We start from the raw sequence: 243,793 nt of genomic DNA on the forward strand, positions 1-243,793 counted from the left end.
CTTCTTTCCTCAGTTCTTTATTAGAGTAACTTTGGCAGGGTACTTTCTGTGAAGCTGCCTAAGGTCACTGGGCAGATGTATGGCCAGGCTGCCCAGGGCCATCTCACAGGACTCTGCTCGTTATGCACAGTGGTTCTGGGGCTGCCCTACTGGTACAGTCAGAATCCACTGTTCCAGGAGGAATAACTGGAGTGTCTGTGACCATGACAGGCATATCCAGGAAGCCCTGCTTTTGTGTCCCATTCACTTGAATCCCAACTGCCACTTAAGTTGTGCTTTCAGGCTCACCATCTGAAATAGTACAGAAGTTACGGGTATAAACTTCATGGTTATCTCTTCACTAGTTATTTTCATATCTATTAACTTGATTTAATTTACTTTGCAAATTATATTTTCATTTGCACAAAAGCTAGTCTATGCAAAACCCAATCTTGCTTAAAAACTTCAAATGTATCAACTTGAATGCAACATCTTTATGGCAATTTTTAAATATATGTCTTAACTTGTAAGCAAACCCTGGTATTAAATATAAAATGCAATAGTAAGTACATCGGCAAAACATTGCCAGGTAAATGTTGTAAGAAGCTGACAATGAAAACTGACATGTCTATTTCCCTTGCCACATTAGCAAGAGCATGACACTGGCTCACATGATTTGAGGAAAATGGCAAGTTCCCAGCAGCAGTAAGTCTACTCTCTGGCCCTCCACAGCCCTTTTGACTGAAAAAGGACACACTGTCATTACACCGCAGACAAAGCCCTCGTCCCAGTCCTGTGGCTTCATCTGAAGGTAGGCCAAGGAGGAAAGAGCCTGTCTCCTGACAAATTCTGAAGTCTCCAAAGATCATCTCCAAGAACCTAATTTGTTTTCCAACAATCTCTCATGAACCCGAGGGCTATGTGCATCATCCTGAAAATAGGTAGTTATAGCACAAGCCAAAGCACTGGAATAAAAAGGGTATAGAAACATTTAGTCATTAAAAAACACAGAGTTAGTACCTTACAGATGTATAAATATCTTACATGAAATCATTTTGGTTATTGGAAAGGAAAGAGGTGCCAAACTTGAGAAATGGCAGCTTCTCCCAAATGCACGAACAGGGAGAAAAGCTGGGTGTTTCTGTCTCTGTGGATCCTGTTTTCACTGGGGAAAGGCTGTCCTGTTTCTCTTTACACTAGACACTTAGCAGTTCTACAGCCAGATTTCTTTCAGAGGAATGAAGATAAGGGGTGAAAAGCAAAGTATGAGTTTTCCAGCCATTTGCTTGGCACTATGCTTTTTAAAATGGGTTATATTACTTCATATTTCCCCAAAACCTGAAATCATCTACTCAAGAAGGAAGATAAACACAGAATTGAGAGGGTTTTTTCCCTAAAGGATAACAAGTAGTTGTTCTACACTTTAACTTGATCTTTGATAGCTGAACTTTGATCTCACTCAGCTGTCCATTTAAAAAATTTTAAAAACATTTGACATAAGCTAGAAGTCATGTTTTCACCTCGTTTCTTTCCTGTTTCCTTTCAGCCTGGATCTCTTTAGCAAGCATTTTTCTATTTTCCCTGCCTGGGTGACAACATAGGCCCTCTATGGTACTGCTCCCATATTTCCCTGTCGTCAAAAGTGATGTTGGGAGACTGCATCTTCGAGCATTAGTGCTGTGTTAAGGGAAAGGGTTGTTGACAGCAAAAAGGAAGCTCCCTCTGCTGGTGGTGGGCTCCCCTGCAGAAATAAATGTCTGAATAGCCATTTAGAGGCTGGATTTTTCATCCTCCTGCGCAGCCATGAAAGCCTTTCTCACAATGAAAGTAAAGAGGGTCAGTGAATCTGAGATCTCCGAGAGCCCAGCAACAAGCATGTGCTGGAGGAGATCCTTCTGAGGAAGCTCTCTGGGGTTTTACAGGCAAAACCTGGGATTCTGGACAGAGCTAAATTATAAGGTTTATAACTCCGAAAGGGACAGATGGCAGACCTACTCTGAAATAGCTTTTCTGGGAGAGTAACACATGGTAAATTGCATTAATTGCATTAATTGTAATAACTGATTTTTATGCCTTGATAAAAACTGGCAAAGACTTTCAAAGATCTCCTAATCATGGCAAATTAGTACATCTCCCCTTTGCAGGGACAGAGCCGCCATACTGTGGCTTTGGCTTCTGCATGGATGCAGCAGGATTAAAGAGTGCATAGGAGCTACTGGCTTCAGACAGGGATGGGCCGTTGAGCCCTTGGATATACACAAACTAGGGAAATATCCAGTCCCTTTTGGGGCCAGGTGACAGGTAGCTCTTGTAAGTTCTTATTTTTTCCTCTTTGTTCTATTAAGGCTTTTGTGTCTTTGCTTTCTTGCCACTCCCTTAAGTATGTTGAGTCAAACTTTGGCTTTGTGCATGGAATCTGCCTACAACTTTAGTTATTTCCTATTATTTTAATCTTTCAGGAATACTTATGTCTTTTTCATTACTCCTTCAACAAACTCAAGAAATCTTTATGAAGAATGCACTAGATTTTAAATACTCTAACAGCAGAAGATGGGGCACGTTAATGGCATGTGGGATACAAAGGTTATTCATAGCTACAGTTGTTCCAGACACAATTTGAAGCATTTCTGCAGTACCTCATTTAATCCCCAAAGCAACCCTGTGTGGTTATTATTATCACCCCTGCTTTGCCAATGAGAAACATGAGGCTCAGACAGATGAAGTAAGTTTCTCAAGGTCACATAGCTTATAAGTGACACAGCTAAAACTGGAAACCAGTCTGTCCACCTCGAGTGCCCCTGTTCTTTATGGTCTATATCTTGAAGGACTAAGCCTATGACAATGTGGAGAGGCAAACTGTTAAATGAACAATTTCAATCCAAGATGTCAAAAGCCCAAGATGTGCTAATACCTGTCGAGGGTCAGGGAATGAATATTTGCAGGGCTTATGGGCCCTGTTATACTTACTAATTCTACCACACTAGCAAGAAGACACAGATAACAGCCACAGACAATACTTAAACACAGCAAGTGGCTGCGTTTCAATAAAACTTTATGAAAACAGGTGACTGGCTGGATTTGACCCACAGGACCATAGTTTGCCAACGCCTGTGCTCTGTGTTAGGGGATTACAAGGAACTGAGCACTGGCTCTGCCTATAGGTAAGAGCTGGACATTTGAATTAAGCCTTGGCTATCAGGCAACAAAAAAGGAGAAAGGCATTCTAAGCAGACAGAACCATGTTTGAAAATTGGAGACATCAGAAAGAAAATGAATATTTGGGACAGATGTGAACTTGTGAGTGACAAAAGACATATAAGACAATGGCAGAAAACAAATTTGGAAAGGAGGATGTGAGCCTATGTTAACAAACAGTTTACTGTGAAGTAACTGCTAAGTGCAGTTTATTTTATTTTATTTTTTGTGGGATTTTTGTTTTCCTGTGTGGTCCTGATACAACTTTAATATTTTCCTCTTAATTTGTAGCATGGAAAAGGTCTTCAGATGCCATTTTATCAGCAAAACAGACAGTGTCACTCTACCATCTACACTTAGATAAACAAGGTCGAAGAAACATGGTATTCCAGAGTGTTGGACTGAAACATTCTAGGAGATACCTAGATAGAGGATGAGGACAAATCTTTGCCTTCTGTAAAAACCCCTTGGGTGTAATTTTGCCATTAGTCAAGATGGATGTTTCAATGAGGAGACATGAGAAATCTTTGAAACACCAACGGCGTAACAAGAATGCTGCAGGGAAACGAAGTTTATTCCATCCTTTTTCTTGGGCTCTAGGTCAACTAGAGTTGCTTCTGACAGCTTGGTAATGAAACATGATTTATAATGTTCACAGTCACTTGTCCAAATTATTAAGTTTATTAGAATTACTGCATAGGTCTGAAAGCTGTTGGGACTGGTGTTGGATTCTAGTCTCTAAAATCAAATGATCTTTCCAGGAGTATATGTGTGAAAACTTCTCACAACAGTTGAGTCTCTTTGTGGAAGAAAAAATAGGGGATGGAAGGCAGATCTATTTCCCCAGAAACATGGGCATGCCCTTTTCTATGCAGTCAGGGGGTTCCTTTGATTTTAAGATTCCCCATCTGGGAAAAAAAGTTTCAAGTGAAGCAGTGAGTTAGATGATATCCCTAAGTCAGGTGCCAGACCAAAATGCAAGTTTTCTCAAAAGAGAAAACCAGCAAATATTATCTTCTTAAGCCATTCCCACACCTAAGGAATAGAGGGTTTATGAGGGAGCTCCTATGGTGCTTTGAGCCCCACATCACTCCACCCACCCAAGGGAGCCGGGTGGAGAGGCTGCCCTGCATGTCAGCCCTGGGCTGGAATGAGGGTGGGGCTCAGTGGGCCAGGGTCAGACTTCTAAAGAGGACCTGGCTGGCTGAGTCAGGCATCACCCTGCCGGTGAGTTTGTCAGAGCAAAGGATTTGCCAGCACCTCCGGCAGACTGGAAGTGGGTCCTGAGGGAGGGAGTTGGTCAGTAATCATCTTAATCCTTCTAAGACAGGCACACAGCAGGAGAAGGGAATTGAGTAGGAAGAGGCTGGGGTTGAATCCAGATTGACTGGAGTGAGGAAGGAGCCACTGGTGCCCAGTGGGAATGGATGTCCTCTCCCTCACCAAGGAACTGTAGGTGGGACAGCCCCGACGAGGCCTCCACAGGACACACAGAAGCATCCACAGGATCAGAGGGAGCGCTCACCACCCACCAGGCCCTGAAAGCATGAAGCCCACCTTGATAGCCCTGGTCACATAAGAACTTTCCGGCCCACTTGCCAACCTCATGTTGGGGTCCCCCTCCCCTCTCTTCAGTGGGTGATGGGCTGCATTCAGAGCCTGCACTTAGTAACACAGGGGGGAAAAGGACAAGGGCAAAATAAGGAACCGTGAAAATGCAGCTCACCTTCCCATCTTCCCAGACAGCAGCTCTCGGGCTAGGACAAGTTGGGAGAAGGAGGAGGAGCATCCAGTTCCATCAGTTTTGATGCGCTGACTTACCTGCAAACAGACATTGTCATCATTAAATTGACTTGGTATCAGGAATCCGAGGAGTCACCAGGTCTGCTAACATTTTCATCTAAGGTAAGCAATTAAGGAGGTTCGCTAAGGAAATTTGAGCAAGTGGGAAAGACAGTTGCTTTGATTTCACATTTGTTCCAGGACTGGGCCTGGTTGCCCCCAGATCCAATTTTTTGTTCAGTATCTCTCATTGGTAGCGGAATTCTAAGGTGGCCCCAAAATGTCCAACTGCCGGTATATGTACTCTGCACAATACCTGCTCCGTGAATGAAGGCAGGATTTATGAAAATAGTGGGACAGTCACCCCCTTGACTAGGCCATGAAGTATAAGACTGACATACAGACAGAGAGGAATCATCTCCTGCTGGCTTGGACACGGAAGCTGCTGTGTTGTGACAGGGCCAGGTGGCTAGGACCTAAGTGTGTTGTCTAGGGTCTTCTCTAGACTCCTCAGCCAGCAAAAAACAGTCCCACAAGCACAAGGAGATCGATTCTGTCAATAATCTGCATGCACCTGGAAGAGGACACACCCTGACATAAGACTCTGGCCAACACTTTGATTTCAACATGTGAGACCCTAGTCACCCATGCCTGGACTCCTACTCACGGAAAGTATGAATCATAAACTTGTGTTACTTTATACCTCTTAAATTTGTGGTAACCTGTTACACAAGTATAGACAATTAATACAAGAGAGTTGATTCTGGGAGGCTGCTTTCACAGGCTCATGGCAGCTGCACTCTAGCTGCAGGCAGTCAGTGGGAGGAGTGGCAGAGACACAGGGGTGTAGGGGGAAGAGCCTGGGGCCTGCTCCCTGTTCCCTGCCGCGGACAGCCTTTGGGGAAGTCACTGTGTTTCCTTGGTGGTCCCAGCTGCCATCAGGTGCCCAGTCAGGTAAGAACTGTCTTTCCCCATCCATCTCACCCCCTTCTTTCTTTTGCCTTTTAATGGTTGGAAACTACTACTGGCAAGAGGAGAAGAGGAGCAGAAAACAGAGGAGGGCTAGAGAAAGAGCTCATCACGCATCCCCTGACTGCGGCTCCAGAAGTCCACCTTTCCACAGTCTCTCCTGCTCCTTGATGTTGGCCCATTTCTGACTCACCTTGCTGCACTTTGCACAGCCTCTCGGCCACTTCACACTTGAGTAAACTACGCCTTGCATTAAAGCTCTCTTTTTAAAACTCAAATGATTTCTGATTCTTGGTTAGACCCTGACTGATAGAGGCATCTGTGACTCATGCATGTCTGTGTAGCATCTGCCCACCTACCTACTCATGTATGTATGTATATAGGCATGTATATGTATATATGTGTGGGTACATACATATGAATAATTTATATATGTACACGAGTATATGTGTGTGTATATACATATATGTGTGTGTATATACATATATGTGTGTGTGCATTTTTTTAATAAAAGATTAAGCCAAAGCAGATTCACTGGGCTACCACCACTTCCAGAATGCTTTCAGGTTGGCAATAAACTTCTAAGGAAATACATTTGCTTACATATAGTACAATAACATGTTGAAGGTGTTTTAATAGATCTTTAATCTAACTGGGAGTCCTGAGTCTAGCCTGGCCATCTAATCTACAACACAACAAATCTTTGGTTTCCTTAGTCTTCTGTACTAGGAGCTCAGCCAGTTCCAGGGACTCTGAAGAACATTTCTGCCTCCTCCTCTTCCCCCTTTCATGCCTTCAGTGTGAACTTGCACCACTGGCCTGAATGCACAAAGCCCAGAATTAGCAAGCACCAGAAGCAAGGATACCCAGGATACCCTGGTCATTCGACAACAAATTGCATCCACAATAAAACAAGATATTTCAGAAACCTACTCTTTTGGTCACACTGGAAGATTCTCTGTGAAATCAAGACACTTCCCCAGAGGGGTAAATTCCTAAAGTGTTAAAAAATTTCAACTTGCTTACCCCCTCGTGGCATGCCATCTATGGTTTAAATTTACCACAACCACAACAAAGATGTCAAGAGGAGGGGACCCCCAAACACAGAGACTTGATGCCCCAGTGAAGCTGCTGCACCAGCCCTTATGTCCCACTGGTAGCCAGTCAGTGGCCTGGACTTGGGCTTAGTGCTCGCATGGGCCCTCAGCTTCTCAGAGGTAAGCCTGGCTTATGAATGCCGACTCAGTCACCAGACCTAGCTTGATGCCTCAGCCATCAGGAGCCCAGTGGTAGCACGAGGCAGACAGGAGAGAACAATTCAGCACGATCTAACTCTTCCTGGGGGATCAGTATAGCCACCTCCCAAGATGCAAGTTTTCTTTCATACTGGCTGGCCGACCCAGTGTTGCTGGGGAGAACCACTAACACTGCCATGTAAATCAATTTGGCTACTGGGCCATGTAGAGATGCCCATGTGAGAAGGTGTGTGGTTACAAATCAACAGAAAGTACAGAACATTTGCCTTTTCTGACCTTTGATTTTGAACTCATAATGATGCTGTGGATGGGAAAAACAATGCATTTCAAACAGGAGCCGATTGTTTCTGTAGAATGCTTTTGTTGCCTTGTGACAAATGCTTGTATCTGTAGCCACGCCATGGCTGTAAATGATAAATGAACATGGTTCTGACATGAATATTGGTTGATATTTTTGTTTATGTTAATGAGTAAGAGGAAAGTGAAACAACGAAGAAGACATATCCTGGAATTTCACTCATTTATGAATGACAGGCATGACTTCTTTGCTGAATTGGGTAGTAACGTTTGAATACTAGAACACTGCCTTGATTTTTTATGCCATTCACGATGTAGTAGCTACAAATACAGCAGACTTCTAAGATTAATCTGCATGATTAATTAACATTTTCTCCATCACTTATTTTTAAGTTTAGAAAAATCACCAAAGCAATAAATCAAGCTCAGATTTGTAGTGCTTGCCAATTTCTGTGGTGTAAACCTTAGTGTGTAACCTTCAAGTGTTAATCACTAAGCTGGAGGCTTGATGAGGGCAAGACAGAGCCGTATCTGCTCTGCTTGGTGTTGCACCCCTAGCTCATGGTGCATAATAGATGCTCAAAAGATGCTTATTGGAGGAATAAATAAGTCCTCTCTATTTTTCCTATTCTAAAATAAGAGAAAACAGAAGCTCCTTGCCTTTGGAGAGGTGTTTTATTAAGCTTTCTTATTTTAGAGAGTTTCTTGTTGTTCTTTGTTCCAAGTTTGTGACTGAGACCTGAAAATATCAACTGAGTCCCAACGGAGCCTTTCAACACCTTCCCATCCTTAGTCAAGAACAGGGATGATGGAAAGAAGGATGTGAATCAGAAAATCCAAATACATTTCTGGTCCTTAGTTCAGTGCACGTTCCTGGTTGAACGTGGCTGTGTGTAATGAGGCAGAGGTCAGTGACCCATTCCAGACTTGCTTTCCCCGTCCACATATTTGTACCAGTTCTCCTTCCTTCTTACAATTCTCATTCCAGTGCCAAGTGAAAACTGCCTGCTCAGGTCTTTTCTTAAAAATCTTATCTTGAATACCAGGTCTTTGCAGGTAAGGCCTAAGAATTTTACAGACAAACCATGTCCCTGAACCTTGGTGCTGTTAACAGCCCATCCTTGTGGATGTTGCAGCGGTCTAGGAACTGCCCCTTCTAAGTCTGAAAGAGAATCAGATGTGAGCATATCATCAATGGAGTAATACAGCTGCACCATTTGTGGTTTCTTCCATGTGGCCAAGTCCTGGGCTACAAGTCTGGGACAAATGGTGGAACTGTGCAAGTATCCCTGTGGAAGGACAGTGAATGCCCATTGCCGGCCTTCCCACGTGAAGGCAAACTGTTTCTGACTTTCCTGTGCTATGTCAACAGAGAAGAAAGCATTAGCAAGGTCTACAATATAATGATACGTCCCTAGTTCATGACTGAGGGTGTCCGTAAGGGCTGCCATAGAGGGGACAGCAGCATGCAAAGGGGGGGTGACTTTATTAAATTCCCTACAATCCATGGTCAAACACCAAGAGCCATCCAGCTTTTTCACTGGCCACATTGGGGAATTAAAAGGCCACACTGCCTCATGAGTGGGCTTTATGATGCCCACCTTCTCCAACTCCTGTAGAGTTTCTCCGATTTCCTTGTGCCCCCCAGGCAATTTATACTGCTTAGTATTTGTCACCTGCTGGGGTACAGGCAGAGCTACAGGTGGGTACTTAGCATGTCCCCTCAGAACTGCCTTTACCACACATACCCTCAGTCTGAACTCACCTGCAGTGGTCTGTAACCACAGGCCTTGCAGGGTATCTACCCCCAAATATATTCAGGGATGGGAGAAATGTACACAGTGTACTCCTTTGGGGGTAAACACCCTATCCCCAGTGGGATTTGGGCTTTCTTCACTCTAATTGCCTTACCCCCATAGCCATCTATCACAGTAGGGGTCCCAGGAAAACTCTTAGGGTTGCCAAAATTCAGAGAACACTCAGCTCCTGTGTCCACCAGTGCCGGGACACGTTGTACGTGTGTCCTGTGTATGGGCACTTGGCAACCGTTGCTAGAGGAAAGGGTAAGTCATCAGGGAAGCCATTCTACTCATCTCAGGACCAATGAATTGCTAATTCTACATGTGGCCTCCAGTCCCCACCATGTTCCCCAACATGGGGGACTTAACATCCCCCTCAGTCGAACCGTGACACCCAATCATCCTCCTGTGGGGGTGAGGGCCTAGGTGGAGCCTGAGTACTGTCCCCCAGGAAGTCTTACAGGGACAGGCTGGACATGGGGCTTTGCCTTCGACTTCTGTGCCCTGGACCTCAGCAGCTGGAACTGCTGCTCTGGCTTAAATTGGTGCCACAGTTCTAACAAGATCCTATTGGACTTGCCATCGAGTTTTTCTTTCACTACCCCGGCCTTTACCAAATCAACCCACATCTGGGTCCTTGAGACCCTTCACAGGGCCTTTTACTCTTCTCTCAGTCATGGCCCGTACTTCCTTCTAGGCCCTTATTGTTTCGACATTCCCCAGATCTACTAAAGTATGAGTAGCCTCACTTATGGGTTGCCCTTTGTGGGGGGCAGGATTAGTCACTAGGGACCCAAAGAGAGATGTGGGAGCTGTATGCAGCACAGATTTCTCATTCCTATAGTGAACACCTCTTCATCAGGGCCCTGGGGGTCCATATTATAGATGATATTTTTCATACCCAGTTCCTGCAATACCTGTTGGAGCTCTACATACATTTTCCAGCTAGTGGGTAAATATGGTAAATCACCCTGATTAGGCCAAACTACCCTGATGGCAGCTGTCAGCCATTCCAGGAGTGTCTGATTCCCTGAGGCCTGAAGGGCATTTTGCAACCACTGCCGGAGTGGAGGGTGAGTTGTCAGGGAAGCCATTCTACTCATCTCAGTACCCCACACATCAATGTTTTCCACCCCCATATCCCAGTGACGTAAAAGCCATGTAGGCAGAGATTCTGATGACCTCTGCCTATACTGGACGCTCATGTCCACCAGCTCATCCTGGGTATAGGGGCAGAGCATGGAGTGCTCCACAACCTGGGGAGGGGGCTGCCCCTCCCTCTAATGAGACTGTGGTTGTTATATTTTTATTTTCTTAATTACAACTGGCAGGCCTTTAATGCAGGAGAGCCTGGTGTCTCGGGCAGTGGCCTTGGCAATAGTTTGGCCCTCGGCCCCACCCCCTCATCCTCTCCTGACATCTCCTCTACCATTTCTAGGGCTGAAGGCACCACTCTTTCCTCCCCTCCCCCATGGCCTCCTACAACGTGGCTTCTCCCGCTGCTTCCTCCCTCACTGGTAAGGTGTCTTCCAGGAGTGCAACCTGTTTTCTCAAGAACTGTCTCTCTTAAGGGCATTCCATAGGTCATTGCTCAGCTCCTCCAAGCAACTCTGAAGTGTGTCTCTCTCTTCAGTAACCCTTTCCACTATCGTGAGAAACAGACATCCCACAATCCCGGCTGCTACATGGCCACTCGGGCCTCTAAGCAGTCTTCTATTTCATGGAGGACTAACTTCACGGTTTCCAGTGTCTCCACCCTTCCCCAGTTCTGGGGAAAGCCCCACCCCTCTAGGAAATGCTTTACCCTGGACCAGCTTCCCACTAGTGACTCCCCAAGTGGAAGCCCCACAAATAGGGGGCTCCCAGGTAAAGCTGCACCCTCCACTGCTGCCAGAGGGAAGGGTGAGTCCTCACCCCCCACTGGCAGCAGCCACTGGGAACTCCCCACCACCCACAGGTGCAGCCCACCCAAGCGTCATACCCATGAAGACAGATTTTAGGTTCAGAGGTCCTGCTGACTATCCCCAGGTGTAACTCCTGTGAGGATGGTGGGGGGCAAATTACCTTTGAAACCGAAATCAGTCAGCAGGTGAAATGAAATGGGAGAAACTCATTTATTGCATATAAGCAGTCATCCACTTCTGCTCACCCATGTGTCTCATAACCTGGCTGCCAAAGGGGTCCTACCCAACCTCTGGGGTCCCTTGTTCCCCCTGGTAATCACCTATTGATATGGAGATGAACTACTTCTCTCCACCCCTTGGAAACACCTATTGATATGGAGATGAATTAAGGCCAAGTTAGAGATTCTGGAAATACCACAATTTTACCAACACTTTAGAATTTATATTGTCTAGGAAAGGCCATTAAACAAAAATCATGCAACTAATTAATTCATGATAATTTTATATAATTTCTGTGTGTATAATTAGGGTTTTAACCTGACCTTAGAGTCATGGAAAGCCTCACTTAAAACTTAAAAGACACTGATTTTCAGGCTGAGACCTAAGGGAATGTAAGCAGACACAAGCCATGATCAAGAACAGCAACAGAAAGCAATTATCACGCCTGTAAGGGATCAGAGAGCAATGGGCCATGCACCCTTTTTGAATAAAGTTGCTTGCTGACAAGATCTGGTCAGTTGTGAATTAATAAAAATTAAACCTTCAGGAGTAAAGAAGATACTGTTGAAGAAATATCTGTGAGTATTAAATCTAAGAATAAATTCAGTAGGAATTACAATTACAGACCACACTGAAAATGTTATAACCCTTGACAATATAAAAATAGTAATATAACCACAAAATTAGGAAGAGGGGAGACATTCTAGGGGGAAGGTGTTAATTTCCTCTTCTTTTGTAGCAAGGAGTTATAAGAATCTGTTAAAGTCAAAATATATAAAGGGGTTGTGTAAACTTTTCTTGAGGTTTGAGTTTTGAGAGGTCTTTCTGTATCTTGGACACAGGTCCTTTATCAGAGATAAGCTTTGCAAATATCTTGTCTAAGTCTGTGGCTTGTCTTTTCATTATCTTAACAATGTCTTCGGAGGAGCACATGTTTTACATTTTGAGGAAATTCCATTTATTGTGAGAATAGCCCCAGGTTGGAAATAACCTGAATGCCCATCAATAGGTAGTGATTGATCAACAGGTGGTAGGATATATACCCAATGGAAGTCTATGGAGCAGTAAAAAGGGATTAACTGCTCATGTGCAGCAACATGGATGAATCTGGAAATAATTATGCTGAGAGAACCAGACAAGAAAAAGTACAGACTGAATGACTGCATTTATGTAAAACTAGAAAATGATAGAAACCACATCCCACTGCCTGAGGAAATGAAGAGGGAGGGGGAATGGAAGGATTTGCAAAGGGACCTAAAGGTGTATGTTCAATATCCTGAGTGTATTCAGTTTCCTGGTCATGGTCACATGCGTGCACATATGTAGAACTGACCAAATTGTATGTTTTAGATATGTGCAGTTTATTGTCTGTGAATTATGCCTGAATAATGCTATTATAAAACAGAACGACTCTATTAATAGAGTTCTCCACCCAACTCTGAAGAAGTATTTGTGTTTTTATAACTTTAGAGGGATTTCCTAGGAAATATTACTTATGGTAAAGGAATTTTTATCTAAAGTTTAGCTAACTCTTCTTTCAGTTTCTTTTTTTTTATAAACTCAAATAAATGTAAAACTTTTAACTTAAAATACTATGTATAATATAATCCTATTTTAATAAAGTGTTAAGAATGTATCCTGTCATTCATGGAAAAGTATACATGAAGTACCTTTTATTCATATGTATGTGTTGTGTTCATATATGTATTATATCATATATAATGTATATATGTATATATGAATACACATACACATATATGCACATAAAATATGCATATACATTTATATATATGTTTGTATATATATATAAACTAAGTTTGAAACAATGTTAAATATAAATGATAGTTATTGCTTAGTGGTGGGTTAAATTTTTTTCAATTACACTTTGAAATTCTCTTTATTGTTAGAGTTTACTTCCAGCATGTATACTTTTCATAAACAGACATAGGTATTACATTATTATGAAAAAGAAGGGGGGTGAAGAGAGGGATGGGAGGAGGGTCAGTGGGACAGGAGGCAGACTGTCTGATGCAATGGGAGGACTTGGAATAGCCTGGGTGGGAGGGGGCTCGGTGTGAAAACGAATGAGCCAACCAACCAGTGGAATGTAAGAGTGTGCGCAGAGGCAAGGTGAAGGCAGGGATCCTACTTACTCAGGACTCTGCAGGCTGCCTTAAGGAGTGAGGACTTTATCCAAGTTTAAAGCAAGGAAATACCAGATCTGTATAATAAATGAACACTCCTTTTAAAATCTACCCACGTAGCTGCTATTTTACAGAGGCTTGGTAATAGGAATATAATCATTACTAATAAACTTAATTTAAAATAAAAACAAAACAGAACATATCAGGTTTTGCCCTGAAACAAGGTAAATTTTTTCAGGCTTGCATGGCTCATCCATGCAGTCGGCGTTTCTGTCCCAGCCAGATCAGGGCCACTGAAGTGGATTCTGGTTTTTGCCTTTGGCTCTGCCACCATCAGCAGATTATACAGACACGTTCAAGGGCATGTTTCTTGGCACAACCCCCAAATCGGGTTGTGATAAGTTATAAAAGATGAGTTCCTCATTTAAGACTGGCAGAGAGAGAGAGAAGGGAGGATAGAGAAAGGAAGAAAAAGGGGAGATCGAAACACCAGCAAAACCAAGCACAGTTGAATGAAGCACATAATGCAGCTGAAGGCAGAAAAAAAGAGAGAAAGGGAAAAAGAAAAGAAAAGAAGGGAGGGAGGGTGGAGAAAGGAAAAAACAGAAACTAAATAAAATGAAAGACTCAGTACCAGAGGTGCGGGCTGACCCCTTCAGGCCCAGGCCTTGCTGGAATCATTCAGCCCAGTGCGGTCGGGCACCAGGCGATGGACCACACAGGGCTTGGCCCAGACCCAGCGCTGTCGCCAGTTGGTCTCCCCGCATTTCCCTGCCCCACCTCAGCCACTTTTCTTCACTTCAGGTCATGTACTTCAGTTTGTCACACCTCAGATTGTTTTTCTATAAAATGGGAGCAGCAGTATTTTTTTCTACCTCATGGAACTGCTTTTTAGAATTTGCATAGCCTACTTGGAGGAAACCAGAATGTCAATATTTAAAATTAAATTCTCAATTCAGAGCTAATGTTCTTGCTTTTTCCAGTTTGTCAATAAACAAAGATTTACCCAGGGTCTACAAAAAGCTCTATTCAAAGTTCAAAGCTCTAGAGGAGACAGGAGTAGGAATTAAAAAGAGTCCCTTTCAGTAAAATCTACAACTTCTGGTTTTCAAGTGACAGTATTAAGATACTGAAAAGACAAGCCACAAACTGGAGAAAGCATTATATATGTAAAGTAATATTTGCTATATGTATTTATCCAACAAAAGAATATACTTAAAAAAATATCAAGAACTTTTACAAGAGGAATAACCCCATTTTAAAAAATGAGTTAAAGATATGAACACTTAACAACGGATGATGTATGATACATGGCCAATAAGCACAAAATGATGCTCAACATCATTAATCACCACCCACAATTAGATATCACTACATACCCATTAGAATGAACAAATTAAAAAGACTTGGTGGAGGCTCTATTGTCCCATCCTGGTGTCAGCCAGAGGCTCTGTCCTCTCACTTTATCTCTAAATAAATGCCTCTGCCTTGCTCTCCTAAAAAAAGGTAAAAAAAAAAGACTTCGCAATACCAAGTGTTGGCAAATACACAGAATTGGTTGTAAAGATGTAAAACTGTTCAACCCTTTTGAAAACAGTGTGACAGTTTTTTTATAAAGTTAACTACACCCTTACTATGCATCCTACCATACTACTACTGTATATGTACAAGAGAGAAATAAAAACATATGTTCACACAAAGACTTACTCATGAATATATAAAGCAGCTTCATTTATGATGTCCAAACAGTAGAAACAAGCTAAATGTCCACCACCAAGGGAATGGAGACTGGATACACACATATGTTACATGTTATCTTCATATAATGGAACACTAACAAGACAAAAAAAAAAAAAAAGAGGAATGAACTACTGACACATGCAACAATGTAGAAGAATTTTGCCCTGAAATGAGATAAACTTTTTCCGGCTTACATGGCTCATCTAAGCAGTCAGCATTTCTGCCCCAGCTGGCTCAGGGCCACTGAAGTGGATTTCACTCAAGCATTTCTGCTGAGTGAAAGAAGTCAGACAGGAAACCACACTCAGTAAGATTCAATTGATATAAAGCTCTAGAAAAGACAAATCCAATCTGTAGGGAGAGAAAATAGTTGAGCAGTTGCCCTGGGCTGAGGAGCATGGGATTGACTAAGAAAAGACAGAATTTGTGGGGTGATGAAAATGTCCTCTACCTTGATTGTGCTAGTGGTGGTTGCACAGGTGTATACATAAATTTGTCAAAACTTACTGAAATGTATTCCTAAAATGGATGCATTTTATTGTATATAAAGTATTCCTCAAAAAAATTTTTGATTAAAGAAAGAATCCTTACATAAAAGTGCTTGCAGTCTAAGAAGCATTGAATCCTTAGGGCACTTTATTCCAAATTTTATCAATTTGAGGAGGGGGAGAATTTCCTGGTGGGGGATCTTAAAGCCTGTTCTAATATTAACATACTTTCTATATTAATGTTACCATCAATCACATCTCAATCTATATAGTGACAAAGATGCTAAGTAAATCAAGTAGCGTGCCAACTCCCACTACTGACATCTTGGACTATTATCCTTTATAATGTCATCTGCCTTCAAACAAATCAAATTTTGTTCTAAGAGGTACTATTCATAATATTTGTGCCATTGGTTTTGCATTTACTGCACGTACTGGTTAATAGCAAGGTTTTTTAAGCTTAAGAGACTTCAGTGACATTTGAAAAATATCTGAGCTGAAAAATCTAGTAGATGAATAATTTCCTTAATCAATATAATCTCCAAGAAATTGGTTATCACAGTTTATAACTGGTTCATGGGAATATTTTTAAAGTCTTGGACTACTGTCAAAATAAATGTGTTACAAATGATCATTTATATTATCAGAAGAGAATAATAAAAAAGCTACTTTTTCATATGCTTTCTTCTCAAGCTATTTCCAATTACTATCACTCACTCTGTTGTGGAATTTCTTGTCATTATCTTCTCCTGACAAGTCTGAGCTCTGTATCCACAGGGCGCACGCAGTTTTGCACCACTGTAGAGTGTGCTGGTTCCAGCAAAATGACTGACTCAAGTTACCCAAGAATGGCAACATTTCCTTGCTGCCTTAATCCTTGCAGAATGTTCCTTGCCTGGTTCATCCTAAAGGTGCTGATTATAACCCTGTCAACTAACGAGTGGTGAAAAGGTCCCCTTTGGTCCCATAACACAGAGGCTGCTGTGCTGGGGGACGCAGGCATTGTATTCTCCCCTCGGGTTTTCTCTGCAGCTAGTAGGGAAAGCGAGTGACAAGGATGAACTGAGTATCTTCCAGAGTTAACATGACCCTGCCTGAGAGGAAAAAAGAATTCTGATCTGACATCTACCTCTGGCATCTCTTTTGGATCATACTCAGTAACAGGTTTCATTCCTGCCTGAGCCACAGCTATCATTCCCTTAAAATGAACCAAATATTTGCTAGGCATTATAGGAAGAGTTTTAATTGCATCTGTTGATCCTCTCCATAAAGTAGTCTTTACTGTTACTTTTTCCATTTTGTGTAGAAGAAAACTGAGACTTAGGGAGGTTGTATAATTTCCCCAAGGACACACAGCTCGTAATTAGAAGAGGTAGGGTCAAATGTAATCTGTGTGACTCCAGAGTCACCAAGGTACGCTACTTTTCTTATTGGGAAACTTTGTGGCTACTTATTCAGACATCAAGGACAGGCCAGCCATGTTCAGCGGGAGAGAGGTTTTACACAAAAGATATATGACACACTCAGACTAAATCTGAAAGTCATTTTTGACTTTGCAGTATACCTCAAAGATATTAAAATAAGAATAGTAGTTATGTATTCATCCTCTACTAAAACTCTACTAATTTCAACAAGGTTGATCCAAATAAATTCATTTTTTAAGATCTAATTAGCAAATATTTTGGGGGGTACACTGGCAGCAACTAACAAAGTTTAGATTGTATATTTTTTTGACTTATCATTTCTATTTCCAGGATCTTAGAGGAAAACTTGCACAAGTATCAAAAGACATATGCACAAAAACATTATTTGCAAAGGCGTTTATAGGAGCAAAAATTGAAACAATTCCCCAATAGTGACTGGAGATTTGTTAAAAAAGTTCTGCTACAATTTATTCAATGGCACAACTATGCAGGTTTAAAAGAAAGAGGTAGATTTACATGATGTAGGGAGTTATTGAAAACATAAAAGGTGGAAACATATGTTACATAACAATATGTATACTATTTCTGTAAAAGTGAAAAGATACATGTTCCTATATGAATAGAAAAGTCTGGAGGAATATAGGCTAATTGTTAATAGTGGTTATCTCCATGGAAAATATTGATGAGACAAGGAGGGAGAGAAATCTTTTGTTATTTTAGATACTCCTAGCTTTTTGCAATGAGAATGTGTGTGTGTGTATTTTTAAATAAGCAAAGGTTTGAATTTACATTACTCTTTACTATTCACATTCATTTAAAAAAGCTGAATGAATAGATCAAAATGTTAACAATGGTTATATGTGGGAGGTGAGGTTAAGATTTATTTTTAATTTTATGCTAATCATATTTTTATACCATAACAATTTCCTCAATGAATATGCATTAACTTTATAATCCTAACAAATTATGAGTCCCTAGAACTCTCTGGAATGTGGCTCTATCAGCCATTCCAAATGGGTTAGCCTAAAGGAGTAGGATGTCCTTTACTTCTTTAGGCAAGACAACACATTCTCAACATTTAGCCTGAACAAAAAAAACTGTGTCTTAGTTTTCTGAGCATATATAGGCACACTGGTATGTCTCAGGTGGCTTGAGAATATTTGTTTGGGAATATGATCATCCAATCAGTCAACACAGATTTCTTCGGCATTTGTTGTGCTCAGTAGACAAGATGCTACTTGAAACCTTGGGGAGAACATAGGAATGAGACATGGTGCTCATGGTCAGGGTGAAGGCCAGGCTCTAACTGAGCAGAGAGATACCCATACAAGGAACAGTAGGCAATATCCAGCACACCATCTTAAATGTGTATACAGTGCACAGACTGACAGGCAGTGTAAGCATTAAGGAGAGCCAGATAAGGGTGGGAGAGGGGTTGTGGCAATATAACCCACCATCCTTATTTAAAACTGGAGATGTAGCAGCCTTAGGATTGCTAACTGAAGTGGCTCAGCTTGGACTGACTCCTGTTTCTGGTACTTATTCTACTTGGCTAGGTTTTCTTAATCTTGAAACTATTGCCATTTGGTGCCAGGCAGTTCTTTGTCATGAGGGGCTATCCTTTGCATTGTAGGGTGTTTACAGTAACCCAGGCCCCTACCCCCTACATGCCAGTAACACTTCCTTGCCATTTGTGACAATCAAAAGTGTCATTGTCCAAATTCACCCCCAAGTGAGAACACTGCACTAGACCAGGCTGGTTATCAAGAGATTATAAGGAAAGGTAGCAATAAAGGCAGGGGATGAGAAAGTAAAACACAATATCCATTTTAGGGGATGGGCAGGAAACCAGCCAGTCTGAGGGAACCAATGTATATTAGTGAATAACTGAACATATAATTAAATAGGCAAAGTGGGATAAGACTCTGGAAAAACAGATGCACTCAGACATAAAAGGAACAATGAAGTCACTGTCAAGTTTGGGTAGGGAAATGGCATGATGACACAACCTTCAAAGGAGATAGGCTTGTGGACAATATAAGGGTAGATTTTATGCAGGACATACTAGATTCAGAGAAATGAGTTGCAAAGAACTAACAGTACCCTTCATAGCTAAGGGAGGGGAATGGGATGGTGGCCATAGTGACAGAAAAGAATGGGAATAGATTAAATATATTTAAGGAACATGGACAGGACTTGTTTTGATATGGAAGGTGAAGGAGAAGAATGAATAAAAATTGACCGAGTTTGGGACCCTGCATGACCACTAGAATGGGGTTACAAGTAACAGGAGTGGGAAAGTCAAGAAAGGAAGTCAGGTTTCATTCATCAGCAATCATGAGAGTCTTCCTAAAAATATTGGATTTGATGTCACGATGAGACATCCAAATAGAAATGAGCATTAGACAAACAGAGAGGAAGACCAGGGTGTTAAGATAATCATTCCACATTTATGAATCCCAAATGTGGAGCTATAATGTCAAAATGGTGACGTCAATTTTGTGGATGGCCTGTGGGTTTGATAATCTCTTATTTGTAAATACCACTTATACCAAGTGTAAAGAACCTTGACTCCCAAATTAAAACAAAAAACAAAACACCTACATGGCCACAGTTTTTTTCCAATCCTATTAATTTCTCAGTTAGGCATTCTCTCCTGAACAGCATATAGGATACAGGCTGAGAAAAGAAGATTGTTTCTCTGAGGATTTTATGTTTTCAGATACCATCTTCATCCAGAGGGATTTATTTACTGCCAAATTAAACTCAACCTATGGCCAGTACTGCACAAAGATAACAGCACAGATGTGGTCCCTGGCTTCTAGGCCCTTCCTTACATAAATCAGTAAAGTATTTACAGAAAGAATAAAAAATTGTAAACAATGCCAGAATAGGAACTATGTACCTCATGTTCAAACTGAAAGCACTGGGGACAGAGTAGTGTGGAGGAGAGAATTCCATAATCATACAAAATGGCACCAAATGCAATGCAGTGCCTCCCCACTAATTTTAATTTCTCTTCTCCTTTGTCTCTCACATTGTCTCTTCTCACTTTGTGTGTCCTCCCCCTCAGTCGCAGTCCTTCACAAGCACACCAGTCACATGAGATCAGAGGCTCGTCCTATCCCACTATGATGGCATCTTCACTTATTACATCTTCACTGACACTGTTGCCAAGCAAGTTTTCATTCAGAGGTTCTGGAGGGTAGGACTTCAACATACATATTTGGGGGGGACACAATTCAACCCCTAATACTGCTCATCAATATGCTTCAGTTCGGGTGTCTTCAGGTGTCTTTATTTACTAGTGCTTTTGAAAGGACCTTGCCTTTGAGAGAGAGGAAATAACTAGGGAAATAAGAACTTGGCTGAGTGTTTAGTGCACCAGATCTTCCTTCTTGGGGGCAAACTCCCTTTCTCTGACTGTGGGTGGATTTAGGATTCCCTTGGAGGTGAAAGCCACTGCAGGAAATTCTGCATATACTCAGCTCTTTCCATAAAGAATTACATTGCCTTCCCTGTTTTATTTTCTTTACTCTTCCCCTCCAACTTCATCTCAGTTCCTTGTTCTTTTTAAAAAAAAGAAAAAAAAATACTATTGTTTTCATTGGCATTTCTTCCCAACATGGGGGAGAAAACCAACGGCCAAGAGGCTTAGCACACTTTTCTTTGTCGCCCACCTTTTCTTCTGTTAGAGGCACCTGGAGGCAGGCCAATGTTTACGTTGACCACAGAGTAAAACAAAGCATAATACCAATGCACACATTCTCCTACTTCACGCATACCAACGCATGCATCCCCCTGGGTGCAGGAAGAATGTGTAAGCCATCAGAACTTGAGTGAGTGCTCTGCTGCTTGAGAGAAACACCAAGACCATCTGCCTTCTTTCTCCTCTGGCCACAGGCAGTCACCTGGGCCTGGAGGGAATCTGGATGGGAGAGAGCTTTGGGTTTCATTTCTGGGAAAAGATGGAAGCTGAGAGGGGACCAAATAGGTAGGACTCTCCCTCCTGCTCCTCCACAGGACTGCAGGCTTCCTCATTACGCCAAACTGAGAAGCAGTCTGGTCTCAGCAGCCTCACTTACCCCAGCCCTTGTCTACCTTCCTTCTCCTTATCTTTCTTTTCCAGCAGACCTACTAGTGTTTGGGAACCAGAGCGTTTTAATTTTGGAAAGCCGAACCACCCCACCAGGAGCTGTTGCCGCCAGCGCGGCGGGCGTCCCACGCGCCGCTTGGGGGGTGGGGACTCGGCACCGGCCCTGCCAGTCGGTTGAAACGATCAGCTTTATGGGTTGTGATTACTCACAGATGCTTTATTCTCAGCTATATGTACAATTTTTAATTTCAAACAAAGCTTTCTGAAAACCAAATTAAACACTTTCCCTGTCTTTTTTAATGCTTACCATTAATATTTTTTAAGGAGCAAATGAAAAAAGTTTCAGCATCTCCAACAGTGTGTTCCATGAGTTTCCTGGTGGGAGGTGATAAAGGCATTTTTTTAAACTAACTAAAAATGGTTAGCCACAACACCATGAAAATATCTCAGAATGTTTTAAAATGAAAAAAACTCTGTGACATGGAAATAGCAATTTAGAAGGAAGGGGTCCAGGGTTTGCTGGCAGCTTTGAATGGCTGATTTTAGCTTTTCCTGGACCTCCCTCGTGATTTCCACACCAATTTCCATCTACATCAAAAAAGCAAGCCTCCTGAGGCACAGAGGGGAAAATGTATGGAACCATTTGTTATTTTGGACACAGATGATTCCAACTGAGGGAGGACATTAAAATGTTTCAAGAAACACCGCCTTTGAAATACAGTAATAGATTCACATCTGTACCACTCTTCCATAACATAAACCCCCTCAATAGAGGGTAAACCCTTTGGTGACTCTGTGTGCTTCAGATCCCACCCCCCACGCACCTTTTTAAGTAACAGACTTTAGCCTTTACTGATGCTGAACAGCCACTCGTGCCACCCACAGACCTAAGCATAAAATTATGGTAGACCACATCATTCTAAAAACTTCTACCATTTCAAACTTTTCTGGTGGAAGTACACTGCTGTGCTACATATCCCCAGAGGAGGATTAACACTGCACTTCTAACCTGCTTTGCGGCCCTCGAAAGAAGGATTTCAGAGGAAACTAAAAATAATGTCACCTGATTTGCATGTCCAAAATAGAGGTGTGACCAAGGAGACTTAATTATTATTTCATGCTTCTGCAAATAATAGGGAATGAAAATGTGAGTCCCATCATTCCAGCTGGTAATGACCTGAACTATTTTATTGATGTGCTGATTTTCCATGACCATCTTTCTGCCTCCCTTCTCCTCAGTGGTTTGCTTTGCTGCCCACAAACCAGCGTACTCAAGGGTTCCCACCTGAACATCTTGCTACGTGCTTATATATTCTGGTCACTCTTTAATTTTTGTTTGTTCAAGCTCCCTCTTACTGAGGGGGAGCTGCTTAGGGCTTGTAACCTTCTCCTGGAAGAGACGGAGGATGCCAAGGGCTGGGAGAGAGCAGAGGAAGGCAGAGTAAGATGCTGCTGTGCATTTCAACTAGTTTACACAAGCCACCCCAGAATAACAGAAAAGAGCAATGAGCTGAGATATGCAACCTGTAGTTCAGCCCTACCATATTCTGCTGGGATTATTCAAATTTAAGTGAAACAACTTAGAAAGATTCAGGTACATTCTTAGGCGCCAGGCCAAAGGAGAGCTAACCCCTTTCTCTACTTTCTACCTCTTTGTTACTTTGGGAGGAAAATCTAGTCCTGATATGAAGAGATTGGCCTAGAGAGGTCTGCCGACAGTGAACGTCTCTGTAAAGTTGAGAGAGATGGATTTTTACTCAAATATAGTTCTCTGCTTCAGACGGTCTTCAAAATGTGGATGAAACCACCAGTTCTATTTCACTGGTCCTTAATGGTACTTGATCATTCTCTAGGTTTTTCCAACAGATGATGCTCATCTTTGGAAGAGTTTCTGCTGTTTCTCTCAGGTAACAAATGAAATGGGTTTGTTGTTGCTTTGGGAAGGGGGGCTATGTTTCCTCCTGCCTCAAACAAACTCTCTGGGACTATCCAAATACATACCCTGTGTATCCCATTCCAGATATGGGGGCTCCTGCCATGTGGCCTTTGAGGCAGCTGTGAATTGATCCAGGTGGGCTGACTCCCCATGGGGTGGTGATGCTGTATTTTTGCACTCCTGCAAAATAGCTTTCGGTGGCCCTTAGGCTACTGGCGGTTTGCCTTTGGTAACCCCAAGCACTCCCCAAACCTCAGATCAAAATCACTCAACTACTCTGAAAAGAAACAGGTAAGATACAGGTGCTGCCGTTCTTGTGTTTTAGATAAGGGAAGTGAGAAGCACTTAAGTGTGTGGTGATTAGAATGACTTTCATGGACAGACCACGTTCACATACATTTTGCTGGTTTGTTTTTCCTCTTCCTCTTTAGCATTTCATTACATGCTCCCTGAATTATGTCAGAACTTCCAGACTCATTCTGATTGGGCCATTAATCTACTGTGACTTCAACTCCTGGGATCACTTGACTTCTCTGGGCTTCAGTTTTCTCATCTGCCTGGTGCAGGGGTTGGATGAGATGGTTTCCAAAAAGCTTGCCTGAGTGAGCGAATACTCCATGATTCTCTGACATCCTGTTTTCATACCATCATCTATTTTTAAGAGGAGGGGAATATGGATAAAGTGGCAGTATTTTATTTCCCAAAGCTCTGATTAAACTAAATTGGCAAAGTAGGGAAATTCTCTCTACTCTTGTCTCCATATATAACAGCATAAGTTGTTAACTATATGCAAGGAGACATTTCTTGGGAAAATGTGAAAAACATAAATGTGGCTGGAACCCTTTTATAATGCATACATATGATCTCTATAAAGTGGGTGATCTCTGTTCTCTTGCAGTCAGAAATCATAAAGAAAAAAATCAATGAGCTGCTAGAAGGGTTGTGTTAGTGCCCTTAATGAGTAAAACGGCAGAGTAAAAGTCATAACAGAAATATCATGAATTGACTCAGGAATACTATTTGGTGCCTGGTCTTATTCTGGTGGTATAGTGCTCCAAGTTTATGACAGTGCAGTGGGGGACTTAATTTGGGCTAATTACTCTTCATGGTGAATTGAGGGTTTATTGCCTTTTTAAAAAGTGGGTGGTGAAAAACCAGTTCACATACAACATCCTTAGTTTTGGGTGTCCTACAAAGATGCCTTTCAGAATGGACGCAGCAACACTCTGGAATAGAATGGCTGCTATTTTGTGAGGCCAACAAACATCTGTATTAACCTTGATGCTCACACACAGTCAGCAAAGTGGCCTGACAAAGCTTATCAGCCAGGGCCACCATGCCAGGGCAGCTGGGACGCCCGCGCTCCAGGGTGTGTGTCTACTGCTGTCTCCAGTGCTGAGACAGTGCACGAAGCATGTACTCCATCAGCGTTTGCTGAATGAATGAGAAGCCTGTGTAATCTGCTCCCTGCTCCCCTCTCCTTGTCACTCTCCTCCAGCCACTCTGGCCTTCTTCTATTTCAAGAAATGTACCAAGTTCCCGCCCTGCTCAAGGCTTCAGTTTGAAATCCCTGTCCCTTTATGTCTGGCTAACTTCCACCTTCCTCCAGACCAAGCCTCATTCTCTCAGGTTTTCCATAGTGCTTTTATTTGGTCCCTTGTAATATTTTTTTTTACAGCACCAAATTCTTCTCTTTCAGAGGATTCCTGTATTTATAACTGTTTGTGTGAATATTACTTTAGCGTTGGTTTCTCCCATTAGACTACTAAGGTCCATGGGGGGAGAGGGTGCCTTTGTTTAAAACTGTGTGCTCCATAACCACTTCAGTGTCTATATGTAAGGCATTCTCAAAACCTATTTATCTTAAAAATTATTTCAGAGAAATCATTGGCATGCTAAAATTAAACTTATTTATTCTAATTATTGAATACACGTGGACACTTTTTAAAAAAGGGTAGACAGTGAAAAGGAGGTCCCCAGTTTCTATTCCCACAGGCAACTTCTGCTGCATTATCTATATATCCTTCCAGAGTCTGTGAGAACGAGAACATATTCCATCGTATGTCCAATGAATGTTCTTTGCTGAATTAATGGATCACTCCTATTATCACAAACCCATTGTGAACATTTTTCAGGGGGCAACTGGATGAGAGCTTTCATTCTGTGTGTAAAACTACAAAGTAAGTCTTACCGAGGCAACAAAGAAAAAGATAATTTAGCTAGCTCAGAAAAAAACCTTTTCATATTGATTCTTTTTGTCTTTGTTTATGCTCTGGATCAGAAAATAAACGTGAATACATGTCACCCAACACCTATAAAGAAATGAGATTTCTTTAATGAAGTAACCAGAAAGTTTCTTTCCTCAAGAGGTAATTCCATTTTTAGCCTCTTCTGCGGCAACAGAAGTCTAATGAAAGAGGAATCCTCCGGGTTCTTAATTGGGATGCATAGCCAGGAGCGGGGTAAGGCTGTCCTATAGGTCTCCTGGGGACTCCCAGCCCAAGCTGCTCTGCTGGATCCAAGGATATGGTCACACAGGGTTCTAGGTCAGCCAACCATGGAATGAAAACCACAGACAGCTTGCTTTGCTCTGGCTTCTGTGCTCTGATGAGAGGAGTGTAATGTCTGCTGGCTGTGCACTCTTCCACGGACCTCATTGGCCTCTCCCAGGGAAGCCACCCAGGCCTGCTCTGAGTGGGGCCCCAATGCCTATACTCATTCTGAGGGCTGCTGCAAGAGTACCACCACCAGGTGGTTTAAACCAAGAGAAAATCTTCCCTCACACTTCTGGATGCGAGAAGTCCAAGGACCCTGCTGACACACGATCCCTCTGAGGCTCTAGGGAAGAGTCTTTCCTTATCTTTTCCAGCTTTTGCTGTTTCCAGCCAGCCTTAGCATTGCTGGCCTTTTCCTGCATGTACATCCCCCGTGTGTCATCCATGGCTTTCCTTTAAGGACACCAGTCACTGGATTTAGGGTACACCTAACCCAGTATGACTTCATCTTGACTTAGCTAGTAGTAACTGCAAAGGGTGTATTTCCAAGGAAAGCCCTGCCCTGAAGCTCCCTGTGGATTGACTCTTTGGGGGAACACCATGCAACCAGTCCAGCACCCGAGGCAGATGACTCGTGACCAAGAAAAGCCACAACCAGCACCCATCTGGTGTCTCCATTAATTTGGATGCTCCCTCTGAGTGTTGCTGCCGCCCAGACCATGGAATGGGCATCTTGGTGTGCCTCCTCCGGGAACTTGCAGTTTAACCCAGCACTCCCTCAAACTCTTAGTTTTTAGATAAAGTGTGGTTTTTATTGCCTTTCACCCAAATCTACTGATCCTAACAAAACAGGGACAACAGAGCTCCACCCCACACTGGAGTCTTACACGGTTAGACAATCTCTGAGCTGAGGCCCACCTGCAGCAGGGCCTTCCCTAATGGAACCATTGGTCTCGGCTGCATTGCGCTATTCACAGAAAAGTGGCTCTCTGTTAAAACCCTGATAGCACAGTGACACACACAGCAGCCCACAGGAGCAGTGAGACTGTCCTCCCTGAGAGGCAGGGGCACCCTGGGTGGCACTCTGTGGGAGCTATGAATGGAGCAGGTGGCTTTCCCTCCTTGAGTGGTCAGCCGGTGGAAGCTGCTGTGCTCCCGGGATGGAAACAAGCTGGTTTTGCTGACAGCACCTGTACACAGAAGATGCCAACTTCAGAGTGCACTGTACCTCCAGAGACAGATCAAGTGGGTCCTGTGAATGTGGAAATCAGAATGCTGTGGGGGAGCATCGCGCGCACACACACACACACACACACACACACACACACACAGCTATCCTGTCACCTGCATAGCCAGTGGCTTGTTCTGTTCTTACAAAAGGAGCTGACATTTCATAAGTGGTAGGTAATAAGCAATCTTCCTAAGTAGAGGCCTTTTCTGAAAACACTACACTCTTATCCAAGCCTGTGTACTTAGTTCACTCCCAAATCCTGGGCCTGCAACTTATTAGTGGTATTGCCCGATTCTTCAGAAAATATCTAAATACCTCATTATGAGACATGGCCTCTCCATTTATGAGCATAAATTCTTAGGTAAAATAGCAACGAGATGTTAGTAGAAACAGCTTAATTCATCCAACGGTGTTTGATTATCCAATATGCTCACTTACTCTGCTCACTATGTGGTTACCTGCCAGACTGAATAAGTTGGGGCTCTTCTCGGCCCTTAAACTACAAAAACAAAGCCACAGATGCTCGATCATGCCAAGCCAAAACCGCTTGACAATGAACCCCAAAGAAGCCTGCCAACTATTTTAGGGTCTGCTCTTTGGGCAGGTCATGTGAGAGAATCCCCTCTGGAGTAAAACATTTCCTTGACGGGAGACAATGTGAAATGCTCCATTTCTGAACAACACAAGGAGAAGGGCAGAGCTTCTCTTGGGAGTGAGGCTCATCTACTTTGGTCAATGTATCACTTGGCTGTCAGAGAGATGCTGTCACCTTAACAAGCATGGGAAACAGAGACAGTAGAAATCAATGGTCCAGCAGTTACAGAAATGGGATAATGCTTCATTAGCCTGGATGGCATCATGCATTGACTCAAATGTGTTAATAAAATGAACATTTCAAGAGATGAAAGCAGAAGCCCCCAATGTAAGAGATGATGGGGAGAGAAAGTGTTGGATTTTGGAGAGACTAGGGAGTCCTGCTGGACAGCAGGATGACAATGCGGGATGGAGAAAAGGACTTTTGCTTGAGAATTGAGAATCAAAAGAAACTTCTTTTACATCCTTGCTCTGCCACTCGCTAGCTTTGGGCCCTTACGAAAGCTCTTTCATTTCTGAGGTCAAATTTTCTATAAAATGAGGAAGAACACTGAGTGAGAATTGAAGAAAATATATAGTGCTATTAGTAATATAAAGTAAGTTAAGGAGAAAATTATGCAATGGTCAATTGTCAAATTCTACCATGTATGAAATAAGCATGAGGTAAAAGGTACTGCCACAAAATACTTATATGCAGTCATAATAGAAACCTGACATTTCTAAAGACCACAAAGGCCTCCCATTTGATGGAAAGATAAATGACACACACACATAAATACACTATATACATATACAAACACACAGTACATATAGTATGATATTATGAGCACATACATATAAATGAGTAATACCTAATTTGAAGTCAGAATGTGTCCAGGGTAGAACAGAGAACTTTGGATGCTGGTCCTGCCATCTGTAAACTTTACTTCCCAGAAAAAATGTATTTTGGTGAAGATTCACAGGTTCTTTTGAAATTGATTCACATTGACCAGTGCACTTTGGAATCTGCTTTTGGGACCTTCCTATGAACTTCTAGCAGGTAAATTAGAGCATAGGGCTCTTCTAGTTCAAGCTGCTACAGAAGAAATCAATGTTTTTTTGATGAAGATTTTATATAATAAAGTATGCAAGATTCGGGTCACGATATGAGAAAGAAAGAATTCAGGTAAAGGTTTGTTTGGACATTTACACAGTTGAATAAAGTCTCACCTATAGTATTCAGAGATTATTTTTCCCTTACACAAATTTGGCCTTCATGAAGTGGACTCAAATTATTAAGTAGAAAATTCTACAGGAATGTCTGAGTTTTTCACCTTCCTTCTTCCTTCAGGTTAGCTTTATTATTCAAATGACAACAGTGTTGAATTCAATTAAACATTTATGCAGCTCTTACTGTATACCAGGCATCATTTTGATGCCGGGGATATAACAGTTAATGGAACAATCAGCTGACTTTTTTTGTGAAGGGCCAGATAAATATTTTAGCCTTTTGGACCTTATAGTCTCTGACGCAGCTAGCTAGCTCGGCTGTGGTAACACAAAGCAGCCAGAGACAATATGTAAATGAATGCAAATAGCTGTGTTTCAGTAAGACCATTTACAAAATCTGGCAAGAGGATTTGTCCTACGAGTCATTTTGCTGATTCTTTTCCTCATGAGCCTACATTCTAGGGACAATGGAACCTACATTCTGGGGATGGAAGACAGGTAGTAACAAAATAAACTGCAATTTAAAACAGGGTGGTCAGTGTAGGCCTTATTGAGAAAGCTACTTTTTAACAAAGATTTGAAGTTAGTAAGAGTTGCATGTGAGAGAACATTCTAGGAAAAGGACTGAAGGCACAAAAGCCCTGAAGAGTAAAGAAGTTGAAGCCAGCGTGACTGAAATAAAGCAAGTGAGAAAAGTAGGAGAGGAAAGGCAGATCATACATAGACCGTCGTAACTGGGAGGCTCCAATGGAAGATACTGAGCAGAGGTGTGGTCTGGTATCTGTGTCAAAAGGGTCACTGCTGAAGATACACTGTAAGGCAGAAAAGCAGGGAGGCCAACTAGAGGATGTTGCAATACTCCAGGTGAGAAGCAAGTGGCCTGAACCAGGATAGAAGATGGTGTAAAGCCTGCACTTCTGGTTTTATTTTTTTATTTTTTTTTAGGAGAGCAAGGTACTGGCTTTTATTTAGAAATAAAGTGAAAGGACAGAACTCCCTGCTCACACCAGAAGGGGATAAGAGAGTCCGACTTCTGGTTTTATTTTGAAAGTAGAGCCCATAGGACTTTTCTAAAGGGTATATGTGGCTCATGATTTTGAAGCTTTGTTAAGACACTTAACTGCTAGAAACTTAATTTTGCAAGTCAATGCAACAAACAAATATTTAGTATACTGTATATGTTTATAAGTAAAACAAAAGCAGAGAAAGTGAGTCAAGTTTTCTATATTTCCAGCAATTAATATTGACACAATGATTAAGATAACCCATTTTCTTCTGAATTCATGATTTTCATTCTAAAGCAATTCCAATTTATCATGGTGAGGATTCACCTATGCTGAGTGGTTTCCACAAAGTAAATCTGATATGGCTCTAGGCCAGTTATTTGCTCCTATAGAGAATGTATCCCAATGTGGTTTCCACAGATTACCAGTGTGGTATGATGCTTAGGGAAAAGTGTTTCTGTGGTCAGATGGCCTTGTATAACATACCGTCTTCTCAGAGATCCAAAATACACACTAATAAGGTAGTCTCTGCAATCCCACAGGAAGGAAAATCTCTTCAATTATGAACCTCTCTCCCCAGCTGCAACCTTTTCCACTTGCTTCTACCTTTTCTACTAGCTCCTATCTTAACTGAAAAAAAAGTCAATAGAATAAGGATGCACAGAATGTTTAACTTATAGGAAACAAATCTAGATTTCTAGATCTAAGATCATTATACAATTTATTCTGAAATAATCCTGCCTTATCTCACAATGTAGGTGCAAGAACTAAATGCAATTATATGCACAAAAGCACTTTACACACCATCTTTAAAAATATCTGGCAAATGGACAAGACTAAAGTTTCACATAGAGGAGAAGTCTAAGGAGAGACATTTCAAACAAGGAATAAAAAAGCCATCCAACCTCACAGGCTCACAGCACTGGAGCAGAAGCTACCCTGAGAAGCTGTAAAGCATCCCCAGTGACAACCAACCTCATCACTGTGCTAAAAAGGTCAGGTTATCTTCGTTAAAAAGCCACCTTTTGAAGAGAGTGACAGCACCAACATGGCGACACAGGTTCCTCTCGACTTTGCTCCTCCTCACAAGAACAACTAACAATTACTCATGGGCAAAACACCCTGAGAAGATCCTAGAACAGAAAAAATAGACTTTAAAGATGGTAAAAAGCGAAAAAGAAGGTCATTATATAATGATGAATCAATCCATCAAGATAATACAACAAATGTAAATACTTATACATACAAGAATGGATCAACTAAATATATAAAGCAAAAACTAACAGTGCTAAAGGAAAAATAAATGGCAATACAATAATAGTTGGGGGCTTTAATATTCCACTCTCAACAATGGATAAATTCTCCAGATGGAGATGGAATAAGGAAACAGTGGATTTGAACAACACTATAGACCAAATGGGCCTAACATATATATACAGGAATCTACCTGATGATAGGAGAGTATACATTTTCCTGAAGTGCACAAGGAACGTTTTCTACAAAGGACCACATATTAGGCAAAAAAGTCTTAGCAAATTCAAGAAGACTGAAATCATACCAAGTATCTTCTCTGACCAAAATGGTATGCAACTAAATCAATTAACATAAGGAAAACTGCAAAACTCATAAATAAATGGAAATTAAACAACTGTCTTTAACAATCAATGAGTCAAAGAAGAAATCAAAAGGGAAATAAAAAATATGTTGAGACAAAAGCTGAGAGAATTTACCTCCCATAAACCATCTCTACAGTCTATTTTGGAGGGACTGCTATAGATGGAAGTGTTTCTAAGGTTTAATAGCTGTCATCAGAGGTAATAAAATCACAGTAAAGAAAGTAGAACAGCTAATTACTAAGCAAATGCAAAATTAAATGAACTATCCCCAAAGTCAATCAAGGAATAGACAAAGAGTACAGAATATGAAACCTAACACATAAAGAATGGAGGGGAAAGAAAAAGGAGCAGAAAAAGAAAAGAACCTTTAGATTGTGTCTGTAATAGCATACTAAGTGGGTTAAGTTAGACTCTTAGATAGTAAGGAAGTTAACCTTGAACCTTTGGTAACCACGAATCTAAAGTCTGCAATGGCAATAAGTACATACCTATCGATAATCACCCTAAATGTAAATGGTCTGAATGTACCAATCAAAAGACATAGAGTCATTGAATGGATAAAAAAACAAGACCCATCTATATGCTGCCTACAAGAGACTCACTTTAAACTCAAAGACATACACAGACTAAAACTGAAGGGATGGAAAAAGATATTTCATGCAACTAATAGAAAAAAACAGGAGTTGCAGTACTTGTATCAGACAAAATAGACTTCAAAACAAGGTCACAAGAGACAAAGAAGGACATTACATAATGATAAAGAGGTCAATCCAACAAGAAGATATAACCATTATAAATATCTGTGCTCCCAACATAGGAGCACCTATGTATGTGAAACAAATACTAACTTAATTAAAAGGGAAAATAGAATGCAATGCATTCATTCTAGGAGACTTCAACACTCCACACACTCTGAAGGACAGATCAACCAGACAGAAAATAAGTAAGGACACAGAGGCACTGAACAACACATTAGAACAGATGGACCTAACAGACATCTACAGACAACCTACATAACTCTATATCCCAAAGCAGGAGAATACACATTTTTCTCAAATGCATATGGAACATTTTCAAGAATAGATCATATACTAGGCCACAAAAAGAGCCTCTGTAAATTCAGAAAGATTGAAATTGTACCAACAAGTTTCTCAGACCACAAAGGTATGAAACTAGAAATAAATTATGCAAAGAAAATGAAGAATCCCACAAATACTTGGATTGGCTTCACAACATGCTCCTAAATAATCAATGGATCAATGACCAAATAAAAACAGAGATCAAGCAATATATGGAGACAAATGACAACAATAATTCAACACTGAAAAATCTGTGGGACACAGCCAAGGCTGTGCTAAGAGAAAAGAATATTGCAATACAGGCCTACCTCAGGAAAGAAGAACAATCCCATAAAAACAGTCTAAACTCACAATTAATGAAACTAGAAAAAGAAGAATAAATGAGGCCCAAAGTCAGTAGAAGGAGGGACATAATAAAGATTAGAGCAGAAATAAATAAAATTGAGAAGAATAAAACAATAGAAAGAATCAATGAAAGCAAGAGCCAGTTCGTCAAGAAAATAAACAAAATAGATAAACCCCTACCCAAACTTACCAAGAAAAAAACAGAGTCTACACACATAAACAGAATCAGAAATGAGAAAGGAAAAATCACTATGGACACCACAGAAATACAAAGAATTATTAGAGAATACTATGAAAAATTATATGCTAACAAACTGGATAACCTAGAAGAAATGGACAACTTTCTAGAAAAATACAACCTTCCAAGGCTAACCAAGGATGAAACAGAAAATCTGAACAGACCAATTGCCAGCAATGAAATTGAACTGATAATCAAAAAACTACCTAAGAACAAAACTCCTGGACCAGATGGCTTCACCGCTGAACTTTACCAAACATTTAGTAAAGATCTAATACCCATTCTCCTTAAAGTTTTCCAAAAAATAGAAGAGGAGGGAATACTTCCAAACTCATTCTATGAGGCCAGCATCACTCCAATAGCAAAACCAGGCAAAGACACCACAAAAAAAGAAAATCCCTGATGAACACAGATGCAAAAATACTCCACAAAATATTAGCAAACTGAATTCAAACATACATTTAAAAAATTGTCTATCATGATCAAGTAGGATTTATTCCAGGGATGCAAGGATGGTACAACATTTGAAAATCCATCAACATCATCCACCACATCAACTAAAAGAAGGACAAAAACCACATGATCATCTCCATAGATGGTGAAAAAGCATTTGACAAAATTCAATATCCATCATGATAAAAACTCTCAACAAAATGGGTATAGAGGGCAAGTACCTCAACATCATAAAGGCCATATATGACAAAACCACAGCCAACATTACACTTAACAGCGAGAAGCTAAAAGCTTTTCCTTCAAGATCGGGAACAAGACAAGGATGCCCACTCTCCCCACTTCTATTCACCATAGTTCTGGAGACCCAGCCCATGGCAATCAGACAACAAAAAGAAAAAAAAGGCATCCAGACTGGCAAAGAAGAAGTTAAACTGTCCCTGTTTGTAGATGACATGATATTGTACATACAAAACCCTAAAGAATCCACTCCAAAACTACTAGATCTAATATCTGAATTCAGTAAAGTTGCAGGATACAAAATTGATATGCAGAAATCTGTGGCATTCTTATACACTAACAATGAACTAGCAGAGAGAGAAATCAGGAAAACAATTCCATTCACAGTTGCATCAAAAAGGATAAAATACCTAGGAATAAATGTAACCAAGGAAGCGAAAGACCTATAATCTGAAAACTAAGACACTCATGAGAGAAATTAAAGAAGATACCAACAAATGGAAACACATCCTGTGCTCATGGACAGGAAGAATTAAAATTGTCAAAATGGCCATCCTGCCTAAAGCAATCTACAGATTCAATGCAATCCCTATCAATACACCAACAGCATTCTTCACCAAACTAGAGAAAATCGTTCTAAAATTTATATGGAACCACAAAAGACCCTGAATAGCCAAAGCAATCCTGATAAGGAAGAATAAAGCAGGGAGGATCTTACTTCCCAACTTCAAGCTCTACTACGAAGTCACAGTAATCAAGACAATTTGGTCCTGGCACAAGAACAGACCCACAGACCAATGGAACAGACTAGAGAGCCCTGATAGAAACCCAACCATATATGGTCAATTAATATATGATAAAGAAGCCATGGACGTACAGTGGGGAAATGACAGCCTCTTCAATAGCTGGTGTTGGAAAACTGGACAGCTACATGCAAGAGAATGAAACTGGATTATTGTTTAACCCCATACACAAAAGTAAACTCAAAATGGATCAAAGATCTGAATGTAAGTCATGAAACCATAAAACTCTTAGAAGACAACGTACACAAAAATCTCCTGAATATAAGCATGAGCAACATCTTCCTGAATGTATCTCCTAGAGCAAGGGAAACAAAACCAAAAAACTCATGGGACTACATCAAACTGAAAAGTTTCTGAATGGCAAAAGACACCATCAACAGAACAAAAAGGCATCCTACAGTATGGGAGAATAATTTGTAAATGACATATCTGACAAGGGGTTAACACCCAAAATATATAAAGAACTTACATGCCTCAACACCCAAAAAGCAAACAACCCGATTAAAAAATGGGCAGAGGATATGAAGAGACAGTTCTCCAAAGAAGAAATTCAGATGGCCAACAGACACATGAAAAGATGCACAACATCACTAATCATCAGGGAAATACAAATTAAAACCACAATGAGATATCACCTCACACCAGTAAAGATGGTCAGCATTGAAAAGACTAAGAACAACAAATGCTGGCGGGGATGCGGAGAAAGGGGAACTCTCTTACACTGCTGGTGGGAATGTAAGCTAGTTCAGCCATTGTGGAAAGCAATATGGAGGTTCCTCAAAAAACTAAAAATAGAAATACTATTTGACCCGAGAATCCCACTCCTTGGAATTTACCCAAAGAATACAACTTCTGACATTCAAAAAGACATATGCACCCCTATGTTAAGTGCAGCACTTTTAACAATAGTCAAGACATGGAAGCAACCTAAGTGTCTATCAGTAAATGAATGGATAAAGAAGATGTGGTACATATACACAATAGAATACTATTCAGCCATAAGAAAGAAACAAATCCTACCATTTGCTACAACATAGATGGAGCTGGAGAATATTATGCTCAGTGAAATAAGCCAGGTGGAGAAATACAAGTACCAAATGATTTCCCTCATTTGTAGAGTATAGCAATGAAGCAAAACTGAAATAACAAAATAGCAGCACACTCACAGACTCCAAGAAGAAACTAGTGGTTACCAAAGGGGAGGGGTGTGGGAGGGTGGGTGGGGAGAGAGGGAGAAGGGGATTGAGGGGGATTATGTTTAGTACACAGGGATTTGGTGGATCATGGGGAAAACAGTGCAGCACAGAGAAGGCACATAGTGAATCTGTGGCATCTTATTACACTGATGGACAGTGACTACATAGGGGTATGGGTGGGGATTTGATAATGTGGGTAAATATAGTAACCACATTGTTTTTTCATGTGAAACCTTCATAAGAGTGTATATCAATAATACCTTAATTTAAAAAAGTATGTTGAGACAAATGAAAATGGAACACAATATACCTAAATTTATGTCATGTAACATAAGCACTTCTAAGAGGGAAGTTCATAGCAACAAAGAAGAAATATCTCAAATAAGCCACCTAACTTACGCCTCAAGGAAAGCTAGAAAAAGAACAAAGTGAGCCAAAGTTAGCAAAAGAAGGAAGTAATAAAGATTAGAGCATAAAGAAATGAAATGCAGGACAGATAAACAGGGAAGATTAACAACACTGAGGATTGGTTCTTTGAAAAGATAAAACAATCTTGACAATCATTTAGCTGGACTAACCAAGGAAAAAAACACAGAAGCTAAATAAACGGAACTGTAAATGAAAGAGGAGACATTACAACTGACACCACTGCATTGCAAAGGATCCTAAGAAGCTACTATGAGCAACTATATGCCAACAAACTGGACAACCTAGAAAAAAATGGAAAAATTCTTTGGAAAAAAACAATCTGCCAAGACTGAATCAGGAAGAAATAGAAAATCTGAACAGACCAATTACTAGTAAGGAGATTGAATTAGTGATCAAAAATTGCCCAATGAAGAAAAAATCCAGGAGCAGATGGCTTCACTGGTGAATTTTACCAAACATTTAAAGAAGAATTAACACTTTTGCTTCTCAAATTCTTCCAAAAAATCAAAAAGAAGGAAACACTCCCCAATTCATTTTATGAGGCCAACATTATTACCTTGATACCAAAACCAGAAAAGGAGATTACAAGAATACTACAGGTCATATTTCTGATAAATCTGATTGCAAAAGTTCTCAATAAAATACTAACAAACTAGATTCAGCATCATCTTAAAAGGATAATTCACCATGATCAAGTGGGTTTTATCCTAGAGATAAAAGGGTGGTTCAACATGCACAAATCAATGAATGTGATACATTACATTAATATAATGAAAGAAAAAAATCATACAATCATCTCATCAGATACCAAAAAAGTATTAAAAAAATTCAACATCCATTCATGATAAAAACTCTTAACAAATTAGGTATAAAAGTAACATGCTTCAATATAATAAACATGACAAGCCCACAGCTAACATCCTACTCAATGATGAAAGCTTGAAAGCTTTTTTACTAAGATCAGGAACAAGACATGGATGCCCACTCTTACCAGCCCTACTTAACACAGTACTGGAAATCCTAGCCCAAGCATTCAGGCACAAGAAATAAAAAGCATCATTACTGGAAAGGAAGTAAAATTGGCTATATTTGCAGATGACATGCTTTTATACAGACAGAGTCCTAAAGACTTCACCAAAATACTATTCGGTCTAATCAGTGAATTCAGCAAAGTTGTAAGATACAAATGAACATGCAAAGACATACAGAGACAACCTATAGAATAGGAAAAAATATTTGCAAATCATGTATGAAGTTAAGAGTCAAAACATGTAAAGAACTCATACAACTCGATAGCAAAAAAAAAAAGAAGGAAAGGGTATCTAATTTAAAAAATGGATAAAGAACTTTAGTAGACCTTTTTGCAAAGAAGATATATGCATAGCCAACAGGTACATAAAAACGTGCTCAATATCACTAACCATTAGATGAATGAAAATCAAAGTCACAATGAGTTATCACCTCATACCTGTTAGAGTGGCTACTATCAAAAAGATAAGAGATAATAAATGCTGGCAAGGCTGTGGAATATTTGAAAGTTGTTAGGAAGTTCTAAGAGCTCTCACCACACAGAAAAACTCATTTAAAAATCATTATGAGATGATGGATGTTAGCTTATTGTGGTAATCATTTCAAAATGTATGTAAAGCAAGTCATTATGCCATATACCTTAACCTTACACAATCCTGTATGTCAACTATATCTCAATTAAACTGGAACAGAAAGCTACCTTCTGAACTGTAGATATTTTGTTAATCCAGATACCAAGTAAACAAAAGAGTCCATGAAAAGATGAAAAAAACCACATTAGCGACAAAGGAAAAAAGAAGAGCCACCTTGAGATTTTGTATGAAATGTATTATTCAAGGATATTATTCAATTTGCCTTAAAAAAACACATTTAGTATTTTCTGATCAAAAAGTATATATGATCATTACAGAAAATTTAAAGTACAGAATAAGTATAAAGATACTTTTTTAAAACTAACCCACCATTCACAGATAATTTATCAGCCATAAAATCCTGGCTCACTTCCATTTAATTTTCCTATGTATGCATATTAAAAACACAATTTCCTTTTTACACAACTGGGACCATCCTTATATAGTTATTTGATCTTGCTTCTTTACTCAACTGGATGATATGATTATCTGCCTTTGCCCTTAGATATTGGTCAACAATTTTTAATGTCTTCCATAAAGATGCATCACCATTAACCCTTCTTCCATTGGGAGCATTTGCTTTTCCCGTGTTTCCATTGTGTATGCAATGCTATAAGCAAGTTTCAAACATAGCTCTTTGTGTGTACCCCTGATAACTTCCTGAGGATCAATTCCTAGAAATAAAAATTCTGGGTGAGAGAACACAATTTTAAGGTTTCATTACATATTTTCAAATGGCTATCACCTTTCTCAAGAGAAATTTATATTCCCAAAAGAACTGTGTAAGAATGTTTATCTAATGTTACTCCTGTACCACTTAATACTTGCCTTAAAAAAATAATTGCACATTTCTCACTGTTACATTTATTTTTTTGTTTGATTTGTATTTTTTGATTACTAGTGAGTCTAGATGTTTTTTTTTTTTTCATGTTTCTTGGAGATATTTCTTCTCTGTGAATTTGTGTTGTGTATTGCCCACATTTCTGTCCAGAATGCCCACCTTTTACAGAAATTATTCATAAGAGTTTATTGTGGTAATTTTGCAAATGCTTTGCCAGTTTAATTTTAGATGACTTCTTTCCAATTAACAACAGTAGAGATGTTGCTCTTCCCGAAATTTCATGAGTTAAAAAATCAATTTGAAAAATTCAGGCTGAAGAGATGATTGCACCAAGTCAAAGTATGTCAGCCCTACCCAAAAACAAGTGATGGCAACTGGCACCTGGGGATTCCTGTTCCCTCAGCGAATGTTCTCTATCCGGAAGTTACCCCAAAGTAAGATGGGTAGACTGGTGGCTTCTCTGATTCTGGGAAATGATTCTGTTTTCTTTTTTCTCTTTCTTTCTTTCATTTTTTTTTTTTTTTTTTGTGCTGTAATTCTGGCTTTTTACATATCCTAGTGGTTCTGGTCAGGAGGGCTTAGCTGTAAAACTTTGAACAGATAGTAATCCGTCTGAGTATGTTTCATGTGCATGCACCTTTCATTTCAAGGCATTTTGTGTTGGCTGCGCTCTTGGTTAGCACAAAGATTCTGCTTGGATTTCCACTTATATCCATATTACTGGTGGTACGAACCAAGCTGCCTATCACAGATGCTAAACAATTGGTTGTTTAATGACTCTGCAGCTGCAGTTTCTATACTGGGTATGGGGGAGGCTGTGCACATTTACTCAGCTTCCTTGGCATCTCCAGAGTCACTGAGAAGAATGCTCTGAGCTGAGATTTTTTGCAGTGACAAGAAACATACTTGAGTTTTTCTCTCCCCATTTCACAACTCTTTTCTACCAGCCACTGGCAGAAGTCACCATTTCTTCAGCTAACACATGCTCCTTTCCAAAATTTTTTGGCAGTCTCCTAGAAATTTGTTTTTCTGCTCCTTCCTAATTTAGAAACAGTCTTCAAAAGGAAAATATATATATACTGACAAATCAATGAGAGAAGAAAACTAACCATAATTTAATTTTGCTTTTCTTTCATGGAAAGTTTCAGTTTATCATCTACAACCAATGAAAATGGGCAATTTAGGCAAACAAGTAAAAAACCAAAATGTGTATGATCCAAGATCTAATTGTTCTTTATTCTGCTCAAGAAGGAACATGTAATACAAATTCAAGATATCATTAAAATCATTCGTAAGTTAACATAGTATCTCGGTGGTGAAGGAAAATTTTTAATAAAGCAAAATAATGAGTTCTGCGACTAAACAGAAGAGACAAGTGTGTTAACTGTGACATTATATATATATATATATATGATTATATGATTTAATTACTCTTTTGATAATAAGCAGCTTGGTGAACACCTATTCAAGGACTGAAACTTGCGACTATATGGAATTTGCAGTGGAATTAGAGTCTTGTTTCCTGCATTTTGCAATTTTAAGGAAACAAATGGAAATGGTTTTAAGAATTATAAAAATCTAACATCTACCAAAAGAATTTAAAAGCAAAGGCGGTCAACACTAGAAAGAGAAAGTGAAAAGGAAACCCCCCCCCCACAAAACACACACTGTATTTACTTGTGAGATTGTGCAAGAGAAGCGAATAAAGGGGGAAGTGACCAGCAGTCCAGCCCATGCCAACCCCTTATTTGTTCTTGGCTGTCAGAGGTTTCCGGCTGATCTTTTTTGACTTGTCATTATTTTTCTTCGGCGGTTCTGGGTTTGCCTGCATGTGTCTGCCGTAGAGGCTGCGAAGAAAAACGAAGGAAACTGTGAGATCTACTTTACTTAACACAAGATAAGCTTCTACTGATAAGGCTTCAAACAACAGCTTAATCTCTAGGAATATTCAATAAGCCAAAGATATGGAAAGATCACTTCTCTTTCCTCTGGGTCATGCACTTCATTTGAGAATTTTAAATTCTTTTGCACACACACACAAACACATGGCATACCATAAGGTCCAATTCCGGGCAAGTCTCTCACAAGTTCACATTCACTGGGCAGAGTGTGAAAACACCAAAGGAAGAAAAATCAAGGACTCTGAGAACCTGTGTTGCTTAGCTCAGCCATTTCAGATAGAGGTTCAAAAGGCCAGGAGTGTTTAAGTCGATAGTGACAAAAATTGGGGTAGAACTGAAGAGACAGAGTGTCCATTTACTGAAAAGGGAGCATCATGTCTGGCCAGAAAGCCCGGGGGCTGCACAGTGAGACAGAGCAACGGTGCCCGGCCTGCTCTGGCTGCTCACACATGACTGATGGTCCTAGGTGCGACCACACATCAATGCCACATCAATAAGCCCTGCTGATTAAATGTTGACAAAGTACCTTACAATTATAGTGGATGGCATTCATCGCAGAGCAGAGCTAGCCCTGTGGCTGAGAGGATTGAACTCAAAAGCAGATAGTAATTAATAGATAATTTACGAGTTAAGTCTGATTAAACTAAATTAAAAGCCACCCTAAAATAAAATGCAGCTCAAACTTACTCCCCTCATTGATAGAACTGTGCCCCCAAGGGAGCACAGTGGGTATCTCAGTTCCTCCAGAGGAGAGGCAATGTCTGACTCTGCTTGTTCCAACTGCCTTGTGCCAACTGACAGAGGGTAGACAGACTGACTTCCTTTCAGAGTGTGTCCCTTGTTCTGAGGTCCACTCAAGAAATCGGCACCCCCTCCTGATGCTTACATTTTGTCAAGCACATTGGTGGCCATGCACAGTGTGGCACTAGCCGGCACAGACCGATGCTGTTGACGACGCTGGCATTGAGTGGCAGCTGAAGGATGGCCCAGGCACAGAGAGCGGGTCAGCTGACTGAGGAGGTAGCCAAAGTTGGACGCCAGCGTTCTATAGGTCATAGTGCATTCTATCTTCTCCAGAGCATCTCCTTAAAAGTGGCATGAGCAGGGTCTTCCGAAAGTGGTCATGAAGACAGGTCCTTCTTCCAAAGAAAGCAGAGTGTGGAGGTGACAACAGATGGATTTACATGCCAGAGAATGAAGTCCAGCCAGGTGCTGGGAATGTTCTCCAGGAAAGGGAGGTTATCTCTTGGGTCAAGGAGGTACCACATTGTCTTAGGTAATATTAGAGCCTGCAAGTTACCCTTCAACTTTTGCAGGAGTTGGCTTAGGGACTTTTTGCTACTCTAATGGAAAAAGAGGCCCAGGCCTGCATCCCCAGAGGAGAAACATTCTCACCAAGGGAAACTGCTACCCAGGAAAATGGATCTATAAACTTAATTAAGTCCCTGCCTCACCTTTTACAAAGGCCACCAATTCCCCTGATGTCTCTTATGGACACCCTGGGGTCCTGGATCCCATGAAAAGAATCACTGGTTTAGGCAAAGTTCAGCCAGTCCAGTGTTACTGCAGTGGCTGCCCCATTCCTGGTGATGTCCCTGTCCCATTCCCTGGGACCTGTGACTGTCACCTTACATGGCAAAAGGGTTTCTGCAGAAGTAATGAAGGATCTTGAGATGGGAAGCTTGCTCTTCATTATCTGGGGGTCCAACCTGTGCACCCCCTTCCCTCACCCCTCCAGCCTCTTTCCCAGATGCAACCAACAGGAGGAAGTGGCAGCCGCAGTACTCATCCTTTATATGCCTCACCTTTGTCAACACACACTCTGTAACATGCTTCCTCCTCCAACAGCCCTGACCTTCCCCTCCTCCCAGGGGGTGTCAGGGGGCTCCGCACCGCCGGGTGACACACCCAAGACCTTGTTTCCAAGCTTCTCTCACCTGGCACAAAGCAAAGGCTCTGGGCTGTGCGATCACATGGTCTCAGTATCCTCCAGTTTACAGCTTTCTTACAGCCTCGTGTATTCTCTTCTGTATTTTCCAAACCCTTACCCCCATATGCGAAAAATATACATATTCTCACAGGCAACATCAAACTTTAAGGGTTACAAAAATCTACAGAAATAGACTCCACAGTTCACACACTTGGAAACCTGGCAATATTTAGGTGTTAGGAAAGTGGTATCAACAAAAATAAGAGGTCAGAGGCATGCAAAGAGATTTGGTAAGGGTTGCTATGCGCTCCATCCTGAACGAGTAAGAGCCGGTAGGCATGTTTTCCTCACAGGGTGGTGCTGGTGGTTAAACAGACCCAGCACCATGGCAAGCTCGCTGGAAGTGGTCAACAAACGCTTGTTGAAAAATGGACGGAGGTGGGGGGATAGTCCAAGTGGCTAAATGAAGGTAATTATATGCTTACTTCTGCAGGGCCTTTTCCTCTAAAAAAAGAGCATGGTATCTTCCACCAAGGCCAAATTCCCAAGCATCTCTGGAAGAAAGGTTTTAATCCTCTTTGAAGAAAGCAACTTAAGGCAGAGCTGAATGTAGCGCCCCACTTCCTTGGTAAGTCGACAGCAGGGCCGGGCTGACGCTGCTGTCCTCTGCATGGCCCTTCCCTCCTCCAGCTGTGTGGGCAGATGGGAGGGGGTGCTTCCCTAAGCAGCTGCTCCCACATGGAGACATCCCTGTAGTAGAGCAGTAACGACAAGCATCGTTGGGTCCACAAGTCTTGGGTTCTACTCCTGGCCCTACCATTGATTAGCCATGGGGCTTCCACTTGGTAAATAAGTGTGGCAGGCAGGATAGTGGCTCCCTAAAATGCCCGCATCCTAATCCTTGAAACCTGCGAACCTGTTTTATCACAAAAGGGACTTTACAGAGGTGATCAAATTAAGGATTATGAGCTGGGAAGACTATCCTGGATTATCTGGTGGGTCCAATGTATTCACAAGGGTGCCTATAAGGAGGCAGGAGGGTCAGAGTCAGAAGGAGATTTGAATGTGTGATGTTGCTGACTTCGAAGATCTCGGAGAAAGAAGCTTCCAGCTGAAAAATGCAGACAAACCTCTAGAAGCTAGAAAAGCAAGGAATGCATTCCCACGAGCACCTCCAGGAGGACATGACCCTGCAGATGCCTTGATTTCAGACTTCTGACCTTCAATACTGAAGAAAATACATTTGTTTTTAGCCACCAAGTTCATAGTAGGTTGTTGAAGCAACAATAGGAATTGATATAGTTAGCGAGCCTCTTTGGGCCTGACCAAGCAGCCTATAAAGAAGTCTGCTTAATTTCAGCAGGAAAAAATGGAAAATTTCTGGGATTGCAGCTCACAGCCAAGAATTGAGTTTTTAGCTTACTAAATGAAGAATTTTAGCTTACTAAAAACTAAGTTCCAGAAAGGACAACATGTACCCCAAGGAAAAGTGGGTGTTGTTTCTACAAGAAGAAGAGGCAATAGGCAGGCAAACTGTCCCCTTCTATCTACTCTGATTGACTGGACAGTCCCTGAACCTCCATCCTTTGTGCTAATGTGGTCCACGTTCTGAATGTACCCAGGATTTAACTTGCAGAGCTGACTGAGTGACAATGCGGAGAGGTCACTACCACTGAAAGTTTTATGGCTTGTGGCTCCTGAGAGGAGGGGGCACACAGCGCCACACAGGGCCACAAGGGGAAGCACCAGGAGACAGGAGGGGTGAAGAAGAGAGCCTCTCCCAGAGCCTTTACAGTGGTTGATGGGAAGGAATAGCTTGGAAAGGGTAGGCAAGTCAGTGAGCTCAGGGTTGGAGAGTTTGGATCATTTCCATGAGCTCTGGGGGTGGCCACCTGTTGGCATGGCCCTGGGTGATTTAGGGAATGGAAATACTGGCTGGGGGTGTGCAGACTACATAAAGGATGTGGCTGGAGACCCCTCCATGGACTCTGGATTGGTCGGTGTGCAAAGGCATGCTGGCAGGTAAGCTGTTTGGTGGCTCTGGGAATTAAGCTAGCCCTGGGAAGGGCAGCCTCTCCCCAGGATGTGAGATGTCAAAGCATTGCAAAATGCAGAAAATAGAAAAGCACAATTAATTAATGCAGCCTGCAGCCTTCAGGATGGGTTTTTGCCCTCCTGACCACTCCATCACCTCCTCTCCTGTACTCTTTGGCTTAGGGCCTTGGTGCATACAGCTTCTCTTGGCCATATGCTCCTTCCACTTCCTCCACCTGGGAAAACCCCAGCCAGCCCTCAGACCCTGGCTCAAGGCATTTCCCAAACTGGCATGTCCCCTCAGCATTCTGCTCAGGTGGCAACCATCCTGCCTACAGGGACCCACGGTACAGCCCCAGGGCACCCCTCACCTCTGCACTCCTGTGCCTGGCTGCCCCTGGAGGATGTGTGCTTTGGGAAAGTTGCCACAGTCTGATGTCCTCATCTGCAAAGTGAGGATGAAAATGCCCATGTCCCTCGCAGGGATTGAGGGAGATCAAAGCAGACACGGAAGAGGTTCTTGGCTGCGTAGGCACACAACAGGTGCTCACGGTCAGCTGCTGCTGCCTTTAACGTCTCACGAAGGTCCAAGACTCAGGCTAAGCTGGTCAGTTCCTTCCACTCCTCAGACACTGCCTCCACACAGAGCCTGGAACTCTGCTTTGCCACCACATGCCTCTGGAGCAGTCCCTCCTCAGGCAGGTTCCCTGTGAGCACTGAATCTGGTTATGGCAGCTTCAGAGTGCTAACAAAGGAAGCTGGGCTCAGTGTCACCAACGGGGCAGCAGCCACTGATGGGCAAAAGGCTCCACCCAGCAGATGGCGGGATCCTGTGGCATGGAGTCTTAGAAAACATTCTTTTCCCTGAAATCTGAGGTTCATTGGAGAATAACTGGGAGATGATTAAGGAAGAGAAAAAACAAAGCACAGTCTAAAGTGAGAGGAAGGATCGATTACACTCAGGCGTCTGATGAGCAGGCTTTGTCAGAAGCAAATCTAGAAGGTGAGATGCCTGCAGATGCTCAATGTGCTGTGGGCGATAAGCAAGCCCACACTACACAGCTCACCAGGGCTCCCCACCCTCATCCCTATGGGAGTGGGCCCTGCCCTGAGCAGACACCTCAAAAATCCCTGTTGAAGACCAGCTCTGCAGGAATCATGAAATGTTCTGTGGATTACTGGGGCCACAGACCAATCACTTCAGATACATCCTGTTAAAGCAGCCTGTACACTGGCCACTTTAGCTCCAGGCAACTGAGCACTACTGCCTGCTGACATCTAAGACTGCAGAGCAAAAAATTCTAACCCACCAGAATCAGAAAAAACTGCAACAAACATTAAGTAGTGTGATATGCATGTCTGGCTGTTACTGATATGTACATTTTATTTCATATGGGCATCTTCATTTTGGGGAAAAAATTCACCTAAGTCAAATGGTTTCTGTTCCATACAAGGATCTCTTGCAGACCCTCAACCCCTTCACAACTGTAGCTCTGAAGACCACTATGGACACCCCATTCCTTCTTGAAAATTTCCTCCCTTGGCTACAGTGCACTATCTGGGTCCTCATTCTCTCTCCAGATACCTCTGGGAAGTACCTCTTTCCAGATACTTCCTTCTGCTTCCGCTTTCTCTCTCTGTATTCTCAGTGATTATCTATCTCCAAACAGCAGCCCTCCAAGCCACCACCTCCTCTATTCCCTGCTGTGCCTTACTCCCACATGGACCCTTGCTATTAAATCCAATAAAAGTGCACTATTGTTGCCTGCCCCTACTGCCACAGGTCTGTCCCTCTACTTCTCCAGACCCTCAGGATTGAAATGATTAAGTCATTTTGATATCTGCCTCTTTTTGGCCACCCCACGAATCCAGTCTGACTATCTCTCTCTCTACAACAGAAATTCTTAACCTAACACCAGGGAAGTATCTGACACTCCAAGCAAAGCTGTATGTGCTTTTTTTTCAGCAGAAGGGGAACAGTTTTCATCAGCTTCTTCAAAGGTTCATAACTCAATGGATTAATCAGTTACTTTGTGGTGCTTATTTTTATTTTCATCACCCCATGATTTTATCCATTCTCTTCTACCATAATACAGACTCCATTGCATGGCCATTTGGTTATTATAATGGGTCTTCTTGGTCTCCCTTGCCTCCTCTAATGTGTCCTACACATGGTTGGCAGAATAACATCTTTGGTTTCCACATGGAAAGAGCATCCACTGTCCACTGGGCCAAGTACCCAGCCTGGAACATGGCAGAGAGCAGCCACAGAACATGCCACATACTACTTAATGCCAACGTCATCTTCCTGTTCACTAATGGGCCTAATTAAAGTAAGACTGGTCTGGAGGAAGGCAGTGTGCAGTACAGAAAAGACAGAGCACATATGAGTTCTACCACTTTCTGCTGAGTAACCTTGGAGGCCTCTCTCTCTCCAGAATATCTGTTATCTTAGCAAGATGGGAGCATCTGCACAGGTGCATGGCAATCCAACTGGCTTGGGCTCATTAAAGTGCTTTGAAGAAAAAAAAACTACATCAATCCGTGGCATGAAATGAGCCTTCCTGCCAGCCGGCACTCCTTTCTCTGTTTCTTACTGATCTTTGTTACTATTGCCTGGAATGCCTGCCTGGATCTCTTCTGCAATTCAGATCTCACCCATATTTTTAGGCTTTCTCAGCCTCCTCCCCCTCCCTAGCAATTTCTGCTTTCACAAAATCCTATGGGATTTATCAGGATTTCACCTATAGGTACTTGATCATACAGAGATTACTGCTTTTGGCTCCTTATTTCACAGAACCAGCAGAGTGCTTTGATAATGCCATGGGACCATTATGGCTTCCATTCATCCAGTGCTCACTTTCCTGCAATACAGTGATATAGGTGCTTTTATTATCTGCATTTTTCAAATGAGGACACTGATGCTTAGCAAGTAAGCCCAGGTCAAACCTCGGCAATTACTCCAAAGTTCAAACCCTGAAGGCACTAAGTTGTCTTGTCCACCACCTTTTTGGATTTCTCAGTTTCACCTCCTTAATAAGCCTAGCAATTTCTTGAGGGTGCGGACTATAGACATCCCTTCTTTTGTATTCTATACACTCAAGGCACTGCTAGAAGCACGTTGTGTGCTATGTAAATATTGTATTTCAGAATGCCAGGTATATGAGAAGTGCAATATGCTGTTCTTAAGTCATTTGCTGAAGTCATATGCCTCCCTCCTGTTGTTTTGGGTGTTTCCATGGAAAATCCTTATAAAGACCAAGAAAAGAACCAATTTTAAAATCTAAGTAGATGGCCAGTGACAATAATGGAGAGAAATAATTGTGTTTATAATCTGTAATCTATGGTAGGATGTTAAATTTAAAATCTCTGCAAATAAATCTGTGGACAAAGTGTGAAGCCCAGATTATTAATAAGCATTTGCAATATCTTTATTTATCCTATCTAGCAACTATGAGAGGCTGGTGACAGAACCTTAGCACATGAACTGCTGAGTCTTAAAGAAAAAAAAATAACAGTTACCATATTCCCACGAGAAGTCTGATTAATTCAAAAGGCAATGACTCTCTGAGATCAAACCTCCAAGAGATGGTTCCATGTAATTCACTAGTGGCATTGTGCATCTTTCACGTTCTTTTCTTTACAGCCTCACAACTCTCTGTCCCCAGCACAGTGTAAAAAACAAGTATAAACACACATGTGCAAGAAGCATCCATATAAATAGCCAAAGGAATTCGTAGCTGACTTAAAACAGATATTCAGCTACACAGAAATAAAAAATATAAGGCACATTTAAAAATATTCCATGCATTCTAGACTTGCTATCTGCCGCACTGGAGGAGACCCTGGCAGAGCAAAGCTAACAATCTCATGCACAAAAGATGCTCATTAAACTTCATCATCCTGTCTACTCTAATGATGCTTTTACTTAATAAAAATTCCCTGAGCAGTTGCAAGGATATTAGGCAAAGTCTTTGGTTATGTATCAGAGGGCCAAGCTGTCACCAGCAAGCATGCAGTTCAGGGAGTATGTTCCCTGGGGAAGGAGCAAATACAGCTTTCACCCAATACATGCAGAGAAAAATCAATAACTGTAACTTGCTTCCCTGCTTAAGCATTTAAGAAAATAGGTGATCCTTTTAAATTAAACTGCAAAGTGCTAAATGTTGCGATTTCTAGAATAAACTTAAAAGCAAGGAGAAACAAGTCTAAGGGCATTTATAAGTTTCCCAAACAAACTACTTCCTTAATAGACTTCATTCCTGAGGTGAATACTTTTAATGAAAAGAAGTATTTTATGATCTAGTACTTGGCATATCTGTAGAGATTAAAAAAGAGACATACAAACGTATGTGCTTGTGACACACGCAGATATATAAACTGAATCATAAAGACAAGGAAGTGAGGAATTAAAATACACTACTACTAAAATCTACTAACTTGAATCTAGTTCTCAAAAACTAATAGTAATTATCTAACAGATTCCTTAACATGGAAGCAGAGAAAACAAACATGGTGCCAGGCATGCACCAGCTGGATATTAATACTATATGATCACAAATTATTTGCTGATATTACATAACCCATTTTAAATTTCACATCCTATTAAAAAGACTTTGCTGGAGAGATAACCACATTTGAAGCAAGAGTGAGGAACCCTCAAAAAGTTGAACTGAAAGCAGTAAGACTGTCCTGTAGGTATTCACTGATCACAATAAAACAAAAGAGATCAAAGCAGACAGGTGAAAAGTCACACCGAATAACGCTAACACAACACCCAGGCCAGCGAGTCTTGACTGTAGCCAATCAAGCTTATAAACAAGCTGTCCATCAGGAGTGTTGGTCCTGGTGAGCAACACTAACAGCAGGGTAAATACTGACAGTGGGCATCTAAGCATGTCCAGAGACAGCAGTGAGGACCCAGGCTGGGAGCTCTGTGCGTGCCCTGACAGTCCTGTGCATGCCCTTCAAGAGGAAGCAGAGAAAACAAACATGGTGCCAGGCATGCACAGTCCATCTCCTGGTCCACTCTCCCCCCTTTTCTGCCACTACCCTCCACATTCCCACCTCCCAGCACGTGGGAACACAAGTCAGACCCCCTGCCCACTTCTGAGGTTTGTACTTGCTATTCTCCAGGCAGATCTAAGTCCTCCAGGTCTTCCTGCGATGGCAGTACTTCCATCCCCTTCACAGGTGAGGCTCCAGATGCAGAGGGCTTTAATAGCTTTGATGTAAATGGCTATGCTTTCCTAGCTTTCATGTCAAACACGATTCAGTCTCAAACTTCGCCCTTTACGTGGGGCATACTCACTGTTCATACACAAACCTGCGGTCAATTTGAACCAACCAGAGAAAGACTTAGGACCTTAGCTCCAACTGGCTGGAAGAAGAGTCCCTTCTTTTCACCTTTACATCAACGAGGAGCCCAGATCTGCTGCCAGCCATGCTGACATCCTGGGAAGAGAGGCTCCTGGGAGAGAAACCAGCCCAAGCAGAACAAAAGGATGAAGCAAGATGGGGGCAATGACATGGAGCACTTTTACACCACACCATGCCTGTGGTCTACTCTATTGCTGGATTATTTTTAGAATAAAATAACCTAATAATCCCCACTCCTAATAGGCTTTGTGTTTCCTGTGATCAAAGGAAGGCTGAGTCCTAAATGACACATCACTCTGGTCTAAGTGCAATGTGAATTCCTAAGAGAGGACTGTTTTTGCCCACATTAACCATCCACAACTGCATTCATTTCCTTCACACCAACAGTCACAATATAATTGTTTTGCTTATTTGATTACTTGTTGTTTCCTGCCTCTCTCTCTTTTTTTTATTAACATATTATTGATTTACACTCTTATGAAAGTTTCACATGAAAAAACAATGTGGTAACTACATTCACCCATGTTATCGTGTCCCCCCCATACCCCACTGCAGTCACTGCCCATCAGTATACTAAGATGCCACAGAGTCACTATTTGCCTTCTCTGTGCTACACTGTTTTACCCATGATCCCCCCCAACACCATGTGTGCCAATCATAATACCCCTCAATCCCCTTCTCCTACCCTCCCCTACCCCTCCTCTTTGGTAACTGCTAGTCCCTTCCTGGAGTCTGTGAGTATGTTGCTATTTTGTTCCTTCAGTTTCACTTCGTTGTTATACACCAAAAATGAGGAAAATCATTTGGTACTTGTCTTTCTCCACTTGGCTTATTTCACTGAGCATGATATCCTTCAGGTCCATCCATGTTGTTTCAAATGATAGGATTTCGTTCTTTCTTATGGCTGAATAGTATTCCATTGCATATATGTACCACTTCTTTATCCATTCATCTATTGATGGACACAAGTTGCTTCCATATCTTGGCTATTGTAAATAGTGCTGCAATAAACACAGGGGTGCATGTCTTTTTGAATCTGAGAAATTACATTCTTTGGGAAAATTCCTAGGAGTGGAATTCCCGGGTCAAATGGTATTTCTATTTTTAGCTTTTTGAGGAACCTCCATATTGCTTTCCACAATGGTTGAACTAGCTTACATTCTCACCAGTGTAGGAGGGTTCCCCTTTCTCCACATCCTCACCAGCATTTGTTGTTCTTAGTCTTTTCAATACTGGCCATCCTAACTGGTTTGAGGTGATATCTCATTGTGGTTTTTATTTGCATTTCCCTGATAATTAGTGACATGGAGAATCTTTTCATGTGCCTGTTGGCCACCTGAATTTCTTCTTTGGACAAATTTCTTCTTTGGACAACTGTCTGTCCATAGCCCATTTTTTAATTGGGTTATTTGCTTTTTGGGTGTTGAGATGTGTGAGTTCTTCATACATTTTGGATATTAACCCCTTGTTGGATATGTCGTTTACAAATATATTCTCCCATACTGTAGGATGCCTTTTTGTCCTGTTCATGGTGTCCTTTGCTGTACAGAAGCTTTTTAGTTTGATGTAGTCCATGTGTTCATTTTTGCTTTTGTTTCCCTTGCTTGAGGAGATTGTTCAGAAAAAAGTTGCTCATGTTTATATTCAGGAGATTTTTGCCTATGTTGTCTTCTAAGAGTTTTATGGTTTCATAACTTACATTCAGGTCTTTGATCCATTTTGAGTTTACTTTTGTGTATGGGGATAGACAATAATCCAGTTTCATTCTCTTACATGTAGCTGTCTGGTTTTGCCAACAACAGCTGTTGAAGAGGCTGTCATTTCCCAACTGTATGTCCATGGCTCCTTTATTGTATATTAACTGACCATATATGCCTGGGTTTATATCTGGGCTCTCTAGTCTGTTCCATTGGTCTATGGGTTGGTTCTTGTGCCAGTACCAAATTGTCTTGATTACTGTAACTTTGTAGTTGAGCTTGAAGTTGGGAAGGGTAATTCCCTCAGATTTATTCTTCCTTCTCAGGATGGCTTTGGCTATTTGGGGTCTTTTGTGGTTCCATATGAATTTTACAACTATTTGCTCTAGTTCGTTGAGAGAGAATGCTGTTGGTATTTTGACTGGGATTGCATTGAGTCTGTAGATTGCTTTAGGCAGGATGGTCATTTTGACAATAATACTTCTTCCTATCCATGAGCATGGGATGTGTTTCCATTTATTGGTATCTTCTTTAATTTCTCTCATGAGTGTCTTGTAGTTTTCAGAGTATAGGTCTTTCACTTCCTTGGTTAAGTTTATTCCTAGGTATTTTATTCTTTTTGATGCAATTGTGAGTGGAATTGTTTTCCTGATTTCTCTTTCTGCTAGTTCATCATTAGTGTATAGGAATGCAACAGATTTCTGTGTATTAATTTTGTATCCTTTCACATATGTAGGTCCTCCTGTATTGGGTGCATAGATATTTACAATGGTTATATCCTCTTGTTGGATTGACCCCTTTATCATTATGAAATGTCCTTCTTTGTCTCTTGTGACTTTCTTTGTTTTAAAGTCTATTTTGTCTGATACAAGCACTGCAACTTCTACTTTTTTCTCCCTATTAGTTGCATGAAATATCTTTTTCCATCCCTTCACTTTTAGTCTGTGTATGTCTTTGGGTTTGAAGTGAGTCTCTTGTAGGCAGCATATAGTTGGGTCTTGTTTTTTTAATTCATTCAGTTACTCTATGTCTTTTGATTGGTGCATTCAGACCATTTACATTTAGGGTGATTATCGATAGGTATGTACTTATTGCCATTGCAGGCTTTAGATTCATGGTTACCAAAAGGTTCAAGGGTAACTTTCTTACTATCTAAAAGTCTAACTTAACTCACTTAATATGCTATTACAAACACAGTCTAAAGGTTCTTTTTTTTCTCCTCCTTTTCTTCCTCTTCCATTCTTTATATATTAGATATCATATTCTGTACTCTGTCTACTCCTTTTTATTAACTCTGGTGACAGCTATTTAACCTTAGAAACACTTCCATCTATAGCAGTCCCTTCAAAGTACACTGTAGAGATGGTCTGTGGGAGGTAAATTCTCTCAGCTTTTGCTTATCTGGAAATCGTTTAATCCCTCCTTAAAATTTAAATCATAACCTTGCTGGAAAAAGTATTCTTGGTTCAAGACCCTTCTGCTTCATTGCATTAAATATATCATGTCACTCCCTTCTGGTCTCTAAGTTTTCTGCTGAGAGGTCTGGTGATAGCCTGATGGGCTTTCCTTTGTGATCTTTTTTCTCTCTCTGGCTGCTTTTAATAGCCTGTCCTTGTCCTTGATCTTTGCCATTTTAATTATTATATGTCTTGGTGTTTTCCTCCTTGGGTCCCTTGTGTTGGGATATCTGTGCACCTCCATGGTCTAAGAGACTATTTCCTTCCCCAAACTGGTGAAGTTCTCAGCAATTACCTCCTCAAAGACACTTTCTATTCCTTTCTCTCTCTCTTATCCTTCTGGAACCTCTATAGTTCCAATATTGTTCCATTTGGATTGGTCACACAGTTCTCTCAGTATTCTTTCATTCTTAGAGATCCTTTTTTCTCTCTTTGCCTCAGCTTCTTTGTATTCCTCTTCTCTAATTTCTACTTCATTTATCGTCTCCTCCACTGTCTCTAATCTGCTTTTAAGAACCTCCATTGTGTTCCTCAATGACTGGATCTCCATCCTAAATTCATTCCTGAGTTCTTGAATATTTTTCTGTACCTCCAGGAGCATGTTTATGATTTTTATTTGAAATCTCTTTCAGGAAGATTAATTAGTTCAGTCTCACTTTTCTGGGGTTGTTGAGATTTTGCTTTGAACCAGGTTCCTTTGACATTTCATATTTGTATGTGGCACCCTCTAGTGCCCAGAAGCTCTACTCTCTGGAGCTGCTCAGCCCCTGGAGTGATGTCAGGGGTCGCAGGGGAGTGGTGCTGTTGCGTGGAGGGAGGAAAGTGCTGTTTCCTGCTTCCCAGCTGCTATGCCTATCTCCACTGCCAGAATCCATGGGCGAACACACAGTTGTAAGACTCTATGCTTTGCATTTGTAGCTACTGTAGGCGGGGCTTCCCTCTGGCTGGCCTGATGCCAGGGCAGGGTTTGCCAGTTTGCAAGCCAGGTGCTGGCTGGCCAGGAGGAAGGAACAGCAGGCTGTGTATCATGGTGTGGGGCCTTGTAGCTGCGGAGCCAGCCAGGGGGCTGGAGCACCTGAAGATTGTGAAAGTTCCCAACCTGCAGGGAAGAGTGTATCCAGACAATTTGTCTACCTGTCCTTTCTCCTGAGCAGTAAGCTCTCTGCAATCCTTGCCCCTTTAGCAGCCCTCTCGCTTTTAGTAAGTCTCTCAGACTGCCCACCTTTTTTTGTCCCAGAGCAGCCGGATGTGGATCCCTATTTTCCACAAGCAGTGGAATCTTAGTCTCTCCAGGAATTCTGCCTGTCTTAGCTTTCCAAACCCCTAATCATAGAGTACCATGCAAGCAGCATGAAATGCAGGTTTATGCTCCCAGAGCAGATCTCCTGGACTGGATGTTCAGCAGTCTCAGGCCTCCACTCCCTCCCTGCTCCATTTCTCTTCCTTCCACTGGTGAGCTGGGGTGGGGGAAGGGCTTGGGTCCCACCGGGTCATGGCTTTGGTATATTACCCTGTTCCCTGAGGTCTGTTCTTTTCTCCAGGTATATGCAGCCTGGCACAGCCTTCTTTCCTGTTGCTTTTTCAGGATTAGTTGTATTAATTATATTTTCATATTATATGTGGTTTTAGGAGGAGGTCTCTGTCTCACCTCTCATGCCGCCACCTTCAATCCCATCTCTGAGATGTGTTGTTTCCTGCCTCTCTTAATAGAAGGTTAACTCCAACAGGAATTTTTCTGTTTTGTTTAGTATCTGCTGTGGCTGGTATGCAACGGGCATGCAATGAATGTTTGTTGAATGACTGAATGAAAGTGTGTATCGCTGTGCTTCCTATGATGCATTCAAAGCACCCAGCTACATGAACTTCATTCCCACTGGACCATCAGTGTCTCTGAAACAGGGACTGCTCTATTTTGTTTCCCCAGTGCCTATGCACACTTGTCACCCAATAAATATTTAATGGTGGATTGAAGAATATCTTAGTCAAGGAGCAGTGCCTGATATCCTCAGGTCCCATGCTCTTCAAGTGATTACACTTTGGCTTTCCATTTAGAGCTATCTCTAGAAGGCAAAGGTGGAGAGCAGACCTAGGACAGTGCTCTAATCTCTGGGGGCTGGTATCATGCTGTGGAATGACAGTTCTGATGTCAGTTTCTTATGCAGTTTCCTCAGTTTCTACAGGACTTCTGGGGCTGGAAGGCTGAGGGTGAGGTTGGGAGCATAGTAAATGTACCCTGGTACCCTCTGTGAGGACTGGTCCCAGAATCCATGTAGGTCGAGCACTGCAGGCAATGACTTCAACGTGGCCAGAGTTGGGCACTGAAATGGAATTTGCACAAAAAAGAAAAAGCCTCTGCCTTTTGTTTTTTCAGCTTTTCAGTCCAGCATCTTCTCATGCAGATTCTCTTTCATAGCACCACGATCAGGGCTTTTTCATTACATCCCCTTAAGGCACAATGGATGGATTTTTATTCAATCTTGATCCTACTTAATATTAGCAAGAACTAGTTGAAGGTAGTAATTTTTTTGAAAGAGAATTAAGTTAAAATGAACGTTATAAAACCGGTGTTTTTTTTTCCTTTCCCTTTGAATAAATAAAAGTCAGAATGCATTTTTATCATCACTTTAAGGTTAAGAGTCTTTCTGGTCCCATGTGATTCCTTCATGACCAGTTCAAGATTGTTCACGACCTCCTTAAAGTGAAGCTAGTGATTATAGCAGCAAAGCTTAGGCAACTCTTAGTGTACATTAGCACTTCCTCATGAAGCTGCTGGGCCACAGTCCACATATGAACTCACTTAAGCCTTAGGCAATAACACAGGAATGAAGAAGTTATGTAGGGTATATGCTTGTCTTGTGGCTCTAAATAATAATGATACTACAGTTAAAGAGCCAGTGTCACAGAACTAGGAATGCCTATGTTTATTTAAACACAGAAGCCTCTGCCTTTTCTTTTTTCAGTTTTTCAGGTAACAGCAATGGTGAAAGCATACATATAGGTATTCCTCCTCCCCATTTTCCTCCTCCTTCTCTTTCTCCCTCTCCTCTTTGTGGCTAACAATTTGGACTCTGTTCCTGGGACTGTTCCTTTCTTTCAGTTTTTCTCAGCCCAGGTGACAACGACGTGACCACAGCAGGGGACTCATGGCCAGGTCAATGGAAAAGTAAACATCTCTTAATTAAAGTCCAAGCCTATAGGTCCCAGACTACGGGCAAATAACATTGAACTGGGACTCAGCAGGTTTTGGAATTAATCCATGATCTGGGTAATCTGTGTTTCCCTAGACAGAAAACAGGACATTTGGACATAAATAGAGGTGGTAACTATCTAGGAGCCTGCTGCCACATCCTCCCACATCGATGGGTGCTGTGTCAGACTGGACCCAGAACCCACGTAGGTAAAGCCCTGCAGGCAATGACTTAAATGGCCAGAGTTGGGCACTGAAATGGAATTTGTACATTTTACATATGAAACTTTGCTTTTACAGCAACACTGTACAGCACTTGATTTTATTAACTTGCTTAACCCTTAACCAAAATCATGTTTAAAGCAAGTCTTATGAGGCGCATATCTCTAAAGTTCATTCTATGTTCTTGTCATATTAAGGTATAATACCTAAGATTTTAGAGAGCATTGTATTATTTGTGCCTCCTTCCTGTCCATGGACTTTCTGTGAGGGGAGTCATGTTCCCCTTCAGATGGAGAAACAAAAAGCAACCTTAACCAAAGAAACAAAAAAGGACCCTCAATCAAAACCAGAAAGTATCCATTAACCTATAGGTGGACTTATCCACACAGTTCTTCGTCCATGAGGATCTCCCAGGTGGACTTCAAGAAGAAAGAGTTAAATAGAGGTGGTAACTATCTAGTAGCCTGCTGCCACATCCTCCCACATCGATGGGCACTGTGTCAGACTGGACCCAGAACCCACATAGGTCGAGCACTGCAGGCAGTGACTTCAACGTGGTCAGAGTTGGGCACTGAAATGGAATTTGCACACTTTACATATGAAACTTTGCTTTTACAACCAGGCAAACTCTATTTATTACCTTAGGCTACATGCCTGTCAAAGCTGAACTCCCTCACGTAAATGGCCCTTTCTGCAGTGGCAGACCCATGCCTGGAATGTGGCCTATCAAGTTAATTTGTGCTCTTCCTCCATTCCTAATGCCAATTTTAGAACCACTGATCAATGGTAAGGAGAGGCTGGCAGCAGAGAAGGGGAGGAGACCAGCTTTTGGAGGGCAAAGAAACAAAGTGGCACTTGGGAACAAGCCAACCATGGTGAGAATAGTAACGGAGAAGCGATCTATGGGAGCACAAAACCACATGAGTCTCTGGATACTACTTATGCTTCAGCTTAACTTTCATATTTCTGACTTTGTGGAAAAAAAATACTTCAAAAAGGTATGGAGGATTTAAAAAATACCTTTAGCTTGGATATATTCAGCAGATTTAATATATGTCATCCATTTCCTCCTAGATTTTTTTATGAGATTTTTAAGAGTCACAGAGAAATTTATGGTCTTCAAGTGCAAAATGTTTAAAAAACTGAGATGTTGGTGGTTTATGTTTGATGTTAAAAATGATCTATTGGAAGACTCCATGTATCAGCACAAATCTGGTTGAGGACGCTGAATGCACTAAGAGGAGGATGGGACTCTTTCTCTTGGGACTCATGCTTTAGATGTTTGATGCCCCCAACAGGCCTTGTTGACTCAGAGCAAAACTGTGGTCGTGGGTGGAGAGAGAAGAGCTAACACTTGTCACAACAGACCTTTTCATCCAAGAATCTCAAGTGTTTCGTCTAGGAATCTCACCCACAAAACACTCCTGGAAGGTGTTAGAGCATTCCAACTATAGATGGTGACAGGAAAAGCAGGAGGTGGGGAGTGGGAGGCCCAGGGTATGTGCTTATCACCCAGGGCTGCCCTTGTTAGGTGTCCAGTGCATCCAGCGGTTGTGGTAGTCATGTGGCTGACATGGTAACACCTGGGTAAAGCCACAAAGTGGATGCGTATACAAGAGTTACTTCAAATATTAACAAAGTGTGTTCTGTAACAACTGACTCAGAATGACCTGTGTTCTTGTGAAAAGTAGTCTGCCCTGAAGAATGATTAATCAAGAAGACTTCTGCTCAATGTATTTTCTCTAGAATGGTCAACCAAGCCCCTCTTAGTCAGTAATGCCGACTATACTGAATGGCTACAATAAGTTCCTTTTTCCCCTCATAAATATTTCAGGAAGCTATTTTTTAAAATAGTATTTGTAAACATCCATTAGTACTTCCACTTTGTACATATTCCATACTTTAACATATCTACAGACCAGTGCTGCCCCAAATCGGAGATCCACAAATGTAACTTAGAAAGTAAACAGAAACAGATGAAATCAACTTTAATAAGGTATTTCATTTACCCAGTGTATCTAAAATATGACCATTTCAACATGTAATCAATATAAACATGATGATCTATTTATCTTAAATGTGAAGATAAATGATTTAGTAAATATATAGCTTCAGTAATTTTGTTGGTAGTGTTTGAAATCCGTGAGTATTTTACTGCATTAGCACCTCCCAGTCAGACAAACTATATAATTCAACAGCTCAAGGGCCACATGGTGTGGGCAGTTACTGTACTGCATAATACAGGTAGACATATCTGTGTATAGTGGGATCAAGCCATCTTGTGCTTAGATGAAAGGCATTTTGAAAGCTGATGAACTGTTTCCTGGCACTTGGTTATGTTTAATGCTTTAGAGAAAGGAAGGATGGATATACACAAAATATTAAGTGTATAACACATAAAATGGAATATTATGTGTGTGTGTGTGTGTATGTGTGTGTGTGTATATATATGTATATATATATAATGAATATTATGTGTATATAGGATATATATTTTTTAAAGTAATCCCATTTACCAAGAGGCTCTTCCAATATTTTTAATTGTAATAGTTCTAAGTATGAGCCTGGAAAGGACTTCAAGCCAATACCCAAAACTCCTAAAGCCCATGAACATGACTTGGTTGCAGCAAAATAGAGTCCATCTCCCTCTTTCCGAAAACCAAGAAAAAGAAAGACCAACTTTAAAAGTCAAAGGTCCTCAGCTCGCAGCTGGCCAGAGTGCCCTATCCATCAGGCTTTGACTAGGAAGAGCTCAAAAGCAGCAGTTACGGGCTGTGTGTATCCATGAGTTTTGCCATTTCCAGGCAAGCTGGGCTTCCTCAACCAACTGTACTCCTTCTGAAGTGGCAGATACTAAATCTAGACCCTGTCACCTCACCTTGCTCAGTAGGCCAGTCCACCTCCAACCTCTGGGTGAGGGAGTCTGGGGCAGGGGGTGAGCGGCAATGAGGTCTACAGAAGCTCACTGCAGGTGCCCACACAATCAGGCTTTCACAAAGGACAGAACAAGGTGCTTAAAAGAGACGGGGGCAAATGTTCAACCTGCTGGCTACATCATGACTAACAGTATTTTTAAATTCTCCATTCATTGTCAAGACACATTCTTTCACAAAACTCAGAAATACAGAATTGAAAACTAAAGGTGGGATTGAAAGATTCATCTAGCTCTGAGTGCCCACAGGTGTCTTCATTATTCTTCTGACAGATGTTGACTGGTTCCCAAACATCACTTGGCTTCTCTCCCTGCAATGATACAGCTCCTCACTCGCTGCTAACCTCTTTGGGTTCCCTGGCTCCCCTTGTGTTTCCTATGTCACCGAGGGCTGTCACCTTCACCTCTGGCTAATAGTGACAGTGAGCCTCTCTCATGGGGAACACTTTACAGAGTTGACTCAGGAACTGCCCACAGTGAACAAGTGTGGGACGGCTCCTGGATACTGGCTGGACATAAGGTTCCAGGCACATGGAATAGCTGTGAGGCATGGGCTATTCGCCTCAGTTTTCCAATCTGCCAAACAGGAATTACAATCAACTCACATAGTTAAAAGGATAAAAAGAAGAAATCACATAAAAAGCTTATCACTGCTCATAGGGTCATTAGGAGGACAAAATAACATAAATATAAAGGGCTTAGCAGGTATCAAATGGGCTCAATACACAAAGGCTCTCTCACACACTGTGCTCTGAACTGGAGTTGTCCAATCTAAACTTGGTTGAAGCCAGAGTTGCAAAGTAACTTATGGTTTTGTACCCAAAATTTTACACAAAACAGTTTCTCTCTAAAAAGAGATTTTTTAAATGTCGTAACTAATATGGTTGAGGAAAATAGCAAATGGCAGCAAACATAAGGTGGGGTCCTTGGATATGAAACTAACAAGCTTAGTCACTTTCTGAGCCTGGTCTGCATTGATTGTAACATACAGCCATGCCAGTCAATGCCAAAGGTGGTCATGGAGTCTTCCGGAAGAAGGCTGGCTCTCTTTTGCTCTGCCCAGGGTTCCGACTGGGTGGATAACCCAGTACTAACAGAAAAAAGGAGTAAGGGCACTAAGTACATGTTCATCCTCCTCCTGCTTCAGTGCTCCCATTCACAGGCTAAGCTGTTCTCAGATGTATTCAGATGGGAACCACATTACGTAAGAGCCAATAATCTTTATGGTAAGTCTGCAGTGAGAGTGTCATTTGTTGTAATGAACAGTGATCATAAGTTAAGCCCCTAGCTACTCTCTCTGTTATTTTTCATTATACTGTTCCTTGCTCTGTTATATTTCAGGAGTACCAAGGGAATTCATCCAACTATGTTCACTAGTCAGCTCTTCGTTACTCAGATTAGATTCTGCTAAGATGTGGCGGAGCAATTTGAAAACACACGAATTCTTAAGGAAATGCATCAGTGCTGGTTATGCTCTCGCTGATGCCAGTAGGCACCCCTCCTTCCCCCTGGTCATTTGTCCCCTTAATTTGCTATTTTTCTCTCTATTTATCTTACACTCAGTTCACAGTATGGTTCTCTGGGTCCAAATCTGAGATACTATTAATGTGTTTCTGGATATTGTTTCCTTCAGTAATGACTCTGTTCAATTCAACACCCAGAGCAATGTTTCCAAAATCATCACCTTTTATACAGCTCTCACTTGCAAATACCACTCTTCTTATGTTAGTCATTCCCCCCTCTGGCTGATTAAAGGGTACTAACTCCAAGAGACACAACAATGAGGAAAAGCTGGAAGTTTTCCATTTTTAAAAAATCCAATATGAAAAATTCATTTTGCAAGGTGTGTAATAAGCTTGAGGGTGGACCTTTCATATGCCTCTGTGCTTCATGCTCTTGGAATTGCTTATAAGTAGGTTGTGAGTCCTCAGAGAGACCACATCATAGCCACGCCTGAGAGGCCACCAGCACAAAGGCTCAGAGACCACATGAGTTGGACCTTTGCCTACCAATACTTGCAGGCTTTACGGCTCTTAGTTGGCAGGAGGCTTCAGCCCAGCGTCATCTGATACTGGGCATAATTACTTTCATTAGGCCATTAGCTTCAATCCTCTTTGCCACAGTGCCAGAGAATAATTTAAGTATTAAGGATAAGTAAAGGGGACCTGCAGGCACCAAAGATCTGGGTTTGCTGCTCCGTGTTATCTTTTTAGGGCAGACAAGGCTGGGAATGCTTTCTTTTCAGGAAAATCTAGCTCAATGAACTGAAATGTATTCAGATGGGTGTGCTGCCATATTCTCTGTTACTGTAGTTTTCTTCCGATACACATCACAGGAAAGCTGAGAAGAAACATATTAAAATGTCTACAGCTCTTTAAAAATATCATTAAATCTTTTTTTTCCAGACATGACACAGTGCCTCTGGTGAGTAGTACAGAAGACTATTAAAAGGATGTGAAGATCATGTATACTGTAATCATGTATGCAAAAATCCCACACCAGGTCCTATTCCTTGGAAATTTTGTAGCTGAGGGGAAGGCACAGAAACAAGGCCAGAAAATAAGAGTTCAAAATATGGATAAGGTGGGGGAACCCTTTAAAGTTGAGAACAGCTATATGCATCCTGATGTTATGAACAGGAAGGGCAAAATTAGTGAAGTTTCCCTGTACTCAAGGGAAATAATTATGCCAAGTAGTTACAAAATCTCCATTTCAAATTAGAAGTTACACATGAAAACAGTAGCCATGCAAGAGCATAGGAAAATTCTCATAGATATTAAGTCAAGAAATAGCTTTTACTTTTTTTGTAGATACCATTCATATGTAGCTTTTAAACAGATTCAATCTGAAGATGATGATGGCATGAGGTTATAAAATGTTTCAAGTTACAAAATGAAAAGAAAGCGCAGGTTCACTATTCTCAAGGTTTCTTTTTCTCTGAAGGGAAGTGTGCTTTTACTAACATTAAGCAACTTCAGAACCTTGCATTTGGGCAACATTCCAAAGATGGCAACTCATCAGATTTCATCCAAGGCAGCAGGTAGGATTCCGGAAATGCTTAGTGAAAAAATTTGTCAGTCGCAAAAAAGACTGTTCTGTTGTCTGGACTTACTGAAAAAGGCTGTTTGTAAACTAGGGCTAGAGCAGGTTTGCACACTCTGAATGAAAATTAGCACTTAATTAAAACAAATGTGAAAAGAAAGTGTCCAATGATAGAGCGTAAGGAGAGAAAAGCAAGTCAATCTCAGCTCCTGAGGAGTCCCCATCTATGCAGAATAAGCCCTTGGGGCCAGCCTCACGTTAGGCTCAAAGGTAAGGATTCTGGACCTGGAGCACCACTTGATCACTTGCAGGCAGCGCCATGCTAGGAAGTCTCCGAGGAAGCCTGCAAGGTCAGCTTCCTGGATTCAGGACTCCTGCACAAGAGGACCCACAGCACTCCTTAAGGAAGTGTTACTTTATTGATGGAACTCAGCAATCTGAGTTTCTAGGTATGAAACTGAGAGAGAATTGCAGATTGAACCACATTTGAGCTTGAAAAAAGACCCACAAAAATTAACACTCTGTCAGGTAAAGTCAAAAGAAAGTCCATTACAACTAATCTCCATATAGTCCTTCAACTGCTAGTGATTCAAGGAACTGGAATCAATGGATATTAACACATTAATGTCCAAAAGGACTGAGAATGTAGAAACCTGGGCAAGGATACTGCTTCATACTGAGCCCTCATCCTAGGTATAATTTTATTAAGGAGTGGTCACGGCAGGAATACAGTGCATTGAGTCCTGCTTTAACGACTTTCGCCACTAGCTCAGAGAACTGGTTCCCTGCAGGGGCCTGTTCCTGCTCAGTTCACCACTGTAGGCTGCCCTTGGCTCCTCACCCATTGGAAATACTGTCTTTCCTCTTAGACCCCAGCTGTTTTATCCTGACTGTTTCTGCCTATGGTCATTGTTCCTTCCTCTGAACTCAAACTTTCCAGATGCTGATGGCCCTCAACTTTTTATCCCCTCCCTATAGCTAGGGTACAGTATCCCCCCAACACTTACACTGGCTGGAAACCGGGACCCTGGCAGAGGGAGGGCACCTGTGTAGTTTGAAGAACCCTGCCCTGCCACAGCCCTTTTCTGCCCTGATACTATCCAGAGCACCCTTGTGCTTCCCTTCTCTAAAGTACTGCCTCTCTGTGTTGTCACCCACTCTTCAATTCAGTGGACAGCCTGAAGCGAAGACAGTATCTTAACAAATCTCTGTCCACATAGCCTGGTCCCCAACCCACAAAGTATACCTAATAGATAATTGCTCAGGGGCTGATTGATTAAAAGAGACTTGGACTTACTCCTTTCACAGGTTCCAAAGAAATATACCAGGAAACTGAAGGATATAGCTGGCTCCCTAATTAATATAAGGCACTTGGCAGTTCTTAATTAAGAACTCTAAAATAAAGACCTACCTTTCTACCATGCCAAGTAGGTATCACCTTCATTAGTATTTAAAAGCTGTACCCACAACTTCATTTTGATGCTCTTTCCTCTGCCCTGCCAGATGGGAACATTAGCTGCATAGTATTTATTAATATAATAAAGACAAGTGCAGACACTTGGGGAGGGGGTGAATTCAGGCAGAATTAGTCACTTGTACATCTTTAGGAAAAGCTTTACTTATAAGCTGAAGGAAGCCTCCTCTTGTTCTGTGTCTGAGGGGGAAGTGGACAAGATGCAGACTCTCTCTCCTAGTCACCACCTACCAAGAGCTTCTGTCCCCTGGGAATTCAGTGTGTCGTCACCAGGCCTGCCCCCCATCTAGTCTTGTGATGCTTTGAGAGGCAATATTCAAGATGTGCCTGTCTAGGCCTCATGTGCTCTGGGAAGGCTGGAATGTGGACTTTTTGAAGTGAAAAAGATCTTGAAAGAGAAAAGATTCTGTCCTTTTCATGATGGTGACACACTCACTGGGGGTCAAAAAGCAGTGTTCCTGTGAAAGTAGGGTCCCCAGTTTTCTGACAAGGCAGCATTTCTTAGCTTTTCCTAGCTCTGTATGTGAGCCTCAGTGATGAATCAGTGAGTGGCCCTGAAATGGCCAGCCCTGAGTGACCCACACCCATGTCCCATGTAAGTGCTTTCACTCTCAAAAGTGACTTCTTTGGGCCAATAAATGATTTGGTCACCTTATCTATCAGGTAGTAAGAAAGGAGAAGGAAATCGAGAAGAAATGGGTGAATGGTATCTGCAGGTCACACACCCTACCCTGAGGGCCTGCTTAGAGGAGTGGGAGCAAGGGCTTTGAAGTCAAAATGAATGGAATCCCAGATTTTCTTAAGCCAGGTGACCTTGGGGAAGGGACTCAGGCTTCCTGACTTGTGAAAGGGAATACACACAACTACCTGTCAGGCTGTAGGATGTATTCGACGCATCAGGACGCAGCAGAGGGCAGGCAGTGGGTTTTCAATGAATTTCAAAAAATCCATTTCCTTTTTCATGTCACAATTCCACATGACTCATAAAGCCTACACATGCTTAATGTGGGTTAAATGCAGGGATTCTCGAGTCAGAAGGAAGCACCTGAATCCCAACTCCACTACTTCCTGGCTTGGTGCCTTTGGAAAAATGACTGAAGCTTTAGCTGCCACATGTGAAAGAGGGGGATGAGAGCCACAGCACCCTTGCTTCCTGGGGAGGCAGCAATGCCTGTGGCCGGTCTGGAAATTCCTGCAGGTGAGTGTGGTTGTCCTAATGACTGGCTTCTACTGGATGGTCTGGGATGCCATGCCCTCCAATAAGCAGGCCAGACCGGCAATAGTCAGTGGTCTCTCAGGCTATACAACTTCTCAGTGTCCATTGGACATCTGTGTAGGTGGAAACCCCAGAGCCGAAATCTATGCATGAACACCAAGTGCTTTCTGCTCATTATCAATGGAGACTGGATATTTCAGCAATGCAATTTCTGTGCAAATCAAGATGGGACTGTATTTTGCTTTGTTTCTGGAGCTTGACTAAGAATCTGAACATGTCATTGACATCAAGATCACTTACAGTATTTGAGTAGCTGTATGTCACATCTCTCTCAGTCTGCAGTTAGAGCTGTCCGATCCCCAGAGAGAATTCCCATGCACAGATGTAAACATGTGGCTGCTACTTCCCATCCTCTAGCCAGGAGCAAGCATCTATATATTAAATGCATTCAGTGATCAACTGTATTCCTTTTATTTCTCCCCTGTGCTATAGATGGGGAATCACAATGACTTTTTAAAAAAATTACAAATGCAGGAAGTCATGTTATCTATGAAACCTGTTCAGGATTGTAGTGGCATGACAAAAAGACTGGTTACTTAAAGGAGCTGAGAGGTTTGAGAAACAATGCCCTGTTCTCATTGGGTAGTTGTGGAACTAAAAGTGGTAATGGAAATCAGAGCACTGGGCACAGATCCTAGCATGCAGTAAACACTCCAGAAACACTGGTTACTCATTATCACTGATAATACCAGGAACCACCCTTTCCACCTTACAATGCTTGACTGTTAATACAAAATGAAATTCACTTTTTGGTTCTCCAAATACTCTGTCCAGAGGTGAGACCAGCAGTGATGAAGGGCATTGTTATCTGCATCAAAGGGAGACTAATAACATGTGGCAAGATGCCCAGAAGGGAGAGAGAGCTTTCTCAATAGCTTTGACACTCAGGGTACTTCATTAGCCTGTCTATTACAAACCATTTAAGACATATATTTATTGACAACAATCTGCCAATTGAAAACATCTCAATATACGAAGATGACTTTACATTAATTACCAGTTTGGAGAACATGATCCTAGAAGTTAGGATGGATAGTTTTGGAAATCCTTGCAACACTTTCATTTGCTTTAACCTTCTGTAAGGTTATTATTGTAAAATATCAACACATTATAAAATCAAAGAGCAATAATCTTCCTCCGTATCAGAACACATTATGTATGCACATGTTTAACACACTCCCTTGCATTCAACAGTGGATTTGATTTATATTATAATCCAATCATGTTTTGTACATAGTACATATTTGTTCAATATAAACCTGAAAAACATTACATAACTTCTTCAAAATGGGCTAAGCTTCAATTTTCACTTATTTGTTAAAATCCACTGATTGCAAGAAATTTGTACTTCTACTTTGTTATATAAAATTTTGTGCATTTAAGAGATAGCAATATAATAGGAAAGGGCCTGGTTGTTGTATATGGGGTATTTGTTCTAATGAATAATGAGTAATTGTTTAATATGACATGCATGATTTTTCACTTTGGAGCTATTTTATAAGAAATGTGAACGTTTGAGGGGAAAATAATGGGACAGAGAGTTCTACAGTTAGCTCAAAATGAGAACTCCAAGAAGTTTGGTATATAACTAAGTTTTCACTTTATTTCTTTTGATTAATTCTTACATTTTACTGATTGGACTTCATTGTTTGAACTTCCAAACATTCTAGAATGATTTTTTCCAAAGCAAAAAAAAAAAGAAATACACATTTCTTCCTCAACTATGTAGAAATTAAGATCCATGGAAAGAGATTTTTCACTTTTACAGTTTCTTCTATGTTCAGATTGTGTTCACTCCTCCTGAGTGTACTGTTCTTCAGTACCTTACACATATTCCTCAGGCATGTTACTCCTGGTCACAACACTCTGAGCTTTTCATGATGCAAGACTCAAACGTGCTCCTCTGCCCAGCAACAAAGGGCTTGTTTGGGGGTCTGCTAGACATGCAGAGCTTGCGAACTTCAGCATGCACTGAATTGCCCACAGATTCTGATTCAAGGGGTCTGGGGTGGGGCCCAGGATCCTATATTTCTGACCTGTTACCAGGTGATGCCAATGTTGCTGGTCAGGAGACTATACTTCCATTAGCAAGGTCACCAGATTATGTCATTATTTTAATTAGTGAAGGTTTATAATTAGACCCATTGGCAAGAAAATGATCTGTGAAGACTGCAGCTTCTGTGCATAGTGACATAAAATATTCAATTATGGGAAATAAAAAGGGCTATCTGAGTACATCCCAAAGTCATCACATTAGAAGTTTCAATCTTATTCCACCCGCCATGTACCCACCAATTACTGGACCCCTCTGTGTGGCAGGAAAGCTGATTAGAACATGAGTTGGGTGATTATTTGAGTCATATAGAAGCTCTGGACTTAAATCCCATCTTAACATTCACTGATGTGTAAACTTGGAGGAGTTACTGAATCTGAACCTTGACTTCCTCTTCTATACAATGGGGACAATATGTGCATCATAAGGGTACAAGGAAAATGACAGAACCTTCTTCCTAAGGTTGTGGTGAAGATTAAGTGAGATCATGTCTGTTAGGCTAGACATGTAATTATCCAGTGGAAGGCAGCTGTTACTACTAAAATACTGCCCCTGACCTCAGGCAGCTCAGATGATACTATTTTTGAAATTCATCTTGTCCTAAAAGGGGAAAAAAAATTGGGGGTTCTTCCCATTTTGGTAACAACATTACTAGATTAAAATTTAAAATCATTGGTTTTAACCATTCAAATAAGAAAGCATAGATTTTTAAAATTAGGATGACCTAAACTCACTTTGTTTAAATGTCCAGCTTTACTTGCTTTATGAGAAATTGGAGCTCAGTTGGGGCAAATAAGTTGGTTAGGGTGTCACAGGTGGTTGGTGGCAAAAATGTGCTCAGAACCTACTTGAAGCCTGGATCCAGACTCTCTTCAGATTGACTTTATCCAAAGTTACCCAGAAGGTCTCAAAGTTAACAGAATCCAGAGATACCCAACTTATTAAACTGCTGATGTTAGTATGTGGTCCTAGAATCAGAAAACTAGGGAGTGAAAAGGTTTAATTCTTCTGTCCATTTAATAAAAAGGGGAAGACGGGAAGATGAGTTGGCAACACAGCTCTTAGACTGTATCCACACAGTGTCTATGTGCTCTGCCTCCATGAAGTTGCTGGTATGAGGGGAAGTGACTGGAATGGACAGCTGGGAATTGAACCCTGCTGGGTAGGGTCCACGTTTTCTTCACCACGATGGGCATGATTTCAAGAACTCTGTAATGCCAGGAATTTTCTGTGAACCAGCAAGCAAGTGAACATGTGTGTGAATAAATGAACAAGAAAACTCATAAACAGATCCAGGTGTTCATGCTGTTGGTGTGGCCCCCATCCTCTTCACCCCTTCCAATAGAGCCACACCACCATTCTCTACCTTTGCCAGGTAGGCTCTGCTACAGTACAGCTTCCCCTGAGCAGAACTAGGACAGACTGAAAGCTCTGACTCTCTTTAAACACAGAGGGCTTTCCTCTCTGGTCCATGAGAGGGAGAATTGAGGTCACTGAACTGCTGCATGGTAAGAATTAAAATATCAAGAAAAAGTTGGAAAAGACAAAGAGAAATGAGATTTAATAAATATAATTCCCTTAAACTTCCTGTTCATTTAAGTTGCATTCATACCTTGGAAGCAAGAAAAAGTATCAAGAAATTCAACTCAAAGTATAATTTGAGAAAAGTTGCAAGGACTTAAAAATAGCACCTTATAAAAGAACCCAGCCTCAACCACACCCAGTTCTGCCTTAGAACAATGCAGTTGGCTTTTATGCACCTGTTTTACCTCTGTGTAAACTTTCCCTAAGAAACGACTCTGTGCTAAGAGTGTCTGGTGAGTGGGAACTTACTGTGCTGCTGTGTCCCCAAGTAAAACCTAAAGGGAAGTTTATGTTTCTGCCTGACAGACTTATCGTGAGATTGACAGAGAAGCAACATTAGACAAAATTAATTTTTTATATTGCCATTTTTTATACTAGCTACCTAACTGAACAAGAAATGATTAACTTCCTGTGAGGGGGGGGAAAAGCCTATTTAAAAAAAGCATGGCATCTCAAAAAAAGTTATGGATGGGTACCCCTTGGTTTGCTTATTAAGATTATTCTAGAATGTATGGATCATTCCCTGAGTCACATCGTAAGCCCTGCTAAACCAAGACAGCCAAGTCACACACCAATGTGAAATGTCAAGGAGGTTTCTCTACTTTGCTGCTTTCTCCATTAATACTGGATCCCTTTCCTACTTTTTGGACAATCTCCCAATAGATTATCATCCCTTCCAACGATCAAGGGTCTGCTGGCTTCCTTCTTGCTTGTCCCAAAGCAGAACCAGTGAGAGCATCCGTTCTTCTTGCGTCACACAGCACCTTGAAAGACCCACCTGCCTTCATCTCTCCACCTCATTAACGTAACTGTTAGTGAGGAAGGAGGAAATGATACCTGAAGCCAGTATTAGCACAGGCTGACTGGCAAACTGTCCCTTTGTGAGCTGGTGGCTTTGTTCACAACATGGCCCCAGGCTACTGGTGTGTTTCATGATTCTTTCTCCAGTGGTTATGATCCATTTAATTGAAAATAATTCTTCCCAGGTAGAATCTGTTAGAAAGATTTCACAAACCTGGGACCCAGCATGAAGTCAAACTGGATAATCAAACTCAGACATCCTGAGAACACCTCCCCAAATGTTACCTCAAATTTAATCAATGCCAGTTTTTTGCTTTGCATTAAAATATCCAAACTCAAACCCCTCTTGATCATAAAGTAATAACTAATTACCATTTCTTCAATCCCTTTCCCCACAACCATAGGTTGAACAGCGTTAACTCAGGTCACAGTTAACTCCATCAATGTTTCCTGGACTAATCTGCATTGTTCTCAATTGTTCAAAAAAAAAAATTCTTTCATATTTTATGGTTTTTCATTTTTACCTCCAACAATAAACATCAACAGATTTGGGCTTAAGGCCCCAGAGGTTCCAATCATAATTAGCATCCAACTGTCTGCCAGCAAACTGTCATGTTCCATGGGGGAGGATCAGAAGCCAAGCTTCTGCAAGAGAGCTGCAATGCCATCACCGGTGGGGGCGGTTCAGAGCAGGTCTCCAGAGGGAAGAATTTAGAGTTCCGAGCTGATTTAAACCATGAGCAAGCCCAGGGGGTGATGGTGTGAGTCTGGCTACAAGGCAGAAGCAGTCCCTCTTCAGAGTGGAGGCCCTCAATCCGGACCTCACCTGTGTGTTTCTATGAGCATCACAATAAAAGGAAACATAGGAGAGGGGGATTTTCTACCATGGATAAATAGCACTAGCAAGGAAGGATTTCTAGAACACCTCCACACTTCAAATGGTCCACCACTACCTAAGTGACAGCTTATGAATGTTAGTTTCACCACTTTTATTTGAAAGTGAAAACAGTCATTCAATAATCATGCTTACAAGCCAGAAAAGAGAGAACTTTACTTGCTGGGGCAATTCAGAATCCCATCATCCATTGTTCATACTGCTGATACATTATCACCGTGTTATTTCACTGAACTACATTCACTGTGGGCCCAGGACCCCTGCCTGGATGCGACTTTTATGTCCCTAAAGAATATGTGCTTCCTGTATGCAATCTTATTACCCACCCGCCCCCAGCACAGATAGTCTGGCACGGTATGGGCTCCCAGAAAGGCTTATTCCATCAACTTTCAAGTTTGGATTGATTTGAGTCAAAGAAATGGTCGAAAAGGGAGCCTGAACGAGCACTCGTGGCAAATGTGACAGGGTGTGGGCATCTGGAAGCTGGCCAGAGAGGCACTGGAGCTAATCTAATTAGCTGTGGTCCTGACTGACAAGCTCTTCTGAGTCCGTCCGCTCAGCATGGGTTCTCCTGCAGCAAGGGGGTGGGGGTGGGGGTGGGGTTATTCAGTGCTCACGTCTGTTTCACTACTATTGCATACCAAAACTTGCATGGATATTTATCGCTTTTGTCTTCTCAAGACCATGTGAAAAAGAAAAAAAATTCACGATTTTCTTTCAAAGTTCTTTCCTTTTCTCTCCTTGCTACACAAAAACCAATGACATTAAATCCCCACCAAATATACCGTACTTAGAATTCTATATAAAATACAGAACACAAATTGCTTTCTAGAACATGTGAACTAGTGACAAAACAAAGCCTTTTAAAACTCTTTGAATCTGACTGTTCTTCTCTTCTAATTGAAAGTAACCTACACCTTTTTGGTTTACTAGTGATAAGTTGGATGTATCTTAAAAAAACCCAGAGCGCCTTTTAAAAGTAAGCCCCCATTTAGGATTCAAAGGTTTTCACCAGTCTGTGAGGAAAGTTATAGAATAAAGCAAGCGAATCGCAATGCTGCCAGCATTATATCACAACCATGCATGCCCCCAACAACTGATTCCCAGCGGATTCTTTCTATGGCAAACTGCTTGGTTCTGTTCTGCTTCTCCATAAGAACTGGGAAGAATAACGTAAATGCAGAAGCTCTCCTGCTTATGAAATTAAAACTCTTGAACCCTCCTGGATACAAGTAATCATTTCTCAATGTTTAAAATGAAGTTATATGCCAGAGCAAAAAATGGTCAAACTGTGCTGGCCACCATCAGAAGGTAATACCAGTTCCTTTACACCAGAGTGTCTCAAAATCCCAGGGCAGACATCTGGGGCCAGATCATTCTTGGGTGTGCAGGGCTGTCCATGCACTGCAGGATGCTTAGCTGCCCCCTGGTTTCTACCCATGGGAAACCTGTAGCACCCCTATGCCAGATGTGCCAACCAAAATGTCTCTAGTCCTTGTCAAATATCCCCTGGGAAGCAAAACTGTTCTGCTTGAGAGTCAGTGCTTTAGAATGACAACAAAAGCGCTTCTGAACAGCTAAGGAGAATGTAAACCAAATGGAAGAAAGGAGCCATCAGTATAGATCAGTGTAATGATATATCAGGGCTACTTAGGTCTCATGGTTCCTACCTGGGAACCCATTCTGTTTTAATTAGAACATATACGGGTGAGATGCAACTGGGCAAAAAATGGTTACTTGTGCTTTTTTCAGGTCAGCAAGAAAGAACAGAAATAAAATGCTCATCGTGCCCATGATTCATCCCCACCTGGGGAGAGAAACCAAACCAGCCAGAGCTGCCACCCCAGGCTAGCTGTGGGTATGCTTTTGTTTTCAGATTCTTTATGTCATAGAAGAAAGGCTGCACAGCACTGGCTTGTTGAGGCTGTACCCTTTGGGAATGTTCTGCTGCAAAGCACATGTGTCCCAAGGTGAATGTACTGATGTAGTGAGCTCCAGGTCACTGTAGGTATTCAAGCATTGGCTAGGTAACCACCTGGCCAGGGATGCTGCAGAAAGGATGCCACAAGCAGCAAGAGTTGGAGTAACTGATCCCTAACATTCAAATCCAAGATTCCCTATGAGTGCCTTTCAATATGCAGACTCTAAGGATTCCTTCTGAACATGCTGTGACATTTGTCTTGCCCCAGGTGCACCAGGATATCACAACCCCGGGACCCTGAGAGGTGACGGAACACCGACTGGAAGTGCACCTCCACCACCAATCAGATTAGTGAAGGTTTCCCACCTGGTGTGGAGCTAGCTCCAACTGGTTTTCCTCCCTGCTCTTAATTCTCATTAACTTGAAAGACAAATTACAGAAGTATGTGATTTCACACTGATGTCCAATCTGTCTTTTCTAGCCTCCTTCATTTATTAGACAGCTTCAACCAAGTGAACCATGACTCTTCAAGCCTTTGCCGAAGTTCACCACACAGTGCTCAAGTATGGGAGCAGACAGCCACGAAATCCCAGAGCTGTACAGCAATACACATTTAAACCCACTTACAATGAAGACCTAGCGCATGATGGCAATGGGGCAGTTGCTGCTGTCCCTGGAAGGAAAGTAAGAAATTTTCTCTGTTATGGGTTGGGGAGAGCCCAGGTGAACAGAACATCTGCCCAGTAGTTCTGAAAAGTAATAGGGGCCAATGTTTTGTTACTCTAGTTTCAAAGCAAGCCACAGCAATTCAGACGTGGATGTGTAAGCAACTTTTTCTTAAACCAGCCAAGTGCATCAGCCAGTATGTGTTCTAATTAAAGCAGAATGGTAGTTATTCAAGGTATACAACTTTTTATATAAAATATTGAGATGAATCCTCTATTACTTTACAATGTTTTCCTTTAAAATATATGTGATTTTCACATTCCACTGTGTAATTCACATAACCTGATGTTTATTTTGTCTCTGCACCTTATGTTCTAGATTTTCTTTCTGTGGCCAGTACATTAAATGCTGCTTAACTTCCACAGAATAAAAATGTGAAAATATCTGGCTTTCTGTCTGTTTATTACCATGTGGTTGAATTGCACCAAAACTTACAAAATGTGGGATCTGAAAGGGACCTTGTAGATTACCTAGCTTACTTCCCCCATGTAGCTTTTGGGGAACAGAGTCTGTAATAGTCCAGTGACTTTCCTTAGAGCCACTAATGACTAAGCTGAGACTCTGAGTTTATACTACATTGTGCTTTCCATTTATTAACCTTATTTTCTACTAAAAGGGGGAAGCATTTACCTGGTTACTTTTATAGAATAACCACTTCAGGAAACTGGCAGTTTCTTACAAAGTTATATATATGCCTATTCTACAACCCAGTGATTCTGCTTCTAGGAATCTACCCAGGGGAAATGAAAATGTAAGTCTGTGAAAGACTTGTAGAAGAATGTCCATAGCAGCTGTATTTATAACAGCCCCAAACTGGGAACATTAATATTTGATACTAGGCAAATGGATAAACAAATTGTGATATATTTATACAACAGAAAGTTGGTTACTTTTACAAATAGCCTGGGCATGTTCTCCTGATGCACCAAGAAAAAAAAAGGTCAGTTCTCTTAGATTGTCACCAGGAGCCCTTTATGTTCCTGTCATCTTGCCTCATTCCTTCAGTCCACTCTCTGTCTCCTAGCCAACTATCTTATATCCTTTTCTCTTTCATAAGCTTTTACTACTATAATTCTTCCTCCTCCATTCTTCCTCTCAGTTGATAACTCTGCTCCCTATTTCACTGGGAAAATTGAAGTACTCGAGAGAGACATTCCATTCTGCCCTCACCAGCTTCCCCACTCCTAGTATTTTTACCATCACTGTGCTTTCTCCTTGTTAACTGCCTGGGCCCCCAGCCATGGGTACCCTCACTTGCATTCTAGTACCCCAGCCCTTTCCCCTACACAATGGTGTCACTACAGCACTGTTCCCTTTCCTACACCTACACCATCTATTGCCTCACTGTACTAGCCATTCCCATGAACATGAAACAGGCTGCATTACTGCCAGTCCTGAAAATACCATCAAACATCATCTTTCAGCTATTGCCAATGTGCTTCACCTGCAGAAAACTCTTGAAAGATTTACTGGTGTTGAACCCATCCCAAGCCAAGCTTCCAAATCCAACCTCCTCTGTTACCAAAACAAGCTCTTAGTTTTGATAAAACCTCTACATTGTTAACTCCAAAAGCCAACCACAGCCTTACATTACTCTAGTTGTCAATGGCAATTGGCAAAGCTGATTATTTCCAACTTCTTGAAACCGTTAATTCACAAGGTTTCTGGGACACTTGCTGAGATTTGCTTCAAGACTGGTACCTCCTTCTTAGTTCCCTGTGCTGGTTTTTCTTTCTCTTGCTGACTCTTAAATATGGGGCTCTGGACCTCTTCTCTTTATAATCACTCACTAGATGATCAACCCCAGATTCATGACTACCAGTCAATCTGTACACATGGACACTCATGTATGTATCTCCAGCCAAGACCCCAGTGTTGTCTCCAAGCTAGGACAGTCATTGGCCAAGTGAATACCTCCCCCTGGCTGTTGGAGAGGCAGCTTCCCGTTAGCTGTTCCCAAACTGCTCCCACAAGTCTGCTCTGCTCTCAGGATTCCCTTTTACAGATGCCAACCTAATTCTTCCAGTTGTTAACTGTAAGGTGCAATCATCTCTGACTCTTCCTTTTGCCATGCTACATCCAGTGTCAACTGTCAGTCTCTCCCCTTCAGGTAAATATTTACGCTGTGCTTATTATCACTCCATCTTGGCTGAGCTGTCATCATCTCCTGTTTAGTGACTGCAACTGCCTCTGGACTGTTTTCTCCATGCTCGCCTTTTCACCTTCTCATAGCAGTTATCCTTCTAAAAGATTAACTAGATCTTGTCACTCTTCTCCTAAAACACACCAACGGCATCCTGTGTAGTTGAGAACACTCTTGTCCCTGTCACCTACTGGACTTCGCCATGGCTTCCCTGCTCCTCCTGAGCAGGTGTACTGGTGCGTCCCTCCATCTGGAGCTGTCTCCCCTCAATCTATGCACATCCTTCAGGTCTCTGAGGCTTCCATGACACTTTAGCCTTCTCCCTCTCATCACCAGCTACCACACTACATACCCATTTGTTCACTGATGGCTTCTGACCACTAGAACAAACTTCAGGAGGACAGTGACTGTATTTTACTTCCTGTTGGACTCAGGGCCAGTAAGAGGCACTATAAATACTAGTTGAAGGAATAAACTAATAACAAAAGAGTACTTACACTTTGTATTGAGTGGAACATGTTCCTACTATTTCCCACAATGAAAGCATTATACATAAATTTTAGTATCAACAAATTAGCTCAGTGAGACCACTACTAAAGAGTTTTGATGTTTTCCGAATCACTGAAAGATGATCAACGGCACCAAATCAAACCATGAAGAAATTCAATCTTGCCTCCACATGAAATCAAAAAGCATTTATGGTACACAGTTACTTTATTAATTCAATAAACACTTACGAATATGCTCCTGTGAGTGTGAGCTAGTTAAAGAGGAAAGATCAGGCAGCTGGACCAGAAGGAGGTTTCCTGCAGGGCAGGCCATCCACATACCTACCCTAGTAGGAAATTTGTGGTGGATTTCACTGCCTCTCCCTTCCTTCTCTAAAGTTTAGACCAACCTGGAAAAGCTGAGTGTGGAAACAGAGGGAACATATAGATAACAGATCTGTATTCAAGTAAAGTCATACTAGGCATTATTAATAACTGACAGTGAATTTCTAGAAGACATCATAAACACAACCAGATCAACCACAGACTAATGATTATTGTCTGCAATTAGTAATATGGACCCTCAAACAAGGAAGAGCTTTCCCAGCATAGAGGAGATTGGGGGAGGAGAATAAGGATACAAAGGACAGTATCCAGATCTCCTTAGAATCTGAACAATAAAATAATTTGACACATTGTTTCTTTGATACTCAATTACCAAAAAAAGTAAAGGAGAAAAATCACCACAATCAGTTATACTTTTATGGCACTTCACAGCTTGAAAAAAAAAATCACATAAACACACAGTTTCTTCTATCCTGACAGAATTTGTGTTTTGGAAAGAATAGGGCATCTAGACTTTTATATGTTTTTTTGTATTTATATTTTTACTTCTCTATTTTATAGAGAAGGAAACTGAAAGACACTTCCAAAAAGTGTTCTGTGGTCAATTATTTGGAAATACTGCACCCTGTATGCTCCCCCAGACACTAAAGATGAACACTCACATATCAGGAGACATTCTCCCCAAGGTCCCTCAAGCTTATTTGAATACAGCACTCTTTTCCTAGACTTAGAAACTATTAATATCCTTACATCTTACATAGATCACCCTAGCCTAAAGATTCCCCAATATCACTTCATGGCCTCAGAAGACTTCAGAACTGAGGGCTCAGTGGGTTTATGATTTAAAATAAAATCTTTGTGAAAATGACAAGTATAAACTAGCCCTGCGCTGCTGTAAAGCAGTCAGTCACTGAATGTTAGCTTCTTTGCTTCCATGCAAGGACAGGGGCCCGAGGTGTTCTCACAGGGGATCCTTGAGAGGTTAGTTCAGGATGCGACGAGACCATGCTTTCCCTGGAAGGGTAATACACACCGACAGGCAGGGATGCATGGAGGCTTGCAAAGCCTAAGCTAAGCCTGACACATATGCCATTAAGATACACACAGCTCAGTCTCACCCAAAGAGCAGCTTCTGATATGCACTGAAGCCTGGAGGGACGGTGGGAGGCAGGGGTAGGGTTAGATAAGAAAATTCTACAATATAGCATGAATTGCAAACCTCTTAGTTTTCACAACTGAAAGAATAGATGTAGACCTCACTGGATAATTCATGCTCATTAAATATGTGTGAAATTATTATGATTCATCTTCCCTTCTGTTTTTTAAAAGACCTGTGAAACCCAGACTTGGCATCCACAGAAATAACATAATGCAGTGTAAAATGATCTCATTATTAAAAGTATCCTTCAATGCAAAATGATCCCAGACAGTTATTTGTTTGTGATCCTGAAGGACACTGTTCCTGCTTGTAAGTGGTAATGTATGGGGTAAATTATTTCTTCGATATCACACAAATGAAACTTCTGAACTCATTATGTATAAATTAGTAAGTTATAAAACACCACTGCTAATAAATCTGTGGCTACAAATCGAAGTGTGATTAAAATCACATGTGACCTATTAAACAATAATGTATTAATTCATAAAGCTCTATGCAGCTTATCTAGTTATGATAATTAAAATATGCTTCATCACTAATTGCCTTACCAACCCTTAAATTTCCCTGAAACTATTTACAAATGATGACAAAACAGCAGCTCTTGCTATTACACGTCTCTGAGTATTGGTAACTAAGAAAACCCTTGCAATAAAAAACTTTTAATCTCTGTCCTAATGCAACCCTATTGATTACTAATAGATTTACAGCTGGCAGATATTTTGGTAAAATTAATGTGTGTTTAAAGGTAGAAAAACATCCTGGCACAGAAATTGAGGGGAATAACAATGTTTCACATATTTCTGCCAACATATTAACTAATACAGCAAAAAAGATCCTTGATCTGTCATTTGCTGACTGATGGGTGTACAAGGCTGAGACTTGAGCATGGAATTTTATTGCTGAAGACATTTTCATCTGCAGCCAAATCACCAGGGAGACACTTTGTCAAACAACTTCATTCTGCACAGAGACTTTGTGACAATATTGGCATCCTAAGAATTTGTTCTGGTTTTTCCTATTGCATCTACCTGTCTGTGCCTGGAAATATTTACAGCAGCACTGCAATTTATGCAGACATTCAGTTTTGCATGTAGAAACAACTTAGCCAGCTCATGTTTTATCTTGCCAGCAAGTTTAATATTAGCACTCAGAAGCTGTATGCTTTTTATGTAAATGACCGAAGTTAGTATCAAATGGACTGAAGTTTCTTTGTAAGTGCCCAGTCTTTCTACTAGAGTTGAACCAGAGAGTTAGGAAAATTTTGAAAGAGAGAGAAGGGGAGAACAAGAAGAGGAAAGCAACAGGAAGGAGGGCGGAGGCTAAAACACATGGCTTATTGGATTCTGCTTATCTTGAATTACAGTTCTAACTTTAGACTTGGATTTATTTTGCCTGCAATGGCAACACAATCCTTCTCAACATCCTTGACACTTCACCTTCTCTCACCTGCCATTTCCCTTTGCTTGGGGATAAAAATCCCCACCATCGGCGACCAGCCAGCATGAGTGGTCCCCGCCCCACATCCCGACTTCACCTGGGATGGCTCTCCTTCCTCCAGGCATAGTCAGTTCCTCTGCTGCCACAGGGCTTTTGCAGGTGCATCTTTCTCTGCCAGGAACGACCCTTCCAGGCTTGTTGCTGGACTCTACTTCCCCTTCAAATGCCTTCATTTGGTTAGTTCCTAACGTTTTCAGAGCTTCATCGGGCTGTCAGGTCCCCTGGTACAAGCTCTTATAGCACAGTGCACTTTTCCTTTTCCATATTCACTACAGTTTAAAATACACATGTTTATGAGACTATTTGATGAGAGTGTGTCTCTCCCCTACTGCATTATACACATCAGATGGGCAGGAGACACATCTCTCTTCACCTATGAACTCCTGGCCTGTTGTGAATGTAAAATAGGTGTTCAATCAATGCACTCAACCATGGGTCCCCTCACTGCATTAATATTAAGCAACAAGATGTTTAATATCCTTGCCACCATTGACACAGTTAACATCAGGGCTCTGTAGAGCCACACAAGGAACCACCTGACAGGATGACTTTCCACCCACTAATCTGTAATGTTATCAGTTGTTTTTCCTCAAAGCAGAGGGAATTTTAAAAGGTTACTTAGACTCACACACACAGTCCTAGATCTCAGATTGGTTGTTGTTAGGACAATTACAGGGCAAGGACGTGGGTCTCCTGTTAATACACCTGGCTCTTCAGGCAGAGATCAGAAGCCTGCCACACAGGGCAAAGGGGCAGAGGTGTAGGGGGCCCATGCCCAGCACAGAGGCTTCCTGAAAGCTGGCTGCTGTAAGTTTAAAAAAGTCCTCAATGATTCCTTTTACCTCTAGAAGTCTAAGATACAGCTCACTTTTGCAAACTAGGTATTTATATGTCTACAAAAACACCCTGCTCTTAATTTTTTGTAGATATGGGACACAGGGATGGAACTGATGATGGATGTCAGTCTGATTTTAATTTCCTTGGTCACTTAACATATTACCTAGAAATAGAGAACAATATTGAGATTCACTTCTCTTTTATTAAGTTACTAAAAAGAAATCAGATGTACAAAGGCAAGCAGGTAAAGGAGAACAAAATGAAGCAAAGGACATGGTAACAGAAGGTCTAGAAAACCAAATTCTGAGTAATGCAGAAGAGCTGTAGAGAAATTAACTGCTGCTCTGTGGAGATCCACAGAGGGCATCTTAAAGGTAAAAACTGCAGCAATGGCAGCCTTACCTTTGGACTTCATTTAGCAAGAGGAATCTACTATGGGCCATAGAATCTGCATCTCTAACTTTTTCCATCAGTGATTTTTCAGACTGTCTGTTCTCTGCTGAGGAAGAGCCCTTTTCCTTTGTCTTAACTTTTCTGGTTGGTAGTTATACCCAGGATGGCATGTTTTCAGATGGTAAGTAAAGAAACATCATTCTTGGCTTTGGAGGATTATCTGTGTTATATAAAATTAGATCAATATTCCTGAAACCCAATCTGTAACATTCTTTTTCTATCCATAGAGATATTCTCTAAAAGGACCCTGATATAATGTTATGTAAAAGTGCTTATCTTAAACCTATTTCCAAAAGACTACCATATAGAACAAAAAAATTCTCTATTTCGAATTTACGTATGATTCTTTGCTAGGCTCAAGATTTCCAATATTTATGTTCTTGACTTTTTAAAAGTCAGGTTTATTGGGATATAATTTATGCACAGAAAATCTCATGCTTATTCTTTAACAAGCCAAAACAAAAATTTATCAACGCTTTAAAATGAAAATGCTGATTCTTAAGAGGTAAAAAGATAGAAAGGCCTGTGTGATTAGTACATGTGTTTACTGCTTAATTTCCTCAGAAAACAAAAAAAGGTGGGCAATATTTTCACATTGAAGGGATTTATAGAACAAGATAGTTATTCACAGACACTCCCATGAAGGATAGTTAAGTATTGGTACAGACCATCTTATTTAAGAATCAGAACACAGTATGAGAAGTAAGACAATAACACCTGGCCATGTGGATCACACAGATTTGTCTGGACAACATTAAGCACATAACAGTGATTTATAGAAAAAGGTCACAGAGTAGATCTCCTACTGAGAAGAGAAATATCATGATTGCTTTAAAAATGATGGCTACCCTTCACTTCAGCGTAGATATCTAGTGGATATTTGAAGATGAAAAAATTATTTTCAGTACTTGAACAATGCTCATATATTACAGAATTCATTAAATTAGTTTGGCACTTGATGAACAAAAGTTTCACTTATAATGATCTATTTAAATATATTACTGAGTTATACATTATATTAAAAATTATGGTAAGAACAAGTATATGGTGAATTCTTGTTACCTCACTCTGCCTTTGTCCAACGATTAGAATGACAACTTCTATATCATAATTCACTCCTACCTAAATAACATAAGAGTGACTACTATATAAAAGTATCCATATAGCTATTGATCCTGGTGCCACCTATATTAATGATGTGATCTTGGGAAAGTCACCTAACTTCTCTGTGTCTCAGTTTCCAAATCTATATAATGGGGATAATTATGTCTGCTTGATTAAGCTGTTATTAAGCTAAATTAGGAAATATGATTTCAATCCACCCCTTCCCCAGCCATGAATAAATATAAACTGTGGTGATTATTATCAACAACTTGTCCACTACACACTCGGATGGAGACAACTTACAAATTATAGAACTTTCATGTTTTCAGAGTGAGTTATCACAACAAAAATGTTTCTTAGGAGTCTAAGAAATCAGAATTTAAACACTGTCTCTTTCCACTAAGTAGAGTTAACCACAAAGTCAATAACTGTAGGTTATACAACTGGTATGTCCCATGTGCTAGTCACTCTGCCCTGGGCCTGCATGTGCTATATTATTCCTCATAGCAGCTCTCGGAGGTATGTACCATTATTGATTTTCCATGTGACAAAAGAGGGAAGTGTCAAGTACTAGTGAAGGGACTTGCCCAAGGTCATACAGCTAAAAGGTGGTGACTCTAGGATCTGAACCAGACTGTGGGTCTCAAGGCCTGTGTAACTAATTGTCAGGAGAACTGTGAAGTTCCACTTTGTACACACTAAATGGGTCTGCAGAAAGAAGAAAAAGGAATATTTATGGAAAACTGTAGAGTTACAGTCATAGCAGAAGGGACTAGGAATGAACATTTCTCTTTGCTAATAATAGTAATTTTTAAGCAAAAATAGGTATTATGATATGTTAAATTATACTTAAGAAAACACTAGTACAAATAATTGAATTTTTATTATTTCATGACATTTCTGCAATAGCCTATTTATTCATAAAAGCACTCCAGAAAAACCTTTGTTCCTGCTTTGATTTTATTTACAGGAAAGTAAAACCAAAGAAATTGTGTGAAATATATATAGCTCTTATTTCTCAGCATCTTCTTTTACAGGGGGTAAAAAAAGGCAATGTCAAAAAGTTTCCAAAAGTTTCAAGATACAAATCTATTTTTCTTTAGGGCATCAAATGTCATAACCAATGGGCAAAACCATTTTATATGGCTTTCCAAAATATCATGTCAGAGTTGCAAATTTGGTAAACATAAAGAAGGATTTGAGCTAGTCAAGGATGCTGCAAGTCCCTTCTCCTGTACATATTTTTAAGACTATCCTGGAGGGTTGTGAAGAGACAGAAGTGCTATCGGTGAGATTTAATACAGAACACGGTTTTATGTGCATACTTCATAGAAGCTGATTTTTTTCTCCAAAACCATTATAAAAGTATCTGAAAGAGAAGGAGTAATTCTTAAAACCCTGGTAATCAAATCATGGGCAAATAGTAATATATTTTCCAAAAGAAAAAATTTATTTCACATATGAAAGACACAAAGACCTAGGTAGGGAGGTCACTTCATATTGACAAGTTGAAGATTACAAATCACATCTTTTTTGTGAAAGGAATTTGTTTAAGCTATCAACCAGGCACTAAAAGGATTTTCATGTGCATTAAAAAACAGCCACAGCAAATCAGTTTCTGGACCAAATGGTCACAGCTCTTGTTCAGCTGCTTTGTGCTCTCTTGCTCCTCTTACCTGATATGAAGAAGCACTTTCTCCACTCAGGAGGGTGGGACACCAGTTCAGAGGAGAAAGACACCACGTCAGAAGTGCTACGTTAAACTGTGGCCTAACACACCTTGATGGTCAAGAATCAATACCCACCACAGCCACTGATGGCTCTTAACATAGCCAGAAGCCTGCCTTTCATCCTTGTATGCCCCTTCACTGTTCAAGGCTGGAAACAAAACTGTTCACAGCACAACCAATACCACCTCTGTGACTTCTTTTCCACTCCTGAGTGACCCCCTTCCATCCAGTAGAACTGAAGCCTTTCACCCTTTCACTGTTCCTGCCAGCACTTCTTTCCATCAGTGCTCCTCAAAGACTTCATGTCATATTTGTTAGGCAACCGTTTAAAGAAAGAAAGGAGATCAGTGGTTGCCAGGGGCTGGGAAAAGAGCTGAGGATGATGCTAAGGGGTATGAGTTTTCTTTTTGGGGTGGTGAAAATGGTCTGTAATTGACTGTGTTGATGGATATAAACTATATGAATGCACTAAAACACACTAAATTGTAGACTCTGAATGGGAAAATTGTACAGCTTGTGAATCACATCTCAAAATAGCCATTTAAAAACCAACCATACATAAGTTCTGTGGCATATGACTTTTCTTTGACTGGAACATAAGCAGGAATTGGGATGGCCACTAAACTAAGTGCTTACTCCAGAATGAAGTCTCTTTGACCTACTTTTTTCTTTAGTCTCTCAAAAATGGATCATTTTGGGGAAACCAAGACAGTTCAAAGACTGTTAAAACTGTCAAGGTCAGCTAATCTGATTTCTCAGATGCTCAACTAATTTGCTGACTGTCTGGATATACTGCTATTGCTTTCCTCCCTCTGAGCGCCTGTGAGGTATGTCAAAGCTTGTTATGAGCCTCCAAATGGGAGATGCTTACTGGAGGAAAAGCTGCAATCTCCAATTAGTCAAGTTTATAACTGGAGGAAGCAGGAAGAAGACAATAGAGAGGGAGAGGGAGAGAGGTATGGAGATGGCTATAACAAACAACACACTCATTTTTTCTGAAATGAAACAGGAAATCCAGTGATTCACTCTTATACTGAAAAGCAATGGCTTAAAGAATTATATGTACCTGGAGTACATACACTGGAAGATTTACAACAAGAGTTTCCATAATTACTGTTGAAAAGCAAGGTCCTATTTTTTAATTACTACCTTTGCTTAACCTCACTATTAAAAACAAGAAAGAGTAGGGTGAAAAATGCTGAATTTGCCCCAGACACAAAGTACAATAGCTGTAGTTATGGCAGATGACTTTTTAGATTGCATTTATTTACAAAGACGTTTCTGTAGTTTATTCATCTTCCCTGATCTATGAGGTGACCTATAAAATAAGATTGTTCTGAGACTCTTAAATGGTTAAAAGGGAAATCCGTTCAAATGCCTTTAAAAAATACCATGAGAACTCTGAACTTGCATAATCAAAGATTTAAACAATCTCATTTTCAGTTTTAAATTATTTTTTGAACCATCAATGAAGCTTTAACTTAAAAAGGCTTTCACTCGAATTTATTCATAAGCAAGACAAACACCCTAACAAAACACAGATTAGAAGTGGCCCTTGTGAATCACGAAGACACAGCATTCAGCATGTGTGAAAACTGAGAATTAAATTATTCTCCTTCTCTGAGATATGCATCTCATTTCCTCAATATCCCAACAACCGGGATAGCTTATTTATTCAAATCAATTAACAAAATTAAAAAGAAAAAGCACATTCAAAGGGGAGAATCTTATCATTATTTAAAAAGAAATAGTGAACCTGGAAGAACCTAAGACACAGCTTTGTAAATCCTAAGAGGTACTTAAAATCAGAACTAATAAAAGAAGGCAAAAACAAAAAGAAATTTTAACTTTACAATACAGGAGAAGCACAAAAAGAATTTTTAAAAAAACTACACAAAAGCCTTTGTTACCAGTTATCTTGCAAATCAGGGTAAGGAAAATGCCAGAGTAGAATTACCATCTCTTATATTCACTATTAAGTTACTTATAAAAATCAGACCAGTGATTTTTGTAGGGAGTAGAAAGAACATAGTGGAATTCTTCACTGAATTCAGTATGAAAATTTTCTGCAGAAAAAAAATAACAACTATCTTCAGAAATCACTCATGTTTGACTAACAGTCCTAATTTTACTGGAAATAATGCCATAATCTTAATCTCCTTAATCTTGTAAGAGACATAAGGACATGTATTAGAAAAAACAAATCCATTCAAACACAGTGATAAAATCCCAACTTAACACAACCCAAAATGTTTATAGTATTTAACACTCTTTCAGGACCTCTGTTTAAAAAAATGAAACACATTCTGCCATTTAAAACGCTTTTCAAATTCCACTCCCTCCAAAGGATGAATTAGAACTAGGCATTTTTCATCAGGAAGAAACACACTTGTAGAACACTTTATAAAATTACATGTATGCAATTATCTCATTACTTTTGACAATAATTAATTTGCTTTTTTCCCTTAGGCTCAATCTGTAATAATGCTAATACAAAGCTAAATTAAAACATGCAGGCATGTCCATTCTGTTAAAGCAGAGACCATTTCTTTAGTTCATTGTGATTATTTTTAAAAATCCCCTATATTTGCAGACACATCATGAGCTTGATAGGGTAATAAGAAGTCTCATATAATCTCATTAATCTCCTTTTTCTGATACAATAGAAGTTTAAGTAAAAGACTGTACATAACCCAGCTAAGTACTATTCTTCCTACTCAAAGTATTATTGACCTACTGTCAATGTTTACCAAACATGCACTTAGTAGGCAATTCATAAATGTTCAATGTTATTGATAAAGATAATGATAAAGGTTATCTTTTAAGAAGAGACTCTTTCAGGTTCAGAAAAGAAAGAGGAACAATGACAAGAGCTGACTTTAAATTATTAAAATGAAAATCAGCAACAATAAGGAATCCTAAAAAAGTTCTATGTTTTTATCTAAAAAGAGAAAGCAGTGAATTTTTCATAATATATATTTCATTCATGCTTTTAATATTCATAACTGAAACATACAATTTACGAACAAAAATGTGGATGATGGAATTTATTTAGGTTTGATTTACTCGAATCATCTTTATTAGATAAATTAATTTTTTATTGTCACATATCCAAGATGATCTGCACATGAATTTTTACTACAGAGTAGTTTAAAAATTTAAATGCTATATGCAAAAAAGTTTTTACTATGGAGCTATGTTTCTTTTTATGTATTTATAAAACTTATTTTTCAAGCTTATGTCAAACAATGTATATATGATTAAATCAATGATCTGAAATAACCTCTGTATTCTTTTCTTTCTAGTTAAAAGACATTCTGTTCTTTCTAGGTTAAAAGGTATATGGTGTTTTAATGATGAAATTTATTCATTCATTTATTTTGCCAAATTTTCATCTAAAATTAATTTGAGGAAGAGTAAGTGGAAAATTGCCAACTGCTCATCCTTCAAGATTATATTTTTTACCTTCCTTTAGCATAAGCAGATAAATTCTCAGTGTCATTGCTGCTGAGTTCCCCCTGCTATTTTTATTTTCTACTGACATAATATTCAAAGCTGACAAATGTTGCAGAACAGACATAGTTATTAAAAGCTTCAATTTACAGCAAATAGTGACAGTTTGCTTTTGCTGCTCATAAAGCAAAATTGAAGAGGTGTAAATACACAGGGAAGGTGGAACAAACACACTTCAGAGATTTTTAAAACAGTTCCAATAAGCAGTACTCATTTGTAATATTACTGCAAAGGTATTAGTTTAGGTATTGATTCAAAAAGTAAAAAAATGATGGCTGGCAACTTTTCAATAATACTTTAAAAACTTTACTTAAGGATATCATTTATATCTAAGTAAGGCTTTTTTTAAAATCACAGATAACTGACTTAAAATAGAAGATGGAGAATTTTGAGCTAATCAAGAATTACCAATTTGCAAGAGAAAAAGAAATTAAGCAAATAAAATATTTATTCCCACTGCACAGGAATGGTTGGCCTGCTGTAGAGCTCAATGTCCTACTGTTGACAATAATCCAGACTTTTACTACATTTTACTAAATTTTTAGAAGAGGAGAAAACACCTATATATACAAAAACTATATAAATTCTGAGCACTGGCAGGATCAGATAATATAAAATAAATTTCAGAGACAACACTAAAATGTTTCTGATAGGGAACCCTTCATAATCCTTAGATGACCTCTTCGGAGGCTTACTCACAGTAGTGCTAGACCTTAAAGTATATTTCATCAGAAGTCAGATACGGAAAGAAGTCATTATGGAAAAAAATAGGGAAATCAATATAGAAAAAGCAAGCAAACTTTCTCTCCCTCTTTACCTTCCTTTAGCATAAGCAGCAGGTCATCAGCAAAAGGGGCTAATTCAGAAAACCAGCTTTAAAGCTTATAGAAGGGATGCTGCCAACATGAAGAGGTGACTCACCTGCCCCAAGCCAAGGAAACCCAGGAAGAATCTGGAGAAATAAACCACACCCAAGCAGACAAACTTTTGCCAAGCTTTCCAAGGTGAAAGGAATGTTCAATATCTTGCCTGGTGTGCTGGTTACATGAATGTATTCATTTGCCAAAACTCAGGCAACTACATACTTACTGGGTGTGCACTGGATGTCTGTAAATTACACTTCGACTACAAAAAGAAAACTCTTTAATGCATGTCAAACATATGCTTATTACAGTGCAGTAGGTGTAAAAGTAAGAGTCTTCTGTTAGTAATTTCCTTAAAATCCTTCTTAAAGAACATAAAAATATAAAAGGAAGGGTAAGAAAATCTAGGAGAAAAAATAGAAGTGGAGCAAAGAGAAAACCATTAAACTTGGAGTCACCGTTGAAAAAAATATCTTTCCAGGGGCTCAAATAGGGCTCATGGGGGCAAGTGAAAAAAGGTATTATTATGAGGAAAATAATGTCTCATATTGTACAACTCTGACATGTACTATCGACATTCAATAAACAAGCCTTTGCATTATAGCAGTCTATTAACAGTATCTCCATTTTAAAGCTGATGAAATATACGGAATAGTTCAGTGATGTGTCGTAGGATACACAATTAGGAAAGTGCCATGATGCAAACAGCTCTGTAAGACTCCTACACATAATTTATCTCACAAAACAATACTTGGTGCACAAATTGGGTGTGATGTGCAAAACATAAAAATAAAAACCACTGATGGCTTCACATAGTAGTGATGAGGCTTCCTGCCCTGCCTCCACACAGCACAGGTGAGTATAAATATGCTGGAAACGAAGCACATGAACTAAAGCAATCAAGTATTCCTTTCCTTAAATATTCATTCTTTCATTGGTTTAAAAATCTGAAACAAGTTATACTTGGCTATAGAAGTATGTATCATCTAAATACTTTCAACCCAAGGAGCTCTTTGACTAGATATATTGAGTATAATTTTATTATTTTAGCACAGTTTTTATTATTTGATTGACATTGGTTATACTTGGTTTCAGAAGAGCAGGAAGAAGATAATGCCAGACAAGACTGCATTTCCTATGACTTAATTATTGGGATGTGCTTTTTGAAAATCTTATAACAAGTGGGGGGAAACAGTACTCTCAAAAGGATTTCATAGATGTTCACAATGGCCCAGACATAAACTTGAGCTAATGGATGCCTTGCCTGGTCCTGAAAGCTGTGCTGTTACTTAGACCCCTCAGATTGCTAAACACACAAGATTCTGCATTAATAAAGCCCTTCCTTCCATACACCCTCCAATAACTCAACTGCATAGCCTCAGAGGGTCATTGTGACCTTGAAGCACAAAGGGCTTGTCATATTTGGTTTACTGTGCTTATTCCCAACTTAAAACATATACACACAATCTTGTACACACAGCAAGATGAAGGAAACCAATGTGGACTTCAAAGTCACAATCACTGATACAACCCATGTGCACTCTTTCCTTCCTAAATATCAAAACACATTTTGCATTATTAAATAAAATGTGCAAAATGCAATCTAATGTTAGTTGATGGGTATTTGAGGATAATACAGGCATGAACCATCTGTTTCAATTCAGTTTTGACAATCCATACAATTTCTCTCAATGAGAAATGGAAGACCAGAAATAGAGTGACAAAGGCAAAATCATTGCTGATATATAATAAAAACCAAAAAAGTACAAGACAGAAAAGTATTGTGCTTAAGAGCATAGGTTTGTGTCTCAGACAGACTCTGGTTCAAAACTGGGCTCAGTCACTCTGTAGCTGCTTTACCAAGGGCAAAGCACTTAATCAAAGCCTCTGTTTGATGATCTATACAGTGGGCATAATTATATTTTGTGTTGACCTCATAGACTATTCTGAGAAATCAATAAGAAACTCACATGAAGGGCTTAGCAGAGTTTGTGGCATACATGTTCATTCAAAACTATATGTTATGCATAATTTTGTAAATTTGTATAATAGTGCGATATATAATTAACCCAATACTTTTTCATTATGAAATTTTATTAGAACATTTACATGCTATTAGGGAAAGTGATAAATTAAAAATTTCATGTTGTTACTGTAAATGATCAATTATGTTGCATGTAATTATAGAAAAATTAGAAAATATTAGCATAAAGAAATAACAAAAACCACACACAATCCTACCGTTTGAGAAAACCACTATTAATACTTAAGGTGCATCCTTTAAAGCTTTTCAAAATGTAATTTACATGTAGGCATAGGTATAAAGTCTGCTTTTTAAATTTATAACATGAAATGAAGATTTTCCAAAGTCACCAGTCTTACATAACACCACATGAAATGACTACAATCACATTGATGCATCATTATTTATTTACTTAATCATATATTGTGGGGGCATTCTGTTATTTCCAATTGTATTTATTATAAATGAGGTTAAGTTTTTATTTATTTGTTAAGAGGATCATTACTTATGTACAAAATAAAGGGAATACTAGCTAAGGAATTCCATTAGTCAGTGGCTGTAGGATTGGGTTGTTATGAAATCAGTATGTTTAAACAAGTGATTTCTTAACTTCAGAATTCCTTTTCATCATGCACCTTTGACCAACCAAGTATGTAAAGCATGTACTCCATCATGTACTTGAGTTAACAGACATAAAACTAGAAAGACCTTCCTGACCTAAAAATGGGCTTACAGGTACTTCCATAAACATACTATGTAATACAAAGAGAAACGTGGTTTTAACAAAAGTCAGAAATTTTACTCAGAGTTTTTAAGAAAATTTTTTGGAACTACGTGACTTGACTAAAATTGTTCCTTACTTCTTATACTATTTAGTCAACAAAATTAGCAAACAGCAGAAACAAAATGAGAGACAGACATTTTAGTAGCTGGTCAAAATGTTTGTCAGTACCATAAAGATAGAAGAACCAAACAGCCAAGTAATGTAATGTTTTAAGGAAAAATACCCTTCACTTGAAATCCTGGAAATACGCAAATACAGTATAGCTTCATAAGCTCAGAAAACTGGATCTTTATTCCACAGAGACTCTTCTGTCAGTATAACAAGCTAAAAACAAAATATGAATGACAAGTGCACATACTTAGCTGATGGAGAACAGAGTCCAACACTAATCTCTCTCAGAGGTTATGTGACTTACAGGCAGAAATACTAATTTAGACCTAGCCTGACTGCCACAAAGTTTGACAGATACTCAAATATGAGCACAGGAATTTCTCTCCAAAATAGTAACATCCAGTATTTCCTTCAGCTGATCTAGTTAATCAGGTTAACTAACTTGATTATCTAGCTTAATTCAAGTATTATGGATTTTTAATAAGCAGACTATTGAATAATGAGAGTATGGATACATATATCTTGCTAGATACTGAAAGATACACTGGGTAATTGGGTATTATGGCATGATTTCATCTCAAACACAAGGAATTCTACTGCTTTATGCCTATTCCTTTCCTCTAATCACCATCTTGTGTTTTAATTTTTCATTTTGTATGCCAACTTGTCAGCTCCAAGTACAACATAAGTAAAAGCATAATATATCTTAGAAGACTATCTCTTAAAGTTCTCTTGAATTATCTAACCTTGGGGGTTGGAATGAAAAAAAAACACAAAACAAAAAAACTGGTGCCACTGGTATGTGTGTCTCTTTCTCTGCAGACTTTACCTTCGAAAATAAAACCAAGTGTGTCCTAATGTTCAAGGTCTGACCAGAGAATATTTTGGTTTCAAAGAAAACATGGTACTTATTAAGAAAAACAGAGTAACATTTTTGTTAAATTACTTTTCTCCTTATGTTTGATAAAATGCAAGTAAAGTCAAACTCTCTCTGCCTGGATCTTTGATGGAGAGAATGTGATTACAAGAACAAGGAAGGGACTTTCTAGGACTGCACCCTTGCTCATGAATAGGGCTGATCCACATTTTAATCGTGCCAAGCTGGTAGATACAAAATGGTATCTAGAGAGGTAGGGGGATAGGTGAAATAGGTGAAGAGGACAATAAAATAAAATAAAATGGCATCATTATGATTTTAATTTGCAGTTCTTTGATTATTAATGAGGTTGTTTTCATTTTTATTAGCCATTCATGTTTCCTTTTCTTTGAAATGTTTATTATACCTTTGACCTATTTTTATTTTGTTCATATAATTTATCGGTTGTAGATACTAATCCACTGTCAGTGATATATCTTACATATTCCTTTTCCCAGTACTTTTCAATTTGTTAATGGTATCCTTCTGATAAAACAAAACTTTATTTCAATGAAGCTGAATTTATTATTTTTTTCCTTTATAATTTGTGTTTACAGTAAGAAATTCCCTTTTTATTTGAGTTGCTTTTATTTTATGAAAAAGCTAGTTTCAAATCTACATTAAGTTAAACTGAAATCAAAGTCTTTGTGAAGGAGGCCTGGTGTCTTATTTACAAAAACCTATGACCACCATCCTTCACGCTTACAATTTTGGGAAGGATACTTCCAACGGCTTTGTGCTTCCATATTTCAGCATCACAACACAAGAATAGAGTCCTGTCTTTGCTGTGCAGTGTCCTCAGCTACCAGAGCATCAGGTCTCTTCTACAGGTCATTCTTTGCTAAAGAAATTACTTCCATTAAGTTCTCAAGCCGCTAGCTTCAGCTTAGGTCTTACATTTCCATCCTAATCTCCACTAATAGCTTCTATCACGCTGTGTGTGATACAGTTTGACAAAGCTCGGTCCATACACACAGTGGAGAACGTTCAGCAACATGAGTTTTACAGCCAGGTTCTTCCTCCAGCTCCCAGAAAGGTTGGGTCATACAAATATTATGCCTTTATTTGGTTCATGGAAAATTCTGTAGTTTTACTTGTTCTTTTAAAACTTTGTGTTTCATCACTTAAAGATTCAAATACTGAATCTACCTGAAACTGATTTTCTGTGTATGTCATAATCTGTTTTCAAAGTTTTTCTTCTCCACATGTGTGATCTTGTAACTGCAACACGGACTGAACAGTTCATCCTCTCCCCATTGATCTGCAACACTCTTGGGGTCATAAACCAGGTTTACACATATGCACAGGATTATGTATGGGCTTTCTATCCTGTTCCATTGGTGTCTTTACCCACACTCACATGCTAACACCACACTGTCTTAATTACCATAGCTTCATAATACACTTTGGTCTCTATAAAGCAAGATATTCTCATCTTCTCTGCTCTGGTTCTTCCTCAGAAAATTCTTGATTATTTTGACCTTTTGCTCTTCCCAACAACTGTAGAACCAGCTTGTCAATCTGAACTATCTTATCCCTTCAGGTGTGTTTAACATCTCCTGTTTTTGTCTTTGGTATACTACAGTCCACCGTGATATGTCTAAATACATATTTATGTTGCTTGGTACATTATGTTCCCTCTATCAGAGGATTTCAATCTTTCAACATTTCTGGAATATTCTGTCTTTATACCTTAGACAAATTGCCTTTTGGCTACTGGGAAATGCTTCAGCATGTTTTGTGAGAAATGCTTTTGCATGTTTTGTGAGAAAAGGCACTGACAACTTTGGTTCAGGGAAAACTTTTTAAGGATATTTGTATAGCAAGCAACTCTAGAAGAGAGAGGATCCCTCTGGAGCAGTAGACAGATTTGTTTCCTGTCCCATGGAATAAAGATGATGTGTCCCTCCTAGGCAAAGAGTAGATGTGCTTACAGTAAATTTTTAAAAACTGCGGTTCCCTGACAAAAACGACATGATCATCTCCAGAGATGCCGAAAATGCATTAGACAAAATACAATATCCATTCATGATAAAAACTCTCAACAAAATGGGTATAGAGGGCAAGAACCTCAACATAATAAAAGCTACACATGACAAACCCACAGCCAACATTATACTTAACAGCGAAAAGCTGAAAGTTTTCCTTTAAGATTGGGAACAAGACAAGGATGCCCACTCTCCCCACTTCTATTCACCATAGTTCTGGAGACCCCAGACACAGCAATAAGACAACAAAAAGAAATAAAAGGCATCCACATTGCCAAAGAAGAAGTTAAACTGTCCATGCTTGAAGATGATATTATATTGTACATAAAAAACCCTAAAGAATCCACTCCAAAACTACTAGATCTAATATCTGAATTCAGCAAAGTTGCAGGATACAAAATTAATACACAGAAATCTGTTGTATTCTTATACACTAACAATGAACTATCACAAAGAGAAATCAGGAAAACAATTTCATTCACAATTGCATCAAAAAGAACAAAATACCTAGGAATAAACCTAACCAAGGAAGTGGAAGACCTATACTCTGAAAACTATAAGACACCCATGTTAAGAAGATACCAATAAATGGAAACACATCCTGTGCTCATGGGTAGGAAGAATTAATACTGTCAAAATGGCCATTCTGCCTACAACAGTTTACAGGTTCAATGCAATCGCTATCAAAATACCAACAGCATTCTTCAATGAACTAGAGCAAATAGTTCTAAAATTCATATGGAACTACAAAAGATCCCGAAAAGCCAAAGCAATTCTGAGAAGGAGGAATAAAGCTGGGGGGATTATGCTCCCCAAATTCAAGTTCTACTACAAAGCCATAGTAATCAAGACAACTGGCACAAGAATAGACCCACAGACCAATGGAATAGACTAGAGAGCCCAGATATAAACCCAAGCATATGTGGTCAATTAATATATGATAAAGAAGCCATGGATATACAATAGGGAAATGACAGCCTCTACAACAACTGGTATTGGCAAAACTGGACAGCTACATGCAAGAGAATGAAACTGGATTATTGTCTAACCCCATACACAAAAGTAAACTCAGAAGGGATCAAAGACCTGAATGTAAGACATGAAACCATAAAACTCTTAGAAGAAAACATTGGCAAAAATCTCTTGAATATAAACATGAGTAACTTTTTCCTGAATGCATCTCCTTGGGCAAGGGAAACAAAATAAAAAATGAACAAATGGGACCACATCATGCTAAAAAGCTTCTGTACAGCAAAGGACACCATCAGTAGAACAAAAAGGCATCCTACAGTATGGGAGAATATATTTGTAAATGACATATCTGACAAGGGGTTAACACCCAAAATATACAAAGAACTCACATGGCTCAACACCCAAAAAGTAAATAACCCTATTAAATAAAAAATGGGCACATGATATGAACAGACACTTCTCCAAAGAAGAAATTCCGATTGTCAACAGACACATGAAAAGATGCTCCACACTGCTAATCATCAGAGAAATGAAATTAAAACCACAATGAGATGTCACCTCACACCAGTTAGGATAGCCACCATCTAAAAGACAAACAACAACAAATGTTGGTGAGGATGTGGAGAAAGGGGAATCCTCCTACACTGCTGGTGGGAATGTAAATTACCTCAACCATTTTGGAAAACAGTATGGAGGTTCCTCAAAAAACTCAAAATAGAAATACCATTTGACCCAGGAATTCCACTCCTAGGAATTTACCCTAAGAATGCAGGAGACCAGTTTGAAAAAGACATACGCACCCCTGTGTTTATCACAGTACTATTTACAATGGCCAAGAAATGGAAGCAACCTAAGTGTCCATCAGTAGATGAGTGGATAAAGAAGATGTGGTACATATAGACAATGGAATATTATTCAGCCATAAGAAGAAAACAAATCCTACCATTTGCAACAACATGAATGGAGTAGAGGGTATTATGCTCAGTGAAATAAGCCAGGCTGAGAAAGACAAGTACCAAATGATTTCACTCATATGTGGAGTATTAGAACAAAGCAAAAACTGAAGGAACAAAACAGCAGCAGACTCACAGAACCCAAGAATGGACTAACAGCTGACAAAGGGAAAGGGACTGGAGGAGGGTGGGGAGAAGGGAGGGAGAAGGGGAATAAGGGGCATTATGATTAGCACACATAACATAGGGGGCTGCGCAGGGAAGGTAGTATAGCACAGAGAAGACAAGTATGACTATAGCATCTTACTACACTGATGGACAGTGACTGTGATGGGGTATGTGGTGGGGACTTGATAATGGGGGGAATTTAGTAACCACAATGTTGCTCATGTAATTGTATATTAATGATACCAAAATAAAAATTTTTTTAAATTAAAAAAAAAAGCCTGGGGTTCCCTAAGCTCAGTTATCTTTGGATGTGACTCAGATTTACTACTGTGCACCCAGGCCCACTGGGGCTACCCTGCATTGCTCCCAAGGGACTTGAGCGCAAAGGGAACTGGCCTGAACGTAAAGCTCTGGGTGCTTATCGTGCTGCAGGTAATAAAGTCCTTTGTGTCTGACCCAGGAGTCTTATATATTTCACCAGCATCCATGATACTGAAGCAAACTATTAAAATAAAAATAATTATTTATTTTTTCATATAATTTACTTATTAATTTAGGCATAGGTAAAATTTCAGATCTTTCACAGATCTTCTCATCACCCATTTTCAATATTTTAACATTCTGGAATTCTAATATTTTCATTTCTATCATATCCTAAATATTTACTCTCTTTTTCTCACCTACTTTGTCCCTGTTTCATGTTGGGTAATTTCTTCATAATCTTCCAGTCCATTGATTTTCCCTTCAGCTGTGTGTAATTCTCTATTTAACCAAACTACTGAGTTAACTGCAGCATTATATTTTTTTCTTGTAATTCTATTTGGTTCCTTTCAAATCTTTCTGATTCTTTTTGATGGTCTCTTATTCTTTACACAATTTTTTTCTTTCTGTATTTCACATTTATTTATTTATATTCAGTATTTTGGTGTCATTAGGCATAGGGAAACTAAATGTTTATTGTCTCTACTGACTTAAGAATTTTGGCTTATGTTATTCCCTGTTTAATACATTTCACACTGCTCTGTTAAATGCTTGCTATTTTTTTATTGTAACCTCATATAGACTGAATCTATAATAATTCTGAGGGAGCTGGACTATTCATGCTTTCTTCTAGAGAGGATATATGGAGACAAATGACAACAACAGCACAACACCCTAACTTCTGTGGGACACAGCAAAGGCAGTTATAAGAGGAAAGTAAATAGCAATCCAGGACTATTTAAAGAAGGAAGAACAATCCCAAATGAATAGTCTAAAGTTACAATTATTGAAAATGGAAAAAGAAGAACAAATGAGCCTCAAAGTCAGAAGAAAGAGGGACATAATAAAGATGAGAGAAGAAATAAATAAAATTGAGAAGAATAAAACAATAGAAAAAAAACAATGAAAGCAAGAGCTGCTTCTTTGAGAAAATAAAGAAAATGATGATAAGCACCTGGCCAGACTTATTAAGAGAAAAAGAGAATCTACACACATAAACAGAATCAGAAATGAGAATAGAAAAATCACGAGGGACCCGACAGAAATACAAAGAATAATTAGAGAATACTATGAAAATTTATCTGCTAACAAGCTGGAAAACCTAGGAGAAATGGACAACTTCCTAGAAAAATACAACCTTCCAAGACTGACCAAGGAAGAAACAGAAATTCTAAACAGACCAATTACCAGCATCGAAATTGAATCAGTAATCAAAAAACTACCCAAGAACAAAACTTCTGGGCCACATGGATTCACTGCTGAATTTCATCAGACATATAGAGAAGACATAATACCCATTCTCCTTAACGTTTTCAAAAACATAGAAGAGGAGGGAACACTTCCAAACTCATTCTATGAAGCCAGCATCACTCTAGTACCAAAACCAGGAAAAGACCCCACCAAAAAAGAAAATTATAGACCAATATCACTGAAGAACATACATGCAAAAATACTCAACAAAATATTAGCAAACCGAATCCAAAATTACATCAAGAAGATCATACACCATGATCAAGTGGGATTCATCTCAGGCAGGCAAGGATGGTACAACATTCGAAAATCCATCAACATCATCTACCACATCAACAAAAAGAAGGACAAAAACCACATGATGATCTCCAGAGATGCTGAAAAAGCATTCAACAAAATTCAACATCCATTCATGATAAAAACTCTCAACAAAATGGGTATAGAGGGCAAGTACCTCAACATAATTAAGGCCATATATGACAAACCCAGAGCCAACATCATACTTAATAGTGAAAGGCTGAAAGCTTTTCACCTAAGTTCAGGAACAAGACAGAGATGTCCACTCTCCCCACTGTTATTCAACGTAGTACTGGAGGTCGTAGCCATGTCAATCAGACAAAACAAAGAAATACAAGGAATCCAGATTGGTAAACAAGAAGTCAGACTGTCACTATTTGCAGATGACATGATATTGTACATAAAAAACCCTAAAGAATCCACTCCAAAACTACTAGAACTAATATCTGAATTCAGCAAAGTTGCGGGATACAAAATTAATACACAGAAATCTGTTGTTTTCCTACACACTAATGATGACCTAGAAGAAAGAGAAATCAGGAAAACAATTCCATTCACAATTGCATCAAAAAGAATAAAATACCTAGGAATAAACCTAACCAGGGAAGTGAAAGACCTATACCCTGAAAACTACAAGACACTCTTAAGAGAAATTAAAGAGGATACTAACAAATGGAAACTCTTCCCATGCACTTGGCTAGGGAGAATTAATATTGTGAAAATGGCGATCTACAGATTCAGTGCAATCCCAGTAAAGACCAACAGCATTCTTCAATGAACTGGAACAAGTAGTTCTAAAATTCATATGGAACCACAAAAGACCCCGAATAGCCAAAGCAATCCTGAGAAGGAAGAATAAAGTGGGGGGGATTTCACTTCCCAACTTCAACCTCTACTACAAAGCCACAGTAATCAAGACAATTTGGTACTGGCACCAGAACAAACCCACAGACCATTGGAACAGAACAGAGACTCCAAACATTAACCCAAACATAGACAGTCAATTAATATATGATAAAGGAGCGATTGACATACAATGGGGAAATGACAGCCTCTTCAACAGCTGGTGTTGGTAAAACTGGACAGCTACATGTAAGAGAATGAAACTGGATCATTGTCTAACCCCATACACAAAAGTAAATTTGAAATGGATCAAAGACCTGAATGTAAGTTATGAAACCATAAAACTCTTAGAAAAAAATATAGGCAGAAATATCAAACATGAGCAACTTCTTCATGAACATATCTCCCTGTGCAAGGTAAACAAAAGCAAAAATGAACAAGTGGGACTATATCAAGCTGAAAAGCTTCTGCACAGCAAAGGACACCACCAATAGGACAAAACGGCATCCTACAGTATGGGAGAATATATTCATAAATGACAGATCTGATAAAGGGTTGACATCCGAAATATATAAAGAGCTCATGCACCTCAACAAACAAAAAGCAAATAATCCAATTAAAAAATGGGCAGAGGAGCTGAACAGACACTTCTCCAAAGAAGAAATTCACATGGCCAACAGACACATGAAAAGATGCTCCAGATCGCTAATCATCAGAGAAATGCAAATTAAAACCACAAAGAGATATCACCTCACACCAGTAAAGATGGCCACCACCCAAATACAACCAATGTTGGCGAGGATGTGGAGAAAGGGGAACCCTCCTACAGTGCTAGTGGGAATGTAAATTAGTTCAACCATTGTGGAAAGCAGTATGGAGGTTCCTCAAAAAACTCAAAATAGACATACCATTTGACCCAGGATTTCCACTCCTAGGAATTTACCTTAAGAATGCAGCAGCCCAGTTTGAAAAAGATATATGCACCCCTATGTTTATTGCAGCAGTATTTACAATAGCCAAGAAATGGAAGCAATCTAAGTGTCCATCAGTAGATGAATGGATAAAGAAGACGTGGTACATATACATGATGGAATATTATTCAGCCATAAGAGGAAAACAACAGCTACCATTTGCAACAACATGTATGGAGCTAGAGGGTATTTATGCTCAGTGAAATAAGCCAGGCAGAAAAAGACAAGTATCAAATGATTTCACTCATCTGTTGAGTATAAGAACAAAGAAAAAACTGAAGGAACAAAACAGCAGCAGAATCACAGGACCCAAGAAGGGACTAACAGTTGCCAAAGGGAAAGGGACTGGTGGGGGTGGGGGAAAGGAAGGGATAAGGGGAAATAAAAAGGGGGCATTACTATTAGCAGACGTAATGGGGGGGGGCATGGGGAAGGCTGTACAATGCAGAGAAGACAAGTAGTGATTCTATAGCATCTTACTATGCTGATAGCGACTGTAATGGGGTATGTGGGGGGGACTTGGTGATGGGGGGAGTCTAGTAACCATAATGTTGCTCATGTAATTGTAGATTAATGATATCAAAATTTTAAAAAATTGGACTATAATCCACAACGGAGTGAGATGTCAGCTGTGATAATGGTAATTAAGAGGTACCTCTCTGCAATCCTTCAAAAACCTAAGTTTGCAAGGATGAAAACATATTTTCTCAGTTTAACAACAGAAAGGAGCCAGAAATACGGATGTAACGAAAAACCTTTCATGTTCTTCACACTGTTCCTTTCACTTTATGTGGCTTGCACATCCTTGACCATCTGCCAGCTCACGTGTATATGCCATGGCTGCACTGCACACACAGTCAAAATCATCCTGTTCTGAATAAGGGGCACCTCACATGCACAAAGGTGAGGAGGAAGGACCATTTGTGACACTCTTGCTTCCTCTGTCCCCTTTTCATGCTCTCTGAGAGAAGAGTCTTTATCCTGTAAAGATGAAGGGACTGAATTCAAGATGGGTTACTCTTTGTTATAATTTGCTTACTTGGGTATCTATTTTCTTAAATGGAAAGCGCTGCATCAAGACTCTTTGAACATTTCCCCCTAATGTTCTTGGTAATGGGTTAAAAATACTCTCAATTAAGCCTGCACACTGCTCTGCGGAACACGCTGGGACCATGAGCTCCCCAACTGTGCCACAGGAGGCCAGATGCTGACAACCAGAAAGGGCACAAAAACTGCCACTCGCTGAGCAGAACAACTACCTGTGTCGTCAGTATGAAAGGTCAGCCATTGGTCTTTCTTATTTCACACATGATCTCCATGAAAATACAGAAGGACTCCACACACCGCACAAATTGCTGCGACGACAGTCTTTTCACTGTAACCACCAACACAAAACTGCAGCTGAGCCCGGAGGGACGCTCCTAAGTCTCAGCTGTTAAGGTAAAATCACCTCTTTCCATTTTCCCCTTTGGGGAAAGGCTGGCTGAAGAGCTGGGGTGGTGAGCACCTCTGACAAAGAGGGCACCCAGGTGGCAGTGAGGTAGTTTGTGAGGTGATGGGGAACAGGGTACTTTCACAGACAAGCCAGTTCAGTGAGTATACATTCTGGGAATCACACGAAGGGGACTGGGGTTAAACATGCCTCTGTGAATACTGTTTATGGTACAAACACTGACCTTTCCTTTATTGAGAATTTTATAGGACCCACTAAAATATATAGCTCAGAAGCATCTAATATATCTCCCTTTAACACATGACATTGTTTTAAAAGGAAGAAAGGCTTCATTTTAATTGTAGAAGTTTATGGGATCTCAGGGGAAATTCTAGACAACTTTTCAGACATTCCCTTTTTGTACCTGCCTCTGGGGCTGCAGCTATTATCCCGCTGAGCATTGAGCTAGAGCTGCTCATGCTCACTGGGGTTGGTGCTAGCTAAGGGATAATCATTTTCTGCATGACTCTTGGGTGTATGCAAAGATATTTCTAGAGGACTTATCATCACTAGCACACTAAAGCAGAGGAGCCAGGAAGTGTTATATACTGGATAAAATGTCACATACTTAAAAGAATTTGAACATCTAGGAGGAGATCAGTGAATGTGTCCTGCTGATGAGCCAGTGCTTTAAAACCAGGGGAGCACTGAACATTGAGCCAGAATACTCAAGTTAGAGTCTGCCATCCTAGCTGGGTAATCCTGGGGAGGGTATTTAACCTCTTGGAACTGCACTTTCCACCCATGCAAAGAAAGAGGGCATGGCATTAGATTATCTCTGAGGCTTCCAGAAACTTGTATATTATAATTAATACTCTGTTTTGAAAGTTGTTATTTATTTTTCTGTCCTAACACTGTCTTCTAAGTTTCTGCCAGTATAGAGACATGTTAGTGGAGATAAACATCTCTTTACCATACATTTTTGCTAAAATTGCAGCCCACAGTTTCTGTAGCATTCCATGATAGATGATGATGATTATTAATATTATTATTAACACCATTGCATTTGGTATTTACTGAGTGTTTACTATATGACTGACCCAGTCCTAAGCACTCTTTATGCATTATCTCCAAGAGTCTTTCCTGACCAAAGACCAAAGATATGGAATGTATGTAGAAACAAATGCATCTAAAAGACCAAAGACCTATAAGGTGGACACTGTTATCATTCAGTTTTACAGCTGACAGGATCAATGCTTAAAAAGTAAAATAAAATAAGTACATAGTGGAGTTAGGTTATGAAGTGAAGGTAGGCTAATTCTAGAACTTGCCACCCCAATCATACTGTTACACTGACCACAGCAACATGTTAAATATTCAACAAATAGTACCTAAAGCAAACATAGTTTGCCATAAAATCCAATGAAGATTATGAACTTCCACTGTTCTTCTGCTACTCCAAAAAATTCACATCCTGTTCAAATTTTTAGGCAACAGGAATATTCTGATACCTAAAGATTAATGATATTATAATAACTTTACATAGTGGATAAAGATTTTTGTTGAAAATGTATTCCCTAAAGGAAAAAAACCTGTAATTTTTCTACAGAGATAGATGATTTCTTGCAAACCTATATAAAAGATCATACTGGGCAAAATGGAAATGATAAAATATGTATTTAGGAGATGCTGATACTGGAAATATTCCATGGATCACTCTAAAATTTAGACAAACTTCTATTACAGTGCCATGATGAAATGGACAAGGTAATATATTGGAGGAAGGAACAAGAATGCAACAGTTCATCTAGGCAGATATGCACTTATGAATAATTTTAATAAATATGCAAAGCTGGTATTCTGCCACATAAAATAGCTACTCAATTGTGAACCTGAAATATATTATTAGACTATAATGTGTCTGTCCTTGAAATTAAACAATCGTCACTTTCATGAATACTACTATTTTTATTCTAGGATATCTGCATTCCATCTTGTGTTTTTTAAAATTAATTTTGATCTCTTCACCATTTTATCTGTGACTATTTCATAGATTAATTTTATTAAGTCCAATTTTTATTCTACAGCTAGGTTCTACATACATTGCTGATCATCCACCAAATACATCTCTATACCCTAGAGAAAACTGCTGAACTAACTTCAAGGATATGATTTGAAATACTAAGTCCTATCTGCACCACACAAAATAAGTACAGGAAGATATGGAATGTCTGTAGAAACAAATGCATCTAAAAGACCAAAGAAAGGCAAAAGAATCAAGTACTAATCTCCTGCTGTAATTGAAAAAAAAACAACTACACCTTCACATAACACGTTGACTTGGAAATAGTTACGTGTGACATGCTCAGTAGACTGGTTCAGAAAGTTATGCTAAGTACCACCAGATCAAAAGACTCGATCTGTCTTGGTCTCAAGGATGAAACCAGCACTTAACCAAGAATTAAACTTATACTTCAGCTGCCCAGTAGTTAAGAAATCAGCTCTGAACAGTTACCAAAGGAAAAGGAACTGGGGAGGACGGGTGGGAAGGGAGGGACAAGGGGGAAAAGGGGCATTACGATTAGCAGACATAATGTAGGGGGTGGAGGGCACTGGGAGGGCTGTACAACACAGAGAAGACAAGTAGTGATTCTATAGCATCTTACTACGCTGATAGACAGTGACTCTAATGGGGTATGTGGTGGGGACTTGATGATGGGGGGAGTCTAGTAACCATAATGTCGCTCATGTAATTGTAGATTAATGACACCAAAATAATAAAAATAAAAATAATTTAAAAAAAAAGAAATCAGCTCTGGAAAGCAATGCATTTTCCTAGATTAAGTTTTGTTTTCATTATAGGTATAAAAAGGAGTATGGAAGAAAACACTTGGGTTCAGATTCTGTCTTGAAGAAGTTACCCTAAGTGACCTCTAAGCCTCTTTATTATTATTATTATAGCCCCTCAGTTAATGAGTGACATGAAGTAGTGAGCACTGTGTGTGCATTTTCTCACTTAATTCTTCTAACAAGGCAACATTATATGCAACTGTACTACAGTTAGATGAAATTAGAATAAATAATACTATGAAAATGGAGTATTCAAAACTCTATTTTACATATGAAAAAATATGTCATAAGCCTACTAGATGTTAGGCACTTAGAGGCAAAGCAAAAATGATCAATCAAAAGATACCTGATCTCCTGAAAGTTGGGGTCTAATAGGAAAAAATGTATCACATAATCACTCAAAGAACACACAAGAGCAGTAAGTGCTAAGAGAAAGAAGTACAAGGTATCTTGACAATAGTAAGTGGTACAAAAATATGAAGCTCAGACTTTGCAGTGACATTGCATATGCTTCAAGCTTTACCACATATTAACTGTATCCCTGGCAAGTTATTTTAACCCCCATGTATTTCAGTTTTTCCATCTTCTTCCATAGATAAACAATACCTAAGCCTCAGAGTTGCTATGATGATTAAAAAACAAGTGTTCAGTAAACAGTTGTGGTTGTTTTCTGCTACTGTAATTATCTGACCTTTGACAAGAGGTGGGGGCAGTGGTCAAGTAGACTCCTTAGAGAAAGGGATAAATGACCTACAATCTACAGAACAGTGGAATTAACCAGGCACCGGGGGAGGATGGGGATGGCTGCTGGGTAAGAGAAATGTTTCAGGCAAAGATAACAGCATATGAAAAAGTTCAACGAGCAAAGTATATTAACTAGCTAAGTTATCTTATATAATTTGATCATTCTGGGATTCAGTTTCATCACCTGAAAAATAAGGAGGGAAATTAGATCACATTTATGCTTTCTTGATCTTTCTAATTCTATAAAATTTGAACACATTAAGATAAAACATTTGAAATAGGACTTTAATTGAATATGCTTCACACCTTTTCCTGGTTCTAAATGCAGCCAAAAGGTCCTTAGATGTAAATTTTAAGAACATTCTCATTTTGTCTCCTTTCTACTCCTTTTGCTCTGATCTTCCTCATTATGAACTTGCCTATATCTGTAAATAAAAGAATTGCACCGCAGTGTCCTCTTTTTCTACTTTTGAAAGTGGTTTATATTTCTCCAACTATAATGTCAATTTTCTGTTTCAGGACTATCATCCATCGACATGGTGCCAGGCAGCTAGGTTCTAGCATTAGACATATGATATATAACTTTGGCTGTCTACATGTTTTACTAACCAAACTTCTGATGTGACTTATTTTTACTTACTTATGTATTGCTATAAGTTATGTCAATTATCTGAGAAGTAGTAGATTTTTCCTTCAACGCTGTTGTGTATTGCTCTCTGTAGGAGTTCAAGCCTCACTACTTCAACCTATAGTCTATTTACAAGTATTTGGAAATTTCTATTGTTCAAGGTGAACATTTATTCAAACTTCAGAACTGTGCAGTTCTGGTGCTATCCCAGTTTATTTTCAGTAATCAAATATTAGACCAGGGCTACTCAGTATGTGGCCCATAACCCTGTAGCTCTATGTTACTGATGGGCAAACAAATTTACAGCATTTCAATAGCACACTCATAAAAATGTGGCCACCCAGACTGTGAAACTGATCACACCCAAACCTGCTTCACACTAAAAAGTCCAAGCATGTTTTCTGATAGAGTATTACGGAAATTAAATTTTTCTTTCATTTTTTTTCAAAGTATTACACTGCTTTTTCACCACTTTTCATTAATTTCCATCTTGGAATTTCCACTAGCTATGATTATTGTTAAGTGTTTGGCGACTATACCCATCCTTGGAAAAGCCAATGCCCCTTCCCAGCACATCAGAGAGATGATTCCCTCTGCCTAGCAGGGACACTGCATCCACTAAAGGTGCCATTTCTTCATCTTCTCTTTTTCATACTTGTTTGCACACCAACAGTCAGAGCAAGGCAAAAGTGCTGATATTTAATAGCATACAGTAAATATTAGCTCGGAGACTGATTGAGGAAGGTCCCTGAGAAGTATTTCTTGATCAAAAATGGCTTCAAACGCTAGTGGAGCCAAGATGGCAGTGTGAGTAGAACAGTGGGAATCTCCTCCCAAAAACATACATATTTCTGAAAATACAACAAATGCAACTGATCCTAAAAGAGACACCAGAAGACACAGGACAACCGCCAGACTACATCCACACCCGCGAGTACCCAGCACCTGGTGAAGGGGGTACGAAGCAAGCCGCAGCCCGGCAGGACCCGAGGCCCCTCACCCCAGCTCCCGGCGGGAGGAGAGGAGTCGGAGCGGGGAGGGAGAGGGAGCCCAGGACTGCTAAACACCCAGCCCTAGCCATCCGCACCAGAGCGCAGACACAGTGCATGCGTGGTGTGCTGGATACTGGGGAAACAGGACAGTGGGACCTGTGAGTGGGTCCCGAAGCCAGCGCCCCTGTGACAAAGAAAAGCGAGTGCTTTTAGAGAGTCTTAAAAGGACAGGGACCCCACAGCTGGATGGAAGTATCCCGGGTCACAGTCCACCATCTGGAAATTCCAGGGAACTCTGGGTGCACTAACACCCTGGGCAACAGCTCTGAGACCCCTCACCGAGGTAAACAGTCAAACAGCCCCCGGTCCATTACCCCTCTGGGGCCCTGCCATAGCAGAGCTGCAGCCTGGGGCTGGCCACTCACACAGCAAAGGAGCATCCTCTATAACGGCCAGGCAAAATACAAAAGAACCAGTCTACACGCAATTGCCCAACACAAGCCACTGGGGGTAGCAGTTGTCCCAGAAAAGAAAGGCCAGGAGCGAAGTGTAAAGAGGCCTGACTCTCCCAGCTGACAGACGCGTCAATAGCACTCCACTGCACCTATCAACATGAAAAGGCAGAAAAATTTGATCCAGACAAGACTAACCCAGACAGCTTCGGCATCTGCTACATCTTCCCCTGAGAAGGAACCCGGGGAGACAGATTTAACCAGCCTTCCTGAAAAAGAATTCAAAACAAAAGTCATAACCATGCTGATGGACTTGCAGAGAAATATGCAAGAACTAAGGAGGGAGAATACAGAAATAAAACAAGCTCTGGAAGGACTTCAAAACAGAATGGACAAGATGCAAGAGACCATTAATGGACTATAAAACAGAGAACAGAAACGCAGAGAAAGTGATGCAGAGAGAGATAAAAAGATCTCCAGGAATGAAAGAATTTTAAGAGAACTGTGTGACCAATGGAAACGGAACAATATCCGCATTGTAGGGGTACCAGAAGAAGAAGAGAGAGAAAAAGGGATAGAAAGTGTATTTGAAGAAATAATTGCTGAAAACTTCTCCAAACTAGGGGAGGAAATGGCCTCTCAGACCACAGAGGTACACAGAACTCCCATGACAAGGGATCCAAGGAGGGCAACACCAAGATATATAATAATTAAAATGGCAAAAATCAAAGAAAAGGACAAAGTATTAAAGGCAGCCAGAGAGGAAAAAAGGTCACCTACAAAATAAACCCATCAGGCTATCATCAGACTTCTCAACAGAAACCCTACAGGCCAGAAGAGAATGGCATGATATACTTAATGCAATGAAACAGAAGGGCCTCGAACCAAGAATACTGTATCCAGCACGAATATCACTTAAATATGAAGGAGGGATTAAACACTTCCCAGACAAGCAAAAGTTGAGGGAATTTGCCTCCCACAAACCACCTCTACAGGGCATCTTACAGGGACTGCTCTAGATGGGAGCGCTCCTAAAAAGAGCACAGAACAAAACACCCAACATATGAAGAAGGGAGGAGGAGGAATAAGAAGGGAGAGAAATAAAGAATCATCAGACCATGTATATAATACCTCAATAAGCAAGTTAAGTTAGACAGCAAGATAGTAAAGAAGCTAACCTTGAACCTTTGGTAACCACAAACTTAAAGCCTGCAATGGCATAAGAACATACCTTTCAATATTCACCCTAAATGTAAATGGACTGAATGCACCAATCAAAAGACACAGAGTAATAGAATGGATAAAAAAGCAACACCCATCCATATGCTGCTTACAAGAGACTCACCTCAAACCCAAAGACATGCACAGACTTAAAGTCAAGGGATGGAAAAAGATATTTCATGCAAACAACAGAGAGAAAAAAGCAGGTGGTGCAATACTAGTATCAGACAAAACAGACTTCAAAATAAAGAAAGTAATAAAAGATAAAGAAGGACATTACATAATGATAAAGGGCTCAGTCCAACAAGAGGATGTAACCATTATAAATATATATGCACCCAATACAGGAGCACCAACATATGTGAAACAAATACTAACAGAATTAAAGGAGAAAATAGAATGCAAGGCATTCATTCTGGGAGACTGCAACACACCACTCACTCCAAAGGACAGATCCTCCAGACAGAAAATAAGTAAGGACACAGAGGCACTGAACAACACACTAGAACAGATGGACCTAATAGACATCTACAGAACTCTACATCCAAAAGCAACAGGATACACATTCCTCTCAAGTGCACATGGAACAATCTCCAGAATAGACCACATACTAGGCCACAAAAAGAGCCTCAGTAAATTCCAAAAGATTGAAATCCTACCAACCAACTTTTCAGACTACAAAGGCATAAAACTAGAAATAAATTGTACAAAGAAAGGAAAAAGGCTCACAAACACATGGAGGCTTAACAACACGCTCCTAAATAATCAATGGATCAATGACCAAATCAAAATGGAGATCCAGCAGTATATCGAAACAAATGACAAACAACAATACAAAGCCCCAACTACTGTGGGATACAGCAAAAGAAGTCTTAAAAGGAAAGTATATAGCAATCCAGGCATATTTAAAGAAGGAAGAACAATCCCAAATGAATGGTCTAATGTCACAGTTATCGAAATTGGAAAAAGAAGAACAAATGAGGCCTAAGGTCAGCAGAAGGAGGGACATAATAAAGATCAGAGAAGAAATAAATAAAATTGAGAAGAATAAAACAATAGCAAAAATGAATGAAACCAAGAGCTGGTTCTTCGAGAAGATAAACAAAATAGATAAGCCTCTAGCCAGACTTATTAAGAGGAAAAGAGAGTCAACACAAATCAACAGAATCAGAAACGAGAAAAGAAAAATCACGAAGGACCCCACAGAAATACAAAGAATTATTAGAGAGTACCATGAAAACCTATATGCTAACAAGCTGGGAAACCTAGGAGAAATGGACAACTTCCTGGAAAAATACAACCTTCCAAGACTGACCCAGAAAGAAACAGAAAATCTAAACAGACCAATTACCAGCAACAAAATTGAAGCAGTAATCAAAAAACTACCTAAGAAAAAAACACATGGGCCAGATGGATTTACCTCAGAATTTTATCAGACATACAGAGAAGACATAATACCCATTCTCCTTAATGTTTTCCAAAAAACAGAAGAGGAGGGAATACTCCCAAACTCATTCTATGAAGCCAACATCACCCTAATACCAAAACCAGGCAAAAACCCCACCAAAAAAGAAAATTACAGACCAATATCCCTGATGAACGTAGATGCAAAAATACTCAACAAAATATTAGCAAACCTAATTCAAATATACATCAAAAGGATCGTACACCGTGACCAAGTGGGATTCATCTGAGGGAAGCAACGATGGTAGAACATACGAAAATCCATCAACATCATCCACCACATCAACAAAAAGAAAGACAAAAACCACATGATCATCTCCATAGATGCTGAAAAAGCATTCGATAAAATTCAACATCCGTTCATGATAAAAACTCTCAACAAAATGGGTATAGAGGGCAAGTACCTCAACATAATAAAGGCCATATATGATAAACTCACAGCCAACATCATACTGAACAGCGAGAAGCTGAAAGCTTTTCCTCTGCAATCGGGAACAAGACAGGGATGCCCACTTTCCCCACTGTTATTCAACATAGTACTGGAGGTCCTAGCCACGGCAATTAGACAAAACAAAGAAATACAAGGAATCCAGATTGGTAAACAAGAAGTCAAACTGTCACTATTTGCAGATGACATGATATTGTACATAAAAAACCCTAAAGACTCCACTCCGAAACTACTAGAGCTAATATCAGAATTCAGCAAGTTGCAGGGTACAAAATTAACACACAGAAATCTGGGGCTTTCCTATACACTAACAATGAGCCAATAGAAAGAGAAATCAGGAAAACAATTCCATTCACAATTGCATCAAAAAGAATAAAATATCTAGTAATAAACCTAACCAAAGAAGTGAAAGACCTATACCCTGAAAACTAGAAGACACTCTTAAGAGAAATTAAAGAGGACACTAACAAATGGAAACTCATCCCATGCTCCTGGCTAGGAAGAATTAATATCGTCAAAATGGCCATCCTGCCCAAAGCAATATACAGATTTGATCCAATCCCTATCAAATTACCAACAACATTCTTCAACGAACTGGAAAAAATAGTTCAAAAATTCATATGGAAACACCAAAGACCCTGAATAGCTAAAGCAATCCTGAGAAGGAAGAATAAAGTGGGGGGTATCTCACTCCCCAACTTCAAGCTCTACTACAAAGACACAGTAATCAAGACAATTTGGTACTGGCACAAGAACAGAGCCAAAGACCAATGGAACAGAATAGAGACTCTAAACATTTACCCAAACATATATGGTCAATTAATATTCGATAAAGGGGCCATGGACATACAATGGGGAAATGACAGTCTCTTCAACAGATGGTGCTGGCAAAACTGGACAGCTACATGGAAGAGAATGAAAGTGGATCACTGTCTAACCCCATACACAAAAGTAAATTCAGAATGGATCAAAGACTTGAATGTAAGTCATGAAACCATAAAACTCTTAGGAAAAAACATAGGCAAAAATCTTAGACATAAACATGAGTGACCTCTTCTTGAACATATCTCCCCGGGCAAGGGAAACAAATGCAAAAATGAACAAATAGGACTATATCAAGCTGAAAAGCTTCTGTACAGCAAAGGACACCATCAAAAGAACAAAAAGGTATCCTACAGTATGGGAGAATATATTCGTAAATGACAGATCCGATAAAGGGTTGCCATCCAAAATATATAAAGAGCTCACACACCTCAACAAACAAAAAGCAAATAATCCAATTAAAAAATGGGCAGAGGAGCTGAACAGACAGTTCTCTAAAGAAGAAATTCAGATGGCCAACAGACACATGAAAAGATGCTCCACATCGCTTGTCATCAGAGAAATGCAAATTAAAACCACAATGAGATATCATCTCACACCAGTAAGGATGGCTACCATCCAAAAGACAAACAACAACAAATGTTGGCGAGGTTGTGGTGAAAGGGGAACCCTCCTACACTGCTGGTGGGAATGTAAATTAGTTCAACCATTGTGGAAAGCAGTATGGAGGTTCCTCAAAAAACTAAAAATAGAAATATCATTTGACCCAGGAATTCCACTCCTAGGAATTTACCCTAAGAACACAGCATCCTAGATTCAAAAAGACATATGCACCCCTATGTTTATCACAGTACTATTTACAATAGCCAAGAAATGGAAGCAACCTAAGTGTCCATCAGTAGATGAATGGATAAAGAAGATGTGGTACATATACACAATGGAATATTATTCAGCCATAAGAGGAAAATAAATCCTACCATTTGCAACAATATGGATAGAGCTAGAGGGTATTATGCTCAGTGAAATAAGCCAGGTGGAAAAGACAAGTACCAAATGATTTCACTCATCTGTGAAGCATAAGAACAAAGCAAAAACTGAAAGAACAAAACAGCAGCAGACTCACAGAACCCAAGAATGGACTAACAGCTGCCAAAGGGAAAGGGGATGTTGGGGGGTGGGGGAGAAGGGGAATAAGGGTATTATGATTAGTACACATAACGCAGGTGTGGGCCCAGGGAAGCCAGTATAGCATAGAGAAGACAAGTATAACTATAGCATCATACTATACTGATAGACAGTGGCTGTAATGGGGTATGTGGTGGGGACTTGATAATGGGGGGAATCTAGTAACCACATGTTGCTCATGTAACTGTATATTAATGATACCAAAATAAAAATAAATAAATAAAGTGACAGATTTTACCCTCAAAAAAAAAAAGTGTTATAGCTTATAATATATCTGACAAATCATCATTTTTTGCAGTTCTTTCTATCACTGGAGTTTAATCCAAGCAAAGGTGCAGCCATATCACTGTGTTTTCAAGTCATTTGAAACAGTTTTTAAAGTGAATATAAAACTACCACCAAAGAATGTATAAAATCCGTAAGTTAATTTAACTTGTAAGTTCACTTAAGAGGAATTTAGAAATGAATAATCATATAACCATCACCTCGGACAAGAATTAGAATAAGCTAGAGCCCCTCTCCTTGCCTGCCTTTTCTCTAGTTACTCAGTATCTTGACTTTTGGATGATATAAAAAGATCCAAAATAATCACAAGAGATGAAGAAATGATTAGTGAATTTTAATTCAAAGTAATAGAAACCATTTAAAATGATGCTCTGAGAAAAAACAGGATTAAACAAATGAACATAAATTAGCTGCGGAACAACTAAAAGAAATGCATAAACAGATACATAACACAAATTGTGCATAACACATGCATAAATGGAGTCCTGAGGACATAGACAAGGCTGAGGGGCAGGAGATGCTTAGAAAAAAATATCTGGAGAAATAATGGGTGAAAATTTTTAGATTTGGTGAAAACTATAAACCCACAGATCCAAGAAGCTCAACCCCAAAGGAAAATATATGAAGCAAAACTGACAAAATTGAAAAGATAAATAGGCAAATCCTTAATTAAATCTGAGATTACAATATCCCCATTTCAATAATTGACAGAAGTGGACAGAAAATCAGTAAGGTTGTAGAAAATTTCAACATAATCAACCAATCTATACCCAAATGGTACAGAAACAACTGGGTATCCATATGGAAAAATATGGATTTTTTTTCCATTTTTCACACTATACAAGGATTAACTAAAAATGCATCACAGACCTAAATGCAAAACCTAAAATTATAAATCTTCTGGACTAAAACAAAGAAGAATATCTTGGTTAAGTTGAATCACACACAAAATACTTAGATATGACCCAAAAGTACAATCCATGAAAGAAGAAATTGATAAACTAGACTTCAAAAAAAAAGAAAATGGTTTTTCTTCAAGAGACACTGCTAGGAGAATGAAAATACAAATCACAGAAAGGCAAAAAAGCTTTGCAGAGCAAACATCTTATAAAGGATTCATATCTAGAACACATAAAGAGTTTCAAAACAGTAATAAGAAAATAAACTATTTAATTAAAAAAACAGAGATTTTAACAAAGACTTCACTGAAGAAGGTATGAAGATAACTAAAGTTCAACACCATTACTCAACAGATAAATGCAAATTAAAATTATAATGGGAACCTACTAGAATGGGTAAAATTGAAATAAACTGACCATACCCAGTATTGGCAAGGATGTGGAAGAACTGAAATGCTCAGATATGCCTGGTTGATATATAAAATGATACCACCACTTTGAAAACAGTTTGGCAATTACTGCAGAAGGTAAATCTACACCAACCATATGAACCACCCATTCCGCTCCCCATGAGAAATGATAGCACATGTCCAATCAAAGACTTGCACAGAAAAGCTCACAGAAACTTTATTGGTTATAGCCCTAAACTGGAAAGAGCCCAAACATCTATCAATAGACAACTGGATAAATGGATTGCAGTATATTATTCAATGCATTACCTCTCAGCAACAAAAAGAATGAGCTACTACTGACATACAACAATTCTCAAAATAACTATGCAGAATGAAATAAATCAGATTAAAAAACAGTACTCATTATTTGTCCATATATATATATATATATATATATAAAACATTCTACAAACCACAAACTAACGTATAGTTAGGACATAGAAGAGTGGTTGCCTGGGGATGGGGGAAAGGAAGAAAGGGGTTCAAGTTGGGAGATGGTTTAGGGGCACAAGAAAAGCTTGGGGGATGATGAATAGGTTCACTATCTTGACTATGGTGATGATTTTACAAGTGTATACATATGTCAAAATGTATTAAATTATATACCTTAAATACCTAGTTTACTATTTACCAACTGCCCTTCAATAAAGACATTAAACTAAAAATAAATCCAATGGGTCTACTGTCACAAAGCTAGCAAAAGGTAAGAGTGGGATTTGAATCTAGGCAGACCGCCTCCAAATTTAATGAACACATCTACTGGTCTACCATGTGCAGGGGAATCCTGCATTCCTCCTGGAGCTACCTTGTTCTCTAAGGCTCCACCTGCTCAGTGTTAGGTGGCTGTGCCCTCCTCTTCCTTTGCTCCCTTCCTTTGCAGTATCCAGAGACACTGCACAATTTGTTTATTTTTCCTTTGAGGGTACTCTGAAGCCCTTTGGGTCCACGGAAATGCTTCTCCAGGGTCCCCAAGTACCAAAAGCAGAAGTACACACCTCCAGGACCTGGCAAGGTTCTGGGACCAGAAGCTGGAGGAGAGTGTCTGCAGTTCTGACAGATGCTGTGCAGCCCCAGGTTTTCTTCTGTAAAGGCGGCAGCTGTTTTTGAAAGCAGGAATTGTGGCATAATGTAAACAGAGCAACTGTAATTCCTTCCTTCATTCTTTCTCTTTTTGTGATGTACCGGATTAAAACTAATTCACATTATTTTCTGTATCTTAGGAAAAATACCTAAAATGCCATCCTTCTTTCCCTCAACACTTAGTTAATGAAAATCTGGCTAGGAGAATTTTATTTGACACATACAAACAATGCAACCTGTGAGAAAATTTAATACCAAATTTGAAAGCACCGTATTGAGAGGATTCTTCAGTGTGTAGACAGGCTGAGTATTACTTCAAGCATACCATCATGCACCACCATAGTGGGGCATTTCCTGAGTTCAGCAGGTCAGACTGCACTTCAAGGACAAAGATGAGGAAGGTAAGTAATGGCAGGCAACCTACTCCAGGTTATGGCTCCTTCTCAGTTGCTGCTGATCATAAGTCCTCTGGTTCCCCAAGACTGAGTGAAGGCTAGGAGATTCTTTACCCCTTTCACATCTAGGATTGTAGGTTCAGAGATCCGGCTCTCAGTAGTTTTTCTGACTTCTCAACAGAACATGTTTTAAGTGCCAGGAGGAAGAACTGCCTACCCTCTCCTTTCTCTCCTATGCTGTTTATTTCTAAGCAAGCATTACAGTTCAAAGTCTGCAATTCACCTTTTATAGACTCTTCCACGCCACCATGATGGAGAACAAAAGCCACACCTGCATCCTGAGGTGTTCAGCAGCCAATATGTAGGTCCCACATACAGAGGTGTGTCTGTTAGTGAATGGAGCCTGGCCAATTCAAAAACAAAAACAGACTAATGGGCTGAGTCCAGGTCAGGTACCCTTTTACAGGTCTGGTATTTTTTTTTTCCATATTCCCCTTCACGATTCCATGTGCAGTTTCTTTCAAAGCCTAGCTAGAAAGAGCTAGTAGATTTGATGGGAAATAGCTGGCTAGGGAAGGCTGCAGTCTTGGAAACATCATAGAAACATTTTTGGTGATGGAAGCAGCACTAATATCATGAAATCTTAGCAACTCAGACATGAGAAAAAAAAGGGAAACACTAAAAATGTGTAATGGATGTGTGATGGGAGGTTTATAAAATTTCCTCTAGCAGAAATGTCTATCCTGCAGGCTACAATGTATAGTTGAAAGAACAGGTCTCATTCATCAGAACTGAGCAGGTGCCAGGCATTGTCTGAGGTTCCTAGGGACACAGCAGGACACAAAACAAAATCCCTGCTCTTGAGGGACCCCCCATTCTGGAAGGGGGTGGATAAAACAAAGTCAGGGCAGAGGTGGATGGTGGGGTCCGTTTTAGAGAGAGTGATATGGAAAATGTTTTGTTGAGATGACATCTGAGCAGAAACTTGAATGAGATGGAGGAGAAAGTCAAAGGTCATTTAGAAACTGAATCTAAGAGGAAAGCTATTTGTGTTAAAGGACAAATATTAGTGCCCAAGGAAAAGACAATAGGCAAAACCTCGAAAGGTTTTATTGGTACTTCTCTCTGCTTCACTGCTATTGTCTCTTAATTGAATGGAATTCTACTTAGATACCAGGTGATCTACGCCTCCATATTACTGAATGATCCACACTTTTGGGTTTTTTAGTGTAAAATGTTTTCAAGTGCTCCAGGAACAGCAAAAAGATTTCCCGAACTTAACATACTTAGCAGTTAATTCCAGAACACTTGAGTCCAGGGTCAGGAAGAGAAGGAAATGAAGATATGCAAATGTGGGATCACTAGTCATGTGAACACATGAATGATTTGGTATGTATCTCTTGGCAAAGGGGGAACTGGATTAATAAATTCCAACAACTGAGCAAAGCCAAAACTAACTTAATGGTACAGGTAAACAGGAACCATTAACATGAATGCATGCTCCTTTGAATATAGGTAATTTTTTTGTTGTCACTCAAGTGGCTGGCAGATCTCATGTCACTCTATCCTTGATCCTTATTTGGAAAACATGCACTCTGGACCTTAGCTTTTAGATTCTTATGCTATTTTCCACTTAAAAGAAGCAAGGTTCCTTGGTGAAGAGTCCATTCTTTGTTGAGCCATTTGAATTAAAACCTGGGACTGGAGCTAATAAGCAAAGATGCAAAGTAGAGACCTGGGAGAAAGCTTTGGGAAGACTGCCCTAGCCAATCTGTATAAGCCAATCCTGGGTACAAGATGAGCTAAGACAGGCTAGGAGTCCACAAGATGCCCAAAGAGATAAAGAAGATAAAGTATGGTAGAGAAAGGTCACACCCTTGAATATGTCTTAACTGAGTGAAATCCAACTATAAGACAGTATAAACAGGTAGCCCACAGTGTATGAATACACATCCACTGAACCAGACGGGGTAGCTAGCAGAAAAATGGATTTGTATTTGTTGGATCAGAACCACCTACCCACACATTCTATGTATATCAGAATCAGGGTAGATGCAGGAAGGTGGGTTTTTAGGGGCTATAAAGCTGTTTCAGGACCCTCAATGCTGCCTGGGCCTTCGATTGTAGGAGAGGGTATGGCTTTACAGGAGGTGAAGTCTGATTCAGGAACCAGAGAAGTCGAACAATCACGAATATACCTGTGAGCTCATATTGACTTCTCTTTGAGAATATTAGCATAAACTCAGTATTTCCTTGTTTTCTTCCTACTCAGTACCCAAAAGCAGAAAGGAAAATACAAGGTAGTTCCTTTTAATAAAACAGACTTTGATTTCTGACTCTACCACTCAGGTAAACCATTGATATTTGAGTTAATCTTGACTCTCCATTTTCTCATTGAAAGCCCAGTGAACTCCTAGTCTCACAGTTACCAGAATACAAGACATGAAGCTGTAAAGAACCCACAAGGGCCTGGGCCACAGCAGGAAGTCAATGGATGTCAATTGTCCTTAGTGTAACTGAGGTAACTGCTGTCACTCACTAATTCACCTGGGCATTAGGCCACAAACCAGGAAAAATGGGGGAAAGGGAAGGATATTGGGAGTAATTGACTTTATCATGCATGTTCTGAGTTTTTCTAGTAAAGGCTGCTCAAGATTCTTAGTATGTGAACCACAGTAAAACTTAAGTCATTTTGTAGTGGATTCACACAGTGGTCTTGAAGGAGCATTTTCTCCACACACCATTATTTCTTTTCTTAATGCTTCAATATAAAATTAACACAGAGTACTTTTACTCAATGAGCTTTTAGACCAGTATTTTTCTTGCTGCCCTCTCTTGTTAAATGTACAAAAATAGAGCAGAAGCCTGCTTCAGAAAACTTTTAAAAATACAGTTCCAAATTTCAAAACAAAAAATTTTATTGACAAAATTTACATTCCTTAGGAATTATCTAGAATTTTGTACCAAAATAAGCTTGGTGGTTGCAAGACATAGTCTATTAAAAGATCATCACTCACACAGTTTCTATCAAGAATGCACAAGAACAGATTAAAAATGCTCATAATCTCACATAAACAGTCTGAAATACACATGTCATCTTAGCTCACAGCCAAAAAAACTTATTTAAAGGGGAAAGAAGAATTAGAACAAAAAATCCATGTCTCATATATGGGAATTGAAGCTCAATCTCATCCCTTAATATATAATCAATTCTTTCATGATCGATTTTTCTGTTATTTCATGACCTTTCAAATACAGAAAAGCTTACTTACTTTTAGACACTCAAAATCTTAGGTGGGAAAATACCCCTATATGAAGAAATTCAACAAAGAAATACATTATCTTTTTTTGTTTTCTCCTTATTTTGTTACCTCTTTGTGAATGACCCCTTTTCCCATTTCACATTAGATTCTGAAGGAAAAATGGATACTATAGATTTTTTCCAAGGATATAAGAATCCTTATGTTATCTAAGAGGCATTATAAACAATGTTAAGATTTCCCAGTACTGAAGTCAAGAATAGGAGAGATGCGTTAGATAAGAAATCTTCTTTCAAGCTCTCATTCACATAGACCCTTGTTAAGACTCAGGACACATGTTAGGAGGTGACATCACTGTGAAGGTTTTAGGTGTACCTGGTTAGAGAGAGACTGATAAGGGGTCCCACTAATCCAGGCAAACGAATGGAAAGTGGACCTCTCAGGAGACAAAACCAATTATGCAGCTACATTTTGGGAGAGTTCTTCCTGAACTTCATGGGTCCTATGGGTTGTACTTTCCTTTTTTTCTATGAACTAGTGAACCCATGTATAAAACTGATCACTGAATAGGTCCAAAGGGTAAAAAGTGAGGACGGCATACCCTCGCCTCTCTGTCTAGAGATAACCACCCGACTAGCCTACAGTTTAGCATAGCCTCTGCACCCTTAGACACCCCACGACACACTCCACATGCCCCGGACACACACTCTTGATAGACAAAGGCACATAAAAGGTCCACAGAGCCTGTGGGTGCATGTAGTGGCAGGCATCCCTTCACACATAACACTTCTATTCGTGAAGTTAAGGAACTGTTTTGTTTCCAATATGAGAAAAGTGTGGTAAAAAGAAATCTATTCAAATAATAAAAGAATAATGGGAACACATAATCTTCACTTGATGCTATACATTGAGAATGCATTTTGATGCCTACAGTATTGTTTATCATGCAACAGCAAAAACAAAGAATGGTAACCTGGCTTATTCTGGGCGCCAGAATGGTTTTTGCTTTCAGAAATCAGGGCAACCTATCAGAGGTTCCTGCATATGACAGGTTACTTACATAAGACACTGAGGGCATGGCACATGCAAAGACCAGTCGGGAAGGAATCTTAAGTATCACTTTCAAAAAGATTACAGTCTCTTATGGGAGAAAAACACGTATTTAACCTCCTTCCCCTAACATAGGTGGTATTCACAGAACTAAATACTGAGTTATAAAACAATGAATAGCACATATAATGAGTTTAGCACAGTATTTGTCATGTGGTAAATATGCAGTCATTTATTATTATTACAATTGCTACTAAAGAAAAGTAAAGGCTCTGAAGAAAGAAGGATCTAGAGTAGGTGGACAGTAGGGAAACACTCAGAAACAAAGGTCTCTGAGGGAGTAAGATTTCATTTGATCCTTGAAGAACACCTGGACATTCAAAATGTAAATGTGGGAAGAGACTATGTAATTTGTAGGCAGAGAGAACAGCACTTCCAGAGATCAAAGGTGGAAAGCAGGTTGCATCCTGGATGGGCAATAACCCAGCTTTGTCTTTTGGGGCCCATTCCCAGTGGATCTGTATCAAAGCTCTGCAGGGCATAACTCCGACTCTGCCCATTGCTATGGGCCTTCTGCCCCAAGGACAGTGAGATGCTGATCACTCAGGACGGGGCTAGGACAATGGAAAAACTCCCCTCCATGTGGCTCATCTCACACAGTGAAGATCCAAGTCTTTTCTACACCTTCAGAATGGTGTCAGCAATAGTGCCAAGACTACAGGTCACATAACCCTGTATCTCATATTTATCCAAAGGTACACATGGAGCCTGTCCACAAAAAAAAGTCAATTTGCCTACTGTCATTTCCCCATACCATTTAAACAGTTCAAGGTTAGCAACCTTGTCCTAAAGGAAAGGACTAAACTTGACAGTTCTTAACTTTGGATAACAACTGTAATGAACTTCCCAAGAAAATGCAGCTATATGGTTTTAAAATAAATGCTGTAAGTTTACCATTAGAACACCATGTTTCCTACTTTCTGTATATTTAGCATCCCTGGTCTTACAGTTACATCAAACAAAATATTCTACTGGAGAAAAACAAAGAGAAGAGGGTTTCTTTTTAACCTAAAAAGATAACTATCACCCAGCTGACTCTTTGCATGAAATTATGAGTAAGTTCTCTGATACTGGTTGTAAATATAACACACAGCTGACAAAAAGCACAGTCTTAAATGCTCCTTTACATGCCACTTTCTCTACCCTATTAAGATGATCCTTGTTTCTTTGATTTATCTGATAATAAATTTTTGATGACTGGTGAGTCTCATAAAATTGCTCTGGTGCTGACTACACTGATTAATAAGTCTGAAGAATCGAAAGTGTCAAGAATTCATGTGTACGAATAAGTTACTGCCAAACATATATTAGGTATTCCATAAAATATAGAATAAAAAGGTTGATCTGGTAATTTTATCTTGTATCCATTTTCCTGTAACAATTTATATTCAGGTTCATCATTATCTTCAGTTGCCTTTAAAAAAAAATCAATCAAGTAAATCCAGATGTGGGGCAAATTCAAGAATTAAACTAAATTTAAAAAATAATGAATTGATATAGATGATACATATGTTTCCCAGAGAAATAAAGAACTGAGAATTAGAAATCACAGCTGGGACCACTGTCAGATACGGTCTAATCTGAACCACTACCTTTGAACATGGGGAAGCTGAGAAGGTGTGATGAGGCCATTTGCCACAGACAGCCTGGAACTAGCAGCCACGGCTAGGACCGGAACTCTAAGAACAGATCTTACTTGCCCATCTTTTTCCTCAGAGCTTCACGGCAGAGTACTTTGTGTCCTGGTACACTGTATGAAAAGGCTCACTTTGTCTCTGATGTCCCTCTCTGTGCTGGGGAAGCAAACCAGCTTTAATTACATGAGAAGAGAATTCTGTGCCATTATTAGTAGTCTTGATCTTGCCTGTTAAGACTCCAGAGATCACCTGAGACAAGGTAGGAAAAAATGAAAGAAAATTATAAGGGCTCCAGATGTGGTTGCTGGAACCCCCAAGATAGGACAGGAAATCCCTGACACTTTACAGAGCAAAACACCAGTAGCTACACTCAGGACCACAAAGTCCCAGAGAGAGGATACCTCAGGTTATAGCATGCATCCCACTACATGAAGCCGACAGGGGCACAAGGCCCTTCACATGGCAGCTTCCCTCCACAGGATCCTTGTGAAAGAAAGCAAGCAGGGGTTCAATGGTTGGTACTCTAAGTAGCCCTCCCTTCTTGAATTTTCTAGCCAAATCTAACAAAGCAGGAGAGTTTGTTTTGTGCTGTTCATTCCCAAGGGATCTGCAAATTCTAACCAGGTTCTGTTTTTACATGGTCCATTCTTAGAAAAGATTAGACATAAAAACAGTGACCCCTCTGCCAAGAACAAGAGCTGATCCAATGCGTCCCTCAAGTGAAACAGGGTGAATCTGAATGTTTTGGATGAATGTGTAATAACTCCAAAAACTCAGCATGTTGAGAGGCATGGTGGGAGGGTGAGTAGGTCAAGCCTTATGGAGTCATTTAAACATGCTCACTGATGAACAGAATATCCCTACCCATCAAGCTGTGGAGAGTGTGGAAAAAGACAGGGAAGAGGAGGTGGTAGAAAAAATTGAAAGACAAATGAATGCTATTTCTGGGTATTTGAGTAACAACAGCATTATGGGATGAATTGTATTCCCACACAACAAAATTCATTTAAGTCCTAACCCCCAAGTACCTCAGAATGTGACCATATTTGGAGATAGGGTCTTTACCAGGGTAATTAAGTTAAAATGAAGTCAGTAGGGAGTGTCCTAATCCAGAATGACTGGTGTCCTTCTAAAAAGGGGAAAATTAGACACCAAAACAGACATTCATAGAGGGAAAGCCATGTGATGAGACAGTGAGAGGAGAGACATCTGTAAGCCACAGACAAGAGGCCTGGAACAGACCCTTCCTTCCCTCAGGGCCCTCAGAAAAAACCAACCCTGCAGCACCTTAATCTAAGACTTGCAGACTCTAGAACAATGAGACAACACATGTCTGCTGGGTGGCGTAAATAGCCCAAACCTCACAAAATTAGATATCTGCAGGAAAAGAGAAAACCAAAATACAAAAACACCAGGGTGCTTATTTGGTAAACATGCTATATAAAATAACCAAAACCCCAATAATAATTTACTCTCTAAACAAACACCATTTAACTGGATGGAGAATAAAAGGTATGTACGTTTTGAAGGTAATTTAACTGTGTATGTTCCAAGTGAAACTATTAAGAATTAACTATTATGGTGGAAAACAATATTTTCTTGATCACAAGCCTTTTATAACAAGAGTCTTACAAACACACATAACATAATACACAAACACCATAGAATACGGAAAGGTATTTCATCTATGCTTGACAAAGTGGAGTGTCACAAAGCCTGTGAACATAACTCACATTTAAACTTTTTATCTAATGAAATTAATTGAAACGCCTTTCATAATATTATGCGTTCTAAACCAAAATACCAGAGAATACAGAAGAACCCTAACTGCCAAAAATTACACACACACACACACACACACACACACAAATCGTTCCAACAATACCCAACCAGGAAGATAGTAGAGTTCAATGAAAAGCCGGCATGTAATAAAACTAGATATTACTGTGTAAAGAATAGAAATTACAGACAGTTTTGTTTGATTATAAAAGTGCCACTTATTAATTTATCTCTCAAATAAAAGCAGCAAATGCAGGCAATAATTCATCTTTGCTGGATAGAAAGCACAAGCATTGAACTTTAAGACTACTGGGAGTTAATAAAAGTTATCAATATGTAGAGCTGACCAATTTCACTTCAGTAAGTAGGTCAATATTCAATAGTTCAACATGGTTAGATCAAGTGAATATCGTCTAAAAATGGAACTCAAAATAGCTCCTCTTGAAGAGGAAGTAACCTGACACATTTCCTTTATGAAGAGTAGACTAAGTCTAGCCAATGTTTATTTTCCTCTGCCAAGTGGTACAAATTTTCTATATTCTGTTTACCTTAAATGGATACTGTGATGTATCATGTTGTACAGTAGGGCTACAGGCTGAATGCAAACTGGATGGTCCACATACAAATGAAGAGGAGACAAAGGGTTGAGGAGAGAGAAATGACTGTTCTGTTCTTTAAATTCACATATAAAAAGCCTTTTGTAGCATGAGATTCAGAATAAACATCATTCTCCCTCTGATGTAGCAGTTGTGTTTTTTCCCCATTTTCCCCTCCATATTTATTCCCAACTCTTTAGTGCCAAGTGAACCACTCATTGAGGAAATCTCAGAAAGCCTGACAGAGCCCCTATTCATTGGTCAAACCCAGCCTCCCCAGGTCCCCACAGAGCTTGCAGGGCAGCACAGTAGGCATGACCAGACAATAGAGAACCACAGAATGAATGTGGCCATGGAGGCACATTGTCCAAATCTGCCAATGCCCAAATTTGTATCTAAGGCAGGACAGGGTGAAGAACATTTCAGAATATGGATAAGATGAGGTTTCCCAAATGCAAATACCAGCTAGTCTACTGAAACTGGCAAAGTTCACCCTGACCTTCATAGGTCTAGGGGGCGCAGGATGCCTAGTCTAACTCCCAGAATCCAGGTACACTGCAAATGCCAAGGGGAAGGCATCCTCCACTTAAAAAGCTGAACCATTTTGCATGAGCTATATAACATTATAGAAAAGCTTTAAAAGACCTTGTAGAAACTATGTATTGAAGACATTGTGAACATGCACAATGTAAAAGGAAAAATACTAATGACCTCTGAGGTACAATTGAATCATAGTGCTAAACAAGTTAAAAAGCAGAAAAGCAAAATCTTTTCAAATGTACATTAAACAATCTATCAACAAAACTGAGCAAAAAGACAACCACTATGTACTCTTTCTCAAATGGTCTGTTTTCCTCCTATTAATAGGCATGGGATTAATTTGCCAGGGCAATTAATAGCTGGTGGCCACAGAAACGGGTGAATGGCTAAGTAGAAGATTAGCAGTTACTATCAGGTCCTAACTTACATCTATTCAGTGGAATAAACATTCTTCCACCATTTGCACTGGTAACATACTGGAAAAATGAATGTTATCTAAGTTTATCATTTAAAGTGAACATTAGATAAGGGATATGATACAATACTACACAAATATAACATATTTTATGGGCATCCCTTTCTCTTTGATATATTTCTTAGCAATGTTAGTTAAATGCAATGTACCTGCATACAAATAGGTCCAGTGGTGTCAAGACTTTGAATCATATTTGTATTATGGAGGAAAAGTGATGATACATTTATTAACTTAAAAAAAGAACCAGTACACATAGGTAGCATCTATAAAGGAAATATAACCTACCAGAAACACAATACATAGCCAATTTTCAAAAAATAAAAATTATCTATGTCAAAAGCTGTAGGGGAAAGATGGCTCTTCATTTTCATGTCTACTATGAAGAAATGTTGTTTTTCTCTGGCTTAATTTGAGCTATTTTCTGACACAGTAATGAAAAAGAAAAGTCTACATTGTTCTACATACCTATTGTCACTATGAAAAACTCAATAATGCTAGAAAGGTCCAGGCAGTTTAACCCCCTCTATCCTTTAAAGATATTTATAAAACCATCTTCTAGTTCTGTGCATCTGTTTATATTTTACCAGAAAATAGTAAGGTTTGGAGAGTTCTGTTAGACATGATTTCCTTGTGCAAAGGGCTATCTTAAAATGACAGGATGGCCTATTAGACTTGAAATGCTTCAGCCTTTTGGTAGGCCAGATGTATCTCTGTTATTTAAGGTTCTTCTAGGCTCTAACTCAGCAGATACTAGAGGATATGGTAATTGTTTAGTAAAGCCCATTTATGTCCATTAGAGCCAAAATAGGTTTGCACACAATGCAGAAAAAAAGAAAACTACTTAGTTTTAATTCTACAAGTCAAACTTGAGAAAATAATAATGAGCAGATAAAAAGTATTCTTCCTTACAAATCAAACAGGATGATTGATTTTGCTTGATTTCTAGTGAAGAGAAAATGCCAGCATTTCCTCATCATTGCCCACTATTCACCAAGCACTGCTTTGTTAAAATGTTTCTGTTAACAAACATGAATAATAGTATGGCCAGTCTTCTTGTAAGATTGAAAAACACAATAAAAAGCCAGTGAGTATGGTACCTTTCTCTAGAGAGAAGAGAAAGTCACAAGACAGGGAGAATGATGGGAAGCATCCTTTGAGTCATGCCACCCTGGAAATGAGGCTTTTAGGACTGCTGTGCCTCACAAATTGCAGCCTTCACAAGGATGCCTGTTTTCCAAATGTCTCTTTCAACCAACACATTTTCAGCCTAACATTTGTCAAACCTCTTCTTTTGTTAAGAGTTACCTTGTCAGCTTTTAAAATGGCTTGCGGTTCCTATCTACCTTCCTTGACGGAAATGTGAAAAGTGTGAGTTACTCCCTTTCACAAAGAATCTTGTCAAGGATCCTGACTCCAATCTGACTTTGTCTGGGGTAAAAAAAAAAAAAAACCTACCTTTTGGAAACTTAAGTGGTGACTCTTCTATTACAATTCTGCTTCACAGAAATAAAAGAGGCCAAACAAGGAGAAAACAAGCACCAAACAGAAAGTTAAGAGGTGACCGTTTAACCTAACAATAGTTCAGAAACACTAATGTGCTTGCAGCATTTTATCTTCAACAATCTGAGCAAATTTTATTTTACTTTAACAGAGGGAATAACTTACAATGAATGGGCAAGGCAAAGCACCACCCAGTGTGTCCCCTTTGCTGAAAGTATGATACAAGAACAAAGAGCAATCTCCCGGAGAAATGAGGGGGAGGACATGATCAATGCCCAGAATGTGCTCAAAAGAGCAGACTCTTGCAGAATGATACCTTCTCATCCTCCCAGCCACACCTATCCACGACTCCTCCTGCTTCACTGCACCAGTTCCTACCTTCATCAAAGTGAATCATCTCAAAGTATTTTAATTCTTCCTGAACACTGACTTCACTGTTTTGTTTCACATGCCCATATCTCCTCTTGGAGTTCATTAGAGATAATCCATCTTCCCCTGTCAGAGCCCTAGACTAAGGTGGCCTCCGAAGATGTACTTAGAACACCAAGGTCGCTGTGAAAGTTGACCACAGATCTGAATGAAAAGGAAACATGCTGCTACATCCTTTGCTGCTCTCTTTCAGCTAATGGGTCAATAGGTTAGAAAAATGAAAAAAAAAAAAAAAGGAAGGAGACTCATTGGCATTGTAAGTGCCAAAGCAAAACTGAGATTATGTTCTCCTGATAGTCTTAAGATCAACACATTTTTTTTAAAATGCATTTTTATGGAAAGAGGTGTGTATGACTTATATAAAAGAGACAAGGAAGTGAAGATTAGAAACTACAGGATTTAGAAAAGAGGATCTAAGAGGAAGGTACTGATGTGAAATTTGCCTTTTTACAAAAACAGGAGTATAATGAATAAGTTCCCTTCTTGAAAATAACTTGTAAATCAGCTTTAAAAAAGTAGCCATGTACTTGCTAATGAGAATAATTTTTTTTTTCAAATAGGAAGGATACTGAAAATCCTCTAATTATGAAGTTGCTGCTTAAAAAATTAGAGAATTAAGTTGGGTTCTAGTTACATAAGGATATACTAAGATACGCCTATTTCTGTAAATGAGGACCTTACATTCAAAAGTCAGTAAAACACAATGATGGCATTTCTGCATAAGAACATTTTAGAAAAGACAGAGTTTGACACTGTGTCTTACTTAGCTTATAGTCCATGAGTTTGGCTAATATATTTGATAAAGGAGTGGAAGATGGACAGAAAGCTGAAATATAGGAAGTGGTGAGCATTCTTCTCTTTCCCAAGGAGGACAGAGGGGGACAAGTCTGAAGGACGCCACGGAGAGTCCCTGCCCTGTGGAATTCCTGGTAAGTGTGATCTTCCAGCAAGGCTCCCATTGATTTCTCTAAAAACAGTGAGCAGGGTACCTACAAAGGGGACAACAGCTCTCCTATGCTTACTTAAGCTTTATAATGTTGATTTAACTATATTTAAGTAATGTAATTCTCCAGAGGAAATCCAGCACAGAAAAAGTAAGTTGGGAGACAAATTGCTTAGATTACTCTGATTTTCAAAGACAGGATGCTCATAAAAGAAATAAGAATATATGCATCAAATAGGTTACTGATTAAAATGTGCCACATATCCCATTTCAAAAAGTCTACCAATGAACTCAATAAAAACAACATCCCTCTCATTCATCCAAAATCCTAACCATGTTCAAGAACATAAAGTTTGTAACAGCATATAATGGTGATTAATTGCCTTATAGTGATTCTGAGTTAACACAAAAATCCATAACCCCACAATTTAATCTTTTAAAATGAAATTAAAATTAGAAGCACTTTCATATGCCACATATTCTAATTCTCTGTAAATTATAAATTAATGTATGATAAAATAAAAAATGGTTAACGAGAATAATAAAGAATATTTCCTCTAATTCTGGATTAGCAGGAGCTTGTTTGTGTATTTTTCTGTAGGTTAAAATATACACAATGATTTTCTAAAAAGATAACTTACAAGCCAAGCTCTATGTAGCCTCCCATTTACTAAAAAAAAATCAGACCTCTAACTAAAACCAATGATAGAAGTGATTAACAATTTTAAAGGAACAAAATGAATAATCTGCTAATTTGCAATTATATTCTACACATTTTCATAATCAATTAAACTAATTTCCAAGGCAGAGCTACATTCATATTTAAAGAAACTATATATCTATAATAATTACACATAACTATGTGACTCATGAAACAACACACATTCTAAACTTCTCTCATTTTACTCTTAAGGTAAGTCTTAAGATATAAGGTAAATGTCACAGTATTATCTTAAAAGAAATCTAAACCATGTTTCAAAGCTGTTTTCCTATGTGAAGATATCATTTTGGCAATTTTAGTCTAGTTTTTAATGCCATTGTTTTTAAGCTCATCTCCTATGCGATCATGTCAGATGGGAATAGGACCACACCAAGCCCTTGATGTGTGACCAGGCACATGGTATTTGGGAAAGAGGGCAATAGAGACCCACTGGCAGTTTATAGGCAGGAATTCTGCTATGTCAGGCAGTACAGGCCTGCTGCTCAGCACCTAGTTCATGGGGTCTGTGCTGAGCAGGGGAATTTTCCTGATGCCAAGAAAAGCAGACTCCTAACTAAACATGACCTTCAATGATCTTCCATCTAGTCTCTAAAAGCTGAGATATTAAATTCTCAAAAGTTGGCAGTAGGTACAAACACAGATTAAACTTCAGTATGGATTGTTTTTTATTTTTATATTTGCTGAAAACTAGAGGTTGGTAGTTATCAGCCCTAGCGATCATTTGAACTCTTGAGATAAAGGATGATTTCAATTTGGGGTGGGAGTTTGGGATGAAGAGAAAATAATGACAGAAGACAGAACAACCACAGAGCAGGTGGGGATAGAAGACTTCCCTCCCACTCGAGCATACTGAGGACAAAAAGTGTGGAAAGAGTTAGGTTTTATGGCTGGCTCCCACAGTCGCCCTTGACCTGAGACAAGGATTTGAAGGATTTTGATGCTGTGACTTAAGGTAGCTGATTCCTCCTCCTCTTTTTCTGCCTTTTCTCTTTCTCTTAGATTACCATCTCACTAGGGTAAAAGCTTCTAAAGAATAGAATGATGCTTTCCTAGTATGCTCTCCTGATTTCATAAAAAAACTGCTTAACAATTTTGTTCATAACATTTGCTATTCTTTGCATTCAAAGGAGAAAAAAGTTACATTCTGATCTTAATATGCCTGGTGAATTTCCTTGGGGCCATGAATATTCATATCATTTAATACCTTGAAAATCTTCTTAACAAAATTGGTATAAATTCCTTTTGAAAATGCCAATTAAAAATAATCTATAAATAACAGAGACAATTACTAAATGTGGTTATTAACGAAATGTTTTAAAATGCTATGAACTAACTAGCACCACTATGACAATATCGCATGACATTTTAAAATTGCATAATTCAAATATTATAACACTACAGCATAGTATTTTAGAAAATCATAGTCTACTTACTATTTATATGTTTCAGAACGGATATATTCAAAAACGTGGGAAACACCAAGTTGAAACTGATCAGCAATAGGGGTAACCCAGGGGTTGTTCTCTGCTTTGAAAACCTGCTTCTGACCAGTTAAATCCAAGTTTCCTGAAAAGATGGAAGGACAAAAAAGGTGAAGGTCATTTCATCCAATACAGACCAGGACTAAGAAGTTCTACCCAGGGACTACAACCACCCTGAGTACCTTTTGGCTCATGTGATTTTTAAAAAATTTCTTACCCCAAGTCATCAGTGGTATACAATGTTAGTCATAGTACCCTGGCCCCAGAAATTAGGAACAAAGAAAGGGAGAAAGGAAGGAAGGAGGTAGAAGTAAGTAAACTTGAAAGGAATTCTTGCAAATATAGTATATGCTTTATTTTTCCAGGTGTTTGCTAGAGAGACTAAAATCACCCACTCAAGACTGACAGAAATGATCATATCAGAACCTCCTGAAAGTCTGTCTTGACAATGTGCATCACCATTGTCTAATCTGATCTAAACCCAATCCTATCAACACCACTTTGCATCAAGTAGAACATGTGAGAAGGAAGATGAGAACATTGCTCAAATAAAATTATTACTGCATTACTCAGGTACTATACGCACATCTCAGAATCAGCACTAAATGGATCTTATTAACATGGGGAGGATAGAAACTCACATTTGTAAAGCTTTTATCCTTTCATTAGGCACTTTTAAAAAGGATTTCCTCACTTGATTCTCCAGCAATCTCTAAAGTCAGTAATTAACATCACTTTATAGGTGAAGAAATGGAAACTTGGTGAAATTAAGTAATATGTCCGAGATTAGAAAATCTCCAAGTGGGAATTTGAACCTAAGGCTTCTGCAAAACTAATTCTTTCTGTGATGTCTGGTGAAGCTAGCAGATTACATTCAATCTAGATTAACCAAGAATGAGTTAAGGAAGGTAGCATTAAAAACACAAGCAAATGTTACAGGGCAGTGGGCTGTGGGATTCCTTGGTTCTCGTCTTCTTGAAGGGAAGGATTCAGTCGAGAGACTGGATAGAGAGTTAAAGCTGCAGACAGTTTTTTATTTAGCAAAGTTAAAGGAAAGTATGTTCCAAAGACAGGAGATAAGGCTGACCTCAAGGGTGGGTAGCTGCCAGCCAGGATTTACATTGTCTTTTTATGGGGATTTATTTGTTTCCTCCCTCCCATTCTGTCATTCTTACATCATCCTTTGGATCTGCCTTGGTTCCTCTCCCACAGCCTCTTGGCAAATTTATGTTTCTCATATTTTCCATGAGCACCTAAGTGAAACCCACAGTGGGGGCAAAACGGCAATGTAAATTACATAATGATGGTATTATGATGGCCTAAGGGTTATTAGCAGACAGGTTATTCCTTATGTGTGTATGCTCCAAAACTTGGGAAGTCCCAGTGACCCATATCTTTTGCTTATCAGTTTGTGCTGAACTGCAAAGAGGTTAGTCTATAGGAGACAGGGCGGTCTCTAGGCAGAGACTGGGTGGTCTGCCACCCTCCTTTCTCCTGTCCTGCCCATGTCTATCTAACTGCCTACCCTAACACAATGCCTAAATATCATGTACTGCTGATCAGCTGGCTTTTTTTCTTTTTCCCTGTTTGGTAAATGCAAAAATGGAAATGGTGGTGTGTGAAAGAGCTTCCTCTAACATGCTGGCCTCTGGAAGAGACGGCGACAGAGAAGTTAAGCAGTACAGTCCTGGGCAGCAGACTCACTGAAGCCCTTTCCCTAAAACTTCCATGGAGCAAGACCATCTTCAGACCCCTGGTCTATAGTTGAAGGCTACCTGAACAGACACCCAGCAATTAGTCTTCCCAAGACACATTCAAGGTAACCTCTTTGTCCTGTTCTGAGACTCTACTGCCAAGTTTGTCATAAATGATCACTCAGGATGAAGAAAACACATTCTGGGAGGCAAGTATACCATGAAGCTCATAATTTCCTAGCTGAGCCAAGCTCTAGAAATGAAAAAATAAATGAACATTTCTATTAGAAAGATGATGTACTATTTCTTTATGAAACAAAGTAATTGCTATTTTGAATCTGCCTTCTTTTTGTTATATGAACTTGTAACCAGTAAGTCAGAAAAATGGAGAAGAAAGAGACCAACATATAAGTGATTATAATTTCATAAAATGCTTTTGAAGAAAAGATATTACTAAATATTACGAGTAATTCACCATGATCTTTCCAAAGCTACTTAGAATCTGTTGGTGTTAAGTTAAAAAATAAGCAGATACATTTCTCTCCAATATTGTCAATTTCCACATCTTAATGGTTAGACATCATTAATCAGATATTAAATCATTTGGTAAATTAATGGGCTTTATTCTCTAAAACATGAGTCAGAAAACTGTCAAGGCATATGAAAATTCAGGAGTTGCCTGTATTCTGCCTAGTGGTATCTCACCAGAGTGTGACCTTGTCAGTGACAGGCTGCCAATTGTCCTTTTTTTGTTTTTATTTGGGGAGGGGAGTTAGCTCCCCAGGAATGAAACCAAGATCATTTAATTGTGTTATAATTCTTACCTTCTCACAGGATCACATCTGCGATACTGTATGTCTTCACTACCATGTTTTTCTGGTCTTATTAATTCTCTTATTCTTTTTTTTCTAATTTCTGCTTTTCTTAAACATGAATACAATAGAAATTTCTGGAAAGTCTTTCATTTAAACACAAGCCTGTACTTCTGAAGTGTCCTGTTTTAAATGCACAGTGTATAAATGGCCCACTGTTCTCAGGAAGTATGGCCATGCTGAGGGCAGGGCCTACATATCAGACAACAGTAACCAGGGTATAGCAACTGACTGATAAGTTGGGGGTGGAGGCACAAGAGGTGAACACATTTCCTTAAATATAATAATAAGCATATTATCACCTTCCTGCCACCAAGTCCTGCCCACTGACATCAGCATGGAATCAACAGTGAAAAAATATTAACTGTGATCTTTGGAGAAATGTATGTACTCCAAAACGAATAAGAGAAAAAGAAAAGCAGCTGTGAAAAGCATAAATTGCATAAGGAAGCAAACCAATTCCCAAGCAAAGGTAATCTCTCTGCCCTAGTTATCCTTCCTTCTTTTCCTCCAATATTGCTTATTCTAATGAGAGATACACTCTGAATTTCTAATGGGTAAAAATTTTTATTCTCTCTGTTGAACAAGCAAGCACTCAGGACTCTCCATCATTCATTCATGTATTACCACAAATTAACTCTACTGGATCACTTTCCTCTGTGATGGACTGATTCAGATGGGGGATCATGGGAAAACCACCTTTTTTGGGGGGGAGGTGGGGGGAAAGAAGTTACTTTAGTGGTAACTGTATTTGCAGCACAAAGCACCTCTCACCATGCTGAATTCTCAGGGCACTTGGTCAGTGTGAGAGTGTGCAGACCAGGAAAGGCTCTAGGAAGGACCCCACAGACAAGCCTCAGCTATTCCTAATTTGCCAGGGATGACTTCTACAGGACAGTGACAGAAAGATGACTCTTCTTCCCCAGGCTGCATCACAAACTGCCCTCCACCAGAGTCCAGGGTTGCCTTAATAATCCAAAAGTATCATGAGTGGAAAGTTTGAATGGATTGTCCCTGAACTTAAGGTACAGGTGTACATTGTTATAGGAAAGAAGGGCCTGCATTCTACCACTGACAACCCATATAGCCTCTTTGGGATGTATACAGTCTCCTGTTAACTTATTAACAGCCCCTTACTAAGCATGCAGCCTTTTAGTGGCAATCCTCAGACAATAATATGCAAGTTCTGTGCTCCCTGATTGCCACGCATGGAAGACAGACCTAGGGGAATAATGCCAAGAAAGGTCAGCCATATTCTCTGGGCCCTTTGTCTGAAGCCCCTAACCCCCCAGAGATCTGTCAAGCCCTGGCAATGTCTCTATTTACGTGCTGTCTGTGGAGACAGAAGAGGCACTAGGGATTGCTAATAAACATCTGCTAACTGGAGCATACAGGAAGCCCTGGATGAGCTAGATGGGGAAAAGATGTCTCATATGATGTCTCAAAGTTGCAGTACACAGAAAGGACTACAGGCTATTCCTGGGCATTTTCATTTACATCACTTCAAATATCTGTACACTCCAGCTGGAGGAGGAAGGGGCCTGGGTTTGCCTCCCCTCCCCTATTTGTGTCTTTTAGTATCAAATATGCTACTACATCAGATTCACAGATGCCTCATGGAGCTACCAGAACCACGGAGCAGAGGAGGAAAGAATGATTCAGGTTACTAGGTCGGGGAAGGACCCAAAACAATAGCTTTGTGGTTGATGCGTGCTTTCTTTTTAACAAAGAACTGTGTCCACAGCAAACCTTAAAGCAGGTGACCATCACTGATGACAGAGATGGAAACCGCACAAGCCAAAGTGTGTGCTGACTCTCCAGAGTCATAACCAGCCTCAGCGTAACGGGACAGGCTGATTTGTTCCCCGACTTAATGTTACTGGTGGATGACACGGGACCTGCCTGTGTGCAGCTGTAATCCTCCCAGCTGGCCGTCCGTCTCTGGCTTTCTTAGTCCTCTGAGCGCCAGCCGGGACACAGTCATTTCAGAAGAGGGTTTATATAATTAGAGTAAAGCTAGGCCATTTTACTGTGTGAAAAGATGACACCCATCTCATACTGGCTTAGCAACAAGTTACCCTTGCCTCAGCAAAGCTCATCCATCAGCTGTCTGAGGTAGGCTCCCTTTTAAGTAATAACACGCAGGAAGCATCTCAGCCCGCCCGCCAGGCTGTGGCTGCCCCACTGCTGCACGCTTCAGCGCGTCTAGTTAGCAGCCTTCAGCCATCTCTTTTCTTAGAAGCCCAAGTAGCACTCTGGTGGTGTTCTAACAAGGATCAGGCAGCAGGATTAAGCACTGTGACAAAGAGGATCTAATAAGCTAGAAAGTGGTGCATCTACAGACACACTGGCTGGCTCCCAGACATAGATTCACTCTGCTCACTCTTCAGTGGGAAGGACCGGCCACAGGGGAAGCCAGCCTGCACCGTGATTAGCAGTGACCCCGTGACCAATGCTGCTATGAAGATCATATATCACTCAGAGGCTTATTCTGCAATTGCAAATTGGATTTTCCATTTTATTACCTGCAAAAGGACCACATATGCTTCTTTCCAAAGCCTCTAGTACAGTAAGCATTGCCGTGCAACCGTAATTTTGTAAACAGTAAATCATGGAAAACAATTATTCTCCTTGCTGGTTATAAATGTGATTGAATGCAATAGGCAACTGCAACCCCATTAATAAACATGCTCATTTTCACTGATGGAAATTGGTTGTTTTCATAATCACAGTGTTAAGAATTTGTCCTGAGTACTCAAAATCCTGAAACATGTGGCCAGAAACATTATTTATCACATATTAAACAATCAAGGGGATGTGGGCCAATTTTTCATGTCATCGAAACAGGGTTTCTTCCCTTCCTAATCCCCAAATACCACAGAGCGCTTTTTAAATTAATGCACTCTAAAAGCCATCCTCTCACTCACAGCAATCTAAGGCTGTGGTCTTAACAAGGTAAAACTAGCAAACCATGGCTGATTGGGTTGTCTATCATTAGTATACTAGATTTGCCCAAACCCAGGTAATTGATTCCTTCTTGAAAGGGTCTAGATGGGACATTATGACAGCTGAAAAATCACCTCTGCTCTGCAGTGAACCCACACACACAGGCTGACCACAAACGGCTCCAAATAAAATGAAAGCTACACTTAGGGCTGCTCCATATATAAAGAGATGTTCTACATATAAATCTCTACAACTCTTATTTCTGTGTGCTGGGCTGCTAATTACAGAAATGCATGATTATAGAGAATAGCTGAAGATGGACATTTCCTACTATTTCCCTTCTTTAGCAACACACTTCACTGAGTGGAAGATGATCATAAGGCTTATAAAATGAAGCTTATATTGTAACAGTAACCGTTTGCAGTAATAAAACATTGGAAACAACCGGAATGTTCACCAACAGAAAAGAATCAGAATAATGCATGCTACAGCCATACAATGAAATATTCCATTATTAAAATGAATGAAATAGATTTATTTAGGTATTGATCTAGAAAGAGGTCTATACTATAATAAAAAACATTAAGGGTATACTAAGTTTGCTTTGGTTTAAGTTTTGAAAAAAAAAATACAGAAGAAAGAACTCCCATATATGTGTATGAGAAAATGTTTATGTGAAAAAGGGAAAAGCAAAAAAAGGATACATATCAAATTGTTAATGTTGGTCTTCTCAAAGAGGGGAAGGTAAGGTGGGACAGATTTGAACCAGCAGAACAAAGGGTAAACTATTAATTTTCTCTTTCAAGAATTCCATCTGATTACTAGATGGATTGTTTTCATAATTAAATAACAATAAAGTGCATTGAAAAGAAATGCCAAAAACAAATATAAACACATGAAGTGCACTAATGAGGACACGGAGTGCATCTTCTTTAAAACAGCATCATCGTACTATAGTTAACACTATGCTTTATAGATGATGGTCTAGAAAGCCCTAACAGGGTTGAGAATCCAAGTCTTAAGCAGTTTCTCTTTCTGTGCATCATCAATGCAATCAAGTAAACTGGTATGTCTCATGACAGCCCTCAAATTTATTCTGTGGGGAATTCGAGGCCACACTGTCATTCTGGCAATTGTCTGCTCAGCCTCTCTGGCAACACATTTTTAAAATAGACACTTTGTTCTTTTAACACATACAATGCTTTGCTGCTTTATGGTGGTACATAAATAGATGGTTGCTCTTCTGATCTAGTCAGGGGAAGAGTACAATTTGTATTTAAAAGATTAGAAAAAAAATTTTTTTAAATACCCTGCCAAATGGCTCCAAGCAAAGTAGCATCTGATTTGTGTGAATGGGTCCAGAAGCCCTTTTACCAATGAAGAAAAATAGCATTTTACATAGTTTCCCTCTGATGCTCTCCGGCCATTTGATACCTGTGTTCCAGGGTCACATGAAATAAAAGAGGCTCTCAGTTACTTATAAATATGAACACTCAGCAACAGAGCAGTGGCACCCATAATGCACAGGACCACAGTTGCTTTACCTTGCAAGTCCCCTTTTGTGGATGGTAAGTACATAATTTATGGTTTAAACCTGGTATTCATGTAGGATTTCCCTATTATTCTTCTGAATGTAGGAGGTAAGCTTACTTTAACTTGGCAGATTTCCTGTGCATTATTTCTGTGATGCTCTGAAGTGCAGACAAAAGCCCAGTGGACCTGGCCAGAAGACCTGGCTCCTGATCCCAAGTACCATCCACTGACTTTGTGACCAAGAGACTTTGGGTAAATCCTTGTGCTTTTCTGAGCTTCAGTTTTTTTCATCTGCCAAGTGAGGATAATAGTACGAATGGAAAAGATTGTGGAAGGGGTCAAAAGTGTATACAATGGCTCTATAAACTGGAAAGCATTATACAAACATAAAATATTCTTCATGATTCACTAGTATTTTAAGTGAAATCTGCACAGGAAGGAAAATATGTATTTGGAAATAATTTGCCAAAACAGAGGTTCGCTCAAGGAATTCATAACCTACTGAAGCTGAATGTACAATAAGTCTCTATTGGTATGGTGGCACTCTTATGGGGAAAGGGTCCTCGTTCACAAGCTTCTCAAAAGGTCTGTGATCTAAAGAGTTAAGATAAAATTTAGGAACACTGGTATCATTTCATAGAAGACCGAAAGACTTCTAAATAGCAGTTGTCTACAGTACCCTGGCATTGGCTCGCAGAGTACACTTGGGCATATCTTGTCTTCCTCTCCCTGATCCTCATTCCACCAAGTTCATAGAGGCCAAGTTCAGGACTTCCTTCTGACTGCTTGGGAAGTTGGAAATGTCAACACTATGGGAGCCTCAGTTACCCCAGAGACTGCAGAAGTCACTATTAATGCAACATCAACTAAAATAAATGTATGTTCAAAAAGTAAGTTTTAGAATCTAAACTTTTTATAAGATCAATAAAGGTATCACAAACCAGCCTTCCCACAGCTGTTTCAGATAAACATATCTGTGTGTATGTGTATGTGTGTATATATATGATGGCTGCCTTATCAGCTATTCTAGGATTTACTATTCAGACTCCTTCAACAATTTCCTCCCTAGCAGGATTTAATGTTAGTAATAATGTCACTTAATTGATTTGTGATACAACAGACAGAAACAATTTGCTTTTCTCTTCCTAGAAGGCCCTCTAGTCCTTAGTTAATCCCTAGAGCCCAAGCAAGGCAAATGGGCTCACCATCACAACCAGGGGATCCAGTTAGTTTTGTTCCTTAGCATGCCTTCAGGAGAGTTGTAATACCTTTTCAATACAATATGTGGAGTCTTTATGAGGTGAGAGGCATGCAGCAGTCAGGAGAGTAAACTTTAGAAATTAACAACCTTAAAACCTGACAGACAAGATCCAAGATTGCATCTACCCTTTATGTCTGTGAATACAAAAGTAAGGGATACAAAGACTAGAAATGTCAAGTTATGTCCTTTTCATTTACAGCCCATAAACATCCTCTGATCAAGCTGGCACATATTCAAAAGGACTGGAATTCCCAGGGTAGGCCAGGATTTAAGGACTGGATACTCTCCCTACTTGGCTGGGTAGAGAACAAATTGGCACATCTTTTCTGAAAGGTAACTTGGCAGTATATATTAAGAGCTATAAAAATGCCCATACTGTTTGACCCAGTAATTCCATCCTACGATAAATCTATCTTAAGGAAATAATCAGATATTCACAATGATTTATGAATACAAATTTCAATTCAGGATTGCTTATGTTCCTCCTGAATATCTGGAAAAAACTCTAATGTGGAAGGGGTTGGTTAGTAAATTATGAGGGACTCATAGGATGGCATAATGTGTAGCCACGTGATTAAAAATGTTTTCAAGTAAAACTTAATAACATGGGGTAATGGTCATGATATAATATTGTATTGAACAGTAGGCTATAAAACTCATAAAGTATGATTACATTTTTCAAAGAAACATAAGCATATACACATATGTGTAGGAAGAAGACTAGAAGAAAATACACATGAGTACATACACACATATACAGAGAAAAGACTGGAAGGAAATCTACTCAGAATCTTAACAGCAGTTATTTCTAAATCATGGGATCACAAAAGTTACCTTTTGCTGTGTTTCTCAGATTTTTGAAAGCAGTGGTTCTCAAACTTGAGTGCATCAAAATTTCTTGGAGGCTTTGTTGAAATCTCCCAAGTTTTTGATTCAGTAAGACTTGGGTGAGGACAGAGAGTCTGCATTTCTAACAAGCTCTTAGGAGATGATGGGGTTTCTGATCCAGGAACCACACTCAGAAAAAATTATTGCTTTTTTTGTAACAGTAATGTTGGTAATCATTCTACAATGTATATGTGTATCAAATCACACACTGTATCCTTTAATATATGCAATTATATTTTCAATTATTTCTCAATAAAGTTCAAAAATATCTGAAAAAATCAAAAGTTTTAAATTTTTAAATAAAGCAGAAAATAATTAAATCTATTTAGGGTACTGAAAAAGAACCTGGATATTTGGATACTACTCCCAGTTCTATTAAAGATGTCAAAAAAAAAAAAAAAAAACCGTACAAACCAATGAGTGTTACCAGGCTCACCATCACTATCATCATAACAGCTATCACTTGTTGAGGACGTACTATGTACCAGATGCTGCTTCGGGACTTTGCATATACTATTCTAAGTAGTCACAACAATCTTGCATGCAAAGTATTATGTCATTCAAAAAAAGAAGCAGTGCTCATGTGAAACTTTCGTAAGATTGTAGTTCAATGATACCTTAATCAAAAAAAAAAGCAACAACTAACAGGGAGGTTCAGACGCATGGGCTCATGAGTAGTAGGTGGCAGAGCTGGATTCAGAGGCCAATTTATTTGGCCTTTTAAAAGCCCTTGTCTTTCCAGGACAGGACACACACGTCCTTCCTACTGCAAAAATGTATTGAGATCTTGTTGGAATAGTCAATAATTTTTGACATGAATTAAAGAGCACTGAGAAGGCATATATAGCAATACATCCCTTACCTTCCTCACAGGGCCCAGAATTTTAACATCAGAACCAATATCTTAAGGTTGAAAGCCTTGTTGCCTCCAGGAATCTTCTCTTTAAATTAAAATACCCTGGGGGAGTAATGTGTTAGGCCCGTGATACACTTTCATTAACATGACATAGTGTTTTTAATAGGCTGTGTTAATGTAGACATGTACTTCCCTGTTCAAGAGTCAAGAGGAGTCAAGGGATTTTGTTGTTATCATTTAAATTGATCATTTACTTACATAGTTCTTAAAAAGAGTAAAACCTCATGTGATTATACATTGAAAAAGCATTATCTTTAAAAGACTAAAATTTCATCAAGTCAGAATGGTTTAGGGAAGTCACTATATGAAGAGGTGAAATGAAAGTATCCAGGGAAATTTTTGATTAAAGGAAAAGGCAGAGTATGTTTGAGTCCTGGTAGGGCACCACAGACAAGCCATCAGGGACAGGTTATGTGGTGGGTGCCAGGGTCTGGGTGTAGATGTTAGGATCATATATATTAATCCTATTTTAAAAAATGGAAACTTTTGTACTATGGCAGAGAAACAGCTATGACTCATGGTTCACAATGTTTATGGATGATTATAAGCACTTGAGAGGTCTCACATGAATTATTTGGGGTGTCTATTTGCCTCATATCACTTATACTGGGGATAAGTGGTAGGTAGAAGGCAATGGGATTATGCCCCCTTCACTCCCATCTCCTGTCACCCCCACAGCACCCTTCACAGGCTCTGTCCATTGTGTCCATAAGATCTGACACTGCTCCCTTTCACCCAACACCTGCAACTGCACTTTGAAATTCCATGTGTACAAACAGCTGGTGTAACATTACTTAGATGGAACCTGCTCAAGAGCCCATTAAGGGAAACTTCGGGGGTGCAACGTGTTTGTGGGAATGCACCTTAAAACTTATCCATACTTCTGTCAAATGTTAATTTCCAAATTCTGTAAAAAGAGGATACGACTTAGGTAACTTTAGAGGAGATAAAAGGTCGAACAAATATACACTGATTCAGTGTTAATATGATTGCATAATCTTAATAATAACAATCTTAATAACCTTCCCAAATGGCAACAACTTATCTTTGTAATGCCTAACCTTGAAAACAGTTGCTAAAAAAGTATGGCAATTTTTCAGCCAACAGGACTAAAACTGAAGTTTAAATGTCATTGTAATATTTTACAAGGTACTTGCTCACATCTAAGTATGAAACAAAATTAATTTTATTTTTTATTTAGATATAAATACCCTTGAAGCCAACTTTATTAAAGGTTAAGTAAGGGATCAACTTACCCCACAGAACCTAAACTGAAGTTATATGTAAAAATGGCTTGTTTCGGCTTTGGTTCTCACTCCAGAGCTTATATTTTTATTACTTTGGTGCCATGTGTTACACTCTCTGCAGAGGTTGTAGATGGTAAGATGGCAGATATTATGTCATATAAAATATGTACTAAGATAATTAAGAATTGTGAGTGACACAAATGCTAAGTCTGTATGAGAAGCTGTAACCACCATAACGTAATTTCCAGTGAATTCAAAATTATTCGCACTAAAAGAAATGCGTTATGTTTTTTGGGTTATGTACTAATAATCCTAATGTGTCTTGATTAACTTACTCTCTCTTACCTTCAAATTTAACGACATAGCTCAGAAGGAAGAAGCAACAGAAAGAAAACCACAACTCTCTGCATTTCCATGAGTGCAAGTGCATATGTGTATGCACACACCCACAGACTCCCTACCACAGGACATGAGAACTAAAGGGTGAGCAAAAAAATACATCCTATAGCAGGAAAAACAGATAGTTGGGTGGTGGGGGGAGTAGGAAAAAAATTGTTAAGTTTCTACTTTCCCAGAACACTATATAACTTTTTTTCCCAGTATAAGTGATATGAGGCAAATAGACACCCCAAACTAATTAAGCAATAGCACCTTATTGTCTAATGTCAATTCAGAGTCAAACACAGTTCAAAGACATAAACTAACATGTTCAAAAAATTTAACAATATTGCTCCTGAAAACTGAAAGCAAAATAACCATATAACTCAAGGTAAAGAAAGAAAGCCCCCTCCACAAATCAGGAGTCAGACAATTTAACAGCTCCAGCATATGAAAAAGTATTAACTATAAATAAAAGACAGAAAACAGAGATCTACCACAATTTAGGATTCGGGTGAGGATGATTACATTATGAATGTGTTTCCAGTATTTTTGGAAAGCCAACTGTCTCGGGTTAAAAATATGAAATACATCAGAGTTAACAAACAATAAAAAAGGAAAGTACTATGATACTCTACTCGAGGGAAAAAACAATCAACAAACACAAACTCGTTTTCAATGTGTGAAATTGTTTCAGAGGCTCAATTTGTTTACAAAAAAATAAAGCTCAAATTAGGCAAGCCCTGGCTTGGATCCAGGCATTGGCCCTTCTAAACAACTCTTGTGATTGCTACTGGTTTACACAGCATTGTGAATCCTGAAATTCCAACTGGCTACTGTCAAATTTCAGACTATCCTAATATTCCTTATCATTATCATCATAAAAAGTGCTAAGAGAGAAAAAGAGAAATCTAATCAGTGTATTTTCAAACAGCAAGAGAGGTTTTAAACACACACCAACAACCTTACGGAATTATTTATCTGTGACATTTCACGTATTATTCACACTTATCATTTTCTTTAGTCACCATGATCTGGAAACCTAGAGAGATGCTCACAAGGTAAAAATTTTTGTGTGGTGGTTAATTTGACCTCAACAAATAGGAACAAATGGTTTCCTCTGGCTTAATAAGAGCCTCATTCCCTAGTGGATGATGCAAATTTAAAATAGTAAATGTGAAGTCTAGGATAAACAAACTAGGCTCTGCACAGTGGTCAAAATCATGGCTTCAATTTTTAAATGACTGTACTTTAAAAATGTTTATCACCCAAAATCATTCACAGGACGTCCAAACTCACTTTCCATCAGATAAGGTGGGACTTACTCGCCATGACCCAAACATAGCCATGGCCTTTCTTGTTTCTGCATCCCCTAAATGGCCCTCTCCTCTGTGCCTCCTGACAGACTCTATCTAACTCACTGAATATCACCTCTGCAGAGAATACTGCCTGGACTTCTCCACTGGAACTTCATCCCTGCGATTTTTGTCTGTCACAGCACATACATCTCAGTTTTGCAACATTTGTTACATTATATAATTATTCGGTTTGCTTTTTTCTTTCGTCTGTTTCTCAAACTCCACTGTAACTTCCAGAGACATAGAGGCCACCATGGTATTGCTCTGCACGGTGCCCAGCACAAATTCAAACATGCTTTCTCCAAGTCTTGTTCCCAGCTCCTCTGAAGAGGAGCACTGACTGAAGAGTCTGTACTATTGCACAGCAAACTGGAGTTAGAACCAAATGGTTTCAGCTTCGCTCTTTATATAAGATAGGGGTTTTGTCTTACTCATTGCTCTCTCCGTGGTGTCCACCTGGTAGGGATGGGATTTGGTCCCTTTAATTGTATTTTTCACATGACCTAACGGGAAAGGGTTTTAAAAACAACCATACCTTGTTTACCTACACCTCATCCAGGCCTCACCACAGACTTTGATACACCCCCTCTGCTGCCCCATTTGACAGTAAGGACAGTTACTACAGATGAGAGTGAGCTGGGCATGGAACAGATTGCCCGGGAAGGGCAGAGCAAAAAGCCAAAGCACCACAGCCAGCACTCACAGGTGTGTGGGACTGGCAGACTATTAGTGCTTATTTTCAGTATGCACTATTCAACTTTACCTAAACATAAAAAGAAAATAAGAACATTTGGCTTAAGTGATAAACTGATCATTCAGAAATGGGGAAAATGCTTTTTTGCATGTATGTACTAGAGATGGGCCTAGATGCTTTATGTGTATGGTCTCAAAGGAACCTGTAAACTGAGAAGTGCCTCACAGTTAAGGAACATGAGGTTCAGAGAGGACTCCATTATTTCCCAAAGCCCACAGAGCCAGCAAATGGTAGCGCTCCTTCCTGCATGCCATGATGAACTGTCAGAAGGGACCAGTGTGTCTGTCTGCTCATTCTCTTTCCTCTGCCCAGTCCTCGCCCACTTCTCCTCCTTCCTCTCTCTTCCCTTTTAAAGAAAAAGTGACACGGACAATAGCAAGCACACTCTGACGTGCCTGGACTCAGTGTAACTGGCTGATTGTGCCTAAAACAGCACCGGAGGTGGAGAATACCAGCAGCAAAATGCAAAAATCACACTGACAACAGGAAGAATGGAGATGACCCCAGAGGGGCAGGCAGGGGCCAAACCACTGGGCCTTACCCCCCAAGCTTGGGAGCTTGGGCTTCACCTGCACCTGCTGTGAGGCAATAAAAGGTCCACAGCAGGAAAGCCACCAGGTCAGACCTCCCTTTCTGGATGCAGCACTTCTCGTCATTCTGTATAGAACAACAGTATATGCCACAAAGGTACACTGGCATGTGGCAGTGAGCCGTGAGCTGCTTCCCAATCAACTTGTTACTAATACACGTTGAAGGGTTTATAAAATGTTCTTTATAATTAGGCTAGATCCAAGACAAACCCTTCATTGCCAACATTCTCATACACTTGTGTGAGAAATGGGTAGGAGACAGCTACTGTACCGAAAACTGCAATGGGAAGACTATCATTTGGTAATCCTTACATTCAAATCCCAGAATCAACATTTATTAACACCAAGACCTTGGACCAGTGATGTGTCCATTCTCAGTTGGATTGTCTACAAAATGAGGACAATAAGTGTTTATCTCACAGGGCTACTAAGGGGTTAAAGCAGTTATAAATTCAAAGCTTTTAGAACAGTGCCTGGTATACAGCAAGTATACCAGAAACATACTCCATTACACAGTGATTACTACCACTACTCCATTATCATAACAAAAAAGATGGAAGACGAGAATGTTCTAATCTAAAAAATTGATTTGAGAAAGCATAGGAACTGAAATCCAGGCTTCTATTTGGCAAAGGCATGAACTGTAGTGTCAAAATTCAGGAAGAGGAGAAAAGACCGTGACTGCAGGCATGCTAAATGTGATGGACCTGTGGAACTTCAAGTACCAACAGCCACCAGGGAGTCAGGTGTACTGTCTGGATAATGAGGCAAGAGGACTAGCTAGGTTGAGAATACGGATTAGAACTCACGAGTAAAACAATTCACAATTCAAGTTAAGCATCTTTAAGAAAAGGACCCATATGACATTTACAGAATGGGCCCTACAGGCAGTATTCCAGATAATGAAGGTTAGAGGAAATTAAGCTTTCCAAAGAGCATACTACTTTTATTTATATTTACATATAATATGTAATTCATAATAAAAATTGACATAATTTGAGGTGAGGGAGTCAACTGCATGGCAGTCTGATCTCATTACTCTTACTGGCATTTTCAACTATGGGTACACTTTTTGGTGGATCAGAAAGAGAAGGAAGGATACAATCAGATGTAATGGTTAAATTGCCCTTTAATTATAAAATATGCAGTATTTTTTCATCCTTTAGATAAGAAAAACATCTCTTCAATAGTGCTGCTATCACTTTAAACTTTTAACTATGTATATTGTTTCAAGAAGCACTGTTCTTTTTTTTTCTTTTTTGGTATTATTAATATACATGAGCAACATTGTGGTTACTAGATCCCCCCCATTATCAAGTCCCCACCACATACCCCATAATAGTCATTGTCCATCAGCACAGTAAGATGCTGTAGAATCACTACTTGTCTTCTCTGTGCTATACTGCCTTCCCCGTGTCCACCCTCCCCCCGCACTACATAATGTGTGCTAACTGTAATGACCCATTTTCCTCTTTTCATTCCCTTCCCACCCATCTTCCCCAGTTCCTTTCCCTTAGTCCATTCTTGGGTTCTGTCAGTCTGCTGCTGTTTTGTTTCTTTAGCTTTTTCTTTGTTCTTGTACTCCACAGATGAGTGAAATCATTTGGTCCTTGTCTTTCTCCACCTGGCTTATTTCACTGAGCATAATACCCTCTAGCTCCATCCATGTTGTAGCAAATGGTAGGATTTGTTTTCTTCTTATGGCTGAATAATATTTCATTGTGTATATGTACCACATCTTCTTTATCCATTCATCTACTGATGGACACTTAGGTTGCTTCCATTTTTTTGGCTATTGTAAATAGTGCTGTGATAAACATAAGGGTGCATATGTCTTATTCAAACTGGGCTGCTGCATTCTTAGGGTAAATTCTTAGGAGTGGAATTCCTGGGTCAAATGGTATTTCTATTTTGAGTTTTTTGAGGAACCTCCACACTATTTTCCACAATGGTTGAAGTAGTTTACATTCCCACCAGCACTGTAGGAGGGTTCCCCTTTCTCCACATCCTCGTCATCATTTGTTATTGTTTGTATTTTGGATGGTGGCGATCCTAAGTGGTGTGAGGTGATATCTCACTGTAGTTTTATTACGCATTTCTCTGATCATTAGCGATGTGGAGCATCTTTTCATGTGTCTGTTGGCCAACTGAATTGCTTCTTTGGAGGTGTCTGTTCAGATCCTCTGCCCATATTTTAATTGGATTATTTGCTTTCTGATTGTTGAGGTGCATGAGTTCTTTGTATATCTTCGATGTCAACCACTTATCGGATATGTCATTTCTGAATATATTCTCCCATACTGTAGGATGTCTTTTTGTTCGACTGATGGTGTCCTTTGCTGTACAGAAGCTTTTTAGTTTAATATAGTCCCACTTGTTTATTTTTGCTTTTGTTTCCCTTGCCCATGGAGATATGTTCATGAAGAAGTTGCTCATACTTATGTCCAAGAGAGTTTTGCCGATGTTTTCTTCTAAGAGTTTTATGGTTTTATGACTTACATTCAGGTATTTGATCCACTTCGAATTTACTTTGGTGTATGGAGTTAGACAGTAATCCAGTTTCATTCTCTTACATGTAGCTGTCCAGTTAACATCAGCTGTTGAACAGGCTGTCAATTCCCCATTGTATATCCATGGCTCCTTTATCATATATTAATTGACCATCATATATGCTTGGATTAATATCTGGACTCTCTATTCTGTTCCACTGGTTTATGGGTCTGTTCTTGTGCCAGTACCAAATTGTCTTGATTACTGTGGCTTTGTAGTAGAGCCTGAAGTTGGGTAGCGAGATCCCCCCTGCTTTATTCTTCTTTCTCAGGATTGCTTTGGCTATTTGAGGTCTTTTGTGGTTCCATATGAATTTTAGAACTATTTGTTCCAGTTTGTTGAAGAATGCTGTCGGTATTTTGATAGGGAATGCATTGAATCTGTACATTGCTTATGCAGGTGGCCATTTTGACAATATTAATTCTTCCTACCCAAGAGCACGGGATCAATTTCCATTTATTAGTGTCCTCTTTAATTTCTCTTTAGAGTGTCTTGCAGATTTCAAGGTATAGGTCTTTCACTTCCCTGGCTGGGTTTATTCCTAGGTATTTTATTCTTTTTGATGCAATTGTGAATGGAATTGTTTTCCTGATTTCTCTTTCTGCTAGTTTATCATTATGGTATAGGAATGCAGCAGATTTCTGTGTATTAATTTCGTATCCTGCAACTCTACTGAATTCAGACATTAGTTCTAGTAGTTTTGGAGTGGATTCTTTAGGGTTTTTTATGTACACTATCATGTCATCTGCAAACAGGGACAGTTTGACTTCTTCCTTACCAATCTGGCAGCCTTTTATTCCTTTGTGTTGTCTGATTGCCGTGACTAGAACCTCCAGTACTATGTTGAATAAAAGCGGGGAAAGTGGGCATCCTTGTCTTGTTCCCAATCTTAGGGGAAAAGCTTTCAGCTTCTCACTGTTAAGTATAATGCTGGCTGTGGGTCTCTCATACATGGTGTTTATTATGTTAAGGTACTTGCCCTCTATATCCATTTTGTTGAGAGTTTTTATCACCAATGGGTGTTGAATTTTGTCTAATGCTTTTTCAGCATCTTTGGAGACGATCATGTGGTTTTTGTCCTTCTTTTTGTTGATGTGGTGGATGATTTTGATGGATTTTGAAATGCTTTATCATCCTTGCCTCTCTGGGATGAATCCCACTTGATTATGGTATATGATCCCCTTGATGTATTTTTGAATTCGGTTTGCTAATATTTTGTTGAGTATTTTTACATCTATCTTCATCAGGGATATTGGTCTGTAGTTTTCTTTTTTTGTGGTGTCTTTGCCTGGTTTTGGTATTAGAGTGATGCTGGCTTCATAGAATGAGTTTGGAAGTATTCCCTCCTCTTCCATTTTTTTGGAAAAGTTTATGGAGAATGGGTATTATGTCTTCTCTAAATATCTGATAAAATTTAGCAGTGAATCCATCTGGCCCAGCAGTTTTGTTCTTGGGTAGTTTTTTGATTACCAATTCAATTTCACTGATGTCAATTGGTCTGTTTAGATTTTCCATTTTTTCCTGGGTCAGTCTTGGAAGGTTGTTATTTTTCTAGAAAGTTGTCCATTTCTTCTAGGTTATCCAGTTTGTTAGCATATAGATTTTCATAGTATTCTCTAATAATGCTTTGTATTTCTGTGGGGTCTGTGGTGATTTTTCCCGTCTCATTTCTGATTCTGTTTATGTGTGTAGATTCTCTTTTTCTCTTAATAAATCTGGCTAGGGTTTTATCTGTTTTGTTTATTTTCTCAAAGAACCAGCTCTTGGTTTCATTAATTTTTCTATTATTTTATTCTTCTCAATTTTATTTATTTCTTCTCTCATCTTTATTATGTCCCTCTTTCTGCTGACTTTGGGGCTCATTTGTTCTTTTTCCATTTTAAATAATTGTGACTTTAGACTATTCATTTGGGATTCTTCTTACTTCTTTAAATAAACCTGGATTGCTACATACTTTCCTCTTAGAACTGCCTTCTCTTTGTCCCACAGAAGTTGCAGCATTGTGTCGTTGTTTTCATTTGTCTCCATATATTGCTTGATCTCTGTTTTAATTTGGTCATCGATCCACTGATTATTTAGGAGCATGTTGTTAAGCCTCCATATGTTTGTGAGCCTTTTTGTTTTCTTTGTACAATTTATTTCTAGTTTTATACCTTTGTGATCTGAAAAGTTGGTTGGTACAATTTCAATCTTTTTGAATTCACTGAGGCTCTTTTTGTTGCCTAGTATGTGGTCTATTCTAGAAAATGTTCCATGTGCACTTAAGAAGAATGTGTATCCTGCTGCTTTTGGATGTAGAGTTCTGTATATGTCTGTTAGGTCCATCTGTTTTAGTGCGTTGTTAAATACCTCTGTGTCCTTATTATTTTTCTGTCCGGTTGATCTGTCCTTTGGAGTGAGTGGTGTGTTGAAGTCTCCTAAAATGAATGCATTACATTCTATTTCCTCCTTTAATTCTATTAGTATTTGTTTCACATATGTCGGTGCTCCTGTCTTGTGTGCATAGATATTTATAATGGTTATATCCTCTTGTTGGACTGAGCCCTTTATCATTATGTAATGTCCTTCTTTGTCTCTGGTTACTTGCTTTGTTTTGAAGTCTATTTTGTGTGATACAAGTACGGCAACACCTGCTTTTTCCTCCCTATTGTTTGCATGGAATATCTTTTTCCATCCCTTTACTTTTAGTCTGTATATGTCTTTAGGTCTGAAGTGAGTCTCTTATAGGCAGCATATAGATGGGTCTTGCTTTTTTATCCATTCTATTACTCTGTGTCTTTTGATTGGTGCATTCAGTCCATTTACATTGAGGGTGATTATCAACAGATATGTACTTATTGCTATTGCAGGCTTTGGACTCATGGTTATAAAAGGTTCAAGAGCAGCAAGAAGCACTGCTCTTTTATGAAGCTCTGTCTTCAGTGGGCTGCCATGTTGGCACCAAATTACACATAGTATAGAAAACACCTCACTGCAGTTGAGTGAAGCATAAGAGTGGGAGCTCCAATGGCAGTTTTTAGATGCTTTTTAATGATGATAATATTAAGCTCCTACTCAAAGGCAGCATACAATAATTCTCCATTCCCTGATATTGAAAACCTCTAACATAACACAGAGCTAGGCTCACACTATAATTTACCTCCTAGGATTAAAGCACTCTTCTGAGATAGCCAGCCTCAAAGAAGAATGGGAAGCTTCAGGTATTGTGGCTGGTGCCAGGGCTTAAGCAGGGCAGAAGAGAGATGATTCTGCAAAAAGATGAACACAGAAGTTGGAGGCACAATGCCAGAAGAAGACTGTGAAGAAGGCAGGCAAGCTGACAAGGAATCAAAAGGAAACTCAGAGCCAATCCACCATTCCCCCATATTGGTACATCCACACTCTCAAGCCTTTTCTAAGGTAACTTATGAGCCACCCAGTTAAACAGGATAGAGTAAAAGAATTTTTATTTCTCTTCCTTAAAATCCATAGAGGGAAGGGAGAGAATGATTATGAAATATAACAAGTAAAATGTCGGCACCTCATGTTACAAACAGTGATGAACGGTAGCTGAATTCAGGGGAATTGAGACCAAGAAGAAGAGGAACATTGGTAGTTGGCATATAGCTCCTCAGAATTCAAACATGGTATAGATTTGTGTAACAATCCCAAAAGCCCCATTGAACAAGGCTTTGGTTGAAGCTCTCATCTTCAAGTGTAAGGGTTTGCTAGAAGAAGCAGGGAGCAGTGAATATCCCCAAAGAAACCCTATACCTTATTCCACAGTAAACAATGGAAAAGGGGCTGAAGCATGAACTATGAACAGCACCTTTACTATCAGAAAGGAGAAGTGACAGGAATATAGGAGAGGGTGTAGTGGTGCCACATCAGCACTCTGAGAGCTGCTCATTCTACCACTGGCCCAAAAGAGAAGGTGTGAAAAGAGGGATTTTACTTAAGCAAATATATATATAGCTCAAATCAGAAATGGGGCTGATGCATAGGTAATTCACATCATGGGAGCAATGAAAATGAATGAAATACAGTTATATGCAATAATATAAGTAAATCTCAAAACATAACATCAAGTGACAAGAGCCAGAATACAGTTTGTGGTTCCAGTTATTTAAAAAACAGCAAAACTAAATAAGAGTATTAAGCAATCTTGAGAAATAAGAACAAAGTTGGAGATATCATGAGTCCAGATTTCAAACCATAGTACAAAGCTACAATAATCAAAATAGTATGGCACATCACAAGAACAGACACATAGATCAATGGAACACAGAATAGAGAGCCCAGAAATAAACCCACACTTACATGGCCAGTTAATCTATGACAAAGGAGACAAGACCATTCAGTGGACAAAAGGCAGTCTCTTCAATAAACGGTTCTGGGAAAACTAGACAGCTACATGCAAAAGACTGAAACTGGATCACTTTTTTACAGAATACATAAAAATAAACTCAAAGTGTATTAAAGATATATTTATGTAAGACCTGAAACCACAAAACTCCTAGAAGAAAATATAGGCAGTAAACTCTTTGACACTGATCTTAGTGGTATTTCTGGGGATCTTTCTCTTCAGACAAGGACAACAAAAGCAAAAATAAACAAGTAGGACTACCTTAAACTAAAAACCTCATGCAGAGTAAAGAAAACAATCAACAAAGAATGGGAGAAGGTAATTGCAAATGATATATTCAATAGGGGTTAATATCCAAAATACATAAAGAACTCATGTAACTCCACAACAAAAAAACCAAATAATCCAATTTTTAAAATGGGCAGAGGACCTGAATAGTAGACATTTTTTTCAAAGAAGACATACAGATGGCTAACAGACACATGAAGACATTCTCAACATCACTAATCATCAGGGAAATGCAAATCAAAACCACAAAAGAAAACACTTCACATCAGTCAGAGTGGCCATTACCCAAAAGACAAGAAATAAGTGTTGGTGAGGATGTGGAGAAAGGGAAACCCTCATATGTTGTTGGTTGGAATGTAAATTGGTGCAGCCACTATGGAAAGCAGTATAGAGGTGTCTCAAAAAAATAAAAATAGAAATATCATATGACCCAGTAATTCTACTTCTGGGAATTTCCTCAAAGAAAACAAAATCACTAATTCAAAAAATATATATCCCTATGTTTATTGCATCATTATTTACAATAGCCAAGATACAGAAGAAACCTAAGCGCCTGTTGACACATGAATGGATAAAGATGTGGCACATATATACAATGGAATATTTCTCAGCCATAAAAAAGGAATGAAATCTTGCATTTGCAGAAACATGGATAGACCCAGATGGTACTATATAAAGTGAAATAAGTCAGAGAAAGACAAATACCATATTATTTCACTTATATGTGGAATCTGATAATCAAAATAAACACAACAAAGCAGAAACAGCCTCATAGATACAGAGAACAAACTGATGGTTGCCAAAGAGGAGTGGGGTGAGGGGATAGACAAAATAGGTGAAGGGGACTGAGGGGTAAAAACCTTCCATTATAAAATAAATAAGACACTGGGATTTAATGTACAGCATAGGGACCATAGTCAATAATATTGTAACAACTTATATAGTAAGAGATGGTAACTAGACTTACTGTGGTGGCCATCTCACCATGTATATAAATATTGAATTACTTTGTTAAACACCTGAAACTAATATGATATTGTATGCCAACTGTTCTTCAATTAAATAAATACATCACAGCAACAGAAGTTAACATAGTAGTTATCTTGGGGCAGAACGGAAACTTTAATGACTGACTGTAAGGACGCCTGAAGAGGACCTCTGAGGCTCTGATGGTATTCTATTTCTTGACCTGCATAGTTTGCTGCTTGAGTTTTTGCAGGGTGATAATTCACTGAGTTATAACTTATGGTATATGAATTTTTATCTATGCGTGTTATGCTTTAATAAATGAAGTGGAGAGACAGAGAAAGGAGAGAGAAAATAAGAAATCCTATTAGAAAAAGCAAGTCACACAATAAATAGGAAAACCAGGCTGGCCTCTGATATCTCTCTACCAACATTCAATGTCAAAAGACAGTGTCTGTAAAGTTCTAGGAAAAGGAAAGGTTATTCAGGATTTTATACCCAGACAAATTATCAAGCAAGAAAGGGCAGACATTCTCAAGTGTGTGTAACTCAGGACATAAAACAGCCTCTTTGAAAAACAACTACTTGAACAAATAAACCCAGTCAATTAAGCAACAAACAAAAAAGCCATCAACCTAGTTTGAAAAATATAGTTTAAATATATTGCTATATATATTTATGTATAAAACTTACATACATCAATGAAAAATGTATGTGTATATTATATAATGTATATGTATGTACAAAACATCTCAATGTTATCCATAATTTTCATTTTTACTTAGAGTGATCTTTAAGGAACTGCTACCTTAACATTCTTGGTGTCAAGTAGTAAAACATTGGTAATTTCTTCATCTGGTACTCCTTTCTTAAATTCAAATAAAATTTATTATTTTTAAAAGCATTTATGTTTTTTTACTTATCAGTATAGCTGCCTTTCTACCTCTTAACCCACTATGCTGCCCATGTTATGGTCTTATCTTCAGTGATGGTCACTGAAACATAATAATTGTTATTTCAACTTAGTGAGATTTTCAGTGATTTTTTTCACACAAATCAATCACATCCACTGTGTGATTTAAAACATGGACTTGTTCTCTAAGATCTTTATGCACTGGCTGAAATAAGCCACAAGGTTTAAGGAAGATCAAGTGCCTTAATGACAAAACAGAATGCCCCACAAGGAAAGGAACCATGTACGATTTAACTGTTTCATAAACAAGATGACATATTGGGAGGCGGAGCCAAGATGGCGGAATGAGTAGGACACAGGGAATCTCCTCCCAAAAATATACATATTTTTGAAAATACAACAAATACAACTAATCCTAAAAGAGAGACCAGAAGACATAGGACAACAGCCAGACCACATCCACACCTGCGAGAGCCCAGCGCCTGGTGAAAGGGGTAAGATACAAGCCCCGGCCCGGCAGGACCCAAGGGCCCCTCACCCCAGCTCCCAGCAGGAGGAGAGGAGTTGGAGCAGGGAGGGAGAGGGAGCCCAGGACTGCTAAACACCCAGCCCTAGCCATCCGCACCAGAGCGCAGACACAGTGTATGCGTGGGGTGCTGGAAACTAGGGAAATAGGACAGCAAGACCTCTGAGCGGGTCCCGAAGCCGATGCCCCTGTGACAAAGAGAAGTGAGTGCTTTTTGAAAGTCTTAAAGGGACAGGGGCGCTACAGCTGGCCGGAAACATCTCAGGTCACAGTCCAGCAGCTGGAAATTCCAGGGAACACCGGGCACACTAACCCCCTGGGCAACAGGTCTGAAACCCCTCACGGAGGTAAACAGCCAAACAGCCCCCCGTCCATTACCCCTCTGGGGACCTGCCATAGCAGATTAGCAGCCTGAGGCTGGCCACACCCTCAGCAAGGGAGCTTCCTCCATACCAGCCGGGCAAAACACAAAGAACCAGCCTACACGCAATTGCCCAACACAAGCCACTAGGGGTCGCAGTTGCCCCAGTAAAGAAAGGCCAGGAGCCAAGTGGAAAGCTGATAGATGCGTCAATAGCAAGCCACTGCACCTACCAACATGAAAAGGCAAAAAATTTTGATCCAGACAAGACTAACCCAGAAAGCTTCGGCATCTGCTACATCTTCCCCTGAGAAGGAACCCAGGGAGATAGATTTAACCAGTCTTCTGAAAAAGAATTCAAAACAAAAGTCATAACCATGCTGATGGACTTGCAGAGAAATATGCAAGAACTAAGGAAGGAGAATACAAAAATATAACCAGCTCTGGAAGGACGTCAAAACAGAATGCACGAGATGCAAGAGACCATTAATGGACTAGAAAACAGAGAACAGGAATGCAGAGAAGCTGATGCAGAGAGAGATAAAAGGATCTCCAGGAATGAAAAAATTCTGAGAGAGTTGAGTGACCAATCTAAATGGAACAATATCTGCATTATAGGGGTACCAGAAGAAGAATAAAGAGAAAAAGGGATAGAAACTGTATTTGAAGAAATAATTGCTGAAAACTTCCCCAAACTAGGGAAGGAAATGGCCTCTCAGACCACAGAGGTACACAGAACTCCCATGACAAGGGATCCAAGGAGGGCAACACCAAGACACATAATAATTAAAATGGCAAAGATCAAAGACAAGGACAAAATATTAAAGGCAGCCAGAGAGAAAAAAAAGGTCACCTACAAAGGAAAACCCATCAGGCTATCATTAAACTTCTCAACAGAAACCCTACAGGCCGGAAGAGAATGGCATGATATACTTAATGCAATGAAACAGAAGGGCCTCGAACCAAGACTACTGTATCCAGCACGAATATCATTTAAATATGAAGGAGGGATTAAACAGTTCCCAGACAAGCAAAAGTTGAGGGAATTTGCCTCCCACAAACCACCTCTACAGGGCATCTTACAGGGACTTCTCTAGATGGGAGCGCTCCTAAAAAGAGCACAGAACAAAACACCCAACATATGAAGAAGGGAGGAGGAGGAATAAGAAGGGAGAGAAATAAAGAATCATCAGACCGTGTTTATAATAGCTCCATAAGCGAGTTAAGTAATACAGTAAGACAGTAAAGAAGCTAACCCTGAACCTTTGGTAACCACAAACTTAAAGCCTGCAATGGAAATAAGTACATACCTGTCAATAATCACCCTAAATGTAAATGGACTGAATGCACCAATAAAAAGACACAGAGTAATAGAATGGACAAAAAAGCAAGACCCATCCATATGCTGCTTACAAGAGACTCACCTCAAACCCAAAGACATGCACAGACTTAAAGTCAAGGGATGGAAAAAGATATTTCACGCAAACAACAGAGAGAAAAAAGCAGGTGCTGCAATACTAGTATCAGACAAAACAGACTTCAAAATAAAGAAAGTAACAAAAGATGAAGAAGGACATTACATAATGATAAAGGGCTCAGTCCAACAAGAGGATATAACCATTATAAATATATATGCACCCAACACAGGAGCCCTAGCATATGTGAAACAAATATTAACAGAACTAAAGGAGGAAATAGAATGCAATGCATTCATTCTAGGAGACTTCAACACACTACTCACTCTAAAGGACAGATCCACCAGACAGAAAATAAGTAAGGACACAGAGGCACTGAACAACACACTAGGACAGATGGACCTAATAGACATCTACAGAACTCTACATCCAAAAGCAACAGGATACACATTCTTCTCAAGTGCACATGGAACAATCTCCAGAATAGACCACATACTAGGTCACAAAAAGAGCCTCAGTAAATTCCAAAAGATTGAAATCCTACCAACCAACTTTTCAGACCATAAAGGTATAAAACTAGAAATAAACTGTACAAAGAAAGCAAAAAGGCTCACAAACACATGGAGGCTTAACAACATGCTCCTAAATAATCAATGGATCAATGACCAAATCAAAATGGATATCCAGCAGTATATGGAAACAAACGACAACAACAACACAGAGGCCCAACTACTGTGGGATACAGCAAAAGCAGTCTTAAGAGAAAGTAAATAGCAATCCAGGCATATTTAAAGAAGGAAGAACAATCCAAATGAATGGTCTAATGTCACAATTATCGAAATTGGATAAAGAAGAACAAATGAAGCCTAAGGTCAGCAGAAGGAGGGACATAATAAAGATCAGAGAAGAAATAAATAAAACTGAGAAGAATAAAACAATAGCAAAAATCAATGAAACCAAGAGCAGGTTCTTCGAGAAAATAAACAAAATAGATAAGCCTATAGCCAGACTTATTAAGAGGAAACGAGAGTCAACACAAATCAACAGAATCAGAAATGAGAAAAGGAAAATCACGACGGACCCCACAGAAATACAAAGAATTATTAGAGAGTACTATGAAAACCTATATGCTAACGAGCTGGGAAACCTAGGAGAAATGGACAACTTCCTAGAAAAATACAACCTTCCAAGATTGACCCAGAAAGAAACAGAAAATCTAAACAGACCAACTACCAGCAATGAAATTGAAGCGGTAATCAAAAAACTAACAAAAAAAAAAAACCCCGGGCCAGATGGATTTACCTCGGAATTTTATCAGACATACAGAGAAGACATAATACCCATTCTCCTTAAAGTTTTCCAAAAAATAGAAGAGGAGGGAATACGCCCAAACTCATTCAATGAAGCCAACATCACCCTAATACCAAAACCAGGCAAAAACCCCACCAAAAAAGAAAACTACAGACCAATATCCCTGATGAACGTAGATGCAAAAATACTCAACAAAATATTAGCAAACCAAATTCAAAAATACATCAAAAGGATCGTACACCATGACCAAGTGGGATTCATCTGAGGGATGCAAGGATGGTACAACATTTGAAAATCCATCAACATCATCCACCACATCAACAAAAAGAAAGACAAAAACCACATGATCATCTCCGTAGATGCTGAAAAAGCATTCGATAAAATTCAACATCCATTCATGATAAAAACTCTCAACAAAATGGGTATAGAGGGCAAGTACCTCAACATAATAAAGGCCATATATGATAAACCCACAGCCAACATTATACTGAACAGCGAGAAGCTGAAAGCTTTTCCTCTGTGATCGGGAACAAGACAGGGATGCCCACTCTCCCCACTGTGATTCAACATAGTACTGGAGGCCCTAGCCACAGAAATCAGACAAAACAAAGAAATACAAGGAATCCAGATTGGTAAAGAAGAAGTTAAACTGGCACTATTTACAGATGACATGATATTGTACATAAAAAACCCTAAAGAGTTCACTCCAAAACTACTAGAGCTAATATCGGAATTCAGCAAAGTTGCAGGATACAAAATTAACACACAGAAATCTGTGGCTTTCCTATACACTAACAATGAACTAGCAGAAAGGGAAATCAGGAAGACAATTCCATTCACAATAGCATCAAAAAGAATACAATACCTAGGAATAAACCTAACCAAGGAAGTGAAAGACCTATACCCTGAAAACTATAAGACACTCTTAAGAGAAATTAAAGAGGTCACTAACAAATGGAAACTCATCCCATGCTCTTGGCTAGGAAGAATTAATATCGTCAAAATGGCCATCCTGCCCAAAGCAATATGCAGATTGATGCAATCCCTATCAAATTACCAACAACTTTCTTTAATGAACTGGAACAAATACTTCAAAAATTCATATGGAAACACCAAAGACCCCAAATAGCTAAAGCAATCCTGAGAAGGAAGAATAATGTGGGGGGGGATCTCACTCCCCAACTTCAAGTTCTACTACAAAGCCACAGTAATCAAGACAATTTGGTACTGGCACAAGAACAGAGCCACAGACCAATGGAACAGAATAGAGACTCCAAATATTTACCCAAACATATATGGTCAACTAATATTCGATAAAGGGGCCATGGACTTACAATGGGGAATTGACAGTCTCTTCAACAGATGGTGCTGGCAAAACCGGACAGCTACATGTAAGAGAATGAAACTGGATCACTGTCTAACCCCATACACAAAAGTAAATTCAAAATGGATCAAAGACTTGAATGTAAGTCATGAAACCATAAAACTCTTAGAAAAAAACATAGGCAAAAATCTCTTAGACATAAACATGAGTGACCTCTTCTTGAACATATCTCCCCAGGCAAGGGAAACAAATGCAAAAATGAACAAATGGGACTATATCAAGCTGAAAAGCTTCTGTACAGCAAAGGACACTACCAATAGGACAAAACGGCATCCTACAGTATGGGAGAATATATTCATAAATGACAGATCTGATAAAGGGTTGACAACCAAAATATAAAAAGAGCTCATGCACCTCAACAAACCAAAAGCAAATAATCCAATTAAAAAATGGGCAGAGGAGCTGAACAGACACTTCTCCAAAGAAGAAATTCAGATGGCCAACAGACACATGAAAAGATGCTCCACATCGCTTGTCATCAGATAAGTGCAAATTAAAACCACAATGAGGTATCACCTCACACCAGTAAGGATGGCTACCATCCAAAAGACAAACAACAACAAATGTTGGCGAGGTTGTGGAGAAAGGGGAACCCTCCTACAGTGCTGGTGGGAATGTAAATTAGTTCAACCATTGTGGAAAGCAGTATGGAGGTTCCTCAAAATGCTCAAAATAGAAATACCATTTGACCCAGGAATTCCACTTCTAGGAATTTACCCCAAGAATGCAGCACTCTCATTTGAAAAAGACAGATGCACCCCTATGTTTATCGCTGCACTATTTACAATAGCCAAGATATGGAAGCAACCTAAATGTCCATCAGTAGATGATTGGATAAAGAAGATGCAGTACATATACACAATGGAATATTACGCAGCCCTAAGAAAAAAACAAATCCTACCATTCGCAACAACATGGATGGAGCTAGAGGGTATTATGCTCAGTGAAATAAGCCAGGTGGAGAAAGACAAGTACCAAATGATCTCACTCATATGTGGAGTATAAGAACAAAAGAAAACTGAAGGAACAAAACAGCAGCAGAATCACAGAACCCAAGAATGTACTATTAGTTACCAAAGGGAAAGGGACTGGGGAGGACGGGTGGGAAGGGAAGGATAAGGGCGGGAAGGAAAGAAAGGGGGCATTACGATTAGCATGTATAGTGTTGGAGGGGCACGGGGAGGGCTGTGCAACAGAGAAGACAAGTAGTGATTCTACAGCATCTTACTGTGTTGAAGGACAGTGACTGTGAACTTGGTGACAAGTAGTGATTTTACAGCATCTTACTATGTTGCTGGACAGTGACTGTAAATGGGGATGTTGGGGGGGACTTGGTGAAGGGGGGAGCCTAGTAAACATAATGTCCTTCATGTAATCGTAGATTAATGATACCAAAATAAAAAATAAATAAATAAATAAATAAAAAAGAAGATGACATATTGCAATGAGTAAACTTGTTTTCTTGTTATCAAAACCAAAACTCTGAACTTCAGAACATCTTCTCTAACAACTTACCCAGAGTTAATGAGGGAAGAGTTTGAAGCAACTAATTAACACACATCCCTCCTGACAAAGGCTGCCAGGTGGTGGTTTCCTCAGAGATGTCCACCAGTGAAGGAGCAGGTTGCCACCTGCTCACCTGCAGTGACAACAGCAGTCAACATTAGAGTTGAATCACCTGGGTGGCAAGAGTGAAGATGTTCTGCCTGGCTGCATCCTTGTAATAATTACATGGAGTAGATAACTGAAGACAATAGGACAGAAATCATCCCAAAGCACCCAATTCAATTTTTATATTAAACAAAAACAAACTCCACCCTTTCTGAGATAAATATGTGTTTCTGGCACATTCACTGTCACAAGGAAGGCCAATTAAAGTTCAGACAGAAGCGAGCAATAATTTTAGAATTCATTTTCCTTAGAATCAGCAGCAGGGTATTCAATTGTAGACTGCAGCTACAAACATCTAAGTATCACTGATCATACAGGGTAATAATGGAGCTGAATTTTCAAGTTCACATCTCTCAAAATACACAAAATACCTAACTCAGGCCACTGTTTTTGGCACAAGTTTCAGGAGACTCTTAAGGAGAATTTTTTGCATTTTTCACTCCAGATCCATACTGTGACAGGTTCTGAAATTTCTAGTGGTGAAACGAGTAAACATTAGCAGTGAAGTGGTAAAATAAGAAGAATTTCAAGACAGTATTCAAGACACCACTAGCCAAACGGCATCGTGCTAATGACTTCTACTTTTAGATGACAAGTCGTGCTATTTGAACAACCAAATTTCACTGCAGACCTCCTTCAGGAACAGGTACCAAGGCAACCATGCTGATGCCAGGCTGTGGGGAGTAGCGGGGAAAGGGGGGATGACTGGCAGAGGCAGGGCACACTGATATGTTGATAACAAGCCAGACCTCCACCACCAACTTAAAAAACGATCTGAAGACAAACTGAAAACTGCATTCAATTCAACATCCATCTGGCATCTCTGAAAAAGAAGTAACTTAGAACTCCCAGTCTTTAAAAAATTTGATATTTCAAAACTGCAAAAAGAAAGATTCAAGTCCTCTGAATGAGATTATTTTAAAGAGATTCTGTGGTTGACATTTCCGTGGTATTTTTGGACATGCCATCTTTGGCTGATTACTCAGGTACGTAGTATTGAGCCAGGATTCCCCATTACGTACTCCTGTTAGAGAGGCTAAATTTTGCATGACGGTGCTGCTGTCAAAGTATGTCATAAAAGACTTCTATCTCAAAATAGTTCATGTTAAAAACTATTAATAATATCAATATGTAGAATGAAGGAGGCAAGCAATATAAACCTTATTTCTCCCCACCATGAATAATGAAAATCAAGCTGACACACACCTACATCCTTCATCAAACCCAGACCCAAACTCAGTGGAATTAGGATCCTGATGTTGAACAACAGCAAGCAGACCAGCCAGCTTGCATGATTCTGAAGGATGAGAAGTGGGCCCACCAAGCAGCAGGGGAAAGAAATGATCTCACAAATGTTTCTGCATGATGAAGTTTGTACATACATTACTACATGTAACAGGCTGGATGACAGCCCCCCAAATATACTCATGGCCCAATCCCCAGAACCTGTGAATGTCAGTTTATCTGGTAAAAAGGATTTTGCAGACATGATTAAGCTAAGGATTCTGAGAGGGAGATTATCTGGGTGGGTGGGATGGCCACCCAGTGGTCCTTCTGTGAGGGATGGGGGAGAAGTCAGTGTGACAGAAGGCAATGTGATGATGGAACCAGACTGACATGATGCATTTTGAAGATGGAGGACCACAGCCTGTGAGATGCAGACAATCAGATGCTGAACGGAAAGGAACTGGATTCTCACTAGAGCCTCTGGAAGGATTTAACTCTGCTGCATCTCTATTTTAACTCATTGAAATTAATTTCAAAGGTCTGACCTCCAGAAGAGTAAGAGAAGAAAATGGCATGTAAGCTACTAGGCTTAGGCAATCTGCTACAGCACCAATAGGAAACTAACTATGCAAAAATATTCTAGGTGCTTAACCTCATTAGCTCTTCCAGCTATTCAGAATGTTACCTTCTGCAACTTACTGAACTTTTCAAGGCCTCAATATACTATTCAAAACGTGTCTGTGAAAGTTAATTACCTCCTGTTGCACAAAATGACAGTGATATATTTTTGTCTTGGCACAGAAAATTTGCAAATTAAATGAAAAATACTTTGAATCTTATAAAAGCTATAAAACATCATTAGCAATAGTACAAAAACAAATATGTACTTCCACACCAGACCTACAGAGTGAACATTCTTTTCATAAACATCTATTAAGCTCCACGTCATTTTCATTCTATTATCTTCTGTGCATGACACAGGGTTTTGGTTAAAGACAAAGAAAAATGAATGGGTAAGACCAAGTTCCTGGCTGTTCAGGACTGGGGAAGGGAGTCGTGGTGGGAGATGAAAGCTAAAAAACCAGAGGAAAACTCAGTGTAGGTCACCTATTTGCTCACTACTCTCTTCCATACTCATCAGAGCCACAAAAGGATGAGGAAATAGTTGGCATCATCAAAACATAAAGATACGATGATTCTCAGACACTGTGAAGTTAGGACTTTGGGATAGTTAGGGGGTTCTTTTTATTTTAATGGTGTTTATTTCACTCTTTATGTCAAAGATAGCTTGCAAAAATGGCTACAATAATCCCCTCCCTATACCTTAGGTTCCTTTGCACATGGATGCTGTGCTTAGTCATGCGACTTGTTCTGGACAACAGGACATTGGTAAATGTGAACCAAGCAGAGACATGGGCACTGCAGAGCCATGGCCAACCATCCTAGGTCACCAGCCATCATCTGACCCCCAGCTGATCCCAGAAACATGGGAGCCAAGTGAGTATTAGTCGAGACAGTTCTGACCAACACAAGTGTGAGCAAATAAAATGGCTTTGTTTTAATCCACTAGGTTTTGAGGTAGTTTGTTGTGTTGTAAAAGCTAATTTGATAGTTTATAAAGCTAACACATACACACTGTAGAAATTCTGAAAAATTTTTAAAAAGCAGAAAAATAAAAATCACCTGCAGTCCCAATATTCAAAGGTAGTAATAACTTACTGATGAACTCACTTTAATAGTTATATAAATATTCTTTACATTCAGAATCACACTACAAATTCAAACTTCTACTGTGCTATTATAAGCACTTCTTGTGTTGTTTTAGATTCCATAATCTACAAGAGTTTATTTAACTATTATTGTATCATTGGACTCCAAGGTGGCATCAAATTTTTCACTATTATAAATACTGGTACAAAAAAAATCTTTGTATAAACTGTTATGTGAGTTCTGGATTATTTCTTGAGGATAGATTTCCAGAAAGGAGCATACTGTGACAAAAGGTGGAAAGTGCCTGATACATTCAGTTATAATACAGTCTAGGAATGACCACAGTAAGTTACACTCCAACAGTGATGCACAAGACTGTTCACATTACCAAACCTTCAGCATCACTTTATTTTCTGAAGTCTTTGTTAACTGACAACCTTAAATATGACAACTTGCTTTAACCTGCATTTTTCTGATTGCTAACAAGGTTGACCAGCTTTTCATATGGTTAGTCATCCATCTTCTCTTGTGAAACATGTGGACTTATCAATTTTTCCTACTGAGATATGAATGGAACTCTGCCACTTACCTCCAAGATCTTTAGGAATGGTTAAGATAAGCTGCTCTTGTGGGGCCCAAGCAGAGTTTTCTAACCCTATGTCTAATGGTCATGTATATAAATCTTTTTTTCTAGAGAGAATCGATAGCTTTCATCAGCTTCCATAAGTAGTGATGATCTCATAAACTCTGAGAATCGACTGGGCTAAATGGAGAAGCACAGTGTTAGCAGATTTCGCCATTGTAATACTCAAAGTTGTCCAACCAGTGACAGAGTTCCTGAATGAATGAAAGGCAGAGGTTGTGAGGAGTACGCAGGAAAGGTATACAAGTGTGTTTTTAAGTCAAGAAATTTAACATATACCATTGCTTTTCTTTTTCAGGCCAGCTGAAGTCTCATCTCTGTTTGCTATGGACAGACTATCCTATTACTACTAAAGCCCTCAACACTACTGTGATGGTGGTTTTAGATGGGGCCTTTGGGAGGTAATTAGGTCATTAGGGTGGAGCCTCATGAATGGGATTAGTGACCTTTTATAAGAGCACAGGAGAGAGATGGCCTCTCCGGACATAGTAAGTAGGCATCTTTCTCACAAACCTCACCAGAAGACAGCCCTCACCTGGAACCAAACTGGCCAGCACCTTGATCTTAGACTTCTAGCTTCCACAACTGTGAGAAATTTCTGTTGTTTAAGTCATCCAGTTTATAACATTTTTGCTATAGCAGCCTAAGCTAGTCTTTTTAGACTATCTGAAGCCATGATGATCTCTTTCCAGGCTATAGTCCTACTGCAATTCCACCTGGTGCCCCAAGTAACAGGTCCTTAACTGTTCTTTAGGTTTCATTAGGTTATTAGCTCTGTTAAGAGAGAACTTTGCATCTTTCACACAAAGCCCAGAAAGATACTACATAATATGCATTTGATAAACATTTAAAAGACTCCTAAACAGTGCCACAGAACATAAGCAATGCTTAAAAGCATAGACTCAGACAGATACAGACTCTACTTGTGTGACTTTGTTAAGTTACTTTCTCCAAGCTTGTTTCCTCATCTGTAATGTGGGTAAAGAGTAACTCTACTTCATAGGAATACCTTATTTAGGAATAAATATCTTACTTAGAAGAGATAAGCACTCACAAATGGTGGTTTTATTACCATTACCATCAACACATTTTCAAATTTATTCATTTAAAAAAACTGATCAATTTAAGACAATGAAATACAAAGTTATTAAAACCTATTAATACAAAAAATTCAATGTTATTCAAACTGGTGTTTTTAACAGTTCATGTAGTCATCCTGATGATGTGACAGAGCAAAATCTGCTAGACTCAAGAAAGAGACAGTTGTGATAAACTAAAGTTCAAAGAACTATTGCAAAATACTCAAACACAGACCAAAAGATTTTTGTTAAAGGAGGTGAACAGCTAAAGTTTAAAAAGAGAAAAAAATAAAGAAAAAAGCATACTGAGTGAGCAAAAGTTCTCAGTTCTCAAAAGAATATCAATTAAAAGCATGAATGAAAAGAACAAGCTAGATCTTTCAGTCACTGTCCTTGGAACACAGTAAGCTAAGAAACAACATTCTCCAAGATGCTGTAAAGTTGGACAACTCACTCTTCGGCATGCTTTTACAGCACATTACATCTGGCGAAGTCGTTTCGATAGCAATTGCTCTCACTTGGGTCAACCATAATGACCAACCAATGAACCTTTAACACAACCATTGATCTTGCTAATTGCATCTGCCACTGTATTTGCTTCTTTTGTTTCCAGTCAGCCCTCTTTTCCAACACCATTCCAACTGTTAAATGGTCAGAACACATGAAGTGACAGATTTAGTGTTTCACTGGCAATTTATGTAACAGACTGCAATGCTGCTGTTGTAGTGAATCATGATTTATTTGTCTCACAGTGCAGCATATAACCTTTATAAATGCAAGGAGGAAAAAAGCCAACATGTCTTTAAAGTTTATATATATGATCATCTACCACTATATCTATCGTATGAAGTAGATCCAAAAGAGAACTCGTCTAATGAGTGATGGACGTCTTTTCTCTTTCTGTAGCTATAGTTTCATGCACAGTCCATTCAAGTATTCCACACTCAGTCTTATTATTCTTTATTTGCATGTGATTCAAAGGAAAATCTAGGAGATAGACATATATGATATCCATAACAGTCAGCTAACAGATTCTAAATTAAGAATTAAAACAAGGAATGTTTGGGATGGAAATTCAAAATTGAGAGATGGAATTAGGGGCATCTTAATTCCTCAAATTATACATAAAATTTCTAACACAAAAATGCATATTTTGGGGAGAGTAGATGTAGAGGTTTCATTGCTTTCTCAAAGGTGTCAGTGATTCTTGAAAATATAAAAATAATGGCTAAAGAGTATCTGACCACTTTTTGCAAAATAAAAGGGATTGAAAGGCATAAATATGCAGGTAAACAATGAAACAATATCAAAGGACATCAACTTTAACACCAATGTTTATAAAGAGATTAAAGAAATCTGTGGAGTGAATTTTTGTCTTCCCCCCAAAAAATTATGTTGAAGTAGAAAACCCTAGTACCTCAGAATGAGACTGTATTTGGAGGCAGGGTTTTTAGAGAGGTGATTTAGTTAAAATGAAGTCATCAGCATGGGCCCTGATCCAATATGATCAGTGTTCTTACAAGAAGAGGAAATCTGGACTCACAAACAGAGATCCAGACATCAGTGCACAAAAAGGGATAACCACAGAGACACACACACAAGGTGTCCATCCAGAAGCCAGAGAGAGAGGTCTGAAACAGATCCTTCCCTTACAGCCCTCAGAAGGTACCAATTCCAATGGAAACATGATCTGGAACATCTATCCTCCAGAGCTTCAAGAAAATTAATTTCTGTTGTTTGAAGGACTGACTCTGTGTTACTTTGTTGCAGCAGCCCTCACAAACATGCAGCAGCCCTCACAAACATGATTTCAGCTGTAACAGTGGATTAAGAGATGATTTAATAAGCAATAAAGACAAAGAGATTATTCGGGGGTAAAAATGTTCTAACACCAAGACAGAAAGTGGAAATGGTCTTACTGAATATTTGCCAGTAATATGGAAGACGGTATGCATATCACTTCATGCCTGCAACAGCACCTACCCACTGAGTACAAGGTTGAGGGGATAAATGAATAAAATTAACTTCTTAAGGCTGTGTAAACGGGCAAGAAAGAGGCATAGAAGTAATTATGTTACACTGGCCTGCACTGAAAGTTGCCAAAATTTAATCCAGACAGCTTTTAGTCATGATAAAGCACTAGACAAAATATATAATTTCTTCTAGATATTGGGCAACAGGCAGCACCAGACTATGTTGCTCAGAGAAGGGAAAGCAGAGAGGGGAACCCCATGATCGCCCCTAATTTTTTCCCAGAAGCATTTGCACACAGTCATACAGTAAGTGAGAGATAAACAATACAGAGGTGTTGCCCAGCTGAAAGGAGAAAGCAGAGTTTGAGGTACTCAAAGCTAGTATCCATTTAATGATGAACAATACTTTCCCCCTAAGATCAAGATAGGGCAAGAATATTCCTCCTCACTCCTTCTATTCCATATTGTAGTGGAGGGGCTAGCCCGTGTAATAAGAAAAATAAAAAAGACTACTACTTGGAAAAAAAGAAATATATATGTACATACATATATATATTAAAAGAAGTTTCCAAATAATTTTCTTTATTTGGAAACAACATGATTATATACATAGAATATCTTAGGGAATATGTTCCCCCTTGCAAAAATGCCAAATTAATAAACAAAAAAACCCTAATAGACCTTATAGGTAAATTAAGGAAAGCCATTGGAACCAAGGTAAATTTACAAAAACACTTTTGTATTTCTATATACAAGCAATAATTAAAAATGAAATTTTAAAAACCCCACTTACAATAGCATCAATACCTAAAATACTTGAGGATAAACTGAACAACATATGTGCAAGTAAAAATTGCAATATTGCCAAGAGAAATCTTAAAAACCTAAGTAAACAGAGCAATACATCATGTTCATAGATGGGAAGACTCTACACATAAAGATACAGATTCTCTCCAAATTGATCGGTCAATTCAAATTCCATCAAAATCCCTAGCAGACTAATTCTAAAATGCATCTGCATGTATGAAGGATACAGACTAGCCAAAACAATTTTTCAAAAAGTATTTACACGGAACAATACACTAGAACAGATGAACCTAATAGACATCTACAGACCCAAAAGCAGCAGGATACACATTCTTCTCAAGTGCACATGGAACATTCTCCAGAATAGACCACATACTAGGCAACAAAAAGAGCCTCAGTAAATTCAGAAAGACTGAAATTCTACCAACCAACTTCTCAGACCACAAAGGTATAAAACTAGAAATAAATTGTACAAAGAAAACAAAAAAGCTCACAAACATATGGAGGCATAACAACATGTTTCTGAATAATCAATGGATCAATGACCAAATTAAAATAGAGATCAAGCAATGTATGGAGACAAATGACAACAACAGCACAAAGCCCAAATTTCTGTGGGACACAGCAAAGGCAGTTATAAGAGGAAAGTATACAGCAATCCAGGCCTATTTAAAGAAGGAAGAACAATCCCAAATGAATAGTCTAAAGTCACAATTATCGAAATTGGAAAAAGAAGAACAAATGAGGCCCAAAGACAGGAGGGACATAATAAAGATGAGAGAAGAAATAAATAAAATTGAGAAGAATAAAACAATAGAAAAAAATCAATGAAACCAAGAGCTGGTACTTCAAGAAAATAAACAAAATAGAAAAGCCCCTAGCCAGAATTATTAAGAGAAAAAGAGAATCTACACACATTAACAGAATCAGAAACGAGAAAGGAAAAATCATGACAGACCCCTCAGAAATACAAAGAATCATTAGAAAATACTATGAGAATCTATACGCTAACAAGCTGGAAAACCTAGAACAAATGGACAACTTCCTAGAAAAATACAACCTTCCAAGACTGACCAAGGAAGAAACAGAAAATCTAAACAGACCAACTACCAGCAATGAAATTGAAGCGATAATCAAAAAACTACCAAAAAACAAAAACCCCGGGCCAGATGGATTTACCTCGGAATTTTATCAGACATAGAGAGAAGACATAATACCCATTCTCCTTAAAGTTTTCCAAAAAATAGAAGAGGAGGGAATACTTCCAAACTCATTCTATGAAGCCAGCAACACTATGATACAAAACCAGGCAAAGACCCCACCAAAAAAGAAAATTACAGACCAATATCCCTGATGAAGATAGATACAGAAATACTCAACAAAATATTAGCAAACTCAATTCAAAAATACATCAAGAGGATTATATACCATGACCAAGTGGGATTCATTTCAGGGATGCAAGGATGGTACCACATTCGAAAATCCATCAACATCATCCACCACATCAACAAAGAGGACAAAAACCACATGATCATCTCACCATAGACACAGAGAAAGCATTCGACAAAATTTAACATCCATTAATGATAAAAACTCTCAACAAAATGGGTATAGAGGGCAAGTACCTCAACATAATAAAGGCCATATATGATAAACCCACAGCCAACATCATACTTATCAGCGAGAAGGTGAAAGCTTTCCTCTAAGATCAGAAACAAGACAGGGATGCGCACTCTCCCCACTGTTATTTAACATAGTACTGGAGGTCCTAGCCACAGCAATAAGACAAAACAAAGAAATACAAGGAATCCAAATTGGTAAAGAAGAAGTCAAACTGTCACTATTTGCAGATGACATGATATTGTACATAAAAAACCCTAAAGACTCCACTCCAAAACTACTAGAACTAGTACCTGAATTCAGCAAAGTTGCAAGATACAAAATTAATACACAGAAATCTGTGGCTTTTCTATCCACTAACAATGAACTAGCAGAAAGAGAAATCAGGAAAACAATTCCATTCACAATAGCATCAAAAAGAATACAATACCTAGGAATAAACCTAACCAAGGAAGTGAAAGACCCATACCCTGAAAACTACAAGACACTTATGAGAGAAATTAAAGAGGTCACTAACAAATGGAAACTCATCCCATGCTCTTGACTAGGAAGAATTAATATTGTCAAAATGGCCATCCTGCCCAAAGCAATATATAGATTTGATGCAATCCCTATCAAATTACCAACAGCATTCTTCAACAAACTGGAACAAATAGTTCAAAAATTCACATGGAACCACAAAAAATCCTAAATAGACAAAGCAATCCTGAGAAGGAAGAATAAAGCAGTGAGGATCTTGCTTCCCGACTCTAAGTTCTACTACAAAGCCACAATAATCAAGACAATTTGGTACTGGCACAAGCACAGACCCACAGACCAGTGGAACAGAATAGAGAGCACAGATATTAACCCAAGCATATACAGTCAATTAATATATGATAAAGGAGCCATGGATATACAATTGGGAAATGACAGCCTCTTCAACAGCTGGTGTTGGCAAAACTGGACAGCTACATGGAAGAGAATGAAACTGGTTTATTGTCTAACCCCAAACACAACAGTAAATTCGAAATGGATCAAAGACCTGAATGTAAGTCATGAAACCATAAAACTCTTAGAAAATAACATAGGCAAAAATCTCTTGGACATAAATATGAGTGACTTCTTCATGAACAGATCTTCCTGGGCAAGGGAAACAAAAGCAAAAATGAACAAGTGGGACTATATCAAGCTGAAAAGCTTCTGTACAACAAAGAACACCATCAATAGAACAAAAAGGCATCCTACAGTATGGGAGAATATATTCATAAATGACAGATCTGATAAAGGGTTGACATCCAAAATATATAGAGCTCATACACCTCAACAAACAAAAAGCAAATAATCCAATTAAAAAATGGGCAGAGGAGCTGAACAGACAGTTCTTCAAAGAAGAAATTCAGATGGCCAACAGACACATGAAAAGATGCTCCACATCACTAGTCATCAGAGAAATGCAAATTAAAACCACAATGAGATATCACCTTACACCAGTAAGGACCTCCACCATCCAAAAGACAAACAACAACAAATGTTGGCGAGGTTGTGGAGAAAGGGGAACCCTCCAACAGTGCTGGTGGGAATGTAAACTAGTTCAACCATTGTGGAAAGCAGTATGGAGGTTCCTCAAAAAGCTCAAAATAGAAATACCATTTGATCCAGGAATTCCACTTCTAGGAATTTACCCTAAGAATGCAGCAACCCAGTTTGAAAAAGACAGATGCACCCCTATGTTTATCGCTGCACTATTTACAATAGCCAAGATATGGAAGCAACCTAAATGTCCATCAGTAGATGATTGGATAAAGAAGATGTGGTACATATACACAATGGAATATTATTCAGCCATAAGAAGAAAACAAATCCTACCATTTGCAACAGCATGGATGAAGCTAGAGGGTATTATGCTCAGTGAAATAAGCCAGGTAGAGAAAGACAAGTACCAAATGATTTCACTCATATGTGGAGTATAAAAACAAAGAAAATACTGAAGGAACAAAACAGCAGCAGAATCACAGAACCCAAGAATGGACTAACAGTTACCAAAGGGAAAGGGACTGGGGAGGATGGGTGGGAAGGGAGGGATAAGGGGTGGGGAGGAAAGGGGGCATTATGATTAGCATGTGTAATGGGGGGGCCCGGGGAGGGCTGTGCAATACAAGAGAAGACAAGTAGTGATTCTACAGCATCTTACTATGCTGATTGGCAGTGACTATAATGGGGTTTGTGGGGAGGACTTGGTGATAGGGGGAGTCAAGTAAACATAATGTTCCTCATGTGATTGTAGATTAATTATACCAGAATAAAAAAATAAAAATAAATAAAAAAGTATTTACACTATGAAATTTCGAGACCTCTTATGAGGCTAAAACCATCAAGACAATATGGTATGGTACTGCTATAAAGCTGAACACCACAGCACGATACGCAGGCTAGAAATATACGCACACTAATATAGTAAATTGGTTTTTTGACTGAGCACCGAAGCAGTTCATTAGGAAAAGGAAAATCTTTTCTACTAATGGTGGTGGAGCAATTATTTATATGGAAAAAAATCTCATATAATACACAAAATTTAATTTGAGCTCATCATAGATCAAAACCTCCATGTGGGCAGGGACTTCCCCACCCCTGCACCCCCACGCCGCCTGATTGCTACCAAAGGACTCAGAGCAGTGCATGACACAGAGGTAGTGGTGAATAAATGTGGTGAAAAGAAGACTGCGTGAAAAAAACAACATGCTGTAGTAGAAAGTAACAGGAAAGGGCTGTTGGGATAGACGGTCAGGCAAGGGCTCAGTGAGAGAAACCACCTGGAGGTACCAGCTCTGCACAGCAGCAGGTGAGCATCCCAGGTGGCAGCAGAGGCCACGGGGCACCCAGATGGGGCCTCCCTCATGGGGGAGGATCATCTGGCGTCTGACGGCTCGACAGGGCTCATTAAAGAACAACAAACACAGAGGTGATACGATCTACTTGTGATTTTATAAAGCCACCTTGACTACTATGTGAAGAATGGGTTGGAAGGTGCGTGGCAGGAAGCAGGTAAGCCAGCCAGGCTCCTAGAGCCATGTGGGAGGAGGGTGGCGAAGTCTCTCCTCTCAAGGATGGAAGCTAAAGTCTGCACTGACATCCTGGCAGAATCGAGTATTAGCTGTAATTTGTCATTTTCAATGACGTGTTTGTTTCTTCCAAAGATTCCCTTTATGAGAGCAGGGATTACATCTATTGCATTTCCCAGGGCTCCCTGGACCCAGCAGGTCACAGGAGTAGACTGAACACAGACTGGAAGTCAGAATCTGACAGGACAAGGGAGGTATTGCTGTCCAAGAAGAGTCTCTCTTATTAAACAGCACATAAAAAAAGGCAACAGAGAGAGCACTGAGGCCTATTAAAATCAGTAACATATGCTGAGAATGGGCATGGACTTGTTTACTAACGTTAGAATGTGGGCTACTGACCGAAACTTTACAGAAGTACAAATGGTACCATTAGATGCTTTCGTACAGTAGTCAACTAATGGAGTTAGTACTTAGTTGACAATGTGAACAGCTCTGGAAAGATCTAAATCAACAAAAAAAAGAAAGGCTGATCCATGAGGAGTTGTACTAAGGAACAGTTTTGGATCTAAATTTCTGTTATTGACATGAAAGTCATCATCATCCACTTTACCCCTATTCCAGCCATAGCCCCCCAAAAAAACCCTTCACACTCACACATGCAGTGCCATTTGAGCATGACTCGGTATAATATTGCTTACATTTTTATATAAGGATTATATAATACATAGGAGATATTTCCAGAGAGATACTACATAAATGTAAGATATTATATACATATTCAGGTGATAGGGACTGTATTTACAGATATGCCTTTGGAATTAAAAAAAAATTAAATTTGGAATCTCAGTATTTCCAGCTTTCCTCCCAGGGCAAGAATACATTTAGTGTCCTATTAAATTAAAGGATGGTCCACTGCTAACAGTGGCATGCCTTACCAGCTGGTGTTAACGCAGATTGATGTACATGTTCAATCACACTGAACCTGACGTCGGGCTACCTGGAATTTATAATACAGAATGGAAACGTTTTATGTGTTGCAACTTCCCACCCCCTTTCATGCAGTAACTCACCAGGCAGAAATGTAATTCCCTTAGCATTTTAAAAATCCACACTTAAAGCATTTTCCAGGGTTAAAGACTCCCTGAAATAGAATATATAAAATGGAACTTGTTAAAAAATATGTAAGAGAGCTGATGGGAGTCATTTTTGATTATCAGCTAAGACCATGGGAATCAGAGAACATGATGTATTATTTTGTGAAGTATGTCTAAAGGAATATTAACCCAGAAATAAAATGTAAGAGCATGTAATGTAATTCAAATACAAATTCAAAGTTTGGTAAAGATTTTTTTCCTTACATTTACTTTATTTTTCAAAGAATAAAATGAAGGCACATGTTTGGAATCACAGCATTCTGTAATCTAATGATAAATGATGTCTTTTTATTGGTTCAGTATTGATACATTTATGGATATACTATTGGGAGGAGTATTTTTGAAGTAAAAAAATTTGAACGGAAAGTCTTATTTTTGTCAATAACAAGGAATATCAATAATGTAGCCTTGGGCATGTCATACAGCTTGGTTTCACCATCTTTAAAAAGTGAAAGAACTCTCCTTGCTTACATTATAGAACTGAGATAAAGTCTATAAATATTTTGCAAATTGTTATTTTGTCTAAAATCTCAGTTATTATGTAGTTCTATCTAACTTAAAAGTAACTTCAGGAATTTTCATGATTAACTGACAAATGCAGTTTTATGCATGTGGTACAGTTTATAATCCCCACAAAGTACTTGCTACTCATTTCATCTATTAGGCTAATAACATATATGGCATTTGGCAATCATTCCACAGACTAACATTATGTCTTTTGGGATATGTATCTGTGTTACTATCTAATGCAGAGACTTTTTCCTCATAAAATGCTATTTCTTTATATAGACTAATGTATATTTTCTTTTGTCCTAGAATGAGCATAATAAAAAGCAGCAGATGGTACCATCCTTAGTAAACCTGGTAGAGTTATCACAGATGGTGGTCCGAGTTCTATGCCCCAGCTCCCAATCTAACTGGCTGTGTGACATCATCAGTTTATCAAATCTCTCAAAGCCTCATCTTCCCCACCCATAAAATGGGGAGAAAGCCCCCAACCTCCCACAGCTGTCATGAGAATTAACTGAGAAGATACCTATGAAATGCCAATTAGTCTTCTCCCCTCACATTCTTCTGACTTCTTCAGATCAACACAGACAACTAAAATAACAAAAAATAAAATATTTAACCCATAAACCATGTAGGCATACAAGCAGGCACCCAGGCACCTCCTAGCCTCCACTGCAGGCTGCCTTTCTTCTCCCCCTCTTCCCCACCTCCTCTCAGAAGACCTGCACCCTCTTCCCTTGCTATTCATGTGCCAGACTCTTTAGTCACACCATGTTGTTACTTTCTCTGAAGGCTTCCAGCAACAGAGTCTCACCTGGAATCACTCACTTCTTACACAGGGTAGAGGTGAGCTGAACACTTTCACTGAAAACAGAATGAAGGCGAGGGACAGCAGCAGCTTTCACAGGCTTACAGGACCAGGCTTCCTGTGGGCCGCTCTCGGACTGCTGGACTCTGGTGCGCGGCCAGTACTGTCCACATTACAAGACAGACCCAGGATGCAAATCAGGCTTTACAAACTCAACTGTATTCAAGAGCCAGTGAAATGAATGTAGTAAGAGGAACAAATGGAACAATGACATGTGGAAGGGACTGGATTAACAGCATTTCCCCAAAATTCTCAAATGGACATTCTTGACCTTCTACAAGTGAGTCTGAGACAAGACTGTTTATCATGTAATCTTAAACCACACTACTGGCAGCATTACACACTAAGTTTTATAAATCCTACAACTGCCCAACAAGACCATGCAAAAACACACAATTCAAATTTTTAGCTCCTAGGACAACACCTGTCTCATGTGCGTGAGAGAAAATATGACAGCAGTACAAAAGTCATCCTGAAGAGCCACCAGCCCTAGAGTCCCCAGAAGGTGCTTTCTCTGGGGCTCAATATTCTGAGGACTGGCTGGGGTATCTGCCTTTCCTTACTCCTCTACTGATGTCTTCTCTCCACTCCACTCTTTAGTTTTTCCAGTAAATAAAAGTGGCTGAAATTTCATCTAGTCACATTGCTGCTTTTATAGGCCCTGCTAGTTCTGCCTTTGAAACAGACCTGGAGCCTGACTGCTGCCACCACCCGGATGAACACAGACAGGTGATACTCCTGGAGGCTTCTGCAGAAAATCTACTTCCTTGCCTTTCTCAGTTTCTAGAGGCCATCATGCTCCTTGGCACATGGCCTTTCTATATGTGACTCCAACCCCTTGATTCTGTCGTCATATCTTCGACTGGCTCTGATGCCCTTGTCTCTCTCTTCTGTGGATGTTTAGGATTACACAGTGCTTACTGGATAAAACAGGGTCATATCCCATCTCAAGATTCTAAACCACATCAGCAAAGTCCTTTCACTACACAAGGTAACATATCCCCAGGTTCCAGTGATTAGGATGAGGGCCTCTGTGGTGGCCATTCAGCTGCTGTCCCATCTCACTCAAGAGTAGAAGCTACGCTCCTTACAATGTGAGCTAGTTCCCACCTCCCATCTCAGGTCACCTCTTCCAACTCCCCTTCACTCACTGTGTTCCAGCTGCACTAGTCTAGCTGTTCTTCAACACAAAGCCACCTCAGGAACTTTTTGCACTTGGTATTCTCGGTATTCCCTCTGCCAGAGAAGCTCCCTCCCTCCTTTAGGTCTCGCTTAAATGACATCAACTTATGAGTGAGGCTTTCTCCATTGACTCTGTAAATCAGAGTAACACCCCTCCACTATTTGGACAGTTCCTTCCATGCTTCTTATATGGCATGCTATTCATCCATCCATCCATCCATCTGTCCAATCTGCCCCACTAGAATGTCATGGAGGTGCTCTGTTTCTTGCTGTATCTCCATGAAATAAACATGAAGGAGGGGCTCCAAAAACACTTACTGAATAAATGAACAAACTTTCTTGGAAAAGTAAATTCTTTGGAGTCAAGACTTGGCCTAACGTACCAACTTAATAAATGTCTGAATGAATGAAAAAATGACTGAGTGAATGACAAACCCAAATTATCTAATTTTCTATAGGCACATGGGCTGACATCAAATCACATACTTTACTCTTTAGCAAAAGACATTATGGTTAAAGTAACTTATTCAAGGAGTCGCAACAAAAAGAAAGTAATACAATTACACAGTAAAAATCCCACTCAAACCCGACTTTATTTTGCTGCATCCCTGCACATTCTTAGATCTGACAGGTCATCTGGGTACCCCTACTTAGTTCAGATACTCTTACCAACAAGGTTTCAAGTTGTTAAACCCCGAAATTGGTTTCTCAAGGAAAATTTACAGAGTCTCAAATGAATTTATGTTGTTATTCAGATTATGTAACAAGTGAATATAAGGGGATAGACCATTACACATACCTTAAATGCACCCAGAAGCAAATGCACAGCCCAGGGACACTGCAGGGACCAATACAACATGCTGCAGGGTCAGCAGCCCTAGCAACTTCCATCAGCCAGCGGGCAGCCCCACACCCTCCCCTCAGAGGATGAGAACACAGATGCAGAGAAGACCCTCCGCCTGGGGCTGGATGCTTATTGGGGGAAGGAACCGTGGGGACACCACCATTGTCTTGGAATGGAATAGCGGAATCCTAAGGCACTTTAGAGGCCACAGCAACTGCAAGAGTTACAGCCCTGCTGCTCTCACACCAGCACGGTTGGCCAGGCAACCAGGCACACTGTGGCATCTCTCCTTCTGCCCCCTTTAGGGAAAGGGAGCCAAGGCTGCATTTTGTTCACACTCAGAAACCACTTCCTGTCAATCCACTTCCTGCCACACACGGGAAGGAGGACACCCCCAGTGGGTAGGAATACAGATGGAGGGCAGGTTCTCAGGGGTCAAATCTCACCTCTCTGGTGTCTCTATGGACATTTTACCAACCCTCCTTACACCTCAATTTCTCACCTCTGAAAAGCCGGCTTACTATTCTTATGACAGTCACAGGAGATAGAGCACGAAAAGCCTAACCTAAGTAAGCACAGGAGGTCAGAACATATACTGGCCACTATTACAATAGTTATTATTGTACTACCATGTATTGTATTATTCTTGACTCTTTAAAAAAAAAAGTCACTGTTCAAAAATATATGTCTTCACCTAAAGTTTAAATTTCTAACAGAAACTCCCAGGGGTTTATCATTTATTTCCAGCTAAGTGTTTGCCTACAATTATGAAAGGCTGCCCTGAGGCCGATGTTGATATTAGGCTTTTCTGGCTTACAAAAATAAAGTCACTTACTGACTTTCTCCTTAATCTACTCTTGAATAAAAAATATATATTTTGTTACTGGAGAGTTTAGTAGAAATATTAAATAATATGATTATACACAGTACTTAAATAAGATAAGCAATATGAGTAAGATTTATATATATATATATATATATATATATACACACACACACACACACACACACACACACACACACACACACATATGTGTATGCATGAGTTCAACTAGGTATTTTTCTAACAAATTATAGCCAGATAGAAATTGTGGATTAATTCAATACCATACATTGCCTCAGTATGTGAGAAATGACATAAAACAACGAAATACATGCCTTTTTCTTTTTCATTTCTCCTAATCATACTCACTGAGGATACAAGCCAGAGGCACTGGGTGAGCTTTACCAAATTACACAAAAAAGTCTCATGCATGGATACTTTTATTCAGCAGGATGGGGTGGGAGCAGGTATTCCTCATCTACAAAACTCCCCAAGTATTACTAATGCTAACCCTATGGGTTAACCACTGTATAGCCTCTTTCTTTTAACAAGAAGTTTTTTGCCTTAAAAACTTTTGCAAAATCTTTTCTTGATCCCGTAGCCTGCTCTTAACTTGAGGCTTGACTACTTGGACCTGAGTGAAGAGAAGGTGCTGACTTATTCCCTCAGCCCCTAAAATCAGTACAAATCCCTTTAGACCTTTTACACCAAACAAAGGAGCTAAAGATGGGGAAAGTGGGAGTGAAATTTTACATCTGTTCCATGAAATCATGTGAATGCTTTTCCTTTAGACCAGTGCTGTCCAACAGAACTTCCTGGCTGATGGAATGTTCTTTGTCTGTGTTTTCCCCTAGGGTAGTCACTAGCCATGTACTGAGTACTTGAAATGTAGCTCGTGGCTTCCATACCAGACAACACAGCTCTGGACAGAAGTCAAACTCTGCCTGCTCACAGCCTTTCTGACACCTGCTATATGATCTTCATTTCATGAACTCAGTCAGTACATATTCCTTGAGTACCTCCCTCATGCCTAGCACATTGTAGGCACTGGGGATATAGCAGAGAACAAATATAAACCCTCCCTGTTCTTATGGAGCTTACATCCTAATTTATAATAACTGGTCTCTTTAAAATCATCAGACTCATATGAGGTATTCCACAGGTAACTCTGGGTTAATTTTTTTTTTTTAACTGTGGTATTTTGGAGCAGAAAAGCAAATACTCATAGTTTGAGAAGCAATGCAGTTCAATGTATTGAAGAAACTAGAGGATGCTGAGAGTCTACACAAGAAAAGAGAAGTAAACTCATGAAAGTTTTCTGGAAGGGCACAAACCTTAGTAACAGATAACCAGTTTGGGTGTTATTTCCAAAACATAATAAGCCCACCCTGGACCATCTGAATGACCAGGCAGATTCAGATTCAGCTGCCATGGGATAAGGACAGAGGAATTCCAGGCTAGGTTGTTTTTCTTAATTCCCACATGAGATGGAATCAGGAGTGAACCAAATTCGTGACTGGAAAAAGTATTTCCAAGCAGCTGTATAAATTAAGCATTTGGTGAAAGCATTCAAGAGATTAAAGTAAAAAGTTAAGGGATTAAAAAAAATAAGAATGGTTTGATAAACAAATAAACATAAGTAGCTGGTAAAGGAGTAGCCAAAGATAAGACCATTACTATTTATCTCAGGCTCTTTCCAGGATGCCATGCAGGCAGCTGAGCTGGGTCAAGTTTCTGAGATGCTGGGTGCTGCAGCTGGTGAGCTCAGCATCAGGATAGGTCAAACTCCTAACAGCTGGACTCTGGCCAATGACAAATGTCAATGACAGATGCCCCTAGAAATGATCAGAATTGGGTGCCTTGATGGTGGGTATTTGCCAAGAAGAGGAGAGAGGGCTGTTCAGAATTGCTACAGTGGGATCATCATTACTAATTAAACCCAGAACTAAGATCATTTATCAGCAACCTTACCTAATTCTGGGGGCAGAACGGTCAGGCGGTTCCCCTGAATGTGAAGTTCCTTAAGCTGAGTAAGCTCCCCGATTTCCTTAGGCAGCGAGATCAGGTCGTTATCCCGAAGGCTTAGCTAAACATAAGAAAACAAGGAGTTGTCAAAACAATTTTCACATAAAGAGGAGCTCAACAGAAACTCTTGTCCTCTTCCATGCCCTCTCTTCTCTGAAGGCTCAATCCTTTCCATTAATTTACAAGTGTCTGCAGATAAAAGAGAAACCACACCAGGAATAGCAGTTTACTCCTGCACAACAAACCAGACTCCTGGTCAAACTGACTTGATTCTACTCCTACAAGGGCTGCAGAAGTGAATTGATTTTCTAAGAATTTAGATAAATTACTTACTATCTGCAACTTTGTGAGCTTCCCAATATCTGGCGGCAGGATTTCAAAATCGTTGTCACTTAGATAGAGTGCACGCAGGGTGGCTGCAAATTAAACAGCAATATATAAACAGGGTGGCATGGAACCCAACCATTTGAGGTCTAATCAATATAAGGGAGTCAGCTTTGATTAATAACCCTGGCTTGGTGAAAAGCCTGTGACATACCTAGAGCTCACAATAATAACAAGCAGGTCAAACTTAGATTTACTGGCTTATTGTAGGGCTGGTGTGTTCAGGAAAACATCTATACCCAAGAGGACTGACACAATTAACAGCTGTGGGCACCAGCAGTTTTGGGCATGGAGTTTCAATATGCTTTCAGAGAAGATTGCTATTTTTCCTCTATTACATCTGATTCACATTTATTGCTTTATTTGCATCCAAAGCAAAAAAACAAAGAAAACCAATGGGTCACTTATATCAGTACTTACTGATAAAGGGCTCTTTCATGTAAATACAACTATGTTAAACATAATTAACTAAGAGGCTTTCCTGTGATGGAGGCCATATTGCAGTTTACTATTTCCATAATCACACTAATTATTACTAGTTTCTATCACCTTACTGACAAAAATAAGTGAAGACAAAGGAGCTACAACAATGACATGGGGTTTTAAATAGAGAAAACCTGAACTTAGGCAGAGCATCAGTAATCAGAAATTTATTCACAATATTACATAATGATAACATGAAGTGTATACTGTAAGGCATCCTTTTAACCTCAACCAAAAAGGAGAAATATAATCAGATGTATTTTCTGTTTGTTTGCAGGTTTTCAATAACACTGCAATGTTTTAAAATTTGACAAATCTGTATGTAATTATACATAACATAAACAATTTCCTCTGTGGCCCAAGAAAATATTTTAGAATTGGCTTCATGTGCTTGAGAAAGTCTGGGAGAGAAATCATGCATATAAAAAGTTTCTAGCTCAGAAAAACCATATTCTCTGGATGCCATATATGTCGCTATTTGGAGAAAGAGAACATCCAAGCAAGGAAAGCAACTCTTCCCTAAACATTTCATGAGTTCTCAGAAAAATCAGCTTTTTCTAACTTTCACAGGAACCTGCAGCAAAAATTCCATTTGCATACAGAGGATAAAGTGTGTTTATCTGTGACAATTTCTTAATGTCTGATTGTGTATTATAGATAGACTAGGCTTCATCAATAAGAGCATTCTTTAAAAGGCTTAAAATAGGAATCCTGGCTGGAAATTTTTAAAATTCTGTTAGAGGCTTATGGTAGTGTGATAAATAAGTGGCTAGAATATCTTTGGGAAAATAGATTACAAAGAGTTAACAGCCACATGAGAGGACACATACATTATTTTATTTTTATTTTTTTGCATGCTCTTTAGAAAGAAAGTCAAGTTCCCTAGCTTAATGTGAGACTTGATCTCATTTAGGTACATAATCTCTATCAGAAAGTTAATATGACATTACTAAGTCCACATCAGGGCAATGGTATCAGGTAACCGTATATCATATATACGTACTGCTGAGCTAGGAAGGAATACGCAAAAGGAATTGGTGAAGAAAAAATATCCATGTCCAATAGTAACTCTTGGAGTTTGAGCCCTGGCAAATAAATTTCACTTCCAGAATGCAAAGCACCATTTTAAGCAGATTTATAGAATTAAAAGTTTCTTACTAAGGTAGAAGAAGTTTCCAGGAAGAGAATTCTCATTCAGGTTGTTGTAAGTCAAATCAAGGACCTCAAGAGCTGGGAGAGAGCCAAATCCTCGAGGCAAAGTGTTCAGTCTATTCATGCTGTTACATGGGGAAAAATATCCGAGATGTCACACACGAAACTCATTTAGACAGAATGCTCAGCTCACCCATGTCACAGGCCTAAAACCCATGTGTGACAGGCAGAATGCTTAGAAGAGGCCTTAATTCTATAATCACTTTATGTCATTTTAACCAACCTAGTCATTTTATTTAGCCAGAGAATCTCTACATTCATGAAGGTTTGAAAATGCCTTCATTGTCATTTCTCCAACAGTTAACACTCCATCACTGTTTTACATAGAAACATAAACCATCACAAAATATCTGTCCTTCTAGAGAAAAACTTCCTTAAGAATGTAGAAATAATAATTCCTCAAAAGTACACAGTAAGCTGTGTAATTTTCAGATTTTTGCTTTATTTTATGTCACTTATTCTTCCCAAGGAGAGGGAAAGAAATCATTTTTTTGTTCTGCAAATACTAATATTCAAAATGATCTCCAAATAGAATGGTGAATGCCAGGGGTTGAGGGAAGGGAACATGGGGAATTGTTGTGCAGTGGGTAGAGAGTTTCAGTTTTGCATGAGAAACTTCTGGGGAGACCAGCTGCACCACAAATGTGAACATACAATGTGAAAATCATACACTTGAAGTGGTTAAGATTGTAATTTTTATGTTATATGTATTTTATAATTGAAAAGAAAAAATTTTTAAATATATACATATATCTCCAATACCAGGAAAAATTTTCTATTACTGTTTCATTGTTTTCTTCAAGTCCCTTATTTTTCTTAATGTGGTTCCCTATGAGCATAATTAAAAGCTGATTTTAAAATATTTTCTTAAAAACTTCATATAGGCTGACAGATATTGAAAGGTAGGAGGGACTGTAACACTAAAAATAACTCTAGACATCAATCTTCAGATTAGAGACACTCCTTTCCACGCCCACCAAGAGGCCTCCCCATAGCTGACAGCACAAAGGAAACCAAGGGAAGAGTGATTTCCACCTCTTACTGGATAGAGAGGTCATAGGTTAACTTCCATGACCATTTGCTGTAGTGGTAACTGTTGACATTTTCTACAAATTCTATAATTTTTTATGAATTTGTGACGCATTATTTATATCAAGTATTTCACTGGGACCACCCAAACTATCATGTAATACAGCCAGGAGGCACTTCTAAATACCTCTAGTGCTGAGATGAAGAGACAGACCAAGAGACTGGGTAACGAGGGCTTTGGATGAGAGACAGTACCTGTGAGCAGCTAGCACTTCAGGGAGGCACAGGCACTCCAGAACCCTGGATTCCAGATCAAGGATCTGAGTGCACTGCCAGAAAATCACACAGTGTGGGAAAGGCCAGAAGTATACATTAGGAGCTTCTTGTTTGAATATTGCTCTAAGTTACCAATATTTGAAAATCACCAATAAAAGTTTCTGTCTCCAAACACAACAGTACACTTTTGAAACACAAGGTACAGGAAATCCACAGTCAGAACTCCTTAAAGGCAGAGGCACGTCACTGAAGGGAGAGCTCCCATCCAACCTCCAGCTCTAGAGCAAACCTGTAATTTAATGAATATATTGCTTCATGCATGGATAAAGCATGAGGGGGCATTATCATCCAAAAGCTACAACAGTGAACCTGGAATGCAGAAGCCCGAGCTCTGGGTGGCATCAATGGTGTCTGATGGAGAGGGCATGCAGCCCAAGTAACAGGGTTCTCTGCCAAGCTTGGTCACTGACCTCGGGGACTATCAGGAGCAAGTCACTCAATCTCTGGCAAGGAACTGGCTTCCAGGACATGCAAACAGCAATGCCTGCCCTCCCTTCCTCATAATTGATGAGAGGGTCAAATACTGGCATGACTTTGAAAACGGCAAAGCAATCCATGGCATGACTGTTCTTTATGCTGCCTGGCTTGCCACCTCAGCTGAATCCATACTCCCCTCTTGAACTTCGTAAAGACATAGGATAATAACCTCTCCACCCCATAAAAAAAGTGCAAGAATCATGAAGCAGCATTAGGAAAGGTTCCTTCCTGCTATAAAGGGAAGGAGCTGTGTCAATGATTTCTACTAAGTACAGAGAGAAAAATTAACCACAGCACAACTGGTCTGAACAGTTCACCCTACACAAGTGAGTCCCTTCCTGGTCAACATAACAGAAATAAAATTTTATTGGAAACAAAATACAGTAAAAAACTCCCTGATTGCACCAACAATTAGCTTTGCAATTAGCTCTCAAATAGATATGCAGTAATGCAGGCCATTGAAAGGATGTATTAAAACAATAAAACTTTTTTAAAAACCTGCAACATAAAATGAAATTAGAAACCAGCAACTCCTATGCTGACTCACAGTTATCTCTGTTTGCCCGCAGCCCATCCCACTCACTCTCTTCCTCACCTTTACCTTCTCCTCCAGAACACTCACCCCAGGTTCAGGTGTTTGAGTTTTTGAAGGCTGCTGATCTGTGTAGGCAGCTCCTCGATCTGGTTATTAAAAAAGTTAAGCACTTCCAGATTCTTCAGTTCCGCTGTGTTGGGTGGCACAGCTACAGAAACAAACATGCTGAGTGTGAATACAGGAACCTCACTTCTCAAAAGGAAGGCTGGCAACACAGTTTGATTTTCTTTCACATCCGAGAGGGATAAATGCCAATATGACCGTCAAATTCAAGCACTCATCTTATTTTTTGAAGGTTTTTCTCAGTTGTAACTCACCACCCAGGAGAAATGGAAATGTTTCCTCAAAGGGCAAAAGAGAATTTCCATGCCATAAACAGCCTCTATGTATCAAAAAGCATATATTCTTTTACAACTGTTACACAATGTCTAAAATGTGCAACTATTTTCTTCCTCTTGGTTTCCTTCCATCTCCACCAGAAGGAAGATGGCAAACTCCAAGTCCCCTCCTGAATAAGGATATATTCATCAAGCTGTTTCAGTGATCTGATATCTAAAGAGCCACTCTCTTAACATTATACTAAATCACAACAATTTAAGTTCAACCTTAAATGATGAAATATTCAACCACCTACTTTATGATCTTGGCCTCTGGACTTCAGCACCTTAATCAACACACATACACACACGTTACCTCAGATTTGCAACACATCAATGCACTGTTATTATGTAGAAATATGAAAAACCCATTCAGTAACATGATATAAATACTAGTATGCAGATCAAAGGTTAAAATAAACCACTGGGGGCCTGAAAGATCCTTCCCTATAGTAAATGCCAATTGAAAAGCAAAAGGAATCTTTTTCTCAAAATTACTAACTCTTAATTGGTAGCAGAAAGACTCTTGAGCAGACTGTACTTCCTCCGGCCCGATTGCTGATTCAGTCTTTCCACAGGCATTTGTTACTGACCACAAGCTAGCCCATGGTCCTGCAAACTCTAAAACCAAGACTATCCAGGTAACTGAAATCACTGACATGGGCCTTGGGTACCACACAAGAAAGGGTTAGGTCCCATGTCAGTACTTTTAGCTCCCATCCCAACAGCTCCCTCCAGGGGTGTCCCAGAAGAATAGGATAACCTGCAAGCACCTTTGCTTGGCACCACTACAAAGGTATGTGTAAAATTCCAAACAGACACTGAACGCATTGGAGGAGACAGCCATTCCAAGAACTCAAGGGTATAGGTCGCCGGGGAACAAAAGCAGAAAGGAAAGCACACTGTTCAGAACAGTTTTGAGGGTCATGTTCAGCGTCATAAAGTATCTAAGTTATCCATGACTTCAGATCTTTTGGAAGGTAGAAGACTTCATAAAAGGTAAAAGACATGTATTCATTGGCAGAAGGGACTGTAAGGACTATGAATCAGTCTGGACTAAGACACCTAGGAAGTGGTCCAAATGGGAAATGAGCAAGGCCTGCATTAGTCACTGAAGTGGCTGGTTGTGGGGATGGAGATGATGGGATAATCAAGGCAGCAAGAGGCTCCACCAGAACCTGCACTGGATACCTACATGAATGCCTGTGAGCCCTACCAGTACAATCGGGCTGCGAAAGCACATGTGTAAGTGCATAGTCAATAACACACTTTTGTGCAAGTGAATGGCATTCACTTTGTCTAAAAGATCATGAAGAAATTCATCAGGCTGAGTCTCTGGGTGTCGGGAGCTTACTGGTTCTCTCCTTGGAACATGACATACGGAAACAGCCATACAGACAACTACAGCTGTGCCCTGGAGGTCACCCTCCCCTGCCCACCCTGCAGCTACCACTAAGCCTCTCTCACTGCGTTCATCTCATTAGTCCGAAGAGCAATAGAGAAAGTTAATGCAACCAGGAGAAAATGACCTCAATCTAGCCACAAACCAACAATAATGTAGCCAAAATTACTGCTGCCTTCCCAAAGTTACTTCACCAATGCAACTAAATGCTGGTCTGAAGGTATCGCCTTTTTGACAGGATGAGAAAGGATATTTCACTTTCCTTGCTCAATCAGTCCAATTTAAAACCACAAATTATGCTAAATGTGATTTAGGGTTTTGTTTTGTGGACACAAACAATAACCCCACATTCAATTCACTAATCATTTTCCAGCCTTTTGGTGTGCATGTGAGCTTTTTTGCTTAAAACTCCATTCAAGCTAGAGGGCAAAAAAAAATTACACAGCTCATTTCTCCCCCTGGCTATACTAAAGACCAAAAGAAGTGAACAGTCAGACCTATCTTGGGGGTAACAGTCACTCTTTCAACCAACACTTAGAGAACACTTATTATGTTCACAGTGCCACACTCAGCACCTAGCATTTTAACACCTTGGGAATCAAGTAAGTGAGGCATGCTATTTAAAAAGGAAGCAAGTTACAAAAGAAGGGGTATCGGAGTTGACAAATGTGAACAGGTCAAGTGCTTGGAACAAACTAATCCCAACAAAACTGTCCATAAAAAATAACCAGTTAATAATATGAGTTGTGCAAAAACTATACACATACATGGCATGAACAAGGTCAGCTATTAGGAAAAGGTAGCAATAATATGTCACCAGTCAGATTATTCTGGTGGCATTTCTCAAGGTAACTAAATGACACATCAGCAAGAACATTTTAAAATACAGCTTAACAATGAGCATCAATATATTTATTATGCCTTTGAAACATTCCTTTTCATCAACCTGTCCTGTTTCTGACTGGGACCCCAGCTGTGTGTACACACACACACACATACACACAGTCTACAGACATGGAGCTGAGCACACATAGGAAACAAAGGGACAGTGTGATGTACCAACACAGACAGGCATGCTGGCCTGTCATCTCTGGCTGGCTCTGATTCCCTTGACTCAGCCCTAAACTTGCTGTGTGTTCTTACTCAACCCACCAACCTCTCTGGGTCTCCATTTCCTGGAGCGTAAATGAAAAGGCTGGATTCTAAATTCTCTTCCTCCTGGCTTTAACATTCTGATTCTAAGAGCTGGATTGTGAAAATCAATGATATGGATTTAAATAATGCAACAAACGAGGCCCTCAATTAGGAGGCTCAGTCATGTAGAACTTTGCTTATGACAGAGAATTTAGTATCACTTTCTGTCAATGACAGCTGCTTGAACTGCAAGACTACGGTTGCTACACTGGGGAAAAAGGTCCTTAACTAACCAGTCTCAGGTGTTCCTTGGCTCCTAAATGCCACGTTCTGCTTTAGTCACAGGATTGAATGACCACTAGGGACGCTTTCGGCCCAGAGCTTCTGCTGAGTTTTGGAAAAGGTGAAAAAGATATGGTCATTCCACACCAGGCACTATACAGAGCACAGCATTTGTAACAATTCAGCCTAACAAGCCCAGCTGGGCCCTCTTTTACTTCAAGTCCTCCTAAGTCTAAGAATCTGACTGTTATTCTTGGAATTTCATCTGAGAGCTGTGTGCCAGCCCAGACTCAGGAATCAGCCTGCATAGTTTCTGGACAATTCCACAAGAAGCCCAAAGTCTCTGGGGGGCTCAGAGGTGGAGATCAGGAAGGGGACTCACCAAATCTCTTACATTAATGTCTCTTTAAAAAGCTCCCTCAGTCAGGAAACCCCAGAGAGCACTCAAAGACACAAGGAATAGACCAGGGCTCCAACTCCAAGAAACAGTTGACCCTACTCTATTCCTGAGTACCAGCTCGACTTCTCTGGAAAGGACACATATGTGTCTGCATCAGTGATGTTTATAAGAGGCCCAGTGATGTTACTGGGCATTGCACGGCTGAGGTGTATTCACAAAATCAATGTTATGCTCCAGAATATGCTTCCCCTGCTTGCTAGCTACATTTAACCGCCTGCCCCAATACAAGGGCCTAAATCAACTACTGTCACAGCAATTCGTGCTTCACTCTGGGAGCATTTTGTTCTGGGATATAAAATTAACAATTCTACAACCAATCACGCATTTTTTAAAGCTTTTCAGGAGTTTATCCACACAATAACAAACAGTAGGGGATAACAAATGTGTAGTCACTAGTTATATGTGGCTATTTAAATTTAAATCGAGCTGTGAATGTAAATTAGTGCAGCCACTTTGGAAAAACAGTATGGAGACTCCTCAAAAATTAAAAATAGAAAATGATACAGCAATTCCACTTGCAGGTATTTATCTTAAGGAAATTCAATCACTCTCTCCAAGAGATATCTGTACCCCCATGTTCATTACAGCATTATTTACAAAAGCCAAGGTATAGAAACAACCTAAATGTCCATCAAAAGATGAATGGATAAAGAATATATATATATATATATATATATATATATATACACACACACACATTGGAATACTATTCAGCTGTAAAAAAAGAATGAGACCCTGCCATTTGAGACAACATGGATGGACCTTGAGTGCATTATGCTAAGTGAAATGAGTCTGGCAGAGAAAGACATATACTGTATGATCTCACTTACATGTGAAACTAAAAAACAAAACAAAGCAAAATAAAACAAACCCAAACTGATAGAAAAAGAGATCAGATTTTTGGTTACCAGAGGTGGAGGACAGGATAATTAGATGAAGGTATTATAAAAAGAAAAAACAAAGAAAAATTTAAATCTAGAATAGTCGAAATTAAGTAAAATTCGTAATCCATTACTAGGTCACACATTTCAAGGCTCTGACAGCCCCGTGTATCCAGCAGCTGACATACTGGACAGCCCGGACATGGACACAGAATTCCCATCACCGCAGGACATTGTGGATATGCTGTCCTGGAGCAGGGCGTCTCACAACTTCAGGACACCAGAGTTCCCGGAGGGCTGATTAAACTCAGGTTGGCTGGATGGGGGAACCTCAGCGTTCATGACTCAGTCGGTGTGGGGTGGGGACCAAAAATCTGCATCTCCTACAAGTTCCCAGGGGATGTGCTGGTGCTGCTGGTCCTGGGTCATATTTTGGTTTAGAAAACTTTTAATTCATTGGTGATATCAAGAATCATGCCAAGTAAGATTATAATAATCTATCTGGTTCAAATTAAGATGGCCTGTCACCTGAAGGAACTACAGAGCCTGAGGGGGTTGATGTTCATAAAAAGTAGGGGGGTGGGAAACACACAGAAGACACTTAAGAGTGCTAATCCACCCAGCCCTGGGCTGTAATCAAACCATTTCCAGTCAACTCTGCTTTCCCCCACAGATCTTTATGGGGAAATCAGCATTGGGGTATTACCAACAGCATTCAAGGGGAGAAGTACTGAATTCCTGAGTTCACCAAGTTAAGTCACTTAGCAGCAACTTCATTATGGCCAAGTGTGGTCAGACGAAGAGATGTCACTTGTGATATTTCTGACCTTCAAAACACTGAGGCCTAGCTAGAGATGCTCACAGCAGTGACAGCACAGTCTCTGGGGTACAGCTGACTGGGGAGCTTTTTGCTTTTTAAGCAAAAGCATCTTGTGGCCCCAGTAGCAAAGAAACAAAACTGCAAAAACTGACAGGGTCTGGGAGCAGCAGGCACCTCCCCACCCCACCCTACCACAAGGACAGGAGCTCGCCTGTGTGCAGCCTCCAGAAGAGCCAGTGGGTGGCGTGCATTAGTCTTTATTATTATTTTTTTTTAGTTTTATTTTGGTATCATTAATCTACAATTACATAAAGGACATTATGTTTACTAGGCTCCCCCTTTCACCAAGTCCCCCCAACATACCCATTCACAGTCACTGTCCATCAACATAGTATGATGCTGTAAAATCACTACTTGTCTTCTCTGTGTTGCACAGCCCTGCCCGTGCCCCCCACCACCACACTATACATGTTAATCGTAAGCGTGCATTGGTCTTTAGAGCCATATGGTTCACACTGACAGCCAGGTCCTCTTCAGCTACAAAAGGGTAGTCACACCAGGCACCATGTTGCCCCCCACGGCTACTGGGAGGCCAGAAGCTGCTCAGCACACATGTAGGTTCTCGTCATAAGCACGGGCATGACATCAGAGGTAAACTCTACCCCTTCACCCTCTAGCAAACTTCTGAGTGGTTAGAGCTACACTCTGCCCAACTAATTTTTGCAAGTGCCCACATATTTTTAGCTCTGGAGATTCCTGCAAAGGAGAGGCACTTGGCTAGGACATGAAGGCCAAGGGATCCTGCCTGCATGCCCCTTTGAAAAACTGAATTCATGGTTCAGCCATTGCTCCTTCACAGGAAACCATGGATGGATTGCAAACCAACACCCATTAGGAAGAGGGAGACACAAACATGTACTTTCTGGGAACCAACCTCCCAGGATGAGGGCTAGGGCTATGCCTGGTACTTGGACCAGTGGTGGGCACACCCCTCTCCCTGCCATGGGTGAATCACTAATGTCTCGTGCCCACTTTCCAAGGACCCACAGACCAAAGGATGCACAGAGATCCCACCAAGCAGGATGAGGTAAAGCAAAATAAATCAAAGAGCACTGCTTCCCAAAATATGATGTATTCATATTAAAATAAGAGGTATTTGTCTATTACTATAACAAATGAAAATGCCTGGTCAGATTATTAAATGCTTCTGCTGCTTTATAAAATTTCTTTAAAAGAAAAGGAGGAAGAAATGGTGGAGGATATCTAAATGAAGCCAGTTTTTTACATTCCTCATACTACTATAACACAGTTACTAGAAAAATCACAAGAAGCCATGAGAATACATAAAAATAATAGTAAATCATTCATTATATATACAATGTGAAGAGAAAGACCACCTAAGAGCAAATGGTGAAGTGAACATTTCTTTGCCGCAATATTTGATGACTATGATACCGGCTAACAATCATTCCCCTCTGTCCTGAATGAGCCAAGGTGGGAAGAAGCCAGATAAATAAAAATGATAGAAATATGACTTGGGGCCTTCCTGGCCAGAGTAAAAGGATGGTCGGTCCCTTTAATCCTTAGCCATGATAGCTAGACGACATGAGTCTATTCATACCACAGAGCCGATGTCTAGACTAATTAAACAGGTGCCAATTCTTTCAGCAAATTAGGAATCATAGTCTCGAATGCCATGTTAATGATTACATGTAAAGAAGAATCTCTTCACTCTTGCATACAATTATGCTCTTCAGAATTTTATACACACCAAAAAAAGTTCATCTGTACTTATAATGATTAATGACTTTTGTTTGCTGGCCAAAAACACATGGTGGATAATGAATTAATTATACTTTAGCAGAGAATTTGAAGTTCAAAAGTATACTAATGATAACTAGTTTTACAGATTTTATGAGATTTCCCCAAAAGCAGCAATAAAAAAAGTGAATTCAAGTAGTTATGGGTTATTTAAAAACAAAGTTTATGAAACAGCAAAGCAAATTTTCATTTAAAAGAATTTACGTCTTCAAGGAAAAAATAAAATACTAAAATTTCTAAACTCACACTCAATGAAGGTCAACATCCCCCAAATATTAGCTTTATAAATGAAAACAGACACCCACAGCTAGAGGTACATGCTTACTGTATCCTGCCATGAACCACCCTTAAGATTCTACAGCTTAAGTAATTTTACCAACCAAAACAAAACAAAAAAAATCCCTGATTTAATTCATGGCAAAAAGAATGGTCCTACTCTTTCAGCAACAATGAGGATAATAATTATACAAAAATCAGGGGAAAAAGTTATAAGTGAGCAGTAAGGCAGATTTCATAGTATAAAGTCAAACACGCAAAAATATATGTCCCTGGGCTATAAAAAGTGTGCACGGACAGCCAAACAAATCAAAAAAGCTGACAAGCATGGATTCCTGCTCCTGTGAGGATGCAGAATTTAGGTAAAATCTGAAAGTTGTATTAGCCTCCCAGAGAGAACCAAGGAATGTCCACGCAATCTTCAGGACTTCCACACCCTGATTCTTCTGGGAACACATCTTGGACACACTGCCCTTGGGCTGAGGACCACACTGCTTGCAAGGCAGGGCAGGGATAAACAGCTTTAATTTGGGAGCTGGGCGCTAAGAGGAAAGGCAATGGCATTCAGTGGCCTGGGGGGAAGTGCCATCTACTGAAGGGCAAGCAAAAGACAGAGGCTCCTCTGGGGAAGATGCTGAAGACATTCTGAACCACCACCAAATGCGAGAAGGAAAAGGAAAATGTGAAAAAGCCTCAATCAATCAATGCAGAAAGCAAGCTCAGTGCCTCACCAAGAGCTCCCTGGCTCATACAAGTCATAATAATACACACACACACACACAAACACAGTCCTTGATCATTAACATTCAGAGGGAGACAGCAGACAAGCCATATTCTCTCTCTCTCTCTCTCTCTCTCTCTCTCTCTCACACACACACACACACACACACACTCTTCTCTCTCTCTCTCTCTCTCTCTCTCTCTCTCTCTCTCTCTCTCTGCCCACTGTTTCTGGCTTTGTTTACAATTATGAATTACTTCAGCAGGAGGCCACATTGGGTTGCTTCCCATCCTTCCTCCTCACCTTGTTTTGATGCTGAGGAAGAGTAATCCCAGGAGGAAGGAAGCAAGGGGGCGGAGGACGATGCCCAGGGCTAGAAAAATCCACAAAACCCATACAGCAGCTTTGCTGACTCTTCTGACAACAGCAACTCTGCCTTCCAACCTCAGGATCCCACCAAGCAGGATGCCCCTGCTTTTCCGTGTGAACAACTGAACTCCAGGGCCAAGGCTGGTCCATGGCATCAAACGGGTGCTGCGTCTACACTGTACGGACCTCACTGGGAGAGGCAGCAGGGGAACGGCCAGCACCGAGGTGCGGAGGCCAGGAGAGCCCCAGCTTCCAGCTCCACTTCCCTAACCGCTTCAGGCCTGTGGCGTCAGGGGAGCAGTTCACACAGGTTCCCCTCACCCCTGCTTCACCCTGAGGCCACATCCTCCCGAGGCTAAGGAGCTGCAGGGCCTACGCTTGATTTTCCACACAGCGCTGGCAAAGCTGGCAGGAAAGGAGGGCTTCCTGGGCAAAAACTTTTGAAGGATGAGAAGATTTGAAGAGAGGGGCAGGCACTGCAGTAAGAAGCAGGTGATTAGAACAGAGAATGCATAGGCAAGAGAACAAGGCTCAAAGAATGGCAAAAAGTTAGTTCATGTTGAAAACAGCCAAAGGGGAGGTGGATGAGTCTGTTAACTAGCAGTTGGTCGGATCAGAGTGGTGCTTTGTCCCAGTAAGCTGATGGGCAAAGACAACCCAAAATAGGAAAGGCGTTTTCAAGGGTCTGTTGGAATTGAAAACAAATTCGTGTGTGTGTGTGTGTGTGTGTGTGTGTGTGTGTGTGTGTGTTCCACTCAAGATTATATTATAAATTCTTATTTAACAAGTGTGTGTGTGTGTGTGTGTGTGTTCCACTCAAGATTATATTATAAATTCTTATTTAACAAGAGTGTGTGTGTGTGTGTGTGTTCCACTCAAGATTATATTATAAATTCTTATTTAACAAAACTTAAATTTAAGCAGATATAACCATAAGAACATTTTAAAAAGCCATCAAGAATGAGATTCACAATGCATTACAAATTATCTTTTTAAAGCTCTGTACAAATTTCCAGGAAACATCTCCTTTTAGAAAGAGCATCAGTGTATCTACAGTGTGAATATACGAATACTATCTTCCCCTACTCTGGGGTTTCTACATCTGAGTTCCAAGCACTCCTCAAGAAGTCAGGGGTGGTTTTACCAGATTCCACAAATCTGTTGAAATTATAACCATTTTGTACTTTTTTTCTTATGGATCATGGACACAGCTTTCACCTTACTCTCAAAAAAAACAAAAACAAAACCAAAACAGTAAGATATGAAATGCTAAGAACTGCTCTAATGGAACATATATACCGAAGCATTGCACCTTTTAGAATATCCTTGTCCACCGTTCACCACACCACATATGTGTACACACACACATCATCTAAGAAAGTTAACGGATGATTTGTATATACATCTTTCTCCTAAGTCCATTCTGTTTGAGAGTTCTATTGTAAATAGTAAAACCCTTCTCAAGATCAGCTCCCTCCCAGCTGCCCCAAGGAGCTAGTTAGGAACTGGAGAGTGACAGGCTCAACCTCCCCCACTTTTTTTTCTCCACAGCCTGACACCATTCTGAAATTCTCACAATTGAAGTTGTTCCATTTAAAAGTGTACTGTGGAAGATCTAATACCCTGCACGTTAGTTAGCTTCCTCCCAGCACAGAGCAGGAGTCCATGAAAAGGGCTTCTAGAATAGGTACATTTCAACTTGTGGTGCTAGCAAGAAAGGAATCAATGGATAGTGGTTGTCTCAGAGCTGAGGACACAATACCATCATGAGCCAGCCTCTCCCACTCCCCCAACTGGCCTTGGATGGTGCTGCTTCTGATCAGAGTCAAGAGATGCTTTCATGTGATGACCTTGCATGCAAACTTACCTAAACTAAAAATAAGAACAAACTCCCAACTGCAGGCAACTTCTTTTTTAATGGGATCCTAACTGATGGTCCCATCCCTTAGATAATATTTAATTAATAGCTGTCAGATTCAAAAATACTATGTATATACATTTTCAAATCAAATCTTTCAAATGATGGCATGGTAACAAGCTGATAAATGGTCACTAATTTAAAAAATAAACTATTGATCAAAGCCTCGCTATTACAAATTAATTTATACTATGTTAAAATGCAAACAGCAACTTGTTTTGACAGTGTCACAAGATAAATTTATGACACAGAGATGATTTATTTTGCATATTCCCCCCATGGTTTAATTTCATACAAGCCATGCACAGCAACTTTTGCATAAGGCATGACAAATAATCTATGCAAAAGGGACTAACTAGATACTTCAGAAGAGGAAGGTGTTGGAAGACCGGTGAAGGTCATTCTTATGAGTTGGGACAGTTAATTTTTCTCATTCATCTCAAAAATCTATTATGTCTGTAGAACAAGGCTTCAATTTATTATGCTTTTTAAAAATTGCTTAATTTCTTCACTGTAATTAAACCTGCATATTTTGAGAATGCGGTATTTTTATGTGGAGCATGCTGCTTAATTCATTTATAATAAAACTGTGGCAACTATCCTACCAATATACAGATCTGCATAAAGTTTTAAAACATTATATTAACTTCTATGTATTTATATCACATTTGACAAATTATGGAAATCACTGAAAGAAAAATCCTAGCATTTTTATTCACTATTATTTTGAATTCATACATAAACTATATCTAATACAATGCAGTCTGTTAAAAAATAAACATTTTGCCATAAAACTTTTTTTATGAGGTTTGCTCTCTGTCTAGCTATTTCTGATACATTAAATGACAAGACCTGATCACATTAACGTCTGAAGCTGCAGACAAAACTGCTAATACCTCAAGAAAAGGTTTTATATGAGTTCAAAATATAGAGCTAAACAATTACCTTCAGAGACCTACACTTAGGAAATATTTACAGAGTTGGCTCCTCAGTGTTTGCATAGAGCCAAAGATATCCTTTGTATTTACTGCATGATGAGTGCTTCATCTTAGTTTACATGGCTAACCAAATGAAAAGTACTGATGTCATATTTAAGGTGCTAGCAATATCTTTATATAGGTTTTTTTGTAAGAATAAAATTGGTTTTAAAATTAAAAGAAATTTCACTTTAAAAAATTAATGCCTAGAATTTGTTTAATCACTGATGCAGAATATAATTCACTTCATAATGCATAGTATTCTTCCCTACACAATGACATTTAGTAGAAGGATCAATATAAATATGCACAAAAAGCATATTTTCCTGAGTTTTACACAGTTACTTTTGGGTTAAAATCTGGTTATACACATACATATTTTCAACTTTATACCACTGGGGGGTGGGGGGAGAAATCTCAGATATATCCAATACAAAATACTGAAGAGGGCAATAAAATTCTTCCAATTTAAAGATATTAGAAGAAAAGAAAACTTTCTAACTCAAGAAAATACCCATAATAAACCCTAAAAAAATAGGAGCAAAGCAGAAAAATTACATACCTTCTTATAGCAGGATCTAACTTATTGTGGTAAACTGAACTATGTAAATGACAATAGCAACATGCCCTGTTGGACAGAACAGATAGTTTGCAAAAATTTAGTTTGCAAAAATTTTCATCTGATTACACAAATTTGGTTTTTTATCTTTAGGCAAAAGACCTGGGGGGAAATACATGTCTCAACAGTGACCTCTAGTGGACAAGTGTTAAAATGGCTTCTCAAATAACTTCAGGGCTTGAAACAAGGAGAAAACCATTTACAAAGCTAACACTTCTAAAAAAACACCACACAAAATAGGGATCAGATTAAGGAGCCTACTGAAAAGACTCAGCTAACATTGGCTTAAAACAGAGTAATCAAAAAGGCAGGGGGCAGAGGAGGAGGGCAGAAACATAGGTACACAGCCTTTGGGATAATCGCTACATTCCCTTCTTGCCAAACACTGGGAGCAAGCAAACCCTTGGAGACATCAGCTCAGTGTGCTAGGACTTGGCACAACTCATCACCTATGAATCCATTCATCAACTGGTACTGAGTTCCTATTTCTTTTTCCCCGTGCCTTTGGTAGTTTTGTGAGGTGGGAATATGAAATAGCCTCAGACAGAGCTCCTAACCTCAAGAAACTTATGATATAACTATATGAAGAAATTGGCCAATAATATGAGACCTTAAATATATAAAACTAACCTTAAGTGAAAGAGTAACAGGCCTGAAGCTGTGACCCCTCGAACAATACAAGGAGGTTTTATGCAGAAGTGAAACAGCTCAGCCCATGATGTGCTGAGGAAGCAGCATCGCAGGCTGGTCACAATCCCAGCTTTCCCCACCAGCGCATTTGGGGGTGCACCTGGGCACTGCGGCCACAGGACACCACTCCCTAACTATGAAAGGTCCCGAGAGACTATACAGATGATGGGGACGTCAGTTCCCACCACATAAGGTGATGTTTCTTGAGAGCATTCAGTCCAGCATGTCTGAAGTGAGCTCGTAATGAGTCAGGAACAGAAGTCTGCGGTGGCCCCATCTACAGCTCCCTGCACCAGGGAACCCTGACGATGCGGTCCAGTTTCCACACTGAGCACTTCACCCCCGGCCAGCTATCTCCTCTCAGGCCCTGCCACCCAGCACTCATCCTTCCACCAACCCTACTCTGTGGGGAGGATTGGGAAACCACGACGTGCACTGCTGCAGGCATTAAACAAAAATGATGAAAGGCCCCTGCTTTCCAGACAGCTTAAGACCTATTTGGAGAGAGAGAAGCAACGTGAAGCAAGAGAAGAACAAGTTAGCACTACACTAGTACTGAGAGTCTGTGAACAACAGGAGCCTGGGTGGAAAGAGCTCCAGTTGGCCAGGGCACTCAGGGTCCTCCAGGAGAGGACGGAGGGGAGGGTGGTGAGGCTGCAGCAGAGCAGAAGGGAGGAGGTGCAGAGCAGGCCCAGTCATGGGGAGACTGATTTACAGCAGCTGGTGGCAAGGAGAGGCCAGCTGTGAGGCATGGGGCCAGATCAGGGCAGGGAAACAAAGTACCTTCTCCCAAATGTGTGTAGCATCACAGGGAAACTGGTGGCAGAGCCACAACCCTGCTCTGAGACCATTCCCACTGGGCCAGGAAGAACCCGGTGAGGTTTGCAGAGAGCACCAGTCACAGTCACAAAGAGGCAGAAGGAAAAACTTCACCTTCTGCTCAGCCTCCTGTCTCCTTACATGAGTCCTGGACAGTCAGGTAGGCAGGGAAGTTGCTGCAGTGGGAGCAACTCTCACCATCTGCACCAAAACCCGCCCATCCACGCTGCCCCCAGCCCCCAGGTTTAAATTCAACAATGTCACCATGACAATGAGGATTGCAAATAGTGATTAGCTTGGCAATTCTGAAATATTTTTTATGAACTCTAATACAAAAAACTTCAAGAGTTTCTGCTCACAGAATCTTGGGGACTAAAGGATCATCAGCCCACTCTCAGCTTCCTCCTGGCCTCCCTTGTACTGTCCTGAGTGGCCTGTCCATGTCAGACCACCCACAGGGAGAGGACGTCAGCTTTGTGCCACATTGTCCTGATGGCCCCGCAGATACTGACTTGAGTGGAGTCAAACGGTGGCCCCAAATCAGGGCCCCGTTTGAGTAAGCCAGTCATTCAGTCCCTGAGTACACAGCAGAGATGTCAGAGAACAGTATAGTTGGCATACTAACTATGAGAAAAACACAAATACATTTGCAAGATAAAAGCAGGGCTGAGGGGTTTATCTTTGGAGTCCCAGTGGTTTTAATGCAGCTGTCAGCCAGCCCCTATTAAAACCACAAAAAGTGAAAGACACTGATTACACTAAAAAGTGACAGGATGGTGTGCTCCACCACATACATTTAATGCATATTTATATTTCCATCAAAGGACATATTTACTATAAATGCTCAAAAAATCATAGCGGAGTTCTTCATTTAAATGCCAGAAAAATAGTAAAATATGTTAATTTGACCTTAGTGGGACAGTTTGTATGTCACCGACACTATTCACAATAGCTTGACACAGCATTTACCAAGACGATTAATTAGAGTTTACCGGATTAGGTCGAAAGTGTCTCAAATGGCACGGGGCAGGGGGTGGGGGACAAGGAAAGAAGAAATATGACTTCCATTCACAGTGAGTCTCTGTAACAGCAGACACAATTTAACTCCTTGTTTATGACTAAATTAATTTCATATGCCTGGAGAAAGAAACTGACCCACTGATTCCTGAGGTTCCTATATTTGTGAACATGTAAAAAGACAGAAACTACAACTATCTGGAAGGTTTTTTAAAAGAATAATTAATGATGTAATGGGAATAAAACATGCTTTGCTTTCTTGTGTAAACATTAACTGTTTTCACTAGAATGATGATGCAGACCTAACAATGGTTAAGCCTGGCAATTAAATATTTTTATGAACTAAGCAATAGAGAGCTTCAGGAATTTCTGCTCACAGAATCCTGGGGAATTAAGGGATCATGCAATCCACCCTTCCAAAGTGCAAATCCTCTCTGAACCTGGGATTATAGTCTTGGTGGACACCAGGATCATTTGCTACAAAAACCATGAAACTGGCAATAAATTACCGATTACAAAAATGGTGACATGTGACTTGAAGCCCCCACTTTCAGCTTCTATGCCCACCACTATGCAAACATGACAATTGTGCCACTCTGCTTTGCATTACAAATGTGCTTTTTGCTAAAAATGAACCAATCTGCCTGTTTCCTGCACACAAGGGGCCCCAACCATCTTAATTCTCAAGAATCAACACCTTTGTGGCATTGCTTAAAGCTGTACATAACACACATACACACAAACTCATGACACAAATCCCACAATGTGACATTCTGCTCAATTTCACTGAGCTTGGAAAGCACCCTAACAAATTCTTACCACATGATGAGAAAATCATTCAAGTCTGCAGGAAATATGGCAAGCGCAAAGAAGTGACAGTTAGGAGTGAGAAAGGAGAGCCAGTCCCTGTTATTAAAATCTTTGAAGCCACAGCTCTAAGAATAAGATGGACCATTATCTTTCACATAAGATACTCCTATAAAAATAGAGATTAATTCTACCATATGTTAACCATACCATGAGCCACCAATGCCCCAGACTTGAAGATCTGAAAACTGAGGATGTAAATTTATATACTTCATACAACTTAATCAGTTCTTCCCGTGTCAATTGGGGAGGGAAATTTTATCAATAGTTAAATATTCCCCCTTTGAGGAGGAAGTATAAATAAAAGCCAGTAACTCTCATTCTAATATTTTTTGGTCTTTTTCGCTGAGATACTAACAAATGGTATGGCAGGTCAGGTCACTGTGGCATTCACCATCCTTGAATGGGGCCATTTCCAGAGAAACAATGCTATTTTCGTTTTTCAGTTTGCACATACAATAGGAAAGAATCCAGAAAAATACAGAAGATCATGTGCTCATAGTGTCACCAAAATAAATTTTAGGTTCCCCAAAATAACCATCTGTTATTAGTATCTTTAAAGAAAACAACAGAATCAGCAATATGACAGTATTACCTACAAGTCAGACATTGTGTAACACATGATCAAGTTAACTCACTTGTTAGCTTGTTGTGGCTCAGGACCAGTTGTGTGATGTGGGATAAGGAGACTGTAAAAGAAAAAAAGAAAAAAATCATGCAATCAGTAAATGTACCCAAATGATACCAACACTCTTACAAGGTAAAGTGCTAAATTATTTTCACAGGTTCAAATGTTACCACTCAGAAAAATAAAAGCAAGGATTCATATAACCTGTCTGTTAAATCAAATTAAGAAAAGTCATGCAATTAGTGTTGTAATTAGTACAGCAAGCTGGAACTAATGAGATTAATGTCTCAGGATCAAACCTGACAAGGTCCAGTCAGCTTTGCTTGCAGACGGGATCCTGGTCTAGCCTGAGTGATCCTGATCCACCTCAGTAACCTGAGCCAGTCACAGGAACGGGCAGAGGGTGGGAGAGACACAAGTGCACACCTGTACTACAAAAGTCATCATATCAAGAGGGGAAGACCATGTCACAGAAGCCTGGCAGCACGTTACTTCATCAATGCCCATTGTCAACCCAGAAATTCTTCTGCACACTATCAGATGATCAAAAAAAAAAATCTTCTTTTCCTCTCAAAATATTTTGGTTGATGTTTCAAAGCACCTACTGATAGTTTGGCAGTTTTAAACATTATCTCAGAGGTTTAATCTGCTAAACAAGATTACATTTGCTTAAACTATGGTTTTCCAACTATTAAGAAAAGAAATATACACAGATCCACCAAAAATGAAAAAAGAAAAAGAAACCCAGAGAAAAAGTGACCTGCCTTCCATTTTGGGTTCTAAAACTTCACTTTATGATGATACATACATATATGTGCAATATAATTATATAATATATAATTATATATTAGTTAAGAACAGATCTAGACATTTTTCCAATATTCCTTCTATAACAACATTTTATTAATGCAGCAGAGTTTCCTCCTTATGAGGGTAAGAAGACAAAAATTTTCTGAAGAAAGGTTTCAGTGCTGGAGCCCAGCATGCTAAGAAGGAAATGCATATGCATCCCTCTTGACCACAACTTTTGAGTATTTTTCTTTTTTCTCTCAACTGTCAAAGTCATGGAAAAGCTCGACATACAGTACAAAGACCTGTTTTCCTGCTCTGAGCCATTAGAGATGAAGCTGCTGGCCTAATGGCCCATAAACTTAGGATGTTCCTACAGAGACTCTCCTGCCTAATTACAACACAGCCATCAGTCATAACCTTAACATGACACACCACAACCATCTAACCACTGGCACTCATCCAAGTTGCACCAACTGTCCCAATCATTTCTGTTATTAAAAGGATCCACATTGCTTGTAGCTACTAGGTCTCTCCAAGTCACCTTTAGTACTAGAGTTTCTCTCCTTGACTTTCACAAGCTTGGCAACTGTGAAACCTGTAGGCCAAATCACTTTGTATTATGTCCTCCCCTGTGGATTTGTCACATGTGTGCTCTTGATTACATTTAGGTTAAGCATCTCTGGCAGGAATATAGAAGAAATACTATTCACATTGCATCCTCTCAGGTGGCACATGGTTTCAATCGGTCCCATCACAGATGAGCTTTCCTTGATCACTTATATTTTGCCAGGGTTCTCCGAAACAAATTTATTCTTTTCCCCTTTGTAATGGGTATTTTTGGGGGGGTTACCTTGAAATTCACAAATATCCTGTCCACATGTATTCCATGGTCTCCAACCAGGGTTATTTTGAGCTCACAGAACATTTGGCAACATTTGGAGATGTTTTTTATGCTAACCATTAGGGCAGCTGGAAAAGCTAAGCTTGAGTAAGTTCTCACATTGTCTTCTCACTGGACAAATCTTCATACCAGCCAGCAAGAGTCTACAGCAGCTGCCCCTAACAGGAAGCGGCCAGGGGTGCCGCTACGCATCCTACAACCCGCGAAGCAGCCAGCCCACCACAGAATCTTCCTCCTTTAAAAGGTCAACAGTGTTGCTGCTGAGAGCTGCAATCTGTTTATTTGTACTTATTTGTATGGCTTTGTGGTTTTCTGTTTAGTGAACAGGTTACAATCTATTATTACTATTTAGGCCGCTGTACAAATTGTCCTGATTTGGCCAGTGGGAGCCTGTCCAAGCTGGCTGCTAAAGTCCTTGGGTCCTGTCTCCACGCGCTCTTTCTGGCCCATCAAGATATGCAAGTTCATCTTGTACTTTTTCTGCTACAGCCCTAAAATCATGATTTTTCTAATGAGTTCTGCTAACTCTCACTGGAAAATTATATTCATGAGCTGAAATCTGGATCTGGATGTCAACTGTGCTCATTGGTATTTGGGGGTTCATTATTCTCAGCCCCTCTGAGTGCACAGAGCTAGAGCACACACACAGAAACACACATACACCCCTACCTGCATGTTTTTTTTAATCACCAAATGTACAACACAGCCGTTCAACAAACCCCTCTCACTCCCCACCCGTTGGGCTTGGTAACCACTAGTAGTCACTTCTTAATGTCTATGACTCTAATGCTGTTTTGTTCCTTCTATTTTGCCTTTTTGTTTTGAGTATCGTCCAACTTTATTTTGAACGATTTTGGTATGCATGTACAGTGGTACCTCATTGTGGTTTTAATTTGCATTTTCTTAATAACCATTGCTATTGAAAGTTTTTTCCTTTTTTTTTGTAATTATCACTATTATTTTTTGGTATCATTAATATATAATCACATGAACAACACTGTGATTACTAGGTTACCCCATTATGAAACCCACACCACATACCCATTACAGTCACTGTCCATCAGCGTATTACGATGCTGTACAGTCATACTTATCTTCTTGGTGCTATACTGCCTTCCCCGAGCCCCACCCCCAACTACAAATGTGTGCTAATTATGATGCCCCTAATTCCCTTCTCTCTCCCTTCCCACACACCCTCCGGTTCTTTTACCTTTCATAACTGTTAGTCCATTCTTAGGTTCTGTAACACTGCTGCTGTTTTGTTCCTTCAGTTTTTGCTTTGTTATTATGTGCCACAGATGAGTGAAATCAGTTGGTACCTGTCTTTCTCCACCTGGCTTATTTCACTGAGTGTAATACCCTCTAGCTCCATCCACGTTGTTGCAAATGGGAGGATTTGTTTTCTTCTTATGGCTGAATAATATTCCATTGTGTATATGTACCACATCTTCTTTATCCATTCATCTACTGATGGACACTAGGTTGTTTCCATTTCTCAACTATTGTAAATAGTGCTGTGACATAGGGGAGCATGCGTCTTTTTCAAACTGGGCTCCTGCATTCTTAGGGTAAATTCCTAGGAGTGGAATTCCTGGGTCAAATGGTATTTCTATTTTGAGTTTTTTGAGGAACCTCCATACTGCTTTCCACAATGGTTGAACTAATTTACATTCCCACCAGCAGTGTAGAAGGGTTCTCCTTTATCCATATCCTTCCCAGCATCTGTTGTACCTACTCTTTTCTATGTTGGCCATCCTAACCGGTGTGAGGAGATATCTCATTATGGTTTTAATTTGCATTTCCCTAACAATGAGCGTTGTGGAGCATTTTTTCATATGACTGTTGGCAATCTGAATTTCTTCTTCTTCTTTGGAGAAGTGTCTGTTCATATCCTCTGCGCATTTTTTAATTGGATTATTTGCTTTTTGGGTGTTGAGGCGTCAAAATTCTTTATATATTTTGGATGTTAACCCCTTGTCAGATATGTCATTTACAAATATATTCTCCCATACTGTAGGATGCCTTTGTGTTCTGCTGATGGTGTCCTTTGCTGTACAGAAGCTTTTTAGCTTGATGTAGTCCCATTCATTCATTTTTTATTTTGTTTCCCTTGCCCGAGGAGATGCGTTCAGGAAAAAGTTGCTCGTTTTTATATTCAAGATATTTTTGCCTATTTTTCTCCTAAGAGTTTTGTGGTTTCATGATTTACATTCAAATCTCTGATTCATTTTGAGTTTACTTTTGTGTATGGGGTTAGACAATAATCCAGTTTCATTTTCTTCCATGTAGCTGTCCAATTTTGCCAACACGAGTTACAGAAGAGGCTGTCATTTCCCCATTATATATCCATGGCTCCTTTATCATATATTAATTGACCATGTATGTCTGGGTTTATATCTGGACTTGCTAGTCTGTTTCACTGGTCTATGGGTCTGTTCTTGTGCAGGTACCAAACTGTCTTGATTACTGTGGCTTTGTAGTAGACCTTCAAGTCAGGGAGTGTAATCCCCCCATTTAATTCTAACTTCTCAGGATTGTTTTGGCAATTTGGGGTCTTTTGTGGTTCCATATGAATTTTAGAAATATTTGCTCTAGTTTGTTGAAGAATGCTGTTGGTACTTGAATAGGGTTTGCATTGAATCTGTAGATTGCTTTAGGCAGGATGGCCAGTTTTACAGTATTAATTCTTCCTATCCATGTGCACAGGATGTGTTTCCATTTATTGGTATCTTCTTTAATTTCTCTCATGAGTGTCTTGCAGTTTTCAGAGTACAGGTCTTTCACTTCCTTAGTTTGGTTTATTCCTAGATATTTTCTTCTTTTTGATGCAACTGTGAATGGAAATATTTACATGATTGCTCTCTCTGCTAATTCATCGTTAGTGTACAGGATTGCAACAGATTTCCATGTATTAATTTTGTATCCCAAGACTTTGCTGAATTCAGATATTAGATCTAGTAGTTTTGGAGTGGATTCTTTAGGGTTTTTTATGTACAATATCATGTCATATGAAAACAGGGCCAGTTTAACTTCACCCTTGCCAATCTGTATGCCTTTTATTTCTTTGTACTGTCTGATTGCCGTCGCAAGGACCTCCAACTGTGTTGAATAAAAGTGGGGAGAGTGGGCATCCTTGTCTTGTTGCCTATCTCAAAGGAAAAGCTTTTAGCTTCTCACTGTTAAGTATGATGTTGGCTGTGGGTTTGTCATATATGGCCTTTATTATGTTGAGGTACTTGCCCTCTATACACATTTTGTTGAGAGTTTTTATCATGAATGGATGTTGAATTTTGTCAAATGCCTTTTCAGCATCTATGGAGGTGATCATGTGGTTTTTGTCTTTTTTTGTTGATGTGTTGGATGATGTTGATGGGTTTTCGAATGTTGTACCATCCTTGCATCCCTGGAATAAATTCTACTTGATCATGATGGATGATCTTTTTGATGTATTTTTGAATTCAGTTTGCTAATACTTTGTTGAGTATTTTTGCATCTTTGTTCATCAGAGATATTGGTCTGTAAGTTTCTTTTTTTCTGGTGTCTTTGCCTGGTTTTGGTATTAGAGTGATGATGGCCTCACAGAATGGGTTTGGAAGTATTCCCTTATCTTCTACTTTTTGGAAGACTTAAAGGAGGATGGGTATTAGGTCTTCACTATATGTTTGATAAAATTCAGTGGTGAATTGGTACTGGCATAAGAACATACCCACAGACCAGTGGAACAAAATAGAGAGTCCAGATATTAACACAAACATACGGGGTCAATTAATTTACGATAAAGGAGCCATGGATAAAAATGGGGAAATCACAGCCTCTTCAACAGCTGGTGTTGGAAAAACCTAAATTTAAGTCATGAAACCATAAAACTATTAGAAAAAAACATAGGCAAAAAACTGTAGAACATAAACATGAGCAACTTCTTCATGAACATATCCTTGAACATAAACATGAGCAACCTCTTCATGAACATATCTCCCTGGGCAATGGAAACAAAAGCAAAAATGAACAAGTGGGACTATACCAAGTTGAAAAGCTTCTGTATAGCAAGGGACACCATCAGTAGAACAAAAAGACATACTACAATATGGGAGAATATATTCATAAATGACATATCTGATAAAGGGTTGACATTCAAAATATATAAAGAGCTCATACACCTCAACAAACAAAAAGCAAATAATCCAAATAAAAAATGGGCAGAGGATCTGAACAAACACTTCTCCAAAGAAGAAATTCAGATCACCAACAGACACATGAAAAGATGCTCCACATCACTAATCATCAGAGAAATGCAAATTAAAACCACAATGAGATATCACCTCACACCAGTAAGGATGGCCACCATCCAAAAGACAAACAACAAATGTTGACGAGAATGTGGAGAAAGGGGAACCCTCCTACACTGCCAGTGGGAATGTAAATTAGTTCAACCATTGTAGAAAGCAGTATGGAGATTCCTCAAAAAACTAAAAATAGAAATACCATTTGACCCAGGAATTCCACTTCTAGGAATTTACCCTAAGAATGCAGCAGCCCAGTTTGAAAAAGACAGATGCAGCCCTATGTTTATCGCAGCACTACTTACAATAGTCAAGAAATGGAAGCAGCCTAAGTGTCCATCAGTAGATGAATAGATAAAGATGTGGTACATATACACAATGGAATATTATTCAGCCATAAGAAGAAAATAAATCCTACCATTTGCAACATGGATGGAGCTAGAGGGTATTATGCTCAGTGAAATAAGCCAGGCAGAAAAAGACAAGTATCAAATGATTTCACTGATATGTGGAGTATAAGAACAAAGAAAAAAACTGAAGGAACAAAACAGCAACAGACTCACAGAACCCAAGAATGGACTAACAGTTACCAAAGGGAAAGGGACTGGGGAGGACGGATGGAGAGGGAGGGACAAGAGGGAAAAGGGGGCATTACGATTAGCAGACATAATGTAGGGGGGTGCACGGGGAAGGCAGTACAACACAGAGAAGACAAGTAGTGATTTTACAGCATCTTACTACGCTGATGGACAGTGACTGTAATAGGGTATGTGGTGAGGATTTGATGATGGGGGGTGTCTAGTAACCATAATGTTGCTCATGTAATTGTAGATTAATGATACAAAAAAAAAAATTCCGTGGTAAAGCCATCTGGTCCCGGAATTTTCTTCTTTGGTAGTTTTTTAATTACCAGTTCAATTTATTTGCTGGTAATTGGTCTGTTTAGATTTTATGTTTCTTCCTGGGTCAGCCTTGGAAGGTTCTATTTTTCTAGAAAGTTGTCCATTTCTTCTAGGTTATCCAGTTTGTTAGCATATAATTTTTCATAATATTCCCTCATAATTCTTTGTATTTCTGTGGTGTCTGTAGTAATATTTCCTTTCTCATTTCTGATTCTGTTTGTGTGTGTAGAGTCTTTTTTTTTTGACAAGTCTGGCTAAGCTATTTTGTTTATTTTCTCGAAGAACCAGCTCCTGCTTTCATTGATTCTTTCTACTGTTTTATTCTTCTCGATTTTATTTATTTCTGCTCTAATCTTTATTAGACCCCTCCTTCTACTGACTTAGGGCCTCATTTATTCTTCTTTTTTTCTAGTTTTGTTAATTGTGAGTTTGGACTGCTCAAACGGGATTGTTCTTCTTTCCTGAGGTAGGCCTGTATTGCAATATGCTTCCCTCTTAGCACAGCCTTTGCTGAATCCCACATATTTTGCGGTGTTGAGTTATTGTTCTCATTAGTCTCCCTATATTGCTTGATCTCTGTTTTTATTTGGTCATTGATCCATTGATTATTTAGGAGCATGTTGTTAAGCCTCCATGTGTTCGAGGGCTTTTCATTTTCTTTTTTATTTTTTTTTTTGTTTAGATAATTATTTTTTATTGAAGGGTAGTTGACACACAGTATTACATTAGTTTCAGGTGTACAACACAGTGATTCAACATTTATATACATGATAATTCTAGGTACCAGCTATCACCATACCAAGTTGGTACAATATTTTGACTATACTCCTTATGCTATACATTACATCCCGGTTACTTATTTACTTTACAATTGGAAGTGTGTATTTATATATATATATATGTATATATATATATATTTTTGTGAGGGCCTCTCTCATATTTATTGATCAAATGGTTGTTAACAACAATAAAATTCTGTATAGGGGGGGTCAATGCTCAATGCACAATCATTAATCCACCCCAAGCCTAATTTTCATCAGTCTCCAACCTTCTGAAGCATAACGAACAAGTTCTTACATGGAGAACAAATTCTTACATAGTGAATAAGTTACATGGTGAACCTTACGAGGGCAGTCATCACAGAAGCTTTCAGTTTTGCTCATGCATTATGAACTATAAACAGTCAGTTCAAATATGAATATTCATTTGATTTTTATACTTGATTTATATGTGGATACCACATTTCTCTCTTTACTATTATTATTTTTAATAAAATGCTGAAGTGGTAGGTAGAAACAGGATAAAGGTAGAAAACATAGTTTACTGTTGTAAGAGAGCAAATATAGATGATCAGGTGTGTGCCTGTAGACTATGTGTTAATCCAAGCCAGACACAGGCAATAAAACATCCACGTAGGAAGAAGATTTCTCTCAGAACAGGGGGGGGTGAGGTTCTAAGCCTCACCTCTGTTGATCCCCAATTTCTCACCTGATGGCCCCCCTGCGACTGTGCCTGTCTTAGGTTGTTCCTCCCTTGAGGAATCTTACCCGTCTCTGGCTAACCAGTCATCTTCCGGGGCCATACAGGGAAATGTTAAGTTGGTAAGTGAGAGAGAAGCCTTATTGTTTGAAAAGGTTAGCTTTTTACTTCTTTGCATATTTATGCCCTGTGGCTTCTATGCCCAGCACTTGTCTTGAGGTATCTTTACCACTTGGAAGAATTATGATACTCGGTAAATTCGATATGTGGCACAAATTCTATTTAAGGGTTGTAATTAGGTAGGAAGAAGAAAAGCTATAGAAGTAGCAGGCGGAAGAAAACATGGGAAGATTGATTATTTCTTTGACATATCTTCTTGTAGAGTAACTTCAGCATGTATAGGTTTTAAGCTACTAATTAAATTGTGCACACACATTAACATAATAGGAGTACAGTTACATAACCAAAGCATACCTGTAATTACCAGCCATCTCCAGTGAAACCAAGAAAACCAGTTAGGCACCTTAGGCATTTGTGAAAACTTATCTATGATATGGTGGATATTGTCCAACTGAACTTGAACAGTCTGAGAGAATTCAGATAAATTAAAACAACCCAATCAATGGTTCACAACCCATATGTTCTTTTAACAGTAAATAGTCTGTAGTTGTAAGATTTTGGAGTGCTACAATTTGCACTTCTCCTAATTCTTGGTTGAGTTCCAACAGTGTAGATCCAGTCAAGTTTGTTGTTTTACTGTATGCACAGGCCAGCTTAGATATCTCCTTCTTCATTCCCATGGCAAGTCCAGGAATTAGTGGGATGAGTGCATCTACACCTGTACCAGTGCGTGGATCTTTGTAGGGGTTTTTTGATGATCATCTTCTGGCATGAGTCTTCCAGAGAGTGCTGATGTTGGAAGTTCTTTTTCATATCGTATCTTAGTTCATTTTCAGGGTAGCCAAATTAGGCTTTGAACATCCGTATAAACACAAACAGACCCTTTGCCTACACTTTTATATGCCCTTTATATCATTGTGTAGAACTCACTGGAGTACACCACACAGGAACTGCCTTTTTTTTTAATCATTAATCTACACTTATATGACGAATACTTTGTTTACTAGGCTCACCCCTATACCAGGTCCCCCCTATATACCCCTTTACAGTCACTGTCCAACAGCGTAGCAAAATGTTGTAGAATCACTACTTGTCTTCTCTGTGTTATACAGCCCTCCCCTTTCTCCCACCCCCCTATGAATGCTAATCTTAATACCCCCCTTTTTCTCCCCCCCCTTATCCCTCCCTACCCACGCATCCTCCCCAGTCCCTTTCCCTTTGTTGCCTGTTAGTCCATTCTTGAGTTCTGTGATTCTGCTGCTGTTTTGTTCCTTCAGTTTTTCCTTTGTTCTTATACTCCACAGATGAGTGAGATCATTTGGTATTTCTCTTTCTCCGCTTGGCTTGTTTCACTGAGCATAATACACTCCAGCTCCATCCATGTTGCTGCAAATGGTAGGATTTGCCCTTTTCTTATGGCTGAGTAGTATTCCATTGTGTATATGTACCACCTCTTCTTTATCCATTCATCTATCGATGGACATTTAGGTTGCTTCCAATTCTTGGCTATTGTAAATAGTGCTGTGATAAACATAGGGGTGCATTGGTCTTTCTCATACTTGATTGCTGCATTCTTAGGGCAAATTCCTAGAAGTGCAATTCCTGGGTCAAATGGTATGTCTGTTTTGAGCATTTTGATGTACCTCCATACTGCTTTCCACAGTGGTTGAACTAATTTACATTCCCACCAGCAGTGTAGGAGGGTTCCCCTTTCTCCACAGCCTCGCCAACATTTGTGGTTGTTTGTCTTTTGGATGGCAGCCATCCTTACTGGTGTGAGGTGATACCTCATTGTAGTTTTAATTTGCATTTCTCTGATAATTAGCGATGTGGAGCATCTTTTCATGTGTCTGTTGGCCATCTGTATTTCTTTTTTGGAGAACCGTCTGTTCAGTTGCTCTGCCCATTTTATACTTGGGTTATTTCTTTTTCGTTTGTTGAGGCGTGTGAGCTCTTTATATATTCTGAACGTCAAGCCTTTATCGGATCTGTCATTTTCAAATATATTCTCCCATACTGTAAGGTTCCTTGTTGTTCAATTGATGGTGTCTTTTGCTGTACAGAAGCTTTTCAGCTTAATATAGTCCCACTTGTTCATTTTTGCTGTTATTTTCCTTGCCCGGGGAGATATGTTCAAGAAGAGGTCACTCATGTTTATGTCTAAGAGGTTTTTGCCTACGTTTTTTTCCAAGAGTTTAATGGTTTCGTGACTTACATTCAGGTCTTTGATCCATTTTGAGTTTACTTTTGTATATGGGGTTAGACAATGGTCCAGTTTCATTCTCCTACATGTAGCTGTCCAGTTTTGCCAGCACTATCTGTTGAAGAGACTGTCATTTCACCATTGTATGTCCATGGCTCCTTTATCAAATATTAATTGACCATATATGTCTGGGTTAATGTCTGGATTGTCTAGTCTGTTCCATTGGTCTGTGGCTCTGCTCTTGTGCCAGTACCAAATTGTCTTGATTACTATGGCTTTATAATAGAGCTTGAAGTTGGGGAGTGAGATCCCCCCTACTTTATTCTTCTTTCTCAGGATTGCTTTGGCTATTCGGGGTCTTTGGTGTTTCCATATGAATTTTTGAATTCTTTGTTCCAGTTCATTGAAGAATGTTGCTGGTAGTTTCATAGGGATTGCATCAAATCTGTATATTGCTTTGGGCAGGATGGCCATTTTGACGATATTAATTCTTCCTAGCCACGAGCATGGGATGAGTTTCCATCTGTTAGTGTCCCCTTTAATTTCTCTTAAGAGTGACTTGTAGTTTTCAGAGTATAAGTCTTTCACTTCTTTGGTTAGGTTTATTCCTAGGTATTTTATTTTTTTGATGCAATTGTGAAAGGAGTTGTTTTCCTGATTTCTCTTTCTGTTGGTTCATTGTTAGTGTATAGGAAAGCCACAGATTTCTGTGTGTTGATTTTGTATCATGCAACTTTGCTGTATTCCGATATCAGTTCTAGTAGTTTTTGGGTGGAGTCTTTAGGGTTTTTTATGTACAGTACCATGGCATCTGAAAATAGTGAGTTTAACTTCTTCTTTACCAATCTGGATTCCTTGTATTTTTTTTTTGTCTGATTGCCGTGGCTAGGACCTCCAGTACTATGTTAAATAACAGTGGGGAGAGTGGGCATCCCCATCTAGTTCCCGATCTCAGAGGAAAAGCTTTCAGCTTCTCGCTGTTCAATATAATGTTGGCTGTGGGTTTTTCATAGATGGCCTTTATTATGTTGAGGTACTTGCCCTCTATTCCCATTTTGCTGAGAGTTTTTGTCATGAACGGATGTTGAACTTTGTCAAATGCTTTTTCAGCATCTATGGAGATGATCATGTGGTTTTTGTCTTTCTTTTTGTTGCTGTGGTGGATGATGTTGATGGACTTTCGAATGTTGTACCATCCTTGCATCCCTGGGATGAATCCCACTTGGTCATGGTGTACGATCCTTTTGATGTATTTTTGAATTCGGTTTGCTAATATTTTGTTGAGTATTTTTGCATCTACGTTCATCAGGGATATTGGTCTGTAGTTTTCTTTTTTGGAGGAGTCTTTGCCTGGTTTTGGTATTAGGGTGATGTTAGCTTCATAGAATGAGTTTGGGAGTATCCCCTCCACCTCTATTTTTTGGAAAACTTTAAGGAGAATGGGTATTATGTCTTCCCTGTATGTCTGATAAAATTCTGAGGTAAATCCATCTGGCCCGGGGGTTTTGTTCTTTGGTAGTTTTTTGATTACCGCTTCAATTTCGTTGCTGGTAATTGGTCTGTTTAGATTTTCTGTTTCTTTCTGGGTCAATCTTGGAAGGTTGTATTTTTCTAGGAAGTTGTCCATTTCTCCTAGGTTTCCCAGCTTGTTAGCATATAGGTTTTCGTAGTATTCTCTAATAATTGTTTGTATTTCTGTGGGGTCCGTCGTGATTTTTCCTTTCTCGTTTCTGATACTGTTGATTTGTGTTGACTCTTTTCTTCTTAATAAGTCTGGCTAGAGGCTTATCTATTTTGTTTATTTTCTCGAAGAACCAGCTCTTGGTATCATTGATTTTTGCAATTGTTTTATTCTTCTCTATTTTATTTATTTCTTCTCTGATCTTTATTATCTCCCTCCTTCTGCTGACCTTAGGCCTCATTTGTTCTTCTTTTTCCAATTTCGATAATTGTGACATTAGACCATTCATTTGGGATTGCTCTTCCTTTTTTAAATATGCTTGGATTGCTATATACTTTCCTCTTAAGACTGCTTTTGCTGTGTCCCACAGAAGTTGGGGCTTAGTGTTGTTGTTGTCGTTTGTTTCCATATATTGCTGGATCTCCATTTTGATTTGGTCATTGATCCATTGATTATTTAGGAGCGTGTTGTTTAGCCTCCATGTGTTTGTGAGCCTTTTTGCTTTCTTTGTACAGTTTATTTCTAGTTTTATGCCCTTGTGGTCTCAAAAGTTGGTTGGTAGGATTTCAATCCTTTGCAATTTACTGAGGTTCTTTTTGTGGCCTGGTATGTGGTCTATTCTGGAGAATGTTCCATGTGCACTTGAGAAGAATGTGTATCCTGTTGCTTTTGGATGTAGAGTTCTGTAGATGTCTATTAGGTCCATCTGTCCTAGTGTGTTGTTCAGTGCCTCTGTGTCCTTACTTATTTTCTGTCTGGTGGATCTGTCCTTTGGAGTGAGTGGTGTGTTGAAGTCTCCTAGAATGAATGCATTGCATTCTATTTCCTCCTTTAGTTCTGTTAATATTTGTTTCACATATGTTGGTGCTCCTGTATTGGGTGCATATATATTTATAATGGTTATATCCTCTTGAGGGACTGAGCCCTTTGTCATTATGTAATGTCCTTCTTTGTCTTTTGTTACTTACTTTATTTAGAAGTCTGTTTTGTCTGATACCAGAATTGCAACACCTTCTTTCTTCTCTTTGTTTGCATGAAATATCTTTTTCCATCCCTTGACTTTAAGTCTGTGCATGTCTTTGGGTTTGAGGTGAGTCTCTTCTAAGCAGCATATGGATGGATCTTGAGTTTTAATCCATTCTATTACTCTGTGTCTTTTGATTGGTGCATTCAGTCCATTTACATTTAGGGTTATTATTGAAACGTATGAATTTATTGCCATTGCAGGCTTTAAGTTTGTGGTTACCAAAGGTTCAGGGTTAGCTTCTTTACTATCTTACTGTCTAACTTAACTCGCTTGTTGAGCTATTATAAACGCGGTCTGATGATTCTTTATTTCTCTCCCTTCTTATTCCTCCTCCTCCCTTCTTCATATGTTGGGTGTTTTGTTCTGTGCTCTTTTTAGGAGTGCTCCCATCTAGAGCAGTCCCTGTAGGATGCCATGAAGAGGTGGTTTGTGGGAGGCAAATTCCCTCAACTTTTGCTTGTCTGTGAATTGTTTAATCCCTCCTTCATATTTTAATGATATTCGTGCTGGATACAGTAGTCTTGGTTCGAGGCCCTTCTGTTTCATTGCATTAAGTATATCATGCCATTCTCTTCTGGCCTGTAGGGTTTCTGTTGAGAAGTCTGATGGTAGCCTGATGGGTTTTCCTTTGTAGGTAACCTTTTTTTTCTCTCTGGCTGCCTTTAATACTTTGTCCTTGTCTTTGATCTTTGCCATTTTAATTATTATGTGTCTTGGTGTTGCCCTGCTTGGATCCCTTGTCATGGGAGTTCTGTGTACCTCTGTGGTCTGAGAGGCCATTTCTTCCCCTAGTTTGGGGAAGTTTTCGGCAATTATTTCTTCAAAGACATTTTCTATCCCTTTTTCTGTGTCTTCTTCTGGAATTCCTATAATGTGTATATTATTCCTTTTTGATTGGTCACTCAGCTCTCTTAAAATTCTTTCATTCCTGGAGATCCTTTTATCTCTCTCTGCATCAGCTTCTCGGCGTTCCTGTTCTCTGTTTTCTAGTCCATTAATGGTCTCTTGCATCTCGTCCATTCTGTTTTGAAGTCCTTCCAGAGCTTGTTTTATTTCTGTATTCTCCTTCCTTAGTTCTTGCATATTTCTCTGCAAGTCCATCAGCATGGTTATGACTTTGTTTTGAATTCTTTTTCAGGAAGACTGGCTAAATCTATCTCCCCAGGTTCCTTCTCACGGGAAGATGTAGCAGATGCCGAAGCTGTCTGGGTTAGTCTTGTCTGGATCATATTTTTTTGCCTTTTCATGTTGACAGGTGCTATTCACTGTCAGCTGGGAGGGTCAAACCTTTCACTTGCTACTGGCCTTTCTTTACTGGGACAACTGCGACCCCTAGTGGCTTGTGTTGTGTAATTGCGTATAGGCTGGGTCTTTGTGTCTTTCCTGGCCGAAGTGTAAGAATTTTCCTTTCTGCCTTTCTGTGGGTGTGTTTTGCCTTAGGCAGCACCCGGAGGGGTAATGGACGGGGGAGGGGACTGTCTGGCTGTTTACCTCCCTGAGGGGTCTCAGAGCTGTTGCCCATGGGGTTTAGTGCGCCGGTTTTCCCTGTAATTTCCAGCCCCTGGGCTGTGACCTATGCTGTTTCCGTCCAGCTGTTAAATCCCTGTCCCTTTAAGACTTTCAAAAAGTCCCCGCTTTTCTTTGTCACAGGGGCATCAGCTTCGGCACCCGCTCAGAGGTCTTGCTGCCCTGTTTCCCTAGTATCCAGGGCCCCCTGGGCACGCACTGTGTCTGCGCTCTGGTCCGGATGGCTGGGGCTGGGTGTTCAGCAGTCCTGGGCTCCGTCTCCCTCCCTCACTGCCTATTCTTCTCCCACCAGGAGCTGGGGGGAGGTGTGCTCGGGTCCCGCTGGGTCGGGGCTTGTATCTTACCCCTTTCACCATGTGCTGAGTTCTCACTGGTGTAATTGTGGTCTGGCTGTTGTCCTGTGTCTTCTGGTCTCTCTCTTAGGATTAGTTGTATTTGTTGTATTTTCAAAAATATGTATGTTTTTGGGAGGAGATTCCCACTGTCCTACTCACGCCGCCATGTTGGCTCCGCCTCGGCTTTTTCATTTTCTTTGCACAATTTATTTCTAGTTTCATACGTTTGTGGTCTGAAAAGCTGGGTGGTACAATTTCAATCTTTCTGAATTTACAGAGGCTCTTTTTGTGGCCTAGTATATGTTCTATTCTTGACAATATTCCATGTGCACTTGAGAAGAATGTGTATCCTGTTGTCTTTGGATGGAGTGTTCTGTACATGTCCGTTAGGTCCATCTGTTCTAATACGTTGTTCAGTGCCTCTGTCTCCTTATTTTATGTCTGTTTGATCTGTCCTTTGGAGTGGTGTGTTGAAGTGGCCTAAAATGAATGCACTGCATTCTATTTTCCCCTTTAACTCTGTTAGTATTTGTTTCACATATGTAGGTGATCCTGTGTTGGGTGCACAGATATTTATAATAGTTATACCCACTTGTTGGACGGACCCCTTTATGATTATGTAATATCCTTCTTTGTCTCTTGTGACTTTCTTTGTTTTGAAGTCTATTTTGTCCGGTACAAGTACTGCAACACCTGCTTTTTTCTTCCTATTAGTTGCATGAAATATCTTTTTCCATCCCTTTATTTTCAGTCTGTGTATGTCTTTCAGTTTGAAGTGAGTTTCTTATAGGCAGCATATAGATGGGTCTTGTTTTTTTATCCATTCACTGACTCTGTCTTTTGATTGGTACATCCAGACCATTTACATTTAGGGTGATAATCGATAGGTATGTACTTATTGCCATTGCAGGCTTTAGATCCATGGTTACCAAAGGTTCAAGGGTAATTCCCTTACTATCTAAAAGTCTAATTTAACTCACTTAGTATGCTATTACAAACACAACCTTAAGGTTTTGTTTTCCCTTCTTTCTCTTCCTCCTCCATTCTTTATATATTAGGTATTATATTCTGTACTCTTTGTCTATTCCTTGATTGACTTTGGGGGTAGTTGATTTGATTTTGCATCTGTTCTGTAATTAATTGTTCTACTTTCTTTACTGTGGTTTTATTTCCCCTGGTGACATCTATTTAGCCTTAGGAACATTTCCATCTATAGCAGTCCCTCCAAAATGCACTGCACAGGTGGTTTGTTGGAGGTAAATTCTCTCAGCTTTTGCTTATCTGGAAATTGTTTAATCCCTCCTCCTTCAAATTTAAATTATAATCTTGCCGGGTATTCTTGGTTTGAGGCCCTTCTGCTTCACTTTAAATATATCATGTCACTCCCTTCTGGCCTGTAAGCTTTCTGTTGAGAAGTTTGATGACAGCCTGATGGGTTTTCCTTTGTATGTTATCTTTTTTCTCTCTCTACCTGCTTTTAAAAGTCTGTTCTTATCCTTGATCTTTGCCATTTTAATTAGTATATGTCTTGGTGTTGTCTTCCTTGGGTCCCTTGTGATGGGAGATCTGTGCACATGCATGTCCTGACAGACTATCTCCTTCCCCAGACTGGCCAAGTTCTCAGCAATTACCTCCTCAAAGACACTTTCTATCCCTTTTTCTCTCTTCTTCTTCTAGTACCTCTACAGTGTGAATATTGTTCCATTTGGATTGGTCACACAGTTCTCTCAATATTCTTTCATTCTTAGAGATCCTTTTTCTCTCTGTACCTCAGCCTCTTTGTATTCCTCTTCTCTAATTTCTATTCGATTTACCAACTCTTCTACTACAACTAATCTGCTTTTAAATCCCTCCATTGTATGTTTCATTTCAGGTATTGAATTTCTTAATGATTGAATCTCCACCCCAAATTCATCCCCAAGTTCTTGAATATTTTTCGGTACCTCCATGAGCATGTTTATGATTTTTATTTTCAACTCTGTTTCAGGAAGATTGGTGAGTTCAGTTTCATTTGGCCTTTTTTCTGGTGGTTCTGAGATATTTGTTTGAACCAGGTTCCTTTGACATTTCATATTTCTATGTGGAACCCTCTAGTGCCCAGAAGCTCTTGTCTCTGGAGCTGCTCAGCCTCTGGAGTGATGTTGGGTTTCACAGGGGAGTGGTGCTTGTGCCTGGGGGGAGGAAATACCTGTTTCCTGCTTCCTGGCTGCAGTGGCTGTCTCCACTAACAGATCAGTGGGCCAAGCACACAGGTATAAGCCTCTGTGTTTTGTGTCTGTAGCTGCCATAGTCAGGGCCTCCCTCTGGTTGGCCTGACACCAATGCAGGGACTGCTGGCTTGCAAGCTGGTCACTGCAGGTCAGGAGGAAGGCGCAGCAGGCTGTGTATCACAGTGGGGGACCTTCAAGCTGAACAGCCAGCCAGGGGGATGGAACGCCTGAAGCTCCTGAAAATTCCCAACCTGCTGGGCAGAGCACACTCAGACAACCTTGTCCACCTATCCCTCCTCCTGCACAGCAAGCTCTGTGCAAACCCCACCCCTTCAGCAGCCCTCTCGCTCCTAGGAATCCTCTCAGACCGCCCACCTTTCCTTTGTCCCAGAGCAGCCAGATTTGGATCCCTGTTCTCTGCAAATAGCTGGAATCTGTCTCTTCAAGTATTCTTCCTGTCTTAGCTCTCCAACCCCACCAATCTCCAGAGCACCATGTAATGTAGGTGTGTGCTCCCAAAGCAGATCTCCAAGGCTGGGTGTTCAGCAGTCCTAGGCTTCCACCCACTCCCAGCTGTTTCTCTTCCTCCTGCCAGTGGGCTGGGGTGGGGGAAAGGCTTGGGTTCTGCCAGATCAAGGCTTGGTATGTTACCCTGTTTTATGAGGTCTGCTCTGTTCTCCAGGTGTATGCAGTCTGGTGCAGACTTCTTTCCTGTTGCTCTTTAAGGATTAGTTGTATTAACTATATTTTCATAGCCTATTTGGCTTTGGGAGGAGTTCTCTGTCTCACCTCTCATGCTGCCATTTTGAATCTATTTCTCTTTATTTTTATATTCCACAAGTAAGTGAAAACATATGGTATTTGTCTTTCTCCACCTGCCTTATTTCATTAAGCATGAGGTGAAGTTGGAGGTCTTGGTTCTAGTCACACCCTTAATACTAACTTTCTTTGGGCAAGTCACAAGCCTCTCTGAATCTTTTTTATTCTATTTTATTTCATTATCACTGATATGCAATCTTGTGACGGTTTCAAATACACAACACAGTGGTTCAATATTCACTCACCTTATCGAGTCCCCTACTCCAGGGCAGATGTTATAGAGTCATTAACTGTACTCTCCATGCTGTACTACCATCCCTGTGAACCAACCTATGTGATTGTGAATCATGTGCCCCTAAATCCCCTTCACCCTCCCTCCACCCTCCCCAACACATCCCATTTGATAACCAGTAGTCCTTTCTCGGTGCCTATGAGTCTCTACTGTTATTTTGTTCCTTCAGTTTTGCTTTGTTGTTATTTCACAAATAAGTGAAATCATTTGGTACTTGTCTTTCTCCTCCTGGCTTATTTCACTGGTCATAATACCCTCTAGATCCATCCATGTTGCTGCAAATGGGAGGATTTCTTTTCTTTTTATGGCTGAATAATATTCCATTGTGTATATGTACCACATCTTCTTTATCCATTCATCTACTGTTGGACATTTAGGTTGCTTCAATATCTTGGCTATTGCAAACAGTGCAGTAATAAACACAGGGGTGTATATATCTTTTTGAATCAGGGATTCTGTTTTCTTCAGGTAAATTCCTAGGAGTAGAATTACTGGGTCAAATGGTATTTCTATTTTTAGTTTTTTGAGGAACCTCCATACTGCTTTCTACAGTCACATACCTGTATTGATTCCACTACTTATATTATAGAAAACCATTATTTCACACCAACATAACAATTCCAGTACAATATCGCACAGTTCATTCTAGCTTTCTCCCTTTCTGTATTTGGAAACCCCTTCTCCAACAGTGAAAAGTCTGGCTTCCATTATCTTTAACCTACTTACTCATGTAATCAATACCCCTGTATGTAACAACACAAAACAGTTATCTTCCAAGCAGATTGGGGCAGCTCAATGCTGTGTGCAGGGATGCCCTTAAGTCTGGTACTGGCTCGTGATCAAGAGGAGGAGTAAGCTAGCTAGAGAGGTGTGGCATTTGGTTTAACACTGCAGACACTCCGGAAACCTCACAGGCCAGCTTGCTCACCTGTTGAGGCATGTGCAGACTGCCAGCTGATCCCTGGCTGCAGCATGCATAACCAGTCAGGCATAAAAGACACCTTATGGATATTTTTGCCCAGGCTCTTCTTCCTCACACATGTTTTAACAGTTCATAATGTGGAGATGAAATATGTCCTGAGCAACTAAGAAACGCTCCTAGGAGTTGTACCATTAAGCTTCCTGGTCCCCAGTGCTCACCTGTGCTTTCTGACTCCTGCTGAACTCTGTCCTGTGCTGTTAGCTCCTCACGTGAGTTGGCTCTAAGACTCTGAGTCCTTTCAACTATCCAACAGAGGAACACCTCTCTCTTTTTCTTTCCCACTTACTTGCTTTAGGACTGAACAGTTAAGGAAAAGGGGAAGAGAAGGCAATGTGGAAGGAGAAGAGCATTTTGATGGTTTTTAAAAGAACCACGAAGGTGGTGTCTCACATGACTTTAAGATTTTAGACATTGCCAAATGTCTTGCACATTTTTATTTGTAAGAGTTAAGATTTCTTGGCCACCAAATAAAGCATTCCTCTCTGAGGTATACAGTCTGAGATGGAAAAAAAAGCATCTCAAAGAGCTGCCCTAGGACCAAACCAGAGGAAACAGACTAATGATGTATGAGTTAAGACTATGGTCACCTTCATGTGACAGCAAAAGCCACAAGTTTGACAAAACAAGAAGTTTCTCTTCCACTTACACACAGGCAATCCAAAGATTCCTGTATCTTGTTCCTTAACTGTCCTCAATGCATGGCTCCCACCTCAGGGTCCAAGATGGCTGCCTGAGCTTAGCCATCATGTCTGTGCTCGGGTCAGGAAGATAGAAAGGAAAAAGAAGGCTTCCTCCTTAGGATACTTTCAAAGAAGTTGCACATGGCACTTCCCCATGAAAGCAATTAAAATTTGTAATACAGTGATGCCTGACTGTAAGGAAGTTGGGGAAATGTACTCTGTATTGTAGGTGACCACATAACAGCTAAAAACTAGAGATTTTATTACCAAAAACAATGGTGCAAACTGAAACTGGCAGATGACAGCAGCTTCTCACACTAGCAGACCACTCCATTTAAGCATCACAGAAATCAATTCTGGTTACAAAAGAAAATGGATAATCCTCCCATCTCTTCTTGCATTAATTTTCTTAAAATATAACAACTAATTGAGAAAAACTGTTTGCGCTTCTCCCAGCTACCATGCCCAATGAAAGATTTCACCAGAGAAAACTGGTTCTTTGCAATCATTTCATTGTGTTAACAGCATTTAGCAGGAGAGGAAATGACAAAGCTTGAAAGTTCTTTTTTTGTTTTAATACAGAAGAGAAATTCAGTTGTTGTTTCACCTGATCATGCCATGAGAATGTATTTTTCTTTCTCACATTGTTATAGGGCTACATGCTAGAGTACATAAGAGAAAGGAAAATTAAAGCATAAAAGAAAAGGTTGATAAAAGATCTTTGAGAAAGTATTTAAGGCAACAAAGAACTCAACTTAGGGTTGGGTCTGCAGGAAGGGCAGTTCAGTTAAGGTGGGCAGAATCAAAATCCCAGAATCAATCACAACACCTGGTAGAGTCATACAACCTGCCACTCCTTTCCACTTGGCAATGGTGAGTTCACTGTGAGACTTGTAGGGAAACTGCACTGTTAAAAAAGAAGGGAAAAAAGGTCTACCAAAATAGAATGGATTATTCAAAAGTACAAAAGCTGCCCTGGTTCCAACATGTTGGAAGAATGGAAGCAGGCTGTACCGAGTGACCCGCCTTGTGAACCTTAATCACACACTGGGAGGTCTCCCACCATGTGAGTAACATACTTTAACAGTCCTGCTAGCCATAAACTGTTAAGAATGAGCAGTGCCAGAACAGAGAGCACTATTGTTAAAGTTCCTAAAGCAATGTTAAAGCAGGCTTTGCCTGGGCATTCCCAATGTAGAACATGTTAAAAAAATCAACCAAACAACTAAGAAGTGTGTTGACATAGTTTGATGTTGACAGACACAGTTAAATGTCATAATGCCTTGGCTATCATTCTGCCACCAGCCTTTAGAAATGGTATTTGGGTGAACGTTGTAGCAGGCCAAAATGAACAGTGAGAAATGAAGTTGTTGAGAAGAAGGTCTTTGTGGGGGAAGTGGGGCCAGGGTAAGGTTGCTGGCAGTCCATATATGACCTGTGATTGTTCCCTGGCCAAGGAGGGAGACAATAGGGAAGTGCTCAAAAGGAACTGGTTGGTTCAATTATTTCACAAGAAACACACCTAAGGACTCATTCGGGCTCCCACTATCTAGGTATTTACTGACCATGCTCAGAGTGCCCACAGTCTCTACCTTGGAGATTCTCTTAGAAATAACGTTGCCTGTGCATCCTGGTTAGCCTGGACAGTCTTGGATTATGCCTGCTGTCCTCTCAAAATGTTCTGGTTGGATGATAAGCTACATAGTCTTTCAGTTTAGGGAACACAAAATATATACCCCGATCCAAAAGTACAAGGTACAAAAAGGATCATGGAATTGAGAGAAATCTATCTGAAAAGCTACCGGCAGTTCAGAAGGGGATATTCCTTACTGTGGAATGACATACAAAAAATGCTTTAGGGCACAGGGTACACCATGCACAGAAGCTGGACATGGAGGACATATGGGAACTGGAGGCTAAAGCAATCCCAGGCTTATCTGGTGGAATACAGATGGAATACAGGGAAGGTACAGGACTGGAAAGGACAGCTAGTATTTTAATGACAAAAAATCATAAAAATCAAAGGACAAAGTAAACATTCCTAGAAAAGGAATCCTGATTTCTAGGTAACACATGGAAGCCGATATTATTTTAAAAGAGGTTCAGTTTTTTTTTCCTCCTCTTTCAGTATGAAGCAGGCAGTAAAAGAAGAGAAGCATAATAAGATCTACAGAACCGTAAGATGACATTATAGACTTTTTTCAAAATAATCCAACATATCACAGTGACATGGCACACTGCAAATTGTCTCTAAAGTTTTGTTTGGCAAATTAGAAAACAAATTATTCCTTTGGTGACACTTGAAAGAAGGTAAAAAGTTCTAGCTTCAAAGAATGACATTTAAATCCAGCAAAATAACACCACCACCACCACGGCCAGGCAGAAACGGGGAAGAAAACTGGAAAACAAAAATGGGCTTGAAAGTTTCTGCAATCTTGTTGCAGGTCAAAACTGGCCATCTTTGGGATCCAAATGAAGGGTTTTACAAAGCTGGTCACAAAAACTGGGCTGCACCCAACAGTTCATTTCACAGACTGCATTCCAAATGGATACAATCAGAAAAGCAATGCCATCACCAAAAGGCAAATGCCTTCTTTTTTTGTTTTTAGCCCTTTTTGACAGCTCTTGTGGTAGCAAGTATTGCCACGTTAGAAGAGCAGTTGTACCTCCTGGGATATTCAGATGGCCACCTTGTTTGACAACTCAAAGTGGCACCATTCAAGCTCTGTGCAACTCTACAGGTGACATCACAAATAGTATCCTTTAATTCAATTCCTCCCCTAGTTGTAAACCAAAAAGAATATTTAACTTGAACTTAAAATTCAGGATGGCCCAAATGGCATTTCCATTCTGGGTCCTCAGTAGGGTACAAACAGCAACAGCCCTAAACAACGTTGATTCAGAGACTCCATGGGGATGTTGGAGCCAGCAGATGTCAGCACCAGAAAGCTTTGCTGACCAGTCTGGGTTTTGTGGCTCCACAACTCATGATTAAAATGCCTGCCCACGTCACATGGCTGAAATTGTTTCATTCCTTTTTTGTTTTTTGGTATCATTAATAATTGTTTCATTCTTGGTCGTACAGTACAGATTCAGATCTTCTTAAATATGCAGCTTAAAGTGAAGGCAGACAGTAAAATATTTGATACCAAGATATAATATAAATATCAGATTCATCAACACACCCAGAATCATAAAAACATTTCTTTTGAATTTCATTCATAATTTAAAACTGCAAAAATAATCATAATGGTATGAATGTTTTCCTTACTTCACAACTAATGATTGTGGTGAACTGGAAACCCTTTTAGTAGCAAGTTTTCAAATTTGATTACTTGACAGAATTCTATTATTTGCAGATAAGGTTCTACCAACCATAATTACCTGCTTTTTCATTCAAGAGAAAGCATTTATCATGTGTGACCACTGAAAAAAATGTCATACCTTTTTTGATAAATAAGAGCAGAGAATTCACATGTGTTGGGACTTCCCAAGGGCTGGTCACTGACTAGGGTCTTTATGACCACCAGGATGTATGCTAGACCCAAGTCACTGTTATTAAAAATGTGGCACCCACATCATTTCTGTTCAAACACATCACTTCACAGTCTCTCCCTCAAGAAAAAGACAAAGAAAACTTACAGTTCTGAAAATGGATGGGAGAATTATGGAGAAAAATACAGCACGTCACCTAAGGTCAGTTGCTCTTGAAGTGTAAACAGGACAGTATTAACAAATGCTCGGCAAATTACTACTGTTTTGCAAGACTGTACTTACTTGGTGTGACAGAGATGGAATCTGAGACAGAGTTACTGCCCTCAATGAGCTTACTCTGTAAAGATAAACAGGAGGCAGTAAAACACTATGACATGTAGAATCGAAGTGCCACGAAGGCCGTAAGCAGATTCAAAACTTTCATTAAGAGAAATGCTTGACAAGTTCTTCAGGATTAGTCCAGAGTCTTCAAAGTCCAGAGTCCAACTTATTCTCCTACCTCCCTATCTTCCCCCATTCACCCCTGTTTTTTTTTGCCTGTCTATATTGACGAATTTTTCTAGCATAAAATATTTTATTTGTGTAACATAAAATCAGTGTATGTTCAGAAATCAATTATAAAAACCTGGAAATCAAAAACCTAAGCTCCTCATTTTATAGATATGGAAACTGTGGCCCAGGGAGGTAAAGCAAATCTCTCAAGGGCTGGTCACTGACTAGGGGATTTGTACCCACCAGGATGGATGGCTGTCTGTCCCACAGACCACCAGAATCCGAACTGGGACTACAACCAAGGTTTCACAGTCCTGATCTTGAGCTCTTCTTGCCAAAATGGGATAATAATATTCATACCCGGATGCTGTATTCTTTTCAAGATGATGGCAATTCCTATCATAATAAAAAGAGTATAAACCTGAATGGAAAATTCTTTTCTATCTATTCAATAGCTATAAAATATGACCACTACATAACATGGCTCAAAGCAAAGAATATGCAGTTTCAAGCAGTGTGTGGCCCAGACAATACTCTGATGAGATCCTGATAAAATCACTGCATTTTTCTGGAGCACAAATTCCTCTAGAATTTGAAAATGAAAGGCTGAATTATGTTATTTGATCCTGAGAGACAAATAAAAGAGACAAAACAAGAAAGAACTAGGATTTCTATAATGTCTACTGTATCAATATGCTATGCTGGGCACTTGACAGCCACTCATTAGAAGCAAAATTGTTAAAAAACAAAATAAGGTAATAATAATAGCTAATGTTTACCAGATGCTGAAGAGTGGCTGGCATAGTTCTAAGAGCTTTATTACTTCATCTATTCCTTGCAATAAGCCTGTCTAGTGGTACTATTATTAACCACCTCCCTCCCAGTTTTAGATGAGAGAAATGAGGCAGAGAGAGGCTTAGTAACCTGCCTGTGGTCTCAGAGCTGTAAGAAGAGAGAAGCCTTTAAAAGCTGTTTAATAACAAGAAGCAGATTAATGCTGTTTTTTTCCTGGCCAAACAAATAAACCCAACAACTATCCAGAAACAGCCAACTGTATGCCACATTAAGATGTCCCAAAGATAAAAAGGAGTCAGTCCACAGGTTCATTTTTTGCCAAACTGAAGACAAGAGCACTACTGAATACACATGCTTTCAGTTTCAGATAATACGGTGCGCTCTTGACTTCCAAGTATCCCTGTAGATACTCAAGGATCACCCCTCATCCTGACCTCCAAGTAACCCCTTCTTTAATTCCCCATAACTACTATCCTGGGTAGACACCCAGATACCTAGTCTACTCTGCACCAGTTACTATGTAGACATCTGAGTTCTTTGAGCTGTGCCAGCAAATTAATCGAAGCCGAGGAGTGGGTCTTGGGAACCTCTGATCAACAGCCAGCATGTCAGAATCCCTGGGGACAGCCTGGACTTTGAAATAGCATCTTCAGTGGGAGGGGCATTAGTCTTGTAGGACTATGCCCTTACCCTCAGGACCTCAGACTGTCTCCAGGTAGACAGTGTGAGAACAGAACTGAATCGTAGGACACCCTGCTGGTGTCTGAGAGCTGCTTCATAGTGTGGGAAAACCCCACATACCTCATAATGGTGCAGAATCATAGTTGGTGATCAGAAGTGAAACTGGCATCAGAATCAATACCCCTGGCAGAGAAGGTCCATATAAAAGTGGGGCAAGGAACTGGTCAGGCTGTCTCCAACAGCAAGCCATTGTGTTTTTACCACCATATGAAAACAGGAGCTCCACAAAGTGAGAAAATCTATCCAGACCATGTCTCCCTCTGAAAGATCAGGAAGACATTCTCCTATAAAAATGAGCAACATAATAGCACCAAGAGCAAATCCCACAGAGTTATTATGAGGAAAAAAGAAAATAAGGTGAAAAATAATATCTTTATTGGTAATGAAAGCCCACCAACTAGAAAGTTATACATGGAAAACAGATGAAAATTATAACCTACTATGTCCAAACAAGTTAAAACACATTAAGAAAACAACACAAGACACAAAACAGCACAAACTATAATTAGGAAAACTCACAAATGAAAGATCATACCTCAAACAAGAATTGAAAGAGAAAAGTAAAAATTATTTCAGAACTAATGACAAAATTCAAAGGTACACATCAGATAATGACTTACAGGAAATAGAAAGTGGAAATTTCTTTTAAAAATAGGAGATAAAGGGATTTGAGAGAAAATGGTAAATATTAAAGACAGGCAACAAGATTAACATACACACTAAAAAGCCTGAAAAAGGAAATATTAATCAAGGGAAGAAATATACATTAAAAACCATAACTGAAAAAAATCCCTGAAATTAAAAAAATATATAAATCTTTTAAACTGCAAACATAAAGAACATATTACATACCTGGGAAGTAATCAATGAATAAAGACCTGTATCAAGACATGGTCAAGTAAAATGTCTGGACTTCAAGAAAAGACATATTTTCAGCATCTAGGATAAATGAGCTACTGTTTCTGCAGGAAATAATATGAGATTATCATCAGATTTTTAGACAGAAATGCTTTAAGCCAAAAGAAAACAGGACAGATTTAAGATGTTTCAAGAAAGAAACTATTATTCTATACCCAATAAAACTGATCTTTAAATTAAAAAGGTACTAACAATTATACATCATGAACATACAAATACTCTGGACACAGCATTCATTTGGCCCTTCCCAAGAAACCATTCATTTGGCCCTACCAGAACCTGAGGTTCAGTCAGTCAACACAATGACCTAAGGACTGATGATGAGCATAAAATGTATGGGTCTCTGTAGAACCAAGAGTGGATGACATTAAAAAGGGAGAGAGTTTAATAATGGCTCTATGCACTAGAAATTTAGGTATGGCTCATGTACTAAAAAATGGGGAGCCATATTATAGGAATTAGAAATGGCTTAGAGCTGTATCTGGATCCAGTCTAGCAAATAAGAGCCCAGAAGTCATCACTCCTATCTGCATAGCAAGAAAAAAGTTGAACAAACAGAAAATAAACAACTCTTCTTAGGTCCATTAAAGTACTGAAGTCACAGGGCAAATGGCCATACTAGATTTGGAGAGCCAGGTGGAGAGGGAATCACAGCTTATGCAGAAGCATAAGTCACTGCTGGAGCCAGCGACTAGTAGGGACACTTGAAATGCAACTGATGAGTTTCTGGAGGATGAGCCACTGATTAGCTTGAAAGAGTAAAACTTGTGGGGACCCATCCTCCAGGAGCCCCACCAGGTGTTCAGGGTGAAAAATCAGAGTGAAAACCCCTGTTGCTTCTTGGAGAGGAATAGGCAAGTAATAATTCTGACTAAAACTAAAGCATCTCTTCTCCTTACAAAGGAGAAACAGGCCAACTGACATAGGAGAAAGAAACTTCACCACTTCTCACCCTCTTGTCTTACCTGAGGGGGAAAAAACACTGAAAAGCAGCTTGGGAGGTCACAACCCAGAAGCCCAAGCTCACCAAAAGATAGACCTAATAGGATTTTAGGACACTTTCCCTCTCTCCATACCTCAGTAGGGTTCTAATAGGGGATGACAGATAAAAAGCTACAATTCGCAGACACTACTTAAGAAGGAGTCTCTAAAGAAACCCAAAGACAAAAAGCAAAGGACACTAGAGGAAACTCCAGCCTATGACACCTACAGCTGCAGCTCACACTAAAGGCCTTTTTACCTCAGGTCCTTTCCCCAGATACATCATGTCTGGCTTTCAACACAAGTACAAGGCATGCAAAAGGACAAAAAGTACAGTGTAAAGAGAAGAGGCAAACAACAGAACCAGACTCAGACATGACAGAGCTTTTGGAGTTATCAGAACAGGAATATAACTCTGATTGATATGCTAAGGCTCCACTAGAAAAAATGGACAACGTGCAAGAAAGAACACATGGGCAATGGAAGAGAAAAGATGGAAACTCTAATTAGGAATAAAAAAGAAATGTCAGAAATCAAAAACACTGTAACAGAAGTGAAGAATGACTTTGGTGAGCACATTGGACACAACTGAGGAAATAATTAATTAGCTTGAAAATAAGTCAACAGAAATGTGCCAAACTGAAAAGTAAAGACAAAAAAAATGAAAAAATGGAATAGAGAATCCAAGAGCTATGGGACAATTATGAAAGCTGTGGCACACATGCAATGGGAACACCAAGAGGGAGAGACAGGAACAGAGCAAATATCTGAAGTAACAATGGCTGAGAGTTTTCCAAAATTAATGACAGACACCAAAACACATATACCCTCCTTGAATATTTAGCAAAAGGTAAGGATAGGATAATTACCTAGAAGGATAATTACCAAAAAGTCTACACCCACGCATATCATATTCAAACTGAAGAAAACCAGACAAAGAGAAAATATTTAAAGAATATAGACAGGATTGAGGGAACACTCCATACAGATGAACAAAAATAAGAGTTACATTGGGCTTCTCTTCAGAAACCATGCAAGGGACACAAGAATGCATAAAATATTAAAGTGTTAAAGGAAAAAACCCACCAACCTAGAAATCTGTATTCAGCAAAATTACCCTTTAAATATGAAGGAGAAATACTTTATCAAATTAAGAAAAATTAAGGGAAACTGTTGCCAATGGACCTGCCTTACAAAAAATTAGAAGAGTATTTCACAGAGAAGGAAAATTACATAATTAAGAAACTCAACTATATAAAGAAATGAAGAATATTAAAAGAGGAATAAATGATGTTCCCTCTCACCACTTCGGTTAACCATCATATTGGAAGTACTACCTAATGCAGTTAAGAAAAGGAAAGAAAAGGTACACAGATTTGAAAGGGAGAGATAAAATGTCCTTTGTCCGCAAATGACATGGTATCTATTCAGAAAACCCAAAAAAACTGACCAAGAAAAGAGAAAGTTGGAACTAAGCAATTATAGCAAGGATGAAAGATACAAGGTTGGTATTCAAAAGTTACCACTCTCCTATATAACAGCAATGAACCAATGGAGTTTAAAATTAAAAACAACAGCACTTACAATAGCACAAAAAAATTAAATACTTAAGTATAAATCTAAAAAAATGTGTACAAGATCTATATGGAAAAAAAGTAGGAAAGAAATTAAAGATCTACATAAATGGAGAGAAACTCTATATTCATGGACAGGAAGACTCAATATTGTTAAGATGTCAATTCTTCCCAACTTGATCTATAGACTCAATGCAGTTCCAATTAAAATCACCGCAAGTTTATTTTGTGGGTGTTGACAAACTGATTCTAAAGTTTATATGGGAAGGCAAAAGAGGCAGAATTGCCGATAAAATACTGAATAGGAAAAACAAACTCAGAAAATTAACACTACCCAACTTCAAAATTTACTATAAAGCCACAGTAATCAAGACAGTGTGATATTGGTGAAACAGATAAACAGATCAAGAGAATAAAGATTGCCCAGAAATAGACCCTGTCTTGACAGTGGGTTTCAGCCCTGGGCAAGTTCACTATGAATTCAATGTGACCAAATAAAAGACAGTAGAACGTTCTTGGGGTGAAAGGGTAATATCCAACTTTATTTCCACAGTGGTAGGTCAGTCACTAAAATCTCATTCACTCAGAGCAAGTCTGCATGCAGCAAACTGGTCTCTGCCTCTGGGCCTCTGTACCCACACAGCGATTCTCTGGGCCTCTCTGCCCACAGAGATGTCCTCTGGGCCTCTGTCCTCGGTGCTGCCACCACTCCAGCCTCTGCTCTGCTCTCCTGCAGCCTTGCAGCCCTGCCACCATGTCACCCAGAGCACTGGGCAGGGCTCTTTATATAGAGTCAGTAATGACATATTGCCCACACCTAGTCAGTGAGCTAGCCAACCAGGGCCAGGTGAGAATCCTGGTTACAGGAACTTTCATTTTATCCACAGACCCACACAAATGCAGTCAACTAATCTTTGACAGAGAACAAAGGAGCAAAGGAAATTCAACAGAAAAAGGATTATCTTTTCAATAAATGGTGCTGGAACAACTGGAAATCCACAGGAAAAAAAAACATGAAACTAGACAAAGAATTATATCTTTACAAAAATTAACTCAAAATGGTCCATAGACCTAAATGTAAAACACAAAACCATAAAAATCCTAGAATACAACATAGGAGAAAGTCTAGTTGGCCCTGAATTTGCTAATGACTTTCAAGATGCAACACCAAATACCTATCCAAAAAAACAAAAAGGTGATAAATGATAAATTTTAATGTAAATGTAAAACATCTCCTTTGTGAAAGATACTGCTAAGAGAATTAAAAAAAAAAAAGCCACAGTCTGTGACAAAATTTTTGCAAAACAGGTATCTGATACAGGAATTCTATCCAAAACATACAAAGGGCATTTAAAACATAACGATTAGAAAACAAACAACCCAATTAAAAAATGGGACAGAGACCTTAATAAACACTTCATCAAGGAAGATATACTGATGGCAAATAAGCATATGGAAAGATTTTCTGCATCATATGTCCTCAGGAAATTGCAGATTACAACAAGATACCACTACACACCTATTAGATGGCCCACTCAGAAACTGACACCAACTTTTGGCAAGGATGTGGAGCAACAGGAACTCCCAGACACTGCTGAGGTAACACTAATGGTACAGCCACTTTGCAAGACAGTATGCAAGTTTTTTACTAAACCAAAGATACTCTTACCACATGATCCAGCAATTGTGCTCCTTGTTATTTTACCCAAAGGGGGTACAAAAACTACGGCGACACAAAAATCTGCACCCAAGTGCACATTTATAGCAATCTTAGTCATAATTGCCAAAACTTGGAAGCAACCAAGATGTCCTGCATTAGGTGAGTGGATAACCTGTGAGTGGATAATATGGCAATTAGTGTTATTTATTGAAATAACCAATTAGTGTTAGTTAATAATAAAGAGATATGATTGCCAAGCCAGGAAAAGACACAAAAGAACCTTAAATGCATATTGCTAAGTGAAAGAAACCTTTCTGTAAAGGTTATATACTACATGATTTCAACTATATGATATTCTGGAAAAAACAAAACTAAGAGACATAAAATTCCAGTGGATGCCTGGGGCTTGGGGGAGATAAGGGAGAGAGGGAAAAGTAAGTAGAGCACAGAGGATATTTAGGGCAGTGAAACTAGTTTGACATTATGCGTGTGTTAAAACCCATAGAATGTTGCAACACAGAGAGTGAACAGTAATGTAAACTACTAATTATAGTTAATAATAATGTTATCAGTACTGGTCCATCAATTCTAACAAATATACCACTTATGCCAGATGTTAATAATAAGGGAAATGGTGGGAGTCTTAACAGGGAAAACCTTTTTAAAAATTAAAGCTTAGTGAAATATTAATTAGGGGAGAATGGTGTCAGCATGTGCACAATTGTTTGCAGCAATATTGGTGGTGGCAATATTAGTACTGATAATTGTGTGTCATGTACTAAATAAGTAGTACCTGTGAAAAGTTCTAATTTTATCATGGTTTGTTTCCCTGAGAATCAGGATTGTGTGGGAGAAGGAGGTAGAGAGGTAGCGTGAAGACCAAAAGCCTAGCAGCCCCATATTCTAACTGCATCTACCTACATGAGCTCATCATATACTTTACTTTTAAAAAATACTTTTGTTTCTTAGCTCTGACCACAAAAAAGGCCTAAAAAATATGAACAATGCAGCAGTGATAAGCACCGCTGGAGCCTAGTTTGGGCCTGTCTTGCCAATGGGATTCAGCCCCGGGCAAGTTCGCTATGGATTCAATGAGACCAAAGAAATCGACAGCAAACGTTCTTTGGGGTGAAAGGGTTTATTACCCGGCTTGTTCTCCCTGTGGTAAGTCGAGCACTAACGTCTCTGCCTCTGCCCAGAGCACTGGGCCGAGCTCTCTCTATAGTGCAGTAATAGCTTATTGCCTAAAGGTGTGGAAGCGGTAGCCTAACAACAGGCCAGTTACATCATCAGATGGTTTAAGTTCAGTGAGGATCCTGGCCATGGGAACCCCAACTTCCCCACAGAGCCTAAAATGTTTCCCACCAAGAGAAAAAAATAAACAAAAATAGGGTTTCTTAGAAGACTAGCTGATTCTAGGTCTGGGATAGTAATCTACAGACACATCAGGAAGAGCTTATTGGCAGATGGGAAGGCACTGATCACAGATAGGAGGTACGTCAGCTGGACAGGGCAGCCAGCGAGAAGAGGCTTCCAGAGCCCAAACTGGACAGTCTGAGTTTGAACAAGGACAATGCCTGCAAGGCTGTGGTGTCCAAGGGGGCAAGCCTATTGCGGTAAAAAGCAAAAATTCGAATACCTGTTTCCATATTTGAAATCTCTCATTTCATTAGGTCGGGGCGAGCCTGAACATTAGAATATCTGAGAGTTTCCTGAGTCTAATTTGCAGCCTACTTTGTGAGCTACTAGTACAGATGATATTGCTCTGCAAGCAAGATAGTTCTCAGAGAAGGATCTGATGTGTGAATAAGCTTTCTCAGAAGAGAGCAAGGTACAGAGCATGCACCTGGCCTGGCCGGTCTGGTCTGGCCAGGACAGTGCAAGAGAGCTCTTTATGCATTAAGAATGCTAATCCTTTGCCTGACATACAAGTTTCAAATATTTTTCCCATGTTGGTGATCCTTGCCTTCCATTTAAAAAGTATAGAAGAGTATACTCCACAACCCCACAATTCCACTCCTAGGTCTATAACCACCAGAATGAATTATGTTCACACTACACCAAGACACATGTTCAGAAGTTCACAGCAAAACTATGAACCTGCCCCACCTGGGAATGACCCGGATGTCCACCAATAGCAGAATGGGTGCACAAACCAGCACAGAGCCACATACTGGATCTATAAGCAACTGCACAGTAGAAATGAATCTCACCAACAAGATACTGAGCAAGACACTCTGACACTAAAGAGTACACACAGGTGACCCTCTGTTATTTAAAGATGTACAAACACAGGCAAAACTAATCTCTGCTCTCAGAGCCAGGACAGCGTTTATCCCTGAGGGAGAGTGACTGAGGTGAAGGGGCTTCCAGGGTGCTGGTCACATTCTGTTTCTTGGCGTGAAACTATGTCACACTGTACTATCATGTATGCATTTATCCATATGAATACTTCAATAACATTTTTTGAAGTGAGGTTTTTAAAAGTATATGTTCTAAACGTTTGGGGAAGAGGGAAGTTCCAGTTTCCTGGGCCCAATCAGCTGATCGGGGCAGCCAGCACCCCGAAGGCATTCCCCAATCTCAATCTGATATACAGAATCACTAGCCCCTATGCAGCAGTTACCATGGCTTCTAGAACAGGAGCAGCTTGCCAGCACTCAGTGTATGCCTGCTGAAGTAGCTTCTTTATTGCTGCACGGGCATGTGCCTGTCAAAAACATCAGCAACATGAAGGCAAGCCAGTATAAGCTAAGAACAGAGCTTCCCAAATCTTGACTACCTGGATTCAAATCCTGGCTCTACTACATATTAACTGTGTGACTCGTAGCAAGTCACTCTCACCTGTTTCCTCAGCTATAAACTGGACAAGAATGATGAGGATGCTAACAGTTACGAAACTGTGAGCTTTAAAAGAGATAATCCATACAGAGAGCTTAATACAATGCCTGAAATATGGTAAGCACTGTATGTTTGTGCATTTGTGTGTGTGTGTGTGTGTTCACACACTCTGTGTACAGGGCATGGTGTCTTAACTACGTATCTCTTATTTTTGTCCTCCTAATAGAGTACACAGCTTGCAGAATACAAGTATATGATGTTAAGTAGATATCTTTCACATGGCCTGAATACTTAAATATTTACAGCTCTAAAAACCAATTTACATATGAACATTTGCAAAACAACCATTTTTTTTGTATACTGAGGTTGCAAAATAAGCAATCTCTGGTCTGTACTGTGTCCTGAAAAACTGAGAGGCCAGGACCCCTTCCAATTAATTACCTGGTCTGATGTGTGCCTTTTATTAGGCCTGATTTAGCTTAAATTTGCCAACTGTTCTGAGTGCAGAAGAATAATTAACAGACATGCAGATATATTAGGTGAAACAGTTCATTATGAAAAACTGGTAAATTACACCCAAATTTACCACTTCATGTAATTTAGGTTTATTTTGTTATAATACTTGAACCAGTATTTTCCCAACACAACCTTCTCCAGCACTGCTCTCCACAGTGTTTTCAGATAATGTGCTAACTTTGAAGGTAGAAAACAATGAATATACAACTTAAAAAGATCTATCATCTGATCATTAAATTTAGTTAAGATTAATAGTTTTTAAGAAAAACAGGGAAAGGGGGAAGGTGTACAGTTAACATTGACCAGATAAGGGAGTAAGCTGCTTCTAGTGTTTTCCTCCACAGTTAACACTCTGCAACAATATGATAAACCTAAGTTTCCAAGCTGACAGGCTGGCTGAATGATGCATTTTATTTTAAAGAATTCTGAAATCAAATGCTGTGAGGTCAGACCTGCTGGCCCCAATCAGCCCCGGACATCACCACTCTGAACCCGGCCTTTCTGCACACATGTGGGGTGCAAAACAGAGCCCCATTATTATAGAACAAAAGTGTCAGACACACTTAAGTGTGAAGTCTGGGACTTCATAGACTCCAGATAACCTTGCACTTCCCTGTCTATAAAACGCTGATGACTTGTCACCTGCAGCAAAGGGCGGTACAGTAAGTGTAAGCAGCACATGGACCAGTGTACACACTCATGCCTATACTGTTCAGAACCTCTAACAGAGCTGCTACGGGCTCAACTGTGGCCACTTGAAATTCATTTATTGAAGCCCTAACCCCCAGCATTTCAGAATGTGACTGAATTTGGAGACAGGACCTTTAAAGAGGTGATGAAGTTCAAATGAGGCCATTGAGGTGGGTCGTAATCCAAGCCGACTGGTATTCTTCTGAGAAGAGCAAAGAGGGCACATACAGCCATCAGGGATGTGCACATGGAGGAGACAGCATGGGAGGCCACTGTGAGAAGGCAGCATCTACAAGCCAAGGAGAGAGGCCTCGGGAGAAAACAACCCTGCCCACACCTTGATCTTGGACTTCCAGCCTCCAGGAGCAGGAGAAATAAATGTCCGTTGTTCAAGCGGCCCAGTCTGTGGTATTTTACATGGCAGCCTGCAGACTAGTAGATAATGTTATACTATCATTTGTCTTTTTGGCTTCACCAACACCTAAGTCCAAAATACTATTTTCCATTGTTAAGCATCACACATGGATGAAAACAGTCCAATTGGTACCCTGCAACTCCATTTCACCCCCATCTTTCTTTGGAAAGATGACTAATCATGCCAACTGATCAGCACCTCTCCATTCAGGGGCCCCCAAGGCCTCCAGCAGAGGCTTGAGGCCTACCAGGCAGTTATGAAACATGCTTTGGATCAGATAAGACTGTAACAAAGGAGAGGTGGCCCTGACTGTGAGCTTCATACACTAAATAAAAGGGGATATCGTTTTACCCTAAGGAAGAGGCCTGAGAGAGGCAGGAAGCAACTGCCCAGACAGCAGTGGACAGGGAGCAGGATTTGGGTCTGTGGGTCCCTTGAAGGACGCTGAGCAAAATGCAGAGGCTCGACACTGACCCCTGCTGGCCATGTATTCGATCTACAAGGACTGTCTGGGCCACATTTTTATGCTCTTCTGCTTTAAGAAATGAAAAATAAAACAACCTGTGCAAATTTATGATTCAAAGAAACAAACAACAGACCTTTATGTGAGGTAAACAAATTATCTCTAGTTTTTGCTTCACTATACTGGATATTGTATACATCTAGATCAAATTTCTTTAAACTATATTTATGTAATTTTATGGAAAGAAGATAACAAGATCTGGTTTTCAATTAATATCCACATCAATTCTAGCAGATATTACCATAATTAAGAGCTGGCTATAATGGCAAAGCAGTGAGTGTTATGTTTTCTTATGATGAAAATTGATTTCAGATCCATGAAAAAGTTTAAAGTTTTCTCAACATAATACTAATTGATCACTGGATAATTTAAAGATTCAATATGGAGGAAAGTCTCAAAAAGACTCAGCTTAGAAAGTGCCCATCATAAAAAACATGCATTCAATAAATTATTGGATGACATACAGTATTTTAATCAGTTGAAAAACTGCCAACAGTTCTTAATGCCTGTCTGACATTCTCAACAAACATAAGCACATCACAATTAAAATCTTGTCAAATGCCCTGCTTTCCCCCTAGCCACCTCGCACAGTGTTCATGGCTCTGAACTTGCCACTTAAACCCACTGTTTTTCCTCCTGACTTTGTCACACTGGGCATGTTCATCTAACTTGAATCCTCAGTATGGTGAGGAGGGAGGCATCAGGTGCCCAGATATGATCAAACAGTGAGACAAGCAGGCAAAGCCGCTGGAGAAATCCATTAGTGAGTATTCTAAAACTAAAGAGATAATAATGTTTTGCATTTGTTCACAATCATAGATAAAACAATTTTAAAATACTAATAGTGAATATTAAGGCTGGTATGTGCCATGCTATAGACTGAAAGTGCCCCCACACCCAAAATCCCTATATTGAAACCTAATCCCCATTTGGGATGGTTTTTTGGGAAGTGGAGCTTTGGGAGGTGATTAAATCATGAGGGTGGAGCCTCATGAATGGTATTAGTGCCCTTATAAGAGACTGGAGAGAGATGACCTCTCAGCCATGTGAGGACACAGCAAGAAGTATGTGAACCAGAAAATGGGTTCTTCACCAGACCCTGAATCTGCCCGTGTCTCGATCCTGGACTTCCAGCCTCCAGAACTATGAGAACCAGATGCTGTTTATAAGGCCCCCAGTTGATGGTGCCCTATTACAGCAGCCTGACTGGACTCAGATGTGCCAGATAGTATACCAGGCACTTCACAGCTAATGACTTACAGCAATTCTATGAGGTAGCTCCTCTTCTTATTCCCATTTTACAGATGAGACACCTGAGACTCAAAGAGGTTAACTGACTTGCCCCAGGTTACACAGCTAGCAATGCAAAAGCTGGACACAAAAGAGAGGCCAAGTCACTGGAGCAGAAATGTCAAAATGACTGAAAAAAAGTAAAGGTCATTAGTTCAGTTACATGAAAGGGGTCACCATTTTTATTTTTATTTCCTGTCTGGATGAAATATTTTCAGTGTTTACCTTGTTGAAAAACCAAATTAAAACACTGAACAATTCAATCACATACCTGATAGCTGTGAACTGCTTTCCCTCTGGGAAGTGGGAAGGGGTCAGGATATGGTCCCCCTCACCGGCTATGCTTCCTACTGCAGCTCACCAGAATTCTTCACTAAAAGAAACCACATCCTTCTTCAATAAACTTCCCAAGCAAAGAGATAGCAGACATATGCACACCAGGCCCAGAGGAGACACATTCCAGGCTAGCTGGGATGATGGGTTAAAATTTAGCACCTGGGGAGCTTCTCAGAGGAAGTGCCACAAGAATGCAGTCCTGAGGACAGAGAAGGCATTCCTTCTTTCAACAAGCTGTGAGTGAGAAGTTGGGGGGGGGGGGGGTTAGCTGGAGGCAGTAAAGAGAAAAGGGCTTCCCCAGCCAAGACACTGCCTGTTTCCAAACACAAAGCTGGGCATGTACTTGCAACTCAGAGTAAAACAATAACAGGTCTTCATAAATATTATAGCTAAAAGGATACAGTCTTCACAGCTCCTCTCCCTTTCCCCCAAAGACAGGCTATGCTGATAAAAAAATCCCAACAGGGAAGACAATATCCAGGTTTACCAGGGTTTGGGAGCAGCTCTTCCAGATAACATGATTATGTTTTTTTATTATTTTGCATGGTCCGTTAGAGGGGCCAGTCCCTCGAAAGGAGACTATTTTTCTTTTTTAAGACTTATCTGAGAGATATTTTATTCTACTCTGAAAAGAAAAACAAACCGACAAACGTTAGACCACCCAGAGAATAGTAAACTTGGAGATTAAAAAATCACAAAACATTTAAAGAAATGGAAAAAAGTCTCCCTGGCCACCGATGGGATCTCTGCTCCCCTGGAAGCTGATTACAGGATGCTTCAAAAGCAACTTTACCGTCCAGGTGGAGCCTAGTGGCTGTGTTGGGAGAGGCTTCTACAGCAAATTTCTTCAATAAAAAGAACAAATTTGATGTCAATACTCTTGGAAGCTTTACAGAGAATGTGCGTGCAGATTACGTGCAGTGTAGGCAAAAAATGAAGGAAAAGAAATAAAATGATGGGTAATTTCAAAGAAATAGCTATCTGTATTTCTAAGAACCCTACGCAAAAGGAACCAAGTACTGCAGGTTTTACTAAGTCACACAGAAAACCTCAACATATGACATATAAAAGCCCTCCCCAGTCTAATTAATCATGCTGTTCTGGGCTCAGGCCATTGACTAGGCTGACACTGGTCACATCTGAGACTTACAGACTATGTGGCATTCACATTAGCAGTTAACACATACTGAGCACTAACTCAGGACCAGGCATGGCACTAAATGCCTGACACATACCAGCACACTTAGCGCTAGCGCACTCCTTGCAAGTGGGTGCTCACATTTCCCTCTGACTCTAGGAAGCTCAGGCTCAGAAAGGTTCTCTCCAGTTGCACAGTACTAAACAGAAAATAGACAATCTGACCCCATCCATTCAACTCCAAAAACCCCACATGTAGGCTCTGCCTCCCAGACTAGGATCTGTGCGCATCTGGAATCTGGCTGGACTGACAGAAAAGGGTAGAGCCTGTCTGATGTCAGCCTCCAGCCTGTGAAGTGTTCCCCATCAGAAAGCTTTTGGTACTTAAATGCCTGGAAAGCTGGCGCAAAGGCAATTTACTACCTCAGAGGAAGGGCTGCATTTCTAAGACACAGCTCTCCCAAGCAGAAGCAGACATTTCACATGCTGATAAGTACTAAAAACCCCCTTTCTTCAGTTCAAAATTTAATTTCTGTTTACCTTTAAGGAAATTAAGAATGAGGAAGGAAAAGCTGGAGATGCAATAACCATTCTCTGCCCATGCAAATGAATTGCTGCCTGTTTTTAATTTTGATACTGATACATAAAATGTCTTGATTACAGTTAAAATTTTATAAGTAAAGGGACATAGGAATTCTTATACCACATTTAATGTAGCCATGTCAAATACTTTAATATATAAAAATATTGAAATAGACACAGTAAGCGATACAGGCTCTGATATCTGAAGGCATCCTGGGGCCTTTCAGGCTCCAGAAAGAAGGGAGTTCAGCAGAAAGCAGCCACTTCTCAGGTCTACACACACGACAGAGGCCAAAGGAGGTGGAATCTCCAAACTTCTCCTAAAGCCCCCAAGAAGCCCTGTTGCTCTTCCTCAAACGACTTCCTCAAATTACTTTGGAAAAATTTAAGAATGACCTTGCTTTTTACCACTGAATATTACACCGGAAACATCTTTTTCAGGATGCAAGTGGCTATCTCTTCTTCTTCAATAAAATCCAAGGCTTCAAAGAGATAGTGCAACTGAACTGAAATAGCTACACTACTGTCCCTTTATAAATTATAAACTCTCCAGTATTTATAAATACAACATAAAGAATCCTCTTCAAAGCTAAAGAGTATAAAGTTCCTCTGCTGAAAGCAATCTCTTTCTTCAACCCCATGAGAAAAAGACTGCTGAGAAGTGGAAAGCCTCAGGGCCAAAAGTACAGACAAGCCAGGCCTTCCGTCTGCCATTCACCATCTTCCTCTGGGGCAGTGCGGCCAACCAGCACCATGACCACGACAGAGCCAGAGGGCAGCGAGGGACACACCTACGCTGCAGCTGCCAATTCCGAGTACCAGAGACAACTGCTCTGTGGCTGCCACCAAGGAGCCTTCACACTGGGTGGGGCCAACGCATCCCAGAGGCTGAGACGCTAGGCAGTGGGAAAGCTAAGCTAAATGGCAGGGTCTTCCTTCAGGTTACCAAATGCAAATCATCTACAACTTTTCATGCTCCTTCCTTTCGTGGACATGTTTCAACAGCACCGACTACAATCTGTTCCAGGCCAAACCAAGGATTCATGGTACATTTAGCTCAGGCCTAAGAAGCAACTCGTCATCTTTTACAGTCTCCTGGACATCTCCCCTTCTTCTCCAATGTCACATCCTAGTCTGGATCATATAAACTCATGGGCCAAATCCATCATCCTTTGCTTCATTCAGCAAACATTTCTGAGCATCTGTGTTCCATACAAGATAATAAAGAAGGTAAATGTGGACGCAGCACAGCCACAGGACCCCCAGTCTCTAAGTGGGGAAGAGAGACATCTAGATGAAAAACACATCACAAACCCATGTTACAAGAGTCATAAAGCAAGGCACGTCCCGCCTCACAGAGGAAGTGACTGTCAGCTTGCTATAGACAGAGAAGCTTCACACAGGCTGTGGCATCTGAGCTGGCTCCTGGCAGATAAGTAAAAGGATCTGGGGTGAAGAGGAGTGGAGAGAGTGTAAACAAGACTTCCAAAGGCACAAAGCCAGAAGTGTGCCCTGGGTCAGGAAGGGCAATCAGTTCAGCTTGGTGGGGAGGACATATGCATAAAAGGAAGGAGCTCAAGTAGATTGTAGCCAGATGCAGAAAGGCCTGCATGTCATGCCAAGGAACTCAGAGCATTAACTGTTGGTAATGAACAACTAGGAAGAGTGTTTAAGGGAGAGGGTCCAAACTAAAGCCACCTTTAGCCTGAACAAGTTCTGTTTCACCTATGAAGTATTTTTCAAATACTTACTTTCTGATGTCAGACAGAATTAGCTGCCAACTTCTAAATATTAGAAAATTTCACATAAAAATCTGGACTCTTGGCGTCTTAAAAAAAAATCTGGTAACACTGGGTCAAGGCCCCATGTGGTGACAAGTATTTGGATCCAAGTGGCACAAGCGGCAGCTGCCCCTTCGGATATGATACCTTTATGGAGTTCATGAACACCCTCCCCTGGCCCCAACATTTGAGTTTGCGGTGCCTGGTTTAAAGGAGAAAGCTACAAAATATGGTGTGTATTATGAGAAAATGACACTCAAAGCAATACAGACTAAACCACAGGGGCAGCAAAAGTGAAGCAGAGGGAAAGTTAGGAAGATACTACAAAGCACAAAAATGAGATAAGAAGAGCCTAAACTAAGAAAATAAAGATTCAGGAAAAGGTAATGAGTCAGGAAATGTTTAATATACTTTAGGCACAAGTATACTTATGGTGTAACTTTTTGAGGAGCCAAAGCCTGTATTAGAAGAAAGGAAGAATGATTCAAAAAAGATTTTCAAGTAAGAAACAAGGAGGCTAGTAAGTAGACTGTGGAAAGTCTACTCAAATGCCCTAAATGAGCACAAAGAGTTGAGGTACAGCAGTAACTGTGATTCTTACCCTGGACTCTCATTCATTTTCCATTCGGGTCCGACTGCAAACTTGCTGAGCTAAGCTCTTGACAAGTGATGTTTACAAGCAGGGGGTGGGATGTAAACCATTATAACCTCGCACACCACGATGGGCAGTTACTGGGAAAACGTATAAACCCTTCCCGCTCCTCCCAGGGAAGGCGCTGCCCCAGAACTCACACAAGCCGTTGACATCCAGCATGCTGGAAATGCCCCGGTCACTCATGTCCACTTCCGGCTGGTTCTTCTCTCGGCTCTCCTCCACCAGCTTTTTCAGAGACTTGGACATTATCTGCACCAAACAACAACAAAGCACGTGACCGACGGCGGGACGGTGCAGGGACAGAAAGGGGAGAGCCCCGGGCTGGCGCTCCCGTTTTCCCTGGAAAGCCGGCATCGGCGGGCAGGGTCCGGGCAGGGGGGCTGGGGCGGCGTGGAGAGGGGGTTGCCACAGCTTTTCGGAGAGATACGAACCCACGCGCCAGCCACACACACTCACCGCGGAAGGCAGCTCCTGACAGGTGGGGCGCGGGAAGCACGGGCTCTGCCAGGGTGCAACTCAGGTGCCAGAGATGCAGCGGGAGAGAGCCCAGCTAGCCTCAGCACGAGAACACGCCCTGTCCCGGCGCTCGACGCCGGCGCACTCGGCGCCACTCGCCGCTCCACGCCCCGCCCACGCCGGGCCCTTCCCAAATTAGGAGAACAGTTCACAGGACGTGGCTTTAGGGCGAACCTCCGCCCTTAAAAGAATGTGTACCCCGCGGCTGGCCAGTCACGTCCGTCATTAGGCCTCGAGACTCCGCCCCACCCCTAAATTAGGCCATCCCCCTGGAGTCCCCTGCTTGAAATTCCGATTGGACCGGGGTTGGCGCGAGCGCACTAGTCTTCGCGCAGGCTCAGTTCTTAGGTCGAAGCGCAGAGTACTGTGGGCGGAAGCGGGGCAGTTTAGGAAGTGCCTGCGGAGGGGCGTTGTAGCTGAGGTTGGCACCTACCGAGGGTAGAAGTAGATTGCCTCTCAGCGTCCTGCTTCTGTAATTGTGACCCTGCTTGTCATGTCTCTTCCTCAGAATTGTGCCTCCCGCTGTATTATAAGCTCCTCCAAGACAAGAACTCCGTGGTGGTCTGTGTATCCGCGACTCCCAGCTCGCAGTCGTGGACCTTTTGTGTCACACAAAGAGAAATACACTCAGACAAATAAATGACTTCTTTTTTCCTATACTACACTCAAAATTATGCCACATTTCAGTTTTCCTACTATTCAGTGCTGATTCCCTTGTGCAATTTTCATTATTTATTGGAGTTCCTAACTGCTTTTCTTTTTCTTCTTGTAACCTTTACCACATCTCTAAGATCTTAGAGCGTTCCATTCCTCTCCATTGCTTGAATCTAATGAATTATTGAAGACTTGAGGAGCCCACTAACGTACTGCGCTTAGACTGGTTCTTTCTGTCCTTCAAGCTGAACAGTTAAATTGTAATTTCTTTTCACTTGGTTTCTGGGTTTAAACCAACATTTCTTGTGGCTCCTGGATTACCTCTTAAGTAACTTTCCCTAAAAGAGTGTGTAGGAGACAAATTATGAGTAGTTCCATGTTTTTTAAATCAGTTTCTCTTAATCTCGAAGGCATAGTTCCACTGACTTCTGCTTCCAATGTTGGTTCCCAGAAGAGCTGATCTCCTTCTCAAGTCCTTGCAGGGAACTATTGTTTTCTCTTAGAAAGCATTTATAGATTACTTTATATTCTTCATGTTCTGAAATTTCCCCATAATATCTCTGATTGAAGATCTTTTTCATTTTATCTGTTTGGCATTTATTTGGTCCTTTTCATTGAAGATTCATTGCTCTCTTCCTCTCTGAAAAAATTTTTTGTAATTTCTTTGAAATTTCTTTCCTGCCATTTTCTCTGATTTACCAGTCTTTCTGGAAATCTTATTAGTTATATGGCAGCCTCCAAGACTAGTCTCTTATAGTTATCTTTTTTCTTTCTTGTATATTTCTTCATCTTTTTAACTTAATGTTCTGGGAAATTATATCATTTTTATCTACCAAATCTATTAAATTTTCAAATATTACTTTAGCTATTAACCAAAAATACTCTCTAAGACCTCTTTATTGTTTAATAGCCCCCTGCTTCTGTTTCACAAATGCACTTTCAACTATCTCTGAGAATAACAACTTTTAAACCTCTCTTCTGTTCACTAAATTGTGTTTCCTTGTGTCCCTTTCCTGTTAGTTTAGCTAGCCTTTTCCTACTCATGCTGAAAATCGTCCTCTGTGTGGCGCTTCTTGGTCATCCTTTCATATTCAGCCATGAAGGTAGGAGCTGATTTTTCTAGAGAGCTAGTGTGCCTTCTTTCCTCTTCTGCTGTTGATGTGCATTTGTTTCCCTCCTAGGTCCACATTAATTTTTCCTGGGCTGTTTGTTAAATTTCTTTAAAAGTGGAGAACCCAGTTGTATGCCTGCTTGAAATCACAAGGGTGCCTTCCCTGGTAGAGGGAAATGGTGATTTGGAGGTGCCAACTAATTCAGTTGTGATTTACCATCTCACCTTCTCACACTGCACCTGCCAGCCCCACATCCAGAAAATCAATGCCCAGTTCTGCTGCAGAATTATTTTGGCCTGCACTTTCTGTCTGCTTCATTTGTCAGCATGCTTTCATTCATGTCCTGTTTTCCAGAAATTTATTTTCACTCTTTATAATTGTCCTCTGATTCTCTTCACTTTTAGTAGTGCTGTTCTTTATGAAATGTGTCCCTAAGTTCCGTATTTTTATAACATGAAACCAGGGCCAGCTACCTGGGTATGTAGTTTGTGAAGGTACACAAAGTTCCTCGCTTAATGGGCCTTATGCTTGGTTTAATGTTCCACTGTCACCATCTTGAAATATTCACTAATTTTTGAACAAGGAGGCCTGTATTGCCTTTTGCATTGGTATCTGCAAATGTAGGCAGTCCTGTATAGAAAAGTCAGTATCTATCAGAGCTTAATTTGCTTCTGCAGCATCACTGCCAAGTGCTCTATGCTTACATACAGTAT

At 39.8% G+C, this 243,793-nt stretch overlaps 1 protein-coding gene across 3 annotated transcripts; it reads right to left on the bottom strand.

The window, feature by feature from the left end:
• Window positions 1-39,869: 39,869 nt before the first annotated feature.
• Window positions 39,870-241,458, bottom strand: RSU1 (Ras suppressor protein 1). Of its 3 annotated transcripts, XM_036908020.2 has the most exons (9): window positions 241,255-241,443; window positions 240,936-241,047; window positions 199,157-199,207; window positions 183,096-183,216; window positions 180,578-180,696; window positions 178,886-178,968; window positions 178,499-178,613; window positions 128,832-128,964; window positions 39,870-40,506 (listed from the first exon to the last, which is right to left on the bottom strand). In XM_036908020.2, exons 2-9 carry the CDS (start codon window positions 241,042-241,044, stop codon window positions 40,404-40,406), a joined length of 834 nt encoding a protein of 277 aa, XP_036763915.1. In that variant the 5' UTR covers window positions 241,045-241,047; window positions 241,255-241,443; the 3' UTR covers window positions 39,870-40,403. The 3 variants fall into 3 exon arrangements, with proteins under 3 accessions (XP_036763915.1, XP_036763918.1, XP_036763917.1); XM_036908023.2 differs by lacking the exon at window positions 128,832-128,964 and having other exon boundaries at window positions 241,255-241,458; XM_036908022.2 differs by lacking the exon at window positions 199,157-199,207 and having other exon boundaries at window positions 241,255-241,457.
• Between the last annotated feature and the right edge of the window lie 2,335 nt (window positions 241,459-243,793).

Source organism: Manis pentadactyla, chromosome 3, assembly GCF_030020395.1.
Source record: "Manis pentadactyla isolate mManPen7 chromosome 3, mManPen7.hap1, whole genome shotgun sequence".
Classification (NCBI taxonomy): domain Eukaryota; kingdom Metazoa; phylum Chordata; class Mammalia; order Pholidota; family Manidae; genus Manis; species Manis pentadactyla.

Coding starts and splice junctions, on each gene's coding strand:
- RSU1 (XM_036908020.2), bottom strand. CDS start 241,044: ATGTCCAAGTCTCTGAAAAAGCTGGTGGAGGAGAGCCGAGAGAAGAAC. Junction 178,614..178,885: donor AGCTCACAAAGTTGCAGATA/GTAAGTAATTTA, acceptor TCTTATGTTTAG/CTAAGCCTTCGGGATAACGA. Junction 40,507..128,831: donor CGTTCTGAAACATATAAATA/GTAAGTAGACTA, acceptor TTTTCTTCGCAG/CCTCTACGGCAGACACATGC.